General features: G+C 52.7%; 14 protein-coding genes, 4 long non-coding RNA genes and 1 other non-coding gene across 33 annotated transcripts; 9 read left to right on the top strand and 10 right to left on the bottom strand.

Annotated features, from left to right (window-relative positions):
- The first annotated feature begins 44970 nt into the window (after positions 1-44970).
- On the top strand, positions 44971-65533 carry LOC128148472 (neurturin-like). Of its 2 annotated transcripts, none has more exons than XM_052802333.1 (3): positions 44971-45290; positions 62914-63066; positions 64670-65533. In XM_052802333.1, exons 2-3 carry the CDS (start codon positions 62925-62927, stop codon positions 65116-65118), a joined length of 591 nt encoding a protein of 196 aa, XP_052658293.1. In that variant the 5' UTR covers positions 44971-45290; positions 62914-62924; the 3' UTR covers positions 65119-65533. The 2 variants fall into 2 exon arrangements, with proteins under 2 accessions (XP_052658293.1, XP_052658292.1); XM_052802332.1 differs by having other exon boundaries at positions 62823-63066.
- Positions 65534-77195: 11662 nt separating this feature from the next.
- On the bottom strand, positions 77196-81130 carry LOC128148081 (4-galactosyl-N-acetylglucosaminide 3-alpha-L-fucosyltransferase FUT6-like). Its single transcript, XM_052801507.1, has 2 exons — positions 81115-81130; positions 77196-78714 (listed from the first exon to the last, which is right to left on the bottom strand). Exon 2 carries the CDS (start codon positions 78704-78706, stop codon positions 77618-77620), a length of 1089 nt encoding a protein of 362 aa, XP_052657467.1. The 5' UTR covers positions 78707-78714; positions 81115-81130; the 3' UTR covers positions 77196-77617.
- A 27012-nt stretch (positions 81131-108142) lies between these two features.
- LOC128148530 (uncharacterized) lies at positions 108143-112337 on the bottom strand. Of its 3 annotated transcripts, none has more exons than XR_008237307.1 (3): positions 111435-112337; positions 110794-110898; positions 108143-108460 (listed from the first exon to the last, which is right to left on the bottom strand). It is a non-coding gene; the product is annotated as an uncharacterized LOC128148530 (long non-coding RNA). The 3 variants fall into 3 exon arrangements; XR_008237308.1 differs by having other exon boundaries at positions 110794-111688; positions 111976-112337; XR_008237306.1 differs by having other exon boundaries at positions 110794-112337.
- A 225-nt stretch (positions 112338-112562) lies between these two features.
- On the top strand, positions 112563-131302 carry ATCAY (ATCAY kinesin light chain interacting caytaxin). Of its 3 annotated transcripts, none has more exons than XM_052800619.1 (13): positions 112563-113026; positions 114905-115034; positions 119541-119605; positions 119962-120183; positions 120994-121179; positions 121865-121967; positions 122521-122652; positions 123063-123149; positions 123657-123755; positions 124030-124065; positions 124949-124984; positions 125734-125766; positions 126366-131302. In XM_052800619.1, the coding sequence occupies exons 2-13, from the start codon at positions 114958-114960 to the stop codon at positions 126373-126375; spliced, it is 1086 nt and encodes a 361-aa protein (XP_052656579.1). In that variant the 5' UTR covers positions 112563-113026; positions 114905-114957; the 3' UTR covers positions 126376-131302. The 3 variants fall into 3 exon arrangements, with proteins under 3 accessions (XP_052656579.1, XP_052656577.1, XP_052656580.1); XM_052800617.1 differs by having other exon boundaries at positions 125731-125766; XM_052800620.1 differs by lacking the exons at positions 112563-113026; positions 114905-115034 and adding an exon at positions 116828-117392 and having other exon boundaries at positions 125731-125766.
- On the bottom strand, positions 113009-115005 carry LOC128147721 (uncharacterized). Its single transcript, XR_008237084.1, has 3 exons — positions 114829-115005; positions 114216-114417; positions 113009-113233 (listed from the first exon to the last, which is right to left on the bottom strand). It is a non-coding gene; the product is annotated as an uncharacterized LOC128147721 (long non-coding RNA).
- A 4417-nt stretch (positions 131303-135719) lies between the features above and the next one.
- On the bottom strand, positions 135720-142632 carry LOC128147720 (uncharacterized). Of its 2 annotated transcripts, XR_008237083.1 has the most exons (5): positions 141969-142632; positions 139893-140820; positions 138422-138523; positions 137104-137362; positions 135720-136560 (listed from the first exon to the last, which is right to left on the bottom strand). It is a non-coding gene; the product is annotated as an uncharacterized LOC128147720 (long non-coding RNA). The 2 variants fall into 2 exon arrangements; XR_008237082.1 differs by having other exon boundaries at positions 138422-140820.
- Positions 142633-142697: 65 nt separating this feature from the next.
- On the top strand, positions 142698-149648 carry NMRK2 (nicotinamide riboside kinase 2). 2 transcript variants are annotated; one of them, XM_052800622.1, is made up of 8 exons: positions 142698-142893; positions 144353-144443; positions 145872-145920; positions 146116-146287; positions 147964-148035; positions 148562-148668; positions 149070-149155; positions 149261-149648. In XM_052800622.1, the coding sequence occupies exons 1-7, from the start codon at positions 142868-142870 to the stop codon at positions 149153-149155; spliced, it is 603 nt and encodes a 200-aa protein (XP_052656582.1). In that variant the 5' UTR covers positions 142698-142867; the 3' UTR covers positions 149261-149648. The 2 variants fall into 2 exon arrangements, with proteins under 2 accessions (XP_052656582.1, XP_052656581.1); XM_052800621.1 differs by having other exon boundaries at positions 149070-149648.
- Positions 149649-154653: 5005 nt separating this feature from the next.
- On the bottom strand, positions 154654-160771 carry DAPK3 (death associated protein kinase 3). The gene is made up of 9 exons (XM_052800616.1): positions 160728-160771; positions 159830-159975; positions 157766-158126; positions 157428-157557; positions 157199-157247; positions 157015-157041; positions 156761-156913; positions 156073-156118; positions 154654-155849 (listed from the first exon to the last, which is right to left on the bottom strand). Exons 2-9 carry the CDS (start codon positions 159889-159891, stop codon positions 155307-155309), a joined length of 1371 nt encoding a protein of 456 aa, XP_052656576.1. The 5' UTR covers positions 159892-159975; positions 160728-160771; the 3' UTR covers positions 154654-155306.
- A 432-nt stretch (positions 160772-161203) lies between these two features.
- EEF2 (eukaryotic translation elongation factor 2) lies at positions 161204-170519 on the bottom strand. The gene is made up of 15 exons (XM_052801575.1): positions 170364-170519; positions 169354-169568; positions 168465-168646; positions 168167-168378; positions 167167-167345; positions 166673-166778; positions 166243-166356; positions 165906-166044; positions 165282-165477; positions 164834-165092; positions 164394-164501; positions 163936-164289; positions 162780-162962; positions 162561-162693; positions 161204-161622 (listed from the first exon to the last, which is right to left on the bottom strand). The coding sequence occupies exons 1-15, from the start codon at positions 170364-170366 to the stop codon at positions 161429-161431; spliced, it is 2577 nt and encodes an 858-aa protein (XP_052657535.1). The 5' UTR covers positions 170367-170519; the 3' UTR covers positions 161204-161428.
- Positions 166546-166614, bottom strand: LOC128148663 (small nucleolar RNA SNORD37). Its single transcript, XR_008237356.1, has one exon. It is a non-coding gene; the product is annotated as a small nucleolar RNA SNORD37 (small nucleolar RNA).
- Positions 170520-173470: 2951 nt separating the features above from the next.
- PIAS4 (protein inhibitor of activated STAT 4) lies at positions 173471-195374 on the top strand. Of its 2 annotated transcripts, none has more exons than XM_052801290.1 (11): positions 173471-173601; positions 177006-177441; positions 183546-183630; positions 185375-185416; positions 185831-185921; positions 186273-186401; positions 186489-186594; positions 190008-190081; positions 190243-190403; positions 193909-194039; positions 194959-195374. In XM_052801290.1, exons 1-11 carry the CDS (start codon positions 173575-173577, stop codon positions 195162-195164), a joined length of 1488 nt encoding a protein of 495 aa, XP_052657250.1. In that variant the 5' UTR covers positions 173471-173574; the 3' UTR covers positions 195165-195374. The 2 variants fall into 2 exon arrangements, with proteins under 2 accessions (XP_052657250.1, XP_052657248.1); XM_052801288.1 differs by lacking the exon at positions 173471-173601 and adding an exon at positions 175453-176856.
- A 339-nt stretch (positions 195375-195713) lies between these two features.
- On the top strand, positions 195714-197927 carry LOC128147979 (uncharacterized). Its single transcript, XR_008237148.1, has 2 exons — positions 195714-196422; positions 197708-197927. It is a non-coding gene; the product is annotated as an uncharacterized LOC128147979 (long non-coding RNA).
- Positions 197928-198242: 315 nt separating this feature from the next.
- On the top strand, positions 198243-199251 carry LOC128148186 (forkhead box protein D3-like). The gene is made up of 3 exons (XM_052801718.1): positions 198243-198610; positions 198975-199149; positions 199247-199251. Exons 1-3 carry the CDS (start codon positions 198332-198334, stop codon positions 199249-199251), a joined length of 459 nt encoding a protein of 152 aa, XP_052657678.1. The 5' UTR covers positions 198243-198331.
- A 4461-nt stretch (positions 199252-203712) lies between these two features.
- On the bottom strand, positions 203713-226379 carry ZBTB7A (zinc finger and BTB domain containing 7A). Of its 3 annotated transcripts, none has more exons than XM_052802576.1 (3): positions 226226-226379; positions 209881-211085; positions 203713-206148 (listed from the first exon to the last, which is right to left on the bottom strand). In XM_052802576.1, the coding sequence occupies exons 2-3, from the start codon at positions 211068-211070 to the stop codon at positions 205695-205697; spliced, it is 1644 nt and encodes a 547-aa protein (XP_052658536.1). In that variant the 5' UTR covers positions 211071-211085; positions 226226-226379; the 3' UTR covers positions 203713-205694. The 3 variants fall into 3 exon arrangements, with proteins under 3 accessions (XP_052658536.1, XP_052658533.1, XP_052658535.1); XM_052802573.1 differs by lacking the exon at positions 226226-226379 and adding an exon at positions 224174-225300; XM_052802575.1 differs by lacking the exon at positions 226226-226379 and adding an exon at positions 221290-224162.
- A 3962-nt stretch (positions 226380-230341) lies between these two features.
- On the bottom strand, positions 230342-241816 carry MAP2K2 (mitogen-activated protein kinase kinase 2). 2 transcript variants are annotated; one of them, XM_052802579.1, is made up of 11 exons: positions 241667-241816; positions 239820-240030; positions 238268-238414; positions 237528-237605; positions 237026-237077; positions 236806-236930; positions 235148-235361; positions 234190-234254; positions 233258-233319; positions 232517-232562; positions 230342-231138 (listed from the first exon to the last, which is right to left on the bottom strand). In XM_052802579.1, exons 1-11 carry the CDS (start codon positions 241750-241752, stop codon positions 231028-231030), a joined length of 1197 nt encoding a protein of 398 aa, XP_052658539.1. In that variant the 5' UTR covers positions 241753-241816; the 3' UTR covers positions 230342-231027. The 2 variants fall into 2 exon arrangements, with proteins under 2 accessions (XP_052658539.1, XP_052658540.1); XM_052802580.1 differs by lacking the exon at positions 241667-241816 and adding an exon at positions 240567-240631.
- A 1148-nt stretch (positions 241817-242964) lies between these two features.
- On the top strand, positions 242965-247928 carry CREB3L3 (cAMP responsive element binding protein 3 like 3). 2 transcript variants are annotated; one of them, XM_052802578.1, is made up of 10 exons: positions 242965-243187; positions 244508-244623; positions 244795-245050; positions 245330-245445; positions 245694-245825; positions 245912-246018; positions 246197-246265; positions 246400-246484; positions 246840-246936; positions 247009-247928. In XM_052802578.1, the coding sequence occupies exons 1-10, from the start codon at positions 243172-243174 to the stop codon at positions 247356-247358; spliced, it is 1344 nt and encodes a 447-aa protein (XP_052658538.1). In that variant the 5' UTR covers positions 242965-243171; the 3' UTR covers positions 247359-247928. The 2 variants fall into 2 exon arrangements, with proteins under 2 accessions (XP_052658538.1, XP_052658537.1); XM_052802577.1 differs by having other exon boundaries at positions 243080-243187; positions 245697-245825.
- A 319-nt stretch (positions 247929-248247) lies between these two features.
- On the bottom strand, positions 248248-257056 carry SIRT6 (sirtuin 6). Its single transcript, XM_052802581.1, has 8 exons — positions 256922-257056; positions 255284-255411; positions 254736-254918; positions 251618-251677; positions 250931-251026; positions 250001-250081; positions 249518-249641; positions 248248-248756 (listed from the first exon to the last, which is right to left on the bottom strand). The coding sequence occupies exons 1-8, from the start codon at positions 256985-256987 to the stop codon at positions 248421-248423; spliced, it is 1074 nt and encodes a 357-aa protein (XP_052658541.1). The 5' UTR covers positions 256988-257056; the 3' UTR covers positions 248248-248420.
- Positions 257057-257198: 142 nt separating this feature from the next.
- ANKRD24 (ankyrin repeat domain 24) lies at positions 257199-266976 on the top strand. 3 transcript variants are annotated; one of them, XM_052802041.1, is made up of 19 exons: positions 257199-257757; positions 260250-260380; positions 260481-260569; positions 260895-260959; positions 261202-261259; positions 261340-261410; positions 261654-261760; positions 261839-262026; positions 262657-262685; positions 262852-262944; positions 263469-263579; positions 263691-263735; positions 263857-263955; positions 264029-264101; positions 264223-264344; positions 264415-265671; positions 266195-266332; positions 266427-266492; positions 266671-266976. In XM_052802041.1, exons 1-19 carry the CDS (start codon positions 257722-257724, stop codon positions 266746-266748), a joined length of 2856 nt encoding a protein of 951 aa, XP_052658001.1. In that variant the 5' UTR covers positions 257199-257721; the 3' UTR covers positions 266749-266976. The 3 variants fall into 3 exon arrangements, with proteins under 3 accessions (XP_052658001.1, XP_052658000.1, XP_052657999.1); XM_052802040.1 differs by lacking the exon at positions 257199-257757 and adding an exon at positions 257767-259145 and having other exon boundaries at positions 263469-263573; XM_052802039.1 differs by lacking the exon at positions 257199-257757 and adding an exon at positions 257767-259145.
- A 648-nt stretch (positions 266977-267624) lies between these two features.
- EBI3 (Epstein-Barr virus induced 3) lies at positions 267625-270503 on the top strand. Its single transcript, XM_052801715.1, has 7 exons — positions 267625-267651; positions 267929-268142; positions 268881-269105; positions 269205-269322; positions 269441-269613; positions 269927-270090; positions 270229-270503. The coding sequence occupies exons 1-7, from the start codon at positions 267625-267627 to the stop codon at positions 270379-270381; spliced, it is 1074 nt and encodes a 357-aa protein (XP_052657675.1). The 3' UTR covers positions 270382-270503.
- Positions 270504-274222: the final 3719 nt, after the last annotated feature.

Below are 274222 nucleotides of genomic sequence, written 5' to 3'. Positions count from 1 at the left end.
TATCCATCTTCTGGTCAAAGCAAAATCCATTCCTCATGTCTATTGTCTACTCTTTATCCAGTCTTGTTTTTAAAGCCCCATGCAACAGAGCTTCCAGCCTTCTGCAAAGGAGGCTATTCCCATTGCTCATAAATCTACTATCAGGAAGCTGTTTCCAAGATTAAAGCTTAAATGTTTCCCCTCTCTAGTTTCATGCCCCAGCTCCCAATTCCCTCCCTGCTGTAATCACCAGGTCTCAGTTTCCTCCCGGCAGCTGACGGTTCATGTGGACACACGCTGGGGTTTCTGTACCACACACCAAGACCCCAAAAACCACTGTGCCATGTCTGCCCCAAGAAGACCTGTGGTGGGACACTTTGGAAATGGGGTGTGCTCCTCAAATTCTTGTAAATGGCTGAGCCAGGCTTTGGGCAGGCAATTGTGTAATGGCGTTTAGAAAAATATCTCTTGCCGTAGTTCCCTCTTGGCTAGTTTAAGAGCTGTTCAGAGCGCTGACTTAGCGTTTGGCCCATGGATGGAGCAGTTAAAGGTCATTATCTGGGCAAGGTCTGTGTGGTTTTGGGACAAGCTGTCGGTGCACTGGAAGTGGACTGGAGTTCAGGGTCTGTTGTGGATATCGTACCACCTATGGCAGGAATGATTGTTCCTTAAGCTGCGATAATAAACCATGGTGGCGAGCCCTTGGATTGCAAAATCCACATGGTGTGTGGGCAGGGGTTTCTAACGGAGGTGGGAGTGAGGGAAGGAAACGTACTGGACATCTGGGCTCACGTGGGAGCGAGGGAGCAGTGTGGGATGCTGAGTCTCTTGGCTGTGGCATTCAGCCCTTCATTAGTAAAGCTTGGAGAAGACCCCAAGTCTTTTCATCAGACCCTAAAATAAGATGAAGCCAAGGCACCAGTCATGGGAGAGGCTGATTTCTTGGCAGAGGCTGCTCTGCGTGACGGAAGAGGCAGGATGTAGCTTTCCCCAGCGTCCCTGGGCATGGGAGTAGGGGAAGGCCCCAGTTCTCCCATTCTGGGAGCTCTGGGGGGCTTTTCACACCAGCCTTTGTCCCTCCTAGCCTTCATCGGCCTTGACCCTGCCATTCCCAGGGCCATTTTGGGGCAGCTCCTTGGGTTGGTAGGGGGAGAGGCTCCTGAGAGGGACCCTTCTCTTCTGACCTCCCCTGTCACCTGAGGTCACCCCATCACTTTTCTGTGCAGGTTGGCTAATCCCCTGTGGCTCGGTTCTCTGTTGGGACTTCAGAGGAGTTGAGGATCTGGACAGGAAAGGTGGTTACCTTCAGCTCTTTAGCTGGCATCTTCTAATGCCCTGTACCACCAGATAAAATCTCTTGTACATTTTTTATTTTTACATGAAAAAGCAACACTGAGATTTCCTCCTGACATTTAACTCAGTCAGTAAGTGACAAACCGAATAAACATTCCTGTTTCACTGGGACAAAGGCTCCAAGATCCTGCTGTGACTAAAATGTTTCATCATTTCCGAAGTGAAATGTTTCAGTTAGAAAAAAATAAGAAAAGAACAACTAAAAATGACACGTTTCAATGTTTTTCTAATTATTTTCTCCATTTTGGCTGAAGCTATTAGTCAAATTTGGCCCCACTTCACAAATAGTTTTGGAACCTTCCAAAACTTCTATTTTGGTGACTTTTCCCGTCATTGATGAATAATAGTTTGATCTCTGCCCTGCTTGCCAGCACAGTGCGCATTCCCGTTCACCCCTAGGCGCTTTCCTTTCAGGTTTGCTGCTGGGACCTGCTTTGGCACCCCAGCCCCGTGACTCCTGCAGCTGCCTGGCTGTACAGCCGCCTGCCTTCCCCCAGGCAGACTGGGGCTGCCTCTATCCTTTCTCACGCTGGATGTATGTCGAAATGCGCGTGTGTGCATGTTGGGTGTTCTTGCGTGCTCGGGCCATAAGACTCTTGCTCATCTGTGTGTCTCTCTCACATGTGGATGGAGCCTCGGTGCCACATGGTGAAGGAGCAGGATCTTTTTTGCAAGACCAATCCTGTGCTATCCTAGCAGTTGCACCCCCTGACTTACCTGGGCTGATCCTCCGTGCCAAGTTCCTCCCAGTCACTGGCACAACATATTTTTTGGATTCCAGGTGAGCGATGTTTTTTCTCCCCAAAACCTGGCTGCTATGAGCACGTTACCTCTGCAGCTCAGCAGCAGTTCTGGAAATGAGCTAGGGAGCTTGCAAACGGAGGAATGGCGAGCAAGCTGGGATCTTTGCTGTTGCCTCTGTTTGTCCTCATGCTTGCTCTGCCTGCATGAGTCAGAGAGGAACAACATCTGTTGATTTTTAGGGTCACAGATGGTTTTGTTTAGCTTGTTAATCGTGATAGCATGGCCTGTGACTGATACATGGCTGCTTTAAGTGGTGGGTACTGAGGCTCAGAAACAAAAGGCTAAAGCATGTTCTTCTGTTGGTCAGTTTTGGACCTTACCTCGCCTCAACCGTGGTTCGCTCCATGCAGTGGCCCAGGGAGCTGCCCTGCTCAAGGATGGGTATTGCTCCAGGGCTAGTGGAGAGGTGGCAGAGCCTTGTCCCTATCCTTGAACTTGTGCACTGCTCAGCCTCAGGAGGAGGGCTCTGCAGCACTGTTTAAAAGCACTGTGCTTTTCAGAGCTCCCTTGTGTTGAATTTTGGAGCCGGTTGTTTCTTAGCATCCTTTTGTACCCTTTTGTTTACCTTTCTTCCTGAGGTGCCTGAATGAAGGGGCTTCTTTGAATCGCCTCTCTCCTGATGCCTTCTACATATGAGTTGATTGTTGAGCCTGTAACTGCAGGACAAGCAGATAATGCTAAAGGTAAGCTGGGTGGGTCACTCACGCCATTTCCTTCACTCAGTCCTCTTCAGCACCCTGCTGGAAATGTGGATTTACAAGAAACCCCTGCAATTTCATTTAGTTTTGGAAAAATAAAACCTCAGTGCTAGTTTTATCAAAAGCCCTTCCTAGTATCTGATTTTTTGCAGACTAAGGTAGATGTATTTTTTTTTTTCCTCCTCCTGACTAGAAGGTAGAGAAGACTGATGCAATGTCATCTAAGCTTGGAGCAGCCTATGCTGCAGCAGCTGATGAGGTTTTGCAAAATTAGAACCATCCCCAGTTTTCCCCTGTCTCTTGGTATGATGGTGTGCCAGTTTTTCATCCTGCCTTTGTTCTGGAAGACTCACCATATGCCTTAAAAAATGAGTATTGGAGGCAGTTGCCTGCGCCTGCCTTGAGTGAGAGATACTCCTGTGTGTGTCAAGGACCTTGCCCAGCTTATAGGGGGGTTCCCTTTGTCTTAAGGGATTTGTAGCCAGGCAGTTTCATTTCTGTGCCCTGCATAGCTGTGCCACCCCAGGTTGCTGAGAGGTGCCTCGGCAGGATTACACTAGCACAGTGACTGCAACGTTCCTGTGCCAGTTGCTTGCATTCAGCTCAACTGCAGAGCATGCACTTGGCCAGTATCACTGTAACTTAAAGGCTAGCTCAGCTCTTTCATGAAAGAGGCAGCTGTCCCTATGCTGTGGACATGGTCTCATGCAAATGAGTGGGAAAAGAAGTAGGGAACAGGCAGTATTGTCCCCAGAAAATGTTATTGCTTTTGAGATGAAAAGATGTCACTTCACTCTTTCTTCCTACAGCACAAGGGACAGAGTGAACCAGCTTTGGTTTAGCAGTCCTAATAAATATCATATGTGAGCTTTAGGGTGCTTATACAGGACAAACCATCCTTTTTGGCTTTTTGCTGCACTCGAACAGCTGCTGGCAGCTCTGCTCTTGCTGTTGGAGGGTAAAGGAATAGCAGCACTGAGAGCAGCCATTAGCTTTTTCCAAGTAGACCTTGGCAATGCCTGGGATGTGAAAAGTCCAGAAGAAAGCAAATGGGCTTTGGCTGGGGTCTTGGAGCCTGAACGTGAGCTGCGCTACCAGAACTCCCTGTACTGGTAGGGAAGTGAGGAGATCGCAATGTTTGCAATGAGCCTTGACACTCCCCTTCCTGAACTGGAAAACTTCCTTCCCATTTGTTTCTCCCACTCTACCCCCATATCCCTTCTCAGCAGGGACTAATACACTTGCTTTCTAGGCTGGCTTAATACTGACATGAGATTGCATCTCTGTGTATCGGTATGTGTGCTCCCTCCCCCTGCAGCCTTCCCCCTGCTAACAACGGTTGAATCCCTTGGCTAATTTCAGCAGCGTTTGGCAGAGAGGAAATGTCTCAAAAGCATTGAATTCCTGCAAGTTTCGTGGGGGTGGATGGTTTGGTTTAGTACCCAAATTTGTGGCCCCCCCCCACTCTAAGGGAGGTCTCAGGCGGTTGGCCGGCTGGCAGAGCGGGAGCTCAGTGGTCAGTCGGCACATACAGCTCCAAAGCCATCTGCAGCGTACTCCAGTTCCCACGCAGCAAGGTGGGAAGCAGATATAGGGTGATGGGGGGGCACTGCAGGGAAGAGTAGGGGGTACCTGGGGGGAGTATATATGTTAGAAGAATGTATGCATGTGTGAGATCTGGCATTACTGCAGTGCAGGGGCTACAACAGGTATGGGAAGGAACTGTGATTATTGATGTGTGAGGAGAGATTAGGAGCTATAGGACATCAGTCCGTAAGGACTTCTCCCTCTTGCAGTAGAGCCCCTGCTCAGCAAAGCAGTAGAGGACAGATTCCGTGTTAAAATGTGCAAATGGCTCTGTGGAAACCCTAAGAATATAACCTTGCTTTAAATAAATCCCTGAAAGCCACCCTAAGGCGAGTCAGGGATAGGTAGCCAGAGCCTGTTCGTGCTAGTTTCGACCTACAAGGCGGGACTGCTAACGCAAGCACTCAGGCTGATGCCGTGAAAAGCCGAGATCGGAACTCAAAGCAATGCAAGTCTGTCCCGCTGTAAAATTGCTATTCCAGAGTCATTCAGTTTTAAGAACAGGTGAAGATTTTTCCAAAGCTTTAAGGAATGCGGTGCCCTTTCCTGGTTAAAGGTAGGATCGTGGTCCCTTAAGTCCTATTGAAAAGCCTAATCCGTTTCTCCCCGCAAAAACTCTGTGTTTCCCCCTCCTTTCTCCCACCCCAGGAGGTGCTCTGCACCAGGCAGCATTTGCTGAACTTGGCTCCGGAGAGTCTGTCTCCCTGCAGCTGCTTTTTCTGCTGCATCTCTGCAAATCATCAATATTCATGTGCTTCATCGGCAGAGCCCCTAAAGGGCTCTGGAAATCCGGAGTGGGATCCAGTGCTGGAAAAGTCTTTCCTGCGCGGGGTCAGGGAGCAGCGGGCTGTGTGTTTGCCACGAGAGGGGGTTATGAGCCTGCGAGAGCCCGGGAGGAGTGGGTGCTGAGGGTGCTGTGGCTCAGGGTAGGGTGCCCTTACAGGTCCTGGCTGGAATGAGCATCACCCTCCGGCTGCACCAAGGAGCTTGTTGTGTGCTCCAGCCTGCTGGGGCCAGCCTGGTGTGCAGTCTTGCCGCAAGGATGGGTTGCAGAAGGCAACCGTATCTCACTCTGCGGGCTTTGCTGCAGCTTCAGCCCGTCTTCCCTGTGAAGGATGGGCTGGCAGTGGATTAAGATGTGATAAGGCCCTATAAGTGCTGATGGATGGTTAAATGGGATGGTGTTTAGCAGGAGTTGTGGCACCTGCCGCAAGGCAAATAGTGAGACAGAAGCACGTGTAGCAGGGAAGAGCTCAGTTCTTCTTGCTTCCTGCAGGTTCTTGCTCCCAGATGACCTAGCGTGGGAGAGCTAAAGCAGAGGGTGATTTTCCTGACTGCAGTCTGGGTAAGGAATGCTTTGCACACCCTCCCTCCTCTCTAGTCTGGTTAAAAGCATCTCTTTCCTTGAACGTATTTTCTTGTGAGCTGCCTCCGCTGCCCTGTGCCATTCTCTCCTTTGCACTGATGCAACTCTGTGTGTGATTGCAGAAAACCAGGTTGAGGAACTGATCTGGCTGATCCTATTTATCTTTTCTCCCCTTTCCCAGCACAGGAGTATTTCCTTCACAGGTGTTGCTCGAGCATGTTGTGTTCTGGGGTCTGAGCTAATCTGCTTGCAGCCAACAGAACTGAAACTAAATTAGCCTAGCATATTCTTTTGTACCTTTCTCTGCTGTAATATTAAAAAGCCCTAATTTCTCCTGCTAGGTGATCTCTGAATCATTGAGGCGGATACAGGTACAAAGAGCTTAGAGAATTTGTTTAGTTTCAGCTTGCATACTGACTGGGAATTGAGAGGCCTGGGATTTATTCTGTTGTTTTCTGTGTTTTCTCTGTTGCCGCCTTCCGCTATTTTGCAGTCTTCATGCCCACATGCAAAGACTAAATGTTAGAGTAAGGGGTTGGACGTTTGAATATCTTCCTGCTTTGGATATTGTCTCCCACCAGCAGAGAAGGTGGGACAGAGAATGTAGAAAAGGATGCTAATTAGGAAACCCTCTTCTTTTTTCAGGGGAGAAAATACTTAACCTATGGTAGACTTAAAATTTTGGACTCAGTTTTGCAATTTCCTTTGATCTACACCTGTTATGTGCCTTTGTGAGCCCAAAGATTTTTCAGCCAACAAACCACCTTAAAGCAAGGGCTAGTTCAGGGAGGATTATCAATGGGATCAAAAATCAGCCTAGCCCATGAGCTTCTCATTCTGCAACAGTTCCCATTTAAAGCCCCTATTTCTGCCCTGAGGCCACTGCCAATGGCCCCAATACAGCATTAACTGTTTGGAGACCACATGGTGAACTGGACTGGTTCAGAAGAAAAAGAAACCTGCTGCCAGACAGGGATTATTAGCCCCAACAGTGCTCAGCCTTGGTCATGAGGCAGCATTGCAGGCAGTTGTCCTGAGTGGGGAGCACAGGTGTGAGATGCTCCATCAGGTGTGAAGAACCCATAGAGGCTTTTTATGTATTCATAGTTGAACAGGAATTGGGTGTCCCTGGTTTTATTCAAAGACCTGTTTTTCCCTCCGCTGTGCTGCAGCCTCTGTGTTCTTTTGGCTCCTGTGTTTGTTTAATTTGCTCCTGCTCCAGAGCCTAGGTTGCCTCCAGCAATGTCTTACTCTGTGGCTGTGCAGTTCCTGCCACAGCAAGGTCCTGGTCTTCTTTTGGATGTCGGGACACTAATCTGTTATTTGCCCTCCCCACTCTATGGCCTTTTGCTCAGGATTTGAAGCCTTGGGAACGGTAGAGGTTCTGGGTCTGTGGAGTCAGGCTGGGTACATGCTGTGCGGTTGCAGCATTTGCAGTTGAATTCTTCTGTGAAGTATCCTTTATCGTCTGTCTGCTGCACAGAGATAAGTAATAGTCCCCAGTCCCCATCCATCAAACGTAATTAGGTCCATTTCCTAACAACGCTTTGGACTGCTCAAGTGGGAGCTGAGAGGAAGACGGAGCACCTTGTCAACGGGCTTCCAAGAAAGAGAAGAACCACAGCCTCTTCCACGGTGCTGTGACTGGCTCCAGGGCAGGTTGCAAAATCCCAGTTGCTGGACCAACAAACATCAGAGGCCCAAATATCTGCTTAAAAAGGAGAAAAGTCCCGAGTGATAAAAACCTTAGGGGTCAGGATAAAATCAGGTACTCGCACTTCGTGCTCTTCTGTGCCAGCATGCTCAGTGTTGTGGTCCTGACTAGTGACCTGGATTCTTGCCTCTGCCTCCCATAAACTGGGGGATCCTGGGCAAATCTTATAATGTTTTTCCCCTGAAGTGGCTATGGTTTATTTTTCCTGAGAAAGGATTTGTTTTTTAGAAGATACCAATTAAAATCGAATCTGAATCTGTTCCAGAGAGGGTGTTGGTTGGATGAGTGTCTCGATTTATTTATTTTATTAGTTTTTGTTGGTTTTTACATTGTTGACACATCCATTAGGCTACATACCAAGGAAAATGTGGAGGGGAGGGGTTAGACTAAAGCAACTGTGTCTTTTGAAATGTCTGTTAATCTCCATTTATACAAGGAATTTTTTTTCCAAAGGTCACAATTAAAACATGTCCCAGTTGACAACTTACCAAGTTGTCCTCCACTCTCTGATTTAGTACCTTGACAAAATGTCCCGAATTTGACTTTTCTTGTGATTTGGGGTTTGGTGAGCTGGTTTGGTTTTTTACATTAGAGATCTTGAAACATCTTGCAGGGTGACAATTGAGTCCCCTCATGAATGGACATCTGGTAGCTTGGTACTGTTACGGTCTCTGCACGTTCTCCACTTTTGCTTCAGATCCTATGTCTTTCGGTGCTTGTTCATCACCATCACCTCCTGGCTGGGGCTTGTACCCTAATGCACATACCGTGTTACCATTGAGCAGGTCCGTATGAGCTCTGCAGAATATACCCTTTTTGGAATAAAGTTTTTGCTGAACTGCATGGAAGCCAACGTGAATTGTTTTGCCTGTTTAGCTTGCTGAAATGGTTCAGCACAGGGTGTGGTGAGTGCGTGGGCCAGGGCAGATGTCCAGCCAAGAGGGCAGGGCTGGGGCAGCCAGCAGTTGCACTGGTTTAGGCTTCCGTGGAATTGATGCTGCAGCTGCTCAGGTTTGAGCATGCAGCTTTGACCCACCTCTGTGCCCAAACAACAAATCAATGCCACATGTGGCATAAGAACCAAAGAGTCCTGGTCCTCCAGGTGTTGCTTTTTTCTCAGGACAAGTTATTAGCGAGCCTGACTTTCTTCTTTGGCTTTGCTGTCCTGGGACTCTGGCTGGCAAGCATAATCAACAAGGGCCGGGGTTTGCAATTCCTGGCACAGAAACAGCATTAATGGATTTGTTCAGTTCCCTTTTATCAGCTTTTCCAGCCTGCCTCTTATCTCATTACTTTGGGGAGGGCTGAGATGGGATTAAAAGAACACGAAGGCCTGATAAATGGAGAGGGAAACTTAAGAGCTGGGGCAGATCAATACAGGTCCATCATGAAGGCTTGCGGGGCTGACTAATTGAATGGACCCAAGCCCTGGGGAAATGAGGCTGCCATGGGTTGGAGCTGGAGCTCAGAGACCCCAGAGAAATGTGTCACCGAAGTCATGAAACCTGTTGGGCTGGGTGAAAGTGGAGCACATATGAAGGCATCTGGCACCTCGCTTCCTGCAAATCAATCCTCTGCTTCTGTTTTCCTGACTCAGCAGTTTGCTGTAGCACTGATTAGCATCTTGGCTGGATGAAAGTTTCCCAGGCTTCACAGCACTGCAAAATGTTGCTAGTGCCTCCTGCATCTAAAGAAGCCACTTATGTTATTTGTGCTCTTCTCCCTGCAGAGGTGAACTGTGATATGTGGAACATATTAGTCACTGTCTGTAGAGGGCTCTGGATGGAGGTGGGATCTGGAGGAAAGAGAGGCAAATGGACTGCTGCTGTTTGGTATGGAAATAAGGATGTAAAGTTTAGAAACTTTTGCAAGCCATCTAACACACCTGAGGTTGCAAGGGAGTGGAAAACAGGTTTTGTGGGAGCAGTTTTCCCTGCACCTGGAGCAATACCAGGAGTGACCTTTATCCTGAATGCTGGGCAAGCTGCTGCCTCCTTATGCATCCTTCTTTTTTTCTTATCCTCATAGGCTGAAGGGGAGTATGTCCTTATGGTGGGGTTTGTAGCCAGCCTTTTTGCCTTCATGGAAGCAAGGAACAAGTCTCCCTGTTCAGCACAGAGCCACCCATCAGCACATGTTGTCGTTTTGGGAATTTTGCTTCAGCAGCTTGGTTCTAGCATGGCCACTGACACAAAAACTGGCTTGTCGTCTACAAGCAGGAGAGCACTGTAGGGTCCTTTCCCTGCAGGGCTGCTCTCTGTCTTGCTTTGCCTGGGTTTGTGAGGCTCCTAGTCTGTAGGAGGGTGGGGAGGGGGGAGTTCTCTCCTTCCTCCATGCCCGCTGGGATCAGCGCGTGAGGACTTTGTGGTGGATGTGGACACTGGGTAATTTCATGTGACAGTGCTGCGTTCCAGCTGAGCTTTGGCACAAACCCAGCCAGGAGTCAAGACCCAGCTTCTCAAATTGGCTCCTGGGGCATAGCCCTTGTCCCTTCCTTTAAACCATTTTTTTCATTTCTGCTTGGAAGCTCTGAAAAGCATCCCAGGACTCTCCTGGGGACACCTCTTTTTGACACCAGCTTCACTCATTTTTCCACACAGTTTCTCAGGCTTCTGCTTCCCATGCGTCTCCAGCAAGAACCTGGGAAGAGCTTTCCCTTCACCTGGCATTGGCTGCAGATCTCTGCTCAGTCTCTTTCTCCTCCCTGCTGTCTTTCCCTTCCCCTGATTCCCTCCTTTAATTTGCCTTTGCTTATTTTGAATACAAAGCTCCTCCATCACAGTGTTTATAGTTTGTAAAGCCTTGGGCCCATTGCTTATTCTCCTTCTTATATCCCTACTTAACCGCCTTGGCTCCCTGTGCCCTTTCTCTGCTTCCATAGTATCCAGGATGAATCACAGTCCCCGTCCCCAGCTGTCTGCTGCATAATTCCCATATCCCAGGAACCTCGTTCCCAGACACAACAGCAGTTCAGTCACAAAGTCCTCCTCTTTCTCATCCCTTAAAAATTGCTTTCTCTGGAGTCAGCAGCAGACATCTTTGCCTCTCTCGTGAGCCTCCCAAGCTAGGAGCAGCCTTGAGCAAGATCTCTCTCATCTGCACGATGCCCAGGACATACCCAGTGTGGGCTGGATGAATGGCGCGGGCATCCCCTTGCTCAGCTGGTGCTCGGAGCATCCCCACCTGCTTTGGAAGCTGCTGAGTCAGTGCTGGCTGGCATGTGCTGGCACTGGGCTTATCTCCCTGGCACCAAGTAAATGTCATCAGCTTGCTTTGTATCCACTTTTCCATATCGGCTTTTGTCATGGTTTCTCTTCGTCTCTTCCCAAAATAGGCCAGTCTGCTCTAAAGCACAAATGCCCGGTTCCCATCTTTGCAAGGGTGTGGTGAGGAATGAGTGCTGGCTGCATCCCAGCTCTGTTCCCCTCCAAGAGCTCCTGGACCACTTTTTTTTTGGGGGGGTGGGCATGGTTAGTGAACTGAATCTTCAAGCCACATTCTGTGTCCAAGCAAGTGAAGTGAAGCCGATGTCCGTGTGCCACTGGGGACTGAAGCAATCGGAGAGCAAGTGTACAGCAAGCAGAAGACAAGTGGGATGCTTTGGACTGAGTCAGAGCAAATCTCGGAGCCTGGCATCGGGGAGACAGACCCATGTCCTCGAGTCGGGGCTTGCGGAGAGGAGGGACAGGAGAGTCATGCAGTTAGCCTGACGGAGCCGTACCGGAGCAGGGCTGGAGCTGTAAGGAGCCAGGGATGCAGCATGTGCCAAGCCTAAGCTGTGGAGCAGGAGTAAGGCCAGCCAAAGGGCAGGGAGCACTGAGTGTGCAAACAGCGAGGCGGGGGCCGGGGTGGGAAGCCGATGGGGTGGCTCGCTGCAGCGAAGCCCTCCTTGGTCATGGCACTGCGGTGGGACCCAAGCAGGTCCAGGTGGGTGAGAATGGCTCTGCTCTTGCTCTGGGTGGCCTCTGGATGAGAGCATCTCTGTCACCAAGGTAGAGTGTGGGCAGAGCGAGCTCAGGCCGGTTTGCTCCTCTCCGGAGAAGTACACCCGGAGTTTAAATTTCCTGACTGCTGCACTTTTCCTGCTTGTGACTTGGTCCTCCTCCCCTTCCCCAGGCAAAAGCATCTGAACTGAAGTAATTCTGCAGATGGAGACCAGGACACCGCATCACTTGAAGTCCTTCCCATCAGGCCAGGGTCACTCCAGTGGGAACCTGGGACTCAAAGCAGCCTGCTGTGCAGGTGAAGGCTGCAAAGCCAGTGGTGCATGGCCCCTCACCGGCTCTGGATGCTTTTCCTGGGTGGAAATGTTCCCACGCACGTCAGAGCCCATTGCTGCTGCCTTCGCTCACCTCCCGTTGAAGGAGATGGCTCGCTCCCCTGTCCTGTCCTCCAGAGATGCAAGGTCTGGCTCATCCCATGCCTGTGCATGAGGAGTGGGGACAGCGGCCGGCAGGAAAAGCAAGCCAGGCCAGCTCAAAATAGACTGCTTGTCGGAGTTTTCCACAAGACCTTTGAGACTCCTTATCTCCCCGCTGTCGTTCTGGCGCAGGACGAGTTGCAGATGGAGCAGCCTCCATGAGCAACGTTACCTCGGTCACCCCAAGGCTTCCTGCCGCTCAGGCAGGACACGAGGCCGTTGTCCCGTGGGATAATGGCTGCTGCAGGGTACACAGCGGCCTCTCATTTAGCAGGACTAATTGCGTGGAAGTGAAACCTGCCTAGTATCATGGGGACAGGGGATACTGAGAAGCCTGGCTTTGCTGACAGCAGCTTTAGCAGAGATTGGGCATACAGGCTTGGCAAGCTGTTTAAAAGATGCCAGCAGTCAGAGGGTGGTCTTGTACATCTCCTGCTGTCATATCTGCCTTGCTTTCAGCAACGCAGAAGGCAGCAGGGGCAGCCTAAGCCACCCCAAGGTCTGTGATCCTCCTTCTCTGTAAAAATAAATATATTCCTGCTAGGAAGCAGGAAGAGCTCTTCTTTGCTTGTCCTGCTTGCCAGGCTCCTCCTGCATGAACCATGGGTTCATGGTTCTGTGCTCAGGTATCACCAAGCTGTAGGCTTGTTTGTAGCCCCAGGGAAGGTTTGGCAGTGTGACCTCCTGGTGCTTTCCACAAGTGTTTTCCTGACCCTATAACGGTTTTCTTGTGGCCTTAATGAGCCATCTGGGGGCAATTAGTTTTCTGTTTTATGACATGCCTGGCTTTTCTCATTGAATGTGGCATGGTGGGGCTATGCTGGTTCTCCAGCCACATCTGGGAAGAAGGGAAGGAAGGCAGGAGGTGCTGAGTCAAGCTTTGCATTCATCTTTCTCCTTCCTGGTGCTCGTTGCTGCTCTATGCCTTGTGTGCCTGTACAGAGTGCAGGTCCAGGCGTAATCCTGCATGAGCTCTGATGCACAGCAATGGAGGATCAGTCCTGCCATGACCTGTTGCTCTCATGCAAGTCCTGAGATTAAGGTTGAGCCTGCTTCCCACCCGCAGTATCCTGAAGTTTCCTAGAGTAAGAGATTACAGAGAGGATTAGATATAAACCTTTACTGCGGCAGTAAATCATGTTTTTCACTGCTGCCAACTATGCAGAGAGGAGAAACAGTGTAGACTGGTGTTTCTCATGGCAGTATTGCTGACCCCAATTATTTCAAAGTGATAAACCACCACCTGTCCCTAATCTATCATAAACTACTACATTGTATTGAAAACCAAGCAGGTTAAAGAAGAAATAATGTGCATCCTTTTTCATTGCTTTTTAGTTCTAGGGCTTTTGGGGTGATGTTGCTGAGGTTTTTCCTCTATTACCCCAAGAGTGTATAAACTTCACCTAGAGGTGTGTGATCACCCTAGGAACTGAGGCTTTGAGATTGGCACTAAAACTCACAAGACCTACAGCATGCTTGTAAGGGCTTCCATCACCAGCAGGGACCAGCTAAAGGGGACCCTCTATCGTGGGGCTTGAATGATTACTTTGGACAGAGTTGCCATGACTTTTATTTTACAGAGGGGAAACTGAGGCACAGAAGAGTGATGTTCCTTGCCGCTAGAAGAGAGGATTTCTGGGGCTTCATGTGATGTTTGGCCCATAAAGTGTCCCTACCCTGACTAGTACCTATACTGGAGAGGACGCTGACAGTTCCTGATGCAGGATTTGCAGCAAAGGTGAGTCCATACTTGGTGCTAGGAAGAACCAAAAAGGAGAAGCTGATGCTGCGCAGCTACTTAATTGTGATTTCTGAGAATGAAGTTCATTTTAGAGAAGTTCTGATGATCCATCCCTTTAACAGACCAACACGTGTGCAGACCTGCAGAAAACACTTCAAGAAATCTATTGGAAATCCTGCATGGAGGAAAAGGCCATTGAGCTGTTCCACTGGGAATGACAGGGCTTTTTTGTCTTTTATTTTCCCCTTGTAGTTCACTTAATCAGCTAATGGTTTTTGCTGACAGATATTTATCAGCCAGAACATGCTTTCCCTGGTCTTGGAAAAATAGAAATCTTTACTCCTGGCTCCAATAAAAAAATCAGCCCAATATCCCTGAATGAGCAAGTCTGAATATCAATCCTTCTCTTGGCATCTCAGCTCTGGGAGTCATTAAAAGGAGAATGGCAAAAGCAGAAGGCAAAGCCACCCAAGGTTAGAAACAGGCCTGACTATTATTATTAATTTTTTTTCAGCCAGAAATTTCATATGTTTAATGAGCTGAGGGGCATAGCGTGCTAGCAGCTATCCCCAGGGCTGGAAGCAAAGCTGCCCCAGCACAGCTCACTGCAACGTGTGAAACAGCCCCGTTCTGGCGTGGGAGAGGATTTGTGGAGCACGGACCCTGGAGTGCAACGTGGCACTGGCGCTGCCGTGTCCCCGCAAGCTGTTACCAGGACCTGGCTCCAGCATCCCTCGCTCTGTTGCCCAAGAGAAATTATTTCGCTGAAGAAAAGGGGGCTCAGCACCCTGTTAATGACTGATTGCTCTTGCTCTGTGCGTGTCCCTCCCTGTCTGCAGAGCTAATCCTCCTCTCCTTTATACCCTGTTTGCCACCCTGTATTGATTTACTCCTTCCTTACACCAGTTTAGGATGTTGAAATCTGCATTCAGCCCTTTCTGCAGCAAGTGAAAATCAACGGAGGCATCTCTGTTTGGATTAACCAAGTCTGGCCTTACAAAAATATCTGTTAAGCATGGCTCAGCAAAGCAAAACATCCAAGATACGTTAGACTGTGATGTTAGATTTATTATCAAGGAAACAACCCATAACTTGTGAGATGCTGCTCTCCATCATAAATGCAGTTAGACATTCCTTCCAGCGCTAATGAGAATGAAGATTGATGTCTTCGCCCATCCTCTCTGGTGGTACCAGCAAATGCTAGGGTCTTCCCTTTTTTTCTTCTTGTAGCACTTCACAGTTCTGAAAATTACTGAAGTGAAATTTTACAAAGAGTGCCTGCTGGTTTGTCACTTTTGTACATCTAGGGAGTCCAAACAGGTTTGTAAAAGCTCTCTTGCTCTCTGTATATATGAATGTATGTATTAACATATATATATATTTATATTTTTTATATATGTGCATATGCATGTGTATAGACTAAAAGGAAATTGACTCCTATTCTGTTGCTCAGGGCTGGGATCTGCACATTCTCTTTTGAGTATTTCATGCCAGATATTAGCTGTGACTTATATTTTGAATAAAAATTTTAATTAAATTGGTGTTTGTGAGCTGCTGGGGGGCTTTGGCCACTATCTTGCTCAGGAAATAAAACGACTTCATTTGTGAGAGTTGCAGGGTGAAGGAAACCAGCTTCCATCCCTGTGGGTTGTGAGGGATACGTGGAAGAAGGCAACATTCCCGATGGAGAGGGAGGTTCAGCCAGTTTAACCAGGAAGAGGTAGCTCCAAAGCTCCTGGATGCCACTTTTCAGTAGGGATCAGAGGGATGCCCTGGACCACCTACCAACCAGCACAAGGCTTTACAGACACCTCCAGCACGCCGAGGGACTTTGACCTTGGTCTGGTGGTTTAGTTTGTGGGAGAAAAACATTTCATACACAGCCCCAGCACAGCAGTAGGACCTTTTGCATGGCTAATGTAATCCAAACCATAACGAAGCCAAGAGAGATGTGTTTTCAGGCAGCTCAGAGGTGTTTGCCTGGGTGCTAGGCTGAGTACAGCCATTGCAGAATCTCGTGAGCTGTGCAGTGCTTGCCAACCCTCTGCCTGTTTGCAGAGCTGTCTGCTTCCTTTCGTGCATTCTCATTGCCCGTTGCCTAAAATGTAACACACTTCATTTGTTTCTGTCCAGGCACAAGTTTTCAGGATGCGAGAAGATTTGAGGAAAGATTTATCCCCGCTGATTGGAAGCAGGAGAAAGTTTTCCAGTCCCAGATTTCCCTACCGCCGTCAGACGCTGGCTGAGAGGTACATCACCCACCATGCTGCTGAAGATTGTCTCTTGTGCTGTGCATAAATGGGAAAAACATTGACCTCAGGTGACAGCCCCATGACCCTGGTCTGGGAACAGGTAGGAGTGACTGGAACAAAGAAGGATCTCGCTGGAGATTTTTAGTCCTCCACTAACACCCAGGTCATCATTGCACTGTGTTTGCTGTTAAGGATGGGCAGTTCTAGCTGGACAGATAGCTCTAAGGCAGACAATTCTGTCCTAGCAATGAAACTGAGTCCTCAGTGTGGGGTAAATCAGAGAATCTCTCCCAGAACTAAGCTCTGGCAATTTACACCTGCTGAGGATCTCTGCTGTTGTCCTGGGAGATGATAGGAATGATGCAGACCCTTCCAGCCCTGCTCTGCAGTGATTGCAGCCTGGCTGTAAGTAAGAAACAGTCCCAGCAGCCCTTCCACTTACCCAGCATTTCTCTCTCACGGATCCCTGTGCATTTTGCACTGGCTTGGGAGTGTTATGAACTGGGAAACCTTTAGTGATGCGTTATTCAAAACACACTGGCTTTCACTGCGAAGCTTCAATTGTGGTTTGTAGGGTTGGGCTGAGATTATTGCATTTAAATTCAAGGCAGATTTCATTCACTCTTGGGGAATGAGTGCTAGATCCTTGCCTCCCTGCTCGGAAATAAGCCCTGGAAGCACAGATCTACACAGAGGCCCTGGCCCCAGGTCACCTGGCTGCTCTTGCGCTGCTCAGATAACAGGTCTGCCCCTCGGCCGGGCAGCTGTGTGCTCCAGGAACCTGCTGAGATGTTGACATGTTGCATTCATAGTAGCTTCTGGATATGGGAGAAGGACAGAAGACTGGTGAGGGAATGCAGGGCTAAGGAGAGGTTTGTCCCTCGTGCAAGTAGCCTCTGATTTTTGCCAGGGTGACAAAGGTCCAACCCTCAACAGAGGGAACCACCACAAAGTCTGCTCCCTGTCCCCATGGTCTACATGACCAATGTGAGGCTCTTGTGGATAAAAGCTTGGACTCAGGGCTCACCATACAATCTAATCCTGACCTTGGTTTATTGTTTAAACTGTTGCAGCCTCGATGTATGGTAGAGGCTGAGCAAACCTCAGATCTTGTTTCAACTGAAAGAGGAACCTCCGCACAGCCATTGACACCAGATGGTCTCAGCTGCGTTGAAGTCCAAGTGGATGAGGAAAAGCAGTATAAAATCTGTCATGTAGACGTGGCCTTAAAGTGTCCTAAAGGGAGTAAGGGAACCTCAGTGTTTGTGCTGCTTAAAATCAGACTGGACTAACTTTTGGGGAACTCATGGAGTAAAACCCTGCTACCATGGCCCTGGGTTTTGCTCTTTGACAGTGACTGGGGATGGCTTCTCCCAGTTGCTCTGCAATCACTCCAGTATAAAGTCCAGGAGAGCTGATGTTTGCTCCTGACTTTGCCAAACACATCAGTAGGTCTGTGCCATTCTCGATCTTTATCTTTTCTGACGAGGTGAGAAGGTGGACCCTTGGAAGGGGGCATGTTCAGCACCTTGCACGCTTTGGCTTTGAGCTCCGTCGGGACCGTCGTGCCGTGAAATGAAAGCAGGGTATGAGAGAATCCCTGGGCAGGACTGGACACCGGCGAGCAGGTCTCCGGGTGCCGTGCTGGCTGCAATCCCATTGCCACAGGGCTGCAAGGCAGGAGCGGACAAGTGGCCACAGGGCTGGAGGTGACAGAGCACTGAGACCCTGCCACCCCTGCCTGATCCCTCTGAGCAGCAGCCCCAGGCAGCGGCAGGTCCGGAAACCCCGGCAGATGCCGTTCGTGACACCGATTAGCAAGGCTCGGAGCTGTCATAACAGGACAGGCCCCTTGCCTGCAAGGCTTGGTGGTGATTTCTGCTTTGGTTTCTATTAACAAATCTCTGCGGTTATGTGCTCATGCTGCGCAGTGAGGGGCAGAGGGTTCAACGCCAAGATAAATAGTCTTGGGGTCTGGCTGGGGCTCTAGGAAAACATAGAGCACAGCGAGTAATTTGGTTAATACATTTAGACACAACCATTAGTCCGTCAGTGCTTCCTGCGAGGGAGGCTCAGCCAGAGAAAGCTGGACCGCAGCGCGTTAGGCGCAACCAGCGTGGCTCTGCAAAGCCGCCGTGCTGCAGGGCAAGGGCTGGCACCGGGATGGCCACGCGTCCCTGTGCTCTTGTCCTGGTGCCAGCTGTGGTGGGGATGGGAATGCAAAATCCCTGCCTTGTCTTTGCTCACAGGGACACGGGTGATTCGCAGTGGCCTGGCATATCTTGGAGGACAGAAGCTGTGCCTGTCCCTCTTCCCAGCTTCCCACTCACCTATGCAGGAGAGCAGCCTCGGCTTCTGGAAACCCGTGAGTGGGATGGGAGAGGTTTGTCCCCTGCAGGGCTGCAACTGGGTCCCCTTCACCTGCAGTGATTCATCTTTGGCTGAGGGGTCTGGATCAGGCTCATTCAGTGCATTGGTATTTGCGAGATGGGACGGGGAAATGGTGAGCCCAGACATCCAGCAGCCTCCAGCAGACATTCAAATCCTCTGCTGGGTTCTGCTTGGTGATGGGTGGTGTTTTTCCCATTGTGGCATTAATATTCCTCTGTTGTGTTTAACCCCAGCCAGCAGCTAAGCACCACGCAGCCGCTCGCTCACTCCCCCCCACCCAGTGGGATGGGGGAGAAAATCGGGAAGAGAAGTAAAACTTGTGGGTTGAGATAAGAATGGTTTAATAGAACAGAAAAGAAGAGACTACTAATGATAATGATAACACTAATAAAATGACAACAGTAATGATAAAAGGATTGGAATGCACAAATGACGCGCAGTGCAATTGCTCACCACCCGCCGATTGACACCCAGTTAGTCCCCGAGCAGCGATCCCCCCGTCCCCACTCCCCCCAGTTTATATACTAGATGTGACGTCCCATGGTATAGAATACCCTGCTGGCCAGTTTGGGTCAGCTGCCCTGGCTGTGTCCTGTGCCAACTTCTTGTGCCCCTCCAGCTTTCTCGCTGGCTGGGCTTGAGAAGCTGAAAAATCCTTGACTTTAGACTAAAAACTACTGAGCAACAACTGAAAACATCAGTGTTATCAACATTCTTCACATACTGAACTCAAAACATAGCACTGTACCAGCTACTAGGAAGACAATTAACTCTATCCCAGCTGAAACCAGGACATCTTCCCTCCTGCTTCATTCCCAGGTGTGCCAAGATGTATTTACATTGCCCTGCCTACATATGTAGGTACCAGAGTGGGTGTGAGCAGAGTCTACAGCCAAAAGTATTCATAGCCCTTGGCCAAAGAAGACCTGGGGCAGTTCTGGAGGTCTGGTGTTGTGGGGCTCCACTCTGCGCACAAGTCCTGCGTTAAAGGTCCCGGGAAAGAGGCTGGTTTCTCTGTGCTTGTGTCCAGGCATTCTGCAAGGCTGTGTCTTTCAGTGTGGGTCTGAGAAAGCAACAGCTCTGTCAATCCTTGGAGCGAGAGCTTGTGATGAGCAAGAAAGCCGGATAATCTGCCATCACCTTGAGAAGCAGCGCTGAAGTGTTCAGCTCCTTTGATTGTCTCCTTTTGGCAGAGGAGAGGGAATAATCCCAGCAACAATCTGAGAATCTAAATTAGAGTCCATCCATTACAGCGCCTTTTCATTATTTATTTATGCTTTTTCTTCTCTTAGCAAATATCTTCAGCCGTCTTGGTCTGTCCTGTTGAAACCACAAGAATGAGAGGGAGGGAAACCTCGCAGGCAGAAGACCCTCCTGCCTGCTGGCTCCCCTGCTCGCCCTTTGCTGGCTTCAGGAAGCAAGAGCGTCTGGGTGCCAGCCAGCAGCCAGCGCGGTAAGATTAGGTTGTTGGGAGTCTTCTGCAAAGGCAACTGATACTGTGGATGCCAAGACTTGCCCCTTCGACTCTAATTCAATGAAAACAGCCAGCTTCAGCAATGAAACATCTGCAGCTAATGGGAAGAGCAACTCACCCTGCAGGCATCTGAACCTCCTGGCCCTGAGCATACTGTCATCTCTCCGTCCATCAGCAGCTCCAAAATCTGTGTGCCGTGCTGCATCGCTACCTCACGTAAGGTTTATCGCATGCCAAAGGATGCCTTTTGCTTGTAGAGCAATGTGCCAGCTACAGCCCTAGGCAATGCAGCCTCGTTGGGTCTCTTTCTATAAGGTCCAATGCACAGGTGCATTTTTGCAGCCTTGCAGGCTACCGGCGCTTGGAGGACCACACATTAGGGAGGTCGGTTGTGTTTGCTGGAGGCCTGCTGGGCTATAGAGAGCATGGAGTCCAGCTTCAAAACATGCAGAGGGAAGTGTCCAGCTGGGAAAAGTCAAACTCACTCTGTTGAATGTTTTAGGTCCAATAACCCAGCTAGTGCGAGCAAACAAGCATCTGCTTGCTTTAATCCCCGTCTGTACTACACAAGGATGTTGCCGTGCATTGTCCGACAGGGTTTTTGCAAAGGAAGGGAAGTAAAACCAAGATAAATCTATCACTAATGGCAAATCCTTTGAGAAAGCCAACCACTCCAGGAGCTGCAGTGAGATTTGGGGAGTGTCTCCCAGCTGCAGGCTCGGGACCACCCTCAGCTCCAGCGTTACCGCATCTTGCCCGTACACAGCGTCTCTGAGCTGGCCAAATACTGACCACTGCGGATGTGTGAGCAGCCAGGTCCTACCCATGCTGCGGGCTTCCCCCAGCTGCACCCGAGGCTCTGCTTCTGCCCTTCTCGTCCGCCCAGGCTGGAGGCTCTGAGAGCACTTGCAGTCCCCGAGCCTTGTCCCGGCATCCAGACTGCCACACTCCAGGGTGGCTGCCAAAAGGGATGGAGAACAGAAGTAAAAAGGTAGTCTGGCTCGTCACAAACTCTAAGTAGCCAAGCCACCACCTGCAGCAGATCACGGACCTGTATTAGATCCATCTCCATGGAGATTAAACCCCACTGCCACTCCAGAGGATCAGCAGGAGAGCTCTGCCGACGGCAGGGCACGTGAGGATAAGAGGAAGTTTCGGTCGCTCGTGCTGCCTGCCAAGTCTAATCGGGATCTTTCCACACCAGCTCCTATCTGTTGACGTCTCTCCAGGAGCGGGACAGACCTGTTCTTCCTTTTGTGCCCCAGGGAGCAAGAAACATTTCACGAGTCTCCTACACTGATTTTAGAGAGTAAAGCAAACCTGGGACAGTGAGTTCCAGTTCCCTGGAGAGGCGGAGACATTGAGAGCAGCTCGGTGCCCACCTGGAGCTCACGGAAGGGCTGTCGCACTGCTCGACTTGGTTGTCTGCACCCGAAGCGGCGGGATGCAGCCACCCTCACATCTCATGGTCCCTCCCCTGTGTTTCTACCTTGCATGGTTTTCTCTGCCTTTCCCTAGCTGCAAGGGCAGAGGGTTTCCCCTTGTATTTTGCCCACTGAGCTCGCCTGGGGCTGCAGCAGGTTTTCCAGCTGCAAAGCACAGTAAATCACAGGCCAAGCGAGGCTGCCTCCCAGCTGCAGGGAGAGGGCTCTAAGTCCAGGGTCACTTAGCCGCTGCACGGTAGCTCCAGAGAAGTGATCTGTGGATTAAATTTCCAGGAACTGGTGGGGCCCGACTCAGTTTTGAGCCACCAATTCACCCGATTAAAAATAAACACAGAGTTATAGACAGGCTGTGCTCGGCCACAGCTGATTTTTGTCGACCCTGGCTGGGCGTTGAGATGGAAAGAGCGCTCAGTTGGAGTCATTCTCTTTCCATTCCCAATCCGTGCTGCCTCGGGAGGATTTGGGAAGCAGAAAGTTCGAGTCAGGGCCTCTGTGAAATTCTGGCTGCTCTGAGATTTTCCCACACGTTCATTAGACATACAGCTCATTCAAGTTTATTTCCAGAGGTTTTAAGGGCTGAAAGACTCATTGTATCTATCTGGTGCGATACGCGGTTTCTGCGCGAGCTTGAACCTACAGCATGCAAAGCAGAGAGGCACTAAACACCGTCTCGCTGCGGTGGTTAATGACTGGGCGAGGGGGCTCTTTTCTGTCCCAATTTAGAAGGCGCAGGAGCCAGCAGAAAGGCAGAGCCGCCGTGGAGCTCAGTGGAGGGATACCTGCCCTGTGCTGCATCCCTTAAGGATGCTTTTTAGCTGAGGCGTCCATCTGTGCAGTCGGAGCCGTGAGATGCTACTGCGACAGAGCTGAGCCGTGTCGGCAGCTCCCAGGGAGCAGGGTCCCTGGTCCCCCCGAGGCCCCTCGCCATGGTGGGAACAGCAGGGTTATCGGAATGGGGTGGCTCCTCTCTAAGATGGAAATTTCTCCTCTGGCCAGAGGCAGTGATCTTGGCTTGCATCCCTGCTCCCTGTCACTGAGCCTTGCCACCTTCCAGGGTTCACTTTGTTCACAAAGAGCCTCAGATAAGCTTCTTGGCAGGGGTGCTCAGTTCTGCTGCGGCATTAGCATGGCTCAAGCAGGGGTTTTTTTTTAATATTAACCTCTTGTATCCCTTAGAAGATGCAGCTCAGACACAGACCCTGGGGCTGCGGCAGCAAGTCGAGGCTCTGCGTCGGTGGAAAGCATCGGCATCACCGCAGGGGTTGGTTTCCTCTGACTGCCATCACGGACCGAGGAGATGTCAGCCTCCTTGGGTGAGCGACGTGGAGGTAACGGCAGTGCTCACCTGTGGGCTTAGCCCTGTGCTGGGAACACCCGGTGAGACCCAGTGAGCAGGAGGAACCTTCTGCCTGGTGAAAACAGGCTTTGAACCCCCTCCCGTCAGAGCCACAGGAAATCTTGCCATGGTTATGAGCACACGTGCCTGAGGTTGGGTCTGTGAAATGCCTAAGGAATGGTTGTAACTCGGCGAACATTTTTTTTTTCACTGAGTTGGAGTATTTTATGTGTTTCACCACGAGTTAATTTTTTTGCCAGTCTGAAAAACCACTTTAAACCCACTGCTTGCACTCGTAAAACAAGCCGTCAGTGATTTGGGGGAGCCAGTCTAAGGCATCTCATAAAGCACCTCGTGGGATGCTGTAGTCCCTAACCAAAAGCGTGACCCCGGAGCCCTGCAGCATGCCCTGATTCACAGGGAAGGGCTGGCTGGCAGCCGACACGCTGCCCTCCCCTGCCACTCAGCCTCGTTTATCTTCGTTACTCGGGCTGTTTACGCAAGCAAGAATTGGCCAGAGGCGCCCGGCACCGCTGCGTGCCAAGGGAGGAAGCAGGCACCAGCACAAGCTCTTGTGGCTGGCACCCAATTGCCTGCACCCTCGCTTTCGAGAACAAAAGGCCAGGATGCAGCCTCCGTGGCCCAGGGCGAGGGGCGGTTTGGGCCCCTCATGTGGCTTGTGCCGGGGGTCCTGGCAAGGGGACCCACTGCCTCGTGCTCTGTGCCGGTTGGCCTGAGGGCATCCCGCAAGCAGAGATGCTCAGGCACCTCCACGCAAAGTCCCTGGGAGCAGAGCTCCCGGGTACCTTTGGCTCCCAAAGCTTGAGAGTGCTGTCCTTGGGTTTAGTCCTCGCTTAATCCTTTATGGCGTGGGAGCTGCTGCTGAGCTTGTGGTTGAAGAAAGATGTCTTACAAAGCAGCATCTCCCCTGGTCGCTGAGCTAGCGCAGCGTCCGATGCGTTCCCGCTTTGCTTCTCTTATTCAAGCAGCTCCCAGAAATCTCAGCTCACCCCATGACCTCTCTGCAGAGAGAGGGGCATCCTCCCTGTCCGTGGGGCTGGAGGGGGCCTGGGGCTCCCTGGGGCAGAGCTGGGGTTTAGCACCCCTGGCCGGGCTGCGCTTACCTGGAGAGCTGCCGCCTGGCCGCAGGGGCTATTCACCAGCCTGGAGTGGGTTTCTGAGCTCAGGGTTAGAGACCAGATGAGTGCCAAGGTACTGACAGCCAGTTGCCACTAAAAAGAGAATACACACAATTTTCCAGAGCCTTTGACAGGGTTTCTGTGTAAAAAAAACCAAAAAAAGCATTTTTTTTTTTCTGCTTCAGCAAACACCGTTTGATGTAAAATTGCCGGTGGGAAAACCACTTGCTGCAGTTCTGAAGAAAGAAATGAACGGGATGGTCCAGGGATGGTGTCATCTCAAAAACTTCTCTAAGCCAGCAGCCATGAAGAGAAGCCTAGACCTGGTAAAACCCCTTTGACTCCTGCCTAGAGGTAGCCCCCCCCGCCAGCAGCTTCCCGTGGTGGGCGGCTGTGCCAGCGTGCACCCGGCGCCAAGAGGATGTGCGAGACAGAGCACGCTTTGTGTCACGCCTGGCCTGGGCTTGCCTGGCGAGAAGAAACACAGCAGAAATATGCTGGGGTCTGACACGCCACCTCGATGGTGGTGCTGGCCCTTTGGCCCATCCTGGGACTTGAGGAGCCGTGATGGAGTCTCAGGACTGATGCCGGTCGGTCTTTCCGCTCTTTTGTTTTATTCCAGCTTTGTGTCTCAGCACCTCCACTCTGACAGTGGTCCTCTCTGGTCCTGTCCATACATCGCGCAGGGGAGAAGGTCGGATCCCATCACAGAAGTGGGGAAGCAGGAGGTGATAGCGGTGCCCGGGATGGTTGCAGGTTTGGTCAGCGTGCCTAGATGCTTTCAGGATACTTTACTTCTGGCTCCTTCTGAAACCACAGAGGTTGCCCACTCATAGCAAGATCACCGCAGAGTCACTTGGGGACACTGACCTTTCTCACACCTACTTTCCAGGTGATGGGAAGCAAACCCAAGATATTTAAAAGCAGGAAGCCAGATTCTGTAAACTGTCTAAAAATGTATCCTCCGGAGACGAGATTTTGCTCTGGCTCCAAGCCCAAAGGAACGGTCAGTGCTAATGAAAGAGACAGAGCAAGGAAGGGATGGCGGCGGGGGGAGTGGGCTGTTGTGCCCGAGCATCCTCGCTGCATGCCCCTGCCTGGGATGCCCCAGACTGGATGGGCACAGAGAGACCTTGGGTCTCACCATGTCTCGCGATGTGGCTGCTGCCTGTGAGTCGGGATGAAATCATTTTAACTCATTAACCTGCACATTTTTGGCTTATAGCCCCAGGGAGCCAGTAAGTGCTGCGGGAGGGAACAAAATTCACAGAAGAGAAAAAACTACCCATGGATTTACAGCTGCTGGTGGCACTTGGGACACCAAAGTCCCCAAGGTGTCTGGGCAGTCCAGGGCTTTTGTGGCAGGAGTCCTCACTTTCTAGCCTTGCCTTACTTGAACTCTTTTACAAACCAGCTCTATTGCCACTGCTGGTGCCCTCGACTGATTTTGGTAGCTGGGAATTGCAGGAGTAATGAGCTCTGCTGGTTTATTTCCTGAAAGTTGTTTCCTTGAGACTGACACATAATCGATGAAACCAAAACCTTGGAGTGGCTCGTGCATGGTTGCTTTCTGCATCTCATCTGTAGGCACCTCATCCACCCTCTGAGACTACCTCATCCGCATACCAGCTGTCCCTGGGTGATTTATAACATCTCTGCAATGCAAACAGCTCATGAAAAATGTATTATTCCACGACTGATCCCTGCCAGCTATTCGGTCACTCCTGTTGGACTCAAAGCCTTCTGACTGGGTGCCGGTCCATCTTTAGAGGTGTGATGAGCAGATCAGCAATGCATGGGCTATTGGCCAGGAAGGGCATCTCCCAGAGCAAAGATGTTGCAGGAGAGGAAGGAGAAGGCTTTTGAGCAGAGTGGGATTTGGGAATGTCTTCCCTTAAACCACAGATGATGTGACTTCTAGGCAAACCATCTCCCATGACTGGCCTTGGGGTGAATATCCCTTACTGAGGTGGCTGCCAGGATCCCTCTGTGCAAAGGAGCAAGGCAAAGCCTGTCGTCGCCACTTTGGACAGAGAACAGATCCCAGAGACCACGGGCTGAGCAGCCGGGAAGCCCAGACAAGTGCTCTCCCGAGGCAGGCACTCACAGACATCCTCTCCCTTGTGACCGGACTCTTCCTGCCTTGTTGATCCTATTTAAATCCCCAAAAAAGCCCTGGGAAAAATAATGCCCCCAGTCACTGGCTGCTGAAGTAGGAAAGCCAAAGAGCTCCTGGGATCCAGGGGAAGGGCATGAAGGCAGCAGGGTCCTGTCTCACCGTTTCGGCTCTGTGCCCTGGAGAGGGGTGGTGGGCAAGCTTGCTTCTGAAATGGCAGGGGCAAGCAAGGAGAGTTTAGCAGGACAGAATGGAGAGCAGAGCTGCTGCTGGTGGCTTTTTTCAGCCTCCCACCTACTCTGTGCCTGAGCAGGGCTGCAGGACGAGGAGGGGGTGATGCTGGAAGGGGTGTGGGTCCTCTAAGTGGCACGAGTAATTTGCAGTTAACAGTGGGGAAACACTTAAAAAATCTGGGAATCCTGGGGAAGGCGAACAAAAGAGAGGACTGAAGAGGTGGGCTTTAGCCTTCCCCAGTAATAATAATTATTAGCCCAGGCACAAACACTGGGGATAGTCCATCTCCAGGCAGAACAAGGCAGCAGGCTTTCCAGGACAGGCAGGCTCAGACTACACTTGGAGCCTGGCAAAGAGAATAAATCCTTTTTGATTTTGACCAATGTAACCCCAGCACACACAGTGTCTGGGCTCATGCAAACTTGTCCAGAAAAACAGCCACGGCCGAGGCTGCTGGAGAGCACAGCTCTGCCGGGGAAGCTGACGCTCCTCTCCCGGCACATGATGGCGTGCAGATGCGTTGATGCCACACCATCCATCCCTAGTGTTCACATGCTCCTAACCTTCATAGAGCTGCCAAAAACCTCAGATTAGTTTTTTTATCTGAAAAGGTGAGGACAAGAATTGGCTAGGATGAGAGTGTGCCTAGCAGCAGTATAAAACCTCCAAATACAGCTGCTTTTCAACAGGAGCTCCCCAAATGCTTATCGAAGAATCCGATTTTAAAAACGGAATTTTTTTAGTGACTGGCTTTATTCTCACCTATTGAGTTTTGGAAGAGATCAATTGACTTTTGGATTATTTTTTCCCCCCTAAAGATTCAGAAAAGCTGCTTTCCCAAATAAAAAGGCTTCTTTTTTTTCAACCAAGCCTTGAAAGCACAGATGGAGAAAATGCAAATATTTTCATCCACGGTTTTTGTAGATGAGAAGTTTTTTTCCCTTGCTGCTGTCTTCGGCAGCCCTGTACTGAGCTTACTCGAAAACCTGGGTCTTATTTAAAAAGCTCAGACAGGAACTGTTTTGAAAATCAACCTAATACTTACAGACCTTTTTTTGATTTCTCAGGAGTAAAGCCAAGTCAGCTCGCTGCAGGGGAGGAAGAAAACTCAGGATGAGCTTGTGTCTCTGGTCTTTTTTATTTTAACCTGTCCTTAGTTGACACCTCTAGATGCTGCACACACTCGAAAAGGTGAGTTTTGACCCTGCCCAAATGCTTGATCCTGCATAAACATGTTTGGTTTTTATAGGTAGCGACGAGCAATCACAGGAGTGATGCACCCACCGGTCTGTACAAACCCATTAATTACTGGGATGGAGCTGGCTGGCTGTTAATTCACAACTAAAAGGTGCAGCGTAGCTGTACTGTTCCCCTTGACAGCGTGTGTAAACACCTCAGTGCTCCCAGCTTTCCCATCCAGCATCTCATCCAGAGAGGAGCGTGGGCCAAGTTGGCTGAGGGGTGCCCTCGCTCTCCTTCTCTCCTATTTTCCATTTCTCTGGACCTAGTGTCATGTTAATTTTTGCGCTCCCAAGGTTTGTCTTGGCACGTGGCTCAGAGAGCAGGGGGGCCCAGAAGCCAAGCAAAGTGATTTCTTTATGTAAACGAGCGCTGATTATAATTACGCTGCTATAATTACTGCTAAGCAAATAAACAATAAAGGGCAGCAGCATCCCGGAGGCATGCGGGACTTATGCAACCTCTGCAAAACCCCGGGAGCAGATCATGTGCGTTCCCCCCGGGCCTTGCAGAGCAGGGGATGGACTTGGAGCAAATGCTTGATTTTACAGCGTCCTGCTCCGGGCAAGTTGGGGTGACACGGGAGCAGCCCAGGGACACAGGGAATTGGGAAAGCGAAGCATCTCTGTGTGTATTTTGCACAGTGAGGACACCTTTCCACTAGATGAAAGTCCTCTTTGCTCTCTTTCTGGGCTACTTGGATCCAAGTGGATCTGCCGGCGGGATCTCCGAGCCTGCCGGTGGAGCAGGCAGTGAGTTTCTCATCCCACGAAACCAGCCAAGCAGCGAGCCACCTCTGCGAGGTTGCCAGGTACGGTCCAGCAGTGCTGCCCACTGTGGTTCTCGGAAGGCAGGGCATCGCTGAGGGATGCGGGACAGGACCTGGCCTCTCGCCTACAGCCTGTATATAGCCAGGTGGAGCAGCCCAGCCTGGCGCCCACCCAAGCCTCCCCTCCGGCGGCATGCCCTCGCCGACAAAGGCCAGACCTTCATACCTTAGAGAGAGACATGGCTTATGCACTCATTTACTCTTAATAGAGTAAGTACTGGCTGTCTCATGCCTGACACTGTGTTGGTGCTTATGCTTCATCCCTGATTTGTGTGCTTTAAATGTGGGCAGCGCCCAGCAAAGCCACGTTTTGGGAGTGACTGCAGCGCACGTAAAATAATTCCCTGCTCCAGGGACATCCCCCGTCAGCTTTTTTGATGCTCCTGTGGCATGGTGGGGGTTAACACCCCCGAGAAGGGGGATGCAGTAGGGCTTGCTGGAGATGTCAATCTTCTGTCTTCCTAAACCTGTTTTTTTTTCCAGTCAGGCTGGGACAATGCTGCACCAGAGGCCAAGAGAAAGGCTGGAGTGAAGCTGGGGTATACTGGCTGCGGTGGTGCAGGTACTGCCACAGGGGAGCATGTTGGGGCCAGGTTGTCTACGGAGGGTGCACGGAGGAACCCATGGAGGGGAAAGGGCCCTTGTACGGAGTTCATATATCACATGGCCTTACCCCAAAGCAGCTAGGTTTTTGCCTAGCAAAGCTGTTTCTATCTCCCTGATGATTGGGAGCCATCCTCTAGGTTTATATGCAGCCAGCTAGTGCCCATTAACACCAGAGCAAATGTTCATCTTTAGCCTAAATGCCCCCCCCCTCTATCTCTGCGGTCTCCCCTGCCTTCAAGGGTGCTTACAGCACTCCAGCCTACCTCCTCACTCCTTGGTTTCCCAGGCTAAAAAGGCCAGGTCCCGTAGTCCTTGCCTGCAAGCCAGACACTCTATTTCTTTTGATTCCCAGTTCCTCTTCATCCATCCCATTTTCCCCTTATTTTTCTTGAGCACGAGTGACCACAACTGTTCCCCCTGAGCCTTCCCAAGGACTCGGTCCCTGCTCTCCTACTGTTCTTTTCTCCCGAGCAAGTCTGTACCTGCTGTAGCCTACAATCCTCCCTGCCTGCCCCCATCGGCACGTGGGGCCGGCGGCTGGAGATGGGAAGCAGCCGGTCCTGCGCAAGAGCAGGGCATGAGCACTAAATCCTGCCCGTGACATGTCAGCGGAGCTGGGAACACCTAACTTGGCCCTGAGTGACAGTCCTGCGCTCTGAGCTGCTGTTACACCTCCATTCCCTGCCTTCTGTGATTGCTTCCAGCCTCCAAATAACATTTCAGATGCAGCTGTTTGGTGGAAAATAGTTTTTTTCCTCCTGGATTGCTGTGAATGCGCCACATCGTAATTAAAAGCCAGTGAGTTGTGGGTACTGGAATTAGCACGGGCATTTGCAGCCTGGCGGGCTGCTTGCCGGTTAGAGGCACAGCGTTCGCACGAGGCTTCTGCTCTGCTTTGTTTCACACAGCTTTCTGTAATAAAATCAGACTTCTAGTGCTAGCAAACCATCTGCTGCTTCCCAAAGGTCTGCAGGGGCATTAACTCCCTGTTTTACCCTCTGCAAAACCCCTGCCATAGTCCCGGCTGGTTTCATGGTGGAGGGTTTGAGTCCTTCAGCTCTGTAGCTAAAGAAGTTCTGGCTTTCGCGGGAGGTCAGTGTAGGTCCTGAGCCCCTGGGAGACGCTCGGGCAGGAGGAGGTTTGAGCCCTGGGAAGGGAAAACGGGAAAAGCATCAAGAGGGAGAAAACATTTCCCTCCATCTCCTCTCCCCACGGGTTTTTCTGCGGTGCTGAGGCTCTCAGCTCCTCTCCAGGCTTCCCCCCATTTTGCTGCTGAGGAGCCGTCTCCGAGTGACAATGGTGAGCGGATTAATTAATCTGCCTGTCAGCCCTTGGCGGCAAGAAGCTCTGCCACGCCAGCTCTAATTAAACCGAACAAAACCTACCTTTATCTCCAAACCTTGCCGCAGGCTGGGATAAGGCAGGAGGCCACCGGGAGCTGAACTCAGGGATCTTCATCGTGCCCAAGAGCCTGGCACCCACCCCTGCTTCTCGCCGAGCGTGGAGGGGCTGGGGAACGTGTATCGCACGATGGCTGTGCCACCCTGAAAGGCAGGTCAGGAAAGGGAAAGGTGTGGGCTGGGTTGCTCCAGCTCCTCCGATGACACCAAACCTCACAGGGGCTGTCAGCCCTCTGGCAAATTTGATGCCGAATGTCTTGCCCATGTCTTACGCCCAAGGGGGGATTTTTCCACTTCAGTCTCCAATCCTTCTAGCAAACCTTTTGATGGGCTCCGGGAATCGCTTGTCGTGGGACCACTCGTGGTCTGTCAGGAGAGTCCTGGGTGAAACCTGGTACCTGTTGATGCTCCAAATGGCTGGAAAGCAATATTTAAATCAGAAACAGACGTAAAAAAACGCAGAGAGGAGACAACCCGCTGGGAGGGCACGTGCCATGTGGGGTGCAGCTGCTCGGAGCCTGGGGCTGGTGGGGGGGGGTAGCCCCCAGCCCTGGACCTGCTGGCCCTAGGGGTGGCCCTGCCTGTCCGTGCCCTGGACCACCAGCCGCGGTTTCCCTGCAGCATGGCCTCTGGGCTGCAGGGAGTTGCTCGCCTTGCATTTCTGTTTCTGCTGGCAGAGGACGACTGATCTTACTTAGCTGAGGAAGGCCGATAAGAGCATTATCTGGAGGTACGGCCAGGATGAAGCAGTTGTTTGCAAGGCAATAGCCTTCTCGTGGTTCCCTAATGAAGGGGAAAGGCAAGGCTAAGCCAGGGTGGGTGTTATACAAATCCGTGTACGCATGGGCCTTCAGCTGGTGTTTTACCTGGGTGAGCATCGGTCACAATACATGCTGGTGGTCCTGTCCTTCTAGGGGTTTTTTTTCTAGCTACATAGTTTGGGGAACTTTAATTGTTCTATGATTAAGTGACTTTTAATTTTCCTCTCGTCAAATGTAATCCCATTTGCTCCTTCTTCTTTTCCTTTCATTCTATTTCTTTCCCCCTCCTGGAAATTAAATTAACATTCCATCTAATTACTCAGCCACTTCTCTAATTGCTGAGGGGACTGTGGTTGTTGTGCTCATTTAATTAATTGAGACCTGCAATGTTTAATGCAGAAGAGGATTTATTGGCTGTGGAGCTGGTGTGCAGGGCTCGTCTGGCAGGAGCAGCGTGCTCCGCGGAGAGGGAGGTAGATGCCAGCCCAGAGGGCTAGGAAAGGCTGGATCCGAAATCCCTTTTTTGGAGTATAAATACGGAGCAAATCGCTTTCCCTGCTGGTTCAGTTGCCTTTCTGGGTGCATCCTTTTTAGTGGTATTTTAAAACACATCATGTCCAGAGACGTTCCGACAGTCAAAAGAGATTTGCCCTCTGAAGGTCACCCTTGGCATGCTCGTCTGTCCCTGCTACAGCACCAGCAATCCCCGAGAGCTGCTGACCATCTCCCGGCACAAGCAGCGATGGCTAAAAGCCGAGGAGCAGGACAGACTTGTCCTTGTGCCAGGAGCTGGAAGCGGAGGGCTGGCCGCACGTTGGGGTTCATGGGCCCTGGGGGAAAACTCTGCTGGGAACAGAGGCACATTCAGGAAAGGAGATAACAGGCTCCTGATGTGTTTGTCCTGCGGGCAGGTTGCTTTGGCTGTGGTCTGTGCGGGGGATTTAAGCAAATCCATTGTATTTTGCATTGCTGTTGACTAGGAGCACGCGTGCAGCCTGCTCCTCAGCTAAGGGCAGGCAGGATCTCCCAGCATCGCATTTATGCTTGAGGGTTTTTTAAATGCCTGCAACTCAGCTGCTAGGGACCTGCCTCAAGTCACTGCCTGCGTCTCCCCTCCAGTTTCAGGGCTGACCCCCACCACTGCTCCGAGCGTCACGGCTGGGGCATGGCTCAGCTCAGCTCGAAGGCTGGCTTATTCCTCCATCCCGATGCACAAGGTCCTTCTCTCTGTGTGCTTCGCACCTCTTTGGGGCAAAACCTGCCTCTCCGTGTGCAGTGCAAGGCTCTGCTCTAAGCTGATGCTTCCATAAGTCACCATCATATCAATACTTAAAAAACACCCCCGAGCCGGCCAATTGATCTGAATGTTTTATTTGCAGACCTGCCCGGCATCTGTAAATTCCAGGCATCCCCATTTCCGTGGCAGGGGATTTTATAAGAGGCGGAACAGCTTTGAAGTGAACCCCCTCTGCCCCCAGCAGCTCTCCCAGTACCAGCAGCAGGGTCGGAAGCCTGATTGTGCAGGCAATTCCAGCTGCAAACCCTCAGCCAGAGCCAGAGTCCCACAGTGGGTCCATAATGCAGGATGGCTGCATGCTGAGCCCAGCTATGAGCCTTTTAAAGGATTATACCTGGCTGGAATGTAAAGGGGAGGGAGGAGTGAGCAGCACTCCTGGGCTGAGCCCTGCCAGCACGGCCACCAGCACCCAGGGGCAGGTGAGTCCTTCACACACTGCTTTGCCAGGAGGAATTAAACCAATTCTCCGATGCCCTCTCTTAGTGCTGAAGTGTGGATGTGGCCTGACAAGCTGCCAGGGCTGAGCCATGAGGTTCCCCACAAGGCTCTGTAGTAGGGACACAGATGGATGCTGAATCCCTCCGGACCTGCAGCTCCTGATCTGAGCACCCCAAACTCGCCGTGTCACTTTGCTCTAAGCCCAAGCTGGGCTGAGAGTGGTACGAAGGAGGCAGGTGACTGCCTGCACAAGGGATGTTGCCCAGGTACTTGGCGAAAGCCATTTTGCAACAGAAGTGTTGGGTGGAGGGAGGCAACCCTTTGGTCTGCATCGTGGCAGGACCTGAACGTTGGAGCGTGTTTCTGTGATGCTCTGGCCTTCCTGACCTGGCTGAGATGGCCCTACAAGGCACCTGCTCCAGACCAAGCTCCCTCCCTCCTGCCACCAGCCACATGCCAGCACTGTGTCTCCTGGTTGCTGTTCCCAGTGAACAGGACTTCTCCCCAGCCTTTGATTCTCAAAAAACCGTGGCTTTCCCTTAAGGCACCCAGCCATCTTTTTCTATGTCTGTCTAAATGGTCAGTCAAGAGCTAGCAGCAGCTCCCAGCTTTGGCATTCAGCAAAAGCATGGTTTCTTTACAAGCAAGCACAAAGCAACAGCTTTGGTATGAGATTTCTTTGCAAGGAGATAACAATCCTGGAGCCACTCCGCATGCTTTCTGTAACGGATCCCTCCTCTCTAGCATTTGGCTGTCTGATCAGGACTTGGGTTATTTCTATGCAGACTGGAGGAAGCAGGACCCAAACCACCTCCTGGGCTGGTTCTGCTGCCTTGGGTGAGGCTCAGGCTCAGGGCTGCTCTTCAAGGTGTTTCCCTTTAGACTGGTGAGAGCGGTACTAATGCAGTCCTCCTTGGAGGGTGCATGTCGCGGAGATTAGGCTATTGTGTTCGACAGCATTGAGGGCATTAGATAAATCCTCCTGTGAGAATGGCCCCTCCTCTGCTTTCCCTGGGCAGTGCCAGGACAATGTCCTTAAGCTGCTCCCTGTGCCACCAGCACTGATCCCGTTGCAGACCGAAATCTGGTTCACGGTGATCGATTTGCAGCCCCCAAGGCCATGACTGCAAATAGGTCTACGAGGCTGAGGTCTGCTGCTCGAAGCTCCCAAAGGGATGTCCTGCTGAGAGCAGAGGCTGCTGATATCTGAAGGGATATTATCTAAAGCCGTTCCTCTCCCCTGGACATGCTTGTGGGTCACAGACCCGTCCTCTCTCCCGCTGATTTGCTGTGGTTCCAGCACCAGGGATGAAGCTGCAAGACCAGATCCCTAGGGTCCCTGTGGCTGTGGGTGGCCGGTGGCACAACAAGGACCGTTCCTGGTGGGGGACCTGCAGCAAGGAGCCCACGTGCAGCCGGGCCATTTCTTGTGGCATTGTGAGAGCTCAGCTCCCCATCGGCATGTCGGCTGCTGAAGCTCTGAGCATCCCTGCTCTGCCAGGGTGGGCGATGAAATGAGTTTGCTTGCGGTACCCAGTACCCTGAGGCGTGCCGACTGCTAAGGTCAGCATCCTGGATGATGGTGCGCTCTTTCAGAGCCAGGCACCTCCGGCTGCCAGCAGTTATTTTGAAAGAGACCTCGGGAAGGCAGGCTCTGCTCTGTATCCCAAGGATCATGCTCCTTGTGCATCAGCATTCATCCCCTTCCCTTCCCAGCCAAATACTGCTCCAAGAATGAGTATCACTTGCCTCTGAGAAAATGAAGGCAATTTGACTGCAGGGCTTAAATCCGGTGTAAAATGTACTAGGATCTGACTGCTGATGGGGAACATCTGGTCTGTGACCTCCACGCCCGAGGAGGTGTGAAACAACTCTTTGGAGATAGCTCCGCGGCAGGCAGGATGCTTTACAGTGGCTTGTTATTGCTCCAGAGCAGAGCCCTGGGCAAGGTCCCGGAGACCTTTGGGGATTGCTGGGAGCTGCCCGCTGTGGCTCAGCGGCGGTCGAGGCGGTCCAAGTTCAGGTGGATGTGGGAGAAATGCAGGAATGCAGGCATCTGGGAAGCCCTGCTGCCAGGTACCGAGGCAGAGCCCACGGGAGCACCGGTGATGTTACGGCACTTCTTGCTTCGCTTCTCAACAACCCTGCTCAGCCCCTAAGGAGCGACCTGCATGGCTTGTGTCCCCCCAATAGCTCTGTATCCCGATCCCTTCCAAGCGTCCCATCTGGACCATGTTACAGGGAGAAGCTGAGGCACACATGGCAGAGTCCATGCTGCTGGAAATGGCATTTGTTCTTCTGCCTGCCTGTCGCTGCCCAGCCCGTGACTGCAACTCGCTTTTGGGGACTCGGTTTATTACAGCTTGAATTTTTAATCTGTTAATAATCTGACGTGTTACTCAAAAAAAGGAGATGGATATGGAAAAAGGCAAAGCCACCACTCTTCTGCTGCACAGCGTGTGCCCAAAGCTCAGCCCTTGCAAGAGGAAAAAGGGCTCATAAAAATATGATTAGATTTACTCTGCCTCATTTCAAACCAGAGCATGCTCGTAATTCACGGTGACAGAGGAGGGTTCACCAGGCAGAGACCCCACTGATAGACATTTCAGTAACCACTTTCAATTAGGAGTTTCTTGGCAGGTTCCCAACTTTGTGTCAAACTCTTCTGGGCTGCGTTTTGGCCGGGTCAGCTTCATATGTGTAATTGAGTCCCTGCTGAGCAGCAAGGCAGGAGGGTTGCCTTTGCTCGCAGGGAAGGTGGAGGACTGTCCCTGACAGCCTGTGAAGGAGGAGCATTTCACACCCAGCGTAGAAAACTGTCTTCTAGCTGAATTTTTCCATTTAAAAAAAAAAAAAAAAAAAGTTTTTTTGGAAACCACTGGATTTGGGTTTAAAAGAAAGTAGTTTTTCAAGATGTATGCCAAACAAAGAAACAGATTAATCCAAGGTGACCCTCTCCCACCTCTCCAGGCCAGTATCCAAGATCCAGCCGTCCTCAGGCTGGTGCGGCCGGGGTGAGACGGCTCGAGTGCAGGGACTGGTGCAACCACTGCATCCGTGCCATCTCTCCCAGCACTGCGGGAGGGCTGGACAGCCTGTGCCCGTGGCTCCCCCATCTCTTACTCCCGGCAGGCTGGGATGTGGCTGAGCTGGAGCAGGCTCTTGCCTTAGCTCCGCTTCAGCATCCGCTGAAAAATTTTAAAGCCTGTTTTATGGCAGGCAGATCTGGCCTGAAGCCTTTTTCCCTCCCCGGAGATTTCAATGAGAAAGTCATTATTTTTCTGATTTTTGTTGACACTCTGTGTAAGAGTTACCATGGCTCTCGCCCGGCACACCTCTCCTGGTCGGGAAGTCGGGGGACTGGAACGGGGAAGGCACAAGGCACGGCTGCTGCCATCGCCTGCCAGGGCCAGGCAGGGACACGGGGACACGGCTGCGCCCAGGGACCTGCCAGGGTGCAGGAATCTCCGCAGCCCTGGCCGGTCCCCAGCACCATGGCTGAGACCGGTGCCCCGCGTTCCCGTTTCACCCCTCTCTTGCTGTGATGCATTTTGCCATTTCCCAAGCTGTTTCACACCATTTTGCCACAAGCCCCACTTTTTTCCCCTATCTTTTCCCAGACAGGACTCTGGGTATCCTGAGCATGCTGAAGTTTCACGGCCCATTAGGATAAGGGAACGACATCCCCGTCGGCGGGGTTCACTGCTCCGGGCTGCCGAGAAGCGGAGAGTGAATTACGAGCAGGCTCGGAGCCGGGCTACAGCCTCCGGCAAGGATGGGATTACTCAGGATACGGCCAGTGAGGAAGCGCAGGGGATGCTGCTCTCCCAGTGCTGGGGTGGCCGATACTGGGGACCCCGATCTCTGGTTGCTGCTGCTCTGTGGCTGCCTGTCCCGGGGGACCATTGCCGCGGAGCTGAGGTTGGTGTTTGCTGCTCTCGGAGGGACTGTTCTCCTTGTACAGGGTCTGTGGCCCACAGGGGCAGCCCCTACAACCCCCCTCTGCCCCTGGCACCGCTCAGCACCCTCCTTAATTAGTTTTGCAGACTACACAGCCGTTTTTGATGAAAAACATCCCACAAAAAGCCAATGAGCAGTCACCGAGCAACAGTGCGGCCTCTTTTAATGATATTTTCTTTGTGGTTTTGGTTTGGAATATCTTTCTCTTAAATGAAGAAAGAAGCCCCCCTCTTGGACTGAAATGATTTGACTTTATCCCTTCATTTTCTTGCATTCCTAACTGCTCAGCTCCGGCACCTAGGGCTCAGCAGGAGTTTTAAATTGGCCATAGCAAGGCTAGGATGCTGACCTCTTTACCTGTTTCCTTCCTACCATCTTCTGCACTGTCCTCGCTTGTGCCACCACTGACGCATCTGCATCCTCAATTCCTTTGCCATGTGGCGCTCAGGTTTTACAAATGGGGTGATGCCCAGCTCGTCTCGTGGGTGGCTGTTTGCAGCAAGCACGGGAGAACCACTGCTGTAAGCAAGCAGGATTTGTCCCATCTTGAGCTGGGACATGTCATTGATGTTCACCAGCACTTTCACCAGGTGTAATCTTGTAGTTGCATCCTCTGGGGAAGGTGTTTTATCCAACACGATATATAGGAGCCAGCCCCAGACATGCTCCTTCCCTGGACTGTTCCAGCTCCTTCCAGTATGGTTGTATTTTATCTGTGGAGCTCTGTAAGGATTTTGTTCCGTCATCCTGGAATTTTTATGACTCCTTTGTGTGTATATAATGCGATTGCCCTGGAACAGAGAGAAATTAATCATTGTTACTTTGTTAGTTTTCAGGAATTTTTAATGTCTATGTTTTTGTTCATCTGTCATGTCCAAATGTGGGGTCCATGGGCTATTTGACATTTAAAATTACTTAATTGCTTAGATTTTCCCACTCAGTGTTTATGGACACTTGTTCGTAGTAGATTCTGAATGTGACATTATGTACCATGTATTTTCTGGCTGGTTCCAATTTTTCACTCCATCCCAGTGGTTCACAACACCTCCTCTTGCTATAGATCAGTCTTTGGACTCCGTCATCTCCCAACGGGTTGATGGGGCGAGCGAGGCTGCGAGAGGTAGCCTAGAGTAACATCAACCTGCAGTGCATCCCTCCCTATGTCGAATGACGTGGGAATCCAGGGCCTTTAACAGCTCTTTTAAGATGTCAGCATAAGGAAGATACCTGAGATGTCATTGCACAGTGTGCAGTACCCATTCTGTGGCTGGGCTGTAGATGCCACACGGGATCAGGGCGAGTTGCCCATGGTATCTGGTGGCAGCTGGTTTCAGCCCCAAGCCTGGGAGCAGGCTTGCTCAGCAGCTTTCTGCCATATCTCTCATTTTTAGGGACTGCTGCCTCTTTCACGAGCCTCCACCCTTTGCAGCGGGCAGACCAGCTGGGTGCTGCTCCTGTCTGTGCCTCCCCAACTCCTGCATGAAGGTCCGCTCTGGGTAACCCTGCTCGGGGCATCCCAGATCTACACTGGGAAGGTGCGCGGCACCCGGGCAGGCATTGCCCTTTGGGGCTCTGAGCTGCCCTTGGTTTGCCCGGGTCACTGTAGGCAGGTTGCTTCATCACAGCGGGCCTTCATATCCATAGGGTCACCATGCCAGGTGAGACTTGAGGTCACAGGTGATCCTTTCTCACCTTCCAGAGGATGCACAGTGGGATAGGAGGCCAAGAGCATGTTGGAAGTGAAGGCTGGCTTCATGTCCCCATGGAGACAAGGTAGAGCTCAGCCTCGCCTGCTCCCCACCTGCCCAGGGCAGGACTGCTCCATGCACCGTCATGCCTTGCAGCCAGAAGGCTCTTATAAAACATCTTGTATTTCGACAGCCTGTTGCTGTGAGGCCAGAGCTGGATGGTTGCACAGCCGTTTCCCCGTGCCCATCATCTGCTCCCTGCTCACACAGCTCAAAGGCAGCACTCCGAGCTTTCCAGTCCGTACTGCTACAGGCAACGGTTTTATTAGCAACCCTCCTTGTCCTGACACATCCCTGTGAGATGCTCAGGTGGGCGTCCTTTTTAGGTACCCAGATGTGCATCCTGCTCAGGCTCCTTTTGCAGCTGCAAGCAGAAAATGCTGGAAGAGCAAAGGGAGATCTCCGGACTCTGCTCACAGTCAGCCTGCAAGACATCAGCTTGGGGCCAGTTTAAACCCTGGTGGATCAAGGGCAGCTTGACTGGTCAAGAAGAGGCAGCCAAGCCAAATACGAGCAACTCCCAAACCTCCTCCACAAGCCAGAGACTCCCCGTTACACTCTGGATTTCACTGCCTTGTAATTTGAGGCAGAAGGTGCTGGTACCAACCCTGCTAGATAGAGCAGGGTGAGGTGTGGGGACAGGCAGGCGCTGGCTGCAGGGACAACCAGACAGACTGATGTTTGGGCTCTTAGCAAATGCTGCAGGACAGATGGAAACTACATATCACTAACCATATTACACACGTCATTAGGAAAATGTTAGTTACAACAAAAGATGCGGATTGTACCAGGCTGCGCTTCCTGAGCAGCCTGCAAAGCCTTTGCAACGTCATGTGCTTTTGCTGCGGCTCTGTAATGGCTTCGACGCTTTCTTGGGCACGTTTGCTCCTGCTCCATTGAGGCTGTTTCGCATTAAATTGTTTGTTTAGCAGCTACTGGGTTTTTGGCAGGACAGCTGTTGTCTTCTGCGGGTTGCAGAGCAGGAGGGTGTCATGCAATGCTGCTTTGCAGAGCAGCTAGGCATGTCAAGGTAAACCCTCCTCATTTCAGAGAGAAGAGCAACAGCACCCATCGCTGCTGCCCGCCCCATGGGTCCCACCATCTCGCAGCACCCTGTGGGCTCAGGCCGGGTGGTCTTTGTGGCAGGGGTGTCCCTGCGGCTCCTGCCAGGGCCGTGGGGACCCAGGGCAACCATGGACCAGGCTCCGTAGACCACTCCTGGGAAGGTCTCCCGATGGGGCAAGGTCACCCAGATCCCAGACCCCCAGCGAAACCCTCCAGGCCCGATGTGCGCTAAAGAAAACAGTCCCAGCATATTAATACTTGCAAAAACAAACACTAGGAAGACAGGAGAAGGAATGAGCCAGCCATTAAGGGAGCGCTAAGCCGCCCCTCTCTAGACCTCTGATCCCTCCATTTCCTATGGCCATTGCCTCCCTGAACACCCCATGCCAAGATTTGCCTCTTTTTCAGGGTCTCTTCAGCATCTCCAGCAGTCGCGTTGCAACGCAACATCGTGACTTCCAATATGGCAAAGCTCTGCTTGGGTGGGAGAGTGTGGAGAGGAGCCACAACCAAGGGAGACATGGCATGGCCACAGGAGACACTGCAGGATCAGCAGCTCAACATGCCTCCTGGGGCCTTGCAAGGGTTTTTACCTCTCCTTCTCAGTACTTCTCAATTTTTAAATTTTTTTTTTAATTTTAGGAGAGGCCAGCAACTGATTTTAGGTGGTTCCCGAGCCCAACAAGTACAATCAGGCTAACACTGCAGAGCGTGGCAGCTGGAAGAGGTTAGCCCCGGCACGCAAGTTAGCGTTGTGTTCTTTCACGCTTAGGAAGAGGAGGCGACACAAATGAGGTTTATTCAGCCCACTCACCCAGAAGCATTCGTGGTACCGGGTCCTGCAGAGACACACGTCTGGGTGTGCAATTCGCCGTGGGACTGGTGTGGCAGGTCCAAAACGACAGCAGGGGTGGCTGGGGAGGGAGTGAAGGAAATCCCAGCACCCCACGGCAGAGAAAGCAGCTGGTGAGCAGCGCAAAAAGCCACGCACCGTAGCCCATGCTTCGTCCTAAGGTAACGCTTCGCCAGAGTTTCCTGCTGAACTGGGTGAGTATTTTGGGGATGGGGGGGTGAAGGTCAGAAGGGACATCTGGAGGTGATAGATCCAAACCCCCGTGCAGGGCAGGGCCTCGCTCAGGTTGCTCAGGGCCTTATCCTGATGAGTTTTGACCATCTCCAAGACTGCCCAGCCTCTCTGGGAACCAGCCGGGAAGGGCTGATGGAGGAGAGGCTGAGTAAGGGTGAATTATCCCTGGCTCCAGCGGCTGCCTGGTCCCTAAGAGACACCTGGGGATGGAGGGGGCCCAGGTCCGAGCGTGCCCGCCTGCAGGTCTGCCTGCTGCTGAGGATGAAGGACCTGTCCCCCGCTGAGGTCCAAGCAGGCAGGAGTCGGGGGCTTCAGCCCCTCCACGCAGGAGCCTGCTGGGTGAAAGCCAGTGCTGAGCATATCCCAAACACGAGCCAGCAGCGCAGCACTGCCAGGGCTCGGGGTGCGGATGTGATGGGGAGCACTGGGAGGCTACTTCCATCCCAGTTTGCATCTGCATGTTTAAGGGTGTTTAAAGGGTATTTAACGGTGTTTAGGTATGTCTGAGAGCTCACCCTTCTCCCTGGGACTAGAACAGGCAAAGGAGACAGCATAGGAGATGCTCTGCCAGCAGAGTGGTCCCAAAGCTGCCCCGGGGTGGGTGGCACGGCTGGAGCTGGAGGGGACCCACAGCCTCCCTGCCTGCCACCCCGGGGTGCCCCTGGGTGCCACCGCTCGGGATTTGCTGCCGAGGAGGAGGTGCTGCATGCAGCGAGTTGTGAGCGTTGTCAGCTGCCGGCGGTGCGTGAGCAGCCCTCTGCTCACCAGGCTGCACTGGGGACGAGCCACCGCATTGACGTGTGCCTGCGCCACGTCCTGCTCGGACATCCCTGGTGCTGGTGCCTTCGGGAAGCATCCTGAGCTAGGGAGACGAAGGCCTTTGTGCAGCAGTATCCCTCTAGATCTGCACTGGAGATGTATGGGGGAGGACTGAAAATGCCTTCGAGTCCCAGTCCTGCAAGAGGGGTCCTGGAGACGCACAGCTGGATGAAAGCAGGCACATCTGGCTTGTATTCCCCGCTCGGCTCCAGCCCCACTGCTGGGGCTGGGCTCCTTCCTCCCCACTCCAGGCTGCTCCATCCCCGCCGCTGCTGCCGGAGGACTTTTGGAGGCAAAGATGGGCTGTCTTCCTCCCCCAGAGCCACCCTTGCAGCCCCAGGTGTTGGGGATGGCCAGAGGATATCTGTGGTGCCATTTCACCCCATTTTGAGGTTATTTTTTTCCTTTTGGCTGATTAAATCCAAACACGGCTAATGTGCTCACAGCTTTCCCTTGATGCTTGTTGCCCAGAGTACCAGCACTGCTCAACATGCCAGTCTCCTCCTCCAGCAGCGGGCAGAGCCGATACGGGCCGGGTCCAGCCCCAAAACTGTCCCAAGGGATGGGAGTGGATGTTCCTTCTGCTCCGCTCCGGTCTGGATCAGACCTGCCACCTCCAGCATGGGACTCACTGTCCCCAGCAGATGGTGGCAGTCTAGCTTGGCTTTAACCTGTCCCCAAACCCAAGGAAGTGTCCCTCGACCAAGCTACCTCCCCACCTGTCTGTCAATTAGCTTTACTCTTTGTTTTCTTCCTGGTGCTTTTCCGCAAATATCCGTATAAACAGGATTTCTCTTTTGCAGATTTCCAATCGGAACTATTCAGTTTTGGGTTCTCTGTTTGTTTGTTTGTTCTGTGAAATTCGTAATGGTTTCCAGGAAAGCTGAAACCTTTTCAGCCCGCAGCGAGGTGCCTGGGGTGCCCCAGCTGGGACGCACGTGCCTGCCTCCCCCAGCACCCCGGCCGGCGCACGCCGCCTGCCCCGACCTGCACCCCTCCGACTTACACAACAGCAAGCGGAAAACACGGATCACGTTTCTTCCAAAACCTGCCACAAAACAAACCCGATGCCACTTTTGAAGAGCTGGAGAAAGGGAGGGTTTAAGTGAAACTTTTCTGTACGATGGAAAGAAATCATTAAGCCAAGCTTTGCAGCAATGTCCGTCTGCACCTATTGCCAGTTTCCCACATCAGAAAGCTTCAGCCAGCTCTAAATCTGGGACTACAGCATCTGCTGGTGCTTGCAAAGAGGCTACATCAAGAGCACAGAGAGGTAGGGGCTGTCTGTACCCACAAGCTGGCTGTTAACTCTGAAGACTAATGATGTCAGGGCAAACAGCAGCAAGAACTGTCTTGTTTCTAACCGAGCCCACAAGAAGGAGTGATGATACTTTCCATTTCATTTTGTAAACTAAAGTGCCTTTCTGTGGTCATCCCCGAGGTGACTGCCATTACCAAACTACAAGGAGCCAGGGGAGCGATGGGGCTACTTAAATCAGTCCCATCAGCCCCGGGGTGAGGGTATGGGGATGAATGAGGCTGGGGAAGTGTATGTCCCATTAGGAGACAGCTGACAAGTGGAAGAGATGAAGCAGGGGGATGTCCCTGGCTCTCTTTGAGCATCCCCGCCAAGGCCCCGAGGTGTACAAGCATCAGCTGTGGGTGCTGCCGTGGCCCTTCCCAGCAAGGGCTTTGGTCCCCCCCCCAGCCAGGGCCACCACGGGGCAGCCAGAACAACCCCTCTGATCTTGGCTAGGCTGAGGGACAGCAGCACTTCAAGCGTGCAGAGTCCCAGATTTGGCTTAAATTAAAAGTTGTTTCTTGTGGGATTTAAATTCCTTGACATTGCTCTCTATAGAGCTGACCTGGATTTATTTATTATTAGAAATAACTTCTCCCAACTTTGCCATATTAGAGCATCACAGCAGCCGGGGCCGGGGACAGGAGCTTGGAGCTGGGATGTTTGTCACCCCAGTCCCTCGTTGTCCCCAACCCTGTCCAAGCCCTGCGTGGCCAGGACAAATTGTAGGGATCCGTTATATGTTTGTGTGCCAAGGCTGGGAACGACCATCATCTCTGGGCTGCTCCAAACTGTTTCTTTCTCTTCTGCCAACCAAGAAGTTGCCAGAGAAAAGAAACCTTTGGGATGAGACGAAGCGATGCAACTGAAAAATAAAATACTTTGCACATGAAGAGCATTAGTTTTTAACTGATAAAGTGTAATTTAAGAGGAATCTTTAGGAGAATGTGATGCACTCCTGGGATTTTTAGCTTTGCCCAACATAAACCACAAAGTTTCAGTTTACCTGAATGCACCCTTTTTTTGATTGGGACATCAGGAATCTTCAGCAAAGCGGGTGACTTGTCCCGAGAGGCTGGGAGCTGTGGAGCTGTGCAGCCAGGCTCGTTTCTTTACCCTGCCTGAGCCGGGCTGTTACCCGGCACAGGGTGAGGGGAACCGTGTGTGCAATGTGGCTGAATCCAATCTAACAATTTGGCTCTCCCACAGAAAGTGCAAGAACACTCTTCATCACCGGACAACTCGTTCCATGTATTCATCAGCCTGTCCCGGCTGGCATCCATCTCCAGCCTGTCCCGTGCCTGAGTGGTGATCCTGCTGTGCTCTCGGTGTGTCCTCGATCTGCAAAGCCGGTGTGGGAAAAGCCCTGATGTAAAGCTAAAGATTACTGTGCCACAAAGCCGTTGACAGCCACAGCGTGCCTCTGCTGAGACTGGTTTGAGAGATGACATAAATGATACCCTCAATTAACGTGGAAGGGATGCGCCCTGCGGCCGGGGGGGCTTTGGGTACCGCTATGGGGAGGGATGTGGCAGGGGGGCTTTGGATACCGCTGTGGGGAGGGATGCGACCGGGGGGGCTTTGGGTACCGCTATGGGGAGGGATGTGCCTTGCGGCTGGGTCAGTTTTGGGTACCGCTATGGGGAGGGATGCAGCCTGGGGGGGCTTTGGGTACTGCTGTGGGGAGGGATGCAGCCTGGGGGGGCTTTGGGTGCCGCTGTGGGGAGGGATGCAGCTTGGGGGGGCTTTGGGTGCCGCTGTGGGGAGGGATGCAGCTTGGGGGGGCTTTGGGTGCCGCTGTGGGGAGGGATGCGGCCAGGGGGGCTTTGGGTACTGCTGTGGGGAGGGATGTGCCTTGTGGCTGGGGGGACTTTGGGTACCACTATGGGAAGGGATGAAGCTTGGGGGGGCTTTGGGTACCGCTGCGAGGGGAGATTCAGGCACCGAGACCGGGCTGGGCGCTGCCCACAGCCAGCCCTGCGTGGTGCGTGCCTCCCCGGGGGGGGGTCGAGGCCCCCAGCCCGCACAGCCCCCCGTGGGCCGGGGCTCGGGCACCGGGTCCAGGGGCAGCACCGGGGGGGGGGGGGGGTCCAGAGGCAGGGAACTGCGGGGGCGGGGGCAGGACCGAGGAGTCCGGGATTCGGGAACTGGGGGAGCGGGGCGATGCGGGGGGGGGGGGCAAGACCGGGGCTGCGGGCTGGTAGCACCGGGGATGCGGGGCAGGACCGGGGGGGTCTGGCTGCGCCCGGGCGGGGCGGGGCGGGGCCGGGCCGGCCCCATCGGCTCCGCTGCGAGAGGCGACCGGTGCCTCCACCGGGGGGGGGCCACGGACACGCCTGGGCTGCGGGACGCGGGCGGGACCGGCACCGACACCGGCACCGGCACCGGAGCGCAGCCCGGCTCGGGACCGGGTGGAGGCGGGCGCGGGTGGGGCGGGGGAACCGGCCGGCTCCAAACCCGCCCCCCGCCGCGGGGAGGAGGCGGTGGCCGAGCCCCCCCCCCCCCCCCCCCGCCGTTCCGTGCCGTGCCGAGCCGTGCCGTGCTCCAGCCGCGCCGTGCCGAGCCCAGCCCAGGCGGACCCACGCCGTAGCGAGCCTTTCCGCCTCTCCTCCATGGCGGTCCCCGGTCCCACGCGTGTCCCGGCCCCGGCACGGAATCGCCGCTGAGCCCTGAGCACCGGCCCGGCGTCCAGGTAAGCCCCGCGGTCGGCCCCGGTCCCCGGCTCGGGGAGAGGCGGCCACGGGCACCTGCCCGCAACCGGGACGGATCCTGCCCTTCACCCGGCGGTGCGGGACCCGGGGGGCGGCTCCGGGGGTCCCGGCGGAGCCTCTTTCCCCTAGGGGGGGCACCCGGTCCCGCGGTGCCCAGCCCTGGGTTTTATCCCTTTTTATTTCCCCCCGGTCCCATCCGAGCCCGGCGGGGTCGGATGCTGCCAACCCGCAAATGGGGCAGAATCGGGTCCTTTGAGCTTCCTCGGAGGATGCGAGGAGGAGGAGGAATAGGGGGGGGAACAGCCAGGATCTGGCCCCCCCGCCGCCCACCTCCCGCTCGGTGTCGGGGCGGCCTTTGCGGCTGCCGAAGGAGTTTGCTTCATACTTGGAGACCGTCCCGCCACGCAGAAACACAAACACGGCGAGGGACGGCTCAGGGTGCAGTTTATTCACAGGAGGTGGGGGGGAAAAAATGCGTCCTGTCTAAATATTAGTTTTAAGAAACGGAAGGATCTACGACCGGGTTCTGTCTGCATCTGCAACCCCGTCACCTTCTCCCGGCTCCAGCCGCCAGCTTTCGGCCGCCGCCGAGCTGTGGTAACCATATCCAGAGCTTTGCAGGGGCTGGGAGGCGAATTTCACCCCGGCGTCGAGGGAGGGAATTTCCCACTCTTGCTGCGGTCTGTACGAAGGCTTTAAAAAAACAACTTAGACCTCGGATGTCTTTATTGCACATATATGGTAGCTTGTAGCCAGCACTGATTTAAATCCCCTCGTTGCTTCGGGAGCCAATCCACAATTAGGCGCTGGGTCGAGGGCATGGTTTATCGCAGCGGGAGAAGGGACTGCCTGCTGTCGGAAGCGGCGTGTGAGTCGTGTGCTGAACTCCCAGGTCTGAAGCCAGGATCATCTGTGGATCCCAAATTCAGACTCTCGTGTTTGTGGGTGCTCCTAGATTTAATGGCAGAAGCGGCCGAGATGCTGCATGGTACAGGGCAGCATCGAGCAGGGAAGTGGGGGTTTCTGGGCAAGATTTTAGGAGGCTTGAGCACCTGGTTTTGGGTTTTTAGCTGCTGGTTTTAACAGGGCCTTTGGTTCAGACCCAAACCTACCTGCCGTGGCACTGACTCCAGGTTGCAAAGCAGAGCAGCGCTGACTCTGGTTGCAAAGCAGAGCTAGAGACGCTGCTCCTGAGATTTGCTCTGGGCTGTGGCAGTGCCCCGGTGTGAGCATCCTCAGTGTCACCACAGAGCCGCCCGTCAGCCGGCGGCAGGCTGCGGGCTCGTCCTCCGCCTCCGTCCCCAGCAGCTCCAGGGCTGAGCTGGGTGGAAGAAAACGAGACTTTCCTACGTTTCTATATTTCAAGTTTTTAAGTAGCGCTGGATTTCGAAGTGCTTGCTCAATCCTGGTCCAGCTCGTGTCTTGCCTGGAGGAAGGAGCAGAGAAGGTGCAGTGCATCCCGATGCCGGCTGCAGGCATCCCGGGGGATGCCAGGCTGTCCCTCCCGCTTTGCAATCAGTCTGTGTGCGGTTGCAGCTACTTCGCAGCAGGATGCGGCACCAGGGCCAGGCTCCTCCCGGGCTGCACCGTCACAGGATTTTCAAGGGCAAGGGGAGCACCCAGCACCTTCCAGGCCTCCTGGCATCCAGCCCCCGGGCTGTAAATAAGACGAGCTGGTCCAGTCCGCTGTGACACAGCCGGCGGGGGGTGGACATGCAGGTCCTGGCACTGCTCCGGTGTCCCTTCTTGCTGGGAGGTGGGCACCCCTGGGTGCCTGTGCTGAGGGAGGACTGGGTGGTGCTGGGTGCTGGAGCAGGCCTGGCTGCGGCTGCACTGGGTGCCCTCCCACGGTGCAGATGCGAATCACAGCTCTCCGCTCAGCCATCTCCCTGCTCTCCCAGTGAAAGGCCCCTCCTAGGGCTGCCCTTGGGCTGCTCTCCTGTGACCGTACCAGGCTCGGGGGCTCCAGGGCATGCTTTTAAGGTTGATTTCCACCTTTGGGGGACTGCAAGGGAGGATCTAAGATTTGCAATACCCACTTTTTGAGGTCAAGGTACCTCTCGTGTGGCCCTAAACACAGCCCAGCGTGGCCAGAGCAGGCGTCACCTTGGCTGTCCCCAGCGCGTGCCATGCACACTCCCGGTCCGGTGGCATTCAGCACACAGGGCAGGCAGCTTTACCCAGGAGAGCCCCATCCTGTGAGATGCTGAGCCACGCCATGCCCACGCAGGGGTGGGCTTGGGGGGGGTCACAAAGAGCCAACAACTGCCTATTGATGTCAGCCCCTGCCTACAGAGCATCTCACGGTACCCAGCAGGGCTGAGTCTTGGCGGAGAGGGAGATGCTGAGAGGAGGGGAAGGTCCAGGGGCCCCGCGTGGGTGTCCATCGCAGGAGGTGCAGTAGTGCAGCTCAGGACTGGGGTGTGTGTTTTACTGGTGTGTTTTGTTTTTTTTTTTCCCCTGGTGCCACAGGCAATTTCATTGCTGTTCTAAGCTAAAGCACATGTGCACTATCCCACTTCCAGGACCCTTGCTAAGCCCGGCAGAGCAGCAGCATGTGATCCCATTCCAGTGGCTCCCAGGGCTCGGTGTGTGCAGGGAGGGGGTGAGGACCCGCGTACCACCCAGGCCTTCCATTCCCACTGTGCCAGGGATCACTTGGCATCCCAGGAGTGCTGCCGCAGCGATGCAGCCATGGGGTGGACCGGTCCCTTGGTCAGGGTGAGCCGTCTGCTCCAGCTCTACCGTTAGCTGGTTGGACTGGAGAAATCCCACCCAACCCAGCTTTTTCTGGGATTTGGCCAGTTTGGAGTAGTCTTTCTCCAGGAAACTTGGAGGAGAGGAAAAGAAGCCCAAACTTGCTCCCTCCTGCTTGTGCCGGGCATGGTGCAGAGATGCTCTCGTGTGAAGGAGCATCCCGAGAGCATAGGCACGAAGCAACCCCCTCTGCGATTGCCCTGGGAAGGGAAATGCCACAAGCAGTTTCGTTCCCATCGCTTCTTTGTCACGAAACCCAAAACGGGCTCACTTTGTAACTTAGCATCCAAAGAGCTAAATTGAAACAATCTATTTGCCACCGCGTTGTTCTCGAACGACGACAAAAAAGCATTTCCTTCTGCAGCTGTTCAAAGGCCGCGTCGCCAGCATGTCAGTCCCCTAATAAGCAATGTCAGCCGCATCAACGCTGGTTTTCATGAAGTGTTTTGATTTTGATGGAACCACAATTTTTTTTTTTCCAGCAGAAAAGGTTTCCTTTGAACTTTGTCCAAACCGAGTGTGTAAGGGGGTGGATGGTAGCTGCCGGGAGGGAAGCAGGGTAGCCCTGCCTGGCGCTTGCTGGGGGAAGGCAGCGCTCCGAGGAGCCGGCATCCCCGCACAGCCCTGGCGCAGCAGGAGGTGTCCCAGGAGGGGAAGTTCCTTCTTTAGCATCACTCCCTGGCCGCAATAATTCATGTCAGGAGTTGCATTTTTCTCTTTTTCAGCAGCTTTTTTGCAGTGCAGGGACCTGGCTACGTGGTGCTTGGGGCAGGGCAATAAATCCCATCCATAAGCCCTCCTGGGCAATGCCCAGTGCTGAGCAAGTAGATCATTCGTGAGCAGGGTCCGGGCTTGCGGAGTTTGCTGTAATGGGGCTCTGGGCTTTAGGGAACCCCTCGATTTCACCTTGGCTTGCTTTTTTCCAGGCTGTGGCAGAGGGGTGAGGTGGTTGTAAGCCCACCCCTAGTCCTTCCCAGGGAGAAAAATGTGTCCCCGAAGGAACCAAATGAATGCCGATTTTTGAAGCCTATGTAAAGCAAGCAAATAGGCCAAGATTTTGGGGATGGATAGAGTAAACAGCCATCATTGGGGCTGGGGAGGGCTGGCAGCCCACTACCCTTGCTGTCTCCAGGCCATGGCAGCTCCAGGGGCATCCAGGCATCGACAAACATGTTTTGGTTGAGTCCTGGGTTGAGAACCACTTTTGCCCCGTCTTTGCCATCTCTGGGTCTCACTTGCGATGGCAGAGCTGTTTGCAAAAGCGCTGAGCGCTCGCATCGCTGACCAGGCCACGGGCTTCTGCATGGCTTGTGGTGGCTTTTTTGCTTTTAATAATGTTGGTTTTGGCTGTGCTCTGATGGAGCTGGCTGGGAGCACGGGGTGTATTTATTGCCGGCTGTTGTTGTTCCCTGACCCTCCCCTATAAAACACTGGGGCTGTTGGACTTGGTGAAGGCGGCTGGTGGCCAAAGACCTCTTGGCCCCGTAAAATGGGGCAGAGCCCCCAGTCCTGCTGCCCCGGGCAGCCTCGTGCTGCGCTCCCGGAGCAGAGCAGGGTCAGCTCGTCCCTGTGCCACTGACCACAGGGCTGCAAGCCAAAATCCCAAATCCTTGTGGGGTTCATCCCAGTGGTTGTCGTCCGCAAGCAGCTCTGGGCTGCAGCCAGCAGAGCCGTGCCGGGAGGAAAGGGCAGGGGATGCTCCCAGAAAGTTGCTGGAGTGGCCTTTTGGCTTTTCCCTGGGGTTCTCCCTCTCTGCTGCCTTCCCCACGACAGGCAGGGATGCTGTGCCCTTGTGCAACATGGGGGGACCAAAGCCAGCCAAAACCTTGGGTACCAATTAAAACATCTTCATCCCCTCGAGCAGGTGCTGCATCCCACCCGGGGACACCAGTCCCGTCCCTCCGGGGTGTCCCCGAGGAAAGGCTCGCCTCTGATTTAATAGGGCAGCTGCCGTCTTCGTTAAGTGGTGCTGGCTTATTAAGAGCACATTTTTGAGGCTTAGCAGCTCCACGGAGCTGTCTGGGAGGGATGGTGCCAGCGGCGGAGCCGCCACACGTGGCGGGAGGACGTGGGAGGCGACCACTGGCAGCGATGCTCTGCCGAGTCGAGCCGAGCCGGGCTGGGTGCCGGCGGTCTCACCTCGCTTCCCCAAACCGGGGACACACACACGCCTGTTTAGTGCCCAAGGGTGCTTGGGAGAGGCTGAAAGGACCCAGCCAGGATTTGGGTGGCACGAGCCCTCTGAGCACGGGCGGAGGAGGGATGCATAGGCAAGAAGGGATGGTGATGGCTGGCTGTGCCCTGGCAAAGCATCACTTGCGGTAGGATCTCCCTGGCAGAGGACCGACGGGGAGGAGTGGGGGATCTGGCTCTCCTCCTGTCTCCAGGAGCAGATCTGAGGACAATTACCTTTTCCATCCCCAAACGCCGGCACAGGAGCTGTGGAGGGATGGGCTGTGGAGGAGAGGTGGCATCGGCACGCCGGCCCAGGGCTCCCCGCCAGGACGGGGATGACGGCGGGGTGTAGGGCTTGGCTGTGCCTGCCGGCTCCGCTCCCGCAGGCAGCAGGAGAAGAGATGCGCAGCAATCCCATCTTCTTGCTGGAGCTCTTCCTCCAGCCGCACCGTTATCTTCCAGCAGCGCTTTCTTTAATTTCCTGTTGCTCTGAGCAGCGCCAGCGGGTCCCGCTGCAACCTCTGGGCTGGGAAGGGTGGAAAATTGGCAGAAAAGGGGCAGATTGTTCCTGCCCACGTCGCCTCGCAGTCCTGCCCTCACCTTGCTGACGGTGCCGGCTTCTCCACAGGAGCACGGGCAGGGTTTGAACGGCCGCGCTTTGATTGCAAAGAACGTTTTATGGCAGCGCAGAGCACACCACGCTGTCGGCTGGGGGCAGGAAAACCAATCCCGATCTCTTATCCACAAGCTCGATTAGATCTGATCTGGAGTTGCAGGAGACGGGTGGGAAGGGCAATGCCTCCATAGTTCTCCCCCAGCGATGTCCTGGGATCGCTTGGGTGTGATCAGAGGGCTCAGAGGGCAAAACTTTGCTTTGTCGGGAGCTGTGTGGCTCTTCCATGCTGAAAGCCTCTGGTCCCTGAGGGCATCCCAAGCAGGTTTTCCCCACAGTGACAGGAAAGCTCCGGGGACTTGTCTGTCTGCATCAGCATGATGCTGCACCACTGTATCACCATCTCTGCATGCAAAGGCCCAGGTGACTCTGACCTGCTGCCTTTTGGGGACCCTCCAGCTATTCCCATCATCTCCAGCCCTCTTTATCCCAAGCATCTCCCAGTTTCAAACTTCCACCACCCAAAAATCTCCATTCCCAGTCCACTGCTGTTGCTGTCTCAGGAGGAATTTCTCATTTGTTCACTCTGGAGCAGCACTAAGTGGTTCAATATGTCGGCAGTTGCTGCTGGAGTCGGACAGTAAATGCTAATGGGATATTAGTCTGTGCACCGTCCAAAACCCACTGGAAGGGTTTAGTGCAAATTGGATTTGCAAACCTCTCTCGGGTCTCTCTGCCCTCAGCAAAGCGCTGTAATCCCCGGCGGGCGCCTTGACAAGCCAGCTCCTTCTGTGCAAAAAGAAATTAAATATATAGAGAGAAAAAAGGAGTGAAGATACAGGGGATTTCCCATTGCCAGGCTGGAGGTGGCATCGGCATCACCAGTGCTTCTTGGTCTGGTTGCTGTTGAGGGATGCGGATGGGTGCTGTTGAGAGATGCGGATGGGTGCTGTTCAGGGATGCAGATGGGTGCTCATCCCTCATGGGGGCACCTCGGGGCTGTAACTCCCCCGTCCTGCCCCTGGCATGCCTTGTTTCTGGCTCAACCTGTCCTGCTTGCAGGGATGCTGGGATAGGGCAGGATCTGTTTCTCTGGGGATGAGAATGGGAATTATTAAGGTGGGAGCTGAAGGGACAATGCCAGCTCACCGGAGACACGTGGAAAAGCCAGAGGTGGCCGCTCTGCTCCCACGGGCGCCTTGGAAAAAGGGGGAGTTAATACACGGAGTCTTTCAAGGGCCATCATGCTCCCAGGGCATTTTTGCAAAGGGGAAACTGAGGCACGCTGCAGCACAGTGACCCCCCCGGGGATTTGGGGGAGCTGGAGTGTGCCGCGACGCCAGCCAAATCCGCAAAGAAGGAAAACCCTACAAAACAGGGAAGGCGAAAGCAGCCAAAGCTGCTGCATGGGAGGAGGCGATGCTTTTATGGCAGCCCTCTTGCCCTCCTGCCTCTGTCGTGTTTTTCCCTCCTGGATCCCACCAAGGGCTTTTCCTTTCTTGGGAAAAAAGGAGATTTTGCCCCCAGAGCACCCGTGGCAGCTCACAGATACCAGCGGTGTTGAAACCGGCCCAGAGGAAAGCACATCTGGGGCCTGGGCTCCGTCTCACTGCCAAAATTTAAGCTTTTAACCCTATTTCCTGAGGCACTGGGATTGTTCAAACAAGCCACAGTAATTAGTTTCCTCCGACGAACCGCCCCTTTTTGGCATCGCGTGGTTATTTAGTGCATGGGGGGGTGGTTTGTCACTCCAAAAAAAAAAAAATTGACGTTCAGACTTCAGGTTTCAGCATGAGGGGGAAATTTTGGGCTGGAGAAACAGTGTCAGGCAGTGCATAAGACTGCTGTTTTCTGGCACACCAGCACCCATGGGTGCCCAGCACTGTGGGGGGTCTTGCTTGTGCTTTTTTTTTTTTTTGGCTGGAGTTATCCCTGATTTCCTGCAGGGGTACAGAAACTGTCCTAGGTTTAGTGGGATTTCAAACGATATGTTTTTATTTTCTCTGCCCATCAGCAAATGGGATTTGGCTGCATCAATGGGGGTTTTTGCAGTTTTTATTCCCACCTCGTTTCCCGTTATGGCGTTATTTCGCGTCATGCCACAAGCGACACTCTCTGCTCCAGCTGACGTGCCAAGCAATACCATCCTGAAGCATTTATCATAATTTTGTCTCTAATTACTCATCTCTTATCATAAAGGGTGGCTCTTGCTGCTGCTTAGACCTGACTGAATCAGCTTATAAAGGTTTTTGGGTTGCTATAGCCTTGCTGACCTTGACGAAGCAGTTACACCTTGTCAGGGTCAGTAGGGACATGCAGCCGCCAGGCTGGGGACCAGCACGTGCTGGAACCCACGAGCTGGGGACCACACCGCCCGTGTCCAACCAGCTAGGATTTTTAAACGCTGTAGCTAGGAAGAAGAACAGAGATCCCCAAAATGTGATGTTTTCAAGGATTTTTTTGCAGAACCGGCGTATGAGGGATGTTGGGGGTGGAGGTCTTGGCCGGGTGCCCCCAGACCTCTGTGCAGGCACCACCCGGGTGTCCCTGTGCTGGCCGGGCAGGGTGAACACTGCAGTGAGTCGTGCTGCATTTAAACTGCTTTTTTTTTTTTTAATGCTGATTTATATTGCAGCTGCGTTTCTGCCTCCGTCGTGCCCCGGCAAGTGACAGAGAGAGCGGCAAGGACGGGAGCGGCAGGGTGGGAGATGAGGGCAGCCAAGGCTGGAGAGAAAGCAGCATCTTTATTTGCCCACGCAGGGATCAGCTAAGCCCAGCCAGGGCTAAGCCGGTCCCAACGAGGGGACCCAGCGGGACACCGCGGCAGAAATCACCATGCTGCTGTGCTCGGGTCCGCGTCTGCAGCGGGATTCCTCCCCGCCACGCACCCGCTGTATCCCCTGTTAATTAATGACATGAAAGCTCGCGTGGGACCTCCAGGGAAGGAATCAAAGGTGCTTTCGCTGCCTCCCACGGCGTGGATGTGTCCCGCGGGGCCACCTGCCTCCCCGCAGCCCCGCGTCGTGTCGGGGCGCACGCCGGACGGTGAGAGCAGAAATCCCACGGGAGGGACGGGAGATGGTGAGACTGGTCGGCATCATCCCGGCATCTGGCTCGCGAGGACTCCTTGGAGGAGTCGAGCCCCAAAATGGGTCTGAGTGGGGCTGGCTGTGCTCCGGGAGGTGGGCAGGGGAGGCGAGTGGGTCATGGCCCTGAGGTTTCTGGGCTGGGGGCACCGGAGCGGTGCCAGGCACTGCACAGGGCACTGGCACTGGGTTTTCCGTCCCAGTGAGTTTGGCTTCTCCTGCCCGTCCAAGCCAGCGTGGCTTGGGGCAGCAGGATGCTGTCCCCTGCCATGCAGGGACAGCTCTTCAAGGTGCCCCTTGGCCGTGGCACAAATTGGGATTTTTCTCCCCTGTACTCCATCCCCTCCTGGAAGAGCTCCCAAACCCCCTCGCTGGCAGCATTTGCTCAGTTCCCATCGGTGCCGTCGGCTCCCCCAGCTCAGGGACACGGGACAGGGCATCTCCTCCTTGGCACGGGGCTCTGGCCATGCCGTGGGGTCTGCAGGGGGTCCTGTGCCTGCTCGTTCCCAGCTCTACGGCCCGTGGGGAGAAGATGATGCCCTTCGGTGAGGCACATCGCCGGAGGTGCCGAGGGATGCGGGATGCATGTATGGCTCGGATGAGTTAATGTACCTGAAATTCCTGCCACCTCCTGGTGCCATCTCCAGTGCTCAGCCTGGCTGCCTTTGAGCTGGTTTGGCTCCCTGAAATCCGAAATGAGGGAAATGGTGGGAACACGGATGGGGCCAAAAGCGGGGCTGCTCCGTCTGATGGCAACTACCCTGGCTGAGCTCAGCAGGGCTGGAAAGCTGTGCCCCAACCTTGCTGCTCACGTTGAGACGCAGCATCCCAGCTGCGGCAAAGCTGTGAAATCTTCCTTCTCCAGCCACGACCTGGAGCACAGCATGGCCATCATCCACTGGCATCGCCTGCGGCACCACAGGGTGCACGTGCCCCTAGGAAATCCTTCAGCTGTGTCGCATGGGCTTGGTGAGGACTTATTTTTCTTATTATTTTTATTGTGATGATGGGGTTGTGGGGTTTGGTTTTTTGTTTTTTTTTTTTTTTTTTTACCCAGCTGTGTGGAGGGATGTAAACCAAACCCGCCGTAATTCAACCTGAATGTAAATGTCATGTCAGCGTGGGAACGGTGCAGCTTGCCGACGGTTGGCGTGTTCAGCCAAGGGGCTCCCCGCGCTGCCGGGAACGCTGATGCTCGCCCAGCCGTGGCCCCTTCTCCCCCTCCGCCATCCCATGGGTGCGGGACCAGCTCCGCCGCTGCCATTTCCTCACCAGAGCCGAGCGGCTGCAGCCAGGAGGGGCTTTGGCGGTCGCCCCAAAAGGTTTTCCCAGAGGAGCTGGGCTGCGGCAGGGAGCCCAGGGATGAGGGTCTGGCTTGTTTGTGGTCGGCCCTTTTTGGGGGGGGGGACTGGGGGAAGCTGGGTCTGCGGGAAGAGCTTTGGAGTTTCTTGCGTTGGGCTGGTTTTCACTTAGGCAAAGCAGAACCATCTGTCCCGCGCTCGGCTCTGGTTTTGCTTACGGGGGAGCGGGGAGAGCTGGGGAGGGGAGGAAGGCGGCGCAGGGATGAGCCAACGCTGCGGGCCTGTGGGATGCGCCGCGGCCATCGTCGCTTTTGGCATTCAAAGCATCAGGCTGTGCCACGGTGCCGGGGTGAGAGAGCAGCCGGCAAGGACGTGGGTGCCGCTGCCCCGTGTCCCCAGCCAAGGGGATGGCTGCGCTGAGATGGTGGCACTCCGTGTCCCCGGAGCAGAGCTGGAGATGGGGACATTGTCCTCCTTCCCCTCCTTTATGCACCCACTTACTGTCAAATGAGCAGGAAAATTCAACAGTTCAACTCAGATCAGAGTTTGGGGCTTTTTTCCTTTCAACGCTCCTCATTTTGGGGCCAATTTTGCCATTTGGGGGCTGGTTTGACCCTGGGGCATTGGCCATCCCGCTGCAGGCTAGTACTCTCAGTGCAGCATCCGCCCTGGTCAGGGGTGTCAGACACCCCGATGCTCTTTTGGGGGGTTCGATTCCCCAAAAAGCATGTCAGGAGCTTGCGATAAGTTTGGCGGAAAGTCTGCCCGGGTGGTCTCTCTGCCACCCCCATGCCCTCCGGGACCGGCCGACCGTCCTTCGAGCAGGACCAGGCGTTGAGCTGGAGGCCGCTGCTGGAGGAGCCGCTTTTCAGCAGCCCCTGGAGCTGCTTCACGGTGAGCCTGGATGGAAATTGTTTAATTCCTGCGGGGTGAGTCATGAGGAGCCAGGATTTCAAAGCAGCTTGGCTCCCATGTAAGGCACTAAAATAAACAGTGTGTGGCAGGTGGAAGCTCTCTCTGATGTCCCATCAAGGCCTTTGTCTTTCCAAGTGGTTTGTGTTGCCAAAAAAACCTCTCGGCCACTCCGTGGCCTCATCCATTCTTGCAGCGTGGCTGAGGCCGAGCGCTTGAAAATAATGAGTCAATGCCCGGAAGCATGAATCGACTGAAAATTTATGACACACTTATGATATAATGTCTTTTGGGTTCTCTGCATTCTGGGCTTTGAAGCGTCAGGACTGAAAGTTTTTGCGTCTCCTCTTTCCCCCTGCAGCAAGGAGGATTTAGGGTAAAAAAAATAAAACTCTGCTTTTCCTCCTTCATCTCGTGACTCCAGGAGCTGAGGCTTTAATGAGTCAGCGGATATTGGAAACAAATCCTGTCTGCTTGAAAAATTGGAAATGGGTTAGAAAAAAAAGAGCTATGAGAAAAACTGAGACCATGAAAAGCGAGGGAAGTCCGAGAAGCCCATAATGTTCTGTTTTTGTGAGCGAAGGTAACACATCTGCAGGGAAGGGGTTGCTGCTTTTTGATTTAGTAGGAAAAGGCAGCGGAAACACCGACACTCGGGAGCTGAAGCAAAGAAAACTCCAACTAGAAATGAGACTCAATTGATTTGACTTTTTTTTTTTGCTGAACAGTGAGGGTAATCAAGCCTTGGAAAAGTTTACTTAGGGCCGTGGGATGGATTTGTTGGATCCCCTTTGAAAAGAAAGATGAGAGGCACGAGGAGCTCATGGAGGGTTTTTGGGAGGATCTGCAGCGGTGGGGGGAGCCAAGATAATCAACTTGCTCCCTCCAGACTAAGCAATGGGAGTTGGCTGTGCTGCTATTTGTTGTTTTTCCTTAAGATTTCCAATTCTTCAGGACACGGAGCGGTTTCTCCTCTGCCTGGAAAGCAGTGAGCCCGGACAGGAGCTGGCTGCAGCGGGGATGAGAGCGGGGCAGGTGACAGCAGAGAAGGCTGCGGGAGCAAAGGCTTCATGCCAGAGTGGTTTTAGTGCTGGGCTCCTGTGAAACGGGGCTGGTTTGGGGGCTGTCCGGCAGGGAAGGGTCTTCTGTGGGATTGAGTTTCCCATCTTGGCAGCAGGCACAGTGCGGCTAGGCAGTTGTGATCGCATTAATGGATTATCAGGAGAATGCAGGAAAATAGGGAGCTTTTGGGCTGTTCTCCAGAAGAAAAAGCTGAGCGCAAACTTTGGCCTTTCATCGAGCTGGGGAGGATCCCTGGGTCCCTCCCCGGGATGTAATGCTGCTGCGAGCACCCAAACCCTGCCAGGACTTGACCGAAAAACCCCCTCACAGCACACCATGGACCATGGGTGGTGTGGCTTCAGTGGGTGTATTTTGGGGTTGGAGTAAATGCGCAGGTACAGCCTGTGGCAGAGGATGACTCGTAAAGCTGCGATGCCTCGATGGGTTTTGGCTCCCAGAGATGCGCGGTAAAAGCCGAGCAGGGTGCCCAGCACAGCCGTACTTGCCTGTTTGCCCTGTGAAAAGAAGGATTTTTTTTTTGCTGGCAGAGGAGGCTGTGCGAGGAGCGGGCATCCTCGGATGAGGCTGCAGCTCTCTGCGAGCCCTCCTGCGCCCTGCGCTCGCCATCAGTCCCTTGGCACACCCTCGCAGCCACATTTTTGCACCTACAGTTCCTGTGGCACCCCAAAGCTCCAGGTTTGCTGGCTTCCTCCATCCCCTCCAGAAAGAGGGGGCAAAGCTAGAGCAACCTTGTCCCCCCCAGCCCGGCATGTGAGCCACTGTATCAGGGTTGGGTGGGAAGGTTTTGGTAGCGGGGGGGGGGCTACAGGGGTGGCTTCTGTGAGAAGCTGCTAGAAGATTCCCCTATGTCCGATAGAGCCAGTGCCAGCCGGCTCCAAGATGGACCCGCTGCTGGCCAAGGCTGTCAGCGATAGTGGTAGTGCCTCTGGGATAACAGATGTAAGAAGGGAAAAAAGTTGTGGCGGGCACAGAAACGGCAGCCAGAGAGGAGCGAGAACATGTAAGAGAAACAATCCCGCAGACCCCCGGGTCAGTGAAGAAGGAGGGGAGGAGATGCTCCAGGCGCCGGAGCAGAGATTCCCCTGCAGCCCGTGGGGAAGACCATGGTGAGGCAGGTTGTCCCCCTGCAGCCCAGGGAGGTCCACGGTGGAGCAGGGGGATGCCCGAAGGAGGCTGCGACCACGTGGGAAGCCCGTGCTGGAGCAGGGTCCCGGCAGGACATGTGGAGAGAGGAGCCCACGCTGGAGCAGGTTTGCTGGCAGGACTTGTGACACCGCGGGGGACCCACGCTGGAGCAGTCTGTGCCTGAAGGACTGCAGCCCGGGGAAGGGACACATGCTGGAGCAGTTTGTGAAGAACTGCAGCCCACGGGAAGGACCCACGTTGGAGAAGTTCGTGGAGGACTGTGTTCCCATGGGAGGGACCCCACAGTGGAGCAGGGGAAGAGTGAGGAGTCTTCCCCCTGAAGAGGAAGGAGCAGCAGAGACAAGGTGTGATGAACTGACCCCAGCCCCATCCCCTGTTCCCCACGCCACTGGGGGGAAGGAGGTGGAGAATTCGGGAGTGGAGTTGAGCCCGGGAAGAAGGGAGGGATGGGGGAAAGTGTTTTAAGATTTGGTTTTATTTCTCATTACCCTGCTCTGGTTTGATTGGCAATAAATTAAGTTAATTTTCCCCAAGTCGAGTCTGTTTTGCCCATGACGGTAATTGCTGAGGGATCTCTCCCTGTCCTTATCTTGACCCACAAGCCCTTTGTTATATTTTTCTCTCCCCTGTCCAGTTGAGGAGAGGAGTGATAGAGCGGCTGCGTGGTGCTTAGTTGCTGGCTGGGGTTAAACCCTGACAGCCGCCCACCTCTACCTTGCAGCCAAACCCCGTCCCTACCCCACCGCCCCATCCCTACCCATGCAATACACTTTTTCCAAAATTGCTTTGAGCAAGAGGGACGAGCCACCAGTGTGGATTTACTGGGCAATTTTCCAGGTCTGGGTGCCAGCTGGGGTACCCTGAGTGGCAGGGCTGCCTCCTGGCCCTGGGAACATGGGATATCCATCCTGCCATGCCGAGCCTGGAGCTGATGACACAGGGAGGTGGCTGCACCTTTGCGTTGTGGAGTAGCTGCAATGCGACCGGAGCAACAAGCAGCAACAGCAAGACTCAGCAGCGGCCGTGCCCAGCACTGCACGGTCCAGGCTGGGAAGACCCTGGTGTTTCCTTGCTGGAGCCTTGCTGTGCCAGCGGGAGCAAGACTTGGCCTCATCAACACTCAGACTAGATATGAGGAAGAAATATTTTATGATGAGGGTGGAGAAACACTGGCACAGGTTGCCCAGAGAGAGGTGGTCGATGCCCCATCCCTGGAAACATTCAAGGTCAGGTTGGACGGGGCTCTGAGCAACCTGCTCTAGTTGAAGGTGTCCCTGCTCATGGCAGGGGGTTGGACTAGGTGACCTTGAAAGGTCCCTTCCCACCCAACCCATTCTGTGAGTCTACGATTCTATGAACACTTGCCCCACCAGATGCTGAGCAATAGCCATAGGCAACTTTTTCACAGCAGCCTGGCATTGCCAGCAAACACTCGAGATGTGAAGGTTTGGCCCTGGGTCCCCTTCCCTGTGGGAGCCTGGCATCGCTCAGCATGGCCAGAGCTGTCGCCGGGTCTCGCCGGCTGCCGGCTTCACCCATTTCAGCTCCTCGCAAATGTTTTGCATGCTCGTGTGCAAACCGCCGCCTCCGGGCAGCTCAGGGCGCATGGCGCATCCCGGGGCACGGGCACCTTTGGGTACAGGTCTGCACCTGGGGAGGTTTTGGGGATGGGGGCTGCAGGATGGGGCTGAGCCAGTGGGGCTGTACCCAATGTGTCCAAACAGAGTGGCAAGAGAGCCCTGCAGCGATGCCTGCAGCGGCAGGTCCAAGGGAGCACATGTCAAACCCCTTGTGATTATTTATTGTTGCTGGGAGTGGGTTTAAAATACGTAGAAACCAGAAATATGGGAGGGTGCAGCTCGAACATCGTCCTGGGTGAGTCACGGCTGTGATTCCTGTGTGCGTGTGTGTGTGGTTTTTTCCTTTTCCCTCACCCTGAACTTCAGCTTTCCCCACAGGTTGGCACATGTGGTCTGTGGCTTTTTAGAGCAAGAGAAACTGAAGGCAAAGCCCAGAACTTTTTTTTTTTTTTTTTATTGTTTTGCACATTGGAACTAGGGTTTTAGTCTTTTGAAAGGTCACTGGCGAGCGGGTGGGGGCCAAAATTACTGGCTGCCGAAATAGGAGGCTTTTTTACGGGACGTGCAGTGAGGCTGAAACCGCTCTCCTAAAATTTTATGGGCTTGCAGTAAGCCAGAGGCCCTTCCTCAGGTGGACGGATCAAGTGTCGCAGCCTTGCTCCATCGCAGCCCTTTCCTCCCTGGCACAGGGTGAAGGGGGCTGAGCCCCCCAGGAACAGCTCTGGAGGTGACGATGAAGGTTGAGCTCTAGGTCGTGTGTGATCCCATTGCTGGTCGTCCACGATGGAATTCACCTCCCAAAATGCCCGAACATCAGCTGCCGAAAGCTGCTTTTCCTCCCGGACAACCAACCGCTGCCGTCCAACAAGTCACCGCAAGCAGGGACCCTTCCCCACCTCCAAAACCTGTGCCCTCTGCTTCACCTGAAGCTGCTATTTCTTCACGAGTCCTTCATTCCCCAAATTTTGCAAGCTGTCTGAGAACAAACTGCAATTTCCTCGGTCCTTCACCACTTAGCACCTATCCCCGCTGCCTTGCCGGGAACTGTTTGATGCCAATGAGCATTTTCGGTGGCTGTTCCCTGCTCCTGCTTTTATCTCAGAGGAGAAATCTGAACTTAAGGCACCTAAATATGATGATGAAAGTAGATGCAAACACACCCAGCGGCCTCCATCACCCTCCCCGTGCCTGCAGGACGAGGAGACCGGCTCGACCTTGGCTCCGCAGGAGGAGAAGTGGCAGCAGATGGGGACGGCACCGTCCCCCTCCCAGTGCTCCCAACGCTCCCCACCAGCCGGCTGCAAACTCTCGACCCGACACACGTTTTGCTGCCGGTGCTTATCGGCGCGGTGTCTCAGCCAGCTCCGCCGCTTTGTACCCCGGCGGGATTTCATGATCTTACCTCCTTATATGGCAAAACTATTCTTTTTCTAGCTTGGCATTGTTTATAGCCCAGTTGAAAATATTTAGACTCTGGCTGGTTTCTACAATTATCTTGTAACCTACAGGGCATATAATTACTGTTAGTTAATGTGCAATTATCTGCATCCCGTAAAATAAAGGGTTGCTGGCGATGAGGCAGCGTTCACAGCCCTTCTTGTTGTTTTCTACAATAACAGTAAAAGCAAACCTGTCAAATTCCATTTTAAAATAAACATTTTTTTCCCCTGGTAAATTCTATTTGGCAAATATTGCTAAACTGGGGTTATGGGGTTTTTTTTTTTTTCCTTCTCTCTTTTTTTTCCCCGGTGGAAAATTTATTTAAAAAGGAGAAATGTTTGGAGTTTGCAAGGAGCTGAAATAAAAAAAGGGGCCAGGAGGCAGCTGCAAGTCCGTGCCGCTTTCCAGAGCCTGTCTTTGATGGGGATTTAATGGCTGCCAGCCCATTGACGGGAGCACGGACCCGATTCCCTGCTGCCCTGCCTGGCTGCAGGGTCAGTTGTAAAATCCCACCAGATCCAATCTGCTTTGGATGGAGAAAATTGAATGGCGTAAGGTAAGGGCCTGGCTCACCTGTGAAGGAAATGCCAGTGGGGGGGTTTGTGCTTTAAAGAAGTGCTGGGCTGCAACCCCGGGTGATCCGCATGGCCGAGGTGCCCCATCCCACCGCAAGCCTTGCAGCTGCGCCAGGACAGTCCAGCCGCCCTGTTCATTTTTCCTGAGGTTTTCATGATTTTGGCTGGGTTTGATGGAGCTGCCGTGTCGGTGCGCCGGCGGGGAGGGATTTGGGCTCCAGTCGAGCATCTGGGTGAGAGGATGGCAGGAGCGGACTCGCGGTGCTCCACGCACCTCGCCGAAGGACGGGGACATCAAACCACACCGGGGCTCGGTGAGGGAGCGGGGAGGATGATGGAGACGGGAGCTCATTCCGCTGCTTGCCACATCCCAAACGGGATGTGCCGGGCGAAGAGGTGTCACAGGCCGGCGTGGCATGAGTTTGCCCATCCCTTACTCACAGCTGCCCACTGTGATATTGGCCCCCGGTGCAAGGAAACCTGGCCGGAGCGAGGGGAGGTGGATATCCACCTGCCCGGCCAGGCTGCGTGCTGTCGGGGATGGATGGGGCGAGGACACTGACTTGTCCCCACTGCCACCACCGGCCCCGAGCCGCCCTCACCCGCCGTGGCCAATTCCCCTTTGCAGCGCAGCCCTGGGCTGCACCGTATCTCTGTGCCTCAGTTTCCCTATTGCAACACTGGACCAGTCTCGGGAGGGTGGAGGGGACGAGATGGAGCCAAGGGGATGCTGGTGGTCCCATGGGAGATGGTCCACCAGCCCGAGGCATGGGGATGGGGGGAGGGAAGAGGGGGCCACGGGCGAAGGCCGCGTAATAAGGATATTTGTTTTGCCTGTTTTGCAGAGTTTCAATGTTCTGACTTGCTCTAAGATGAAGGTATGGAAGTTTGCAGCCATTGCATCGATGCTCCTCAGTTCCATGTTATCCATTTTAGTTTGTAGAGACATGTTCAACGGAAGCCGGAAATACAGCCCCTTGCCTTCCTCGCCGTCTTCCTCACGGGCATCCTCCTCTTCCTCCTCGCTGCCGGCGGCTCCGCGGAGATCCCCACGGGCCCTGCAACGCCACAGCTCGCTGCTCACCCAGTGTAAGCTGCTGCACTTCTGCCCCAGGGCCACCACCGCTCCCGCGCCTGCAGGATCCGGCCCCAAAACCCCAGCGGGGCACGCTTTCGCCTCGCAAGCAAAGCCCGGCGGGTTTATTCCCTGTTTGCTTTCCTCGCCGCCATCTCTTGCTTCTGTGCATCCCCTTTATGAGTGGTCAAAGAGGAGCTTGGGGTGCAGCGGGGAGGGCTCGGGGCGGCGAGTGAGGGGTCCTACAAAAATGCAGCCGCTGGGCACCAAACCTTGGTGCAAGCACGTCAGCTCTCCACCTAGGAAAACGGAATGCAAACAGCTCATCTTAAAGCAAAGGAGCTGCTTTTTTAGCTCCAAATGTGCTTTTTAAATTTTTTTTTTTAATTTCTGCACTATTTTTACAAATGCAAAATGTCAAACAGGAGCCGAAAACGAGGGGGAACGGCTCCGCTCTGCGGGGAGGCAGCGGCTTCCCCCGCAGCACCGCTCGCCCCTTCACGCTGGCAGCGTGCTGAAAATCTCCAGCATGTTTGTTTTGATTCCAAACCAGAAGAACTTCTTTTTGGGTTGAAATTTTGAAATCGATGACAAGTTGTCAAATTACACTTTCCTCCGCTTTTCCTGTGCCTCCCCCAGCACTGAGCTGGACTAACGCTGGCTTTAGGATTAGGACAAAGTTGCCAGTGGCGGTTGGGGACAGTTTGCATGTTGGCTGCTGGCCTAGGGGTCTTGGGGGGCAGCCCTTCCACCCAGGCCATAGGGAAACAGTGCAAATATTACATTTTTTGGTGTTTCTCCTCAATCCCATCATGGCTTTTCTGCAGCATCATCTCTTGGTCGGGATCAGATGGGGTTTCTAATTTTTTTTTTTTTTTGCACATTGGGGTGATGCCACCAAGGAGCAGCACTGGCATCTTTAATTCCTGCCGGGACGCTCTTTGCAGGCGCTTCATCCTTTCGATATCCCAACCGCGGTGCCAGCATCCAGCCATGCCGGAGAAGCATGGCTGCCCCATTCCCCGGCTGCAGCATCTGGAACCCATGAGCTTGGCAGGAGTTAATTGTGGGTTGGGTTTTTTCTCCCCTAAATAGTTGACTTTTAAGCATGCACTTGATGTTGTGCAGTGGAAGGGGCTGTTTGGGACAGCTCCAAGCAGGGGAGAGCTGGTAGGGAGAAAAAAAGAAAATAGGGCAGAAGAGGGAAAGGGCAGAAGAGGGGTTTGGGGTTTTTTTTGCCCTGCCGCCTTTCTGTCCTCATGGGCTGGGGGTGGCTTGGCCATGGCCCCCCCCCCCCGCGCCCACCCTGGGGCTCCCAAGGCCATGGGGATCTCTGGCCTTGGGCTTTGGGTTTTAAAGCCTTTGGGCACCTCACGCACACCTCAAAGGCGGCTTCTGGGAGACGCTGCGGTTCGGCCACGCGTTGTCGGGCTGCAGGGATGAATTTTGCAATTGGTGCCGGGCACGGAGGGAGCCGGGAGCCAGCAGCGGGGGACAGCCGCCCGCCCCGGGGGACCTCCATCCTGGAGGACGTCCACCTTCCCCAGGGGATTTCCATCCCGGGGAACATCCACCACCCCCGGGGACAGCCGCTAACGTCCTCCCCTTCTCTTGCAGACAGCAGCTTGCTGGAGAGCTACACGGAGGGGGAGATCCGGCAGCTGATCTCGGCGCTGGTGGAGCGCTACAGCCAGGCCATGAACTCGGGGGGCCACGAGCTGCCGCTCTTCCCCCGGACGGGCAGCCGCAGAAAGCGTGCCCGCGCTCGCCACAAACCCTGCGCCCTGAAGGAGCTGGAGGTGAGCGTCAGCGAGCTGGGCCTGGGCTACGAGTCGGATGAGACGGTGCTTTTCCGCTACTGCAGCGGCACCTGCGAGGCGGCCGTCCGGAGCTACGACCTCTCGCTGAAAAGCATGAGGAGCAGGAGGAGGATCAAGAAGGAAAAGGTCCGGGCTCGACCCTGCTGCCGGCCGCTGGCCTACGACGACGACGTCTCCTTCCTGGACGCCTACAACCGCTACTACACCGTCAACGAGCTCTCGGCCAAGGAGTGCGGCTGCGTGTGAAGGGCCGGGGCCATCGGGCGGGAGAGGCGATGCCCCGGCCCCGAAACCCCGCTGGCCGCCAGGCAGAGGGACCGGGGGCTGCGGTGGGGGGAGAGGGACGAGCCCCCAGACCCGCGGCCGGAGGAGGAGAGACTGAGCTGCCGGCGCGTCCCTCGGCGTTACCGTCCCGCTCGCTGCACAGGACTAGAGACGTGGTTGTCGGTGCCGGCGGAGGCTGCGGTTGTTGGAGCGGTGACGGCTGCTCGCGGCTGTCGTCCCCGCCAGGGGTGGCCCAGGGGTCCCTGTCGGCCCCTCCGGAGGGTGACGGTGGGCGTGCGACATGCACAGGGCACGTTCTACGCTGGGGGTGCGCGAGGTGCATCCTATGTCACAGGTACAGGTCGCGTTATTACCAGCAGCCAGGGTGTTGCAAAGCAGGTGCCACACGCGGCGGAGGGGACGGGCGCGCTGCGCACGCCGGAGACGTCGCACAGGCGGTGTGTTTTGTGCGCAGAGGGTGTCGTGCGGGTGTTGCTCTATATGGCATGGTGCCGGTGGGTTTGCCAGGGTTTTCGTGACCGTCATGCCGGGGTCCCTGCACTGCCAGGGGCAATTCGGCACCCCAAATCCCCGTGTTTGGGAGCAGGGATGCATCAACAGTGGTTTGCGCTCGGGGGAAAGGCTCTGGCTCCGCTCCCCGCACCCGCTCGTGCCCCCTTTGCCGTCGCCTCGCTCCCTGCAGCCCTGGGCTTTTCTTCTTAAAACTCGCGATAATCTGAAGTAACTGGATTAACCTCCCATCCTCCCCCTGCGGGCAGCCAGGCTGGAGACCTGCCACCGCCAGGGAGGTGACAGAGCCTCACGAGGCCACCAGAGAAGCCAAGGCAATCGCAGCCCTCCGCCGGGTTTGCAGCGCGGGTAGGAGCATCCGCGGTTCGGCATCCCCCGAAAGCCGGACCAGCTCTCCCGGCCATAGCACGTGAGTATTGCCCATCGCCTCGGCGGGGCTTGAATCGTGCAGGAGAGGGGACTCAGGCCTGGGGTTTGGCTCCGGTTTGCATTTACAGCAGTGTCACTCTTGTTTACTCTGCGGAGAAATAAATGAGACCGCAGACTTTTGCATTTTCTGGGCAGGCTATATTTGTTGCCTGGGATTGATGGGTTTTCTCCCGTTGGCCCTCTTCCCAGAAAAAGCAAATCATAAACAGAAGGAGAATATTGGTGTCATGTCCTGGGCATTAACCAACGCGAGGGAAAATGCTCCGCTTGCCGCCCCCCAATCGCAACGGTGTCCCAGCTCCTCGGTCCAGCTAAATGGGGGAAAAAAAATCGCATGCACCTCCATCCCAGCGTGGTAGCGGTAAGGAGTGCTTGTATAGGTGACCACCACAGCCGAGGGATGCTGCTGCAGGATTTTGGGGAGCAGGTCGGCATCCCCCGGGATGGGACAGCTCAGTTTGGGATGGGAGACACCTCTCCCCCTTGCATCTCCCGTGAGTGACCAGCAGCACTCCCGACCTCTGCAAAGGGCCAGGCTGGTGGGGTTTTTTTCTTGCTTTTCATCCAAATGCCGCTCTTGGCTGAGTGGAGCCAGGATGTAGTGAAGTAATATAAACACCATCCTTCAGCAGGGCTGGCCGCGCACCCAGCGTCCCCAGGAAAGCAGCCTGCACTCTGTAACACAGAGTTTCCCCCTCGTTGTTGGGAAAGGGAGAAGGCAGCCGTGGGCACGGGGTGTGAAACCCGTCCGTGGGGCATTTCACGCGCTGGTGAACCGGCAAGGGCTGACGAACCTGCACCCTGGGGATGCAAAAGCTGCTGAGCCCAAACTCGAGCCATGCTGCAGGTGCACAGAGCTCCCAAAACAGCTTTGCAAGGTGCAGCAGCACCACGAGGGAGAGTTTGGACGGAAATTAAAAAGATGGCCCAAAATAAGCAGCTGGGGGATGTGCAGTGGGAGCAGGATGGGGACAGCAGATGGGCAGCCGTCAGCGTGATCCACGCCGTGCTCACGGCAGATAAGCGGCTCACTCTTGACTTTAAAAAAAAAAAATGCACCCAAATCTAATAATAATAACTGCGCTCTCAAGGGCTTGGGTGCTTTCCAGTTCTCACTACGATAAAACTAAAATTAGTTTTGTTGCAGAAGCCTCCAGTAAAAAAAAAAAAGGAACTAGAGCAATAAAGCAAGGTAAGGTGTTGCAGAAGCAGTGCAGGACCAGGCACCGGCGGAGGAGGATTTACAGCTGGGTTTCCTGGAGTTGCCTCCACTTGTGTTCCCCTGAGCCCAAGGAGGTGGCTGGGAGATGTCGGAGCTGCTGCATTTCCCCAAGGGGCTGTTTGCACCCTGGTTTGGGCATTTTTTTACAATATCTAGGGATTTAGGGTGCCGCGATTTGCAGACACCCAGAAGAGCACGTGAGAGGGCTGATGGCTCTCCCAGCCCAAGGGAACCTCCTCTCACCAGGGTCTTGCTGGGAGCAGTGGGGAGGTGAGGGGGCTCGGGAGCAGGCGGAGGGTGCTCGGGCACCCCAGACCCACTCTCGTACTTTCCAGCTGCAAAACACCCCCAGGTGCACCCACGTACAGCGCAAATCCAGCTTGCAACCCCCAAAAACAGGCGCACTGGGGAAAAAAAAAAACCCCGATGCAATGCGTGTGTTACAAACCAATGTGAATAGCTCCAATTAATCTTTTTTGGGGCTTTTTTTCTTTCACCCTGCGGGCAGCTGAGCACCGGCCTGTGCAGAGGTGTAGGGGAAGTGCCTGATGTCTGCCGCTGCCGGCGTGGCGGCCGAGCATGCTGCGTCTGCTTATTTTTTTTTTTTTGGGTGCAGCTGGGTTGCAGCTGGGATTTGCAACCACAAAACTCCCTGACCAGGTTTCGGCATCGCAGCCGTGGCCAAAGGATGGCTTTTGCTTGCATGTCTTCTTTCGTGCATCTCACTCGGGGCTCGTCTTCTGCATGAAGCTCCTTCAGCTCTGCTGCAGGAACGTTGCTCAAGCCGTGCTGTCCTGCACCGCTTCGCTGCCGCCTGGGCATGGAAATGTGGTTCCAATAGAAAGGCTGATATTTCCCTAATGCTTTCCATTTCTACAGCCCTTTCTGCTGTAATAGGAGCTGGAGCTGTCCGGAAGAATGTCTACAATGCAGAAAGGGCAAAAAAGGATGGAAAATTCCCTACTCAAAGCTACAGCAAAGTCTCATCTGGCTCCTTCCTCATCATCCCATGCGTTATTTAATGTTAATAATAATAAACAGCGTGCAACATCTGTCGGGGGGATGTTTTTAGGCTGGGTTTTTTTTTTTTGCAGCTTGCCTATCTGTTGCTGCAGCTTTGCTGTTTGCAGCAGCATCGGTCCCCAGGAGATGAGGGTGTTTCACAGTGTTTGAAAAATCAGGGGGTTTGGAAACACGAGGAGATGTTTAAAACCATTCTCCTGGTTGTGACAACGCAAAATATGAGTGTTATGTTATCCCGGCTCTCTGACAATGAGTTATGGGATGTTTCATTGTGTTTTACTATACACATCTATATACGTACGCGCCTGTGTTTGTGTAACGCTGGCCGGTGCAGGAGGCGGCCGAAGCTCCGGCTCTGGCTGGGATCCATCAGTCACTCCCATCGGTTGGGATCCCATTTGCTGACATGGTCTCACTCCCGATTTGGTATCTGTGAGGGGGAAATGGGTCTAACATCATTGTTTCCACTCGATGAAAGCACTCGCAAAGGGAGAGTTCCTTATTTAAACAGGTCCAGAAACTTGCTGGGAAGAAATCACTTTCCCAATTTATCAAGACAAATTATTTTTCGGTGGTATTCAAAACCTCAGCCTTCTTTTCCCTTCGTAAATAGGGCTACCACATGTTTTTGTTCTTGGTTAAACAAGGCATAGCCTCAAACTTGAGGCCCAAGAGGAGGGCGAAAAAAGAAAAAAGGAAAAAAAGGGAAAAAAAAAGAAAAAAACGCGACTTGCTTCACTGCCATCGGCGGGAGCAGGGTGGGAGCGCACGGTCCAGCCCACGGCTCCGCTCGGCACCATCCGGATAAATCCATTTCCCTTCCGGTATTGTCGGGTCTGACCGACCATCTGCAGAAGTTGATGCAATGCATCTATATTTTAGATACTCTCTATTTATTCGAAGTAACTTATGTTATTTATTTAGATACCATAGTGTGCCATCTACGTAATGCATTCTTTCTCTCTCTCTTTTTTTTTTTAATTTTATTTATTGATCCAAATGGTGCCAAGTGCAGTTTACATTTATTACATTTTTACCATTTATTCTGAACGTTGGGATAAAAAAAATGCATATGATATTATTTTTTTTAAACAAACATAAACTCGGGTGTGATGCTGTTACATACTCACGACAAAGTGAAAATAAAACGAGGATTATATTAATTTCTCGTTGGTTATCGTCTTTCACTGCTGCCTGTGGGTAAGCGATGGTAGAGTGATATTATGTCCCCAACATGGGGATGGGGATGGCCAGGGAAATGGGAAATTTGGCTTTTCTTTTGGGAGAGCAGAGAGGGTCCATGTGGCTGGCTGCAGGCTGAAGGATGGCAGGAGCTTGGCTTTATTTTCCAGTTTCCTGCAGAACCCTCCATGCACACCTGCAAACAGCCCCATTGCTTTCGTTTTCATCTCCTGCAAAACTATATTTATGCAAACCAACAATGTGAGACATTACCAAGGCTGGGTCATTGCCTGCAAGGATCTGGGCTGGTTTAGCCACAGAAATAATTATCTTTGCCGCCTTCTTGTAAAGGCGCTTCCAGTTGGGTTGGCTCAAAGACATGCCAATTCTGGCAAAATCACATTAAAAAAAAAAGAAAAGAAAAAGAAAACGCAAGGTTTTGATAAGGTCAGCCAGAAAAAAAGTGTCAGTTGCTCATCTGGAAGCAGTGCTAAGTTTAGAAATTTATTTTATTTTATAGGGAAAACATCTCAAAGTCAGCAGCAGGCATTGGCTGGGGTTTTGTTGCTCTTCTTATTAGGATGATTATGGTAGTTAATATTTTGGTTTGGGTGAAATGTTGCAATTTGAAAGCCCGGCCAAGTTCAGGACACAAAACACGTTTCAAAGCTGTGGAAAATGGAAGCGTTGGCACCAACGCTGCCGCTGCACATGCACCAGTCCCACCCCAGCTCCTTCTCCCTGCTACTGGTTTCCAGTAGCTCCGCAGGGGACAAAAGCCAGAGGTGACCTGCTGTTTAAGCCCCATTTTAGCACACATTAACCCCATTTAACAGACGTTGACCCCTTTAAACATGCATTGCCCCCATTCAACATGTGCTACCCCCCAGTTAGCACACTATCTCCAGTTAACACATATTACCCCCCCATTTAACACCATTAACCCCACTGAACACACATTACCCCCAATTAACAGATATTACCCCGTCTTAAGACACATTACCCCCATTTAACACACATTATGGCATTTAACGTGCAGAGCATCAGTGTCCCTGATGCAGGGAAATGCCTGCATCCTTGTCCTTTAAAAGCATTACTCCCCACCCCAGTCTGTCCAGAAAAATATGATTTATTTTTTTTCCACTGAAAAATATGCTGGAACTATCTAGTGCCCATGGTGAGAGTGGGTACAAGCTCTTGCATTTGTTTGCAAAACAACTCATTTGGAGCGAAGGCAGCAAGCCGTCCCGCTGCTCTGCCGGGCTTGGCACTGGACAGCAGGGAACAACTGGGAAAAAAAAAAAAAAAAAGAAGCTAAAATGCTTTTGAACCACAAAGGTTTATAGTGTTTTTTTGGGAATGGAAAAAAAGGTCTGTTTATATTCCCCCTTCATGCCACCCAGAGGCCTGACAGCCGTGGACGGCTCGTGGCCGAGTCAAACATTCGCGCTCGAAGCTCCACTTTGTAAATATTTTATGAAGCATCTTTTGAGACTCATAAATCTTCGCATGTGCGCACGCATGCGTGCATGTGTGTACGTGTGCACGCGCACTCCAGAAACTAAGAAAAGCTGCAATCCTGCTGCCAGCCTGTCCAAAAAAAAAAAAAAAAAAGAAAAAAAAGGACAAACTGAAGTTTTAATGACCAAATTGGAGAGGGCTGCTTGGAAAATCTGACTCCTCCAAGAGCACAAAAAAAATAGAAAGAAAACAACAGTTGCAGGCAACAGCGTGAAGCCAGAACATGCTGCCGGGCTGGGGCCGGGATGATTTTGGGTGCAATTTTTTGGAGATGAGGTGCACATTGCCAACTTTCATAGTGTAAATGGGAGATTTTCACGGGCTGGTGCTTGCTTTAAAGCCTCAGCTTAAAAATCCCAGCTCTCAAATGACGTTCTGTATTCATTTTTTCATTTTTAAATGGAAAAAGTAACAGGCGGGAACTGGGATGCTGAGAGTGCTCAACCCCACCGCTCAGTTTGAGCTTCTCAGAATTACCTCCCCGTAAGAAAAACCATGGGAAAATAAACCCAGCCCAACTTCAAACTGGGAAACACGAAATAAAAGTGAAGACAAGACTGTGGAGTTTGCAAGTCTTAAAAAAACCCAAACCCCAAATCCATATATATGGTGATTTCTCTCCCAATATCTCTGGTAGTACTGCCAAAAATGTGAAGCCCAGGTACAACAATATTCGTTGCTGCAGCTGCTGCTGGGGTTTTGCCACAAGGGAAGGAGGGAGCTCGGTGGTGCTGGACAGCCGTGGAGAAAACAGAGGTTTAAGAGTTTCATGTTCCCCCTCCCAGCCTCACTGGACAAAATGAGGAGCAGGTTTCCAAAGCACGGGGGGTATCTGCATGTAGGCTCAGGAAAGCTGGAAATAATTGAGTTTACAGAGTTGGTTCAGGCACCTTCACATACCCAGAAGGACAAAGTCAGTGATGATGGAACTCTGGAGCTTGTAAGGCTCCAGCTGCTGTTTTCAAGATTTTGGTGTATCATCTGAGCCTTTTCTCCTCCCTTCCCCAACTGCAAAGCTCTGCTGAGCCGGGCTTGGTGAGGATTTGTGTTTCTCCTCTTGTGCGTCTCATCTCGGCTCCCCTCCAGCCCTGGTGTCTCTGCAGAGGAGAAGTCAGACACTGCTCCAAAAACTCCATTTTCAACATTATTATCTCCCTGGTTTCCCATGGGGAGCAGCCTCTTTCTCACCTCTTGGGGAAATACTCCTGTAAAACTTGCCCCTGCTCTGCTTTTTGGACCATCTCTGCCCAAAAGCGTCAGCTGGGAACACTTCAGCCTTCATCCTACCCCCTTTGGGTAAAAAGACGAGAGGTTTGGTGGCAAATGGGGTGTTTTCACATCTTCTCTGCGAGGGACTGAAGCAGTCCCTCATGCTGGTATCACCAACTGGGTTTGGAGGGGGAACCCCACTTCGGCAAGGAGGCTGCAAACCCCAGCACCGGTGTTTCAGGAAAAGACGGACTGTGACTTCTCAGTGCAGTCTCCCGGTCCCGGGCCCCCGCGGAGCAGCCATCCAGATGTTTCTCTCGATGAAGTCCCCCCTTACAGAGTTTCCCAAGTGCGGTGTCAGCTTTCCCATCCTCTAACGAAATCAGCCTGTGTGTGGCTCCGTGTCGCCCACAGGCATCCCTTCCCCAGGCCACGGCAGCACTGAGCCGCCGCTTAGAGGAGAGGAAGGAAGGTTTAATGTGATATTTTTGTCCTGCCAACCCCACGTCCCCTCCTCAAGGACCAAGGTTTAAGCCTGGCTGGGTGCAAGCTCCTAACACCCCATGGTCTGCCCAGCCCTGAATGCTTCAGTGGAACTAAAATTCATATTTTAGTCGCCCTCTCGAAGGCTGCAGCACAATTTGGGGGATGAAGGTGAGGTCAATTCATAGATATGCCCCCTGCATATTTATTTTGCTTTTGCTCCTGCAGCCTCGAAGGCTGGCCGGCCTCGGGGTCAGCAAGAGCCCTGCTGCTCTCCCCAAGGCTCCCAGGTCCCCAAATAGCCCTTGGACCCAGGAGAGGGATGAGGCTGACGAGCCTGGCTGGCCTTGACCTGCCAAAATAACCCCAGGCTCAAGTGCAAAAGCAGAGAGAGCCAATAACCCTGGTGCTGCCTTTACCCAGTTAAAAGAGTCCAAAAACCTGTAGGACTTGTCTCTTTTGAATAGGTGTTAAATGGCTCCAGGTCTTGGAAGCAAAGGGAATCAGGCTTGGGAGGCTGGCAAGAGAAAACTGGGGATTTCTTGCAGCTGTTTTGCTGAGCAGGTGCTCCCAAAATGCTCCCCCGCCACAGCTGGAGAGGCTGCAGCAGCAGGCAGCGTTAGCAGGGATGGATAAATTATGTTTGACTTTCCCCATAGTTGGAAAAGGGGTTGTCCACAAGGGCAAATAGCCCAAATTTGGGAGAACTTGCTCTCTCTGCATGCGAGATGTCTACTAAATGGATGTGTCAAGCCCTGTCCCTGTGGTCCCCTATGCCAAGGAGCCCAAAGCTCTTTGGGGTGCCCTCCTGCCATTCAACATCCCACTTCATCCATGTCCCAGCCCCTTGCGTCACAGCACACGGCCACCTCGAGGCTAGCCACTGCTCTAAGGTGTGTGTTGCCTGCCATCGGCTATGGAAATTGATCTGCTTTGCAGAAATACTCCTCATTCTACTTGAGAGAAAACCCTCCCTAGCCTGGGGCTTCACTTCAGCATTTCCATCGGGGAGCTTTTCAAATTTGGAAAGGCATTTCTTTCCACTTAAAAAAATACCCTGAGTTTCAGTCTGGCTCTTCCCACCCCTTAGCACGTGATTTATGTGTTTCAGGTTGACCTCAACTGAAAATTTCCAAATTTAATTTTTTTTTGTGCTCCCCTGACAAACCCCTAGCATTTGCTTTGAATTCAGTCTCTTCCCTTCTCCTCTTCCCTGCAGCCGGCTCCCTTCCCAGTCCTATGCCAGAGGGGTTTTCCCCATCCAGCCTCTTCCCAGCACAATGGCGCAAAAACATTGGCGTTTCCTTGTTCCCAGAGTGCATTGACACCGAAGTGTGGCATTCCCAGAAAATGCCACCAGTGCCAGCTCTGATGGGGCCCATCTGCATGGCGAGGCATCTTAGCCTGGGGTGGTTGGGCAGGCTTCAACCGTGCACCCTGCCTTCCTTGTGTAGGCTTTGGGGAGGTTTCTTTTTCCCCCAGTTTTTTTGTAACTTGGGGATGTCGTAGACCAATGGGTGGGGGAATGTTTTTCCACTGAAAGGCTCTTAATGAAGTTTTCTTCTGGGAATTTGTCCTGTCACTCTTTGAACTGGTGCGAACCTGTAATTTCAGCTGCTCACGGGGCAGCTTTGTCTCTTCACCTGGAGCTCCTCTGCAAACCGACCTGAGGGTCTAAAGCAACCTGCTTCGTACTGCTGGTCTGGGTGGGTTTCCCAAACCTCTGCTACTGCCTAACATTTCGTGCTGGATAGAAACATTGATCGCTTGACAGACTGAGGCAGCTAGAAGGAAGTTTAACCCACAGCCATTCACAGTCTGTGCGGAAGGGAGGGACGGAGAGCAGCAAAGGCTCTGGCTGTGCCCGGCCACATCGCCTTCTTTGCTTGGCTGTGGCAGCAGTGTTGCTCCTGGATAAGAAAAGGTTCAGTCATTTCTGCAGTCAATTCTCTCTCCCCTTTGGTATCTAATCTAGTGCCTTCCTCAGAAATGAGAGATTTTCTTCTTACCTTTGAAGTTGAAATCAGGTTGAAGGTAAGAGCATGAGGTACATGAATTGCACTATACATGTACACAGATTATACATGCTCTAGGACTCAAAAAGGCATGCAAAAGAGCCAAACTAATTAAACCTTTCTAATGACATTGCTGCATTGTAATTTGCCACTCAATCTGCTTTGATAACATGCTGTTGATAATATTTACTTGCTGCTAGTGTGTTTATTAAGGAGAATTTCAGAGGCCAGGGTGCGTTTCCTTCTGGAGGACCATGGGCAGTCTTGAGCCCAATCCAAATGACAGGGTCAGGGGCTATAAAAAAACAGGTCTTGAGGGGGGTGGACTGAAGCTCCTGTTCACGAGCATTTGCTTCCCTGGTGTGAACCTGCAGGTTGCTCAAAGGAGTGAGATCCAAGCTGGAACTGAATTGCCTGTTTATTAAGATGTCTATTTAATGCACTGGGTGATCTCAGTAAACACCAAGTCTCCAGCGGGACCGAAACTGGGCTCCCTGCCATTGCACGGCCACTTGCTCTGCACCCGGCAAATGCCACCTTGTATGCTTGGAAACCCTGTTGGCCAAGGGAGCTGCATATCTGCAGTTGCCCACTGCTGCAAGAGGCATCTAAATGCCCTGGAGACAGCGGCCCTGCCCTGACACACCCTGCATTGCCACCCCCCAGGAACTCCTCTTCCCTGCAGTATGTCCTTTCAAAACAGGCTAAAGAAGAATATTTCAGGTGAACTGAATGTGTTCATGGGGTTTTACACTGTGGTTTCTTCCTGGGAAGACTTTTTATGACATTGGCTAAAGCCAAGAGCAATCTCCTCTTGGCTGCATTCATGCATGCGGCATGGGTTGTCTCTAGCAGCTCCTAGAAATTTGCTCCATCACTGCTCAGTTTAATCAACCACTCTGGTAATCGTTTTTGCTGGCAATGCCAGCAAAAGGCAGCTCTGGAGGCCAATGCTCAAAGCTGGTCTTCCCAATGGAAGTCTCAAGGTGGAAGGATTTAGCTCAGGGACAGGCATCATCTTCCAAATCTAGCAGGAGCCATGAAATGAGTGACCGTCCATCCCAACTACCCAGTGCCACCCATTGACGGGAAAAGACTGTTCATAGAGCTCACCTGCAGAATATTATTTATTCCTTATCCACATCCATATCAGTTCAATCAGTAGTGTTAAAGTCTTAAATTTCTCCAGCTGCTCTGAACTGAACTGGCTCTAAAGATGGGAAGAGCACCAGGGTCAGTTGATGAGATCCCAGGAGCTACATGCTAAAGGAGGAGAGATGTCCACAGGCAGACAAGGCAGAGGCAAAAGCATGGATAATTATTTGGCAATAAATTCCAATGCCTCCCAAATTTATTGCTCTTCTTTGAAGCAGCCAGCAAGCACATGGCTAAGGAAGACGTGGCACCTCTTTCTACCTGAATTTCCAAAGGGGTTTGCTAAGGTCCAGCAAGGGCTCTTCAAGAAACTAAGCAGCCTCAGGAAGGTGTCATCTAGGCAGGTACTGTTAGGAGGACAGGAAAAAGATGGGAGGGATAAAGGTTCAGATTTCAGAGTGAAGGATTTGTTCTTAGGTTTGTGCTGATCAATGTATCCAACCAATCTGCAAAGCAGAAAAAAACCAAGGTGGCAAAGGTTGCTAATGAAAATAAGGGACTCGCAATGCTAAAGACAAGGTCTTGCTGATGGTCCTTCTACAGAATGACTGCAGGAGGAAATGCAGAGGGAATTCTTTGGAAATGTTTGCTAAATGCTGCTGATGGAGAAAACAATTGCATCTCTGTATGCATTGCTGGACTCTAAGCTGATTTTCCTCATGGAAACATCCTGGGGTCAGGACAAACCTTTGAGAAGCACAGCTCAGGGATCAGTAGCAGTCAGGAAAACAAACTGAATGTCCACAGGTATCGGCAGGGAGCCTGGAAGGGGACAGCTGTGTCCGCTGACTCCATGCAATGGGGCTCCCCAACCTGAAAAGGAAACAAATTCCGGTGATATGACCTGAACAGCAGCAGGAAGCTCAAGAAAAGCCAATTATTCACTGTTTTTCAAACACGTGGCCTAGAGGCATCAGCCAATGCCAAAAGTTGCAATGTTCGAGGCACAGAGGAGGAGGTAGCTCATCACGTGCTGGTCCTGAGTGTCTCCTTGCCACAGGGTCCTGCAGGCACTAAAACTTACGGTTCTTTCAGGGGCATCCTTGGCACCCCACACCTTACCTGCACCAGTCTGCTGCTGTCAGACCCCTCCTCAAACCCACACTGTCTTGCTAACCCATCTAAAAAACAGCCTTGTAAAATAAATTGAGTTGTTTTCTGCCCGTTTAGCATCCTGATGCAGCACTCCAAAGGCAGTCCGGGTGAGCCCGAGGCAGAGCAAGGGCAGGACTGGGTCTGCAGGGCTGGGAGAGAGGAGGGCAGCCAGTTCCTCCTGCAGCAGCAGGCAGCCTCGTGATGTGGCCACCCCTTGAAGCTGCAGCTTTGCAAAGTACAAAGTCCTTGAAACAGGTTTATGCTAGGTATTGCTATTTCTCCTTCCCCTCTTGGCCACTTGCTTTGGCTCTCCAGCCTGTGGAGCTGATCCAGAATTGTTTGCAGAGACTGAAGGTGAACTCCAAAGACCAAGCTGCAGCCAGCATAACAAGTTGTTCGGGTAATTAATAGATAACAAAAAACCCAATGTGCTACTCTGACAGTCTATTCTCCAGTAAGACAAAGATGTACAAACACCTAATTGCTTCCTTGTCTTTGTTCGCTTCAAAGCTCCTCTTGTACCTCCATTTCCATCAATTCAATCATCCCACGAAATTGCAACTCACCAGCAAGAACAAAAAGATTGCAGCACAGCAGAGAGCTGAGTAAACAGCAGTTACACGAACCACTCAGACAGATCGGGCACAACCTGGTACCTGGCCTCTGTTGTCTGCAAGAAGTGACAAGCTTTGCAGACATGCAGGTCCCAGCTGGCCCCCGCTATGGGTTTCAACCACCTGCGCCACTGGAAGTAGCGCTGGTATCTCTCAGTGTCCCCACTCAGCTCCCAGAGATACCGCGCCAGGTCCTCAGCGCTGGCAAAGTCATTGACATGGATGAAGGAGTCAGGGGGCAAGAAGCGCTCGTAGTTTTCTCGAGGAGGCCCCAGCACAACAGGGACGGTGCCAGAGGACAAGGCGTTCCTCCAGAGCTTCTCGGTGATGTAGTCTTCATGCTGTGAGTTCTCAAAAGCCAGGTAGAAGTTGTACTGGGACACGGTGGGAAGGAGCTTGTCCCAGGGCAGGGGCAAGTGATGCTGCCCGTAGACATCCACAGTGATGTGTTTCTTCAGCTCCTGGTAGTACTTTACCCGGTGGGAGCCTGCTCTCCAGTTGCTGACTACCCAGGCCACCAGCTTGGTCTTGGGTGGGATGCTGAGGGGCTGAGGCTGGCCAAGGAGCTGCAGCTCCCCATAAGGGGTGAAGATGTCCGAGTCCCTCCGGTAAGACATGGTGAGGTTGAAGAGGTTGCCCATAGCACCTAAGTTTGGAGAGTGACTTGGGGACTCCAGGTTGAACCAGATCCAGCGCTGGGATGGGAGTCTGGGGAGCTGGGCCAGCCCCTCCACGTCCCTGCACACATCCCTGTGATGCATAATCACAGCATCAGCCTTTTGGGACCAGCTGCGGTTGACAGTGAAATGGCAGTCCGGGGTGCCGTAGAGCTCTGAGCAGTTTATGAAGTTAAAGTGGTGTCCAAAGGGCCACTTCCACAGCAGGATGGTCAGCCTGCGTTCACCCTTTGGTGGGGTGCTGGTATTTCCAGCATGGGCTGTTTGTGCAGAGGGACTGGAATTGTAATGCTCTGGCTCAGGAGTCCTGAACTGGTGAAGAGAAACAAAGAGACAGGAGCTGAAGATGAAGCTGCAGAGCAGGAAGATGAGGAGTTTCTTGCAGGAGATCTTCCTCCCTTCCACGAGCTCCATGAATGGATCTGCAAACACCACAGACGGGACAACAAGTGACGGGTGCCCAGTGACCCCAGCAGGGAGGCGGCTCTGGGTACCCAGTTTGGCACGGAGGTACGCACAGGGGCTCAGGGGACAGCGTGAAGACCTGAAGTACGTTTACCTCCAGCCGCCTCTTTGCAGAAAGAAAGGTCGCCTCTAGCGCGCCACGCACAAGGCACTCGCGCACACGCTGGCCCATGGGGCGCGGTCGCCTTTCCACAGACCCCTCCATCACCACCCACTCCCGTGCCCCGTCAGCCCCTTCCTCCCTCCCTTCGCTTCCCGGAAGCGCCGCGAGCTGCCCATGGCGGCTTCCTCCGGACGCGCGGTGGCCTGCTCCGTCACGGGGAGGCCTGTCACCTCGGGGACCCGGGAAGGGGCGGAAGTGCCACCGGTACCACTGACAGTCAGGGGGAGGAGCGACAGCCGCCCCGCCCACCAGCTTCTGCCGGAAGTCCCGCCCCCTCCCAGCAGCCTTAGGGCTGTGCTCTGTTGTGATTGGCTAGCAGGAGCAGCCGCCCCTCCCGGTTTACCCAGAAGTACATCAGACCCAGATGACCTTTCGTCTCCCTACGTGGGGCTGCCATTTTGGTTTGGCGGCCATTTTAGGACAAGGTGCCGCCGTCGTATGGCAGGGAGCTGCCTGCTTTTTTGGACATCATGCTGCTCCGCGATTGGCTGACAGCCATTTCTTGACACCGTCCTACCCACGTGGTCTCAGGTAGCCTTTTGATTGGCTGGCAGGACTATCTACCAGTGTAGCCTGAAGTACATCAGAAAAAGACCGCCATGTCCTCCCCCGCGGGAGACCACCACTTTTGACAGTGTCATTGCCCCACGTGTTCTCAGGCAGCCCTGTGATTGGCTGCCCACTTCCTTTGGACTGGGGAATGCTCATGTATAAAAATATATACATTTATATACTGTATATAGCATATAAATGTATATTTTGTGCTTCTATACAATATATAGAAGTATACATAAAGGAGTGTACAAATATGTATAATTTTTTTTTTAATTTAGATATGGATACACTATTTTATATATTCTTCTATATATGCATAGCTGTGTGTATGTACATATATATATTTATAAAGCTATAGAGATTAAAAACGTACAGCCATAAGCCATAGATATAAGATGGCCAGGCTGGGGCTCCCCACTTTACCATGTCTGGGGTGGGCTCAGACTTCCTGAGGGCAGAGGGGTACCAAAAGGGGGGTGCATAGAGAAGTCAGAACATGCCCAAGAGCAACAGACCCCTCCAAGGAAGCCACCAAGGGGCCCCCAGCACAAATCCTATCATGTCCAAGCCCAGCAGGATGACAGGAGCACTGGGGCAGACTCTGGGCTTTGCATGGGGCTGCAAGACACAGGCAACGCTGTCTGCAAACATGGAGAACCAGAACAAAATGTCAGCTTCAGAAGAACATGTGTGTGGGCACAATAAGGAAAAGACCCCAAGGGGATCCCCAAAAAGATGACACAAACCAGAAGAACGGGCCAATGGGCCCGTGAACCACAAACTGGATTTTGATGTCAGTGTCACACAGAGATGTCGAGGGGGGGGAGCTCCCTTTCCTCGTGGTTGTGGGGGATCTGACAGCTACCTGTAAACCACTCTGGTGTGCAGGCTGGTGCTATATGTGTTTCCTTGTCTTTCAGTTGATGACCTCATTGAATGTTTCAAAACAGCTTATCTGCACTAATTAATGGCTCTGTCACTGTGTGTTTTGCTTCAGTGTCCTGTGAACAGTACGCACAGCCTTCCCAGCACAGCTAGCACCTGTACGACCACCACCCTTCCAACTTCCGATGGTCTCTGTCATAGCACCAGCACCAGTGCTTTTATCACCAGCAGCCAGCTGGCTACTCCTCTCTACCAGGTAATAGTCATGGTCTTTCACATCTGCAACACCCCATTGCTTTTACTGATTCTCTTGCTTTGGTCTCTAAAAGCATGGCACTGCTGTCTGTGTCCCAAAGCCCAGGTCTTGCTGCTTTTGCAGTAAACAGGACTTTCTAGCAGGACAGTCTTCATTGCATACCAATATTGACCTAAGGACAAGGAAACCCATATAGCACCAGCCTGCACTCCACCGTGGTCTTACAGGTAGCTGTAAGATCCCCCAAAACAACAGGATTTCCAGCAAAAGCTGGTGGGTGCAGCGCCTGTCACCTCTTATCTTGTGTATCAGTAGTAACAGTACTACTGACAGACTTGATAGGAAAATAGAGAGAGAAGCAATGCCTCCTTGCAATCAGAGATGAAAACAGATGTCCACAGACCCCTTCCCTCCTGTACCGGGTGCCTCTCTCTCGCAGCCTGAGTTGGGTTCCTCCTCCATTAACTATTGAAAAAACAAAGGACTATTGCAACTCACCTCCGGGCTTGGTCCTGGTGAGAAAGTGTGCTGTGAAGGTGAGCACTGAAGTGGATGACACAACCAGGAAAAGAGGAGAAGAAAGGAGAGCGCAGACGCAGGGAGGGATCGGCAGTGTGTTCCAGGTGTTCCCCTGCATCTTGAGCTGTGCCGGCCAGTTGCTACCACCAGAAACATGTCACCCCATAATAAAAGCTGTAATAAAGCCAGGACAAATTCCTCTTTGACAAATTAAAGAACGGTCAAATAAAGCAGCCCAGACGTTGCTTGTGGTTAAAGCATACCTTACCATTGAAAACACCTCTGCACATGCACTAGTCTGCTTCCTTTGCCAGGATTTCTTTCTTCTCCGCCTTGTATCGCAGCAGGAGAGCTTTGTTTGGGAAGGATGGGCAAAGCTGGCATGGAGTGGAAGTGTAGGAATCAGGTCTGCAAGTCCCCCTGCCAGCTAATGGGCTTCATGGCACTGCTGCCTCCATCCCCACGCCAGGCCACATCTCCTTGTCACCTTCTTGAGCTAAAGCGCATCCTGGGACTGGTGACTTCAGCAATCAGCAGGAGCTTCAGAGTAGACGAGCGCTTGAGCAAGACTATCTGGGGGATCCCTCTTGTGTCCAGCACCGCAGACCATGCTTTGGAGCGTCTCCAGCCCAGGTGAATAGCCATTGTACATCATGGTCTGTGGACATGGAGAGGTTGTTTGTTTGCCATGGCCAGAGTGAATTGATCTTGCAGTGAACTTGGCTGGGATATAAAAAAGCCATTATGTGTTATTATCAGGCTCAAATATATTCAGCTGTAAATACGGATTGTTGGTCTGGAATTAAATTCACAGAAAGAGTTTTAATATAGGCTTGGGGTGGTTTTGGTGGGCAAGAATGCAAATGGGAAATACGGGGTGGAAGATTTTACATTCCCAGGACCTCTACGAGCAGGTGTGTGTTTCCTGGGACAGAGCTGGAGGTCACCTGAAGTGTATCCAGGTGCCTCCTGCAGACTTGGGAGCACTCCAGCACAGGTGAGAGCAAAAAATATACTATGGCATGAGGGGTGGGGGCCATAACTCATGGTTTGCTCACCCTGGGATGACCCAGGCAGCCTGAGGTCTCATGGCTCCTCGCCTGGGCCTGAGAAGGTACCAACCATTCAACTGCTTTGCCTAGAAATTCCATACTTGAGAAACTGTGACTTCTTGCCCTTACCCCATGGCACAGGCTACACCTATACTAGTAACTTAAAGAATACGAGGGCACAGACTCTGGATTTAATTCAGCTAGAGGCTGAAATCTGGAACAGTCCAGGGCCCAGCTTTGGTATGACCCAGCTAACACTATGCCAAATGTAACCCAGGTGCTGTTTAGGAGTTACCAGGGCAAGCAACCGTTCCTTACAGGTAGTCTGCATGTGGCCACTCCTTGGTGGCAAAAGGATTTCTCTAGCATGAACATGGCCCAGCCACGCTGGTTAGCCTCGGGAGAACAGATTTGTCCTATAAGGGTAGATGCAGTCATGAAGTTCAAGCATTAGCCGGCTTTCTTGCTGAGGGTCCATGACCTCTGCAGCCAGCAGCACAAATGAAGACCCTGCATGCCCAGATGTCCCCAATTTTACTCAAGGCTGTAGAGGAGAAAGAAGATTTGAGTTTCCCAGCACCACGGGAAGCCCTGAGTTGAAGGATCCTGGAGCACCAGATAAGAGGCTTCAGGCAGATATAGAAAATTTGAGACTTTTGTACCCCTGAAAACCAGGACCGTAAGGAACTTGAGCTCAGCAGGGATGATTAATGTAAATGAAACAAATGAGCAAGTGTGGGGAAGCCGTGAAAAACAGTCACAAAGCTGTGGATTGAGAACTATTCCGAATGGCACACGTGACGTGCGGTGACAGATCGCTTAGTTCAGAAGGTGATGTGAGATTGTAGCACGGACAGAACAAAGAGGCCGTTCAGGTAATGGGCTTGGCAGGACCAAACGCGGTTGACAGGAAGACTTATTGTTATATGATTAATAGTCTCAGTAATCCCTACATGTGAAGACAAATAATGCTGTGTTTTGGAGAAGCTTCCTGGTTACTGCCCTTGCTGATCCAGCAAGTGACGGCAGAGCTTTGGATGCTGAGCTCTCACCCAGCTGAGCACAGGAAAATGCAAGGGCTGGACTCCCTGTGCTAACAGGGCAAATGTTGCTCACCCAGGGATGCTAGCAGGTGAACAGCTGAGACCATTTACCTTCAAAGAGGTCACCAAACACAGTGAATCCATAATGATGGCTTTGCAAACACACTGGATTCATCCACATTACTAAATAAATGGGCCAGAGGCTAGTTTTTGTCCCTGATGCCAAGAGACCCAGCTTGACTCCCATCTCCACTGCTTCTCAGTCATCTGTAGCCACATCCAGGCTTTTTGCAGGGAATGGTCTCTGGCCTGGGCTATCCTTGGACCATGTCTAGATGCTGTTTGAAGGATGCTGTTTGGCATGGACCAAAATTGTGCCGAGGTGTGTGCAGTACAGATGATAATGGGACGGTGTTTAGACCTGTGCCCTGGGCCATTTAGTTTCCTACTGCGTATGTAGCATGTGTAGCCCAGGGCTACAGCTGCAGGGTGAGTTCTTGGAAGCATTTATCTAATCAGACACCTTGTCCCAAGAAAAGACAGAGACTCCAAGAGGACAGGGCACATCTCTCAGCCCCATCAGCAATAGATCTCTGCTAGTATCAAGGCATTTAATATTTGCATTAAAATTAACTGGGAAAAGGTCTCTACGTACCTCCAATTTCTTTGAAAAGCTTCTGCAGAGTCTACAAGAGAACAACGCTACATTTCTCTGCTCCAGTCACTTTGGGCAGACTGTAAAAAGTAAGAGCAGGGCAAAACAGTGGGAGGAATGCAGAATTCCTTTGCGAAGACTCACCAGGGAGCTCTGCCCAGGGCACTCACTGCTTCAGTCTCCAGCTGCTCCCTGCTCATCTCTTGCAGAACATTTTGTTGAGGCTTTCCAGGAACCAAGATGTTTTGGGAGATGATCATCAATAGGCAAATACCAGCATAGTTCCAGTGGTAGTCCTAAACATGCAGCTGAGCTTCAGTGGGTAGGATGGGTAGGTCTTGTCCAAACGCCACGAGTGTTGATGTTCCCTTTCATCACCCTGAGCCTTTTTGGCTGCACAGACCTAAAGTAAGTGTCAATAAGAACTCTCATCCTGCCAAATTTCTTATGTGTGTTTCCAATATAAGGGAGGAGGATCAGGGAGATGAGAGGGGCCCAACTACAAAAGGTACAACAGGTCCTAAGATGCTGAGCATGTTGTTTGTGCCTTGTTGTATAACCACATGCCCTGGTAGGCATCCAGCAATGGGTTTCTGATCTTCTAGGCTAGACCCACCTCATGGTACAGCCCTGTAACAGCAGAGCAGAAAGATGCAGCTACCAAGAACAAATTTAGCAATGCCTGATCCAAAGCTCTTTAACGTCAGCAGGGAGACTGGGATGGGAGCGTGGGGCTGGCAACCAGCCCTGAACACCAGCAATCCCCCAAACCCTGCATCCCCTTCGCTATCTGCCTCCCTGGGTGGGCCAAACCTCATTACCACTGTCTCTCCCCAGACTGCCCCAAGGTTTTGCTCTATCTATACTACATCAACAGTCCTGTGCATTTACCGGGACCACAGCTCCTCTCGGAGGGCAACACCACCCTTTGGCATGGGTCTGACTCCTTGCCGGACCCCAGGCCAGGCAGCCCCACTGCTGCTCCCAACAGGCTCCAGTCTTCACAAGAGTGGCAGGGAGTGGTGCAGAAAGGTTGTGAACTGTTTGTATTCCCAAGAACATGCTATTTCCTTCTACAGAGAAAAAAAACCAAACCCAACAATTACTTGTGCTGCACCCAGAGCTGAACCACACCAGAGGGATGTCAGCGCTAATGGCCCCACTTGCCCAGGCCATGTTCACACACAGTGCTGAAAGGCTCCAGCGTTCTTTTGGGAAGGAATAAAGTTATTTTTTTCCCATCAGCTTTGGGAATCACAGGTGCTATGCATCTCCAGCATGCCCAAATGCATCTGTAAATTCAGCAAAAATTTACAATTTATTACAAAAATTGACAATATGGCAATTTATGCTCCCTTCCTTGATTCAGTAGCAGCCCAACACACGGTGTGCTGCTCCCCCCCCAGCTGTCCCTGTCCTGCCCATTCCTGAAATCATCAAGTGTCTTTCCCAGGTCAAGAGCCAAGATTCTACATTTCTCAGCATTTAGTAATCAGCATGTGATGACATCAGGGTAGGATTTCAGCAACTGCAAATAGTAACACCTCGGAAATCCATCTTGGTGCAAACAATCCAAATAGACAGAGCTGGATACTTAAATAGAACAAAAGTTACATGGGAACATAGAAACATCCCTGGTGGGTGAGGGAGGGCCTGATTTTTAAAAGTGATCTTTCCTAGTGCACATGCAATCTGAATCATAGAATCTTAGAATACCAGGTTGGAAGGGACCTCAAGGATCATCTGGCCCAACCTTTCATGGCAAAAGCATGGTCTAGACAAGACGGCCCTGCCAGCCTTGTTGAGCCGAATGTTAAGTGTCCAGTGTTGGGGAATCCACCACTTCCCTGGGGAGATTTTTCCAATAGCTGATTGTTCTCATTGTGAAAAATTTTCTTCTTGTGTCCAACCAGAATCTCCCCAGGAGTAATTTGTACCCATTACGCCTTGTCTTTTCTGTGTGACTTGTGTAAAAAAGGAGTATCCATCTTCTTTGTGGCCACCCTTTAAATAGTGGAACATGGTGATATGGTCTCCACTAAGCCTTCTGTTCTCAAGGCTGAACAAACCCAGTTCTCTCCACCTTTCCTCATATGGCAGGCTTCCCAGTCCTTTGATCATCTTTGTGGCCCTTCTCTGGACCATCTCCAGCCTGTCCATGCCTTTTTTGCATTGCGGGGACCAAAACTGAACACAGTATTCCAGGTGTGGCCTGAGAAGCACTGAGTAGAGTGGGATGATGACTTCTTTATCTCTGCTGGTGATGCCCTTGTTGATACAAGCCAGCATCCTCTTGGCTTTCTTCGCCGCAGCAGCACATTGTTCACTCATATTGAGCTTGTTGTCCACCAGGACCCCCAGGTCCCTTTCCACGGAGCTGCTCCCCAGCCAGGTAGATCCCAGCCTGCACTGCACTCCTGGATTATTTTTTCCCAAGTGCAAGACCTTACACTTGTCCTCATTGAACTTCATAAGGTTCTTGTTAGCCCCCTCTTCCAGCCTACCCAGGTCTTCCTGCAGGGTGGCTCTCCCTTCCAAAGTATCTGCTTCCCCACTGAGTTTGGTATCATCAGCAAACTTCATCAGGCTACACTTGATCCCATCATTGAGATCACTTAGGAAGATATTAAACGTTGGACCCAATAGCGATCCCTGGGGGACCCCACTTGTGACAGGTTGCCAGTTTGAAAAGGAGCTATTTACCACCACCCTCGGGGTGCAGCCTGTCAGCCAGTTCCCCACCCACCGCACAGACCACTTGTCTAGACCATAACGCATCAGTTTCTCTAGGAGGAGACTGTGGGAAACCATATCTGCCAACAGGCAGCTTTCTGGTTTAGAAACATTTCTTCCATCTCACACGAACCCATCCCATGCCGGGCTTGGAGAGAGGAGAGGAAAGAGGGAGCAACCGTACTCTTGGCTCTGGGAATTTGCTTTTCTCAGCCTCGCAGAACTAGATGGTGAGGCCAATTTCCCCCCACCCTTGAAGACTTTTCCAGCCTGTGCCTGGATACCCCTGATGGCTTTTGAACTGAGGGACAATCGCTGTGAGATTTGTTAGGGCTCATGGAGTCCCAACAGCTGCTTCAGCCCTGCCCTTCTCCGCATACTATGCCCAGCATCTACAAAGCGCCCAGAATCTATATGCTGAATGCTACCACGAATCTGCCGACTGGAGATCAGCCAACTGCCCACTGCCAACAGCTTCACTGCTTCCAACAAGTTTCATTATGTCTATGCTTCTGTTCCCATTCCCAGACCAACCTGGACTCCCAGCGTCCTATGAGGATATGGACTTGAAAAAAGTGTACAACAAAGTTATAGCCACAGCTGCGCAGCAGCCCAGGAGCAGAGGGCTCTTTTTGCTGAAGATGTTATTAATAAAACATCAGCAAATTTGAAATCCCACTGCCTCGTTTAGTTTGGTTCTGGTTTGCTTTTTGCCACATTTCCTAAAGAAACGCAGTCTGTGACAGTGCCGCAATTCGATATTTTGCCTGCCCAGCATCCACATACCCGCTGGTCCCCTGTATCTTATGTGCCTGCCTTCCCAGGGAGTCACCACCTCCCCTCACGTGAAAAGTCCTGCAGAAATCTCACCAATGCTGTATCTTCAGTTTCATCTTCACTTCTTCCCTGCCTTTTTTTACATCCAACACAGAGGCTCTCCAAGCCGGTTTCCAGTGGAGAAAACAAGATTTGACCCACCTCTGTGTTCAAAGCTATGCTCAACATCTGGGGAAGGCTCAGGGGAGTTCACAAGACAATAGCTATTTCATAGGTTTATACTTAAGACCAGGAACGACCACTCCATCCTCCAGCTGGGCCTGGAAGGACTTCATCCACACAGGGACCAGCTGGCTAAAACACACCACCCCCGAACATATCAAGGTAGATTTGGGAGCTTTCGTCTGGCTTTAAAATTCAGCAGGTGAGGATCTAAGCTCTTTTTCTCCTCTCTGAAGCCCTTCCGCACCCACTGCTCTCGTCCCACAACATTAAGAATGTTCTGTAACCCAGCCATGAGTGCGGATGGCAAAACAGAGCATGTCAGGGCATTTCAGAGGCAGCTCCAATGCTACCCGTAGCCCTGCCATCGCCCCAAGCCTCCACTTCAAAACAGAAGGTAGATAAGACATTGCCTGCTAATGGCTTTCCATATAAATATTAGGACCTTCCCTCTCAACCAGTTTACTCTGTGCACTGACCCCTTCACTGGGGTCACAGGGAATGGGAAAATGTGGGAGGTCCCCAAGTTTTATAAATGAGAGGGTTTCCCTGCATAGACACGTACCATGAGGCACCCGGGAGCCAAAGACACTGATTAATGGTACCAAGAAGATCTGTTGTAGGGGAGCAGCGTCTGAGCAGTGCTGGGGAGGGATTAGCGAGAGATTTAGCAGTTCAGGTGGATTAAGGGTGATTTGTCAGTTGTCTGCCGTGGGTCTCCACCAAAAAAAAAAAAAAAAAAAATTTAAAAATGGCCAAGGGCTGAAAATCATTTAGCGTGAGAGCAGGAGACGAAAACATGGTCATTCCCTTTGGGTTTGATGAAGTTGAGGTTCAAATGTTTGTCCAGGTACCTAATACGGGCTGATGGGTGGATGTGCAGTTGGTCTGAGGAGTGGGTGAGACAGAGGTTACCTCCAGCAGCAACTTGCCATCTCCTCCACTGCAGCATGTGCAGCTCCCATCAGCTCCTGGAGCCCCTTCGCGTCCTGCAGCTCAGCTATAGCCATGCGAGCAGGACCCCCATGTCTCAGAGGCTGCAAAGACAGGTTGGAGCTCCCCATGCATGAGATAACAACCCAAAACAGAGAAGAGGAAGATTGGGTCTTACCAGACACTGGCCACACCCTTGCAAAGCATCCTTTGGAAAGGCTGAGCTGCACCCCAGAGACAGCCCGCTTGCAGCTGATTCCAGGTCTCCAGCTGCACACTTTGGTTGCCAGAAGAAAACAGGTTTGGGCAGTGACCCCCCATATGCACAGCATCTATTTTTTTCAAGGAAAGGCTAGGGGAGGGTCTAGAAGGGGAAAATGTAATAGACAAGTAGCTGGAAATGTAACTAATAAAATTCTAATGAAGACCATGCTAGCAACACATCTCTGGTTTCAGAGGAAATCTAGATAAACAAATAAAGGTGCAGTTGAAGGACCACAGGTCTCAGATTGCAAAGAGTAACACAGGACACACTGCTCTATAATTTGATTCTTGCAGAGGGGACCATTTTGGAGTTCCCTGAGCATGCTTGACTCAAGTTATTTCCCCGAGCCTTCCCTAAGGATGGGGCGGATGTGGAAGAACCAACGAGGCAGCAAACCACCCTCCCCCAGCTAATGAAAACCAGCACCCCAGCAAGGGTTTGTCAGGAAAACACAAAGCAAACCCCAATGGAACGGGGGCGATTTGGGGAGCTGGAGCTGGGCAGGCGCACTCCCACACCGGGACAGCTCCCAGCTGCTATATGCAGCCTTGATTAAAACACCATTTCTCTACAGGGTTGACAAGTCCAAGTAACTCCGGGTGAGCACCATGGGCTCAGCCTCCAAAATCCTGTCCAAAGCCAGCGGCAGGATCCACCAGGAGATGCCCTGGGAAGGCTTTAGTAGAGCCAAGGATCAGCCAAGGTGTCCATCCCATTTCCTGAGATCTCATTTGGGGCCAGCTGGGGGCCTCTGTTTCATTTATTTCAAAATGCTTCATTTTGCGCTGCAGAGAATTGGGCTGTTTTGTTGTTTATTTTTGCATTGTACTATGCTAGCCTCAAGTTTCTAAACAGAAGTCACTTCCAACTCCAAAATGGAAAATGTTGCTCTTGCAAAAGGAAAATGCAAACATTTCCATTGTGACCGCACAGGTTTTTTTTCTCCCCACCCCACTAAAATCTTTCTACGTTGAGAAATCCATCTGCAATGACACTTGGCTGCAAAAAAGGGTTTAAATCAGCCTTTCTAATAACCACTTCCCAAAGCCAAAGCTTTGGGAAGCTGCTCCCAAAGTGCTCCAAGGTGCGTGCTCCCAAGATGACCACCTCTTTGCAGAGCCTGAGGGAAACACCCTGCTCATGGTGCCCATCTCAGGTTTGTGTCAGGGATAGGACAAAATTCAGGGTACGTGCAAGATCTAACAAGCAGCACATTTTCCATTTGGACCATTAAAAATACGTGGTGACCACGTCACTTTTCTGCTTACAGGTTGACCAAACCACCCCGCTTTTCAATGCTTTGACTACCACCATCGATGTGAACCAAGCTTCCCAGCCCAAGCGGGGCCCTGTTTCCACACTCCCTCCCCAGGACCACGCTTGGACCTGGAAGCAGCGTGGAAGAAGGCTCAGCTGGTTCCCATCCACGTCCTCCCAGCAGCTGCCCCCAATGAGCTCCAGATGCGGGACTGGGTGTGCAAGGGCACGAGGCGCTGCGCTGGAGGGAGAAGGCAGAGGCAGCCGAGGCTGCTGCTTTTGTCTCCTTCACTTTGTTTATGAAAAGAGAATTAGCGCGTGGTTGCCAACAATTTACTCTGGTGAGGGCGCTCCTCCAGAAATACTTTTACTGCCGTCACAGCGAGCGGACACGGCTTGCCTTCTTCCATCAGCTTTCTCACCACCAGCCGGGGCTGCTGAGACCTGAGACCCAAGAGTGGCCACTAATTGCCGGGGAAGCTGATGCTTGAGCCCATCCCAACCTCTCACAGCAGGTCCGCACGGGTGGGTGGTCAAGCAGCCAGGAGCAGTTGCAAGAAGAGCAAAGCCCGTTCTGCTCCAGCATCTTCCCAAAGGTTTCTTTTACTCGGCACAGAAGGTCCAGCTGGCATTGCCTTTGGGGTACCCCAAAGGCTGTATCATCTCATGAGTCACATCCCGGCTGGGATGCAAAGCCCTGCAGTCCTCTGGGCAGGGAAGGTGGCTGTAAAATGAGCGTGCTGGGCTGCAGGAGGCTCCTCTCCAAGAAACCACATCATAGAACTCAAGAAGGCACCACTGTGGCAGCCTTGGGTAGGAGGGATTCAAGATCTAGTATTTTAGAGCAAAACTTAACCCCCCAAGTGCTCTGAGTGATAGAGAAGGCAGGTGACAACTAGTGCCCGCAGGCTGCAGAGCGTGCCCTTGGACAGGGAGCTCACCCATGCTGCTGTGCCACCCATGGACATCATGTTTTTGGAGAGCTCTGCTGGATTTGGGGCAGGATGGGAGTCCAAAAACTGGAGGAAGCTGAAGCCCCATTTCCCAGCAAGATGGGGTCAGTGTGTTTTTCCTCCCAGCACTGCGTAGGCCTGCTGATAGATAATTGGATTAAGAGCAAGCCAGCATCTGTTCAAGGTTATTTATTGCTTTTAAGAGGCGAGATTTATTTGGAATTATTTTTGTCTTATCTTATTTTTGGTGCCTGTGTTGGGTCTGAGTTATGGAAATGTTTGGATGCACCAGCATCTCCTCTGCGTGGCGTCAAACATTTGCCAGGCAGAGGCAGCCCCGTGTTAGCCCTGGGGAGACTTTGGCAGGAGCCTCCCTGCTCTATAGCTGACACGAGCATTCTACTGCATTTCCCGAGCCGGACCACCAAGCTGTTTGCCAGCGTCACAGTTTATCACCCTCCCCAGGGTAGGTGGCATGGGGTGAGGTGCACCATGGAGGATGCTCCGCAGTCCTGCTAGCCACCCACCGTGCCTCCCTTCCTATGCCACCATCAGTTTGCAGGAGGAATTCCTCTTGCTCCGCACACCCATCCTACTGATGTTTTGGATGCTTTTGATGTTCTCCAAAGCTGCTACCACTGCTTTATGAGCTCATTTGGGAGCTGCTTTTGTACAGAATGAAAAGAAATCACAGCTGGATTGAGGGCAAATGGCAGGAGCTTCCAGCCAGGGCAGAGGGCTGTGCACACCACAGCTCCTGCTGTCATTTCCTTTCCACCAGCTTGAAAACCCAGCACTGGTTGGAGGAAGACTGGGAGGATTCCCACAGATGCCCCAGCACTTCCCACATGCCCATGGGACCATGGCACAGGGCTAGAGAGGCACGGTCAGGACTGTGGTTTAGGAGAGGGATTGGTGAAGGGCAACACTGATACCTGGGAGCTGGATGATCTTCGTCCCAGAACCTCTGGGCAAATAACAGCCCTCTGCCCTCCCATGGCAGCACAGCACCAGTGATGCCCACTGGCTGCTGGAGCTGGAAGTAAGAAAAGAGCTACCTGTGGTCCCCCTCCTCCATCCAACGCTCAGCTTTCACCACCAGAAAGGCCTTCCAGTCCCTTTTTTTCCAAATTTTCCCCTCCAGGACTCTCCAGTGGCAAAGGCTGGACCAGAGGCAGGGGTTCAGGTGCTCCCAGCCCAGCTGAAAGACACAGCAACATCCGCAAGGTGCGGCCATGCAAAGGGAAAGGAAAGAAAACACAACTGGGACCGGGCAGGGATGAGCAGGGCAGTTTGTGCCCGCAGGGACTGCTTTGCAGGCGAGCGTGCGTTGGCAGCTGTGTTCGAGGCACGTGTGTGCTGCCCACACTGGTGCGCACACATGTGCTGGTTACATGTGTACGTGCGCGCTTCCCCAGACCTGACATCTGAAATTCTACCTGGGATGCCTGCGGCTCACCAGCCCTCCTTCTCCCAGCCCTGCCCTGGCAGCCACCCAAACCGGCACTGACATGTTTAGGATGTTTTCCTCTCCATCAGCTCGAATAGGCCATGCTGCCTTGTGGCAGCCCATCTCTGCAGCGAAGCCTCCCCGTTCCACCTCGGCTGTTCTCCCACAGCTCATGTTCAGCTTCTGACGGCCCAGCTTCAATGGGGTGACCCACAGCTTTGATTTTGCTGTGGATTTGTTTTCCAGGGGGAAATTCATGAGGTTCTTGACCTGTTAACAAAACAAAAAGAGAGAGGTAGATATTGAATTAAAGTGTCACCTTGCTGCCAGGGTCCTTAGAGTTTCAACTGTACCTGCACCATGGTTCCGAATTGCCACAAATGGGTGCTGTCTCCAGGGATGAGGCGATACCTAGGTGGGTGTTTCAAACCATCACCCATCCACAAGCTGGGTCGGGCCAGGTTTGCCCCTGCATTCACATGGCCAAGGCAGCAGCAAAGGTTTAACTCCAAGCCAGGGAGGTCTCCTGTGTCCCCCAGGATGCTCCGCCACGGTCCCTGCAGCTGAGGACTCACCCCAGGTCAGCTTCTGGCAGTCCCAGCGCAACAGGTCCCCACTTCTTACACAGGCAGCATTGGATACACGGATGTTTATCTCTCCCAGCCGCCCTGTGATTTCTGGAGAAATGAGCTATCCTGACAGCTGGGGGATGCTGGCCCTGCGAGAGGAGGGCCCAGGCTGGATCCAGACACTGGACATCTCGACCAGCAGTGGAAACACATGCATGTAATTTCCCAGTGCACAGAAACACCCTTTGGGGCCGTCCTCTTCACAGAGGCATTTTTCCCTTACTTCATCGATCTAAATAGTGAGGAATTTTTTTTTCCCCCCAATTGAGCTGCAAGCCCTTTTCCACAAGGCTGCCACAGCATTGCTGGGAATGAGCTGGGCCAGGAGCCCCCCCCTTCCCCAGGAGGCCAGGCCAATTTTTTTACTCGCTCTTATTCACTGCAACTCTGCCAAGAAGGTGCTCAGTATTTTACAAGCCCCACAAGAGTCCGTCTGCCCAGAGATATTATTCAGGACAGCTTCTTGCATGGGCTGGCATAAAACCAAACTTTTCTGATTTAAGCCTATCTGTTTGGAAAGGGATTAAGCAGAAATAAGCAGCTGTTTTGCAGAATAACAATGAGAGTGCAGGATCTGGGCTCTTGCCTGGCTCAGCAAGAGCTTCCCGGGAAGACGGGTCCTAAATCACAGCGAGGGGAGCCCATCCCGCCGGGAAGTCCTTCCCCAGCACCAGGGAAGCTGAGGCAGCCGTGGGAGGGATGCATTGCAAAAGGTTTGTTTGGGTTGTTTTGGTTCCCCCTGCTCTGAGTGGATTTTAGTGGATGTATTTTACAACCCTTTAAAAAAAATGAAAGCCAACAGCCACCACTAAAGCATGTTTTTTGTCCTGGGGAGGAGGATCCCCTCTCCCTGGCAGGGAGGGCAGAAGGGGTGGGAGAGCGGAGCCAGTTTAGGACATGGCTCTCTGGGATGCTGTGGGAAGGACCTCCCGCTCCAAGATGGGTTCTCCCTTCAGAAAGGGCTGTGCAGTGGTACCCGAGCTCAAAGAAATCCCTGGGGTGGGTGACATTGTCACCCAGATTTAAGGCAGTTTTGATGCAGTTGTGGCACCTGGCTTTGCAGGGATTAAGGCAAAGAGCAATTCAGTGCTGGGTGAGAGCTCAGATACCCACGAACATCATCAGAGCAAGATGGGCTCCTTCGTGTCAGCTGAGCAAGGGTAATGGCTGCGGCTTTCCTGAGCTCAGAGTGGGGTTATGCTAACCCCATCACCCAAACAGGCCAAGGACGTGCATGGTGTTAAATTTAGCTAAGTGGTGTTAAACCACAAGGGCTTGCCCATGCATCTGCATTTAAGAAGCATCTCCAAAAAGGGTTCCCACAGCTCCAGGAGCTGAATTTGTGTTGCCTGCTGAGAGCTGGGGTGCTTTTTGCTTGGGCTATTCCTGATTAAACCAACAGCAGAGCAGCATGAAACTACAAAGAAAAGAAACTGTTGCTGCAAAAGCTGGAAAATGCCACTTACTTCCCACTGAGCATGAACAGGCGCCAAGACCTGAGCGATGGAAAAGCGGCATCTTTCTTTAAATAGCTTACTGTCATTGATAGTGCCTCAGTCTGCTCTGTATCGCTATTGGGAAAAGCTTATGCCAATGCCAGACCATCACCTGTACGTGCATCTGTGGTATCTGAAGGCTGTAGCAAGGCAAAGCTTAAAGAATAAAAACCCTTTAGAGGGGAAAATGTATTTTCAGATTGTCAGCTGCACTCGCTCAAAATCAGTTATAACCTCACTCCACATGTGGTGGCATTTTAATGAATTCCCCCTTTCTCCCAGGACCACGCTCTAACCTAATTCACACCAGCAAAGGGTGTTTCTAACTCTGCTCCAGCCAGCTCCCCGGGCTCTCCCGCCTGACGTCAGCGGCAGCAGAGTGATGTCCCAACACCATCCCAGGCCTGATTCTGCACAGCTTCTGCTGCCTTTTGCGCTCCCAAAATGGGGCCAAGGTGCTTCTCCTGCTGGCATCCACCACTGCTGGGTATGGGCTATGCAGACGCAGACCCTCGAGGAGTCAAGATTTACTGGGGTACAAAAATTTGGGTAACTTGGAGCGGAAGACAGCACACGATGTCTCTCCTTTTCCACTTTTTTCCCCCACTTGAAAATGTCAAAGAGTGAATAGTTACAAATAGCCATGTCTTCACAATGTGCTGCTCACAGGGCTGTTGTTTGGGGCTGGTTTGGGTTTTTTTTCTCTTCCAGTTTGGGTGATATGGATATTTTGCAAAATGTGTCACCAGCCTATGGACAAGGATGCTGTTGTACCTCTTAAAAATGCTTTCTGGTTCAATGGCCACATCTCCAGCAAGCATAAAACAGCATCATGAGCTCTGCAGGCTGCAGAAACCTCTATGAGTCACATCAGCAACCAAAGGCACTCAAGTCCTCCCCAAAAAACCAAAGGACCCTCTGCCATATCCCTCTTGCCCTGAATTCATCAGCTGGCTTCTCCGGTAACACACTCAGCATGTCATCAGGAAGGAATTTGTGCTCTGTTTGATAATCGGAGATGAATCAGTACAGCAGCGAAATCCTCAGACCACAAAGCATTTCAGCAGGTCTTTTAAGCCTCCTGCTCTTGTGTGTAAGCTATTCAAGGACCCACTCATTCCCGGGCATCTCTGGCCCCACTCATAAATCAAAGCATTCCAGTCCTGGTTTCCTCTACACGACCATGAACACTCACAGAGGTTTCTTCTTTAGCAAACTTAATCTGGGCACTTGTTCAAAAATGTTAAAATTACCTGCTCCTTTTATGATATAATGACAGCCTGTGGAGGCATAATTTAGCCCAGACGTGAAGACGTCTGTTTTAAGGTTAAAAAGTCCTCCAAGCTAAACTTTATCCAACAGCAGCAATGAAAAATCAACTTGCCTTCCGTTAATTTTGGTTCCTCTCATTAATGAAGCCATGCAGGATCACAGCCAGGAGAGTCCGGCTTTACTTTATCCCAACTTCACATATTCAGTGCAAGGTTTAATCTGTTTCACGGCACCGGATCCCAACAAGGATATAAAATGATCTGGTTGCTAACCTAACTTGATTCCCATTGCCATCACCTGCCCTTGCCCTCATGAAGACCCTCCAACTCGAGGCTTGCATGCCAGGAGGCCCTCGTAGGTTGTTCTCAAGGTCCTGGTTCAGCCAAGGACTTGGACAACAGGTTAATTCCACCAAACCCCATCTGTCTCTACCATTGGCCATGCATCAACCACAAGGTGTTTTAAAACCTTAAGTGAAAAGGTCTCTGGGAGGCCAGATCAATGGATAAACACATTAGTTCAGAGAATACATAGCTATGCTACTGAGAGACAGTTTCTCTCGCTACCTGCCCACCCCAGAGTTGTGCCCAGGAGCCCCATCCCCATGCAGGTCCTGCTCCCCTGACATGCAAACCCTGCTTCACCCCTCAAAGCACTCAAAATCCGCAGTCAGGGGAGAGCAGCAATGAGTCCGAAGGGGAGCAGGAGCCAGCCCCACATGCTGGGGCAGTCCGCGTACTCCGGGGGCTGACGTAGGTTTTTGGCTTGTTTAACCTGCACTTCTCTGCTCAAGTGGCTCTTTGCAGCCCGCAGGAGGCAATGTCCTCGTGTGCCATCAATGCACGGCGACGTCTGCCATTTCACAGCTCCTTCCCATCACAGTATTTCCAGGGAACTCCAGTGCTCCCACACAGGGCAGTTGCAGGGAGAGGGTCTGAACCGGGATGCTGCTCTGAAACAAATGCAGGGGGAATAACTCTCTCCTACAGGGATAAAAAGGAAAGACCCATTAATCCAGCCTGTAGGGGATAGGCACAGGTATTCATGTGCCATCAGTGCAGCTGATGGGTTTTGCATTAACGTCTCCCCTTTCTCAGGCTGGCCCGAGCACAGCGTGGGATCCGTGCCGACCCCGGTGCCTTGCTTCCTCAGAGACCCGGAGGCGAGTGTACCAAAGGGACACAATGACAACCACGGGGAGCAAACGACATATTCCCCGATCATCTCGTAACATCCCCTCCCAAAATCTCATCCAGGCAGCACATCCTTCCCCAGGCTGGTGGTGCCGGTGGGCAGCAAAGGAGGCTCCCAGGGATGCGGAGAGCCATAAAGCCCCTCTGGTGCCCGGTGTCTTGCATGGTAGTGGCAGAAGGGAACCATTTGCCATCCGAGCGGGGCCCTACAGACAACCCCCGATTCCCCAAGACATGGGATCCTGGCGTCCCGTCCACTGCCGGCAGCCTGCCCTGCGCAAAATGCCTCAGATCTGCATCCAGCACAGCAGGAAAGCCCTCCGGGAGGATATTTCACACCATCCTACTGTTTTGGATTAGACCCCAGCTGCCTCCTGAGCTGTTTAAATTTACAGGTCTGAGAAGTGAACTTTCCACCCAGGCAGGGGCTTGCCTAGACGAGGGACTGAGCAGAGAGCATTGGGTTCAACACCTCTCCAAAAACAGCCAAGGGCCCATTACAGATCTGATTCCAGCCAGCATCAATCAGAAAATTACCCTCTAGTTATCAACTGCCCTTCGGTTTACTCTTCTTTGCATCCTGGATGCACCAGAAACACTTTGGAAATGCACACTGCCCGTGGAAAAGTGCCTTGCCATGGAAAACAATCCCAAACCAACATCCATGTACCAGCCTCCCAGGAACCGAGGTGAGGCACCCTTTGCAATCAGCTCTGCCAGTGTTTCATTTAAGATTTTTCTGCCTCCCAGCAGGGAAATCCATCAGGAGTCAGTGTTACAGCGAGAAAAACTCACAGGCTTGCATGGAAACCTGCAGGTCCTGCACACAAAAGAGCCATAGCGTGGGGGGTTTTCAGCACTTAAATATATTGCATTAGTGAAATGGGAATGAACAAGGATCTTTTCTCCCAGTCTATTAATTTTGTTAAGGTTAGGGTTGCTTTCTTTTCCCTTACAGACACTGACTGCTGGAGATGTCAGGCTTGCAGAGAAGAGCTGCTGTTGGTACTTCTTTGCAGCACCCTCTGGCTCTCGACAGGGAGCCAGGGAGACCCAGGGATGGGGACATCCTCGGGTCTTGATGCCAGTTTTCCAACATCATAGCAAACCAGCCCACGAAGGGAGAAACAGCCTTTCCACCCAAACCACATCCACCTCTTTAACCAGTTTCTCTGTTTCTCCTGATTCCTCCAATGACCTAAGTCAGAGATGTAACCTCTACCTGCAAATCCAGCATCATTTTACCCCTACCTGGAGGGCCAATATCTACAGAAAGACAGGCACCCACCATCGCTGGGCTCAGCCGGTGGCTGAGGAACAGGGGCAGCACCCCAGGGAAGGCAGATTCGCATCCAGCACCGAGATTCAAAAAGCCCCAGCACCCACTCTGCACCAGCACCACCACCACGGGCTCCCACTGCAACATTTCCTACCCAGCAGAACCTCTCTGTAGGCTTTTGGGAGTAACGTGCATTTCTAGCACAGCCCAGTTGTCTGAAGGGAAAATTCCCAGGGAAAGGAGGATTTAGAAAGGCCAAGAATGTAGGTAGCTCCCAAATGGGATGAGACGTTTCTGTGGATGTCAGGAACGGCTAGAGTGAGTACAATTAATGATAACCATCTTGGCCGAGATAGAAACCAAGTGCTGCAGGACTCCCAGTAATATCCATCTGCTGGAGACCAAGACAAGAGCATCTCCCCCCATCTCTGCACATGATGTGTCTCTTCCACCGTCCCTCGAGGGAAGGTCCCGGTGGGACTCTGGCTCTGCCCTAGCCAAGAAGCTTCTGTGAAGAGCAGAGGGCAGAGCAGGGAAGGGGCTGGCTGGGCAGGGAGAGCCGGGATAAGATAACGGAATATCCACACTGTGTACTTTTCCCTTTGAATTTGTAGCCTGGGCAACTCAAAAGTTCAAAGCGAAGAGACAAATGTGCCTCCACACCCTCGCAATTTATTCTAGCGGCCTCCTTGGAAATCCTGTGATTTCTAGCGCAATCTCACAACTATTCAGTCAGTACTCCCTCCCCACTTGTGATGCTTTAGCAGGGAAAGGGGGACAGCATCCCCACCACCCCCCGGCTGCCATGCAGTCACCAACCTCGCTGGCTCGGGCCCTGAGGGACCGCAGCCAGAACCGCAGTGCTTCACAGGCAACTCCCCAAATTGCTCCCATGTGGGTGCCATGGCTCCAGCAGCCACCCGGAGCCCTAAGTGCTTCCAGGCTGGAGAAGCCCCGGCTGCTGCTTGGCGTCACTCGCACCAGGGAATGGGAGCCAGCGTCTCCCTGCTGCCTGTGCAAGCACACCACAGAAGTCCCAGAGGGAACATTACAGCCTTCAGTTACCCAATTAAAAACGTGTTTGAGGGAATTTGATTACTCAGTTTGACAGAGGGAAGAAAACCCTCAGGGTCCTGGCAGCAGCGAGGATTTACGAGCTGGGGCTTTGCTTCAGGTCGCTCTGCCTGATCATGATATGTAGTAAAGGAGAACAAAAAAACCCCAAAACCAGGGAGCAATGGTGTCTGCATTCCTGCCGCTTGAATCAGATGTCTTTCCTGGCAGCTCCAGTCCCCCCTGGCTCCAGGGACGCAGGGAAGGTGCAGCAGTGGGCAGGGTGCAGTGGAGCAGGTCGTCTCTGACATCCTGCACCAAGGACTGCCTGTGGCATCCCGGAGAGCCGCACCCTAAACCAGCTCCACTCTCCCACTTCTATTCCTCAGGCGGGAGGTGATCAGAGCTGTAAATGCTTCCCCATCACTTGCAAACACCTCCTAGGGATGTGGTGAATGCTTTCTTCCCAGTTTGCTAAAAGGCGGAATCTGCCTTCTTTCCGATCCAGGGTAAACACAGGCCTGGCATTACCCCTGCTGTGCCACTGGGATGCCTGTTCCTTGGGTACCTCCTGGCTCCCTCTCCTTCATCTCCCTGTAAAAACATCACCCTCAGGTTGGGAAATGCGGGAAGACAAATCTCACAGCCATCTGCCTTATCGCAGCATGTGAACAGCATCCAGAAACGCCTCCAGACAAGATGATTACTAACAAGGGATTTGGGATCACGTATATTTATTGCCACAGCAGTGAATGGGGACATGTGGCTACCAAACCCCAGTGCAGGCTCAGAAGAAGCCAGCCCGGGGCTGAGCATCTCCCTTAGGGCCCCGGAGCATCCTCCTCCTCACCCTCCTCACCTGCTTCAGGCCACGGTCAAGGACAAGATGCCAAGTTAACTGCGCTCCCACCTTGTTCCTCGCTTGCCTTCGTGCATAGCACCAAAGTGTCTGGTGTTTCTCTTTACGGTAATATTAAAATGAAAGGAGAAAAGTTATAAGTTATTTCAAAGGCCTTTGCTTCAAAAACATTCAAACCAAATTTACGCACCAAAGCCATAAATGTTCCTTTTATTGCACACACAAAATAACGCTCTGCAATATGATTCCTCTAAATTTATGGTTCTTCCAGAGCTATTAATTCAGCCCAGGTCTTTTCTTCTTCCCCCCCCCCCGCCTTTTTCCACCTTAAGTCAAATAATTCATAAATACTTCACGCTAGAGTGTACTTTATGAGCATTATTATGATCACTTGAATGTGGAAATGCCTGTGAAGTTATTACAATAGTTTTAATACACCACAGACACCCCAGTGGTACGGATAGCAAGGTATAAAGCAACTTCATCACACACTGGAGGGAAGAGCTCTCTTGAGAGACCGTATATTTGGTCAAATAATAAGGAACCTGTAGCCCATATATGTCTCTGAATCGAGTCAATGAAAACATCTGGGGTGACTTTTAGTTTGCCACACTCCAGCTCAGGAGTGCTATGTGCATCGCTGGCCAGAGTGAGATGTGACTTAGGTCCACAAGTTTCCATATCATTTCAGACCCAAACCCAGAAAAAAGACCAAAAAAAAAAAAATATATATGTTCAGAGGTGCATCAGCAGGGCCATCATAAACACATTTAGAAGAGTGGGTAACTAACTTACTTGGAGTCCCAAGGCACACAGGGAGGCACAGATAAGCCGAACTGCCCTTGTCAGAAAGCAGACAGTTTTTTCTGTCATCCTTGCACACATCACAGGATGGCACGCTGTTGAAAGCCAGAAATTAAGAGTCACAAGGCTGCATCACCCCAAAAGATATAGCTGAAAAACATTGGGTTCTTTAATGGAAAAAGGCAGAACACTACAGCTATTAAACTACACCTAGACGGAAATAGGAACTCACCAAAACTAAATGTGTTTTCCAGGATCGCTGAGCCATACAGGGCCTTTCCTCAGGGTATCTCAAGAAAGGGGCTTTGCACATGCTTCCGGATTCTGCATTTCTCCTCCTCATTCTCCCATGTAAAATGGATCACTGGGGGCAACCATGGCCCAGAAACTGTAAAGCCAAAAATCAGTGGGAGCGTGTTTGAATTCCCCGAGAGATGCTGTAGGACGGCAACCCCTCCAGCACCCAAAACCAGCTGCCCCATGACCTTCCTCAAGACCACCCAGAAAGAGCTGCAAAAAGAGCCCACGAGTCCTGCCTGCCTCTGAACCACCACTGCTCCCCAGGAAATCAGTCTTTTTCTCTTGTAAAGAACTCCTACAGTAATTGCCTTCATATCTCAAAGGTGTCTTACAGCCACAGAGGTGCAAATATTTATCCATACTTGGAATTGCCGAGTGAAGCCTAACTAAGTGTTCCCAGACACTTCAGCAATTGTTGTTTTAAGACCCGAACCATAGACACCTGGCTGGAATTAATCAGCAGATGTGAACAGCGAGGCAGAGCAAAGCCCTTATTAACCCTTCACACATCAATGTCAAGGTCACAGGGTGTTTCACTGGGGCAGCCTGTACCTAGATGTCAGCTGTCAACAGCCTGGGAATCCCAAAGCAAGAAATGTCTTCCACTGATCAGGGCATGAACTGGTAGCAAAATTTATCATGCTCCTGTCACCACTTGAAGACTTGCTGTGCTGAAGCACTCACTTGTGAATAGCAGCAATAATAAATGTTTATTACTAGATAATAAAACACAAGAGCAAACCACCTTCTGTACGGGCTCTGTCTAAAATCAATAGGCGTTTTAAGCATCTCTTTTGGGGAAAGCATTCACTTTGCGCCAGGTGGTTTCAAGCAGTTCACATCATCAGCGGTTCCCCAACAAGATCAAAAATCCAAGCCCTTCAGAAGTGACCAAGCACAGACCTGGGAAACGCCCACAGCTTCTCCCATTCCAGCTCCTCTCCAACACACAGGCTGATCCCTCTCCCATGGTAGGCAATCAAGCCACATTGTCCCAATCTCAAGCCTCCAAAAAATACACAGCATCCGCGACTTCTCCAAAACCACTGTCCCAGGAAGGCCAGCACAAGGCCATGCCCCCATGATGGAATTCCAGCCAGGGTGAATTCCCTGGTAACCCCTATCCAAATGCCTTCACTCTCATCAGTTTTTTTCCAGGAATGGACAAAAGTCAACGAAGCTAGGGACAAAAGTCAATGAAGCTGGAGACAAAAGTCAACAAAGCTAGAGACAAAAGTCAACAAAGCTAAGGATAAACATTGGCACAATGTTCCTTCTCCTCTACACGTGGGAAGGAATTGGCCCACAATAAAATGCAACCTGAAATTAGAAGGCAGCTCCTCAACAGCTGTGGCATTGGGTACCAGGACAAGCCCAGCTAAACCTGGCTTAATACAGAGCTAGAGCAGAGCCAGGTCCCAAGGTAGGACCCACAAACTGTAACTGAACAGAAAACACCTCCTTCACGGTGGAACAGGCTGTGCTTTTATGTCCAGCTAAACCTCCCAGCAAGACACCCAAGACGAGGCACTGTGGAGTTTATCTTAATGCTAACCCATAAAAACCTCAGGTGGGGACGTGGTTGGTGTTGATGAACTACATCAAGATGAAAAGACAGACAACCTCTGCCCTGTTCTGCCATCCCTTTTCATTGTGAGAAGTCTGGTGATGGAGAGCTCGCCTGCTTTGAAGTGGAGACGGATCCAAGAGCCGGGCAGGTGCAAAGCCTTTCTCAGCAGACAGTGTGCCATGGAGCTCACCCTGCAAATCCATCATTTGCAGCTTCTTCAGGGTGGGGGATATTTCTAAGCAGATTATAAACCTCTGCAGGAACCCCACCAGTCAGTCCATTTGAATCATCTTCCGTCCTCCCCAAAAGGCATGAGAGAAAAGATCTGTTTTCTCTGCCGCTGACCCATGACATCCCTCTGCTGCTAAGCAATTCTGATTGTGGAACTTAATGCAGAACAAAAAAAAAAAACAAACCAACCTTAGATTTTGAAGCAGAGGAGAAAAAGCTTCCTGGATCTGTCACATAGATATTAGCCCATCGCCAGCTACAGAAAGCTGCATTCTTGACTGATGTTGGTTTTCATGGCCCATTTACTTGTTTGCTTCAATTTCCCCTCCTCGACAACTCCAGGACTGGCAAACTGTAGAAACTGCTTTTTGTAGGCTTGCTGGGAGCTGTTTCGTACAGAGGATGAGAATGGGGCAGGAGGAGGTGCAGAGGACCGAAGGAAAGGGAGAAGCAGAAGAGGAAGGGCACTGTAGGGAGAGGGAAGGTCAGAGTTTGAGTGCAAGGGAAGATTTGGAGAGAAATTAATGAGAACAAGGGGCTGAGTTGAAAAGAGGAGGTGGGTGGGATGGAGGAAGGGTCAGTCTCAGCCATCCATCTCCCTTTTTCCCCCCTGCACCTGAGCAGGATCGGGCCTTTCTTCTCTTCTCATTCAGTGCTGAGATGGAAACAGCTTGGACTTCCAGTTCATTTATAGAGCAGGTCTAAAAAACAGCCTCACGGGTTCACAGCTCAGCCAGCAGCAGAGTCCAACATCAGCTCCCTGGAGAGGCAGCTGATGCCAAAGCAGCAGAAAATGACCCCATAAACAGGAGTCAAGGGACAAGGTCCTCACACAGACTGCCCCACCAGGTCAGGCCGAGGGCTCAGTTTCCCTCATAGCTTCTCTTTAACAGTGACTGCGAGAGGATGCCCAGAGACACATAAGAACAAGACAAACATATATGAAACTACTCTAAGTCCTCTCCCGGTCTCCAGCTGTTTCCAACTCAGAGGAACTCATGAGCCAGACATACTTAGTAACCCCTCAGCAATTTCTCCTACATGCAATTGCCCAGTCTCCTCTTAAACCCGTATAAACTTTTAGCATCCACAGGCTCCTTTGACAACAGGGTCACGGGGCAAGATCCAGCGCTGTGTGTTGACATTGCTCCCTCCAGCTCTGGAGGACTCCCCTGCCCGTCAGTGAGGTCGGACGGCATCACATCCTCTGTTCTTCTGACTATGCAACCTTTGAGCAGCTGCCCAGGCCATCAGAAGCTGCCTCCCTCTCCAGCCAGGCGCTGGGAAAGGAACAAAGACCACAAGAACCGGACTCATCCTAGAGAAGCTAAAAAAACAAGGAACTTCCAAAATCTGCATCCTGCTGCACTTGAACAAAGAAAGTCCCACCCGGCCAAGCAGGTGTGAACGCAGCCAAGGACCAGGATGCTTTTCACCACGGCTACCTCGACACTAAACAATCCGCTCCCCGAGCCAGGGCCAGCCCCAGTTCAACCAAAAAAAAAAAAAACAGGTCACTGGACAGCACTGTTTACGCCTTTCTGCGTGTTTTTGTACCCAGGGAAGTCAAACAGGCAATCAGGGGAGGGAGGATTTGCTGCTGATCACCAGGGAGGAGGGTGTGGGTGAAATTTTCCTGTTTGTGAGATGTAAACAAGCCCTGCAGAGCAGGTCGGGTCACGGGATGCCCTCTTATCACGAGCCATTTCATTTCGCATAAACACCAGCCCCCAGGTCAGGACCATAATGTCTCCCAGATGCTTTTGTCCACGGGCCTGATCTAAGGCTTCAAACCTAAAGTGGGGGATGAAATAATCCCCACCCACCTCTTTCTTTCTCTAGCATCTCTTTTCTACCCCAAAACAGATTTCCCTGGTGCAGGAGGTTGGAGAATGGTTCCTACAGGAGGCGGCCACGGCTCTCCTCCGCACACCATCGGGACCATCGGAGCAAGTGCAGAGCTGCCGTACGGCGCTGCGGGAAACGAGGCTTTACCCTGATGCAGAGCCTGGGAAGAGAAGGCTGGGCCAGGGGCTGCTGCCCTGAAAAGCTTATTGGGACGTAGCCACAAGCCCTCAGCCTGTCAGGGAGTTTAACCTGACCTGTCAGTCAAGGTCTGCATTTCCCAGGCTCCAGCCCCACCACAAACGAACTTGTCTCGCAAAACCTGGTCCAGCGTGACAAGTGTTTATACAGGACTAATGAGCGTCTCCATCCCCAAGGATGTCGGGGATCGCTCAGGCACGGAGGTCCAGGCATGCATGGCGTTTCTCTTAAGCATGCAGGCTTTCAAAGAGCTGCAGCCCTAATTCTGCCCCACTGCAGGGAGCAGCCTGGCGTGCTTTGGGCTATGCTTCTTCACCCAGGGAACCTGCATGTGGCAGGAACTGCAGGTGCCTCTCCGGAGGAGATGGCTGGTCCAGCAGCAAGGCTCTTGGCTCCTGCACAAGGACCACACGCCGTCCTCCTAGGCTGGCTTTCTGCAGGACTGCCCACCAGATCAGTGAGCAACCACAGGATGCTTGCCTTCCCGGTTTAGCCATGCAAACCATCTCCTGAGAAAGAAAAGCACCATTTTCTCATTTAAGTGCCTTAAATATAACAGGATTTGAGTAGGAAAACGCCGGCCTCTTTTTATGCTACACCACAAATATCTGGTGCGACTCTCTCCATCTCTCCGAGGAGCCCTGGCTCTGCTGGATTTGCCTCCCTGAGCCTTTCTGGAGAGGCTCAATAGTCACACAAAGTGACAGGCGAGTCCTGGAGGCCCCATAACCTGGCAGCCTCCTCGGAGCAGACGTGCATTACCCCCATCCCACACAGCCCGGGCCGTGCTCTGCCACGGGAGATGCTCTGCCACGGGAGATGCTCTGCCACGGGGCGCTGCCTTCAGATAGGGAACCTGTGGCCAGGGAGGAACTGACCTCCCCAACTCTCCCCCTGCACATCCCTCCTGCCATGGGCAGAGGCTGGTGGGACCCAGTGGTGACAATTCCCCACCTATCCCCAGCTTGGCCCCAGCGATGTCGGTCAAGACATCAGCTTCATAGAAGAGGAAGAAAGGTGCTGCCAGCGTGGTCTCAGCTGGGAATTGCGATGCCTTTGGTTTCCAGAAAGATCTGGGCACTTACCTCGCTTTTCCCTTGGGAGATGCATAACTTTATCCATGCAGCTGGTGCCCACCTAAATGGATTCTTCCTTGTCCACACCGCTCTCCTTATGTCCTCGGCAGATCCTGGGATTCACGCTCACTCATGCCTCTGGATTTCATGCAGATCTGGGCTTTGCAAGAGCACACAGCAGCACCAATATCCTCCAAAAACCAGAGCGCAGGAGGCAGCATTGAAGAGGAGAGGCAGAGGCTCCTGCTGCTGCAGAGCCTGCACCCAACACTCTGGTCCACCACAGATCCCATTCCTTTGAACCAAAGCTTTAGCAGTACCTGGTCCCCCCACCCCTGAAAAGCCCTGAGACAAAGGGCCTGATGCTACAGGGATGGGCAGAGATCCTCGGGGCAGCGGGAGGTGCATCACAGCATACCGACTTATTTCACACCAGTGCCCAAACAGGCTTTCGCTGGTAATGACTTTCAGCGCTGCTGCCCCCGGACCAGGAACTGCAGCTCTTATCCTATAAAAACCTCAACTGGAGAAGATAAACCTCCCAAGAAGAACTGGAAGACACTGCAAGGAGAGGGTGTAGGGGTTTCCACATGTTTATTCCGCAGTCTCCAGCTCTGCCAAGACTGAGCTGAGCTCGATAGCGTCAAGCACAGAGCACAGCCATGCCCATGTCGAGATTGAGCTGCCCTACACACGTCCAAGCCCTCCCCACACCCAAGCAAAAGAGAATTCAGATCTACAACTACTGTCATTCAGCGGGAATGAGTCCAATCCAATCCCACACTTCAAAGACCTACCAGATTCCAATGTCGTCCCTCCTTCCCCAGCTCCTCTTCTTGGATTCCTAGAGGTGAAGCCTAGACCTGTGCAAATAGCTGGTCTATCCTTTAAAGATCAAATTAAAAAATGAGGAAGAGGAAAATTTTGTCTCTTTAGGTCAACCCAGGATGAAACCTTCCTATTTGTCACAGCAAAACATTTTCTTTTTCCTTGAGTAGAGACAGTGAAAACATTTTGTTCTCCCCAAAATAAAGTTTCTCTGTTTTCAAATGCATGTTTGAAGGCACTTGCGGTCCCCTGCTTTTTTAATTAAAGGCAGGCAAATTTCAAATGGAAAATGTCACAGTGTAATAAAAAGTTAAAGCGTTTAATTTCAAGCATATCTTAAACAAAGCCTGCAGTTTTTCATCCCCAAAATAGTCTTTTTTTTTTTTTTTCACTTCAAACTTTGGTTCAAGTTGTAAATAATTTCAAAGGAACCAAAATAACTTTTATTTTCCCTACAAACGTTTCATCTTAATTTCAGCCAGGCTAGCTTAAAGTGATTAGAGCCAGACTCTTCTCAGTGGTGCCCAGTAAATGGGCAAGAGACAAGGGCCATGAGTTGAAATACAGGAATTCCCTTTAAACAGAAAAGAATCTTTTTAATTTTTTTTTTACTGTAAGGGTGGTCAAATGCTCGAGCAGGTTGTGCAGAGCAGTTCTGGAGTCTCCAGCCTTGGAGATAATCAAAACCCGACTGGACAGAGTCCTCAGCAACCCCCTCTGGCTGCTCCTGCTTTGAGCAGGGGGTTGGCTTAGATGATCTCCAGAGGTGCCTTCCAGCCTCAGCCATCCTCGTTATGTGCAATTTTATCACCAACTCAAAAAGGAAGCATCCAGGCCCTGCAGTCTCCTCCCTGGGGATTCCCAGGGATACGCCAACCCCATTAAACCACCACAAGCTGCGGCATCACCAGCCCTGCCTAGTCCAAGAGTCGCACAGAGCTTCGTGGCATTTTCAGGCTCCGGTTCCTGGGATTTTTGCAATTGAGTTGATGCTGTGAAAAGCTGAAATCAGGACTCAGTAGTTGGAAGACTATTAAGCAGGTATCCTTTATTGTAGTGCTGGGCACACAGGGGATCTCTCTTCCTATTGTGTGCGTCTGATCAGGTTGATTGTATAGTTTATATACAGGTTCTATATACATATTCATTAGATTTCTGAGAAACATTTTGCATATTCATTAACTCATTATCATATGTAAATGTCCCTCGCACAGGCGTATTCGAGGTCTTTGGTGGTCTTCAGGAGTCTTCTGGTGGTCTTCTGTAGTCTTCCTCATTTGTCTGTTGTTTGACCCTTCTCGGATGATTCTGCACAGTGTGATCTTCTACATGTTTTGATACACCTTATCCTAAAGAATGCTCGTTAGTGTCTCTATTATCTCTGTCTACATTAATGACGTAGTTCTCTAGACACTGCAAGGCCATCTGAAAGCAGTTTTTTCTTTGGTATCTTATACATTGTGTAGCATACAGAACTCTTATCTATTACCGGTCAGCAAATAATTGCGTAAAGAAATAGCAAGACCACTGTGTTCAGAAAAACATCTTGTATCAGAGTGTTTAACATAAAATGCACATTTCTTACCCTCATAAATAAAGAGAAAACCTGTAACCTCTGCCTGACCTGTAAGGGTGGGGGGAAACAGAAGACAGTTTTGTAAAAGAGAAAACCACAGGCATTTAAAAGGAGCCATCCTGTGAACAGCTAATCTGAACAAGCCGGATTTCTGCAGACCTTACACCTCCTGCTTGGATTCTCCAGTGTCCAGGAAGGTATAAACTCTGAAAAACTTCTCCCAGAGTTGGGTATTCAAAATGTCCTGTGCCTGTGTGGATTCTCTGGAGTTTAGTAAGAGGTTTAGCTCATGCTGGAGCATTGCACTCATTAGGGCACTCATTCCTTTCCTGGCCATCTCATTAGACCTCAACAGCCCCACAAGCTTGAGCCCACTGTCAGCTTGCACTGAAACTGGTCACCATCAGCACCCAGCATTTGCTGGGCACCATCAGTGGTGTCACCACCATGCAAGAGGCTTAATAAAAATGCCAGTGACTTTGGGAAATGCCCAAGCTTGTCAAAAAGGGGTGGAAAGAAGAGTAAACAGTCTATGGATATTTTTCATTTGGGCTTTTGGAGAGCGTCAGGGTCTGTCGTCATCTCCACCTAAAGACCTCCGATGGGGTCAAGAAACAGGAGTGTGAATGGAGAAAGAGGAGACTATGGAAATCTCAGACTCCATTCATCCCTCAGACCTGCCTCTCTGGGATGCTTTACTGGATGCAAACATTTTAACGTCCTGGCCATTAAGACATTTAAAATGCCCTAATTTTCGACCAGACTCCTAGAAACCACACAGACACGCATGCAAACGTTGCAAATGTGCATGCACACCAACAAGTCACAGCCCTGCGGTGAGCTCTCGGCTCCAGCAGCCTGTCCCTTGCAGAGTTTGGGGGGGAGGGGGTTGACTTTAGCTGCCAGTAAAGTCCCACATCCCCAGTTTGCCCATCTGAGCATCTCTTATCCCTTTCCTTTGCAAAGGTCCTTGGTCCAGCGGCAGGACCTTTTGAAAAAGCATCTCAGCCCGTCTTTAAAAAGCCATCAGACTCAGGCTGGGGCCAAACTTACCGTTTCGGCTTTCCCCTCGGAGAAAGCCACCGGGACACTTTCACGTCTCAGCCCCAGCCATCTCCTGGTGCAAAGTGACCTCTACAGCCCGTTTCGTGGATCTCTCCCCGCAGCCCGGAGCGATATTTCCCGCAGGCTGCCGGGGATTCACCGCCCTCCCGTGGCAGATTCCAAAACAGGTTTCTGTCTTTTACTTCCACCAGTGTACAAGAAACAGCTGGATTTGCTGTCATCATTGTAGCATCAGCACTTTTGAACAAGCCAATAATTTCTATCACAGGTTCACACAGGTAGGAAAGTAATCTAGAGCCTCTGGGTTGCTGCTGACCTGCAGGATTGCAGAAAGTCCCCATCAGCATGAGTTCTCACTGCTTAAAAATTAACATCAGATTCAGGGAAATAAAAGGAAGCTGTTCACATGACAGTCAGTGTCTTTCCAAAAGTAACATACCGTCCTTTTCTCCCCCTCGTGTGAGTATTTGGCTCACAGATTGAAAAAACATGCTATCAAGTAGCATAAAAACACACTATTCCCAGTAAGAGGAGCATGTGGAGATACAAGACAGACCGGAACAGGGTAAAAAAAGCTGCTTGGGAAAACACCCAGCACCAGGAAGGACCTGATCCTGCACAACCCATTCCCTTGCTTTGCTATTGCCTCCTCCAAATTGGCAAGGCTCTGCAGGAGTTGGGCTCAGCACAGGAGAATTCCTGGAGGAATTGCAGTGCTGGCAAATCAGCTTGGTGCAGTATTCACTTTATACATCCCAGCATACCTAAGAAAATGGAGTCCCAACAAAACCATTTGGCCTGGCAAGCAGAGATGGGCTAACTCAGCCCATCAGTATGTGCTCAATGAAATACCTCCGTGACCAGACTGATGGGGTTTGGAAAAAGTACACTTGTTCCAAGTCCCGGGACTGCAGCCAGTAGATGGCATTCATACGCTATCGTATGCATACATATGCTATCATGTGCTGTCAGGCTTAAACTGCCTTGGAAAACACGAGAAGATTTTTCATATAAAAATGAAGGTAAAAGGCAAATACTCACCTTAGCCGGAGATGACCCTGCAGACTTTGACAATTAACTTTGGAGCCATCAAGCGTTACAGATTCCTGGCATCTCTTTCTGTCCCCATGGATCCTCTGTCTGCTTCTCATATAGAAATATATAAAATATATAAAGAAATATAATGCATCCCTAAAGCATCCATAAGTATCTTGTGTATCCTGGACCACAGGGATGCCCAAAACATGAAATGTGAGCGAGGGGTACCTCACCATCCCTCTGAGTTCTGACCTAGGATCTACCAGGCTGACCATGCACGTGGCTAGGAGCTGCCAGCATTTGGCTAGCACTGATGTGTGTCGCTTTCTTTACAATGACATCCACTGGATTGAGGAAATACTGTCCTCAGCACCTCATCCCGCAGGAGCCACTCACCCTACGAGAACAACAATGTCCACATGGAGCTACGCTGCTTGTGTTTTTAAGGGCTGGAAACCAGACATCTCCCTGCTGAGGTACCAAAAGTCCCCGTTCCCAATACATGGGATGTGTGAGCACCCAGCAGGGATGCGCGGTTACAGGAGAAGGATGGAATGGGTGAAGTGATGGGAGAGGCATGGTGTGTCCTAGGTGGGCAGGCAGGGAGTGTGCCAGAGCAGGGCTTTGTGACACTGTGACTTTACCTGCAGCACAGCCCATCAGCTCTTCTCCTGAGCCTGCAGACCTCGACTGACACTGCTGGAGAGCCCCAGCACCATGCTGAGACAGCATGAGAGGGCTGGATGAGAGCCACGACGAAGACAGGACTCCTCTTCTTGCCGTAACAGAAAAAGAGGTGCAATAGGTAGATTCCTGCTTCCACCACACAGCACTCCTGTGACTCCCCACCATGCCCTGATCTCCAGATCACCACAGCCCCTCTGCCCACTGAACAGCCCTGAAACAAAATCAAATGCGTCGTTAGCAGATGGTAACAGGAAAATCCCAGAGCAGCAGGCACAGGCAGACTTCACAGTCCTGCTCTCTCCGTTGATTTAATAAAAGAGATGTCCTCCCTCAGACCGTTTCTGCTAAGACTCAGAAGACAAACCCTTACACTTCCTTCACCGGGGGGGGGTCACTACTAAAGCTAGAGCTACCTTCATCTTTGTACAGCACCAAGCACATTGGCCACACGATGCAAACATGGGGAGGATTTTTGACAGCAGACATCATAAAACTAACCCTGCCTCTACCAGCAGGTGGGTTGAGGCTTTGGCCCGAGCTGGAGGGAAGGCTGTTTGCTGAAGTCCAGGAACCAGAAGGCAGAGATGTGAGCCCAAGTCTGGAGCAGGTGAAAATCACTGCTTCTGCATCCAAATTTATATTTGCAAAGGAACCAGCAAAGGTCTCAGGCTGTAACAGTTACACATATCCTGGAAGCAAGGAACAGGAGTTGATCCCCCAGCACAAGGATGACCATCTGTAGGGTCTGTCTGTACAGCCCCTGGCACCAAAAGCAAGACCAGTGCCTGAGGTTTAGGTACAAATCACCTTTGCATGCGCAAGGCAAGATGGACCATTAAATCCTGCATCCTACGGCACGCTGAGGCCACCTTTTACTTTCTTAGTGAACGATGCACTGTATTAAAAAGCCCTCCCCTTCCCACCCACCCCTCCCCAGCTCCCACGCCTCCTCTAGGACCAGATCCTGCTGGATGATGGGCATCCCTCGCTCCCACTGAAAGCAGCAAGGAGATGGTGTGCTCGGCCCCTGCCAGCATCATTCATCCGGAGGAAGAGTGTAGGGAGATATTTGGTACCTCTCAGCCAATTGGAGGAGACACGACACTGAAAGGGGGGTGCTTTCAGCTCCTCTCTCCACCCATCCTCCATAACACCCCCCTCCCTGTCACCACCACCACCGCCATCCTCCTCACACACAAAAGCAATACAATTAGCTGACTTAAGAGAGCTGAGGCTTAGCCAGCTGCAAGCGGAAAATAATAATAAAATACCTTGGAGGGGAGGGAGGCAGCAGAGGAAGCAGCAGCTATGGAAGAATACAAATAACTGCCCTCAATTCCCCCCCCGCCCCAATCCAAATCACAAAGCAACGACTGCTGTGAGAAAGGCCGACCTAGATGTATCCCCACAGTCCTCCGCTGAGAAAGCTGCACATCTCTGCATCCGGATCCAGGCGCTGGACCTCCTGAGCAGCCCGACTCCGTCGGGAGGAATGCCTAGCTGGGATACAGGCAGGATCTCCTTTGTTCCTCATTAGCCACAAGCATCGGTGAGTACAGCATCATCTGGGCTTCCATAATGCTGGGCAATGTTTGGTATTAAGAAACATCAGATTCCAGCCTGGGATTTGCTTCAATATCTTTCCTTTCTCTTCCTCCCTCCATGATGCCTTCAGGGTTAGCAGAAAGCACATGACAGCGGTGGGGAAGAGGGAGGGAAGGTGGGGTCTCTCTGAGCCCCAAGGTATCTCCTTTGCCTGCATGTAGGGAAATCAAAAATGGAGACATGTGTGACCGTGTCATGGGCATCGCATGCAGCCAGGCGTGGGGGTGAGGGCAGAATACATAATGTGCGTGCTGGGAGGAAAGGCTGAGAGACACCGGGCAGGGAGAGAGCCCTGCAACGCTCACAGCCAGCTCTTTGCCCTGATTCCTATCTCTGCCAGTGCCTGTAATAAAGACGGATGCTGGATTTACTCAGGCCTCTATGGAGTTTCATTCCTTTAAAGCAGATACACACAGACAAATTTATGTCCCTCCAGATCATCACCAGCGACACCCTCTGTAAATACAAGCCTCCAAAGGAAGCAGAAAAAGCACTGGCTCTCTAGAAAAGCCTTATAGCAATGCGTCAAACTCTGCTAGATACTGATTTCACTGACACCAGGAGACAGACAGAGTAGCCCCATCCACTTGGGAAATCACCCCTAGGTCCCTTATCCTAAAAAAAAATGTTACTATCCAGCCAGTGACTGGGTGCATTTACAATGTAAAGGCTGAGCTCAGGAAGAACATTCAAAACTGTCCTGCAGTGGATGGGTTAATGCATGTGCCCGACATATGAGCCGATTTCACTTGAACATGTTCTATGTAAGATAAGGCCTGACCTTGTCCCCTCCAGGCTCAGGTGCTACTAAGCTCAGCTGCAGCAGCATCCAGCTGAAAGCAGCATATCTGCTCTCTCTGACCAGAGCTGGTCCTGCAAGGACTGGTCCTGAGCCCTCAGCCAGACTTTGTTAGGAGTTGTAGGTGTGGTCCCTGGGAAATAGGTACAAAGGTCTGATTTTCGCTAGCTGGCAGCGTAGGAACCTTCTAGTGAAGGCAAACAATATATATGGTCCTAAGGGCCCCTCGCACTGCTGGGGTGTTAGTATGAATTAAAACAAGGCTCACTGGATTTGAACTTCTCCTGTTCATACCAGTGCAGAAGAAAGCCCCGACTGGGAACAGCACACCCACCTTGCCTCCATTTGAGGTGCTCCAGTTTTTTGGCATCTGCTTTGGTTTACCTGGGAGCAAGCAGAGACGTGAATTCTTCAGGGGTGTGGAAGGACATTCAACATCCCTGTGAAGGCCGCCTCACCCTCCTCCGTTTCTCTCTGGGTGCGGGGACAAGCATGGGGTTGGAGCACAGACCAGACAGCAGCAGTCGGGAATTTCTCTGCAAAACCAAAGCCACTAACTTCTGCCCAGGCCAGCAAAATGGAAACTGGTGCTACTGCCAAACCAGCCTGAAACCAGCCTGGGAGGAGCTCTTTCTTCTCTTCCCTTTCAGCCACATTTCATTTCCCTCAGCAGAGGTGCTTGTTTATGTTGAGATTAGTATTGGAAGAGAAGTAGCAAGGGAAAAACGGGTGGAGAGCAGCCCAGACAGTATTGATCCTCAGGGAGAAGAGCTAAGGTCACAATAAAGCAGAGGTACACCTACTGCTTTGATCCAGGGCCAACCTCACCTCCTCTTTCTTGCCCAAAGTGTGTCAAGTAGCCACAAAACCCCACATCCTTGCCTTGTTGCTTTTGCAAAACAAGCAGCTATCACGCTGCTTCTATGTGGAGCATGGTATCAGCATACCTGCTCTGAATGGTTTGGATTAAATGTTCCCCGGTCGTGATGCTCAATGCCAGCCTCTCTGCCTTCCACCTTCCAGCCTGAGCCCTTCCTTGAGGCAACTGCTGTGCAGCCAGCCCTTCTCTGAGCACGATGGGAACCACAGAAGCCACTTTGCGGATGGAAAACGTGGATGTGAAGGAAGAGTGGCAAGATGAGGACTTCCCCAGGTTTGTTCCCTGCAAAAAAGCCAGGGAGAATTTTATTTCTTCTTGTAAGAAACCAGCAGGACATGGAGCATGCAGGTCCCTCCCACCAGCCCAAGAGGCAATGGGAGTCTTAACTCCAACAGGGCAATTCTGGCCAGAGAACAGAGCTTTTGTAGCAAGGCTGCTCTGAATGCTTAAAAATTTTTGAGAGGCTGCTGGCAACCCTCTGTGAGCATGCCAAGGAGAGGGTAAGGAGTCAGGTGCGGAGGACAGGGAGATTAGCATGGATGGATGGATGCATATAGGGGTGGGTGGAGGGATGTATGGATGGACGGACTCCTTCCCAGTCTCTGAATCAAGCAGTGTCTCCCCAAACAGAGCCACGCTGCTTTGCCAGGAATTTCCCACAGGAAGCAGAGTCATTGGGATGCAATGACCACTGGCATTGACATGCAGAAACTGAATGCTGGCAAACCTTGTAAGAAAAGACGTGTGGGTGACAGAAGGTGCCAAAGCGGCAGCTTTCACCTTCACAGACACTTTATTAACTGCACAGAGTGCCAAAAAAAAAATAATCCCCATAAGCTCAGCGCGCGCAGAACTCCCTGCAGCCACCCAAAGGGTGCACCCACCCTCATCCCCACCCCAGCGCTGCCCCACACAGCCAGCGCTAAACCCCACCGCCCAGCAGCAGCTCGCTGGGGCACACACAGCACGGCCAACACCAAGCCTTGCTGCAGCTGGGGTCTGGGCTGCTGAGGGGCTTTTCAGGCCTGTCTCGCCCTGTCCCAGCTGCAGCTGAATTCTCCCGGGCAGCCCACAGAGCCCCTGTATTCCCAGACAGTGGTGCAGTGTGCTGTGCGGGTGGGCATGCACAGCCCCTGTCGTGCTAGAAAGGGTCTCCTGTTTCCCTCGGCACCGGCGGATGAGCTTAGCTCTGTTTACCCCGGGTCCAGCTGCATCGCTAATCTAAGCACCTCTGTCTGCCAGCCCAGCACCCAGCTCACAGGACACGGCTTGTCCTTCCGCTGGCCCCAGAGGTGGGCTCAGCCAAGCCCTTGGGTTTCTAGGATAGAATTTTTTCTTTCCTGAGAGCAGAGCTGGGCAGAGCTTTGGGCTGACGGACCTCTGCCAACCTAAGGCTCCCCCAGAGTGTTGCGCTGACAAGCTTTTAAATGAGTAGAAAGGAAAGCGAGGTGTAGAAAGGAAAGCGAGGTATAGAAAGGAAAGCAGGGTATAGAAAGGAAAGCATTGACCCAAGGCTCCCTAGAAAATCCGGAGACAAAGCTGGACTAGCACCTGGACACCTGTGCGCTAACCCACACCATCATGTTGGAGCAGGAGCTGCCAGGCTGTGTTTCACACTTGCCAAGCAAGCAGCAAACTTACCCCAGCTACAGCCAAGCCTTCAAGGGGCATTTCTTCTGCAGAGCCCACAGCACCACCTAACACAGGCGTCATCACTCCTGCCTAGCAAATGAAGCACAGGGAGAAGCAAAGGGATATGACCACGGCTGGGTGGCAAGTCAGTGGCAGGGATGAGGCCAGAGCCCTAGAAACAAGCTCCCCAGCCTGCTGATAGACTACTGCAGAGGGATTAAATCAGGAATGATGCAAGTGAAATAGAGCCCGAAAAGCCACTATGCAAATGAGTGAATGCTAGCTGTGTTTAACTGGCATTAAAAATAAATAAATAATAATTTTCAAGACACTTCCCCCTAGAAGCATTAAAATAATAGGGCAGAAGCTGCTGCATGTGGGACAGTAGCTCTCTAGCAGATGATTTGCTGCATAGCTATTTTTGCTTAGCTGTGATTAACCAATCTTGCCACAAAAAACCCATATCCTAGACAAAGATCTGGGCTGGGGAAACTGAATTCAGCTGCTCATTAAGGCCACAAGCCGACATTCCCATCCCTCCCTGAGAAGCTGAGCTGCAGAACAAGCTCCTGCCTTGCAAGCTGCAAAGGTGCAATGCCAAGGCACCGAGCAAGCAGCGAGGAAGTGGAGAGGAAAGGGTTCCCCCTCCTGCTGCTCCCTGAAGGTTTAGCCTCTCGACAGTCTGTCTCAGCTGTTTGTGCAAGTGCTGTCCTGCAATGATGCTGTAGCGGTGCCGCGGAGCGGATGCAGGAGCATGCTCACTCCATCACGCATCCATCCCATCATGGTCGGTGAAAGCTCAGGCTGGTTGGGGCCCGAGAGAAGGTGCTTATAGAGGGAAACTGGGCAGCACGCTATCAGCAGAAAGCAAAATGGTGGCACTCGACCTTTAGAAAACCTGCTTCATTCAGAAAATTTGGCATCTGGGGCTAGCTGCGTTTGGGAAGGAAGATTTACACGAGAGACTGGGAGGTAGTGATACGAGCAACCTTTGGGAAGGTAAGAAAGCCCTTTTCTTCACCTCTGACTTTTGAATTGTTTTTCTTAAATGAATCCTAGCATCAGAGAGCAGAGTGCCTGACTGCAGCACGTACCCGGGTACAGCTGCGCCTTCCCCCCTCCTCCTTTTGATGCTGTATCACCAAGTTGTGCCAGGCGCCAGCTCACAGTCAGATAAACAACCAGCCAGGCTCCGTTCAAGACAAAAGCAAAAGGGAGGAGGAGAGCCTGGAGGGGGGCAAAGGGATCTTTCTGACTGCTCAGGAATATTGTGGTAGCCCCGCGGGGTCCTGCACAAGCGAGCAAGGAGCAAGCGCCTTTGATCAGGTCTCCAACTCTCATAAATATACAGCAACCAGCTAGGAGAGGATTATCCCTTAATCTAAATATTTATAGGGTTTAATTTGGCTGGTGGCTCTGGTGTCATGGCAGCACGAAGAGGAGCCTTTGTAGGGCAGAGCTAGGCTGTATCCTCCTGCGGGCTCAGAGGTATCGGTCCCCATCATCTGTCTCCCTGCCATTGCTGGACCATAAGGCCAGCAGCTGCTGGACACCAGCCCTGTGCACAGTCCCATCCCCATTCTTACGGCACTGCCTTAAAACTGGTGGGTTTTCCCCCATATTCAAGGCCAGGGCTGTCCCAGCACCCAAGATTTTACACCTGGGGGCATGAGCTCTTCCCCCTGTTGAGGGGGAGCTTCCAGCAAGGGGCAGGTGAAAGGAGGATGGCTCAAAATGTCCCTTTTAAATAGGCTTTCGACAACATGAACTTGTCACGGGGTTGCTGGGGTTTGATCATGCTGCACGAGAAGTTTCAAACCAGCTAATGCCAGGGGACAGGCACAAGTCCCAACTCAAATTAAGAGGAAAAGTGTCCAGAAAGCGTTCAGCTCAGGGTGGGCAGTGTGCTGCTCAGCCACCAGCTAGGGCTCCTCACTGCAGTACTGGGGGCCAGATTCTGATTTCACTGACTCCAATATGGGTCAGGAGCAACTCCAGCAACTTCGACAGCCACGTAATGAGATTTGGCATTAGCATCTGTACAGGAAAGCCAACTTTTAAATCAATTGATGCTTCTAGCCTCTGGCTGGAGGCATGGCGATTTATACCAAGAGGGTGCAGGAGCCAAGCTCGAGAAGCTGCAAATCCTGACCTCTGCCATGGAGCCCCAAGAAGGGAGCGGTGGGTCAGCCTTTGGATCCGAAATATGGGTTTGAGTGCTGGTGCCTGCATCTTAGCTCAGAATGAACCTGATTCCAAACCTCAGCAGGGTTTGGGTATCACTGTCAGTTTTTGTCAAATGGGGGCTGAGGTGAGGACGGGGTGACAATTCTGGGATCACACCTAAGGTTTGATCCTTGCCTTGAACACTGACTGCCTTAGAGAAAAATCACTATAGACCAAGGAGGCAGCTGCCTCCTCGGAGAGATGGTCGCGGCAGGCGCTTTGGGCAAAGTTTTGCTCCGCTGCAGCCGGGGCCTGTGGCAGAAAGCAGGATGCACTTTACAAAACCATTGGCAGAGAGTGCAAATTGCTCTTGTGCTACTGCTAGCTCAGCTGCTGCTGGGATAAAAGCATCCCCCACTGGGTCTAGGAACAGCCAAATTCAGACTGTCTGGACAGCCCACTGCATTGCCTACACTGCGCAGGGAACAGGAATACAGACAACAAAGTACCAACTGCAGAAGATTTTCCCTGGTACCCTTGACGAGGGTTGGCACTGCCTCTCAAACTTCCGACAGAGATAAAAAATGGGGATAATATTGAGAGAGTGAAGATGTTACCAGGCTCTTCTGGGGACAGGATTTGTTCTCGTGTCCCTGGCTGGATTTTCCAGCCTCTTGGCTGAATGGCAGCATGAGGGATGTATTGAGGGGGGGTAAATGCAGAGATAGTTTGGAGGTTACTAGGGATTGCACAGTACTCCAGTAAGAAAGCCCAGCTGCTGGGTTGCTTTTGGGCAAATCACCTGAGGGTGTCCCTCAGGCTGAGCTCACAGGCAAAAGGGAAAGGGCAGAGCACATATGGGGTTGTATGTTTTTCCCTGATGTCCCCAGTTCTCTCCACTGTCTGCCATAGAGTAACTTTCTCCTAAACATCACCGCTTATCTCCTGTCTTTTTACCTCCGCATCTTGGCTTGCCTGCAGACCTCTCCCAGAAGAGACAGGAATGGAGTCTCTGGGCAGCCCTACAGAAGACGAGAATACATCCTGTAAGTACCAGCCTGCCTTATCAGGAGTGCAAAGGAAAACAAGCCTGTGGGAACGGCAGCTTGCAGTTAGGGCGAAAGTCAGTTCCCTTGGAGTATCCACAAAAATTCCCATGTGGGAGAGGAAACCAGCAAAGATTTTAATTTGCTAATCTTTCACAAGAAGCTGGGGGAGGAAATAAGTATCTCAGAAGTGTGGGCACTTTTATCCAGCCATACCTGCAAACATCCAGTACCTCCCAGCTATGATGCATCATCCTTAGCTTCCAAGACCGTAGCCTGAAATATACATAATGAAAGCACCATGTCTTGCACTAATGACAAGGACAACCTGTCAGTTATTTTCCTTTTAACTCCAGCTCCCCCAAATACTTTAAACTTTAATGGGGCGCATCGTAAGCGGAAGACACTTGTTGCACCTGAAATCAACATTTCCCTGGACCAGAGTGAAGGCTCCATTCTCTCCGATGACTTCTTGGACACACCAGATGACCTGGACATTAATGTGGATGATATTGAAACTCCTGATGAGACAGATTCCCTCGAATTCCTGGGGAACGGGAACGAACTGGAATGGGAAGGTAAAAGGCTGGTTCTGGGTGAATGTCTACAGGGGCCGGGGCTTTTTTTAGCCTCATTTTAATCACTTTTGACACCACTCACCATCAGCAGCTGAGGACCGACTTCCCCAGCAGTGAAGCACAGCACACACAACCAAGCCCCATCTTCCACAGAGCATCTTCCCCACCAGGACCCCAGCTATAGCCCAGGAGTCTCAGTGCTGCTATCTCAGCACTTCCATCTGGGGATAGCGTGGGCAGAAGCAGTTCAGGGATTTGCAAACACTGGTCTAGCCATAATTCAGTATAAGGCATAAGGCTGTGGACACTCATTCCCTTCCAGCTGCAGCTGGGCCACCACCCCAGGCTGGAAGGTGCCACCTGCTCGGCTCTGCCAGCAAAGCTGTCACGTGAATGTTCAAACGTCTTGAATAATGTGGTCTTGGCTAACCTGGCTGATTTTGACTGAACTGGGCTAAGAAGGACTCATGCAAGCAGCTCTGCTAGCAGATCAGAAGGCAACCCCTCTTGGCACAGGCAGTGCCCTCTTCAGCCAGGATAGATGGATCTGAAGGAGGATCCAGCAAAAAGTCTGGTGCCTGACCTGTGACTGCAGGTACTATACGCAGCATGAGATGTTAAGCTTATTTCTATTACAATTTGGCAATGGAGGAAGATTATTAAGAACCACAAGCTTACACAGGTCAAAGCTGCAGATGAAATAGGTCATTCTCATTCTGTGGTGGTTATTGTCTCTTACTGCACACCAAAGCTCTTGCAGACCCTCTTCATACATTATATTAAAGGCAGAAATGTTTGTCCCTTTTCCAGATGACACTCCCGTAGCCACAGCCAAGAACATGCCTGGGGACAGTGCGGACCTGTTTGGGGATGGTGGGACTGAAGATGGGAGTGCTACTAATGGACGGCTCTGGAGGACTGTCATCATTGGAGAGCAGGAGCACCGCATCGACCTCCAGATGATCAAACCCTACATGAGAGTGGTGACACACGGAGGTGAGGGAGAGGGAGGCCTAATCCTGGCTTGATGGATTTCTTTCAGTCCATCTTTGTCAAGCTGGAGGGGATGCCATGACTGATTATTTTGACTGTCTTTAGGGAAAAATTGCTATTCGTTTTGTACCACTATGTGGCAGACAAGCACAAAAGCATCCAGCTCATGCTTAAAAAAACATACAGCCACTGTAGCAGTCTTTCAATAAACCAAAGCAGTGAAAAAGCTGCCTCTGAGCAAGACTGAATATACTGCAACCCTCAGCCCTGGGTGCAGGCAGCACTGCCAGCGATGAAGGGACTGCAGGTGCTTAATCCCTCTGTAGTTCAGTGCCTGAGCTGTCTCTGGAGGCACAGCTAAAGGCCATTACGTCCACGGTTAGTGACCATTTCTGAAAGCTGAGCAAAGCCAAGCAGTGACCCAGGGCAAAGCTCTCAGCTCTGTGCTTTGACATGCACAAATTCCTTCCCTGAACCCCACACGCATGTTATAGCTAAAACCAGGATCAGAGGCAAATCTAGTTGTGAAAGAGGTCCGTAAGAGGGACAAACACCTAGAGCCGAACAGAGGCACAAAAACCAGCCCGGGCCCAAATTTGGCAATACATCTTCGCTGCTCTTTTTCCTTCAACTCTTGTGTCTCCCCCTGGAAAAGGTCACTGATGCTGCCTGTGTCTTTCTTTCCCAGGCTACTATGGAGAAGGTCTCAATGCCATCATTGTCTTTGCTGCCTGCTATCTCCCAGACAGTAACCTGGCTGATTACCACTACATCATGGAGAATCTATTCCTGTAAGTGGCTGGTCAAGGTCTATGAGGGAGACGGGGGCAAGGAAGGTAACTCAGGCTCTGGGGAAACAGTTTCCATGTATTCATTGCATCAAGAACCTCAGCTGGAAATAGTTTGAATCCAGGCCAAATGTACCCAGCGTGCAGCTGCAGACTGGAGCGAGCATCACTGGATGACACACAGCCCACAGCATTTGCATCCAAGTCCAGTAAGTCAAAGCATTCAAACATTCAGTGTTAATTATGCCAGTGATAGACTCACAACCAGGCTAGAGCATATGTATACAATGCTGAACAGCTGGTAGATTCTACTGCTAGGCAGAGGAATGGCACAGGGATGTCCATCAGTGTACGCTCTATGCTAACAAGCATAGGCAATCCCTGAGAAATACCCCTAGGCATCCTGCAGAGGTGCCAGGAGAATCTGAAACCTGTTCCAAAGTCTACAAAGAAAGGGTCTACAGGCCTTCTGGGATGACACACAGGCACTTGAAGAAACCTCAGAGGACCTTTTTTGAGTCTCATGTCTGCATTGCTCTTGATCACCACCCAACAGATACGTGATCAGTAGTCTGGAGCTGCTGGTGGCTGAGGACTATATGATTGTGTACCTAAATGGAGCAACACCCCGGAGGAGGATGCCAGGCCTTGGCTGGCTGAAGAAATGTTATCAGATGATAGACAGAAGGTAAGAATCCTTTTGGTGTGTGTCTTTATTCTTCCCACATCTCTTCCAGTGCTTCCTTGCAGCCTTCCCAGCCACCCCTCCTTCCTCACTCCCCAAATTCTGTAATTCCTTCCTCTGTCACAGCTTTCTGACTTATTGCAGGTTCTCTTCATCACCTCTTCTCCCTCCTTCCCTCACAAACACCTTCACAAAGATCAGGCTAATACAGCACCTAAGCAAAACAGGGCTCCTACAGCCTGCTAGGTCTGAGCTTAAATAGGGTTCCTAAGGCCATGGGCAGGGCTTTTGTCTGGAGACACCCAGCTGAGGCTGGTGAGCATCATAATGCTTATTAGTGCCCTGACACGTTACAGGTGAGTTTAAGAAAAGGTATTTTGAATCTGACTTTCTGTCCCATGGCTTTTCCACAGGCTGCGTAAAAACCTCAAAGCATTGATAATCGTGCATCCTTCATGGTTCATCCGGACAGTGCTGGCTATATCCAGGCCCTTCATCAGGTAAATATAACATGTTCCCAAACTTGGCTGGTTTTGGAGTGGAAGTTTCATCTCGTGAAACAAATCTTAAGCTCACCTTTAACTAGGAGCAACCAAGGTGAGACTGTTCATCATTTGTCCTACATCTCTCTGATACTTCCAAGAACAACTCTAGAGGTGGTTTTAGGAGACGCTGTGATGGTTTGGATCCAGATAAAGTTTGTCCCAGTGGGCAGCACATAAAGATTTACTGGGAAGTGCAGGAATGGTAGTCCTTTTTCCCTCCTACAGATATTGAGAGGCAGGGGTCAAAGCAAAGTGAGGCACAGCAAAGTGAGGCACAGCAATGTGGCATCTCGCCACAATTTTTAGTCATCAGCCTATTAGCACTGGGAGGAGATGGGTACACTCAGACTACAGAGGATACAGAGATGCAGAAATTCCCACTTCCATCAGGAAAATTCTGACTTCCTATGGAGAGAACATCAAAACAAGACCTCAAGCACACACTCTTTCTCTCCCTACCAGTGTGAAGTTTATCAATAAGATCCAGTATGTTCACAGCCTGGAGGAACTGGAGCAACTTATCCCAATGGAGCATGTACAGATTCCAGACTGCATCTTACAGTGAGTATCGGAGCGACCCTGGGGCGCACGTAGCTCTGAGGAGGTGCAGGACAAAAATCCTATGTAGCAGGATATCATGTTGAGTCAAAACTCATGTACTGGAAATGCAAAGCCTGGGGCAAACCTTATCTTACTCATATACTGGTGCGAAGCAAGAGCCTGCATGCTGTGCTAGTTTGCAGTTTCTGTCACCTTCAGGGCAAACATTGCATTTTACTAAAAGTGAACAGTCCTGACTGGGTAACATTTAAAGAATGTTTCCTGTTTGTTGCAGATATGAAGAAGAGAGGATCAAGGCCAGAAAAGAAAGGTAAAATTAATTTCGGGGGGGGTGGAGGGTGGGTTAATTTTCTCGGGATGTTGTTGCTTTCTCTCTTCATTGTTATAACCAGTCAATTCTGTGTTCCTCCTACCCTGACATCCCACACAGCCTACACTTATTTTCTACTGATTTTCTCAAAATAAGCAAAAGCTGCAGGAGGGAGGAAAAGCTTGATTTAAAAGTTATTTATCCATAGAACTGTTCCTTTTAACCCCACAAGTGCACACATCCTGAACACATACTGTATGTGCTAGCAAAGGTCATCAGAAATCACTCTATGTATAAAAATGGCACATTTTCCCCATATGACCATGCAAACTGACCTTAAAGTCAGAGCTAGTGCTTATTTTAAAAGCCACTTCATTCTGCTAGAGTGGCATAAAGAGGGCCATTAGTTTACAGTTTGTGTTGTTTCATTTTCTAGACCCATTCTATCACCAGCGATTTAGGTTAGAAGTGCTGGCCATAAATAGTGGTAAGTTGGCTCCACTAAAAGCAAAAAGCAATCACGGACAGAGGAAAGACCAGCTGGGTCAGCACAAGAGCGGTGTGCTATAACAACACCTCCTCATGCTGGTGAACTGGATGGGAGATGCCAGTTTGGGAGGATTCAGTTCAGTAGCTGCTGAAAAGTGAGTCGTCCAGCTCAAATTAGTCAGCTACCACCTCCTAGGGCCAACAGAGGCATCCTGAGAGCATTAGGATTATCAAGGCTGTATATCACAGGGACAAGAAGCTAATAATCATTTCTGATCAGACCTGTGACCTCTGTCTGAGGTCCAGCTCTCTCCCTAGAAAGGCCTTAGATACTCTACTCTTTCACACTGCTCGCCTCTAGATGATAGATTTCAAATGTGATTTGTGTTTACAGGGCAGAAGAGAAACAAGACATGGCTGAGAAGGAAAGGTAACTACTCTTTTTTTATTTATCCTTCACTTACAAAATAGCTTAAACAGTCTTTGATGAGGAGAATGACCCTATTACTTGGTACCATCCCCTGGGGAGCCAGGCTCTGCACTCTCAGGAGACGTTTGGACCCAACAGGACATTTCTAAAGTGTCTGGGAACTGATAAAGCCTCTCCTCTCCCTAACAGCACCCTGTGCCATCACTTTTGTGATGTTATTGACCTTCACCTATGCGAATGGGTTCCTGACGCTTTTTACCTCTGTAAAGCTAGCGAACCTGTTTGGTCATGGACCAGAGCCAGAGATGCCGGGGAATGTTCTCCTGACATTCAGTTGTAGCATTTGCACGATGGTGCAATGCAGAGGGCCAAATACTGCTGTCAGGCACATCTTGGGTGTGCGTAAAAGCAAGATATGAGGCTGTAACATTAGATGGGAAGGAAAATTCTAGGGAGGTTTGGAAGACAGTGTCAAAATCCTATCCCAGGATAATTTGGCCTGGTTTTGGCCCTGTTTCAGAGTGATCTAGCCTCTCTTTTATTCTATCTAACTAGCTCCTGAGGGGGAACAGTGCATATTTCTGCTGTTCTTTTCCCAGAGAAAAAAGGAGCTTTGATCAAAATTGCCAAGGTCAATTGGATGAGTCTGAATTGTTCTGAGAAACAAATGGGACCTCAGGGCCAAAAAAGAGGGTGATTAGTTTGTGGTGGAGATTCACTTAATGTTTTGTTGGTTCTCTTCCAAGCAGGCCTGTGCCCCCAGCAGAGGATCAAGAAACCAGGTTTGATTTGTACCTCACTCTTTTGTTTGTCTCTCTCTATGTGATAGATTTTATTGCGCTTGTAATCCGCTAACAGAAAAGGCAAGATGGGGTTAGACCCAGAACCTCTTTAGCCCAGTGCCACTCAGCTGGCACAAAAGAGGCGTCAGCCACTTTGCAGCAGGGGGGTACAAAGCCTGGAAGCTGTTAAAACCTTCACCCCGCTGCAGTGCGGCTGCAGTCGCAACCACAACCACTGCAGCTTGTCCCAAAGCACGGACCGGTCACAACTGCAGTTGCTATGGAGGCACTTAAGAAAAGCTGCCCCTCAATAAAGTACCTGGCACTTGCCACGTGGTAAAGGTGTGCACATGGGCATTTACTGCAGAACTGCCTTCCTTTACCCTACAGTAACTTTTTTGCAGTCCTATGACTCAGGAAAAGTCCTTAGAGAAGAAGAAAGCCCATTAAAGCTATGAATGACATTATCTTTGGCCCTGATACACTTTTGTAAAGGATTACACCCAAACACACTCATATTTTTTGACATAGTGGGAATAATAAAAATTTTACTATAATTTGCTTTCTAAAAATAACTCTGTCTTTCTGTTCCTTCCCAGTATGTCATGAATCGAAGTAGAGTGGAATGAATGGAGTAGAAGAATGACGCAGCCTGGCAGTCACCCACGTAAATGACCTTTTGGTATAAGACCTTGTCACCATCTTATTCCGAGTTCTGTAAGATCACGGAGCCTGCCTCCCCTGTCTCCAAGATGCAAAGTCCTTTAAACTTTTTGGAAACATTTTACTTCAAAACAAAACAAAAACAAACAAACCACCCCACAAAACAAAGCAAGCCAAGAATAGCACTTTTCAGGACAGGTTCCAGTGTGTTTCAGTAATGGTCTGTGGAGAGCTATTAAGTAGTGCAAATAGGTACCATGTTTCCTCTTAGTAAGTTAAGAGCATCCTTAGTCCATTAGTCACCAGCCCAGAAAGAGATATATATTTTTTGTTTAAATTATAAACCCTTCCCCTAACTTGCTGCTGGCCAGCACTGAGACATTTTGCGTTAAACTGCACACCCCATTTCCTCCATACAGACAATACAACAGCCATTGCCCCAGGGAATAACTAAAACAGGCAATGAAAAGAGTGCATTCTCCTCCTTTCCATAGCCAGTGTATGTTTCTTCCTGAAAATACCAAGTGCCCACCAGTCTAGGCACCTCTTCCAGCCTTGACTGCCTCAGTTAATTCATCGCCAGTTCCTCTTAAATCATGCTGAACCGTTTCTATCAGTCAATGCCACGTTTTTTTCCTGATTTGTTCTGTCTTAGTTTGTAAGGCACTCTGATAACTTTCATAGAGTCCCATATGGCATGGCAGCCTCCACAGAACCTTCTTAGAAGCATCTTCTCATATCAACGCACACACACCAAGGTCTGGTTTTAAGAAGGAGCCTTACGGACAGGAAAGTTTTTCACGCCTTGTCTTTGTATTGATTTCATGACACTGGACAATCATTCACTATTAATACCTCCTACTGCGGAGACAAGCTGCTAAATGTTTGAAATTTCCTACTTGCTGTCCCTGGGTAATGAGGGCCTCATCTATAAACATACCTGCCTGGGAAAAACCCAGGTGGAGAATGCTGCAGATGTGGAGGCAGGACACTGTGTCTGGGTTCAGCTTCTCAGTTAGCCAAGAGATGCAGACATGATATTGAGACTCTGCAATTTGTATTTTGGACTCATGAGGATTCTGTGAGCAAAGAAGGGAAGAAAATTTAAGAAACAACTATCTGGCCAAAATCATTTGGAAACTCCTGATTTCACCAGAGCCAGCTTACATAAACTGTCTCAAATCCATCAGGTAAAACCCCTTGCAGACTACTGCAGATGAAGAATTACCTGCATATTTCACCACCTAAGGAATATTTCAAACCTGGCAACCCTAGCCCATGGCTATTTAAAATTACCACCACTTCACCAGGTTCTGAAATCCCCTGGAAGACAATTCTGGCAAAGCAAGATTTTCCTCAAGATAGGGATGTCTCCTCTGTATAGATAAAGCTTCTCTTTTTTTCTTTCAGTGAGCAAAACTGCTACAGATGAGATCTTTATTTTCTGGAATGCTACAAAGGAGCACCAAATATGCTTTCTAACTTTACTTCCCATTTGATGTATGTTTTTCTCATGCACTTCCATCGCAGATGTATTTACCGAGCAGACCTTTGCATGAAAAACAGAGCACTGCATCAACAGCATTAACCCTAGAAGCTGAAGATGGTAAAAACTCCATATTCTGTCTCACCGGCATGTTAATAATAAGCACCAAGGAAGCATTGACCTCCACGGCTTTCTAGAAATTTCATTATGACCCAGTTATTGACAAAGTGAATTCCTGACACTATGCTACAAGGAAAAGATAGCACTTCAGGTTTTTGGAGTTTAGGTTTTATGCCAAGTAACACCTCCCTGCAAAAGGCATTCTGTCCCAAGCTTTCCAAACAGTCAGCAGACATCTGTTTCAAGACAGAAGCAGCAGTTAGAAATTTTCAAACATTAATGTGTTAACCCAATCTGCAAAGCTGGGTATCCTTTTTCACACATGGTCTGTCAGATGGACTAAACAAACCCACTGAAATTAAGAAAGATCTGATCTCTCTTCTGATCAAATTAATTTTAGCTCAGACTATAAACAATTACAAACCTCCTTGTAGTATAAGTATGTGAATTCACTATCTCCCATTGATAAAACCTAGATTTTCCTTTTTTTCTTTTGAGGCCGTTTTTATGCATTTAGATTAAAAAAAAATCATCTGCTGTGCTTTCCACAAAAGAATGCAATACAGTTGGACACTGAAAGGGAAGTTTACAATTATATAATGAACAAAATTGATAGAACATTTAATAACGTTTTAAAAGTACAACTCTAGAAACCTTTAATGCATCTGTAGTTACTAAACACTTCAGTGAAAAATGTTCACAACACCTTGGAGAATACTGCTGTTATAGAACACATGGAAGATGAGAAACCTTGATTACATTTAGTCTTGGGACCTGAAGAAATAGACTGCTTCTTGATACTCAGTAGTAACCGTACCAGAAGAATGTGGTTTTTGGTTGTTTTGTTGTTTTGTTTTTTTCCAAAGAAAAGACTCTGTCTACATTTTCAGAAAAACTACAGAATGAGCAGACCTGAAGATGAAATTTAGTATTTTTTCAAGTAATTCCTTCAGGGCAAGGTTAAGAGTTCAGCTGTGAAAAGGACAGATTAACAATTTCATTTCAAGATACAAAGGAAGTAATTTGTTTGAATACAAAAGTCAATTTGTAACTTCTTTAAAACAATTTTTCAAAAAGTGCACTTTCTGATAGAGCACTCTAAGTAGTATGCACTATATTTTAATTTTTAACAGAATTTTATCAGTGTATAAATTTTATGTTCCTGGATGGATGGATGTCTGTATGTGTTTTCAACATAGAAAAGAGCCTGCAACCCGTAATGGATAAACTATAGCTAAATGTAAAAAATTCATTTTTGTAGCAACAAAAAAAAAAAAAAAAGTATCATTAACTTCTTTAAGACAGTGATCTTAGATGCTACTTGAAACCAAAGTAGCTACAAATTCTTTGACAGAAACACAGAAACAATCAAGTTGGCAGTGTCCCTTTACCAAATACAGAGCAACATACCTAAGTTTGATGTTGATAGACCTGCACAGGCTTCAAACAAAATCAGATCTACATGCTGTAATAAACACAACATCAAATATGCTGCATTCATCTTGAGAAGATCATTACATTTAGATCCATCTTGCAGTGGAGGCGCGAGATTGACAGTAACTCTCAAGGACAGCTGATGAAAGTTTTGGAGGCTGCAGACAGACGATAAAATTGCATTGGTGGGGAGCTGTCAACCAGCGGCTTAAACCCAAGGACTTACCTTGCACAAAAGTCAAGCAGTGACAACAGACCAAACAGAAATCCGAGGTTGCTGAAGCCATTTTACAAATTTCTTTGCCAGTTCCTTAAAGAGAGATGCTCTCAAAGCCTATTTGCAAAAGGGTTTACCAGCTGAGCTCTATATTTCCACTGGAGATGCAGTTTATAACAGAAATGTGCTATACCAGCAAAAAAAAAAAAAAAAAAGTGTTGCTAGTAAAAGTGCATTTACATTAGAACTTTTGCCAGTATATATACATATGTTTAAATATACAGTGAAATAAACTACATCCTTTTAGCAATACTGCTATACTGGTCAATGTTCCAAATGTACACCAGGCCTTGTTTCTGCCTCATAAAAACATCTCCGAAGGATAAATATTTTGACTTATGAATGCACTGCATTATATCAAACAGCAGGTATTATCAACAACATTTTTCTGGTGTTGGATTCCACCTTTCATGAGATTTTCTAATGGTGAATCCATGGATAGCTGCATTTTAGCCGCAGAAAAAATTATTTTACACCCATGATAGCGTATTCAGAGAAACCATGGTACTCTTACTCACAGTCTAATTAATGGCTGGATTTCAACAGTCACCCAGCATCAGCCTACAAACTGAAAAATCAGATCCCTTCCTGCACAACTGATGACAGACTAGGAAATACCTTCCCATCTCTTTAAGGTAGTCACAGGACTTGACCTAGCCTTTGGAAATGCAGGCACTTGTCACTGCATTATGCAGCAACTGTCAGATTTATATAGTTAAAACTTTGTTTTGGCACATGTAGGAATCATCCAGGTTTGGGACTGTCCAGTAATTTTCATTTTGATTCACAAGGAAGACACAGGAAATGAAACTGAGATGCTGCTGTATATTCCAGTTGGATAACTAATAGTTTCTTCTGTACAGTACTGTGTAAATGTGAGTGGATATTTAGAGCATACCTCATTGCAATTTTTCCATCAATTTTTTTCCAAAGATTATTTGCTTACAGATGTGCATACACATGTATGAGAAAACCTAAGTGGTAAAGGTTTTAAAAGCAACACATCCTCTATTTTACATATCTAAGGATGAAAAAACAAAAGAGTTAATGAAATGCTAGTGGCAATAAGCTCAGATTGGCCTGACAGCAGGTGAAGTGTACAGGCAAAATTGCTATAAATACAAAAGCACATGTTTTCTCTTTTGTATTTCCATATTTACTGGCAGTCAGAAATACAGCATGCTACTGGTAAAGTGAATTTTAAAAAGTCACCATGACAATATAACAATCTATCTCAGTTTTTTTTTTCCTTTGTAGTGGGCCCTTTTAACCCAAACCTACATGTAAAAATGTGTGAACTGTCATTTTTCTAAAGTGTTTGTAATTAAGTGGTTTATGCTAGAAGACATAGATTGCTGTTAAGTATGTATTATTTTTGCTTTGTATTATTCCATAAGAATCTGTGGATATTCAATTAAAATGAGACTAATCCTTAAGCAAAAATGCATACCCCTCTTTTTGTCAGTATCTTTTATTTAGGCTTTTGCTCCATACGGAAAATATGATGAAAATTTTTGTTTGGGTGCTATTCCCTTGAATAAAGCAAGTCAAAGTCCTCCCTGGCAATTATGATACTGCAAAATGGACCTCTCAATGTTTTTACTAAAATAACTTCTATTCTACCAATATGGCATATGATCTTTCCAAGTTTCCCCTCAGTGTTATGCTTTAGAACAGTGTCATGGCAAAACTGCTTCCCTTGGGTTTCTATCGACCTATACAGAACCATACTTGTCGCCGGTTTTTTAATCTCACATTATTTTTACATATCTTTTTACACTCAAATTAATAACATGACTGGGAATTAAATTGTAAAAACAAACACACACAAAACCAACCTAAAGCCATTTAAACAGAAAAAATACCCAAACCCTTATAAACAAGTATTTACAGGAAAATGTCCGAGATGTCTAATTTGAGTGGGGTTTACATAGGTTATTAATATATTTCAGTTAATGAATTGGAAGTAGGAATACAAACAAGTCTAATCCTATAACAAGCATTACTGTATTCACGCTGTGAAATAACGCATTCAGGAAGTGCGTATTAGTTTAAATGAGTATATATTCATAGGGTTACACTTTTGCTGTATGTATGTATGAAAGCAGATTTTTTGCTATGATTTTATTTTCACCAAAAAACTTCTACCGCGATCATATTAGTATCAACATTTTTTTCTGCTCATCCTCTCTGATTTTTTGTTAAATTTATATACAAAAGTTTGTAGAAGGAATTGCAATGCTGTATCTTAAATATTAAATTTGTGTGGACAATAACAATGTAGGAACCTGTTGTTCCAGGGGTGTAAGAGTAGTATGCTGCTAACCCCAGGCAGCATACGATAAAATAATGTAGTTACTTGCTTTTGCAGTGCCTCTAATGTTGGCACATGTTTTTAGGTTATGAATGAAACACTTTTAATATATTTCAAGTGGCCTTGCACCAAAAGGCCACTAGCATCAGCGGTGTGTCATGAAGGAATCTGGTCAATGCTGACCAGACAAAAGGAGACAGGGAGTCTTGGCTGAGATATGCTAAAACCCAGCTCTAAGCACAAAGAATGCAACCAATACAGCAGACAAAGTTCAAAAGCTCACGGTGTTATGACTACACCATGCCACAAGAAATGGGATTAGCTGCTACCCTACCAAAGCAACAAAGTTTCCCAATCAGAAGACAAGATGTCCTTCCTCAAAAGAAAACATACCCTTTAATCACCCTTCACTGTAGTTTTCCATTAGCCACATTATATTCCTCTATTCGACTGATTGCAATTTCATATTATTATTTTCATTTAGCAGGCTTTAAAAGCTAAGAATATTCCCTAGAAGAGACATTTTAACAGACCTCTGCCAGCAAACTGGCTGTCATTTAAAAGACAGAGAGGAGAGGCGCTCAAAAAAACCTAGAATCTTGTAAATATATTAAGATTACATTGTTGGTTTGAGGGTTTTTGGCAGTACAAGAAAGAAAAGTTAAAGATTAATTGTTTACTGCTCTTGTCGCTGCTTAATTTACCTGTGCTATATTTGTCTTAAGTGTGTATCTGCAAACCTCTGCTGCAGCACTCTGTGTTGGATGCATGGCTAATCCTGTGAATCAAGTCTGCTCTGAAGGTACCAGATCAGGCCTTTCAGCAGATGTAAGAGTTAGGAGAATTACTTCACTTTTATTGATTAGACATGTGATCCAGGTATATTTATATTCCTTTTAACCAAGATGGTGGCAACTGTGATTAAGATCAATAGCAGAACATCAAGTAAATTTTCCAGATATTTTTCTAATGAAAGTTTAGACACTATAAACTCTCCATCAACCGCACGGTTAGTTTTCATGACTCATTTTCTTTGAATTAGGTGCCTGAAACCCCCTAAATGCATGCTGCCCTTATGAATCTCACATTTATTCCATCATCAGCTCTAATTTTAATACAGAAAAACACATTGTAACATCACCATATTGTGTGATCTTAAAATATTTTAAAAAGCTTGCCTTTCCTCCAAAACATAAAATCACTTTCCACCTAGACCTCACTTTTGCAGTTTGAATGAAAAGTCAGTATTTTCCCACTCCTGCTCGGTACTGAAACCTCTTCCGTTACAAGAGTTGTGAACTAAACTGTCACCCAAGTGGAAATCTCTTCTCCCACATGTGCATTATGCGACTGTTCTTCCCTTCAAAATGTCTGAGGTTCCTGAATGAAGCAATATTCAAGAACATGCTAATTACAGCACAGACTATTCTGAGGTGTTTGCCATCATTGCCAATCATGATGCGCCACAGATAGAAACCAAGATTCCCAGCTTAAAACAATTAACATCAACACTAGGGATGAGATTCATCTCACCTAATTTTATCAGTCTAAAAATTAGATACAGAGTCTAAATTAGTTTTAGCTTCCCTCCACAGTTGATGAAAAGAGACTATTTCACCTGTCTTAGGATGGAATGAATCACTCTGTGGTGAGGCCTCTTTCTGTCCACTGATAAGAGATGTAGCTAAATACCCAGCTTTACACGACGCATGTATCTTTTAGAGTGCTAGTTGAATGAATCACAACCTAGGGGAGGAAACTGAAGTGATAATGCAACTGAAAGAGAGAAAGTGACAGAACATTCCTACTTTTTTTAGCACACAGGAGTTCAGTACTTTGATCATTCAACTTGTCACCTTGGGTTAACTTCTCAGGGTGTTTGAGACTTTTTGTTTACTTGACCTTTTGTTTAACAATCTAATATGATCAAAAGCAGTCAGTTTCCCTCAGTAACATAAGACAGGAGATTAACAAGGGAATGCTAGCTGAAGAGCTGAGTTTTGAGAAGAGATTTGAAGCAGGAGAGAAAGCCAATACATTCCAGTTAAAATTCATTTTAGATTGGTTGTACTTTTTTTAGTCCATCAGAGAACAGTCACAACGGAAAGCTCAGCCTCTAGATAAAAGTTAGTAATGCCCAAATGTGAGCTGTTAGAATTAGATTTTGTACCTGGAATAGAAAGAAAGGAGAAATTATGGGTAGGGATTGGACAATATTGCTAATACGTGCTCAGAACATAGCTTTGAGAAAAACTAATTGTGAGAGCACTTGAGCTAAAGACTGACTGGGCTTGAATGTAAAGGCAGTGACTCCTGCTGTTATTGTTAAGCAAGCAGCACAGCATCAAAATAAACTTGATTCTGTTCTCAGTGTCCCCCATCCTGCCCCAAACAACCTACAATCTCCCAAATCTGGATAACTCCTCACATCAGATAAAGGACAGTCAGTATTCTCACATCATATTACTCCATTTTAACTTTTTTTAATTCTTTAAATGCCCAAAATTTCTATTCCCTTATTTCTTGTGTTTTGATTGTTATTCGTACATCATACTGCAGTCAAAAAAATCAAGGTTAATGATTAATAATTCTACCACCATGAACTATGTTCTAAATTCCAAATATAGCCTCTTTGAAAAGATTACATCCACAAAAATCCATTTGAAGGAACATTTCTTAAAATCCATATTAAGAATTTAAAGGCTATCAACCTTTTCTGTTTGTGTCTTACAACACAGTCATTAATTACATGATAAATGAAACATTCTTTTACACAGGGCACCCAGCTCATAGGTGTGTTAATTTCGCAGTGTTAAAATTCTTTTAATGTAGCTTGTTGTCTATGTCTATTTTTGTGGAATTTTTTTTCCAAAGCAAACTAAAAGTAAATGAATTGTATAGACCTATAATCAAAACAGTGAGTTTTTGCTAAACTCATTATATCAAGCCCTCAACTTATTTTGGCAAAAACTTATCAAAACCATTAGCCTGAGGCAGTCACTCAGCATGGGAAACTGCAATATGAACACAGTGTGTGTGACCAAGTTTTAACCTATCACAAAAAACCCCCAAAACCCAAAACCAAAAACCACACCAAAAAAACCCCCAACCAACTGGTAAGGAAAATAACTGGTCTGTGTATGGTGTTGCTGTCACAAGTTTTGACTAAAATTGAAGATTGATATCCTTTTTCTGTCTGTTTAACAACAAAAATAGTCTTACAAAATGTTAGTCACATCAGTAAATCTACCAAGAGAACTGAATTTTTTTTATAAAATGCCTCCACAGCAACTTAGTTTATTCAGTGAAGATCATCTTCCTGCGCAGGATCTTTCCCCAAATCTTAGCCATCATCGAGTTACACATGTAAGCTAAGTTTGTGCGGTCACTGTAGTGGCCCACGGCCAACAGGTAGAAATAGGCACCTCTGGAGGATGACTCAGCCTATCCATCCCACAGCCAGCTCTGGATGGCATCACTCCCTGAACTTTGGGATGGCACAGCAGGATGAACCCCATCTTCCGGTTGACTCAGGTGGATGTAAGAAACAATCTTCCTACATTACTGGAACTATGCTCCCTTTGGGACAGAACTGGTCTGTAAGCTCCTCCTGCTGTGGCAGATGCAGCCCAGCCCCAAGCACCTTCGTGCCCCTGAAATGAGATCAAATGTACAAGGACTAGCACTGAGAAGTACACCGATTCAAGAAAACAGGAGGTAATTGTTCTGCCGTCCGATTTGGATCCCGTATCCACATGTCACAATGACCATGAAGGCAGGCAGTTCACTCCTAGCGAAGGGAGCATTTTGTTCTTTTTTTCAGCTGCCTCTAGCAGAGGCAGACAAGGGGAGCACAAAAAGGCAGCATGGGCTCTGTTCTTAGCACAGAACTGGACATATTTAGCATGGCCATAAGTGAAGAGTAGCAAGACAGGTATTAACGGCATCAAACAGAAGAGAACCACACAGAACAGAAGAAGAGAAATGTGCATTCATTAACATGCCTTCTATTTGCAGCATTTCCTTTCTAAAATATTTTCATAGTGTTAGCCCTGCACACCCTGCTGTGTATACTTGTCTTTTGCCCCAGGGTTATGTCTGGATAAGCAACTACAACACACTGAAGCACCCTGATTTTTCTTACATGTTATCAGAAGAACGAGTGTATACTAGAGTATACACTATATGTGTATATCCTATATGAGGATCAGGACTGATATTCTCTGTTTCTTTAAAACAGAACTCAAAATAACCCAAACTGAAGCCAAAATAACTCAGAGGACAAGTTACCCATTGTAAACTCTATGGCAAGTGGCTTTCAAGGCTGAGGCTGAAAGGCTGCAGTCCAGAATACGCTTAGTTCCATATGTCTGAGTGACATGGGATTAAAGGGCATCATGACGTTCTGACAGGGACCGCACTGAAGCATCTTACAGGAACCAGTCATGCAGGAACTGGGACGGTGCAGGAGGAAGGGTCAGGAAGAAGCAGCAAAGAATGCTAAGAATGCAGAAAAGAGCAGAAAAATCTTTGGTAACATTTAGAATTGGTAAGAAAGTTTAGAAGAGACAATGTACCCAGAAATGCACCCACATAGGTGGCATGGTAGGGACAAACAACACACAAAAGCTAAAGAGAAAAATGGGAACCCCGTGCTTGCCTTTCTTTCTCCTCTCCCCAACCCCAGCTGAATTCCTTGCTCTCTCAAGGCTCCTTTTTATCAGCTATACCAATGCAAAGAGCTCCTCTGTTTCCTCTTGTGAAATCCCATTGAAACAGAGACTTTCTCCAACAGGCAGGTGGAGTGTGGTGGAGTGGGAAGATTGTAGCCTGGGAATTTCATAGACAACAGGGTAGCAAGGAACAGAGCACAGGGAAATCTCAAAACCTGCCTCAAAACCTGAGAGCTGGCTTATCCCTACCAACCTCAGAATGAAGCAGCATGGGCAAGGATGAGCTTTTAACAGCAAGAAAAGGAAAACCTTCCTCTATTGTCTGTGTATTACCTATTCAGACTGATTTTGAAAAGCCTGTCAAACATACCTGAAAAACTGTCGGAATATTTTGGAGCGCTGGATGAATCATCACACATTAACAACATGCCTTATAGCTCAGCTTCTTCACTGTGTGTGTGCTGTGAAAAGCTTGAACGCTTACTTCATGCCTTATTCATTCTCCATCCTTCTTCATTTTCCAAACTACCTTCAAGTTTTGCTTACTTCCTCTCCTCTCATCCATCAGTACAATCTACATTGGCCAAAAGATTCAACTGCATGGGGAGCAAGATTCAACATTATCTCTCCTAGAATATAAACCAGAGAGTTAAAAACTGGGATTCTATTACTTTTTAAAAATGCTTCTAATTCATTGCTACTGACTATACAATTTATAGCAACACACAGATCAGGACTAACTAATTTAACAATGTCACATATCTACAAACATACGCCAGCTGTCAAATGACACTAGAAATGTCTGGCATCTTTTTAAAAATTTATCCCTGGAATTACTGGCACAGGAATTTTACCTGGCACCACACAGATACAAAATAGAAGCATTTCTTGCACATCTTAATTCTTTTTGCCTCTATATCCACTAATCCCATGAAACAAATTCCTCATGTAGGCCACTGAAATCTAAGGAGGATCCTTTCTTGGAACATTGTGGTCAACAGCTCGCAAGGGCTCCAATCAGGAAGTGCAGTGTGGGGAGTAAAACAACTGCAGAGCCTGATACTTTGGGAACTGAGAATTTAGAAGAATTTCTCCATCTCTCATTGGACTTCTTCAGTAACGAGCTGGCTGCCTTTAGGCTCCAGTTTTCTCCTCCGTCACTGAGTCTTCACTTCAGATTACCTCTTAATCTGTTCCCTTTACACATACCCTCTTGTCCTTTCATTCAGGCCCCATCGCTTTTCCTTCCGTCTAGAATATTTTTTCTGGATTAATCCCACATCCCCAAAGTAATGATACACTGAAACGTTTCCACCTGTATTTTCCTTGTGTACACAGCTGCTTCTCCTCGATCCCATCTTGTCTAAATTCTCAGAGTGTGACCTGTCTGCCACTCTGTCCCTGCCTCCTCCATGGGACTACAGATCCTCTGCCACCAACAGCAGCCATGGGATCAGCTGCAGCAGTGGCAGAAAATATCACCACCGACAGTGGCAGCTCCTGGCTGCCAGCCACTCTGCATATCACTGTGACAAGATGCCAGCTAGTTAAGCATTGTACTATTTAAGCTTGTTATTCTACTAGCCTAATTTTCCTTACTGTTAGCTGTTCTAGTCACTGGCAGTTCACAGTGAAGTACTGTTCTGTTGATGTTCTCTCCCTCGTTTCTGTTTAAAATAAAAGTTTACCTTCCTCCAGAGGGGGTATGACAGTTTTTGCATTGTTGAGATACGAGCAGCCTCCAAAGCCTTGTAGAAGGACTCTCTTAGCAACCCAGCTAACACAGTGTTCTGGAAAGAATAAATAAACCCATGATTTAAAAATTCACAAGTGAAAATTACTCTCATTCCTTTGCCTGTTCATTCACTAGTTGGTATGCCGTCTCATCCAGCCCCCTCCCCCAGGTCTCTAGCAGAAGGAACCTTGGCATAACCTTGCTCATACCATAAACAATGTCTTATGATTAGTGAAGGATTTAAATTCTGAAATAAAGCTTTAGAATAAATGAGTCATATTCTGCAACAGAAAGGTCAGTGGACACACAGAAACTAAACTATTCCAAGGAAATGATGTCATGATGCCTCCATGAATATTAAATTTGGCTTCTGCCAAATTTATCTTAGTTTTAACAAAGAATAACATTAAACTTTTTGTAAACATTAGTATTCTAAAAATAATGTAAAGAGAGGGAACATTTTCTATCTTTGATTGAAGCACATTGTTGAATGGTATTTGTATTCGTAAAGTGTCAAGTAGATAACGTATCTGCGGGATAAACAAGCCCCAAAAAAAGGAAGTTTCAGATGACCAATACATAACTCACTGAGAAATGTGGCTAACAACTTGCTAAAAAAAGCATATATGAACACTTGGCGTTTGCATAGACATATTTTTACGGGTTGGGTAAAGTTTGTTGTTGCTGGCAAGTGTAACTGTCACCATTCATTTCCGACAGTTTTTTGTACAAGGTCTTTTTTGTTCTTTGGGAAGCAGACAGCTGAAATGCCAGAGATCTCCAAATACAGGCAGGCACATGCCACCACCTAAAGGAACAGTAAGTCTGAGGCCATTCAGGAATCTGAGAATTTGAGCTATGTGGGTGAATACAATTTCACTGCATGTTTGGTGCATGAGTATGAATACGGGTGATAGAAAAACCATGTCGAGTAGTTTAAAAACAAACTCAGGAAAAGCCAGACACATCCACAGGAGCACGGAAGGACCATGAAGAAAAGGCTTAAAAAAAACGAGCTTTGACACTGAGGGCTACATGAAGAAGATTTGCAACCATAAGCTTAAAAAAAATAAAATAAAAAAAAAAAACAAAACCCAACAACAAAAAAATGTGCCTTCTGTCCTTCATTCCTCCAGTTTTCAGAAGAAACAGAGTTTTAACATTCTTTATAGAGATAGTGGGACTTCACTGTTCTGGAATTCACTGATCCCACACAACTCAGCCAATACTTTAGTATCTGGAATTGCTGCTGCTACTGCCAGAATTATTTTTTGTTTGCTATCTATACTAGAAATGTATTGTTTCTTTTGATATTGTTTCTTAGGCCAAATACTCTTTTTCTTTTAATGCAAAAACACAACCTGTATTTCTGAAGCCCATTCATATTAGTAAATCCAACAGGGCAGAATACAATGTTCACTCACCTCAAGGATGGCACGGTCCAAAAATATTTGGATTAGTATGACTCCAATGTAAAAAGGACTGGATCAGAGGTAGCTGAGACCAGTGTCCCCTCCTAACTTTTATACAACTTCCAAGCCTCCCAGTTTTTGCCTAGCATGTCAGGTCAAATGTGGTAAAATAAACACTGAAGTAACACACTGTTTGCTTTCTTAACCAAAACACCTTCCTATCTCACGGACAAAAGAGAAACACAGTGAAGGACATGAAAAATTTGAACAGAGAGCTAATCTTAGGTCAAATTTTCAGTTGGTGTAAATTAGCATTGCTCCACTTCAGTGCACAATGACAATTTACACCAGCTGAGAGGCTGACTTGGTGACTCTCCACTACAAATGCTGTGCTGTGCTTAAAGTGATGAGCAGCTGCTGGAGATCTAACTTCCCTGAGAGTCATGTCTCATTCATATTCAAGAATTCAAGCTCTGAATTTCTCTGGAGCAATCATTTTACTTAGCTACCTTGGAAATGATGATGAAGTATAATTTGCAAGTGATGTCTCCAGGATCAATCAAATAGTGTACAGTTGAAAGACTGGCTGCGGTCTATTCATTAAACACACAGAATTAAGACAGCATAATAAACTAGAAAAGACCATTCACTATAATCCCATTCATAAATTTACCAGGCTCTATCTTAAAACCAATTTCTTTTCTTGCCTTCAATATCTCCACTGCATGACTTCCAGAATCTTACACCTCTGACAGTTAATAATCTTCTAAGTTGCAGTCCATGTTTATCCATGATCAGCTCATTTTATCAAATGGGCTTGACCTCGTGGCTGATGAGCATAAAATAGCTTTGTAGGGAAAAGTAACATCTTTTATTAGATCAACAGACATAGCTGGGGTGAGACAAACAAGATTATAGGCCACAAAACCCTTCTTCAGGCCTGAAATAGAAGCAGAAAAATTCAAGTTAAATACAGCTTGGGAGCAGTTGTTCTGAATAAAACTTAATGATGTCAAACAATTACCCAATCTGACGAAAAGGTATGCACAAAATATTGGGGATATTAATAAGGTGTGAGATGACTAAGCCACAGGATACCATGTGGGCCAAAAGAGATGCCATTAACTGCCAGAACTAAAATGTTCTATAGGCTCCTAAGGATATTGTATTACTTGGGGAACCACCTGCCTATATAGCTCCAAAACCACTGTATATGGGAAAGCTCCACAAAATGTACCTCTGCACATCTAGGCAGCTGTGAGCCCTGAGGTGCATCTCAATAGCCTGGATTAGCGACTGCCTGTGATGCTGGAGCTGCACCCCACCCAGCCCTACAGAGTGATTTTTGGGAATACTCCTTCAAAAACACTTTCCTCAGATTCTTGATGGTTAAATTCTGGATATGTGGATTTTACCCTGTAACAGCTGAAAAGCTCAAGGGACAATACTTTGTAGCCAGCGAGCAAATGATGGAGGCACTACAAAAAAACTAGAATAGGAACAGCGTCGGTCTACTCCTTCGAGCACAGTGAAAACCACCCCACTGTAACAACAGCTTCTGTATTCACCTTCAGCCAGGGGCAAGCCCTGTGCCAACACTCATATGCTGCACACACATCTATCAGTACAAGATCACGATGCAAGAACCAGCTCTGCAGACTCCAAAGCTGTAAAGAAAACGAACAGGACACCACACACCTAGACATTTGTGTCACTAAGTTTTTTACAATTACTTCACAAACCGCTGTAGGACAAGGAATCTTTAAGTATGCCTTTTAATGCTTCCATAGACTGTTTTTATAAAAAGGAAGAACAAAGGGATACAATGGTTTGGATGATTTAAGCTCCATTAGAAAAGATATTAATTAAAAATGTATACTATATACTTCACATGTTCATCTGAAAAAAAAAACAAAAAACCCCAAACATTCAGAACTATTGCTAACTCTACCTTCACCTAACATCCCTCAAGACAGCCCTGATTTTAGAAGCATCTGAAACAATTAAAATTAAAGCACAGGTTCCACAACATGTACACATGGTGAGAGGTATTTACTCAAGGAAGCAGTCCAGCTAGAGTTAACTTACCTTAAAAAGCTCTACAATACATGAGTAAACTGTGGAGGAGGCAGCCCTCTGGAAAGCTAGTATCATTTTATGACTTTGTGTCTATGTATAAAGAATAAGCTGTTCAAAAAGCTCCTCCTAAAGGTTCAGAAGATAACGGTCCAAATGGATTCACTCATCAGCTTCTGCACGTTCCTTTCTCTGAACAGCTTCACTAATAGGAGTAAACCAAAAAAAAATTGGCTCCCTTGCCTTCCCTATCAAGGTTACAGAAACAAAAAAATTCCTTCTCGTGACATTCATGGATGCATTGCAAAAAATCAAATAGGAATTGGGAAAAATGAAGAGGAAGGCAAACAGATAGCTTGCCTGGCTTGAAGGAAAAAAAAACCCTAACACTGAATTATATCCTCACACACCTCTGTGCCTTTCCCAGAACTCCTAAAGGAATTGTGAAAAGGGGTGACATTTCTACCTACCCCATTACTAATTTAGGCAAAGGAAGAGCTTGCCAAAAAGCTATTTATAGCAAAGCCAGCAAGGGCAGGGGAGTGGGGGTCCGCAAGGGTTGCAAAAACAGGTGCAGCTGCAGCGCGCATGACCCCATCCGCCGAGGTGAGGATTGGCTAATCCCAGGTCGAAAATATGACATCTTGGGCTCATGATAGTCACAGGGCTTTTCCATCAGCAGGCAGGGCGGGGAAACGGCGGGGAGGGAGGGCAGGGCGCTGCGGCCCTATAAATTAGAAGCAAACCGGCCTTCTCCTTCAATGAAAGAGTAAGGCAAGGCAGGGTTGAGTGGGGGGGGGGAATAGAAGGAAGAGGATCAGCTGTAGGGTTTTTTCTGCTGAAAGTAATTTTAGCGCTTCTAAATTTGTTTTTTCTCACTGCGTTCCTGCTAAGGAGGCAACTCTACAAAGATGAAATACATCATAGGCATCGGAGGGTGAGTTCCTGTTAATATTGTGTATATATATACACACTGCTTTTTCTTCCCATTTAATTGTTGTATGTAAGATGATCTAAGGCTTAGCGATTATGTATTTGACTATAAAATAGTATTACAGGAGTCTAGAAATGATGCAACTTGCCGACTCCTCGCTTGTGCTGCTTAAAAACAGAAAGCTCTGCAGGGTGGCATTTATCAAACTTTTATAGTATTAACAGGAGATATGCTGAAATAGAAAAAAAATACTTCAGGTAAATTTGTAGGTCAGATGGAGTGGTGTACCTCAAGTGTGAAAAAGGATGTTTTCAACACTAAATTAGGCTTTTAAAGCTTCTCTGAAAGACAAAGAGGAAAAAAACCTGCTTCAAATGAGGGGGGGGGTGTACAAAAAGCTTTTCTGTTCTCCAGCAAAGTAGAAGAAAGCCTGCGTGTGTGCTAGGACAGGGCGACAGAGCTTGGCACATCCCTGCCGACTGCAGAAGGGCTTGCAAAACTGCCACCGGGCAAAACCTTGAATTAGAACATGGGTTAAAGACAGCGTGAGACTTCTATAGCCTTTGAATAATAAATTAGGAATAAGCACATTCAGACTTGACGGCTCCCTGCTTTAGAGAGGAAAATTATTCAAGCCTTTTATATTAAAACGGGTTTTGCAGGTATAACGAAGTCTGAGTCATACTCTGAGAAAAGAGAGAGCTTCCCTCATTCATTATTCATTTAAGGCATTTTTAAAAAGCAATTTTCGCAGGCCTTACTTTCATGGGCTGGCTTCTTAAGCTGGTGACCGTAAGCCTCCTAACGAGCCAGGGTGTTTTCGGGCAATGAACGTCGGCAAGGGCTTGTACCTCGGAAGCTGCCAGCTCCTTCCGCGGGGGCAGGCGGGCCGGGCCCCAGCAGGGAGAGGAGCCAGCGCTCACCAAAGCCCCCGCGGGGCCTGACAGGGCGCCCGCAGGGAGGGCAGCTGAGCGGTTGGAGCCGCCCAGCCTCCTCCATCTTGAGGAGATGCCCGCCGAAGCTTGGCCCAGCTCGGGCAGATTGGCGGAGAGGCAGAGGTGGGGGAGCCCCGGGCAGCCGCTCTGAGGTGGACAGAGATGGCGGCGCGGCCCCGCGCTCCCTCAGCGCGGCCGTTGCAGCGGGCGGGAAGCGGCGCGGCCGTTAGGAGCGGCGCGAGCCGCCCGCCGGGCCTGCGAGCGCGCGCGCCGGACACAGCCAGTTACCGGCGAGGAAAGGGCGGGGCGGAGGGTGGTCACAGCCAATCGGCGGCCAACGCGCGCCCTGGAGCCGGCGAGGCGGGAAATTCAAATGGGCTGGGCGCGGGGTTCGTCTCCCCTCAGAGAGTCCCGCTGGGGGGGGGGGCGAGGGGGGTCCTAGCGATTCTCCCGCGGTTCTCCCGGGCTGGGGGGGTCCCAGCGGCTCTAACGCGGTTCTCCCGCCTCTTTCTCACCTCTCCGTGCAGTGTCACCAACGGTGGTAAAACCACCTTGACCAACAGAATCGTCAAGGCGCTCCCCAACTGCTGTGTGGTCCATCAGGATGATTTCTTCAAGGTAAGCTGAGCTCCTCCCCTTGTTTAAAACATTAACTGCTGCTTGTATGCATAGCGATAGTTGTAGTAGGTTCTCCATGTAAGTTTTATATACTTGTGCATGCTTTCCAAGTAAGTTTTGACAGCTTAGGAGCAACAAATTTTCTGATCTTAATTTTTTTTTTTCTTAAATATATGTATTCAATTTTTTAAATTACTTTGGACAAGTGAAGCGATGCTGAACTTTACAAATGTATCTGTCAGCTTCCACAGAAACGGAGTTTGGCACAGCTAAGCACAGAACAGTTGCAGCACAAGCTTCCTGTAATTTTCACAACAGATCTAACTTTAGGTCAAACTACTGATTTAAGTTAGAGGTTATTTACTGTACTCTGCACAAACCATTTTCTCTATGTTGGGTTTTCCTCCTTATTTAATTTAAATAAGAATGTTGCTTCTAAATACTGCTTCAGGATTTAAGCACCCCTACACTGCTTTAAATATAGAAGGACAGTTGTATTGGGGAGCTTTGACAGCTCCATGTCAGAAACCCAATTAAAAGATAGCTAAAGATGAATACAGAAGACCTGTGCTGACCTGGTGCCTTCTGCACTGAACCTGGGAGAGCAGCAGGGGAAGTGGTCAGATCAGAACTGCGTTACTAAACGCTGTAGGCTTCAGCCATGCCGTGGGAACTACAATACAGCTGGACCCCACCATATGTGGAAGTCCAAGAGATGTGGCAACATACTTGAAGTTGCGTGGAGCTCCACGCCACCACACAAGGTGCTCTGGCATCAGCAGCCACCTGGTCGGTTTGTCCTGCCTTTGCAGGAGCACGTGCCATATGAAACAGGAATGAGACACTCGTTTGGAAGAGCTTCTTTGCAAGAAGCTTCGTGCACAAATTTGGTCAGATACAAGCCCTTAAAGTAGAGGAGGAATTCTGTCTGACTTTCCATAAAGATCTATAGCTTCTCACTAGTCAGTTTAGCTGGCAAATGCTAGTGCAAGTAAAGCTGTAACTAAGTGACCAAAAGTCATGCTATGCTGACCTGCATTTTTATTAGAGCCGTTAGGAGTTAAAATAGCTATTCTTGAACATGTAAATTTTAGCAGTTACTTAACACTGTATTTGCATTTTAAGTTCTTATGTTGACTTACGAACAGGGGCCTGTAGTATTTTGGCTAATACCACCATATCAAATCGTTAACCTAGAACTCTTTGTCCAAAGTGGCTTGACCGAGCCAAGAAAACTTTTCAAAGTTCTTGGGGTTGGTGAAAGATGGGAACTTAAATTTTAATGTAGTCCAAATGGGGTCTGTAATTGGTTTGTTAAGTGAACACTTGCTTTGTTGTGTATTGCAGTAGTGTCCAGGTTGTGATCGGATCTTAGGTAACTGATCACGCTGAGTTTGCAGCAATGTTTTATTGCTCACTATATTTCAGCCACAAGATCAAATAGAAGTCGGGGAAGACGGCTTTAAACAATGGGATGGTAAGAGCAGTGTTCGCTATAGGATGCAGTAATGTATATTTTTCCTAAGTATTTCTTTTTAATTATTAAGATTTAACAGTAAATTTATGTAATTTCAATTTTACAAGTTCATTCTATATTATACTTTCAAGCCTCTGTGGTTCGTGGTATTTGATTGTATACCTTTTTCCCACCCACCCCCTTTCTTCTAACTAGTGTTGGACTCCTTGGATATGGAGGCAATGGTGAGCACTGTGCGTGCATGGATTGAGAACCCAGTGAAGTTTGCCCGTTCCCACGGGGTGAATGTTACGCCTGGCTCTAAAGAGCCAGCCTCCAAAGATATCCATATATTGGTCATTGAAGGCTTCCTGCTTTATAATTACAAGTAAGGTTTGGGGAACTATTAACGGTTTGCCAGGGAAGAACACTAGATCCCTAGTGCCAGGACTAAAACTTCCTTTTTACTAATATACCCTTCCTGTCTTGTTCTGAGGTATTATGTGTAAGAATTTGTCTCATGTAAAATGTAAAATTTACCAGTAAATGCTGGTAAAAGTGAAGTGCACAAGGTAACTTTCTCAAGGTAACGTAGGAAGTTCTCATTTAGGGCACACCTTTGAACTCTAGGGCATGGGGAGCTTTAGACCAAACCTGTAAATACTGAGCCAGCAGTGAAGATGCAGGCTTCCCTCCTGGTCTCCCACCACCGTGCCTAAACCTTGACCTGAAAAGGTCATTGATGAGGACAAGGAGATAATCCATTCTGCATTTGCTCCTTGGAATCTCTCCTGGAATTTAGGAATAGTTCTCATGTGATACACGTGCTTGTTTAACGCTGACTAAATTGAGCTTAGTAATTAATTGTACATTGGAGCAAAGATCAACCTGGTTTTGGTTTGTGGGGTTTTTTGTTGTTTGTGTTTTATATGGGGAAAAAATGCTTGGCAGGAAGATGGGGAGACTAGACTAGCAATGAAGAGAGAAAAGTTCCAATAGCTAAATATATAAATGTCAGAAAATTGCATGCTATAAACATGACAAGCAAAGGATTCTTGGCTCCAAACTAGACTTTTGTTTACAAAACTCTTTCAAGAGAACAAGCTGTGCATGACACTTAGCAAAACTGGAGTTGTTTATAAGCTGTACCATAAGACAAGCAGCACCATTCTGGCTTTCCAAACTGAATGGAAAATATAAAATGGCAGTCTCGGACTATCATGCCAAGAATGGCCAACTGGAGATCGCGCTGGCAAACTGCCGGGTGTTCTTGGCCTGTCCCTGAGGAGGTAACTCTCGGTGTCTCTCCTGAAGGTTACAAATACCTCTGAAGCGCCCTGACTCGTTAATGGGAGCCTTTCCTTAGTCCAAAGGGAGTATTTAATCCACGGACCTGGAGCTTGCTCAGTTCATACTATATGAAGCGTCTATGCAATGCTCAGCAGGCTTTTAGAAGTCTGTTGGTTCCACCAGGTTCGAACTAGATTTGCTTTAAGGATTTTTCAGGGTTTATTTTCTTCAGCCTAATAGGAGTGCAATGCAGTAAGCTGTGGCAAAGCTAACCCCCTGTATTTCTGGAAAAGAACATGAGCTGATGAGTTGCCTTGTACCAAATCTGTGTGCGCATGCACATTTTGACAGCTTGGTTCAGCACAACAGGCCAGGTGGTTTGATAAGTCACTTCATATCAAATTGATGAATCACAACTTTGGTCTACTGCAAGCAGAATCTGAAATGATCTTGAAAGAGTCACGGTTCATACCCCAGGTCTTCCCAGCCTAGTGTCTAATCCTCCACAGTAACTAGTAGCAGGTATTTGGGTGGTAAAAGTACCTGGCATACCATTCTGACCTTCAGAAAACAGCATTCTCCATGTTTTGTAGCTACAAATAAACCTACTGTACATTAGCTTGTGTCTTAGTGAAAACACTTATGCTTCCGTTGTCTACAATAGACACAAATATGAGAGATGTAGAAAGATTTTTATGGCTTTCAGGGGTGTTTGAACACTTTTTGCTGTCAGGAAAAAAAAAAGACACATTCTTTCTTTCTACCCTACCCTAGACCACTGATAGACCTATTTGACATACGCTACTACCTGGCAGTTCCATACGATGAATGCAAAAGGAGGAGAAGGTAAGAAGATTCTTTGATGTAAGTCTAATCCTTCCTTCCAATAAAGACTCTCTACTAGAGGAAAGCCTTCAGACTAACTTTATGTTACTATTAAGGGGATATATTGGAATTATGAATTGGCATTACAGTTGAAAATTTTAATGTAAGTGGAGAAAGAGACTTTTGTGTGGCATTTTCTGAAACTTTAGATCTGGCAGTTCCCTTTGTATGGGTTGTATGGAGATCAGTGCATCGGTGCAAAATGAACAAGAGTCGCTGCATGCTTCCTCGTGAGCATCAGTGAACCCTCAGACACTGCTTGCTTTGCTTTCATCAGCTACCTGTAGCTTCTGTATTCACTTTGGGTGCTAAAATAAACTTGTTGCAAAACACAGACCAGTATCGATGAGAAATTGGACTGTGACAGTCAGCTTTTAAATAAATGCAACTGAGCAGCTGTCAGATGAACTTCAGGCTTCAGTAGTATGCAAGAGGCAGTGTGATCCCAGTAGTCCTAATGTTCTTTTTTCCTTTCTGATATTTGCAGTACACGTAACTACACTGTTCCTGACCCACCGGGTCTCTTTGATGGACACGTCTGGCCCATGTACTTAAAACACAGGAAAGAAATGGAGGACTGTGGTGTTGATGTTGGTAAGCCTTCCTAAATACAAATCCTTTGGCACTGTACTTTGGCTTTTAAGGAATTCAGTAATTTAATTCAAGGAAACTTTAACTGTAATGATGCAAGGCACTATTTTTACTACTAAGTTGTAATTCTGGCCTACCTTCTGTCCAGATAAATATATGCAGTTTTATAGCTAAGAACTTCCTTCCTTTGTTTCACATTATAAGCACTTGGGGGGGGGGGGCAAAACCCACGTTCTTTATAATGGGATAAGAGATTTTGTGGGCCATAGCTTTTCAGGATGGTTCTGTTTTTCTAATTGGAAAATGAGTTGTCATTTGGGTCAATAGAGCATGAAAGATTTTTAAACTACAGAAATTTTGTTCTGATCGGAAACCTACAGCCTGACTCCACCTTCTTCTTTCAGTTTATTTAGATGGACTGAAGTCTAGAGATGAACTTTACAATCAAGTCTTTGAAGATATTCACAACAAGCTTTTAAATTGCTTATAGGTAAATACATCCCTGCTTCTGAGGGGGTAAAACATGAGGGACTGACTGCTGGAAACAACCTGCCCTTATGCTTGGATAGTCACACTTTCCCCTCTTGCTTTTCAGGGTCTCGGAAGACCTGAAAGACCCGTGTACAGAATGATGTAAATAGTACTTATTAGTTGGAATGAGGGGTTTATTTATGTAAACTCTTCTTATACTGTCCTTTGGAAAGTATCTTTTGTATATAATTGAAAAATGAAGATAACTTATTCACAACTGTGATGGACAGGATTGTTTTGTTTTGTGGTTTGGTTTTTTTTTATTTTCTTATTTTGTATTCCACTGGCTTAAACATAAGTTGAAAACACATTTTTATAATAGAACAAGTGGAGCTGCGTTAGGAGAACAACTGACTCTTCTGCTTATGTGCTTCTGCAGATATTAAGTCTTTATGTAATGGCTTGTTTGTAATGTCATCTCTAAAATTCAGTAAAAATCAACTTAAAATCTCTCTTTTTTTTTTTTTTTTTGAGGTCCTGTTTCAATATGTTAGTCACCTTTACTGTAGTAGAAATAGGCAAAAAACTCCCCCCAAACACACCAACAGCCCCTGCTTTTTCATATGGCATTTGAAATGTCATACCTGTGTGGCCTCAAACCTCCTTTTGTGTGTTGCTGCTTTGGTTTAAGTGATAACACTGGTCTGGAAGCCCAGTTCTGACATCCCAACAAGAGTGAGATTCTTGGAGGTGATTATGGGAGGTGAACAGCACTTCAGATATTTTTAAAGTGCTGGTATGAAACCAGGTTTATGTCAGCCTCAGCTTTGTGGCGTTTCTCACTTCACACTCAAAACACATTAGCATGTAAAGATACTACGGCCTGTTTTGCACAATAGTTGACTGCTCCCAAGGTGGGAAGTTTGGACAGAAGCCTCTAGTTCTGCCTTTTGTGATCTGAACAAGAATGTTATTTGGTCCTAAATTCTCCAGCTAGCTGAGCCTCAAGAGGTGGAAATGGCTCTATGTGTGGATTTAAAATCCAGAGGGCAAATTGGTGGGATTTCTCAGGGAATGAAAGTAGCAGCCTTGTATTAAAATTGTGCTACCTTGGGAAACTCCCTTCAGGAATTTGTACTGACAATGCCATCCTAATTTCAGTTTGAAACAAACAGCATTTAAACATGTCCTTGGAGCACACATGCAGTCTATTTACCAAAAGACTTTTCATTAACTTGCTGTGAAAAAGTTGTAAGGAATCTGTGCTGTAGGGAGCTGTCCTTTATAACCCTGTGTAATCTGCCTTCAAAATGTGTCCCACAAAGGAGCTCACACCCAAGCAGGTTATACGCTTTTGGCAAAATCCTGTGTTAAAGTGCCAGGTACCACATTGCAACTCTATAAAATGTAGGTACAGGAGCTTCTGCTTTTGCAAATGCTTCTGGTAAGTTTGTAGAAAGTCCACAGGTTTCTTGTTCATCCACGTCCTCCCTTTATAGCAAAACTGTAAGTAAAATATCAGTGGCGGTAGTTTTACTGCTGATGATAGGCTTTTTCTCAGTATTTCAGTGAGATAAAAAAAGCCTCCCACTCCAAGCAAGATAGCACAAGAGTAATTTGGCAAACACACACAATTGGAATACTGAAATAAATCATAACATGCTTGAGAAGGAATGGGGATATTGTTCCTGAAGCAAAACTGAGTGGTAGCCCTTTATCTTCCTGCTTATCATGTACTTTCTTTGAGAACAACGCTCTGCCTGAGTTTCCCCCTTTATGAACAGCACAACTCCTATTCTTCACCAGGCTTTTAGGCAGAACCTCCGCCCGTGAGCCAAGTGGTGACCTTCACCCGGGCAGCCTGGTGGGAAGCACGAGTGGCACAATGGTAAGCGCCACAAAAAATGTCATCTCCTCTTTGCCCTGTCTGCTCAGATGGGTCTGTGCTGCCACCAGGCACACCTGGGGCAACGTCTGCACTTGCGTGAGGCGGGGACAAATGCAGCTCGCCGTGGCTGTAGAATAGATTAGAATAGTTCAGTCGGAAGGCATCTACAACAATCATCTAGTCCAACTGCCTGACCGCTTCAGGGCTGACCAAAAGTTAAAGCATGTTCTTAAGGGCATTGTCCAAATGCCTCTTAAACACTGACAGGCTTGGGGCATCGACCACCTCTCAAGGAAGCCTGCTCCAGGGTTTGACGACCCTCTTGGTAAAGAAATGCTTCCTGATGTCTGGTCTGAACCTCCTTGATGCAGCTTTGAACCATTCCCACGTGTCCTGTCCCTGGATCCCAGGGAGAAAAGCGCTGCACCTCCTTCTCCATGTCCCCTCCTCAGGAAGCTGCAGAGAGAAACGAGGTCACCCCTCAGCCTCCTTTTCTCCAAATGAGACCAACCCAGAATGAAGACCTGGTTGCAGCGTCCTCGGCTAGCGGCTAGCTCCAAGCTAATAATAAACTCTCCACACCGCTCTGTGCCTGGTAACTAATTGAGCTTAAATACTGTGGTGAGATAGGTGAGCGTGTTGAGATCTGTCAACCCGCTATCGAAATACACCAGCTAAAGATAGGAAGTGCCATTAAACTGATGTACTAAAGCACATGCGGCGCACCACGCATAAAAGGTTCACCACGTTTAAGTACAAAACCTCTCACGTGGGATGAGTGTGGTGATCTTTTGGGCACTAAAATAACTTGGCTGTGGTGTTAGCACAGCTCACTTCTTAGAAGATTTTTGAGCATGCCTTAATTAGAAACATTGGTCCAGAAAAGCAGCTGCCACAGATTAGCAAGAAGTCACCCAAAAACCCACCAAGCCTATTTCAAGGGATGTCTTAAACAGCCTCGTGAAGCAGCCAGAAGTGAGACCAGCAGCAAGACAGATCCACTACCCTGTCCTCGTGTTACACCGATATTTTCCGATTGTCTGGCCGGAACAGGGATGCCACAGCCAGAAACGAGACACGGATACTGATGGCATCACCCACACTTCCACAAGCTATAAAAAGGCATATTTCCTTGTGTGCAACCCCGTGCGTGCCTGGAGAGACCCACAAAACTATAATTACACCGTTACACAGCCGGGCGCTCGTCAATGGCAAAGCTGAGGAATGCCCGGGCCAGGGACAGTGTGCTGCGACTTGTCACTGATACCTTGTAAGTCCATTTGACATCGTTACATGGAGTGTCTCCCACAGATTAGCTGCAGCTTTGCTCGCCGGCAGAAGAAAAAGCAGCCCCAGCTCTCCAGCAAGATCTGGCATATTATTTCCATCAGGGTTTCCCCCGTCTTGACAGATAGGTTTAACTCTCACCTGATAAGCCGTACAAAGCCATTTTGCTTTCATGAAGACATACAAGGGAAAAGAAATAATGCTCACTTCAAGCCAGCCTCTAGGAAGCAAAAATCAAAGCCTACAAAAGGCGCTTCGGTATTCTCTGCCCACAGAGAATATAAAACAACCTAGGGCAGTGTTAGCTCCAGTTGCAAAGAGGGGAACCGAGGCAGAACATCCCAGTACCTCACATCACTGAAATCTCCTCGGGACCAGCACACCCCCTCGTTTCTGAGCACCACCCTAGTTCCTATAGTATTAGCTGAGTTCTCACAGTATTTATCTCCTGAACACTTTCTCCCCAGTAAATCCCCCTCCATGGTGAGTGGTAGGTATTTTCCCCCTTCTTTGCAGCTGTACGTGGTACATCGTGCAGCCTGCTGAACTCATGCCAGTACTCTGCAACTTAAAACCCTCTAAAGCAGGTCACCCTTGAGCGCAGTGGCAACAAAATCCACCCCAAATTCTACTTTTTAAAAAACATTCTGGTGTTATCTTGTGAATCCACCACGATGAGATCTCTTGCTACCACCCCCTCCAGAGCAGCATACCTGCCGGGCGGCTGAGGAGGAGATGGCCATGCTGGCCAGGGTGAATGGCCAGCAACTTCCAAGAGCCTTTCGGGAGTGTGAAACAGAAATCCACGGCACGCCGAGCATCTGAGAAGCCTTAGCACTATGTGAACTTTGCACAGCTCGAGAACAACTGTTGCTATAGGATTTCCATACATCCTTTCACACATCGGCTCTGGTGATGAATCAGCTCTGCGACAGCGGATCAAATGCCCAGGACTCCAGCCAAATCTGGACCCCAAAGCTTCCTCCCAAACCCCAGCCCCCAGGATGCAGTGCCCAGGGGGAGGATGATGGTCCCAGGCCCCCCCCAGCCAGGCTCTGGTGTCCCCCGCCATGGCCGGAGCCTCCGTCCAGCACCCTGGAGCCACAGCACAGATCCTGCTCTGCCCTGGGATGATGCCACCAGCCACGCAGTCACGTTGTCACCCCTGGATGCCAAGCACCTTGGCCTGGAAAAACGGGGCAGACTAAAATTATCCGTGTGCCCGCATGCCCCGTGGGTTGGGATGAAACCTACACCTCGCAGGACGTCAGCAGTCAGCGGCTGGTATGCGGGGCTGCCCGACGGCTGGCACAGATGGGGGCACCGGGCACAGCCCCTCTGCCCAGGCTGTGCCCATCTCACTGCCACCCCAGTCCCCCGGGGAGCTGGGGGGGGGCCACTGGAGTGACAAACAAAGCCTAAATTGAGCAAATCCCCTCAGCCTAGAGCTCGGCCGGAGGAAAACCCGCTGCTGCCCTCCCCATCGTGGGTGCCGGCGAGCCAGAAGGACGCCTGCCATCCGCTGGGATTTGGCCGGTGATTCCCCCAGATCAAATTCAGCTGGATCTTGGCTCCATCGCCACGGAACCGTGAGCAGCCGGAAACCCCTCGGTGCTCCCGGCGGAAAGCCGGCCCTGGTGCTCTCATGCATGTTCTGTGGAAAGCAGCGGTTCGGGACCTTGTGTGTGTCCCCCCATCCCCAGGAGGCCAGGGGCGAGGGGACAGGGTCCAGCCCCTGCTGGCCCCCTGGCCCCGGCCACCAGCTGCTCTCCTGCATTCGCCAGCGCATCTCCTGGTGATGCCAGAACCCAGCAGCCCCTCCTGGCCCCGACAATATTGGGGCTAATTCCTTATCCACTCTGTTCCCATGCAAAATGGGATCTGGCTGGTCCCCTGCAAAAGGAGGATCCCTGGGGAAAAGGTTAGGGACTCCACAGAAACCCTGGGATCCTCCCCGCACCAAGGACCTTCCCTGAGCCCCAGGGACCTCAAACCCCACAGACCTTCTTCAATTCCCAGGACCAGCCCCCAACCCTCCCTGAGCCCCCCAGACCTCCCCTGGGGTCCCAGGCAAGAGGGGCTGGGGGCTCCCCCAGCCCAGGAACATCCTGCAACCCATCCCCATCCCCAAAGCCCCCTCCAAGGCCACAGGGAACTCGCCCATCAGCACTGAGGCTGATAAGGCAAAAAAAAAAGCCTTTCTCCTCCCATATTAACAAAATCCCTTTTGGATGGGAGTACAAACACCATTTGGGGGCACAGCAGAGGAGCTGTCACCCCCCAGCGTGTCCTTGCCCCCTTCCCACCACCCATTCTCCCATAGCAGGAGCCAAGGCGGCCGCCCCGGTGCACGGAAACCTTTATTTTGTTAAAAGGGGGAGCGCCCGGTGGGACCGAGGGCTGGGGTGAGGGACAAGGGGATGCAATACCCCCGGGGAGAATGGGGGACGGCCGGGGTCACCCATGGGGCTGCGGCGTGTTGGACCACGCAGGAATCAGTCCTTGGTCATGGCTCACGCGTGGCAGACGCTGAGCTGCTGCGAGGGTTTAGAGGAGGGGTCTCCTCACCAAGCTCCCCCCTGCCAGGCAGGGCGCTGCAGCAGCTCGGAGACCCAGGCCCTGGGTGGGACAGGGAGAACTGGTCCCCAAGCCCTGCGGCAGCGAGTGGGGGAGCAGCCAGGGGGAGCACGGGGAACACGTGGACAGCAAGCCAAGCAAGAGCCACAAGCAGAAAGCCAAAACCCAGGTGAGCACAACTCAAGCCCCCTGAAGCGAGGGTCTCCAGAGAGGCACAAGTCCCCGGCACACCACCGCGAGCCCAGCAGAGCCTGGGAACATTTACCGAAGGCTGTCCGTGGACCGGCTCCTCGGGCAAGCAAGGGGCAGAGCCACTGAGGTCCCTTCGGCGCTGCCTGCCGCTGCGGGTCAGCAGGGGGGAATCGAGAAGGACGACCCAACCTCAGCCCAAGGGCAGCCGACCCCAGCACCGGCCGAGCTAGCGGATGCTGCCGTCTCCCTCACCGCTCTGCAGCTTCTCCCGCTCAATGGACCACACCAGCTCCTGGACAAACTTCATCTCCGAAGCCACCTGCTTGGCCAACGCCTCGTAGTGGTTCTCCAGCTTTCGGTAACGCCTCTTGAGGCCGTTGGCCACCTGTACCACGCTCTTGGTCTCCTCCTGCGCCTGCTTCTTCAGGGCCTCCGTCTTCTGCAGCTCCTGCCGGATCTGGCGGAGGTCCTGGCTGATGCTCTCATTCTCCTCTTTGTACCACGACTCCTTCTCCTCATAGATGGACAGCAGAGCCTCGATGTCCTCCTGGAAGGACTTCTTGTTCCTCTCCAGCTCTCGGAGGCTCTCCTCGGCTGCAGCCACCTCCTCCATGACCTTGGAGAAGCGCTCGAAGTTGATGTACGTGTTGTTTGGCGGCATGCTGGAGTGGGACTTGATGGTATACTCCTTCAGGCGTGTGGTCTTCAGCCGACGGCGCTCAGGCTTCTTGCAGCTGTCTTCATTGCGGACGTTCCTCCTCTTGATCACCTGAGGAGAGGAAGAGCCGCAGGCATGGGGCGCAGCCGGGACAGTGGGAGCCGGACAGCTTCGGCAACCACCCACAGTCCCCCGGCAGCGCGGCCACCAGCGGCACCAAAACAGCCCCAGCTGGGGGTTGGAAAAGCAGTGGAGAGCTGCCAGTGCATCAACACCCACCCCCGACTTCTTGGATGTTTGACACCCAAAAAGTGCCAATTCTTTAACTTCTCACCTTAATCCAAGGGTGTTCCAGGCTTTGAGCAATGGTCATCCGCTTCCTGCAACGACAGCAAGGTTGCAATCAAGGGGCAGAGGCTTTGCTGCCTCTTTCCCTGTTAAAGTCCTGGAAAGGCTGCTCGGATCCTATCATTCTTTGGGGCACAGATGAGCCCAGACAAACTCGCTGTACTCAGGGGCCACCCCAGACAGGGGCTGCATCCAGCTCCCGTGCCCTCAGCCAGCCTCCCAAGAGCAAATACATGCAGAAGAGCCTGCAGCAACCTCCCAACTGATGTCCGATCATGCAGCACCACTGCTCCTGCCCCAGGCCAAGGTCCTGGGTGCTCAGGTCAGCCCTTGATCCCTTCCAAACCCCTTTCCCTCCTTTTCAGCTGAGCTGCTGCACTCTCAGGCTGATCCCAGAATTCACCCCATGCCTGACACAGGGGAGAGACTTTGGTTTCCAGATGTCTCACAACACCAAATCCTACAACCAGCAGCAGGGAAACAGCGGGATAAATGGGATTTATAAACAAGCAGCACAACAGGGATGGGGAAAGGCCTCTGGGCTGGCAGCAGGCAGGCTCAGAGCTAAACCCTAGCATGGGCAGGAGATATGGGAGCTGCCTGTACACGGAGCGTCGGGCAGGATGGACTGTCCTTTCTCCCAGGGTCATCCCCAGCTCTGCTCTCTCTCTCACTTGGGGTCCTTGACGAGCAGGCGGCGGATGAAGTCCTTGGCCAGCTCACTGGTGTTGCTGAAATACTCCTCATCGAAGTCGTAGTTGACCGCGGATATGTTGGTCAGGGTCTCTTGCTTTGTTTCCCCCAGGAAGGGGGAGGCTCCGCTCAGCCTGCAGCGAGAGTGGGTTGTGACACCCCAAAAAGGCGACGGCCCGAGGCGGGGGGACTCGCCCTGCAGCGCCCATCTCCCCCAGACTCCCCTTATACTCACAGGATGTAAGTGATGACCCCGATGCTCCTAGAAGAGAGAGGAAGATGAGGCTGAAGCCCCACGGAGCGCCATTGGTCCCCTCTCCCTGCGCTTTCAGCAAGAGGGGAGATACACCAGCACGACCCCAGTCCAGAGGACCGGCCGCTGGTGCCACTGGAAGGTGCTTGGGAAGGGACTCACTCACCACATGTCGGCCTCCAGCCCCAGGGGTTCGTAGTTCACAATTTCTGGGGCTTTAGAAGGAAAGAGGGGAGAAAACAGGCTTATTCTGGGGGAAAGAAGCCTGTCCCCATGGACACATCCTGGCAGCTACCCAGCCTGCCACACCAGGGCTTTGGGCATCTCTCTGGGGTTAAGCCAAAGCTTTCAGAGCCCAGAGGAGCCCCACAGGAACACCACCAGCCGGGTCTCACCTACAAACTCCGGGGTCCCAAATATATTCTTGAATTCATTCCCAGCTTCAATCTTGTGGGCGATCCCGAAGTCAATGAGTTTGATGCGAGGGTTTGGCACATTCTTGTCCAGCAGCATGATGTTCTCCGGCTGCGGGGGAAAAGGAGCCGGCATTTACCCCCACACGCTCACCCATGAGAGCCTTGTGCTGCCCTGGACTCCTCTCCTCGGAGGAGAGGACACATGCCTCAAGCAGGGAGAGATCCCAGAGCCAGCCCCCCTGCTCCGCAGGCACCTGGATGCTTGTCCCGGCTCCCCAGCTGCCAAGCACAGGGTGTTTGCAACTCCCAGACCTCACCTTCAAGTCGAAGTGGGCGATGCGCTTGGAGTGCAGGTAGTGCACCCCATCCAGGATCTGCTTGAGGAACTGGGTGGCCTCCTCCTCCGTCAGGGACTCCTTCTCAGCCAGGAAATCAAAGAGCTCACCACCCGAGACCAGCTCCAGGATCAGCACCACGTCCGTCTTGTTCTCGAAGATGTCGTGCAGCGTGATGATGTTGGGGTGCTGAATCTCCCGCAGTATGTCCACCTCCCTCTCGATCTCCTCCCGGCTCACGCCCCGACGGCTGGATGACAGCCGACGCTTCTTGATGAATTTGGCTGCGTACTCCAGACCCGTTTTCCTCTCCCGGCATTTTCGTACAATGGCAAACTGGCCGCTGAGGAATGCAGGGAGGAGGTGAGGAGATGATCTCCTACATCATACGTGCCGGCATGTGCTTAGCAGCGGGGTCAGCACTGGCACAAGGATGAGGGACGCTGCATGCAGGGACGCTGCGCTGCGCAGGAGGACACATGGTTTTGCCCAGGACTGTCAGGAATCGGAGTCCTCCCATACACGGCTGATCATGCCCGCCTGCTCCCAACACACTTCCAGGGTTTACACACCCTGTTACCGCCGGAGCAGGCATTTAAACCCCAGCGCTGCCCGGGATGGAAGAAAGAAATTCTTCCCAGGGATGCAGCAGCTGCTGACACTCTCTGGGCTGTTCTGGTGCTGCTGTGACTGCCGGGGGTGGGAGATGCCCATCGGCCCTTGTTTCCAGCCAGGACCCCCCAGGCTGCTCCCAGGAGAGAACCCCGGAGCCTGGTGGTCCCAGGGGACCATAAAGCTTTGATAGGGAAGGTGGGTGGAAGGGTGGAAATGGCTGAAATAAGAGTAACCGACAGTTCAAAGCATGCTTGGGTCAGGGGCCAGGGGGAGGCAGGGCTCCGGGCATCGACGAGCATTTCAGGGAGCCGGGTTCTGCCGACACCGTCAACGCTGCTACGGCAGGATCCCAACCCTTGTCCCTCCCCGCCGCGGCCGAGCCCCCTGCCGCCCCTCTGCCAGGATGCACAAGGGCCCCTCAACACCTTCCCCTCCCAGAGGACCGGATCTGTCCCACGTCCCCAGGCTGCTCCCTCCCCGCTGCCCCGGCCATTGGCCATCCCTGCCAGCACATGGTGACGTGCGGTCCCCGTCACCAGCCTCCGTCACTGGCCTCTGCGCACAGCTGGACCCAAGACTTCTTTATACGTCCGGGGCCACCCACAGCTCCCCCCGGGGCACAGACCAGCCTTGCCCAGGTGGGATCCAGCCCCCGGGCACCACATCCGTCCCCACGGCTCACACCGGACCAGAGCTACAGCGCAGCCCTGAAGGCGAAAGGGACCCAGAGCAAGCCCCTGGAAGCTCCCCCTCTTTTAAAAAAAATGCTAAAACCACCCAAAATGTTTCCGCTACACAATTATTTCCCACTGCCCAAGAGGGAGCACCCCCAGGGAGCCCTGTGCCCAGGCAGCCATGACTGCAGCAGACCCTGAGTCCCGGAGTGCCGGCATGGGGCTGGCGTGGCTGAGGCAGCGCTGGAGGATCCAAACCCAGCCCACACCCCCCCACCGCCGCCGCCTTTGCATCCCAGATGATTAAATCCCATTTGCATGCAGTGATTCACCCCCAGATCTGTCCCGCAGGCGCAGTACCGGGTGGCAGCAACCGAGAAGGGCCGGAAGCCGCCAGCACCAGCCCGGCAGCCCTGGCCAAACACGGACAGGATGGGAGCTCTGCAGGGAGCTGCTAGGCCTGCCCTGATACAGGGTAGAGTTTAACGCTAATTAACACTGGGGTTTTTAATAGAGAGCTGCTAGAGGTGCCTGGCTCTCAGCACAGCACCTGGCCCGCAGACCCACCGCCTGCAGGTAGCCACAGAGGTGGCACAGGGGATGTTACCGTCACGGGGACACCACGAGGGCTGCAGCAGCCGGGTGAAGCTCCCGGGCCGGTGCTTGGGCAAGGGGTGCAGCCATGGAAGGCCCTGGTGCTTGGGCAGGGGGTACAGCCATGGAAGCCCCCCCGGGAGCGCGGCGGGATGTCACTCACCTGCCCAGCTCTTCCCCCATCTCATAGAAGTCCTCCACGCTCTCCTGCCGGAAGGTGGACATGGCTGCAGGGCCCTCAGGGAGCTGAAACCGCCCCGACCCTGCGAGCGGTGGGGGATGCTGGGGGGGGCAGCCAGGGATCAGCACCTGCAGCACCAAAAATGGGGGTTTATGCCCTGGGAGCTGCAGGCCAACACCAACAACAGACCTGCTGTAGCAGCTCGGGGCCAGGACCCAGCACGGGGACCCTGTCCCCCCACGGCGACAGAGGGCAGGGACCCCCAAAGCAGCGCAGCCCCACACCGTGCTGTGCCGTGGGGCGGCCGGGGCTGAGCCGCAGATTTAGTCCCAGGGACACCCCCCTGGTCTTATCATGCCCCAAGGCCCGTGGGAACCCCCCACCCGCCCTGGCCCTGGTGGGGACACCCTGGGGGGAGAGAGAAGGGAATAGGGGCGGTGGCTGGGTGGGCCCCAGGCTTGTGGGCCATGCTTGATCCCAAACCTCTTGTCACTGCAGCCAGTGACACCCGGCTGTGGTGGAGGGACCCCCCCAAACGCGGCCAGCGACACCCCGCTGCCCCCCCCCACCCCATAGCCTCCACACACCCCCCATCCCGATCCCCCACTGCCCCATTCCACAGCCCCCCCCATCCCAATCCCCCCACAATCCCTCCCTACCCCACAGGCCCCACACAACCCCGCCTCATCCCTCACACATCCCCCCCCCATCCCTCACAGCCCCATCCCACCCCTCACAACCCCCCACCCCGCCAAATTCAGGCCGTCTCCCGCTCCCACAGGCCCCTAAACTCCCTCCTCGCCCCACAACCCCAACCCCACAGCCCCTTCCCCGCCCCACAGCCCCCACATCCCACACACAAACATTCCCCCCCCCCAACCTGGGCCGCCGCCGCCCGCGTCGCCGCCGCCGCATTCCACCACTGCTGCCGGCTCCGCCCACTTTTTTTGTGCTCCGCCCACCCCCCGCGCGACGCCCCGCCCCGCCTATGGGCGGGGCGTCGCGCTGAGGGTGGGCGGAGCGCGCTGGTGTTACCCACCCCCCCGTAGCACCGTTTCCCCGCTAGGTCCTCCCGCCCGCAAGGGGGCGCCCTATTTCCACCTGGGAAAGCAGCCCCCAAAGCACATCGATCACCATTATCCAATTTTTATTAATTCCAGTGGCACTAATACAGGCGGGCGATGGGCACGACGGACAGTCACACTGCAGGCTGGCTTCCTCCTTCCCCCCCTCCTCATTTTGCATCGTTTTACCCCAGTTTGGAGAGAAATGGAAGGAGCGCAGCCCCTCCTCCCTCCTCCCCGACCTTCTGCAAAACTGCTTTTCGAGTCAAATAAATACAGAATTGGGCAAATCTAGTGGAAATGTTTTAGTTACAATGGCAAAGATGAGTCATGTGCAACACAGAAACCTATAAGGCTTTTTTTTCCCCCCCCTCCCCCTCATTTAAAGTCTCAAATCTCTATGAAACCGATTAATTAACAATGCAAAGAGATGGTGGTCACGGGCATCTCCCCCTTTGCACGGGCCTTAACGCTAATTTAATTAATTCTCCCCTCCCCAAGAGTCCAACGAGTTTAATTAGAGTTTGTCGAGGAAGTTGTCGAGGGCGGGGATGCCTTCCTTCAGCCCTTTGCGTTTGCGGGTCTCAGCCACCACCTGGCAAGGACGGCTGGCGCTGTCGAAAGGATCCCCGGGCAGGATCTGCCAGTGGTCGAAGACACACTGGGGGAAAGCCTGGCCTCCTGTGTTGGACCTTAAATCTGCTGTAAAACCTGCGAGGAAGAAGAGAAGGGGTGAGGTGGAAAGGGGAGCGGGCATAATTCGGCATCACTTCTAGCAGAAGCCACATGCCAGGCCACCGACACATCTAGAGCAAAGGGACCCAGAGCAGCACCCAAAAGCCCACAGAGATGGCAACCCCAGGGCACCTCTCCCAGGGGAACGGCTGGGAGTTGGGGTTGGAAAAGAGAAGGGGCCAGGGAGACTTCACTGCAGCCTCTCCAGACTTCAAGGGGGCTCAGAAGATGGGACAGACTCTTCAGTAGGGGCTGTAACGGCAGGACAAGGGGTAATGGTTTTAAACTAAAAGAGGGGAGATTCAGACTAGGTGCAAGGAAGACATTTTTTACAATGAGGGTGGAGAAACACTGGCACAGGTTGCCCAGAGAGGCAGTAGCTGCCCCATCCCTGGAAACATTCAAGGTCAGGTTGGACGGGGCTCTGAGCAACCTGCTCTAGTTGAAGGTGTCCCTGCTCATGGCAGGGGGTTGGACTAGGTGACCTTGAGAGGTCCCTTCCCACCCAAACCATTCTGTGATGTCACTCTCTTTGCCCAAGTAAGAAGTGGTGGGACAAGAGGAAACGGCCTCAAGTTGCGCCAGGGGAGGTTTAGATTGGGTATCGGGAAGAATTTCTTCACCGAAAGGGCTGTCAAGCACTGGAACAGGCTCCCAAGGAAAGGGTTGAGCCACCATCCCTGGAGGTAGTTAAAGGACACGTAGATGTGGCACTGAGGGACAGGTTTAGTGGACTTGACAGCATTGAGTTAACGGTTGGGCTCAATCTTAAAGGTCTTTTCCAACCTAAGTGATTCTACAATCGTTGTGGTCAAAGAGCCGGACACAAAGGATCCCCCTCCTTCCCAGGGTTGGTACCAAGCTCCCAGGAGCTGCCGCACACCCAGGGGACCGCCCCGGACCAGCGCACTCACCAAAGGACTCGTTGACAGGCAGGTAGGCCTTGACCACGAACATGGGGGTGCCGGCCACCTGGGTCTCCTCAAACACGTGGCCACGTTTCCTGTTCAGCACGCCGTAGATGCCACCCACCACCTGCTCCGGGCACTGCAAGAGAGAGGTGTCAGGACCGCAAACCACACGCTCACGTTTTCTTCACACAGGGTTTTCCGGGTTAAGGAGAGGTTCCTCACCTGGATTTCCACAAGGTAGATGGGCTCCATGAGCCTGGGCTGAGCGGTGAGCACACAGGCGTACAGGCATCTCCTGGCAGTGGGAATGATCTGTCCGCCTCCGCGGTGGATGGCATCGGCATGCAGGGTGACATCATGCACATCAAAACGCACGGCACGCATGTTCTCCTCGCACAGGACCCCCTGGAAAAGCAGAGCAGGGGGTCAGCCAACACCCTGTCAGGGGACAGCTGGCGTTCCCTACCAGAAGGCTCCAGCCCCTCGGCTTACGGGCATTCCTTGGAAGCGGGTTCCAGAGCAGGAAGCACAAGAGCCACTTGGCAGAGCAAGGAGCCACGCAGCAAGTCATGTCCCTTGCCTAGGGCCCAAGAGCCAGCTGCTCCTGCCACCAAGTCACCACTGCAGCTCCTCTGAGAAGGCTTCAGGCACTGAAACCATTCTTAGCAGTAGCTTCACACAACAGCTCCAAGGTTCACATCAGCAGCAGGAGTGCTGACACATATTTATGGTGCTGCATAAGAACCCAAGAATTCGGCCAGCAAAAGAAGTTTTTCACACTACTGGGACAAAAAAAGTTGTTGGCATGGCATCTTCTTCTTCAGACTGACACTAACTTAAAAAAAAAAGTAAACAGGAAAAAACCCTCTCCTGTTGCTGTTCCAGTCTACCTGTCAACTTGTTATTTTGGAGTCATCTCCTGTCTAGTCCTGAAAAAATAATTGGTAAACAAGGCCAGATCTTTGCTGAGGCTCTCAGAGCAACTTTCATTTTCTTCTGATGCCAGCTGTGGTATTCATCTTAATAGTTTCTGTCCCTGCTGTTGCATTCTGCTCTCAGAAAAGCTTTTAATAAGCTTTTAAATTTTTTTTTTAATTTTAAGTACGTGCTGCCATGATGAATTTCTCTGCAGTCCTGGGAGAAAGCTTTTTGTCCTGAGGTTGTGTTTTGTGTCTAAACTGATATGACATCTTCACTCCAAGCTGTCACCGAGTTTCATTTATCCTAAAAGATCCTTCCGAATTACAAATGTGTTGCACTGTACGTGACAGTTTTTCCCCAAAATGTCTTTGAAAAGAAAGCTGTTTATGATGCTACACACCGCCTGCCCCGGAGTGATCCCAGCCCCACCATAACCAGAGCCAGGCACTGCCCCTACCTCCTTTGTCGCCCACTGGAAGCCAGCCACCACGCTGTCCTTGATCTCGTTCAGGTACTGCACTCCCTTGGTGATGTCGGTCAGGATGTTGGGACCGGTGCCGTCAGGACCAAAGCACCAGATTTTCCTGGCTTCGGTGACATCCCACTCGTACTTCTCAGCCAGGTAACGAGCTCGTTGCTTCAGCTCCTGACGAGAAGAGACCTCACCCTTGTCAATATCTTCGGCCAAGCCATCCGGGAAGGGCCGGGCCTTCATGTACAGCCTGTTGTGTTTGTTGGGGGACTTGGAAAGGCACATCACGTTGGATTCCTCGCTGACTGTTTCACGGTACGACACAACAGGATCTGATTTCTGTGGTGACGAAGAGCAGAGAACAGTGAGGCACCAACCAAACCACAGCTCACCAGATACCCGCTCAGAGCTCACCAACAGCTCTGCCACTGCAGCCCCTCTACCTTAATAGGAATGCACGCATGGTCCTCTTCCAGATCCTTCAGGCAGATCTCCAAGTGCAGCTCCCCTGCACCAGCAATGATGTGCTCCCCAGACTCCTCAATGATGCACTGAAAAGAGCGTTTATACAGCAGGTGAGGCTTTCGACTGCAATGCAACAAAAGCTCTCGCACATAAAATAAAATACTAGTGACTGTCTCCGATTTTTGTCTTTGACTCACAGAGCTACTTTTACATGCTCTTTCCACTGATCTGGGGATGACTCAGCAGCAACCCCAAGGTGAAACACAGTATTCCTTCCCACTCTGGTAGGGCTGGGACCGATACTCAATTCAAGATTCTTCTGCCAGCACCCCCAGTGCAATCATGATTAGAGGCAGAAGCCACCTGTGCCAGCAGGACCAGGGTTTCTCCTGTCCCTGAAACCATTTTGGACATTCACCTGCACCATAGGGTCAGACTTGGCAAGACGCTTCAGTCCCTCCACCAGCTTAGGCAGGTCAGCTGGGTTCTTGGCTTCAACAGCCACACGCACGACAGGGCTGACACTGAACTTCATGACTCTCATGTTGTGAGCGTGCTCAAAGGTGGTGATGGTTCCAGTCTTCACAAGGAACTGGTCAACACCAACCAGACCAACAATGTTTCCACAAGGCACGTCCTCAATGGGTTCAACATAGCGGCCCATCATGAGAATGGTCCTGGCGAGAGAGTAAGTTGTTTTAACGAGGTTTGAAAAAGGCAGTCCCACCAGGCAGTATCCTGAAGTTCAGTAGCAGACTTGAAGTCCACAGCCAAGCACCTTGCCTGGCCTCAGAGACGAGAAGAGACCCAAGACAGTACTAGAACCACAAACCTGAACCACAGAACACACCCCAGCCAGGACTGACCTTTGAATTGGCTTCAGGTACAGATCCTCCTTCTTGCCAGGTGTGTAGTTTGGTCCCATGATTCTGACTTTCAAGCCAGTCGAGACGAGACCAGAGAAGACACGTCCAAAAGCGTAGAAACGTCCCTTGTCAGAGGTTGGCACCATTTTAGAGATGTACATCATCAGGGGGCCTTTGGGGTCACAATTCTTAATACCTGGGAGGAGGGAGAGAGATCAACTTAGTTCAGTACCATTTCCTGCATTTGGTATATGTGCCCTGTCCCCTCAACTCACCCCAAATCCCAACATGAGACCTGTACCCACTATTGTCCCAGTCCCTTCACTTCTGTCCGGATAGCTGGCCAGCCCACCAGAGAGAAAGATCGCATCACCGAGAGATCTTTTCAACAAATACAAGCTCAGCCTGAGCCCTTGACAGATACCCCAGCTACTCTCCAGTCACTTAGGTAGCTCAGTACTCCTGAGCAAAGCTCGTAAGCTTGTTTCATCCATACTACAAAAGCTACAGAATCAAGAATTACAGTAGCTACCGAGCTGTGTACTTGGAGAACAAGATGGCTACGGGTGTGTTGGAGCACTTATGTGAAGGGATGCCTGGCAGCAAAGCAGCACCTCATCATACCTATGGCAGCCTCATCATCAGGGGGTCCCTCGTAGAGCAGCTCACAGCGGTACTTCTGGGCTGTGACAGGAGAAGGCAGGTGAATAGTGATCATCTGCAGCAGGGCATCTCCGGCAGGCAGCCACCGCCTCATCACAGCCTGAGCAGAGATCAGAGGAGCAAGACCCAGTCAGATTGTTCACAACCTGGCAGTTAACCTTCCCTTGCCTCCCCAACCTCCAAGCTGCCAACAGCACCTTCCCACCCAAGCAGCATTAGTAGCCACTTAGTAAGTTGATCCAGTTGGAGCTACACAGTTACTCATCTCCTCCCCACAGACACTTCAGATCAATCTCACCTTCAGCAGGGGTTTGCCCTCTTTGTCCTTATCTTCGCTGTCAAGTTTGATGTCCAGTTTCTCAATCAGTTTAGCCGCCTCCTCTTTCTTGAAGTTCATGATTGCATCGAAAACCTGGAACAGCAGCAGCAGTCATGAATGTTGCCGGTGACCCAGTTCGAAGCAGCAGCACAAGTGTCTCTAAATGAATCTCTGTTCTTGCTCATCACCCAGTTGAATCCATTTGGAGGCTCAGACACATACTTGCCTGCACAATATCTACTACCAGCCTCCCTGCCCACACAGAGTAACGAGTTAGGCTTGTGTCAGATATTTAAATTTCTTCAATCAGACAAGTCAGGTCAAAGTGAAGAAATTTTCCATCATCACTCACTGTAACTGAAACAGAGAGCGTAAGGCATCAGCAAGGGCTAAACACTAGAGAACTCACCTTGAAGATGGGGTCAAGGATGAGCTGGCAGAAGGTCCTGGGCAGTTTCTTTCCGTCAGGGCTGGTAGCAGATTTGCTGAACTTGCCAGTAGCAGGATCAAAATATCTGGAGAAAGAATGGAGTCAGACAAGTATCAACACTCAGTTCAGCTACAGAAGCATGACTTGTTTTGCTTGCTCCAGCCAGAAGAAGGAGCCGCTCAGTAAGAACCGTCTTCATATGCTCCCCCATCACTCTGAGGTTTTCAGAGCTCACCAAAATGCATTAAACTCTTGTTGCCAACTCACTGTCCCCTCCCCATTTATCTGGGTGTTTCCTATTCTGCAAAGATTTCATGGGAAACAGTTCTTTTGCTAGCACCTGCACCAAGTCATTGAGCCAGGGCCATAAGCAGGCACAACCACCTCCTCCCTCCTTACCAATCTTATACAGCATCAGGTTGCAGCCACACAGAGCTGATTTGGAATTAAAATCAACAGCTGTGATTCCTCACCTGTCTCCCCACAGCTTCTTCATCATGTCTTCTACTTTCTTGGCACGCTCAGATGGATTCAGCTGGGCATCACCCTTGGCAGCAAACTTTGCAACGTACATTTCAGCAAACTGTTTCAGAGTGAAAGCCCAGCCATGCAGGCCAGAACCAAAGCCAACTGTACCAAGCACCGGATCAATCTGAAAGGGAACAGGAGAGCTGGGTTGCAGAGGAACAGCCGCAGCTCTTACAGGCACAGAGCGTTACAGCAGTCAGCCTACTCCGTCCCAAACAACACTCAAGTACGAAAAGAGTTTGAAGATGGAGCTTCAGGACTATGGGACTCTCGAGCAGTTCTGTGACAGCCTGGCCACACCCCCACCATTTTAGCTTTGTAGCGCAGAACTAGATCGGTTTTTCATCACTTTGACCAACTACATACTCAAGACAGCTCAGCAGCTGTGCAGATTTGCGTGCAGGTAAGATTCCTGTCCTTCACGGGGAGGATCAGCAATACAGGAAAACCTGCAGCATGCAGGAGAGTGCTCAACAGGAACAAAGCGCAAGCTTTTTCTGAGAACCGAAAGCCCTGCTCGCTACCCAGGAACCCAGCGGGGAGCGGTGCTCAGAGCGCAGGGACTGGCAAACACCTACTGGCCTTCCATTTCAGAAGACAGCCGGGGGAGGGATGCTGCGTAGGAGCCTAGGATCTCACATCACCTGACATCACAGATGTGATGTGGGCAAGAAGGTGTCCTACAAAACAAGGGCACCCTTGGTAAAGAGAGAAAATACTTTCTTGTATTTATAGTCTTTATTTGCTCAAGCCTTGAACTACCAGAAGATTTCAGAGAAAAGCTAGCGAGAGCTCCAAACCAGCGCAAGCCTGGGTAGTACGGGCATCTTTGTTATTCTACTCTCACTTCTCCACTTGAGATAGGAAAGAACGACTAGGGAGGCAACTGCTCCCTCTCGCTAAACGGGATTATTTCCAACACAGCGTTCGCAGCCTCCCACTTACCATGATATTTCCCATGGGGCCACTTTCTCCTTCTCCATACGTGGAGATAATGACGTTCACGTTTTCCACAATGCGCTGGAAGGTCTGGTACAGCTCTTCTGGCTCCAGCTGCAGCTCCAGCAGTGCTCGGTCCATCTTGTTCATCATCAGGACAGGCTTGATCCTCTCAGCAATGGCCTGACGCAGCACAGTCTCTGTCTGCACGCACACGCCTGCCAAACACAGGGGAATTAGTTATCCTTGCTTTCCAACTCGCCCAGCACACATTCCAGTTGTATATGGCTGCAGAAAACCTTACCAGAGACACAGTCTACAACAACCAGGGCACCATCAGTGACACGAAGAGCAGCAGTGACCTCTGAAGAGAAGTCCACGTGCCCAGGAGAGTCAATCAGATTGATCAAGAAACCAGAACCATCCTTGCTCTGCTTGATGAAGGCCAAATCATTTTCAGAGAGCTCATAAAATAGGGAAATAGCTCTGAAATAGAAGAAAAACTATTAAAATTATTATCTACACATTACTTCTCCCCAATGCTTAGAAACAGCCTTTTATCCCACACAGACAGCTGTGCCTGGGCTTAAGGATTTCCTGAAGCGTATTCCTGGGAGGCCAGTATGGGAGATAACCAGGAGCGCAGGCTAAAATCTGCCCTTCCTACACTCTTCTGAAATCATAACCTCTTCTGACTCCGTGCAACTTGAAGCACCCAAAGAGGGTTCCATTTCTTTCAAACAAGGATTTATGCTTTTTCTACTTGGCCCAACCACCTCTTTGATCCCTTTTCATGCCCCTCAGGGTCCTCAAACCACCCATGGTGACACAGCCGCCAGGTACGTCGCCAGAGATGCTCCCAAAACAGTCTCTGCACCGCATCCACGGGACTCCAGCGGACATCAGCCACATCCAACAGTCCCAGTGTTAAAATGGAAGGCTGAAGCTCCTGCTGCACATCTATTTCCCAGTAGCCCCCAAGGTAGTGCTCCGTGATTCACCAGAAGCCAATCAATACTTGCTCTTTCATTTAAGCAATCCTCACGAGCAAGAGATGAGCTTCTGAACTAGACTAGAGAAAGCCTGACGCCGTCTTCTTTCATCTCACGAACAAGCCAGTGGAGGACTCAAAGCCCCCTGAGCTCAGACCACGCAGTAGGAGCACAGAAGTGGCATGAAGGCAGGGAACTCACGTTGATTTGATGGTAATGCACCGCTCCTGCTCATCCTTTCTTGTGTCAGTGAAACGGGTCTCCCCCGCACGGGCAGAGGCGATGATACCAGCTTTGCATACCAGAGAATCAGTCAAGGTTGATTTGCCGTGATCAACGTGGGCAATCACAGACATGTTTCTGATGTTGGCCTTTTTGTCCATGATGGCCCGTATCTGGTCTACTGTGAAGTTCACCTTGAAGAATGAGAGAAGGGGGCGGGGGAAAAACACAGGGTATATAGAAACGGCTTTGACAATCCCAAGAAGCCTGACCAACACCACAAATACCTACCATAGTCACAGCAACATCAATTCTGCCTGTGCAGCCCGTGTTACAAGACAACCCACGGCAAGGGCACCGCAGACACCAGCGTTACAAGCAGAGGAGCCTGGGCCCCACAGCCCAAGCACCCACAACGCTCCCTCTCTGGCTCACTGTCCTACAAACTGCGGCAGCGTCAACGGTTCCTGGAGCCAAACCCCCGCTAAAACCGAACCCTCGTTTGGTCGCTGTTCCCCAGCAGGTGGGTGACAGCCCGGTACGCCGCTATGACTGCCCCCGCCCGGGCCGCAGCGTTACATAAGGCAACCGCTGGCCACCGCAAAGGCCCGTTCCCGACGTCAACACCACCCCGGTGCCACATCACCGCCGCCGCTCCCCCTCCCCGTGCGGCAGGCTCCACCGGCACGGCCGCGGCAGCCCCGGCACCGGGAAAGCAGGGCCCTACGGGGGCTAGCACAGACTCCCAGGGCCGCCGAGCCCCACAAGCCAGGCAAGGGCCCCGAGTCCCACCGGGGACAGTCCCCTCCCCCCCCCGGCACGCTTTCCAGCCCCACCCCTCTCCCCTCAGCAGCGGCCCAACCCGGCCCGGCAGGCCCCTACCGCCGCCGCAAACCCCCCGGCCCTCCCGGGGCAGTCATCCCCACGGACGCGACGAGCGCGGTGCCCGCTCACCCCCCTCGGGGTAGCGGCAGGACGCGGGGTCTCACCATGGTGGCGGATGGCGGTGGATTCTCCGGGGCGGGGGGGGTTACAGCAATGGCGGCGGCGACAGCCCTGTCTCGCTGGCGAGCGCAGAGCGGGCGGAAGAGAACGCTGACGTCAACCGCCCCCTTCTTATACGACGGCGCCGGCCGGGGGGCGGAACCTGCGCAGCCGGCACCCAAGGCGCATGTGCGGCCGCGCCTCTCTGGCCCTCAGCGGCTGGTATGCTCTATGGTTGGGAGGGTTATTCCGCCGGGGCGGGACCACGTGGCCTCGCACCGGGGCTGTACCGGGGGCTGCGGGGGAGCTGGGACCGGCAGCTCCTGCCCCGCCCTGCCTTGGGTCTGCCCCGGCCGCAGCGGGGGAGAAAGTCTTCCCCACCTGCTGCCGGTAACTCGGGGGAGGACCGGCCCTGGGGGACCGGAGTCGGTACGGCTACTGCCGGGCCGTGAGCCCCGGGGCCACTAGGGCAGCCGGGGGTCTCGGCTCCCAGGAAGAGGCGGTAGGGCAGAGTCCGGTATCAGCCCCGGCCCGGTCACCAGCACCGGCCACCGCTGGGCCCCACCCGGTCCCTCCCTGCCAACACCGGGCGGGCGCTGCCGTGGCCCGGCGCCCCCCGCCCTCCCCGGTCCCGCAGGGTCCCAGCGCTGCGCATGCGCCGGCCGGCCCGGGCGTAAGGGGGGGGGCGCCGGCGCTACAGCGCCCCCTGCGGGCGGGGAGGAACCCGGCGCCCTCCGCGGCGGGACCGGGGGCAGCGGGCCGGGGGGAACCGGCGGAGCCCCGCGGCCGGTCCGGGCCTCCCCCTCCTCCCCTCCGCCCCGGGACGGGGGCCTGTCATGCAGCGAGAGAGCTCGGGCACCGAGGCGTGCCCTGGCCGTGCCCTCATCGTCACTGCACCAAGTCCCGGGGGTCCCGGGGGGTGGGCTCACGGAGCTACACCGGGGACGGGGCCTCATCCTGCAGCACCGGGCCGTGCCCAGGGCTGACGGGCTCCGGCTGGGACCCCGGGGGCCATCGAGGTCCCTCTGGGGAGCCTCAGCGGCCTCCCTGGGCCGTGGCGTTGATGCCTCGTCCGGGATGATCCGGCCGAAGGATTCGGAACGGCTGCGCGGCACCGGGGAAGACCCCGCGCACGGTTTGGTTTGGGGAGGATTCCTTCCAACCTGGTGCAGGAAGGAAGGGCCAAACTCCCCTCGTTTTGTCCCAGCGAGTTGGGAAGCTGAAGCTCTGCGGGGTGAAGAGCATTACCTGAGTTAGGAACGCGTTAAAGGGAGGTTACACGTGGGGGCGAGGAAAGAGGGACTCCAGACAAAAAGGGATGTAACTCTCCATCTCCACGGCATAAATATTTTGCTGCTTTTTCCTTCTCTTCAGCATCGCGGGAGGCCATCGCTCCACCTCCATCAGCTGCAGTGTAAGAAAGCTCACACAAACGCAAGCCACTCTGTCCCCACGCCACTTCGCCCGGCAGCTACGGTTGCTGCCAAATACCCGGCACATCCCCAGCCCGTCTGTCCTCTCCACCTTCACCGGCCACAGGCAGGGAGGGACCGGCGGGATGGTGGTGGAGCTACACCCAGGATGGATTTGGCCTCCCACACTCTCGGTGTGACAGGATGAGTTATCAGCTGTTGGGGTTTCCATAGCAATCATTTGAATTTTTAGCACCAATACTGGCTGTTGCCAGACTGGAAGGGAACACTGGGGAGCCTGATTAACATATTGGCCTGCCTAGCAAACTGGCTAATTGCCTTTTTGTTTAATTAGCTTATGGGGTTGGTGACAAGGAGGGGAAAGTGCTAGAAAACCTCTCCCAGCGCAGCGTTTCACCCCGACTACTGGGGTTACCTCCTGGCAACTCAGCCTGGAGCTGGAGAGGACGCTGCTGTGCACTTGCTGCTTAGAAATGGAGCAACCAGACCCCAGGGGGAACAGTATCAGGCTTAGGAGAAATAATTTCTACCTACATAGAAGGTATTTTTAATAAGTGATGAGTTATCGGAGGGAACGTCTCCTCCCCAAGCGCCCACGGGGGGCACAAACGCTGCCCTGTGCTGGAGGGCTGGGGGATCTCTGGGATGCCATCGCCACGGAGCAGGTTGGTTTTGGCTGTGAGGTGCCACGTGTGCCTTGGCAGGGAGAGTGTCTGAAGGGGAAGGCATGGTGGGAGGCTCTCGAGGCCCCTGAAGCAGACGCGTGGCGGGGGAGCGGCATCCCTCGCTAGCGGAGGACATTGGAGGGTCTGGCAGCTCCGAGGTCTGAGATCCAACAGGAAAATCTGAGATTCGCAAGTTCAAGTTCAAGCAGAGGCTGCTGCGGGGTGAGGAGGAGGATGGTTAGGCCGGTGTCCTTTGGGTTTCTGATGAAGGCACAGATCCAAAAGCACTGTTTTCTTGGGTTTTTCTCCAGAACGTTTTCTCTTCAGAAAAGCCTACAACAGCCGCCCGCTCTTCAAAAGCGTTTCCCAGCAAAACCACGTGTGATTGGGTCCAGCGCTCCCCGGTTTCAGGACAAAACTGCCCCCGGGCATCAATGCCAAAGACACCCCAGGCCAAAACGAAGTACCCCAGCGTACGGTCAGGAGCCGGGGTGCAGGGGGGCCCCTTCCCCAGCCCTCCCCTCTCCTCCCCAGGGCCCGCAGCCTCCGCCAGGTTCCTCCAGCATGGCCCCAGCGCTGCTCTCCTCAGTGGGGAGGGTGAGCAGGACGTGGCCACACTCTGGGACCGGTACAAGAAAGCAGGGCCTCGGGACAAGCCCACCGGGCCCCGGGGCAGAACCAGGCCGACACCGGGCGTAGAGAGGCCTGGCCTGGTCTGGGGCATCCACCTGCCGCCATTTTGGGGGCACCACTTATCACTCCTGGGGGGGGCTGCGCTGGCACCTGCCCGCTCGTTCCCAAACTCTTGCTCGCTGAGCTGGGGGGGTGTGTATCTCCAGCCCCCGCCCCTGTGGGGTACAGCCCTGGGGTGGCCGTTCCCATCCTTTCCCCCCCGCCCCCCCCCCCGGTTGGCGGGGCGCTGTCCCTTTAAGCCATCCGGGAAGGCGGTGCCGGGCGGGGCGGGGTTACTGCGCCTGCGCGGCGAGGCCGCGGCCCGCGGGGAGAAGAGGGCGCGCGGGGATTGGGCAACTCGCGCCCCTCGCGGCCCCTCCCCCGCTGTAGCTGGGCGTCACGTGACTCGGCGGCGGCTCCCGGCGCGGTGGACGCTGGAGGCCAAGATGGCGGCGGAGCTGGTGGAGGCGAAAGTGAGTGAGCTGTGCCCCACACCCCACCGGCGGGGCCCGGGTCGGGCCGGGCGAGCTCCCAGTGGGGTGGACCGCGAACGGCACGGCCTCGGCCCTGGCCCCGGCCGTGAGAGCCGGGGGGGCGGCGCCCCGGGACCCCCCCCTCCTCCCCCCCTTTTTTTTTTTTTACCTCAGGGGCTGCCCCGCCCCGGCCTCCGGGCCCGTCCGTAGCCCCCGCCGGACCCCGGGCCTGGCTCGGCCCGGCTCCCAGCCCCTGGGAGCCGCCCGCCCCTGGGCCTGCCCCTTGGGCCGCCGGGCCGGGCCCCGGCCTCCCCCGCAGTTAATTCCCGGTGATTAATTAGCGCAGGTAGTTTTTTTCCCCCCCGCCGCCCGGCGGGGTCCCTTCCCCTGCTTCCCGGGCTCCTCGCCCCGTTTCCCGCGGAACCCTGGGCCGGTCGTGCCCGGTGCCCGGCTTGCTCTCCGCGGTCTGCCCTGGGCTTCCTGACCGGTTTGGGGCCGCGGCCGGTGGGGCGCGGAGCGGAGCTGTCCAGCCGGGCCCGGCGGGCGGAGGGCTCGGGAGACACGGCAGCGGCCCCGGCCTAGCTTTGCCCATCTTGTCGTGGCTGGGGCCGGGGGCGGGAATGGCGGTGGGACGAGCAGTGCCCGGCACTGGGGGGTGTTGGGGCAGAGCCCCCAGCTCTCCGTGGCGGGGAGGCTTGGGGCGGCCTCTGAGGCTCCTCCGCGGTGGGGTGAGGTGAAATGTCTTCCCAAAAACGTGCCCGAAGTTGCGTTGTGCTTCCAAGGTGTCTTGTGCACCCCATCGGGCCTTCTGGGGGAAAAGGTCCCTGCTCTGCTGTGGGTTCCTCCTTTTCCCTCTGGGTTCCCGTTCACTGGCACTTCTCTGGGAGCCGGGACTTCTGCGTGTCCCGCTGCTGGTGCGTGGCAGCGCAGAGGACCGGCCGGTGGCACTTGAGTGGGCTTTACCCAACAGCGTCATGGGGAAGCTGGTGCTGAGGGTGCTTACTGAGCAATGCCATCGGATGGAAAATGTTTAGTGCCTGCAGGATCAGCTCATCAGTGAGGATACGGCTAGATGGCTGCAAAAATAAGATTTGGAAGAGGCTTGTTTTAGGAGGCATTGCCCTCTCCCTGCTGTTGGGGCTCTCTCGGTGTTGTGAGCTGAGCCCAGGACTCTGGGGAGGAGGTGTGCTTCCAAGGCATTGTGGTTGCCCCTGTAGTGGGTGTTTGACGGGCTCCTTGCCGCTCACATGTGAGGCTTCCTTGCGGGGAGGAATAAACCTTAGCGTTAACGATCTCAGTAGTTAATGTGATCTCTCTACTGCTCATACTATTGTGCAGGTCCAAGCCTCAGTGACAGGTTTTCTTTGTCTGAAGCTTGTTCTTCTGTTACTGCTCAAATCTGGTCATCTTTCTGGATCTTAAATCCTTCTAAATGCAAACTGCAGAAGACTGTCAGTTCAAACTCCGCTTTACGCACCGACAGTCCCAAGTGACCGGTGGTGTAGGAGCAGTGAGTGCAGGAGAATACTTGTCTGCTGTGCTCCTGTGACTTCCCTGGTACTGCTCTGTTGATGTGCGTGACTGCCTTGATGTGTTTATCTTTGCAAGTATGCTGTTTATCCTCAAAGTGCCTTGGAGAGGACAATACGCTCTCCATTTTGTAGTTGAAGAAAACTGAAACGCAGAAACTAGATTTCTCCAAGATCACACAGGTAGTATCTAGCGAAGCAGCAATATGAATCCAGATCTCTTGAATCCTGACTTTTTGGCAATTAAACATCCTTTCTCTCCTCTTTAAAGTTATCTGCCTTTTTTTCCTCTCATCAAAGGTATTTTGGGACACATCATGACTGCCAAAAATTTTAACTACAGTCAGTGATGTTTGTGTAGCATCTTTTGGGCTTCCAGATTAAATGACAGATTTCATGAAAAAAGAGAAAATAAATGGTACTTTCTCTATAGTCTAATTCCCACACATGCAAAAGTGGCTGTTTAAATGTTTCTGGAGTCAATAGTAGCTTTCTTAATTTAAAATAAATAAATAAATCCATAGCTGTTTTATTCCAGGAAATTACAAGGCTACTGTTAACTTCCACAGAAATCTGACTTTTATGCCTTGCCTTTTTTTTTTTTTTTTTCTTCCTAATTTAATCCTCAAACAAGAGTGGAGTATAGATTGGGGAAACGAGCCCTGCTGGATCTCTTCCTCTGTTTTTTTTAAACTGTGGGACAGCTGGGGTTTCTTGAGCTCCCGTGTTTTCCACAAACCAGGAAGGATATTGAGTGAATATGTGTGGGTACCTGTCAAGTATATTTTCAGAGCAGCCTGAATTTTCAAAAGCATGTACTTGATAAGCTTGTCTTGTGCACTCGTAAGGCTACTTTGTCATGAGAGAGAACTGAAACATCAATCTGACCAGACTCTAGCTGTAGTTTTAACAGAAATAATTTCTAGTTCTTAGTCTCATGGAAAGTTGCCGTATAGTACAGTACAGTATGGTCTTTGGATCTGCCGACAATTACAGGCCTTTTGAGTTTCCGCAGCAGCAAGAGAGTAGATTTTTGAAGACGGAGATAGTTTTTTACTGCTTATCAAAACAGTGAAATTGATAATACTAGTGCAACAGCAAAGGCAGCTACTGGCTGTGAGCCTGGGGGAGTGCTTGGCAAAGCACCCAAATAGAGTTTGGAGGCATTGTTCTCATGGGAACATATTGCTCTCTCTAGTAGTCTTTTAATACCTTGCCGTAGTCTAAAACACATGGGTTTTTTTTAAAGATCCTATATACGTAGGAAGGATTCTGGAGGGTTTTTTTTCGCATACAGATAATATACAGGTGCACTGAAATACAGTATGAAAGAATTGGTGGCCCCAGTTCACTTAAGTGTTGTCTGCCTTCAAGTTGACTTTCATTTCCTTCCTTTGCCTCATGCTAATACCATTTTAGATGAAGTTTTTAATGTAGCTCCCTTACCCAAAGGTGCCTGGCAAGTTTGGATGATTTGAGCCTCTGTGCTAAAAGGAGTTAATGTGCTCTTTCACGTGTGGGGCCTGCTGTTTGAGACGTTTTCCTTTGTGGTCACTCCTGCTTCCAGTCGACCTGTCTTGAGGATGCTGAGCATTTATCACAAATGATTTTTGAGTGATTTGATGACTATCCTGTTGTTTCTCTGATTTTGGTGATATTTCAATTGATGATCTCCTCTGTATTTGTGTTGCTCAAACAAATACTTAAGAAATGGGATGCTAATCAGGTGAGTAACAGCTGATTTGAACAGAAGGTTTGGTGTCTGTCTTCTAAGGGATGCTTTTATTATTTTGGATTCCAGTTATAGAGTATAGTGAGAACTGACACTTTGCCTTTTTATAACTGTAAGAACGTTTTTAATTTTTTATCCCCTAGAACATGGTGATGAGTTTCCGAGTCTCAGATCTTCAGATGTTGCTGGGTTTTGTTGGCAGGAGTAAGAGCGGACTTAAACATGAACTAGTCACCAGAGCATTGCAATTGGTCCAATTTGACTGCAGCCCTGAAGTTTTCAAGAAAATTAAGGAGCTCTATGAGACTCGCTATGCCAAGAAGAGCTCTGAAGTCGCGCAGCCTCAGCCACAGCAGCACCGGTCTCCCGAGGCACTCTCCATACATTCATCGTATGACCGCGGGAGCACCGTTGCTCGGACTTCTATCTCCACTACTAATATTGACTATCCTGCTCTCTATGGGAAATACCTTAACGGACTGGGAAGGTTGCCACCCAAAGTTGCGAAGCCTGAAGTTCGGCTGGTGAAACTTCCCTTCTATACAACCCTGGATGAACTGCTGAAGCCAACAGAATTAGGTGAGTTTTCAATATGCTGGTGCCTGTATGATGGGCTTGGTCTGGGAGAGAAAAGTGGAACAGGTTTAAGTGTCAAAAAGGTGACAGTGTTTTCAAGGATCTGTAATGTCATGTGACAGAGGAGAGATTGATTAATGTGGTGGTGGATGCCCTTCTCCCCCCCCCCTCTCCCCTTATATTTAGAGTTTAGAGAAGAATATTTATATCTGGTTTTTTTCCATTGCCTTAGAACAGGAATGTGGTCACTTTGAGATGTAATTTGAAAGCCTGTCTTGTTTGGCTGTAGCTTTTATATCCTTCGTTGGAAATGCTGCTGTGTTGCACATTGCAGTCTTTTGCTGTGAATCATAGTCTGTCTTCTATCTTCATAATTTGGCAGTATATTGATGAAAATCTTTCTGTGTTGGTGTTGCACCTGTGCTAAGCAAGTATGCTGGCATATTCTACATTAATTTCAGTGCTTAAAATACCTGACCTAAAGCCTCCTATGGATGAAAGAGGGTGGTACACACATCAAACAGTATTTCTGACTCTTCTTTTGTGCTTGTCACACTTATTTGTCCCTGATGCTGTGTATTTTGAGGGGCAACTAGGAAAACTGGATGAAGTGCTTTTTCCCACCCTGGGCCTAGGAGTCTGATATTTTTTTTTTTTTTCATCATTTTAATTCTGAGAAACAAATAATATTGTCACTGATGTTAAATATAATGTTCTTGTAGCAAAGACAGTGTATACAGAGGAGAAATACCATTGTAGTCTGCTGAACTGCAGTGTCTCAAAGTCAATGTGGTCATACCAGGCTTCACTACTAAATGAACCTAGAACTTGGGAAGCTGGTCTGTCTTTGCTGAAAAAACGTTTGATGTACATGTGGATTGGAGGAAAAAAAAACAGATGAAGATATGATTGTGCAGGTGCAAAAAAAACCAAGGACTAATTCATCAGATTTTATATCTATGTAATTTTCATCTTCATTTGGAGGCATTAAATATGTTAATGCTGTGACCATTTAAACAGTCAAGGGGTGGGTACCAGTGTAAAGCTAAAATATTTTTAAATGCTGTTTGGGGAATGGGTTAGTTCAGTCTTAAATGTGGGGTGGCATTTGTTGGTCAGGAACGCAAATGTAGTCTTTTGAAGGAAAAAAATTTTCAAGAGGTGGAAATGACCAGAGATAGGAGAAGAGCCTGGATATACTTACTGTGATTAACAGATTTTGTTAAAAGTTGACATTAAATCTTCTACATCAGATCAGAACCGAGGTCTCATTAAATTTAGTATCTCACCTCTGTTAGCTGACACCTCCCTCGGGTCAGATTGTTCCTTAAAGCACATTTAACTAATTTTCCCTTTTGGTGAGAGTGTTTTCCCCTTAACAGTGGGGGATTGGTGGTGAGTAGCTGGGTGTGAACAGATGTTCAGTCTTCATTGTCCCAGTCAGCTGTTCAGAAGCTAACAATGTCTTCTAGACACTTGTTTAATTTTCCCAACCTGGTGACCTGCGACTATAATTCCTTCTGCCTCCGCCAATGTGAATAAAGAAGCATTTGTTTCTCTGTAAACTGGGGTTATTTCAACACTGCATGGATATCGGCTGCTCCCCATTGCCACCTGGAACAGCCGGGTGCTGGAATAACTTTGACGTTATAAGTTACACTTGCATGGAGCTCTGCTTAGTGCGGAAGGATGATAAAACAAAGAGCTCTGAGGAAAATGGAGTGGTTTTCCATATGGAAGCTGTACCAGTTCATGCTTTGTTGCCCAGATTTCCCATTCTGTGTCTGGACCAAGCATAAGCTCCTTGTCAACCTCAGAAACTTGTAACGTGGAAGTACCTGAAATAGATTTAAGATCTCAGATCCATTTAGAAACACCCAGCTGCTGTTGTAGTACCCCATTTCCCTAGGCTACAAAAGAGGTATTTTAAGCATATAGCCATGGTGGGAATAGGGGAAGCTTAATTTATATGTTCCGAACTTCAATTGGAAGCATCTTTATTAATGAAAAGGCTCTCTTGCCTCTTTGAGATGATTGCCTTGAGATCAAAGGTGAGGTGGGCGATGCCTAATTTGGTCTGTAGGCAAGCAGATTCCCTGAAGAGCTATCAAATTACTATTATACTTGTAGACAAAGGTGGCTTCAGCCAAAAGCAGATAAATTAGGTGTATTGCGAACCAGCTAATATCTCATATTTGGTAACTGCACACACAGTTTCAGTCAATTTAAGTATTGAATTTAGCATCTGAGTTATCTACATTAAAACAGCTTCTGCCACAGCTTTCTGGTTTGGTCTAAGGATGTCAACATGAAAGAATTCTTCTAATTTACTGAAATCACCGCAATTCTCTTGGGTAGATAAGGCTTAAAATTAAGATTGATCAGATACCTTTTAGAGGGTATGAATACTAATATCTTTCCTGCATTGTATTTTAAGTAGCTAACAAGCAGAGTATTTATGTAAGCTCTGTGGTGTCTGAGCACCTTGCTGATAAGTGTACTTATCCTCTGGCACCTTTTTGGGTAAAACAGTGTGAATATAGTTTTTGACAGTAATAGTGTGCTGTAAGGAATTCTGAATTTTTTTTTTTTTGTTCTGAATGTTAGCTGTGACAGCCTGTACTCGCTGTAGATACTGAGGCTTCTGGTCTTCTCCTGGAGGCATGCCAAAGGAGATCTTGCGGTGCAACTGTAGGAGCAGAAGGCCATGTAGGCTGGGAGGTCCTGCCACTGTCAATGTAAACAGGATTTGTTTGGGTTTTTTCCCTTTGATAATACCTGCCTTGCAGTGGTGGTGCTGCTTTTCTCATGTGTAAGTAGTAAAACTGCTGCTCCAGCCCCCTCCTCTGAAGCTGGACTCAGTTGCTGTAAACAGGGCCACCGATTTTGTGGCAAAGGCAACTGCCTTCCCCTGACTGAAGAGCATACACCACTGCATTGAGTGATCTCCAAGGAATCCTAGCAAAAGCACATGCTCACACTGTTGCTGTATTCACCTAAACAAACTGTGGTATGTGTTAAAATGAGTGCTTCCTCCGCTTACAAAAATAAGATGCCTTACAGTCAACTTGCCCCATCTCCCCAGACGCACACGAACACAGCTGCCCTTCAGTCTAGTCAGAGTAGTTCCAATAGCCAAGGAGGAAAAAAAAAAAGACCCCGACCTATATATTGTATTGTGCCCTGAGGTGGGCTGTTCTGGAGCAGCTGGGATCTGAATGAGGTCTCACAACAAGCTCCTCAGCCCTACAGAAGCCTCCTGCCAGCAGCTCATCTCGGGCTGATCTGCCTTTGGGATCTCCAGCCACGGTGATGACAATATGATCTCTCTTTCCTAGGGGTATTTGATGTCTTTAGCAGGTTTGACCAATAAGTATAGTAGTGAGGAATGTTGCGGTTTCAAAAAAAAAAAAAACCACAACAAAAAACCCAAATAGCAAAACAAAAAAACCCCAAACAAACCCTTGGTGCAGGGAAACCCTAAAACTCTGAAATCAGTGTAGTCCTTATTTTGCATGGCATGGTCTAGCCTGCCAGATAGACAGCTGCAGATGAGGTTGGCTTCCCAGAATGGGAATCCATTGCAATTACGTTGGGCTAAAGTCTTGAATATGGTTTGCCAAGTTCTTTTGGGTTTTGGAAGTTTTATGTCTTGACTCATTCTGAGGATTGCTGATTGAGCTCAGTCTTAAAAATTGATTTCCTGCTATTGTCAACTGTTAAAATAAATTGATCCCAGCAGCCGTTTTACAAGTCAAGGAGCTGAGTTGTGTGCTAGGGCATCTGTCCTGGAAAAAGGATGAAACTTGGTTATCTTAAAATATTTAGCTTTAAAAAACAGAATTTTTTTTCTGGCTGCTCAGCAGAGAAATTAATAACTGATTAGGTACCCTAAAAGTGTACATCCTGGAGTTTGGGCTTATTTTCCAGCATTAAGATTTTGAAGAAGAATTGGGTCTTTACACAGTCTGTCTAGGAGAGGTTTTTCTTTCAGTCTTTTGGGGAATGTTCTCTTGCACTTTTCTCCGAAGCACCCAGTTCTGATTGCTGTTGGCGACAGGGTGTGCATGGACACATCCCGAGTCCATATCTTTTTGATTTTTGTTTTCCTTCAGCTGTTTTTTGTTCAGGTAACTGGAATGCTTTGTGTGACTCTCCAGCAGCTTTCTGTGAGCACAGTTGAGAAGTAACCCTCAATTCTTGCCTGGAGAAGGGTCTTTCACAGTGAGGAGTAAAGAAAGTGGGGAGCATGTGCTGCTGCTTCTCATTTCTCTTACTTCACACAAAAAGAGGAGAGTTGTTAACCAAGTAGCTGTAGAGAAACGTAGGTACCTGACTAATCTTTTGTTTTCCTGCACCCATGGTTGCACAGTCAAACTGCGTAGCCCATTGGTACCTGGTCCTTCGCAGCTAGGACTGCTGTGCAAACTCACCATCGTATCCCGTTCATGGTAGCGGTGGTCTTTCAGCCTCAGCCCCGGAGTGGCACTCGCTTCTGGTGTTGTCAGCAATGATGTGGTGTGTTACAGAAGTGAGAAAATGACCTGTGTTGAAATTCAATAGTGTGCTGGTTTTAATGCTAGAATATTTTGCTGAAGAGGTGATAGCAAATTTGTTGGATACTTCACAGGGTTTGACTTCTGTCTCTGATGGCATCCTCCAATGGCGCCAGTCAGTGCTGCTGGCAGCCTGCTTTCAGCAGCTAGGCGCTCTTTTTGTAAAAGAAGGCCAAGCTGATAAATGCAAAATAAAACATGAACAACTCAGTTTTCCTAATCAGGTTTGCTTTGTCTTTGTGTAGCTCAACAATCAGGAGGACAGCATGTCTATAGACAGTTATTCAAGCAACAATATTAAAATGATTTTTTTTGTTCTTCTTATCATTCATCGCTTTCTAAAAATAACAGTCCTTATGAAATGCTTTACTTCTCAATGGTTGTTTTGATCAAGAGACATTTGGATGGAAACTGGAATTAAATTAAAAGTCCATAAAGATACCTTGATTTTTATTTTTTTTATTTCTGAAAGCCCTTTTTGCATTTTTAAAGCTGAATTACCAAAGGGAAGTATCCATAGTCAGTGAATCAGACTGTCACCTTGTCTTCCAAGATCTTAGAGCTGCTGAGGTTTTACTCTTCCTTCATCTCATCTTACTCATAGACAGTAAAGCACACTTTCCTACTTCTCAAATTCTGGTATGTTGGCTTTGAATAAACAAGCAGTTGAAGTGATGCAAAGAAAAAATCCTATTCCTGCTAAAAAAGAAAAAATAAAAGCTATTTTATCACTTCCTGTTCTTTGTATTTGTCCTGTGACTTTCAGCAGCTCAGGCCCTCGACTTCAGTTGGCAACGTGTACTGACAATAAAATTTAGCGTGTTTGAATTTAATAAAAGGTACTAAGCGGAAGTCATAACATAAGTTTTCCACACCTCAAGCTTCATTTTAACCACGTTAAATGCATTTGATCTTAAAATTGTGAATGGATAAAAGGCCAATTAATCTGGGTTCTCAGTTAAGTGTTTCTGAAAGTGGAGTGCTGTAACACCCTACCTATAAATGCACCCTCAAGGTCATGTGTTTGTAAGTCATGTTTTGTCTCATGTTTTTTGTGATGCTTTTTTATTATCTAAGCTGATCTTTTTGTTGTTGTCGTTTCCTTTCTTTTCCAGAATCAGTCTGATCAGTCTGGTGGTTTCATGCTTTCATGTCATGCATAGGTCTCTTCTTACGCTTCTTTGAGTTCTAGTCTCCACACTGTGATGCCACTTATGGTTTGTTTTTATATGAACACACAATTGTTGGCTCATTGATTATTTGAGGGGAGGAAAAATTAAAAAAAAAGCAGGTCCAAATCCACTGCGTACTATTAGTGTGCTAACTAGCAAAACAAGCAAGCAATAAATGAGCAAAGCTGTAATCAACAGTAGATTTACCAAAATGCATGATGATTGGAGTTCTTGTGTAGCTGTATGGCAGGAAACAAGACTTAAAAATAAACATAGCTCAGAACATAAAAAAATCACCTTGTGCTTAGCAATGTAAGAAGAGCTAGATATTATCAGTTTGATGTCAGTCTTTTTTTTTTTTTTTTTTTTTCCTCTTCAGTTCCACAGAATAATGAGAAGCTTCAGGAAAGTCCATGCATTTTTGCATTAACACCAAGACAAGTGGAGTTGATCAGAAATTCCAGGTATTTCTTGTTGTGTATTAACAGTTCAAGAAAATGTAGCTGTATAATTCCTGTGTGTTCCCTCTCTGTGGAAGCCTTTGTAATCTGCAAGGAAAAAGTTTGAGAACATTAGCAGACAGGCTACTTCTCATGTAAAGCAAATAGCTGGGGGAGGTGGGAGGTGCAATTTTACCCATTTAAGTCCCTAAGTTTCACTTCTGCTCCTCTAATCTTGCTTTTGAATAGTACATTTGGGCAGGAAAAGTGGTATGTAATTGTTGATGACCTAAATTCTCTGTTGAGCTTGTGTAGTGAATTCATTTGTGGATTTTTCTTTGCATCAAAAGTTCAAAAGCTATATGTGTAATGCTGTTTGCATCTGAAAGAAAGCTTCCTTGTTGTAAAGGATGCTATAGTAACTGCAAAAGAAAACATCTTGCACCAATTAGGATTTACCCTGACCTCTGTCATGATGTAGTTTTTGATTCAAACAATGAAATGCCTAAGAAATGTCAGTGCAGGCAGTAAGGCTTTCTCTTTTGCTGACCTGCTCCCTTGGTCCTTGCTGCCGTGAAAGGACAATAATGCAGAAGAGGTCCTCCAAAACTAAGCGCAAAACCTTTAAATATTTCTCTTTATGGTAAAATCATACTGTTATCATAGAGTCGAAGAAAGATGATGTTTCTTGAATATCCAGTGCTTGATTACTGTTGTGATCCCAGTAGGTCAATAGAAGCAGTACAGGGGAAGCTGTTTGAAGACTTAAGGGAAAGGAAATGATATACCACAGAAGTCTTTAAGGGTGATAAAAGACTACACATGTTGTAGCTGATTCTTGGTGGTCTTTTCTCCATGTATTCAGATTTGTGAGAAGAGATTCAGTATCAGTAACACAGCTTAAATATTTCATAGCGGGGGTTTGGTGAGAGTCTAGAATGATCACTCAGTGCAGGTCCATCATCTTCCACTGCTTGTGGGTGGTATCCAGATGTGTCTCCCCCAGATCTAAAACTGCCATATCAGCTCTTGTCTGTCAGCTGAACTGAGGGTCCATCCCTTCCACCCCCAAAATCAAGACATTTATACTAAAACACTGAATTGGAATGCAAAACACTTTCAGAGGCAAACTGAGACTAATTTGGGGATCTTACCTAATGCATAAATTAGAGTGTTTTGTACCTGTGTATAAAGACTACTAATAAAATGCCCTTGTTCTGGGATATGTTGCTTTCCTGATAGCAGCTGAAATCCTGTTATGAATAGCACTCCTGAAGTTAGCAATATTAACAGTTGTTCTGCTGGTGCCATAATACTCGGTTCCTTGGTTTGCATGAACAGCTTTAGCTGAATAATTGAACAAAGAGAGTCTTGAAAGAACGCTGTCAGGTAGACCTGACCTTAAAACCTAGTTTTTGTGAATGCTTACAAATCAGCAAAAGGATGCCAGGCAAATTGATATCTTTCACCCAACACCTTTACAGTTTTGAAAACCCAGAGAAAGGCTATAGGATGGTGCATTAGGAAAACAAATAATTACAGGACCACTGATATTTGCAGGGGGAATTGTACAATTTAAATTCTGTAAAGTAATTCTTTAAAGGTCTATAAAAAAAAAAAAAAGAACTAAAAGTCCCGAGTCTGGCAAAAGCGACAGCTGATTTTTGGTTGTTCTGGGGTTTTGGGGTTTTTTTTGTGGTGGTGGTTTTGGTTTTTAGTGTTTTTACATAATTAATCTGAAGTTTCTGTTTCTTCTTTAATTTACTAGGGAGTTGCAACCCGGTGTGAAATCGGTTCAGGTTGTGCTAAGGTATGTCTGAGCATGGGGTTGATTTAACATCAGGTGCACAACAGGGGAGGAGGGAATGCACTACCAAAATATATTAACTTTCAGTGTGGTTTTCATGGCTACAAAGATAACTTTGAGAAGTTGGTTGTTCACATGCTTAACGCAAGCATCTTAAACTCTACTTTCTAACCTCTTCCTACATGTACTGCTTGAGTTAGTGCTGCAGTAGAAAACAGCAGCATGTCAGATTTTGCTGCCCAGGTATCAAGCCTGCATCCGATCTGGGAGAGCCGAGTGGAATTGGCTTTGCTTTGGCCAGATGAGGGAGCATGGGTTGGTGTGGTGATGGTTAGCTGCTGGTAGCTGTTGATGTGCAGAGAGCTTTGAACACGCAAACAGCATGGGGATATTGAGAGACGTGTTGTTTCTTTACAGAATCTGTTACACAGACACTAGTTCTCCTCAGGAGGATCAGTACCCTCCGAACATTGCAGTGAAAGTGAATCATAGTTACTGCTCAGTGCCGGTAAGTCAGCTCGGCCAGGAGGTGTGACATTGCAACTTTGGAAGGATTTGTGTGATTTAGAATGAAATTGGTTTCATGATGAATGCAGACAAGAAGCCAGAGTATAAAAGTGCACTGCTTAGTTTAAAGCTAATTTTCTAATGGATTATCTATGTTGTTAATAAACTGTTCTTGCAAAAAGGCTCGATCCTTTTTACTTTGTGCTTGGTCTGACTGTTCAGCTACCTTCTACCCCCCTCCTTGAAAACTGTGGGTGAGTAGAATTTAGCAAAGCTGATGAATAGATGTACCCATGTAGAAGCATCTTGAGTAAAAAAAAAAAAAAAAAAGTATATAATCTTTCTGCCTTAGGGCTACTATCCATCAAACAAACCTGGAGTGGAACCTAAAAGGCCCTGTCGTCCCATCAACCTCACCCATCTCATGTACTTGTCTGCAGCGACCAATCGCATCACCGTTACCTGGGGGAATTACGGGAAGGTACGTGCCAAAGGAAATTGGACAGAACTGCACAAACGAGTGCAAAAGAGCAGCCTTGCTCATTCTGTCCCTTCCTTCTCTCATTAGAGCTATTCTGTGGGGCTGTACTTAGTGCGGCAGATGACCTCAGCAGAGCTGCTGCAGAGGTTGAAAACCATTGGGATCAAACATCCAGAACTCTGCAAAGCACTTGGTGAGTATGTCTGCTTATGTGGTGGCTCGGGGAGGTCTGCTGTATGCCTGTCAGACTGCAGCATTCCTAATAGCCAGGCTACTAGAAACGTGCTTGGAAACAGCTGCCAAGTTTTATACAATTTCTTTCCTCCAGTTGTATAAAAACACTTTTTAATTGAACAGACTTGCTAAGCTGTATGTCAGTCGTGTGAAATTGCCCCAAATCTGTGTGCAAGTGCAGCACTTCTGCAGCGTGCGTTTCTCATGGCTCTGCAGAAGCTCTGCATCACTTTAGTTGGATTTAGAATTTGTCCCCAGGTCGTATCGTGGTGAGTGCCGCTGAGGGCCAGTGTCGTTCTGACGCGAATGGCTTCATGCCTTCACCTGAGTAATTATGAGCTGACGAACATTACCACAGCACCTCGGCCTTGACCCGCACTATTTCCAAAGGAGATTTCTGGAGCAAGGGATCCTGGTGAAAATGTCCTGCTGCCCTAACCCCCCGTGAATCCTAGGGGCTGGCAGTGGGATTTCACCACCAGCACTTTCATATGCGTTGAGAGCTTCAGAGAAGAGATGATCCCGAGAGATGCTTATCCTAGACCACTCAGGTAAATCATCGTGGTATGAGGCAAATGCAAAACATTACTGAAAATGAGGGGAAGTTACCTTTCCAAGGCAGAATCTGACTTGCAGCTCACGAGAGTCTGGAGGATTTCCAGTTATTTAATGTTATTGGGGAGAGCAGTCTCACTATTTGTTCTGCATGGGAGAACTAACACCATGGATCGTGATGGTTTTTAAAACATACTATTCAGATTGTGGACAACTCTTACCAAGTATAAGAAACATAATCTTGAAGATAGATGGTAGTTCACAGAGGAGATGATGATTTCGGTCATGTCCAGTCTTCAGATGCCTAAAGCACATTGTGGGACACACTGCTGCTTCAGCCAAACTTCTGATCTTCATGTTAAGTGCAGCATTTCTGCAGCAGATGCTGAACACTTCTGTATCTGTGTGCCACACCAAATAGTGTCCATGGCAGTCTTGATCATATTAGACTGCTCTGACAGCCAGCACTTATCTATTGACATAAGAAATGGAAATTCCCATTTGTTAGACATCCACCACTCTCAGAACCCCAAGGCACTGGCTGTGCTCCCTTTTTTGCGGTTCACCAGAACCTTAAATGAATTGAGCAGAAGCTGGCTTTTGAGTTGCCCTAAACTGCGGAGGATCCTCACATTCTTCTCTGGCACTTCTTGAAACCCAGCTCAGCAGTATGTGCTGTTCCCTTTCAAGCAAGCACTTGCAGGATGGACTCTCAATCTGAGAGTGACAGGCAGAGGTTCTGAAAGCAGGTTTCTTGCCATTTCTACTCAGTAACAAGTGTGTGCCTCCAGTTCTACTGAGTTGGATAACTAACAGCTTTGGCTGGACTTTGGGGCAGGGATGAGTTGCATTTGGTGACCTTAAATTTAAGCAAATAGGAACATTGTCTTCTTTCAGTTCCTTTGGCTTGTTACTGCTTGGAAGTTGTTTGGACATCTGAAACTGGCAAGCACAAGTAGCTTGTAAACTTTGCTTTTGTAGCTCTGGTCTGTTCTGCAAATAATTCCGTGTCATGTTCATTGCAATATCCCTCAGTACTCACTAAAGCTACCCTTTGACTTCAGTTGCATCTCGGGGCTGACTCATCTTCCTTTGCTTATGCTTCTGTTGACTTTAGTATAGGAACATTGTCTGGAAACAGAGATGCTTACATACATGGCTGTGGATCCAAAAGCAGTCTTAAGACAGCTTGATTCTAATCAGGAGGTCCTAGAAAATGCCCATTTCTCCTTCCCATGTATCATAGTAATTGATGCACAGAGAATGGTCTTACAAAGAACTTTACAAAAAATTAAGCTTGGATGAAAAGTCTCCTAATGTGAAGAAAACAACACCAAATCTTGTAATCTCGTGGGAATTTCACATCTGAGAAGTCACTCTCTAATTAGAGCTGTGTGTTGCAAAACTGCATGTAGCCTCATTGTCTGGAGACATCTTGTTATGATCTGAAAAGGTCAAAATAAATGGTTGACTTGCTCCAAAGAAAAATGGTGATGGAAGCGTCAAAGGCCTTTTCAGACAGCAGCATTAGCAGCAGCTACTCTTTAGGAGTTGTGTCGTAGTTTAAAGCTAATTTTGTGTGTTGATTCCGCACCTTGATGCGGGACCTGCACGTGCGGGACCTGCATGTCTGCTGCTCTTCTTGATTTGCCTGCAGCTCCTCTGGGTTTTCCTTTCAGGATGCAGCAGTGGTGGCAGGATTCTCTACCTCCTTTCCTAATGCCTGATTCTTTCCAAATATGTGCTGGATCGCTGTTTGTGACTGTTTTTGCATGGCTGCCTTGCTCTTTGAGCTGTCTGCCCTGGTACCTCTGCGTCTGTTTGTGGTTCCTGTGAAATGGGCTGCTGGAATAAATGAGCTGGCCGGCATATAAGATGAAGAGTTACAGCCCAGTAGCACTAAGAGGAGGCTTGTTTATTTGATGGGGAAATGATGAGATGTGGTTTCCTGTCAATTTGACTGTATCCCGTGTTTGCTCACTTCTGGGGGGACTTTCTCTGAATTTCAAGGGGCAGGGGGAGGCAGTTAACCCTGTCCTATTGCCACTGATCTCAGAAGGGAATAAAATCCATCGTGCTTATGCTAATGACCAGATAAGCCTAAACTGACTTCGTTCCAGAAGTCTTGCCATGTGCTAGAGCTCTGTCCGTCCACTCTTTCCCTCCCTGCGGGAAGTCCAGGTATGTGGGTGTCTTAGTCCTCTCCGAAGTGGGACAAAGTTAACTCCCACTTGGCTGCCTTGGTATAATATTAACATGAAAAAGCTGGTCAGCAGTGTCATTTCCTCCATGTACCCCAGCCACCCAGCCTGTAGTTTGTAAATAAGAGGTGGAAGGGTCGCTAAGAGAGCATTAACAGTGTAGCTAGCAGATAACGTGCAGACGGTTGCCCTCATCCCAACACCTAAGTCCATCCCAGCTCCTTCATTTGGTCTTCCTGGAGGAGAGGCAGCATGTGCTGTTTGGCTGGGAGACCTGGGTCATTGGGAAGGGGGATTTGTAAGAAAAAGTGAGCTTCCTCAGCCAATAAATACTTCAGCTGGCCTGTAGACCATGAACTGCCTCATCATGCGCAAGGTTTTCGGCTAGCCAAGCAGCGTCTCTACTGAGTTCTGCAGGTTGCGCAAGCCTGGTCCAATACCACAGCTTTCTGTCTCCTATGTCCTCTGTCCCTGACTGGCAGAGGTTGTCATCTGTGGGGAAAATGACTCGTATACAGCCAAGGGCTGTTGGTGAGCTGCTTGACCTGTGCTACACGTTGTTTCCAAGGTTTAAGTTTGCAACTGTTAAATTTTGTGCTCTCTACTCTTACTGCAGTAAAAGAGAAGCTACGCTTGGATCCAGACAGTGAAATTGCCACTACAGGTGTTCGCGTCTCTCTTATCTGTCCGGTAAGCCTTTGCAATATATTTTAGTCTGTTTTCGTCAAGAAACCCTATTCTACTGTCAGACCACCTTTGCAAACTAACGAACCTTTTTGCTTAGGAGGAGAACTGTCTGGTGATGGCTTGGGTGGGTTTCATTGCTGATCATCTGCTTTTTGGTTCAACAGCTAGTGAAGATGCGGCTGTCTGTCCCGTGCCGGGCGGAGACCTGTGCACATCTGCAGTGCTTTGATGCAGTCTTCTACCTACAGATGAATGAGAAAAAGCCCACATGGATGTGCCCTGTGTGTGACAAACCAGCACCCTATGACCAGCTCATAATTGATGGGTGGGTACCTACGCTTCTCTGTCCTCAACCCCTTTCTTTTCTCTGCTGAATGTGGCATCTTGTCTTTCGGTCTGTGCATCTGATTGAAGTTCACCTCAAAACAAAGTTGGAAGCTTATTCTGCTGGTGCATAATATTCTGACTTAATTGTCTTGGTGTGTTAGAGCAAGACTTGACTGTTTGTCTGCCATTCTTAATTTTTGGATTACACTAAAGTGTTTTGAGAATCAAGTGTTTACTGCCTCACTCTTTTCATCAGGCTGATGAACCCGCACAACTAGCCGCCTTGGTTGACTGATACCATGCTGCATGGAATAAACCACTTTATAAGCACCCGATAAGGTGGTTTTTGATAGGAAGCATCTTCTTGTTTTCTTGTTGGTGTGAGGTGCTCATCAGCTCACAAGCAGTTCTTGGCATGCTGTAAATGTGATTGGGGGATCTTCTCTGCCAGCTCTTAAACCAAACGTCGTGCAACATATAGCCCCCGAGACAGAGATGCAAATGTAGTATTTGGAAAGGGAAGGGATTCCTCAGGAGAGACTATTTCTGTGTTTTGCATGCCTGTAGGGGGAAAAAAGCAGCAGGTTCAGATGCACTGGAGGGACAGAATTAAAATGCTTTGGATATATTGTCCAGGCTGGATGTTTTGTGGATCCACCTGGGGCTCCCTGGGCCTCCCACCCTGGTTCCCCTGGGGACACCCAGTGGTGATTGATCCCTGCTAGCAGGCTGAGCCTGTGCAGCAGGACCTTGGGATGCTCAGGGGGCCCCAGGGGCTCCCTGCTGGGGGTCACCAGCCCCCTTGGTGTGCAAGGGGACACCAGTGCACTTGTCAGGCAAATGGAGTATATGTTGGGAGGGAACCGGCTTTTAGTACAGCACTTTTAGAGTGGATTTGTGAAGGGCAGACTGCAGAGTTTTGCTCCAGCCATGCATTTGGGTCTGGCTGCTGTCCTGGGGCTGCCGCCTGCCCCGTAGTGGGCTAGAAGGACAGAACCATGCCAGCATCCCCATTCTCAGTGTTCCCAGTGAAGCAGCCCCTGTCTCTTCTGCATGAGGGATGTTTTCTTTCTACTGTCTCAGTTTGAGTGTGGCATAGCTGAAGTAGTACTGTAAAAGCACAGGAGGGAATTAAAGCAAAGTAAGTTCCAAACAGCATTTGGAAAATGGTGAGGCAAGAAATGCATGCCCCGAGCCCTGCCAAGAGTTCTTCAGCTGTGAATTGGGGAAAGGTTGCTTTAGACTTGGCACTCAACTTGTCATCTGGTTTTTAGTCCATATGGGAATGGTGTTTCCCGTATCTCTGGACTAGAGTTAGCTTGCTCTGTCTTTTTACCAAAGAGAAGAGCAGAGGGCTCACCATAAGCTGGGAGAGCTGGAGTGCTACAGTTCAGCAGTACAAGAACACTTTGGAGGTGATGCTCATATGTCTGAGTGAGGTTTGATACTGGAAAGCTTGAAAATGCAGCTGTGTGCCAAGAGGATTACTCTAAAATACAGATCTCCCTCTCCTCGTTGCAGACCTGGCAGACGGAGTCCTATATGCAAACTGCAGAACGAGCTAGGCTGACAGCAGGGGCCACCTGAGGCAAGCCAGAAAGCTGGCGACGATGCTTGTCAGCTCCCAAAATATGGGTTCCAGAGGCTATCTCTAGAGAAGAGCACAATAAATTGCCTGGCTTTTGTCCAAGAGTAAAGGAAGAAACAAGGAGTGAATTAATGCCAACAGTAATCTCCACCCACCCCCCAGAAGAAGCTTTGTTGCCTCAAAATGCAGGGAGCCTGTTTTATGGGCTGGGACCACTGACATCTTTAGTGGTGCTAGCCAAGCTGAGAGCAACCCTGAGGACTGGTGGAGCAAGATGCATGGTTGTTGGCTTCTGGAAAATGATCTCCACCCTCATGGCTTGTATAATTGGCCTCTAATGCAGGTTCCCTCAAAAGGAGGAAGAGTTTAGAGAAATTGTTCTGGTGCATCCAGCTCCCTTGGCACACAAGGCAGTGAAGTGAGCAGACGAGTCTCTGCCTGGGTGGTATATTCCCAGGGCCAGGCTGATAATATTCTGAGCGTTGCTGCCTTTATAGGTACTGATTTGATCCAGGAGTTGTGGCTTTTTAGACTGTCTGAAGCAGCCTAGGCATAGATAACCTGTTTGCTTTGTCCTCTGGCCAACACTGACAGGAAAATCCAGTTCCTTCGAGATCTCTAACAAGGCTGCTGAGACTGAAGGGGAAGGTACAAGGGGTTGGATTGTGGAACCTCCACAGGTCAGCACTGCACGTGTTCCTCCTGGATGAGGAGGAGGAAGAGCAGGTCATCACTGGTGAAGGCTCAGCAGATTTCTTTGTCCCTGCTCTGCAGTGCTCAAGACTGGGTTTCAGTGCCAGTTCTGTTGGATGAAGGTAGTCTTCAGACCTCCCTGAAAGTAAGCTGGAGGGAACCTGGCAGTCACAGCTGGATGTTGCTAGTCAAAAAAGAGGCGTAGGCTCCTGAGGAGGTAGTTGGTTGGTCAAGTCTAAGATCCTCTGGGCCCTGTCAGCTTTTTTGGAATTGCAGCCTTGGTGGTTGCTCTGCTGGATGACAGGACTGTCTGTGGAAACGCCTTTCCTACTTGAGCCGGGAGAAAGCAGAAACTTTCTCTCACTAGAGTGCCACGAATAGTTATCTTGAGCTTGTAAGATCTTTGCTATTAGTTCTCCTTTATACTGAAAGGAAATGCTCAAATCCAGAAGTCAATAAGGCCTTGCAGAACAGTGGTTCCAATAGCGTGTCCAAATAAACATTCCAGGCAAATGGCGGGACATAGCAGAATAAAGCAAGTCCCCAGTTCCTGAGGCACAGTGAGCCAGAGTCAGGGTCTTGTTCTGGTTACTGTCTCTGCAATGGGAGATGGCTGACATTGAGGTATCTACACTGGGGTCTGTTTTCAGTGGTTGAACATGGGGTTTTTTTCTGTTGCAGGAGGCTGCATATACTGTTTTGGTGGCTGCTATGGAGGCTTTGAGAAACAGAACTAGGAAGGAAGTGAAGTGCTGCTTGTTGGATTGCTTATTTCTTAATGTCATAGGATATTTTGTCTTTTGCTAACGCCTTGGTGTGAATGTGTACCTGCACCAGCCCTGACATAGCTCTAGATGGGGCATCAGATGTCTGTCTGGAAGCAGTACCACAGACCTGGGAAACTGGGTGAAGAGGCAAGACTGTCTTCTAATTGCACATAATTAAAATGTTAGTTCATGGTTTAGGTACGTTGTCAGAAAGGACGGGGATGGCTTGCAATGTCAGAACCTGTACTTGTTTTATGGAAAATAAAACAAGCCCTTGACTGAAAGGGCTATCTGTTTGGCAGCCTTCTACTAACACCAAATTTCTTCTAAATTTAGGGCTGTTTAAGGTGAAGATCCAGGTTGATGGCTGGGGTTAAACCACGACAATGGCCCATCACTAAATGCATTCTCTGATTACCTCGAGCTTAACAGATGGCATCTTTTCTCCTGTCCAGGCTCCTGTCAAAGATCCTGACAGAATGTGAAGATGCAGATGAAATAGAGTACCTGGTGGATGGCTCCTGGTGTCCCATCAGAGCTGAGAAAGAGCGGAGCTGCAGCCCTCAGTGTCCAATATTAGTTCTAGGTGAGTATCTCTGGGGCTAAAGACTTCAAATTACTGTAGGAAACGTGCACAAATTGCAAAACTAGAGTTCCCCAGCTGCCTTGGGAGAAGCTGTGATACCTTAATGTGAGTTTGGCTCTCCGAGAGCTTCCTCTGGATAGGCCCTTCATTTTTAGCCTCTCCAGAAATGAACAGCATCGCCAGGGTGCATCACATCCCTGCGGAGGAGGGCCCAGCCCAAATGGGGTTACTTGGCAAAGCTGGGTTGTTGCCAGAATGGCATCGAACAAGTTTGTCAGTACATTCACTTCTGCAACAACCCCTGAAATGTCATCGACAAGACCAGCCTGGAACGGCACTGTACTACTTTTGTGGGAAAAGAGGATTTTGACTGGAAGGGCTGCCTGTTGGGCAGCCTGCACAAGGCCAGGTCCTCTCGCAGTGGTGACGTCTATGGACGGGGTTGGCAGTGTTGTTGTGTAGCTTCTTGCTTTGGCCGAGCCAGTTCCCGGTTCTCAGGCAGGTGCTGTTGGGCACTGTAGCAAGCTCTAACCCCAGAGAGAGCATCAGGTTTGTGGCATCGGCTCAGTTTTTAGGCAGCTGCTTGAACGGAGTTTGTTTCATGCACCCCTTTGCCTTGTAGACTTGACATGGGGAAGCATTTCTTTACCAAGAGGGTGTCAAAACCCTGGAGCAGGCTTCCTTGAGAGGTGGTCGATGCCCCAAGCCTGTCAGTGTTTAAGAGGCATTTGGACAATGCCCTTAAGAACACGCTTTAACTTTTGGTCAGCCCTGAAGCGGTCGGGCAATTGGCCTAGATGATCGTTGTAGGTATTCTGTTCCAAGTACCACACAGCCATGAGAGACCAAGAGTATCGGAGCGTCGCTAAACTGGGCATGAAATGTCTTAATTAGTCCTTTCTTTCCCCACTCCTTTCAGGTTCTTCAGATGTGAACGGGCTGTTGCCCACTCCTAACGGTAACGGTGAGAATGGCAAGGCCACTGCTGACGTTGTGGATTTAACACTGGACAGCTCATCATCGGAGGAAGAGGAGGAAGAAGATGAGGAGGATGACGACGATGATGAGGGACCCCAACCAAAACGACGCTGCTCTTATGAGAAAGGTTTAGTTTCTGCCTGCTGACTGCGGAAGCAGCTCTGAATCTCAGAACGGACAGACTTGAATACTCTGGTGCTTATTAAACTGGAGGAGGGGGAGACTGTCTTCTCCCACCTCATCTCCCTTCCTCCCTGATCTCCTTTGACTTTCCTATTCCAAATTAATCATTAAAACAAGAGAAAAAGAAAAAAAGAGGAAAAAAAAAAAAAACCACCACAAAAGAAAAATAAACCATTGAGCTGCTTCTTGGTTGGAAGACGACCCCACTCAAAGCCTGACCCTGAACTGGAGCCTGAAGTAAGGAAAGTGTCTTAAGCCAGGCAGTCAGAATCCACAGCTCGTTGGTCTCTTCTGCCCTTCACCAGGACGGTTTGAATCGGTGGAGTTCACCTGCAGATCTACAGGACATCTAACTCCCGTGCATCTCCAAAGCTGTGTGCATTTTTATTGTCTTGTTAAATAACCATTCCTTAATTAATCTAAAAGTTTTTGCTGGACATGTGAGTCCGGGGCGGGGAGGGGGGGGAGCGGGGAGAGGGACAGGAGATGGGTGGGGGGGTGAGGGAGGTTTGTATAACCCAGCAAGCATAGAGGGGATTTTTAGGGGTGGGGATGGGGGGCACGGGGTGAAAGGGAAGAGATGTACGATTGGAATCGCACTGTTCTAGATAGGAGCTCCAGCAGCTCTGCACCTCATGTAAAGAGACACGTTTTGAATCTTTTAACCTAATCCGAAGGTAATGTAGAAATTGTGCGTAGTGAATCGTTTTAGTTGAGCAGAAGCCATGGGGAGGGTGGGGAGGGCTCGAACCACAAATCTGTTGTATTTTTGAAGTGCAATAACTTGGTGTTTTTGAAGACTTAAAAGGGCTGCGCATTCCCTTTTCTTTGAGAAGGCTTTGTTTCTGGAGGCGGTGGCAGTGACCTGCAGGACAGCTGGACACCTGGCACGTGAGGAGGAGCGGGGTGGGGGGCGAGGGATGCTTGGGCCTTCGAGAAAATGCCAGGTGGGGGAATCTCAGTTTCTAGCCAACTACCTCGGTAAACTCCAATTCAGGTTTCTTTCAGTCACGAACCAGTGTGCGGCCCGGCACCGGCGCTGCTGGCGGCACTGTTGGCAGGGTGTTGAGGACAGAGCCGAGGGACGATGCGTGGAGCCCTGCGACCACGTGTTAACAGCCTCTGGACTTTTCCACTTCTCTGTTCAAGACTTTGGTCCCAGACCCAAAGCTACTGCTATGCTCTTGATGGCAAAATGTTGTTGCTTTTGAGTTTCCAAATGGTAACCTTTTTGACTTTGTCTTAGAGAATTTTTGTAATTAACTTTGCGTAAGCAGCTCTGCTGTTCCCACTAACGCCTCTGAACTCTGTTTTGCTTTGGACCTCGCTGACTTTTCTCGTCTGTAGATGAGAATAAACGTTGGAAGGAAGCTGGCCTGTGCCTCTGCCCCTTGCCGTGCCCATGGGATGGGCAGCAAGCAGGAGCAATGTCCCCATGCCCAACGGGAGGGGCATTGCCGCAGCCAGGGCCCCCTGAGCAGCGTCCAGCTGCGCTGTACCGAGACCCCCGAGCTCTGGGCAAGGGCTGCTCGGTGCCGCTGGGTGCTGCCAGAGCCCAGCGCAGGGATGGCCCTGCTGGCACCCCAAACGCTTCTGCCTCCTTTCTGCCCTCGCCTCCCGGCAGTTGGGGCGTTTTGGGTGGGAGCAGGGGGGCAATGGCAGCGAAATGGCAGAACCAAAGCCACGGCGCTTTCCAAAGCGCTCGTCGTGCGTTTGAGGAAAAAGCGAAGCACGGCCGATCTCGTGTCAACAGAAAAGCCACCAAGGTCCACCCAGAACTGTTTTAAATCCTTGTTAGTGACTTGCCCAAAAGCAAAGAATTACCCTCTAAATGCTGTTGAGCAGGAAGCTTCGACCTGGCATATTTGGAGTTTTCCTCTCCAAATTCTCCCCAGTCTCTCCCGCGCGTGGTGTAGGATCCCCGAATCCCCTGCCCAGCACGGGAGGGCACCCGGCTCCGCATCCGACTGCAGACGCTGGCAGAGGGAGCATCCGTCGCTCCCAGCCCTTCCTGCCCATCTCTGTTTTGTCTTAGCTAATGAAAACTTGAAGGCGAAGGGGGGGGGTGTTTAAAAAAAAAAAAAAAAACACACAAAAAAAAACAAACAAAAAAACCCCACGCTTTCTCCCCAGGCATCTTGCGAGGGTGTCCCAGCCGGCAGCCGTGGGCAGGGGGGAGTGGGCAGCAGGCAGGGAGGCAGCTGCATCTCGCTTGCTCTTCTGCTGTTTCCAGTCTTGCTCCCACAGAGAAACTCTTATTTGTATGACATAAGCTTTTCTTTTTCTTCTCTTTTTTTTTCTGTTTGCGTGTAAGCAATATGTTTTCAGGTTTAAAAGGGGGCGGGGGTGGGAAGGGGGATTAAAACAAAAGAAAACCTGGGTAGAGCTCAAAAATTAAGTTTTACTGTATAAAGTTCTGTGGCTCGCATCCCTGGCTGCACAGTAGCTTTAGAGTCCAGTTTTTTCTAATATTTGTATTCTAATTTAATTGCTTTTAAATTTTCCAGGCCAAGCCACTGTTTGGAAACATCATGCTTCTGTTACTGCTTTCTGTTTGAGTTGGCCAGCTCTTCCTGTACATATGTTTTTTCTTATATCCTGTTTTTTTCTTTTTTTGTAAAGAGAAGAGAAAAAACAAAAAGAAAATTATTTTTCTTTCCCTCAGTACACATTCTTCAAAGTTCAAATTATAGTGTTTGTTAAATAAAAAGAAAGATTTACATTTAATTCAGTGTTGGCGTGTTGGGATTTCTCCCCGGGGTCCCCAGGAGCTCTGGGGAGCTCACCCCAAAAGGAGCCCGGGGAGGTTGAGGGCGTGTCTGTGCTTGGGGCAGGAGGGTCCCCCTGGGAATTGGGGGGCAGCCGGACCCAAGAGCGAGGTGGGTGTGAGGGCCCCGTCCCCGCAGGCACCTCGGTGCCACTTTGAATTCCTCCACCTCCAGCGGATTAATCATTTTATTTATGAGGCTTAAAGGTCCAAATCCCGCTAAACCCGGGGCTTTGCCAGATAAACAGCCTGCTTTGCGAAGGCAGCCCGTTTGTGAAAACACAATTAGCAAACCCTGTAATCTGCACTAATTACCGGGCCGGGCCAGGAGGTCTCCCCTCCGGCTGGCGACAGCTCGGGGACCATGGGGGACACGGGGCCCGGGGGCCAGCGCCCACCCGGGGCCTCCTTCACCATCGAGTACCTGCTGTCGGAGCGGGGTGACGGGGGACCCCGCAGCCCCTCTCCCCCCGGCCGGAGCCCCCCGCCAGCCCCCCGGCCCCCGCCGGAGCCCGGGGACAAGCCATCGCAGTCCTACATCGCCCTCATCTCCACCGCCATCCTCTCCTCCCCGGAGAAGAAGCTGCTGCTTTCCGACATCTACCAGTGGATCATGGACAACTACCCCTACTTCAAGAACAAGGTGAGGGGCTGCGATGCTGGAGCAGACCCATTTGGGGAGGGATTTTTTTTTTCCCCCCTGGTTTAGGTATGATTTTAGTGGTTTGGGGTGGGCAAACTGGGAGCTGAGCCCGGGGCGCTGGTGGCGGGTGGGGGACGGAGCTGGGCTTGACTCACCGCATCTCTGCTGACCCCAATCCACCGGGAAAACACGTCGTGGCGGCATCCGGATCTCGGGACAGTTTCAAGCGGTGTCAGGGGGCTGGTTTCTCCAGGCGGATCGGGCACCGTTCACTCTGGTGCCTACTGACGTCCCGGAGGTGTGTGGGGCGGGCACGGCAGGGCCATGGTGGCCGCGGGCTGGCTGACGGTCCCTCTCGGCCCAGGAGAAGAGCTGGCGCAACAGCGTCCGCCACAACCTCTCCCTTAACGAGTGCTTCGTCAAAGCCGGCCGCAGCGACAACGGCAAAGGCCACTTCTGGGCCATCCACCCCGCCAACCTGGAGGATTTCGCCAAAGGCGACTACCATCGCCGGCGGGCCCCGGCGACGCGGTCCGCAGGTGAGCGGGGATTGAGGGGGGGGGGGGCCCGGGGGGAGGGTCTGCAGGGGGGTTTTGGGGCTCAGGGCTGACCCGGGTGCTCTGTTTCCCCTCGCAGGGTGAACGTCGGCTACTACCACCCCTACACCCTGTACGGCCTCGGCTGCTGCTGCCCCTGCTTGCCCCGCGGTGCCCCCCGGCCCCCCCCTCGCCCTGCCTGTGCTGCCCCCCCCTCGCCCTGCCCGCGGCCCCCCCACCGCTTGCCTGCCCGAACGGGCACGTTGGGGCTGGGGACGGGTCCCCGCTCCCCGCGGCCCCGGCCCCCCTCCTGCCCCGGCCCCCATTCCTATAGCTCCCCCTGCTCGGAGCTGGGGGTGTGCCTAGATGCCCCCCCCCCCAAAAAAAGCAGGGGGGCAACTCCAGGCATGACATCCTCAAGGACGTTCTGGATGTCATCTGCCCCACGTCCCCCCACCCTGCCAAGCCAAGGCGTCATGTCCGTGCCCCCCCCTCCATCACCGACGAACCCCCACGTGCCGGGATGGGGCCAGAACCTGGGGTACGCGTCCCCCTGAGGGACACCCCCCCCCCCAAAACCCCCCCCATGCCCCAATGGGGACCCCCCCCCACCTCCAACCTTCGCAGGAGGGGACCTGTGTCCCCCCATCAGGGCCAGCCCCATGCCAGCGATGTCACCCACGGAGAGGGGGCATTCGTCTTCCCCCCCCCCCCCCAGGCCCAGGCACATATGGGCCTTAAACCCTCCAGCGGCAGGCCCCTGCCCTAATTATTTTCTTACTAATTGTCCTGACGCCCCTAATGAAAATCACGGCTCCCAGGTGTTAAGTGGCATTAGGGGCGTCTCGCTAAGAAAGACGACTCGGCCACTAAATCCCGGGAGATAAAACCCCCCAAAGCTCTTCGCGCTCCCGAGAACTAGGAAGCTTATGACACAAATTAATCCGTTAACACTGGCCGTGCCCTTTTTGGGGGGGGGGGGGTCGCTCCTGGGGATGGTAGTGATGATGGGGAGGGGGGGGTCTCGCTCGGGGACGGGGGTGACAGCGGGATTTTTGGGGCTCTGGATTGTGGGGGCCCCCTCGGTGCCACCTGCCTCCCTCTCCCTGCCTCAGTTTCCCTGTTTGAGGCAGGGGCCTCATGGGGGGGGGGTGTACACCCCAAACCCCCATCCCCGCAGGCCCCCTTAAACCGCGGCCATCTGGGGGCTGGCGTTTGCCCCGGCCTAATCTGTGCCCAAACGGGATTAGGGTCCCGCGCCCCCCCCCCCCCCCCCCCCCGGTCCTCGCGCCTCGGCCCCCCACAAGCGGCTTAACGGGGCCGAGCTGCCCCAGCGGGGCATGATCGGTCGTGGGGGGACTGGGCAGACTGGGCAGACTGGGCAGGGGCACCAGGTTCCCCGTTGGGGTGGCGGGAACCCCCCCCTTTGGCATTATTTTGCGAGGGGGGGGGTGTCCTCCGTTTGGGGAAACTGAGGCACGGCGACAGGCTGGGGACTGACACCCCCCCCCCAACAACAACAACAACCCCCCTGGACCCCCAAATCAGGGTTAACCCCCAACTGCCCTGCTCCATGCTGCTGTGGGCCCCCCTTCCAGCACAGCCCCCCCCCAGCCTGGGGAGCTCCCGCCTCACCACCCAAACCACCAAAAAAAGAAAAAAAAAAAAACAAACCCCAAACCCAAGAAGAAACCCATCCTAACCCAGCTCCAAAATAGAGGACCCCCCCAGGGCTGTCACCCTCGATAAGCTTTTCCGCCTCCCAAGAAGACCAACGGCTGCATGTGTATTTTTAATATATAGTTTATTTTCTTTTTTTTTTTAAAGCCCCCCCCCCAAAGTGCAATTTTTATTATTTTCTTTTTTTTTTTCTTTTTTTTTTTTTTTTCTTTCCTCGTCTCCCACACTTTATAAAGAACTATCAAAGTTACAATCTATGGAATGTCTTTTCTGTGCTTTTTTTTTTTTTTTTTTTTTTTTCCCTCCTCGCCTCGCTCCTTTACCCAGATATACCACAAAAGTAGTTTACACATAAAAACCGCTGAAACCTTGCGAGTGCTTTAGATAGAGAATCTCTTTAATAGATTATATATAAAGACGCAGAAAAAAAAAAAAGGAAAAAAAAAAAACAAAAAGAGAGAAATTAAAAAAAAAAAAAGTGGCCCCATCTCGAGCATCCTCGCTGGGTTCCCGGGCAGAGCTCGGCCTCACGCGTGACCCCCCCTGCCCCAGGAGAAGTTTAAGCTCTCGGTGTGTGTGTATATATATATATATATATATATATAATTTATAGAAAACACAACTTTAAACGCAGCATTTTGCTACTCGGCATGGCCCCCCCCCCCCCCCCCCCCCCCCCGGCTCCCTCCCCTAAGAAAGCTCTGTCCTGTGACGCCGTGGTGATTTGCTCTTTTTAAAAAGTGTTCCTCTTTATTTAAATAAAACTTTTCATAATAAATCGAAAATATAAATAGATACGATATATAGCTATATATATAATTTTTTTTCTTATTTTCTTTTTAAATAGTCCGAATCAAGCCTTGGGGGGTGGGGGGGGGCCTGGTGGGACCCTCACCCCAAAGTGGGGGGGGGGGCAGAAGGGCTGGGGGGGGGCACTAACCAGTGGGTGCTGAAGGAGAAATTTGGGGGGGGGGGGAAATAAGCCCTTTTCCTGCGGAACAACGAGCCCCCCCTCACTACCCAGGCTGGGGGGAGACAGGACCCCCCCCTCCAGCCCCTCCAGCCCCATTGCTGGGGGGGGGCTGTGGGGCACAAGCCCCTGGGGGGGGGCTGGATGCAGCATCTTTACAAGCAGCGTGGGGGGAAGGAAGGAGATACCCCCCCCTCCAAGCCCCCCCGGCCACAGGAGGGGGTGAAGCCCCTGCAGCCCCCCCCCCTTTGCCACCCTCAGACCCCAAACTAGGAGGGAATGTCCCCCCCCACGGTCACCAGTGGCTTTTGGGGGGGGAACACCCCAGCCCAGCCTGGTGTCCTGGGCTGGGACCCCCAGGGCTGAGCCCCCCCCCAGCCCAGACTGAGCCCCACACCAGCTCCCCCCACTGCAGGGGGGGGCAGGGGCAATTGTTTTTTTTCCTCTTTTGTACCAAAAAAAAACTTAATTTGTCCTTTTTTTTTTTTGTTTGACCTTCCCCTTTGGGTTCTGTCCGGTGATTATTATTATGGAATTTTATTTTATTTTATTTTTTTTTCTTTTCCCGACCCGGCGTAACTCAGCAGTATCTTTGGCAACACTTTATCACAACCTGAATTAAAGAAAAAAAAAAAAAATGACAAGAACGACCAAGGAAATAAAAAAAAACCAAACCCTCTCGGTGTGGGGGGGGGACACACCTCGTCGCTGCTGCAGGGCTGGGGGTTAAGGCAGGCGATGGCTGCGGGATGGGGACAAACCTGCTGGGTTTGGGGGTTGGTTTTTTTTTTGCTTTTGGGGTTTTTTTTTGTTGTTGTTGTTTTTAGTGCAAACTTAAATTTGTGCTAAAGTGTTGCCAGCAAGGGCCGGGGTCGGTCGCGGGGGGGCCTGGAGAGGCCGGTGGGGATGGGGACGCGGGGACGTCGCAGGCGTGGGGACGCTCTCGCCGCGGGGAATCCTGAGACTAGTTCTCTCTCTCCTCTTATTTTTGTGCCGTTTTCTCTTTTTCCTTTTTTTTCCTCTTTTTTCCCTCTTTTTTCTATTTTCCCTCTTTTTTCTCCCCCCCATTTTTTTCCCTCTTTTTTCTTTCCCCCATTTCCTTTTTTTCCCTCTTTTTTCTTCCCCCTTTTCTTTTCCCCCTCCCCTTCTTTCCCCTCCCACCCCCCCCCCAATCTTTTTTTTTTTTTCCCCCCTGCTGTCCAAGGGCTGGCCAGGGCAGAGAAAGCCGCAGGGTTTATTCCCCAAGCGCCGGGGGGCCCTTCACCCAAAGCCCCCCCAAACTTTCCAAGGCTCTTTCGGGCTGGGAGTGGGGAGGGAGGAAGAACAGCAGCAGCGAGGAGCTGGGGCGGGGGGGGTGGGTGGAAAAACCGGGAATAAAAATTAACACAAACTAGAAAAGAGATACCACAACTCCGATTACAATAAAGAACCTCAAGTAAGTGTCTATTTACAAATCCACGCTTGATTTTTTTGTTTGTTTGTTTTTTTTGCATATGCCAGAATTAGCCAGTGCTAAGCAGAGGTTCAGCCCGGCTGGGGCATCGGCCGGGGGAGGGGGGGTTATCTGCTGCAGCCCCCCCCACCCCAGAGCCCCTGCTGCCGGCCCGGATCGGGTCCCTCCGGTACCTTTCCGGGAGGATGACGCCCGGATCCGAATTTACCTGCCCAGGGCTGGGGTGGGGGACCGGGAGGGATGCAAAGCCCATGGGGAGCATCACGGCCCCCCCATTCCGCGGTGTGTTTGAGGGGGAGATGGGTGAGACGTCTGGACTAGCACTGGCTAGAAAACATTGAAGAAATAAAATTTAAAAAAAGAAAAAAACAAAAAAAAGGGTGAGGGGAGAAATGAACAATACACAAAAACAAAACAAACCCCCCATGATTCCTGCCTAAAATTCAAGCTTCCGTGGTTTTAATTTTTTTTTTGTTTTTTTGTTTTTTTTTTTATTCACGAAGTGCAAACGACTTCGGAGGGTCTGGTGTCAGGGCATGTCACAGAACCTAATTAGCATCGTTCCTCCCATCGGACACCTTGCGGCTTTTATTACTCCATGAAATAGAACTTGGATTCTGCCTATGATTTTTTTTTTTAAATATATATATATATATACACATTTTTCTTACAAAAATAAATTTAGGATTTTTTTTTTTAATAATATTTTTTCTCCGTAGAAGTTGGTTTTGACTTGTAAACATGTTTTGCTTTTGCTTTTTAAATTAAGATAAAGTGATCTCAAAGTACCCGTTCCATCGCAAAGTGCTAAGACTTCTTTGTTTGTTTTTTTTTTTTATTTTTTTATCATGGTTTTTTTTTTATTTTTTATTGCTTTTTCTGCATTAAATAAACATCCATCTCTCCCCCACCCCCACCACTCAGCCCTCCCCCCCCAGCACACACTCCCCTCTCACTCCCTCTCCAAAATACATTCGGCCAAACCTGCTCTTGCTTTGAAAGTAAAAACAAAACACCAAAAGGAAAAAAAAAAAAACCAAAAAAAAGACCAAAAAAAAAAAAAAAAGGAAGAGAATCTAAAAAGTGCTTTCAAAATAAAGGGCTTAAAATCTCTTTTTCATTTAAAAATGTGCATTTAGAAAACAGGTGACCAGCTGAAAGGTGCCTTTTCTTATCGTCCTCTGCTAACCCCGAGGGTTATATACCCGCCTCTAGAGCCATATAGCGCATATATATATATATATATATATACACATACATATATATATATATAGGGAACGGGGGCTGCGGGGAGCTGGGGCCGCTGCAGTTCGTGCCGCCCCCCCCCGCCCAAAGGCCTCCTGCCCCTTTAAGGGAGACCTCAAATAACCTTTTTTAAAAGGAATTTGCCATTTTTAGGCGCTTTCGGGGCATATGGGAACACTGCTGCGCTGACCCAGTGCCTAAAATAGCCTAGGGGGGAGGGTTTTCTCCCCCCAGCCCCAAATTCTGCCTGGGCAGCGGGTGCTGGGAAGGGGTCGGTGGGATCTGTGCTGTGCCGGATCCGTCTCAGCCCCTTCCCGGGATGAGCCGGACACCCCGGGATAGGGACGCACGCGGGGACGGACGCACCCTCGCCCGGCGTTACCCGTTGGCGGTGGCACCGGCGTGGCTCCGGCTGAGCCGGTGTCCCCCGGTCCCGGGTGTCCCCAACCCGGGGTGTCCCCAATCCGGGGTGTCCGACACCCGCTGCCGACAGCGACCCTGCAAAATCTTGGTTGTCCACTCACACGATTAGGCAATTTTCGGCAATTTTCTACACCGAGCCGCTGCCGTCGGCTCCCCTCTCTGGCAAATTCGGCTTCGCGCCGGGGCTGGTGGGAAGGACCCACGCCCCCTTACCCCAAAAAACCGACCCCGATCTCCCTGGAAGGAGCCATCTCCACCTCGGGACGCAGCAACGACCAAACATCTTGCGCCACTGGAGCTTTAACTTCCCAAAAAGCGGAGGGGGGAAGGCTGGCCCCGCTCCCCCCGGCCCTCCGAGGCACCGTGTACCGCCCGCCCTGAAAGAGCCCTTCCACTCCTACCACTTTTTTTTTTCTATTTTTGCTTTTTTTTTTCTTAAATAGATCTCTCTCTGAAATAGGTTTGTTTTTTTTTTTTTTTTAACGTGTGTTTGGACACAAAATAAAGCTTTGGATTTACATGGAAGCTCTTTTCCATGTGACAGAGCCACTTTCCATCCCCACCCTGTGCTTCCTAGCATCTGCCTTTCCAAGAAAAGGTCCTTGGCTACTGAGGGATCCTCGGGGGAGCCCTGCTTACGATGGGAAGATTGGAAACATAATATATATATATATTTTTTTCTGTTTTTTTTTTAAAAAAAAGGGAGAGAAACATCTTTAAAGAGAAAAATCGGAGGAAAAGTACTAACTAGATTTTGTGACACTTTGTTTTTTTGGTTTAGGAGAGTCCTTGCGTGTTACCCTCAGACGACCCTCCTGCTACATTCAATCCTGATGCTTCATTATTTGAATTATCCTCAAAGTGCTGCTGCTCCTGGCCGTTCCTCTGCAGGGTGTCCTCTGATTCTTGACTCTCCCCACCGGCTTGAAAACTTCCATCTTCGGGGTTCCCCGTAGGGGTGGTAGGCAGACCCCCGGCATCTCTCACCCGGGGTTTACGGCCCCTCCTGGATGGAATACCGTTGCATCCATCTTTTTTAAGGTGCCTGTGCAAGTGGTCGGAGCGGACGAAAGTCTTGAAGCAGCTGTCGCACTGGTAGGGCCGCAGGCCGGTGTGGACGCGCATGTGGTTCTTCAAGTCGTAGTTGTGAGCGAAAGCGGCGCCGCATTGCTGGCACAAGTACGGCTTCTCCCCGGTGTGTTTCCTCATGTGAACCTTCAGCTTGTCCTGCCTGCGTGGGAGAGAAAGGACAGGGAGGGGGGGCGCAGGTCAGCCTGGGGGTCTGCCTTCGTCCTTGCGCCCCGCACGGGGCCGAGCATCGCTACGGGGCCGAGCATCGCTACAGGGGCTGAGCATCGCCTGGTATGAGGTTGAGCATCACCCAGTACTGGGCCGAGCTTTGGTACAGGGCTGAGCATCGCCCAGTACAAGGGCGAGCATCACCCAGTACTGGGCCGAGCTTTGGTACAGGGCTGAGCATCGCCCAGTACAAGGTTGAGCATCACTCCGTACTGGGCCGAGCTTTGGTACAGGGCTGAGCATCGCCCAGTACAAGGTTGAGCATCACCCAGTACTGGGCTGAGCTTTGGTACAGGGCTGAGCACCGCCCAGTACAAGGTTGAGCATCACCCCATACTGGGCCGAGCTTTGGTACAGGGCTGAGCACTGCCCAGTACAAGGTTGAGCATCACCCTGTACTGGGCTGAGCTTTGGTACAGGGCTGAGCATCGCCCGGTACAAGGTCAAGCACCACCCAGTACAGGGTTGACCATCGCCCGGTCCGGGGTCAAGCATTGCTCGAGTACCCGGGCCAAGCTTCAGTTCAGGGTTGAGCATTGCCTGGTACGAGGCCAAGCATCCCCCGGTACTGGGCTGAGCATCGCTCGGTACGGGGCTGAGCATTGGTACTGAGCCAAGCATCACCCAGTCTGGGGCCAAGCATCACCCAGTATGGGGTCAAGCATTGCCCGGTACAGGGCCGGCCGGCTTCTGGCAGGGCCCGCGCAGCCGCAGGCGCTGCTTGCCGGAGCCCGGGGAGGGCAGTTGCAGCAGCCAGGCCGGGGGGCCAACAAGTCCACGTGAGCCACAGCGTCTCACGTCTTCCTGGAGGAAAAAAAAATGAGGCACGAAGCACGTGGCGGGGCAGAGCAGGCAGCGAGGAGGCACCATCCCTGCCCGGGCGGAGGGCAAGGGAACCGCTCGCCTCTTGCCAAGCGGATCCGGACCCATCCCTCTCTGCTCTCCCGTATGGAAAAGGCAGGCTCCCGCCCCGCACGCCCCGTCGCAGCACAGCCACCCCTGCCTTCACCCGTGGCGGGGGGGAATTTTGGCAGCATCAGGCCTCAAGAAGTCCTAAACCTTAAGGGAAGGATCAAAACACCAAGGACGCGTTTCAACGCAGCTCCCAAAGGGGCTGGGAAGGTGGGCCTTGTTTAGAAGAACGTGGTAGGCAGCAGCACATCAAACCAGCTTTTTTTTTAAATAAATTTTTATAATTTAGTAAATTTTATAAATATTTCTGATTTTTACAAAATCACTCTGCCTTTCTTTCAGAAGATTATTAGAGGGCCACCGCCGCTCCTCCCCCTGCGAACACGGAGGAACCAGGAAGCACAAGTGAGCAAAAATCAGCGTAAACCAACAGGCTCCGGTCCCCACCCGGTAAGGGGGTGGCAGGGAAACACCCTGTGCTAAACAGTCCCGGCTCGTCCTCCTGCCTTTACCCCAAAAATTCCTTCAAGAGCAGGGACTGCTGCTCTCCAAGCAGGCTCCCCGTGCCCAGGGTTCCCCAGCCTACCGCGATACGCGGCTTTTTTAATGGCAGAGGGCTTTGTTTTCAAGCAATGCACTGTCACCCGACGTGACGAGGATGAGGAAGGAGAGCGCGGTGAAGGAATGCAATAGAATAATAACATCAGGGGGAAAATAAGGTCACGTTTGCACCCATTTTTACATTGGGAGCCTCTGAGATAAGGCTTCGAGCACAGCCCAGGTGCTGGGGGAGAAAGCAGCAAAAAACAACTCACGGACACCACTGCCGAAAACAACCCAGAGCGGACGAGACCTGGGCCGGCAGCTTGAGTTTATTACTCCCTGCCATACCCCACGGCAGGCTGTGCTGGGGGGGGGGAAAGGCTGGCGCACCCCCTGGAGAGCCGGCCACGAGCAGAGGGAGCTGGAAACCAGCTGCGATTTTGAGCAGCAGCCTCACGGAAGATTTTCCACCACTGGTGTGAACGCCTGAGGCCAGCTCAGCAGCTGCCGTGGGGCGAGACACGCCACGGGGCATGGCAAGGCCGAGCGTGGCTCCCTGTCCTCATCCGGGCTTCTCCGTGCCCAAACGCTGGCTGCGGGAAGAAGCAGGGGGATGTATTTTGGCTGGAAAATAGCGTAGCCCTGGTATATTGTGAAAGGGCCTTGTTTACAGGGGCTGGGAGACAGAGTTTCCACCCCATTCTCTGCAGTGCCAGGCCCTCCCGGGAGCCCGCAGGGAGCAGGTCCCCATCCGAAACCCAGAGGAGGAGGGCGAGATTGAAAAGCGATGAGGCGGCACTGCCCCACAGACCTCCTTTTCCCCCCAAAAAGCCCCACTCCTCCCCTCATCTCTCCCCCTCGCCGCCACCCCCCAGCGCCGACGTCTGCCAGCGACCCCACGGCGTTTCCGCATCCTCCGGCTCCCGGCCACGGGAGGACTTTGGACCGCTCCGGTGCGGCAGCCGGATTCTGCGCGGCACCCACAGGCCCCCCCCGGCACACGCGGGGCAGATCCGGCACAAGGAAGGAGGTGCCGCGTGGCAGGGCCCAGCCGCGCAGGGCCGGGTGCTGGGGGAGCGGCAGAGGGCTGGCATGCTGCCCCCGCCATTATCTGCATTCCTCAGCTATCCAACGTGGGGCTGGGTGCGGCCACGGCCATGGGGAGGGGGCCGGCAGCGCCGTGGGGCAGGACACGGCCTCCAGCCCACGTCCCAGCTCCATCGGCTTCGTGCCGGAGCCACCTGCCGTGTCCAGGGGCTGCCCGTGGCGGGGAGCAGCCCCGTGGACCCCGTCCTCCAAGGGGAGACGCTCTCAGGAAGGGCCAGCCCTGGCAGCGAAGCAGTCGGCACTCGCAAAGCTGGGAATATTTCGGCAGGCAACGAGCAGGCAGGGCAGGCAATCTGGCTCCTCTGCCGGGCAGCCCACGCGGTCCCTCGGCAGGGTCGGGGGGAGACCGGGGTGAGACCCCCGCCCCGCCTCAGCCATCAGAGCCGCAGAGACCAGAGAGAGGAGGCGGTGCTGCGACGCGTGGACTCGAGTGAACCGGAGGAATCCAAACAATATCCCCTTTCTTCAGCGTTCCCGTGGCGGAGGGAAGGAGCAGAGGAACCCTGATTAGAAACAGCGCCGAGGCGAACGCCCCCGGGGAGCTGAATCAAGGCAAGGGGGTTTGTGTGTTGTTCGGGGTGGCCATCGCTCAGCCCACCGTGGTTCGCCGTGAGAGGACATGAGCAATGGGGGGGGGGGGGGGTTCAGCCTCTTCCCACCCCGATGACCAGCTGCCGGTGCTTCAGTCACCCCACGGAGCCATTTCTAAACGACTCTCCGACTCTCGCCTCAACCCCGGGCTCCTCGGCCACGACGGAAACACCAAGGGCTGCAGCTCTATTTCATCAACCACGTTATTTGGCCTCTGCAGAAGCCTGGGTCTGGCCAGGTTTCCAGCAGAGCTCAGCAATTCAGGACACTGGGACGGTGTGGCACTGGCTATCAAGACAGGCCCCTTGAGATATCTCAAGAGTCAGACACCCAAATCGCTCGTCTCTCTGGAAAACTCTGGCCTTCATATCCAACTCACCTGTTAAGATGGAAATTAGCCGAGCAGGCAAGATAAAATTGCACAAGACCAGCCCCACGACGGCCCCCGGGGAAGCCAAGAGCCGGTTTTGTGTGACAGTTCCCTCTCCTCCAGCGTCCGCCCGCTCCTTACCTGGTGAATCGGACTTTGCAGATGTTGCACTCGTAGGGCTTCTCCCCGGTGTGGGTGCGGATGTGGCGCGGCAGCTTGCCAGCCCCCTGGATCACCTTCTCGCAGATGGGGCACTTTTGGAATGCTTTTGCCCTGATCTTCTTCTCCACCTTCTGGGACCAGGACGGATAGACGTCGCCCTCGTTCGAACTGCCGAAATATTTCAAGTAATAATCCATGACCCCATCGTCATCCTTTCGGTCATCCTCCCCGAGCTGCTGTCTCCCCACGGAACTCATCATTTGCTGCAGCAGGGCGCTAGCAGCCAAGCCATCCACCTCCCTCACATCATCCTCCGTCTCCGCTCCAGCAGGAACGAAGCTGGGGGAGTCACCGGCTTCCTGCTGGTCCAGAGGCCCCCCCGGGGTCCCCTCCTCTTCTCCCGGTGTGGGCAGGCCACGGCCGCTGTAATGTCCATTCTGAGAAGGTGAAAACAAGGAGCCAGGAGCCGCCTCCTCCTCCTCTCTGTCCAGCCACATGGCTGAATTGCTGTCAGGATCACAGTCATTCGGCTTTGGTCTTTCGTTTAGGGGGGCTTGCGAGTAGAATTCTATGCCATTGCAGTCCGGCTCCTCCTCCTCCTCTTGGCCTCGGAAGTTCAGTCTCTGAAGGTCTCTCAACTCTGGGTTGGTCCACGGAAAGCTGCCTTGGTGGCCATTGACGGGGTTGCTCTGGAAGAACTCCAGGTACTCTTTTGCTCTGAGATGGTTCCTTTGATCAATTTGATCTACTGTATCCATCTGGTCATTTTTGGCCAGAATCTTCCTGTCCAGGAGATCCGTGCAAACATCCCTTACCGCCGGGATCTCCAGCAGTGTGGCGGCATTGAGGATGTCATTGACATTTGAAGTGCTGACAGTAAGGGTCGCGGTGTAAGCGAACTCCAGCAGAGCCGACAAGGCGTCCGCACTCACAAAGTCTATCTCATACACGTTTTGCTGGTCCACCACTAACCCTGAGGTGAAGAGCTTCTTGAAGTACTGGCTGCACGCCGCCAGGACGGAGCGGTGGGTGGGGAACTCCTGGCCTTCCACCAAGATGATCACGTCGCACAACAGCCCGTTGTTTCTCTGCTCATTCAGACTGCTGAGGATGTCGCTGCTGTGATCAGGGAACGGGATCCCTATGGGGCCGTCCACGCCACCCGCCATCTTCGATGCAAAAGGCTACGAGAGAAGAAGGAAAGCGCAATGAGTCACAGGGGCCTTGGCTGCTTGGAGGCATCACAACGCACGGGCAAACTCCCAACGCAGAGCAGGTAGCTGTCCGCCGACGCCAGCGTGCTCTGCAACAAGCACTGGCTATCGGCTGGCACGTCCTCTGCACCTCTCCACATCACCGTCGAGTCCGCCGTCCTGCCCAGCGTCTAAGATGTGCCTCCATCAGCAGGCAAGGACGGACCCGTGCTTACCTTCACTCTGCGAAGGAGGAGGAGAAACACAGCCCAGGTGCTCTCAAGATATAGAGTCTGGGAGAACAGCTGAATTAGCACGGATCTGGGCCAGAGCTAGCAAGCCTTGGCAAGGGCCAGGGTTAATACAGCCAGACAGCATCTGGACCGAGCTGGCAGGCGTGCCCGGCGTTGGGCTACAGTGGCTTGAGCCTCACCGGTGGACCCCGGTCCACCTCTGGGAGTATTTCCCAATCCCACCACTTCTACTGGAAATGTCCCCTGCTCATTCAGCCTTGCTCTGCCCAGCCAAAGTCCTGATACGATCACGTAATCGTTGGGAAAATCGTTCCCATCGCTCGTCCCTGGGCTCCCGGGGTCTGCAGTCGCTCTCAAGAGAGATGCGGGCAGGGTGCTGGCAGCGAGCATCCTTTGGAAAGGGCACAGCAGCGAGCTCAGTGCTCGAGGGCACCGGTGTGCAGGAACAGGGGAGCACCAACCACCCCAGCCTGCTGCTAAGGGCGTTTTACAAACAGCTGAGCTTAAACACTTAAACCCAAGGCACCCGCTGCACCTTCCCCAGGAACAGAAGCCTCTGCAGTGGCCGGAGAGGAAAGGAGACTGGTCTCACGAAGCGCCGGCAGCAGACCTGGCACCAGCCCCTCGCATCTCAGAAAGGCTTTTCAGCAGAAGCAGCAGTTCTTTCCAATGCCGAGGGTTTGTTTGGGAAAAGATAAATAAGTCACTCCTGATGCGCTAGCACGGCAGAAACAGATCCACTTGACTTTAAATACATCCTCTCTTCAAAGGCTGAAAAAGCCAGAGTGAACCGAGCAGCCCGGTGCTGGCTCACCTCTGTTGGGAAGGGATTCCCCATCGCCGGGAGAGGGGCACCGGGGTCAAACGCAGGCAAGAGCAAAACCTGCCCAGCTTCACTGCACTGCCTGCTCTGAATAAGCCCCTGAATTCTCCCAGGCCCTGCCTTCTGATCCCCCAAATTGGGAATAATATTTCCCTCCTCTCTGTCTCAAGCAGCAAACCCCTCTACTCCTTGCCACAGAGATGCTGTCTGCCTATAAATCAATGTATTTCCACACCCACCCCCGGCAAGCGCTGGATCCTTAAGGGCTAACACAACCCGCAGCATATCCACACACAAATAATTTCGTTCGCAAAACCGCTTGGCACGAGCGTAAGTATCAAAGTCCCCAGTTTACAGATGGGGAAACTGAGGCACAGAGGGAAGTGGCCTGCCCCACGCAACGGGGGGCGGGGGGGATGGATGACTCAGGAGCACATCCAGAACAGAAGTAATTACACAGGAAGCAACTCCCAGCACCGCGTTATAGCACGGGGAGCTAGCAACCAGGTTGCAAAACAACGCTCGCTTCCCGACATACGCACCCACCCCCATTCTGGGCTTGCTAGCAGATTTCTCAGTAGTTCTCCCTATTTTCTGATTTTTAAAAAGCTTCATTAATCCAAGGGAAAAAAAAACCCAAGGAATTTCTGCACCTTCTTGTTTTGTACAAAGAAAACATAGGAGAACGCGGTTCTGAGGAAGTTCTGAGTCTGTGAAACACCAATCTGAAGCAAATGCCTCGATATTAAACAACAGTAATGCATAAACCAGCCTTAAGCTCACCACGCCAACGTGATGGAGAGGGGTCAGGATGGGAGGGAAGAACCAGAGGAGCCAGGCTGGATGTGCTAGGTTGCTGGTGCAAGTCCTGCCACCAAGACCAAGCGCCGAAGCAAGGCAGCTTCCCAAGACGCCCGGAGCAAGGGCACCGACCCCAGAGTCACCTCCCAGGCTCCTGCAGTGGTAGGATTTGAACTCAGAGCCATTATTTCACAGTTTTTTTTTTTTTTTAAATAAAAGGTCCTTGCTAGGGAGGAAAAGGCTGTTTGATGGCTAAGCGCAGCATGGGGACCAGGAAAGCCAGCACTCCTCCAAACTCAGGCACTGGCTTCAGGTGTGACCTTGGGCAAGGTCACCGCATCTCTGCATCCGCAGGGGGTCCGAGGGACACCCCCCCCCCCCCAGGCTTCCCGAGAGGCTGGGCTACAACAGGGGAAGCCTCCGCTGCCTCAGCATCGCTTGCCCCATTCCCACCAGGGCAGCCCCAGAGTTGCCCAAAAGCCCCCGATCTGAGCCACCACGGCACTCCGCTCCCCAGAAAAGCGCATCTGATACCCCTGTGCCCACCCCCAACGCCTCCTGGCCCTGCAAATGACATCAGAGCCTTCTCCCCCCCTTCCCCTCTAAATTAGATGCTTTACAAAGCTTTCCCCCCCCCTCCCTCTAAAGAGAATTTGAGCTGCGTGAAGCATTTTGAGGCTTCAGGCAATAGTCTTCTGGGCAGCCAAGCTTCGTCACCCACACAACCGGGCTTTGTCGGCTGCCGTGCCCGGCTCCGGGGACCGAGGGGGCCTGGGGGAGCAAGTCAGGCCGTGCAGGCAAGGTCACCCCCCCTCCGGCCAGGGGGCCAGGACAATCGGCCGGACAGTGTGGGAACGGCTGCAGGGTCATGAGACTGCCGAGGGCTGGCATGGAAAGTTGTACAACTTCGCAACTCATTCTCCTCGCACAACACGCCCTTTGTGTCCCTCATCTGCGGTGGCCGAGAACGTCGAGGGGCAAACGGGCTGCCCTGAGACCCCCAGGAACGGCTTCGGCACCCGGACGCTCCAGCCACAGCCAGAGACTCACACAGCCTTAAAAATCACACCCTTTTCCCTTTTCAGGGGGCTGAACAGCCAGAGTATTAAAGCCTGGGGATTAGTAACAAGAGACAGAGCTTTCCACCTTTAAAGGTTCGAAAAAAAAAAAAGAAAAACCACCAACAAACCCCACCACCTGCATGCAGTAGGAGCAGGCACAGCGTGCAACACCACGGCGGCAGGATGGGTGAAATCCACTCAGAAAGGTCCCGACGGCCAGGTGACAAGTGACAAAAGCCGCTGGCATGACCGCCAGCTAGTCCCCTCCTTGGCAAGAATAAGGTCTGAATGGGCCACCAAGGGGGAGCTTCAACTACTGACCTAAATTTCCCAGGCAGCTCTTTTCTCTCTCTACACCCTCCAACCGCCGAAAAGGCGTTACACACTTGTTGTCCCAGACTGCGCGTCTCTGCAGGGTTGCAAAGATGCCACATTTCACCCCAAAGTGGCTGCGTTTGAGAAGTTAGGAAATCGTCCTCGCATACAACTCGTAGCAGCTGAGGGAGCACCATCAACTTAAAATACAGTCCATTTGAAAGAGAGAGTGTACGACAATACCAGAGCTCTCAAATTTATTTACAAACCTTATTTACAAACCTGGCATAACACGACATGCGTCCCTAACTACTCAGCTAACTCTGCTTTCATTCGTGCTGAGCCTGCTCTACATTTCCAAAATACCAACGCAACCAACCTTCGGCTATCCCCGGCTCCCCAGGTCAGCCCAACACAAATGCAGCCTGATTCCAGGCCGGAAAAATGTAATTTTTTTGTGTGAGAGAAGTGCTGCTGAATGCTGCGAGCGAGGGAAGCCCTCCGCCTCCCCGAGACGCTGCTCGCGGCAATCTCAGCTGTTCCACATCCAACTGGTTTTGCACTGAGGCCGACTGTAGTTTGATGCTGCTCCTCAACACTAAAAGGGTATTCTCTTAAGCTCAAGTTATCAACTCGCTCCTTTCAGACCTACCAGACGAACTGCAAAAGAGCAGAACAGAGCGTTAACCGAAACCCCTGAGCTTGCACTTTACTCACCTCGAGTCCAGCGGGATGTCACCCAATCGCTTTCCTACAGGAGTTCTGGAATTTAACATTTACATTCAAATGAGACGACCACATTAAGATGGGATCACAACCAAAAGTGCTGACAAAACACTGCTTAATTACTAGTTTTCCACATAACCTCAGTGGGTTGTTTGGGGTTTTTTTTTGGTTGGGTTTTTTTTTTTTCCCCTTTTGCTTCTTTGCATTTCTTTAAAATTTAGCTGGGTGAACAGAGGAACCTGAGCAGCTTACACCACCTCTGAAATACACAGGTATCAGGTGTAAGAGCTAAGTCACATCTGGTTAGCTGGGTAACAGAGAATGTTTTCAATGTGCTCTTCATCCGGAAAAGATCCCAAATCGCTTTACAAAGGCAGGGCTCTCCTCTCCCGCAGAGGTGCCACCCACTCCAGCAGCACAGATGAGAAGCTTGAGCAACACTACGCACCTGCCCAGGGCAGAAAGGGAAAATTATCATCGCCTTTTCCACCGAGCACGAGGCAAAATGGCTTTAGGGCACCGGTACGATCCACAATGCAAGGTTTCCTGGGAACAACTGTGTTTTGGGCTACGGCACGTGGTTATTTGGCCTCTTGAAGCTCAAGGTACCAAAGGAATGGAGATCACAGGTTGCTGCGCCCAGTTTCTTAGAGGAAATGCACATGACAGTGTCAGGGCAGACTTTGCAGCAGCGCTGCTGTGTGGTAGAAAAGAATTATTAAAATAATGTTGCTATAAAAAACAAAAAACAAAAAAAAAAAGTCAGTGGTTTGCTGCCCAAGGCCCAAACATTATCCTAGCCCTCACTCACCACCAACTGGAGAAATGGGCATTTTTTCCCTATGAATAGCTCACCCCAATTATAGGTCACACAATGCAAGTCCTTGTCTCTTCGCTTTATATTTAGGGAGCAATCATCCCAGTTCCCCCCTTCCTTCTTCCAGCTGCATGGACACATCTGCAAGCCTGGGTCCCTTGAGATAAAACGCAGCTCTCCGGCCATTTGGAGCATGAGCCATCATCTCTGCTGACACCAAGCTCTGCAACATCCCAAGGACAAGCCCAAGCAGGTCTCCCTCTGCCCAGGATCCACCCTAAACTATGCAGAGGCCTCGGGAAACACACCTAGCACGCAGCAGCATAAAGCCAAAAAGGTGGGAAGATGGTAGGCAGGAGGAAATGAAGGAGGGCGTTTTGCCTGCTTGGGAGAAGTCACTATTTCAACCACTCTATGGTGCTATTAAAATTCAACTGCTCTCTAGAAGGAATGCGCTGTCGGCAGTTTAGTGCCAAACTATCCGAATTATGTGGACCTGCAAAACAGATGCATGTTCTTGAGAGGAAGACCCTGCACATCAACAGGAGCAAACTGCACTGTATGAAAAAATTAAGATAAAATAAAAGCACGCCGACTTTTTTTTTTTTTTCTAATAACTCTAAATTTTGATAATGCAATGGGAAGAATTTTTTTGTGTTTAGCAGGTAATCGAGCCATCAACGGCAAAAAGAGTGAATTCAAGCTTCCTTGTATCTTGACTGGACATCGCATCTGGGGTAAAACACCAGAGGACACATATGGCATGACCAAGATCATGCAGCCATTGAAGTGAAGAGATCAGAGCAGAACAAGCACCCTGCAAATATCTGTGGCCTCTTTGTGGACAATATGGCTCTGTTTTCTGCAAACGGGCATCCCCTCCAGCCCCCTACAAATCCCCGTCTGAAGGCACTGACTCTGCGAAGCATCTTATCCCCCAGCGCCTCTGCCACAGCTCTCAATACAGGTCTCTGTTACCGCAGCTCTAATCGCTGAATTCACATGAAGGCTCATCTAAGGAACAAGACTGACCGCATCATGAGGATTCAGTCGGCTCCCAAACAGGCACTGGGCTCCTGATCACACAACCAGACCAAACTACCACTCCACTGGTTCCTCAAAGTGGGGTGGTTGTTTTGTTCTGATCCTTCCAAAGATCAGAGCTTTCCAAGCATCCCGCTTCAATGTCTCAAATTTAACGTGAAGTGGAAAAACAACCGAGGTGCTATGACAATATCCGAGAAGGCAGCCCAAGCTCCTCAGTTACAGCAACCACCCCTCATTTCAGTCCAACTCGATGAACTCGCACCACTATCAGGTAAGCAAAACAGCTGGGGCTTTCCTTGCCGCTGCCAGGTCTGACCTGCCAGGGAGGTTTGCCTCTCCCTACTGTCTAGAAATATATGCCTGGGCAGCATAGGAAGCTCCAGCACAGAGTCAGCCCTGGTTCTAGGACTGTTTCATACCAAGCAGCTGCCCAAGGTGAAAGGAAAGCCACCCAGAAACCTGCAGATACATCAACGCCGATCCTTCAGCACGGATCAACGCCACGTCCCCCATCTTAGAAGAGCCAAAGCACTTTACGAGCCATATATCGACAGGGAAGAAACACCTAATACGCCACAGAAACAACAGTATCTGGGGCAGGACGCACAACGCTTTAGCAGCACAGAAGTTCAGACAGGAAAGGAGAATCCCACATCCTGCTACTGCTGCCAAGGGAACTCTGGTAGGAAGAATATCTGGTAATTGCTCCCATTGAAGTTTGGACAGAGCGCTGGAATTGAACGCCCCTCGGACCCTCAATGAGCATCATGGGAACTTTAACGACCACAAGTAATAAAGAACCTTGATTTTCCTTCATATTAAAAAAAAAGTAATAATAATCCCCTTCCACAGCAGAGCACCTCAGAGGTAGGGGCGGTGCCAAGAGTTGCCTTTGCTGTGGTGCTTTCCTCTGCTTGGGCTGGCCAAAAGGGGCAGATCTGCAGAGCTGGTGGAGCAAGGACAGCCCTCCCCCCAGACACCAGCCAGCCATTTCCTCGCTCAGGAACGGCTGCATCCTGTGCTCATTCAGAGGAGCCTGCGTAGGTCTGATATATTTGGCAGAGAATCTAAATTAGGCTGGAAGAGCTGCATTGAAGAGTTTGGATGAAGAAGTCCCAAGCCCACGTTACACCAGTGTTTCAGCTCAGGTATCGAACCAGGCTATGAAGGGATGACCACCAAGCCTCTCATCAAGGTGACACATTGCCTAGCAGCTCCTGGACAGACAGGTTTTGGGGGTAATTCAGCAATCTCTCTGCTACTTCGGGCGAACCGTGGCAGCTGATTGAAGGTATCCCCAAGAAACCAATTTAAATTTTACACCTCAACCCATTCATAATCTTCTCAGTATTCAAAACTGCCCCCCTCCCAGCCCTTACCACCGTGTCAGCAGCGGGAAGAAGCGAAGGAGAACTTCACCGACACTTTGGTGGGGTAACAGTGACCGCACGTGCCAAGCCAGAACCAGAGAAAGAGCAACTGGAACCGGGCTCGTGAAGTCCTCTGGCAGCACTGGGTTGCAAAGCAAGCAGCAGAAGAGATGGTGCGACCACAACAGAGCAGGGAGATAATGACTACCCGGGTGGAGCTGCTCCCTGGTGCTGTTAACGAGATGCTAGAGGTCTGGGATTCCTCATCACACTAAAGGAAATCATTAGGGACACTGCTATGGAGCATACCAGGAAAAGGGCTTGCTGCTCTTCATTTTCCAAAACTGCTTGAATTTAAGTGCTTTTTACATGTTGGTCCAGAAGGGAAAGGACATGCCAGATGCAGCTTTTTTCTAGTTGCATGGACAGCGGAAAGACAAGCGTCACTGAGGAAAGGGCTCACAACTACCAGCTTTAACACCAAATCCAGGGTCTGACCAACCAACCGACCCTTCAGCAAGTTTCCCTCCTTGCCTCCCCCATTCAGGCTCCGTATTTTGATTCAAACTCTGACCTCTAAGCACAAAGACAACACAGAGAGCATTACTACTGCTGACTAGGAGAACGAAACCAAAACCAGCAAAGGGAAAGTCACCTGCAGCAGTGCACAGGGCCCACTCCCGACATGTCCCTAGTGCTTGGGGAGGGGGGGGGAAAGCACTCTGCATCTCCCAGGACAAGGTCTATGGCTTTCACATAAACCTAATGGCATTCACCGCCCAGAGGAGACACAGCGTGGCTCCATCTCTAAAGATGCTGGTAGCTAACTTCCGCAATTAAGAAAACAGACGAGGGATGACCAAATGTCACACTCTGCAACGCTGCGGATCCCTACCGATGTCTGTAACTGGGAAGGGATTTCCTTCCAGGGCACAGCACAGCCTCGCACAGCGCACAGGGAAGTTCGGTTTCCGCTGCAGCATCGACTACTGGCAAAAACCAGAAGTCAACTTAGACCCCAACAGACGGCAGTGGTCTGCTCCCGCCTGCCACGTCACATGAAGCACCGTGGCCCAACCTCCACCAGACCTGTTACGGCACATCCGAAAGAGGCAGCCGTGACGCAGAGCCTCCCCATCCTGCCACCCCTCCAAAACCGTCCCGTGCCGGATCAACGCACGGCCCTCTTCCCCGCTGACAGCAACAACCAGGACATACTAAAACTCCTCTTATGTTGCAAGGTTAGCTTGAACTGGTTACTCCACCCAGACCTCCTTGACAATTTTCTCCTTTGTCATCAGAGACCATATTTAATCCAGGAGGAATGTGCCTTGATTCAAGCTCGTGTAGTCACAGACCCAAGGCCAGTGTGTGTCCCTTGAACTTCGATGCATGCATGGGTTTACTTTTGTGCCAGAAGCCGCCCATCACCAGCACCATTGCTCTGCCTCAGGGTTTCTCAACATGCCGGTCCTGAGTCGCATCACAAGAGGTCTTCATGCTGGGCCTGCCTCTAGGCAGCACAAATTTCTCCGCACTGAGAAGAAATGAGCCACCGCCATCCACCGAGGAGGCTGAGAGCTGCCCAGCAACCCTCAGACCCTACTGCAAACCCACCTTCACTCCAGCAAGGCTGTGCGCGAGTTGCTCCCAGGCCTCCCTCCTCTCCTCAGCTGAGCCGCTGCAGCCTACGCACACAGCCCTCAGCCTGCTGAAAATGTCCAAGCATGGTTTACGGGGACAGGAAGGCCGGCCACCCTTGCGTTAATGGAAGCTGCTTGTTTTGCTGCTGAAACAAACTCTTCAAAAGCCAAGCCCAAGTGTGCCCACATGCCTGTTGCCGCAGCCCTCCGACGGGTTTTCTCCCACATAGCTCCGCTGTTGCCGTATAGCAACAGAGCAGCTCCCTGCAAAACCACAGCGGGGTTTTCAGGAGATCCTGCAGAACACCAAGCCCTTGCTATTCAGCCCCTCGTTCTGAGGCTTTCTAAAGTATTTAGGAGAAGTTACACGCAAAGGAAAAAAAAAAAAAAAAAAACAAAAAACCCACACAACATCAAACTCTGTGTGTTTCAATCCTGGCTAAAGGAGCAGCCCTTGCCTAGGAGCACAGTGTGTATGGAAGGGGAAGGTTTCTTTTTCAACTCGAAAGCCTGGTAAGCCTGGAGGTACCGAGATCCACGCAGAAATAAGCCGCCAGTATTTCAGAAAGGCAACATTTGGCCCCTTCGCCAACGGGAGCGACTGAAGACTCGTCACGAAGAAACGAAGCCACTGCCAGCGTTAACCCACTGCTCGGCAAAGCACGAGGGCTGAGCGGGGGCTGCGGGACCACCGGCATGTCCCAGCCGCTCAAGGCTGGATGAAAACGAGAGCTTCTGCGGGTCGTATTTTTACACCCTCCTCCCCTTCAGAGACCAGGCACGACCACAGACCAGCAAGAGGCCAGAGCCGGCACTCCCCACTCTGGCCAAAATCCCCCCAAGTCACCACCGGCGTTTTCCCCCAAGAAAGGCTGACAGCATCTGCTCCCCTCACACCACATTCCCCTTCCCCTGTCGCAGCTTCTCTCTTTCTCCTAAACTGAGAGAACCACAAGAACGGCTCAAATCCCAAATCCCCTCATTCCTGCAGGTCCCCCCCCAGAGCCTGCCTGTTTCCTGACCTGCTCCCCGCACACCCGGTTCTCCAGCCCAGCTCCCTCTCGAGCCCCCAAATCAACCTGTCCCTCTCCCACCCCGCAGCCATGTCACAGGTTCCCCCTCCCAGCCTCCGCGTCCTCCCCCCGAGAAGCCTGACATTTCCTGCCCCGCTCCTACTGCCTTCCTCGTTCGATGTCGGAGGTATAGCATTAACCTAATTGCTTCCAATGGCATCTCGAAGACCGGTTGCCTTTTCCACACCAGGAAGGGGGGAAAAAAAGGGAAGAAAAAAAAAAAAAAAAGAATAAGATTGGAGTTTACTGACAAAGCAGAGCATACCGGGCAGGGCAGTCCCTTATGTAGTTCCTAGTTTGTGGATAAACAGACAGCTCGTCTCGCCGTTCTTGACTCCACGCGACGTGCAAAAGCGAATCCTGAGAGCAAGCATGCCACGCGCTTCATCCCCGGCAATGCTGTCCTGCCATGAAGCTCTTTTCCTTCCCTCCTCGGCGCACGACTGGGCAGCACGGGGATGAAGGGAGGGAACGCTGAACCGGTACCCGCATGTACTCTGCCTGTTGGGGCAAGAGGCTCCGAGTAACTAGAGAGCAGCAACCTGTAGCTACAAGCCTACCTTCGATGCTTGCCCAGCTCCGTGTCGGGTAGGCACTCAAGCAAACAAAAAAAAAAAAAAAAAGAAAAGAAAAAAAAAAGAAAAAATCTACTTACTGGTTTCCAGTTTGCCGGTGGGAAATAAGTAGGTGCACGAACCAGGAAGGAAACAGGGCACACAACTGCAGTTTAAGAGCAGGCAAGAGGGAGTTAAAACAGCGCTGGGACGCTTGGGAGCATCCCCTGCTCTTAAAAAAAAGCAGAGCAGCAGTCCTTCCCGCAACAGGGAGAGGATTTCACGCAGTTTCAGATGGGCATTACGGAACCACAGGGGTGGAAAGCGGGAGGAAAAGGGTCCCGAAAGTGCTGACCCTTCACAGGCAAAGAAATCACCCAGCAAGCGCCTGCGCCGTGTGTTTCTGCCCGGACCCTGGCACCCCAGAAGGGCACACGGATCCATGCACAGCTTGGAGGAGATCGGCAAAAAGTGTTCGAGACAGCAAGGCTGTCGTCAGGGAGACTGCGCTCCTGACAGTCCGGCTGTACGCATTTTTTAAGGGGTCGGCGAAGCAACGGCGTCGGAAAGCCGCTGATTGCCAGGGGATCTGCGGCTCATCTCACCGACGTGGCCTTGGCTCCCACCTGCAGCCACGGGGCAGCTCGCACCAGTTTCCAGTTTCTCGCACCTTGTCACATTAAGAGAGGACGCTGATCCCTATAGTTTCCTTCCACCTGCAGCCAGGAGCTGCTGCCCGAGATCTCGCAGGAAGATTTACAAGTCCCTCAGACGGCTGGGTCTCCGGGGTTGGGGAAGGAGCCCCACCGCGATTCGAGGCACAGAACGACTTTTGCACCGTTTGCACTGTGGAAGTCATGTCTGGACTCTGCTACAGGAGCCAGCAATGACACCGGGGAGGCAGGGAAACTGAAACTATGCACGGAGGGAAGACGATACGGCCAGGGAGCTGGGCGAGAAACAATTGTCCCTGGATACTCGCGGAGGATCCCGACGCCTGTCTGACCTCGTTTACTCCCGCTCTGACGTCCTACCAGAGCTCCTCCAGGACCAGCGGGATGCTCCAGGCACAGGTATCGGGACAGACACACGGCTAACGCCAATCGGGAACACAAACATGCGCCGGTTTGGATCAAAGAGTCATGGGATTGGGTGCAAATGCTTCTCTTCATCCTAGGGACTCACTGTCTTTCTCCCTTTCCCCGAGTTTTGCTCGTCAAAAGGCTTTTAATTACAGATTGAAACCAGTCTCTTCAAATTTGAGGTTAAGGCTGGTTGAGAGCATAGTTAAGAGCAACTATTTATTGCTTTGACTATGCAAGATAACCAGTAGGATTTTAATTGTTTGCCACAGAAGTCTTCTCTTTCAATAAACGCAGCATCCTGAGACTGGGAAAAAAATCCTGAAGTGTCAGTTTTAATCAAGATTAAGCCACAGTTCTCAAGCATTTAGGCTCTGTCTCAAGTGCAGACCAGGAATTTCACAGCCCCCCCCCCCCCAGTTTTTAGGTTGGACACCTGCAGGGGATTCGATTCTACAGAGTTAAAACCCAGCACTCAGGTAGCACTTTATCTGCCAAACGAGGTCTCGAGTAAGACAGGCAGTGCAACCAAACCATCACAGCACCTCGATATAAGCATAAATTTCTTCCCTGATTTGCGTCCCATGCCGACATCCAGATTCTCACGCCGGGAAAACAACTGTAATTTTCAATTCTGCTTTAAAAGTCACAAAACACAAAGCAAACCCACCGCATTCACCATGCCAAATTAATTCCACCCAGCCGCGGCTGGCCCAGCACCTCTGCAAAGCAGAGCTTCTTATTAAGCCCACAATACAGCTAAAGATCATCATCGGACCCGCTACCACAAAGCGACAAGATGCATATATGAGCAAAAAATAAAGAGCAAAAAATAAAGACTTGCAGATCAGCAGAAAATGAAGAACTACTTTCATTCACCACCAAATTTATTAAGAGCTCATGCCTTGCAAAACCCTCCCCTGAGTTACTAACGCAATTAAGGCTTGGTGGAAAAATCCCACCATCTCACCCATGTTTGGGTTGCGCCTCTTCACTCCCTCTTTCACCAGAACAAGCCTAAACAGGGGCCAGAATGAATATTAAACAAGAATGGCTCCTCTCTAATAAACTGCTCAGTTTCCCTCTGTCTCTCTCTCTTTTTTTTTTTCCTTCCCCTTTTAAAAGTTGTTTAAATACAACATCTCCAGCACACCATCAGAATTAAGCCAGCCCGTCTCTTCCTGATCAGCCTCCAGAAGTGCCCACATACTGCAATTTCCAACCAGGACCAGCAGAAACATTCAGAAATAAAACATTTCCTTAAAAAAAAAAACAAAAAACCCACCCCAAACAAAAAAAAACAACCAACACTTTTTAAAATGACGGGATGACCTTTTAGCTCCACTGCACACAACTTCAACCCTCATTAGGCTGTAAATTCTTCCAGGCAGAGACCTTCTCTACCCGTGTCTATAAAGTACTTATATAATAAGTTATGGTTTCGATAGCCAAGACAATTAACAGCACGGGGAACACGGCTAATCTTGAACTCGGACCAGCACCAAACTCTTACCAAGAGTCCTTGAGCCGAGAGAACCTTTGCTGCCCAGCCTCCCGCTGCCCTGCAAGTAAGAGGGTCTCCAGGAACTGAGCACATGGGAGAGCCAGACGAGGCACAAGCAGTCACATCGGTTGTGGGTGCACGACAGGAACTGTTGCTTTCAACATGGGAACGCCGGGATTTAAAAGTTCTGGCAAGAGGAAGCCCCAGGTGCCAGGAGTCCCGGTCGACGCGCAGGTCCGAGGGCTTTTCCCGCACTATTGACCCAATGCAAGCAACAAAGCCCTTTCCTCAGGGAGCAACCAGCTTGCCTCCGCTTTCAGACCACGGTCACCGAAGCAATCTGCCCGTGACTTTGTCTCCTGCCATCAGGCTCACAAACGCAGCGCTCCTGGGGAAGCTGGCAGTAACCTTCGGCTCTATCTCGGGGAGCTCAGCACGGGAGCTTTGGGTACCCGAAGGGCGAGCTCGATTCCCGACCCACCGCCCCAAACTCAAGAACCTCGAGACGGGGGACGGCGAAGACAAGGAAGTGTCACAACCCTGGCCAAGCAGAGAGGCCTCCCCTTCGCTACGAGCGAGGGATGCTGCCCCTCATGTCAACCTCCGCAGCCAACTCGTCGGCCTTCGCTGCTGCGCAGGTCCAGCGGCGGGGAGAGAGGCTTATCCTCTTCCAGGGCAGCCCTCTCTACGCAGGGCCCAGCCGACGGCTTTCAGGGCCCCAACCACCGAGGAGGAGGAGGAGGAGGGGTGGGGGGGGGGATTATCACTGCGAACCGCCGCCGGCTGCCCGACCGCCCTCTCCCCGCTCAGCACACGGGGGTGCGTGCGGAGCCGGCCGGGGGGAGATAAGGAAGGGGTGGGCAAAAAAAACACAAAACAAACAAACACCCCCGTCCCAGAACGAAGCCAGGGAGAGCCGGCAGGCCGGGCCAGCCTCTCCCCAGGCCGGTTCCCCGCGGTGACGACCTTGGGGTGCTCGGGGACGGGGGAACCCCGGCGGGGAAGGGGAAGGGGGGGGGGAAGGGAAGAAGGGGGGAAGGGAGCGGCCCGGCCCGGCGCCCCCGCACGGGTCGGCCCAGCCGCGGCCGGGCTGGCAGGACGCTCGCCCCGGGGGACCCCACCCAGCAGCCCGGCCCCCCCCTCCTCCTCCTCCTCCTCCTCCTCCTCCCCCCCTCGTCCTCCTCTTCTCCTCTCCCCTCGCCGGGCCGGGCCGCCCCCCCCCCGCGGCCCGCTGGCGGCGGGGCCCACAGGGAGCCTTGGCCGGGCGCCACGACCCCACCTCTTCCCCCGGGCGGGCCGCCGCCAATGGAGGCCGGGCGGGGGAGGGGGGCGGGGGGCGCCCAGGCGAGGTCCCGGCCCCGCGGCGGCCGCCGCCCGGGTTCCCTCGGGCAGGGCCGGGAGGGGACGGGGACGGGGCCGGGGGGTGTGGGCCGGGGCCGGAGCCGGGGCCGGGGCCGGGGGGGGGGGGGGCCGCAGGCCCGCCCGGGGAGGCAGCGCAAGGCCCCGCCGCGCCTGTCCTCGGCCACCCCGCACCCCGCGCGCCGCCCGCCATTGGGCCGGGCGGCGGGCGGGCGGGCGCGCGGGGCGGAGGGCGCGCCCCGATTGGCCCCGCCCGCTGCCCATCAACACGCCTCCCACTCGCCGAGCACGCAAGGCAAACCGGGAAACGGAGTCCGAACCCACCCTCGCACCTGCGGAGCGACGCGGACGCCGGACTACAACTCCCAAGAGCCCCCGCGCGGTGCGCACCCCCCCCACACACACTCCCCCCCCCCCTCCCCGCAGGGCCCTTCCCCCCCTCCGCGACCCCCCCAGCACGGCCCGGCCAAGTACAACGTATGCATGCGGGGGGGGCGGGGGGGGGCGGAGGACGCTGTGGGGGGGGGGCAACCGCCCCGGCCCGGCCCCCCCCCGCCCCACAGACCCCCCCCTCGACCCCCCTTCTCCACACCCCCCCCCCCAACCCCAGTGCTGCCCCCGGCGAGGGGGGGGGGGGGGGTCAGGCCTCCATTCCCCCCCCCCCCCATGCGCCCCCCCACCTCTCCCCCCCCCTCCCCGTACCGGGCGGGGGCCGAGCGGTCCGAGCGAGCGGAGCGGGCCGCGCCGTGCCGAGCCGAGCCGGGCCGGGCCGGGCCGAGCCGTGCGGGCGGGCGGAGCAGGCTCTGGCCGCCCCGCGGGAGCTGCTCGCCGAGGCCCGTATGCGGCTCCTTCCTGCTCCGGCCGGGGCCGCCCCGCTCTTAAAGGGGCCGCGCGCCGCCCCCCCCCCCCCCGCCCGCTCGCCGCCCCCCCCCGCACCCGTCGCCTCGGGGCGCAGCCTCGCAGCCGGGGGGGGGGAGGGGGGGGGGGGCGCACACCCACCCACCCCCCGCAGCGCAAGGCTCCGCGCGGGGAGTGGGAGGGGGCGCGGGGCCCCTTTAAGAGCCCCCACAGCCCCCGCGCTGCGTGGGTCGCTCTTCGCGTCCCCCCCTCCCGGGTCATCGCCTCGCCCCCCCCCCCCCCCCCCGCGTGTCGCCGGCCCGGGTCCCTCTGTGTCACCCCCCCCCCCCCCGTGTCACCCCACGGGGCACCTCCCCGCGCCCCCACCCGTGTCACCCCACAGGGCACCTCCCCGGCCCCACCCGTGTCACCCCATAAGGTACCTCCCCGCGCCCCTGCCCCCCCCTCCCTTCACGTGACACCCCACAGCGCACCTCCCCACGACCCCAAAACCCCCCCGTGTCACACCCCACCCACCCCCACGGCACCTCTCTGCGCCCCCACAGCACCCTGGGTCACCCCAGCCCCCCTGAATGTCACCCCTCCTCCTGCCCCCCCCCTCCAGTGTCCCTCAGGATCCCCCCACTGGCCCGTGACACCCCCCCCTCTCCCAATCTCCCCCTGCCCCCATACTGGGAAGGGGACACGAAGCTCTGCCCAAGGTCACCGGTGGGCTGGGAGCCAGCCCAGCAGGGACAGGGGACTGGACTAACCCGCCGGAGCCACCACCTCCAGGCCTGCCCTGGAGCGGGGGGGGTGGGGGGGGTGAGGGGTGGGAGGGGAGTGGGGGAGGGGATATCCAACAGCAGCAGCCCCCACCCATGACCAGAACTCCAGGTCTCTTCTAGATACCCACCATTCCGCTCCAGAGTGAACAGCTAGCTGCTTAAGGCCGGTTTCCTGCAGGTTGCCACGTTCATCCGCACAGAACACCGGCTGCCGTAGGGCACCCAGCCCCAGCAAGATTTTAGGGAAGATTTTGAATTAATAATAATTTTTTAAAAATTAATTAAAGGAAGAGAAAGAAAGAATAGAAAAGGCTTTGATCATCAGACCCCTGGGGCTCCCAGGGGCCTCTGCTCCAGCCCCACCGGCCAGCACCCCTGGGATTTCCCCATTTCTCCCCTTTTTTTCCTTAAATAACCCCGCTCAGCTCCTCACAGGGGCACCGAGGGCTTCACCCACCACATTCGCCCTGCAACCCCCCCCACGTCCCCACTGCCCCCCCGGCGGTAGAGCGCCCTGGAGGGGCCCCGGAAGGTTTTTAGGGGTGGTTCAGTATCATTAACCCCATTCTGCAGGTGGGGAAACTGAGGCAGGACAGGGAAACCCAGCTGTAGGCAGGGATTGAGGGGACCCTGGGCCCCAACACCGGGGGGGGGGGGGGAGATGCAGGGGTCTGGGGTGGGGGCCCCCCAGGCTGCACCCCAGGGCCAGGCCCTGCCATGCGCTGGCAGCCACACGTTCCCCGGCTGCTTTCGCTTTCCCCCGCCGCAGCCAGGGGCACGCCCAGAGCCCCCCCGCCCAAAGATAAAGCCGCAGCATGGCCCCGTGACCCCCCCAAAAGCCCTCCCCACGCAAGGGCCACCCCAAAACTGCCTGCAACACACATGTAGAGAGCACCCACATATGTCTGGGGTGGGGGCAGGACCCCAAACACCCCCATCCTGTCCCACAGAAGCAGCGAGGTTGGGGGTGCCCCTTCTTTCAGCCCTGGCCAGACCCCCCCCCATTCCTCCCTGCACCCCCAAAACCCCACCGTGCCACAAGGGACCATGCTCACGCCCAGCCCGGGGACCCCACGGGACCCCCACCAAGATTTCCAGTCAACATCACTGAAACCGGCTGCAGCTCTCATGGGTGGAGTGAGTTTATCCCGGTCTCTGCAGGACAGCCCAGACCCCCGGGGGACCTCAAAGTACCAGGAGAAGCAAAACCAGGACAAGCCCCCCCCCCCCCCCCCCCCAAAGTGCCACCACAGGAGCTTCACATCAGGGACCCCCCCATGCGGGGACAGCACCAAGACTGGTGCCCAGCATCACCTCCCCAGAGCCCTGGCATTGCGAACGGCACAAGAACTCTGCAAAATAAAGTTATTTTTCAATTCTGGGCCTGATTTTGATTTCGCCAAGTCTGCCCCAGGCTGGCAGAGCCCACATTCACCTCTCCCTGCTTCTTTTCACCCCAAATATTTCAGAGCTGATCCCGACTCCCCTGGGGCAGGATTTAGGGCATCGCACCATCCTCAGACCTTGCACCTGTTCCGGCCGGGGCTGCCTCCTGCCAAGATAATTCCGTTATCGCCTTCTTCCGCCGGAGGCAGCCGATGGGCAACGCGGCGAGAGCCACCGGCGCATCCCGGCATGGCCGTGTCCCCAAGCACGGTCAGCAACATCGCTCCCATCCAGGGAAGGCCCGCTGGGGTTCCGGCTCTGCAGGGGTTAAAGCCACTTGGGGCACAACCAAGAAAAGAAAAGGCCTGTAAATGTAAAGTGCCATTTATTTTTTTTTTTTTTTGTCTCATGATGAAAATACCAAGTTTAAAAAAAATAAATTGCACCAACAAAACGCTCGATACGCTTTCTCCTCCTCCTCCGCCAAAGCCCAGCACCAAACCCAACTGAAAATATCCTAAAGCTTTATGAACTGTCCCCTTCCCCACCTCCCACTTAAATTAAGAGGCAAAAAACATAACGATGAGCATCCCTGCAGCTCTGGGGCGACATGCCCAGGCATGAGCAGAGCCAGCAAGCACAGACATACCCGGCCCCCCAAAATCTGGGGTCTCCCCCCCGGGCTTGCCTTGGGGGGAATGCGGCTGCCCCCAGCACTCACCCCAAGCAAGGCAACGCCATCATCCTTTGCTAGGGATGGGGAAAGAAAAGGGTACAAGGGGTTTGGGGTTACTGTGTCATGGCACTTGTTTTTGGGGGGCTGTTGTGGTGGGACCTGAGCGCAGGCAGAGGAGATGTCAGCTGCCAGCCCAAGGGAATAAAAAAAACCAGCCCAAAGAGAAGGAAAACACGCAAAAAAAAAAAAAAAAAAATCCCACCAAGCTTCCAAAAATCATCTCCTCACAGGGGGCTTGGGGATTGAAAAATCCCACCAAGCTTCCAAAAATCATCTCCTCACAGGGGGCTTGGGGATTGCAGAGGTCCCACGCAAGGGGGGGAACAGGGGAGCAAGTCACCCGAAAACACATACATGTGGTGGAAAATGAGGCGACAGCGGGGAGCTGCGGTGCTGGCAGGGATGGATCCGGCCGCTCTGCCGGGGCTCAGCCTTCGCAGCCACGGTGGGACCCGGGGGGGGGTTTACCAGGTCCTTCCCGGGCAGCGGGGGGACGCAACAGGGAGAGACCGTCAGCCACGGTCAGGCCGAGGTGGCCTTCGGAAAACCCCGTGGCCTCAAGACAACATGGGTCTCGCTGGGTGGGTTCATCCCCTCCCTGCAAGGCCCAGCCTAGGCACCCCACACCTCCTGGATGAACGGAGTGGGGGGCTCGGGGGGGGCTCCAGTGGGGAGCCCTGGGGCTCTGCTACAGCCACGATGGCCAAGGCCTCTCGTGGGGTGGGCGAGAGGCAGCTGGAGAGGGAAAACCTGCAGCCTGGAGGGGTTTCCCCTTCCCCGTCCCCAGGAGATGGAGGGGTCAGGAGAGGGACCCAACTCTCGGGCTAGCCCGGCTCTGCCCCGGCCACAGTGGACAACCGGGCTCTGCCTCCCACCTCTCTGCGCTGGAAGGAAAGCCCGTGCTATCCCCTCGCCTCGGCACCTAAAGGTGAGAGCCACGGTCCTGGGGTGACCTGCTCACGCACCCACCCCGCAGCTCCCACCCGATTCCCTCCTGCTGCGAGCCGAGAGCTCAGCCTGCGCTCGACAGATCAAGACCCTTCGCTAAATACCCAGTGCGCGACAAGAACAGGCTTTAAAACAACTGTTTAGAAAGAAAACAAAGAAAATACAAATCTCTCCTCCACCTGCAGACGGGCTGGGAGGGAGCTCACCGCTACGCTCTTCTCCAGCTCAGCCATAAATCATCCCGTACACCTCCTGCCCACATCAGCAGGGTGCCCACCTCGTCTCCAGCCACCCCAGGCAGGATGGTGACACTGTTTCTGGCCATCCTAGACAGGGTTTCTCCAATTCCTGGCCCCACCGATATCTCTGCCCCAGAGCCCACATAAAAACCAGGGAGGAGGTGAAACGTCTGCTGTGCGGGCCCTTGTCCCCGTCCCCTGCCACCGTCTCACACACATGCAAGCGTGCACACGTACGATTCTTTTTTTTTTTTTTTTAACCCAAGTGAACATGTTTCCAAAAAAAAAAAAAAAAAGAAAAATTAACATAAGCAGCACCACATTTCCCAAGTGTCAGGAGCTCCAGAGCTGGAGCAGAGGCCTGGAACACCCCCACATCAAAAGAAACCAACCCCGCTTTGGCTGGGGGACGGCCGATAAAGATGCTTCCGAGGGGACGGTGCTTTGCCGCTGGGACGCGAGGCGAGCGGGGGGCCGGGGAGAAGGAAGGAGGGCAGTTCTGTCATTTACTGAAGGAGAGGAAATGGTGACAGAGGCAGATGTACTGACACCAGGCGGTCGGCTCGGCCTTCACATGGCAGCACGGGTGGGTGTGCTGGGCTGGTTCAACCGTAGCGTTTTGCACAGCCAGCCGGCGAAATCCACCTCCTCCACTTCGGAGCGTTTGATGAAGGTGTGACTCTGAAAGCGAAGGGAAAGAGGGTTAGGAGCATCGCCGGCTGCTCCCCGGCTCCCAAAACCCAGCCGTGCCATGGGCTAGACCCCGGAGAGGTGAAAAGATCCTGGTGCCACAGCTCAGGCTGCTCTCAGGCAGCGAAAGCAGATTTTGGGACAGTATTTGTTCCTTGCAGCCCCGTGGCTGGGATTTTAATCTGTGCTGGCCACGTAAGTCAACACACAGGCATGGGAGCAATGAAGATTTAGGGGAGAGCAGAGCCTGCATGGCCCCTGCCTGCGAGCAGACGAAAACCCTGCTCCCCTGGGGCAGAAGGTGACGGAGAAGCACAGGCAGGACAAGACAACCTTCGCACAAGGGCATGGGGCCACAAGGACACAGGCCACCTCCTTTGCAAGGGTGATGTGGGAGCACCCAGATGTAGCTCAGGGGCTCAGCATGCCACTGAGGAGGAAAGCTGAGGTCAATGTGGTTAAACTCGGCTCGTAGAATGGTTTGGGTTGGAAGAGACCTTAAAGACCATCTAGTTCCAACCCCCCCCCCGCCACGAGCAGGGACACCTTCCACTAGAGCAGGTTGCTCAAAGCACCATCGAGCCTGGCCTTGAACACTTCCAGGCATGGGGCATCCACAACCTCTGTTCCAGTGCCTCACGACCCTCAAAGTCAAGAACGTCTTCCTAATATCTAATCTAAATCTAACCTCTTTCAGTTTAAAACCGTTACCCCTCGTCCTATCACTACACTCCCTGATAGAGTCCCTCCCCATCTTTCCTGTAGGGCCCATTAGGTACTGGAAGGCTGCCGTAAGGTCTCCCCAGAGCTTTCTCTTCTGCAGGCTAAACAACCCCAACTCTCTCACCCTGCCCTCACAGGGGAGGTGCACCAGCCCCCCGATCATCTTCACGGCTCGAGCAGGTCCATGTCTCTTATGCTGGGGACCCCAGAGCTGGACGCAGTACTGCAGGTGAGGTCTCACCAGAGCAGAGTAGAGGAGAAGAATCCCCTCCTTCAACCTGCTGGCCACACTGCTTTTGAGGCAGCCCAGGATACGGTTGGCTTTCTGGGCTGTGAGCGCACATTGCCAGCTCCATACATTCATATTCATCTGCCCCGATGAATCGGGAAGCAAAGGTTTGTCCCAGGCACCTCCGCAGACACGGGATAGCTGGGTGGTTCCCATCCCGGACTCTGCATGGGCTAGATACCATCACTGCCTTTGAATCACAGGTGAGTCATTCCCTCTCCCAGGCTCTATTTGGCTCATCTTAAGCTCAGCCTGGGAGTTTCCAGCCTTTTGAGCAAGAGGCACAGAGGGACAAGGCAGCAGTTTACAGATCTGGTGCGACCCCACTGTAGAAAGAAAACTGCTCTCCCCACTTACCATCAGCATCTTCAGATCTGCCCGTTCTGCTGGATTTTTAATTAAGCTGAAATGAGAAGAACAAGAGACCAAAACCAGCGCTGAGACGTTTCTTGTGGGAAACCAGCTATCTGGCTGGAGAGGTCTCCAGCTTCACCAAAAGCCACTTGGCCTCCTGGCTGCTTTCCCCAGGAGCCTGGCAGCATGGAAACAGCTCACAAAGCATTATCTCCAACAGCCTGGCTCCTAGGGAAAGCTGCAGGATCTGTCTCTTCTAGATTGTGTGGAAGAACTGCACCCTGCAAATGGAGACAAGGACCTAACGCTTGGCAGGGGATGAGTGATTTTTATAATGTCCAGTCTCTGCGATTCAATAGGAGCTGCAGCAGCATCTTCAGGTGTCCCCCCACCACATCAGAAGGTCTGGAAGTTGATGGTGTATGCCTGGTGCCTGCAAGGCTGTGGGGTGACTCACAGCCCCAGCAATCTGCTCCACCATCCCCCTGCCAGGTTCATATTTAGAAGGTGCTGGGATACTGCTAAGCATCACCACAAATAAACTGCTTTTATTCCAACCCTTCCCAAGGCAGGAGTTCCCAGTTCCCAGCACAATGCAGGATCACACTGCGGCCAGGGAGAGATCACCTACAGAGCGTGGAGAACATTGCGTTACACTGAACGTTTTGGGTGGAGCAGCAGCCTGCAGAGCTGTCAGGGAGTACGTACAGGCCTCCACCTTCAGCTGTAAGATGAAATCCTTACCATTTATTTACAAACTCCTGGAAATCTTGCGTGAAAACTCCATTCGGCAGCTTGGGAGGTGGCTGCAGAGAAAAGAAGGGTTTTCTGCATCACTGTGTGTTAACGGGTCAAAACACAGAGTGTCACCTACAGTCTTTAATGAGCTGCAGAAAAGCTGTGCTCTACAGCTATCCTCCTCCTCCAAGCTGCCCTTTACAACTAGGGAACTGCTCTCTGCCATTTCTTACCCTGGCAGAACGTGGCTGGGCTGGCAGCAAACTGCTGCCCCAGCATGACATGCAGCTGGGGGGTACCCCCACACTGAATCACTGCCAAAGCTGGGAAACCGAAATTGCAGCATCGCAATTCTGGATCCAAGCTCACAAATCCCAGCTCTGGCAACGCCTACAGCGGACGAAGCCGATCCAGAAACAACAACTGGGGGTCAATTCCTATCACCCTGAAGGGGGAAGCTGCTCTTTCCACTTGCTGGTGGGATGGACCCTACCTTCCAAGTCTGGCAGGACATTTCAGCCTGGGATTTTAGCACTGGTCACCCTCATTCAAAGGGCTTCATCTGAGAGAACGTACACAAGCTCAGCATCTGCACGGGGGGAGCGTTCATCCTTTGCTGATCTAGGGACAAGCACGTTTGAAACGGCCAGTTGCAGAAGGAGCAGGTCATTACAGCCAAGAGCTCCCCTCACTGCTCTCCTCTTTCAGGGGTATTACGAACTTCCCCCTGCAGAGCCTTATGCCAAAACCAGAGATTCTTTTGCAATACAAAGAGGTAACGGGGAGAAGGAAAGGACGTCAGTGCAGCTCAGAGGGGCTCTCTATCAAAAAGCCCCTGTTCAAGCAAAGGTTTCAGAGCCCATCCTGACTCAGCGGTGGACATGACACTGTGGTACCTCAGGGAAGCCCGGCAGAGCCGACAGTAAAGAAATACCCACCTCATTAACTATATAATCCAGCAGTTCAAAGATGGCCATCGCAGGCCGGCTGTCCATCCCATGGCCTGCATGGTTAAGATGACAAAAACAGTGGTGAGAGGCTGTTCAGGGACAGCAAGGGGCCTCATTTTGTGTGAAAAGCATGTGTGCCGTGGGACTTTAGCTGGGAGCGGCAGAGGCAACCCACTTGGGAATTGACTCGTGGTTAAAAAAAATAACGGAGCGAAAACGAAAACACATTCCGAAATCTTGGATTTCTTTCTCTGTGCCTATAGTCCAGATTTACTTCCTAGCTTGGAGCATTTGGAGAGTACCAGACCATCTGCTGCGGCAGGCTGGCAGTGCTTCTAGAGCCTTCTGCTTCCAAGCAAATGGCTTGAGCAGAGCCTCCTTCAAACACCTGTGCCAGTGTGGTACCTCTATGAGAGCTCCCAGCAAAGCTGTTCCCAAAAAGCTGCCCCAAGCTTGAAAGGAACCTGTTGGCAGCATGGGTAGAGCCTGAGGAGCAACATGGGCTGTGACAGTGTCCCTCAAAGCACCTCCTCCAAGGGATCCACATCCCAACAGCCTGCACCATCCTCAGCACAGGCTGATTTGCTGCATGGCTTGAGCCTTCTCGTGGGACGCAGCACAGTCTAAAGGCAGATTAACTGAGCTCTTCAAAAATCTTAATAGACCCTGGTTGACATCCTGAGAGCAAAGTCCTCGCCTCCCCATGCAAGACCAGACTCCTGCCTGTGCTCGTGAGGAATTACAAACCTCCGCAGTAGAGTGGATACTGCTAGCGCATTGACATGGCTCCATCTGCTCTGCAGAGAGGGGCCTCTCTAGAAACACTCACCTCCCCGCCACAACCTCATCCAAAATGGCCTTTGGCTAACCCAGCCACACCGAACACAACCCGACCCCTTCACCCCCACATCTGCATGTTGTTTCCAATGCACACGACAGCCCCTACCACTGACGGGGCGTCCTGGGGGCCTGGCCCGCGGCGAGATGCTGTGAGACTCTCCCTCTGCCCCGTCCACCACAGGACGGCCAAATATTGCTTCCAGTTCCTTGGAGTCTGGCGGGGGGATTGGGTACCTTCCGATAGACAGCTCCACTAACGACAGACCCATGCTCCAGATGTCGGACTGGACTGAGTAGTGGGTGCCCTGCAACCGCTCGGGCTGGAAGGAAAGACCACAGAAACACACACTGACACAGAATATCAATATGCAAAGTCATAAACATCACGCACTGAAATTAAATAGATGAGACTCGATATCCTGACAGCCTCTCCAGCTCAGCTCTCCACCCCTTCAGGGAAAGGACTGTCCCAAAGGGGTCATGTGCAAAGGGGATGCAAATGAAACATCATGTGCAAACATAAAGCACTTGTATGCAGCTAATCAACAGCTAGAGTTGAGCAGCATTTACAGCTGTTTATACTTAGGAGTCCAGAGTACACAGTAGGAATCTATTTCTCTGTATGCTGAGATCTAATGAACTCAATTTATTAACAAAATTTTTTGTTTTCCTGCTCATTCCTGTTAATACCCAAGAGGAATTTGAGGAGCAGAAAATCCACTCTAGGCTCTTACCATTGAAAGAGAAATAAAAATTAAAAATAAATCGATCAATGCAAGTCATCCGTACTGGCAGCTTTGAGTCAGCTGTGCAGACCCAGTGGCTGAGTGCAAAGGAGATATTATTTTTAAATAGCCACTGTCTAACTATAACTGTACTTGAATAACCATTCCCAAAATACGAGAGCAGCTCAGACCTAAGCACAGAAGTGTAGTCTGATGGCTTCCCTAATAACCCACCGCTCGTTCCCAGCCACAACTACACATGGTGAGGTGAGAAGACCCCCACCTACCCTCTGCCTTTCAGCCAGCAGGGCCTGGGGAATCAGAGCCAGCCAGGAGGTGATTTTATTGTCATGGACACCATATTATCTGCAGTTGAGCTAACACTGATGATTATTCTCATTTAAAGGAGGAGAGGCACAATCAGCTCTTCCTGCAGTTCACTCTCACTGGCTGACTCCAATTTGGCTTTAATTTCCCATTAGCCTGTACAAAAACCCAGCTGTACTAAACTGGTTTTACCCCAATTTTGCCAGCAAGTGCACGTGGTCAAAGTAGCAGAGGAGGTGCGTGTACCAGCATCTGAATCCCCTCCACAATGGTTTTTCTGCACAGAGCTTTGCATACAGAAAAGAGAACGATGTTTTTGAACCCACAAACACTCGCCAAAATAAAACATGGAAGCATTTGTAGGATGTGAAACATCTTTCCCTGCAAGTCTCTGCACTTCCACATGCCACCACCGCTAGCCGGGCACAGGCTGGAGTTGACAGGACACCGACTCCTCAGGAGGATGAGGAGGCATCTGCTTCTCCAGCACAGGAGAGTGCCTTGAAGCACTGGGCTCACCCCCGATGTGAACCAGGAACAGGGCAGTCCAGATAAGGAGGGAAACACAGAGCAAAACCGTGAGCGAATCAGACACTACGTGCTGATTCTGTAAGAGCTGAGTTGAACCCAAATTGCAAAAAACAAAACAAAACAAAAAACCAAAAAAAACCCCCCAAAAAACCAAAAGAGCCAACAGTTGAAAGGAACTTACAGACATGTAGGACCGAGTTCCCACAAAAGAGTTTGCCATGGAGTCAATGAGTTGACCGCTGACCCCAAAATCACACAGCTTAATCTCTCCTCGAGAATTAACCAGGATGTTAGAAGGCTTCACATCTGACAACAGCAAGAGAGAAGAGCATAAACACAACTCTAGGTAAAATACAGGGCTCTTGTACTGCAGGCAGTTATTTTTAGGTTCCTCCTCTCACCTCTGTGCATGATTTGGTGCTTCTCTCTCAGATACGCCAAGCCTCTCAGAACCTAGAAGGAAACCAAAGACAGGATGAGATCAGAGCTGGGAAGGGAAGTGCTTTCCCTTCGGCAGGACACATTGCATAAACTCTGGGTGCTGCCACACTGCAGCTTGGCGAGGAAAGCCATCCCATAGTGTCCACGTGTTTCAGGGTTTGCAATTTATCATCAAGTCAATCACAGATCTTGGGTTTACCGCGCGAGAAGCCTTCTCCCAAATCTTCTCCAGCAGAGGCCAACACCAGCTGGTGCAATGCAAGGGGTTGGAGCTATGGAGAGTGGTTAGGAATATGCTTTCCCCCCCTCCCCTCTTGCACACACCACTGCCTCTTGCCCTAGGTCAGGATAGGAAAGCGCGTACGGGGAAACGAAGAAAGCTTCCTAAGCCAATACAAGCATTATTCCCAAACCGTACCCAGCAAATCCTTTCTGGAAGCCTGAAGAGCCAGCGTAACTCACCGCTATACTGACTTTCCCCAAGATCTCCTCGGGAATTCTTTTGGCTTCTTTCAACACTTGATCCAAAGACCCGCCATCCTAAAATAAAGAACACTGAAATGACCAACACACCAAACGCCGGCAGGAAAACAGAGCAGCTGGACTGTACAGGCAAGCATGCCCAGGGAGGGCAAGTGGTATATAAGCAGTACGTAGCATCCCAGCTCAGCTGTCTGCAACGACTCAGCATCAAGCACACACTGTTTACAGCAGAAAAAAAGATAGCTGGTAATCAGAGCTCAAGCATCTTGCTGAAAACTATTTTAATGCTATCTTCTATCAGCTCTACTTCTTGCTATTAGTTCTTAGCTTCCTTTCTCTCAGTGGTAAATGTGAAGATGATGCTGTCAGCACTGATCCGGAGGAGCGACAACACTATTCACCCGCCAGAGACAACAGAAACTGCACACTGTGCTTCACTGCAAGCTCTGTAGAGTGGCAGGTTTACAACATTTCCTTTTGGCCAACCCCCCAAACCTCTGCTTCCGCTTTCCAAAAAGTCGATCTCTCTGTCATTTCAATGCCTAAGCAGGAGCGTGCAGCTCCTACCAGGCACACAGTGGCCTTGCTGCAGCCAGAGCAAGGAGCCATCGCGGCTGCCAGCACCCTAACCCATTTCACCTGCAATTTCAAGTCTTGGGTAGATGCAATTCAGAACACTCCAGGGAACGGCAGTTTGCAGAGGAGGACTGGGGACTCACCATGTGCTCCATGCAGATGGAGATCTCTCCATCGCTGTAGAAGGCTCCATAGAAACCCACGATATATGGGGAATTACACTCATGCAGCACCTGCAGCTCTCGGATAATCCGATTCCTGATGGCCGGTTTGATTTCTAAATGAATCAGCTGCCAAGAAAGAAAAAAATATTCAAGGTGTAATGCCTGGAAAAACTTACAGGAACCACATGAGCAAGTCCTGAGAGTTGGAAAGAATCAAAAAAACATCTTCAAGGGAAGCTCTGCTTTGGCATAGACTTTCTACCATTTGCAGGCTCACATTAAGGATAAAGGGAGAGGTAGAGCCCTGTGCAGCCTGTTAGCGACTGAAGCAACTGCCGGCCATGTAACACCCGGAGATCACACAAGATACAGAGCGGAAAGACAAGTCAGAAGTTTGATGCAGTTTTGACTCAGCAGACAGGAACATTTTCACAAGTTCTGTAGGTGTTGTAAGAAAAGGTGCTCTGATATCAAGGAAACCACAGAAAGTAAAAAAATCCCATGAAGATTATGCACGTGAAAGAGCAGTTGCTTTATTCCTTGGGCTCCACATAGAGTCAGTTAACACAGCTGTGGGTAGAGGCTAGAAAATACAATGGCAGGTCAGATAAAAGAGCCACTGTTACTGTAAGCTCTAGGACACCCTACCCCAGGGACGTCTGTCCTTCCCACAGACCTACAAAGGCCAGCATCTACAGGAAGGACAGCAGCTTGCCTTCGCTTCAGTTTCTGAACATGGAGCTCCCAACAGTCTTAAAACCACCCAGCGACAACCAACGCTCCCAAATCAAACACCCTGGAAGACTCTGAGAACTCGGCTGAGAGTGAAGCCACCTAGAGAAGCGGATTTGCTCATGAGACCCGCTAAACCATCCCAACAGCAGGTGAGACCAGACTTTCAAGGAAGCTGTCCTACAAATGAGCAGTTGCACTGTTCTCACTGAGCACTGCCTTTTCTAATAGGCAGACAAAGCATCTCCTAGTTTTCTGCTGTAGGGCACCACAGTAGAAGACGTTGCCCATAAACCTGCATCTGAGAGGAACCACTGTCACAGCTGCTTGGAGCTTCCTTGGGGATCTGTTAAGTGGGGGGTGAGGAACGTGTGTGCGCCAAACCAATCCTCCACCGGCCATTTCCAGTCCTCGTTAGCAACGACCTAGGATCCTCAAGAGATCTGCTTCCTACTGCTTCTATCCAGTTTAGCCGAGTTCATTAAAACCAGCTTCACTGGAAAAAAGAGTAAATGTATGTTTTTACACAAGACGCTCCAAACCCCAGGGACCTGTTGCCAAGAGCACAGCCTCTCCCAGGGGAGGACTTGGAGACAGGCAGGGCAGCTCGGAGATGAAGCACGAGAGGCTCCACGTAAAACCTAGCGGGGGCCAGCCAGGACCATGGTCCTGACCCAGGCGAAGTGGTTAGGGTGCAGACAGGTCACTGCAGAGAGATCCCAAAGGAAGCTGGCTCTCCCAGAGCCAGGGCGAGTGCCGGACGCTCTCTAGCATGACACCACCACCCACTCCCCATTACCTTCCGTGCCATAACGAGCCCTGAGGGTTTGTGCTGCACTTTGGTGACCACACCGCCATTGCCAGCCCCCAATTCGGAGATCCTCTCAAAGTCATCGTCCTTCAGCTCGCCCACTTTGGCTTTCTGCGTGAGGAAAGCTTCCAGGCGCTTCTTCTGCTGCTCGTCCAGCTCCAGTTCCTCGAGCTTCTTCTGAAGGTCCACCAGGTTTGCCCTGGAGAGGGGAGGAAGAGACAGGAGGGATGGTCAGAGACTACAAGGGCAGCATCAGAGAAAGAAGGTTGGTTTTTTTTTAGGGAAGTGGAAGGAAATAACTGAAAACCATCATCTGACATGTACTCAGCCCCTGATACAGCAGCAAGACTAAAGCAAAGCTCTGGAGAGAGGCAGGGCTCAGCTCTGGTGCTGACAGGGTCACACGGACAGCGAGACCCATGGTGCAATATCTGCCCAACACACACATCTCCTCTGGAGAGGAGCTTTAGTGCAGTCAGCCGTTTTGGGAAAGCCAAGGAGTAGGGAAAATACTTCAATCCTTAAAGAGGCATTACAGCTCAGCCCAGAGAGAATGGCAGCACCAGCAACCTCTCCCTCTCCCAACAAGGGAAGCCAAGCTTGGGTTTTGCTGCGAAACATGAGAAGGGCTTTCCACGGCGTCCAACAAGCCCCTGCTCCATTACACCCCCCTGCTCCACCACCCCCAAACCCACCGCTCCCGAGCACAAAGGGGCGTCTGTGCTCCCCCAGCACCTGCTGCTGAGCTCCCATTGCCTGCACAGGCTCCAGCTGCTCTCTCCCATTTGCTACCCACCATCTTATCCCCCACCACCCACAACTAGGACAACGGTTCGGGACAGCCTCACCCCACCCCTTCCATCCCGGACCCCCATGCGATGCTCTGCCTCCCCCTAGCACTGCCCATGCCCCCCTCTCCACCATCACCCTTTGCCCCACAGGTCCTGCCCCCCCCCCCAGTCCTGATTACCCCCCCCAATCTTGCCCACCCAAGCCTAAGTCCCCATCCTAGCCCCAACCTCTGTGCCCAGGCCTAGTCCCCACATGCCCCAGGCCTCGGCTGCCCCCAGACCTTCCCCCAGCCTCCCCTGCCTTCCCTGCCAGCCCCCCCCAGGCAAACCTGGGGATCAGCTCAGCCTCCACCCCTGCCTCATCCCATCCCCACCTGCCCCAGCCCAGCCCCTCTAACCCCCAACCTGCCACCCCCCCCAGCTCCAGCTCCCAGACCCCCTACCCACCCCAGACACCCCCAGCCCCGGCCTGACCCTGCTCCCCCCAGGCCTGTCCGTGCTTCCCCCCAGGCCTGCCCTGACCCTCCTCCCCCCAGGCCTGTCCCTGCTCCCTTCAGGCCTGCCCTGACCCACCACCCCCCCCAAGCCTGTCCATGCTTCCCCCAGGCCTGCCCTGACCCCACTCCAGGCCTGTCCCTGCTCTCCCCAGGCCTCCCCTGACACCCCCCCCCACCCAGGCCTGTCCCTGCTCCCCTCAGGCCTGCCCTGACCCCCTCCAGGCCTGTCCCTGCTCTCCCCAGGCCTCCCCTGACACCCCCCCCCACCCAGGCCTGTCCCTGCTCCCCCCAGGCCTGCCCTGACCCACCACCGCCCCCCGAACCTGTCCCTGCTCCCCCCAGGCCTGTCCCTGCTCCCCAACCCGCCAGGCCTGTCCCTGCTCCCCTCAGGCCTGCCCTGACACCCCCCCCCCACCCCGGGGTCTGTCCCTGCTCCCCTCAGGCCCGGTGCCCGCCCTGTCCCGGCCCTCCCAAGCCCGGTAACCACCCCCCCCTCCGCCCCACGACCGCGGCGCAGGCTGGGCGGGCCCCGCCACCACTCACTCACTCGGCGGAGCCGTCGGGGCTCGGCCCCTCGGCGGCGCTGGGGGCGATGTTGAGGGCCGGCAGCACCGGCTTCCTCTTGGCCAGCATGGCCGGGCCGGGCCGCGCCTGCGGGGCCTAGCGGGGGCGCGGCCGCGCGGCGCGGGGGCGCGCGGGGGCGGGGTCAGAAGGGGGGGCGGGGCCGCGCGGGGCCTATGGGGACGCGCGGCGCGGGGACGCGCGGGAGGGGCGGGGCCAGGAAGGGGCGGGTCGGTAGAAAGGGGCGGGGGCGTGAGAGTGGAGGCGGGGGTGTGGAGTCTCGCGAGAGTTCGCTGAGGGGGGAGAGGGAGGAGGCGGCGGGGCGGGCGGCCATGGCCGAGGGGGGCGAGGCCCGAGGTTGGCAGCGGAGGGAGCGAGCGCTAATTGTCTTCTCAGTAATTAGGGACCCAGTAATTAGCAGGGACACCCCCCAGCCCCTCTCTGCCCTGCCCAGCCCCTGCCCGCTCTGCCCTCCTGCCTGGACCCCAGGCAGCAGGCCCAGGGGATGCTCGAGGGCCCTAACGAAGCCGGGCAATTAGCAGACCCTGGGGAAGACCGTGGCGCCGGACGGACGGACGCCCTTTGCTCGGTTCCAGGGGCTCCCGTCTCTGCCGCTGGGCCATAAACCAGGGAGCGGCGCGGGCAGCTGCCGCCCGGTCAGAGGGCGTCGAGCGGGCGATAACGGGACGCGGCCTTGTCCCCGCGCCACGCCTCGGTCACACGCCGCCTTACTCACCCGTCCCCTCCCTGCGTGAAGGGGATCCGGCGGGATCCCAGGGGATCTGGTGGGAAGGGGCTCATCTGGAGGGTGACACGCGTTGGGCTGGCGCCCTCGCCGCAGGGCGATGGGGAGGGACGAACGCGGCGGTCGACAAACCGTAGCGTGTTTGGTCCCCAGACAGCCACGGGGGAAATGGAGGCGTGGAGGGTGCAGGCAGCCCCGCCGGCAGGCAGCGGCCAGGCAGGCAGCAGAACTCAGGCATCCGGGCCGGCCCTGGCTGCAGGGAGCAGAGGGGACCATGGTTTGTTGTGGAGGAAGCCATAAGCGGTAGAGTCCAAGTCGACGTCTTCCCCGGATGTTGTTCTCGACACCTATAAAATGTGATTAACGCTGATACGCTCGTCTGAAAAAAAGGGAAATTGTCCCCCAAAATGGGTGAAAGTTCACGGGCAATCACAGCAGTCGGACTTCGCTCACCAGCTCCGGGCCCCTCCTGCTCCGTTCGGTGGCGGAGGACAAAAACATTTGGCTAATGAATTACGGAGCGCAGCGGGTCTGGCCCCAGGGCAGCCCTGCCATTGCTCACCGCCATCCCTAATCAGGGTCAGGAGATTTTGCAATCTGGGACATTATTTCTGTGCAGTTGGAGTTTAAACTTTGCCACTTGGGTCAGGACAACACAGAGGAGGAGGAGGAGGTGGCCGGGCTCGGTGTCCGCCCCGCTCTTCTGCGCACTGAGGGGGTTGAGAAGACAGCACAGATCCGTGGGAATGGGATCTCACACAGGTATGTCCTGGCTGCCGGCGCTCAACAGGGTCCCTCTACCTGCTGGTCCCATGGGGCTATCAGGGCTCACTGGAAGGACTGAGGATGAAGGACAGGGTGCAATAAAGCCCCTTGCCTGGATTGGCCAGCCAAACTTCCTGGTAATGACAACCGTCCCCAAACCTGGCTTGAAGGACACTTGAGTCAGAGCTTAGTAGGTTGGGAACGGCAGTTAGGTGATGGGTTGGGTGGAGTGGGTTGGGTGGTTGAGTGGTGGGTTGAGTGGTTGGGTGGTGGGTTGGTTGATCAATCAATCAGACAGGTGACTGGTCAGTCAGTTGGTCAGTGGGTTGGTTAGTTGGTCAGTCAATCAGTTGGTCACTTGGCCAACAGGTTGACCGTTTGGTCTGTTTCTTGATTGGTTCATTGATTTGGCTGGTCATCCAGTTAGTCAGTTGGTCAACTGGTTGGCCAGCTGGTCGGTTAGTTGGGTTGTCAGTTGGCTGATCGGCCAGTTGGGCAACTGGTCAATTGGCCTGTTGGTTTTCTCCGAGTCCGGGGTCTCAAGCAGTGCCTGAGGTGGCAGTGGCAGAGCGGGGCTGAGTCCCCTCCTTGGGGCTGGCCGGTGGCAGCAGTCTCCTCCCCCTCCACTTGCCACCCAAAATGATTAACCTGATCTTCCGGAGTGGTCACACACATGCGACAAGGCTGGATGGGGGAGCTGACCCAGCCCTTGGGTCTGAGCACTCATCCTGCTCCTGCACTTGGGGGGCATGGTGGGGCTGGGGCAGCTGGGTGCCTGTGGGGAGCCCTTGGCTGTGCAGTTCTCTTGGGGGAAAAAATAGAGGATTTGGGAGTTTCAGCTGCTGGAAGGGGGCAGGGGGGGCTGCCCCATAGCCCCTGCATGCCCATGCTCTCCCTCCCACACACATGCACGTAGGACTTTGCCAGATGTGCTCACATACAGGTGCCGGCACACGCGTGTGCATGTGTTCACACAGCCATGTCTGTGTGGGCACACACATGCACATTGCGTGGTTGTGTGATTGCACAGACACACAGCTGTGCACACGTGTGTGCCAGCATGGCCACGTGCACATCCAGCCGTGCACACATCCACGTGGTCACACGCACTGTCACATACGTGCACATGCATGTAGATACACCTCCCCATGGTCCCACACACATGCGCCCATGCCCAAACATGCTCCCTGCTCCCTCTCACCAGCCCCATGCCCGCCCCACGATTTGGGGTGTCCCTGGGGCCGTGCAGCTTGGGGGGGAGGCAGAGGGGGGCAATCACGGGGACTGGGTTAGGGACCTGACTCTGCCACCTCGCAGCCATGGCCTCTGGCGTGGACAGCCTCGACCTGCTGGACCTCCTCTTTGACCGCCAGGATGGGATCCTCCGCAGTGTGGAGTTGGGGACGCCGCCAGGCACTTGGCACGAGGACGGGGTGAGTCCCCCGGGCTGGGGGGGCCAATCCCCACCTCATCCCTGGGTCTGGCAGGAGAGCCCCATCCCCACGCCTTGCCCTGAAGCTGGGACCACCCTGCAGCATGGGCAGCTCCTGTGGGCACCCCAGGGTGACGGGCACCCCAGGGTGACAGGTGCCGTGTCCCCGCAGCGTGCCCAGGACAGCGAGGACTTCCTCAGCTCCATCCTGGGCTCTGGGGACTCAGCGTCGGACTCGCCCAGCTGGTCCCCAGCCGCCAGCGACAGTGGGGTCTCCGAGGACCCCCCCTCTGACCAGCTCGACAGCCCCCCCAGATGCTGTGATGGGGGTCCCAGCGAGGTCCTGTACCCCTACACCAACCCCTGTCGGGCTCTGTCCCTCCCAGGGGGGACTGGGGCCCTGCACCCTGAGGTCTCCATCGACCTGGGTGAGCCACGGGGAAGAGACTGGGCAAAGGACCAGGCTGGGGGCACTGGAGGGACTGGGGGGGACTGGGGACGTTGGGGACCTGAGGGGGACAGGGGAGCTGGGGTCTCTTGGGGATAGTGAGGAAATTAGGGGAGCTGGGGGGGACTGGATGCAACTGGGCAGACTGGGGAGAACTGGGAGGTCTGGAGGACTGGGGGGGAGCCAGGGGTGAGGGTCCTGTACTGGGGACACTGGGGGACACAGGACTGCTGACAGCTTCCACTCTCCCCTCACCCAGACATGTGGCACCCCGGCTTCTTCCTGGAGGAGAGCCAGGACCTGCCCGTGGTCTCCCCACCCGCATCCTGCACCCTCACCGTCAAGGACCTGCTGCTCTCAGGCAGCTCTGATGCCGTGAGTCCCTGCCCTTGTGTCCCCATCCCTCCTCGTCCCCAGCTTTGTCCCTTCCTGGACCATGATCCCCTCCCCATTCCTGTCCCCATCCCTCCCCATCCCCACACTCGTCCCCTTTCCCACACCATGACCCCCTCCCTGTCCCTTCGTGGACCACGATCCCATCCTCATCCCCACACCGTGGTCCCTGGGGTCAGGCGTGGGGTGACCCAGCCACCCGGGGCCATCACCCATCCGTGGCCCCGCAGCAGCCGCAGGTGCCCGGCTCCCTGCTGAGGCAGAGCCAGGGGCAGTTCCAGGAGCTGGTGCTGACCGAGGACGAGAAGAAGCTGCTGGCGAAGGAGGGGGTGTCCCTGCCCACGCAGCTGCCCCTCACCAAGGTGGGTGCCACCACGCCTGGAAGGGTGCGGAGTTGGGGGGGGTCCCAGCCCCGGCGGCCCTGACCCCCCACCCCTGTCTCCCCCAGTATGAGGAGCGGGTGCTGAAGAAGATCCGGCGGAAGATCAGGAACAAGCAGTCAGCTCAGGAGAGCCGCAAGAAGAAGAAGGAATATATTGACGGGCTGGAGAGCCGGTACGGACCCCAAACCCCTGCTCTGGGCATGGCCGCACACCAGCACCTGGGGGCTGGCACACCGCCCCCACCCCAGGCACCCTGGGGGCACCCAGCTGGCCAGTGATGGGCATGCTGCTCCTTGCCAGCCCCCCCAGCTGTCCCCCCCCAACCTCATCCTCCTCTCCCTGTCCCCCAGGATGTCAGCGTGCACAGCCCAGAACCAGGAGCTGCAGAGGAAAGTCTTGCACCTGGAGAAGCAGAACTCGTAGGTGTTCCCTGGGGCAGGATGGGGACAATGGGGGGGGTAAGATGGGGCTGGGACTCCCCCCGCCTGCCCCAGCCAGACCTATTAGGGGCAGGAGGGGCTTGGAGGTGCTAATGGGCTCTCCCTGTCCCCAGGTCCCTCCTAGAGCAGCTGAAGAAGCTTCAAGCCCTCGTGGTACAGTCAAGCAACAAGGCAGCGCAGACAGGAACCTGCATTGCGGTGTGTGGAGCCCCCAACCCCCCCGCGGCCTCCTTGTTTGGAGGGAGGGAGGGAGGGATGCTCAGACCCATGCAGATATGGATGGAAGGATGGACAGAGGGATGGACAAGTGCTGAGGCAGAGGGATAGATGCTCCAAGGTTGGATGGATGGAAGAAGGGATGGAGGCATGTGAGGACGGATGGATGGATAGAGGAAGGGATGGATGGAGGCACGCTGGCAGGGGCACGTGCACTGGGAGGGATGGAGGGACGCAGTCCTGGTTCTGCCACCAGCCCCCTCCCTGGGAGCCATGTCGTAGAACCTGGTCCCCCTCCCACCACTGTGCACAGTGACGTCCCCCCCTCTGCCCCCAGGTCCTGCTCCTCTCTTTCACGCTCATCGTTTTCCCCTCCATCAGCCCCTTTGCCCCCAGCAAGGCCGAGGCAGACGGCGATTTCAGACCTGTGCGAGGTGAGCGCTGCGCCGGGGCTGCGCCGGGAGCTCGGGGCACCGGAGCGGGCCCTGACCCTCCTTCGCACTCAGTTTTCTCCAGGTCCCTGCACAACGCAGCTGCCTCCCGCGTGGCTTACACACAGCCCCAAGCCAGGGATGAGAAGCCCCCAGAGCCGCTGTGGCCAGAGCACCTGGGCGAAGCCCCCGAGACCCTGCACGAAGCCTTCGGTGGCCGCACATTCACCCCACGCCTGGACAAAGTCTCCCCCCATAACGGCACACAGCTGCTTGCCTCGGAAGGGCTGAGCAGCAGGGATGGGGATCGAGCTGACAGCATTTCAGGGGATGGCACCACACCGCACGGTGGCCTGGCATCGCTGGCCTGGACCGAGGCTGGCCACAGCAGGCCCACGGTGCTGGAGCCGGCTGAGGAGCTTTAAGCAGCACCCAGGGACCACGGGGGATGCGATGGGGTGGCTCAGCACCTCATCCCCTATGGGATAAGCCCTCGGGGTGACCCCTCTAGGATCTGCTTCCAGGCACGGGCAGATGCTGGACCCGCTTGGCTTTGCTTGTATCTGTGAACTGGGAAGATGAGACCGGTTCCCATTGGCCTCACTGGGAGGGAAGGGGCTGCTCCTGTCCCCCGGGTGCAGCAGGAGTTGTGGAAGGGACACAGGGTCGCTGAGGATGGGGACGAGCAAACTGGAGGGGCCCTGGGCTGGTTGGCTATTGATGTTGCAACTGGTTGGTTTTGGTTTGGTTTTGGTTTTTTTTTTAAGCTTTATTTTCATCTCTAAATACAAGGTATTTTGGAAAAAATTCACTTGCTTTAGTTTAATATGGGGTGATCCAGAAGGTTTCAAGGACCCTTGGGCCAGGGATGCCTCAAACCCAGCTGCCATGAGGCAGTACAGTCCAACAGAGCTGGGACACGTGGCCAGACCCAGCCTAGGGCTGCCCTGGGAGCAGTGGGCACAGCAGGAGGCAGAGGGGAAGGCAGTGGCACCGAGGCACCATCCCAGAGCACCCAGCCCTGCGCCAGGCCAGGATTCGGCCGGCACCAGTCCCCTTCCCTTCCACAACCCAGCGACATCCCCCAGATCACCAGCACGCACAGGACCGGCTCTGTGGGCAGATCTCAGCCAGGAGATCGCAGCAGCTCATCCCAACCACTGCCCAGGCCCAGCTTCATCTGAGATGGCATCGGCTGCCCCAGTGATCCCCTTGTGTCACTGCCCCAGGGCCGAGCATCCTCATCCCTCTACCCCTCCGAGGTCTGCTGGACCCCACAACCATCTCCTCGCAGAGAGGGAATTAGATGCTCGGTCCGTTTCAAGCAGGCAACACCCTCCCGGGCCGGTGGGTGCAGCTGCGCCGACACGCGATTCGAGTGTATTTAATACTTACATAAAAAAAGGGACAATGTTTAAGGGTATAAAAAAAAGTCGGTAGGAAAAGCGGCACAGACGAGTGTCTAGACAGACAGGGAACAGTCTGGGTCAGGTGAGGAGAGGCTCCACCTTCATCTTCTTCACCGCCGTTGGCCCCATGTCCGGGCTGGGACAGTCCTGCTTCAGACTGTCACGGCGCTCCACCAGCGTGGTCCCAAGGTCAGGGCACAGCCCACCCGTGCCGTTGTGCTGCGAGAGGGGGTCCTCCTTCAGCACCCCGCGAGCCCCGGGGTCAAATTTGAAGAGCTGTTCGGGCTTGGTGAGCTCAGCGCTTTCCACCACCACCGGCCCTGTCCACTCCGGGACCTCCAGCCCCAAGTGCTTCATCAGCTTCGTCATGACATCATCGACGTAGGCGTGGATGCGCAGGTCGGCCTGTCTGTCCTAGGGCAAGCGAGGGCAAGCACAACATTAGGGGACAAACAGTGTGTGCAGGGACAAATGTCCCCTCCCAGGGAGCGCGTAGGGACAAGGCCTGGGTGATGGCTCAGCTGCACACGAGCTCCAGGGCTCCCGTCTCTGAGACATCATCCCCGGCGGAACACGAGCTGACCCCATCTGGCACCGCTCCCTGGCTACGCCGCGGGCTGACAGGGCTCTATCAGGGTGCAGGCAGGCAGTTGCACCTCGAAACACAGCCCAGAGACGGGGACATGGATGCAGAGCCAGACTAGGGAGCCCAGGACAGAGTGGGACAGGGACAAGGGAGCTCTAATGACATCCCAGAACCCCCCCAGCTCTGGTTATTACAAAGACTTTGGACAATTAGAGCACCAAACCCAGGGCTGAACATGAACCGAACTCCTCTGCCCCGTGGCATGGGTTACGTATGTGCAGTTATTTCATCGGACTGTAATTCACCCGAGAATACATCAGGCTTTGGGCTGAGTTTTTATTCCATTCTTAAGATTTACCTTCCATTTCTAGGTGCTTATCAGGAGTTGCAGGTTTAAACCCTCCAACAAGGGAAGCCCAGCCTGTTTGCTTGCTACACGAGGCCACTCTTCTATCTGGCCGCCTGGGAGGGGACGATGTGCAGGGACTGACCTGACCTGTGACGGGGCTGAAACAAGTGACGCGAGGGGAAAGGAGCAATGCAGAGCAAATTGCTCTGAGCGCAGAGCAGCGAGGATGCTCTCACTCACGTGTTTGGTTGCTTGTAGGTTGACTATGACCAGCTTCCCTCCTCTCTTCTTTGTGATCAGCGGGAGGTTGCCACTGGGTTTGATCTGCAGAGAGGTCCCCAGAGTGATGGAGAGATCAGCTTTCCTGCAGGGAAGAGACAAAACATCCAGGACAGAGAAAAAGCTGTGGCTGTTTTCAGGCTGCTTCTCCTCCCCTGCTCCAATGTGGACTCTACAAGCTTCCCAGCCGGGAAGCAAAGCTGTGGCCAGAATTTGCAGTGGTTTCCTCTCGGCCACTTTCTGGTGAGAGGGCTGGGCGTTGCTGTGCTGTGGGTACAGCCTCAGGGTTGCGAGGCACAAAAACACGATGAACAAAGCCAGGCAGGGTCAGCCCAAGGGCCGCTGTGGTGTGGGCAGAGGACGGGGAGCCCGGGCAGCCTCCCGGAGCACCGCGAGCTGCAGGCGTCAGCGGCTGCCACGGTGTGAAGAGCCCAAGCGCAGTACCTGCAGGCTTCGTCCGCCAGCGTGAGGTCACGGTCGGGCAGAGAATCTTCCCAGTCCAGAATGGTGTCTCTTAACTTCCCTCTAGAAAACACACACAGGGACCATGGTTTCCCCTGCCAGGCAGGAACAGGCAGCAGAGCTGCCCTGGGAGAGGGGACAGCGACCCAGATCCTGTCCCACCCTCCCTGGCCCAGCACTGCGAAGGGACAGAGAGCCCAGACAAGCCGGGGGCACTCACTGGCAGGCGAGGGAAGGCACAGAATTCACCTGCGTGAGGAACTTTGTGGCTGGTGCTGCAATGCCACCAAAGCCCCAGCTGTTTTGCTGTCCCAGTTCAGAGCTGGGATGTGCCTTTCACTCCCCAACATCAGAGCTGAGCCAGCAGAGCTCTGCCCCACAGCCCAGAGCCCCCGGCTCTGCTGTGCCGGCTCTGCAGCCAGCCTGGATGAGAAAAGCAGCTGGGCTGGGCCCGGTGAGCTGGGGTGAGGAAGCACAAAGGGCATGTGGAGCGTGTCTTGATGCCAGATCACCTCAGGGTACCTCCAGCTGCAGAGCTGGAAACACTGTCTGTGCTTCCCTACTGAAGGCAAGAAGCACCAGGGCAGTGCAGTGGCCGTATCCTGCTGGAGAGGAGGGGGCTCTCTAGAGCTGCCATCCCACAGCAGGGCATTCTCCAGCACTGGGATACGCTCAGAGTTATCGGCGTGGGGAGAACCCCCCGAGGAGGCTGGGACTCCTTGGAGATGTGGGTCCTATCTGGGCCCTTGGAGACCTCCCCTACACCCGCCGCTTCTTCACCTGAGCTGGAGGGACTGTCGGCCCAGGCCTGCAAAGCCAAGTCTGTGCATGAGAGCCGCTCGCTTGGGTGAACAAGTCCCTGCCACCCGACGTTCCCTCGGGAGCCCCCATCCAGCATCCCAGCAGACATACCTGCAGGCCCGCAGCCCGCGGGCTTTGGTGACGCTGCACAACCTGCCCGTTGGCTTCAGCCCCATGCTGCCCACGACTGTGTCCCGCACGTACTGCCTGCAAGAGAGACGGTGCCATTCAGGGCCAAACACGCAGGGAGGTGGCACCTGCTGTGAAATGCCCCCTCCCCGCCCCGATACGGCACACCTCACGCCACAGACCCTGCACTGGAGGAAGGAGGTGATGGCTCAGAGCCACAAGCAATTGACTGGAGCACCTCAGTCCTTCATCGATCTCTGCCTGCGTCTCTAACCAGGCGCTGCTGACAGCAGCTCTGACCAACAGCCCCAGAGGTCTGCCACAAACCAGGATGGAAAACCCAGCTTGTAGCAACCTCCTCTCCTCTCTCCAGCTGGCAGGCACAGACCCTGCTGCAGGCAGCCCTGCTGGCACATCCGCCTTGCCACGAGGAGCAGGATTTGCTGAGGGCCTCCCAGGCAACGAACAATTCCCAAAATGTTCCTTTCCCACCATTTGACAGGGTTTAGGATTCAGACAGACAGATCCGTCCGTGACCCCACACACACTGCGCTACAGACCTGCCAGGTAGACAGACCCACAGCATGTGCAGGGCCTCCATCGTTCCCTGGGGACAGCAACAAAGCCCCCACCCCGCTGACACTCTCCCCAGGCTCAGGGCTCACGTACTTGCCGCATTTCACGCACTCTTCCACAAACATGTTCCCATGGAGCTCAGCCAACTTGTCCCTGCGGGAGAAACAGCAGAGGGGAGATGGGGAAGGGTGGAGAGCCCTGGGGCAACAGGGAAAGCTGCCCAAAAGCCCCCTCCTCACCAGGGGCCCTGCACCTCAAGGGCTTCCCCGCTTTCCAGCTCTGCCGGATCACATCTGCCAGGTGATGTGGGGTGGCAGGGACCCTCTGCCATGGCCTGGGGACAGCGCACCAGCACAGGGTCAGCACTGAGGGGAATTACATTAGTTATAGACAAATATGGCTGCATTGCTCTGATGGCACCAGAGTCTGGCAGGCTCTGGGGGCACTGGGTGCCACAAAATGACCTGGCCTTGCTGCCAGGAGGCAGTTGGTCCAGCGGAAAAGAGTGTTGGTCCGGCCACAGAGTGCTGGGACTTCCCTGTGCCAAACGTGGCCATCACATGCAGGGCAAGCAGGCGCTGGCAAAACTATGGCACACTGAGCACTGCTTTGTGGATTTAACACAAGAAATACTGTTCAAAGGGAGTTGGGACAGAGCTGTGCCTCTCGTGGGGCAGGGGAGACCCAGGGGACATGTTCAGATCCTGGTGAGAGGCCTTCCGTGCCACCGTTTCATCACCATCACGAAAGCACTACGCTATGGGCACCACAATTGGGACTAAGGGGAGGGATGGCATGTCCTGGCTTTTAAATTTTAAATGCTTCCATCTGCAGCACCAGTTCTAGTCCCTGTTCTGATTCAGCCTCAAATCTCTGCGCCTGGTAGTAACCAGGCTCTTTGCTTTTCTCAGCACTTACTGGTTCTCTCTGCCCTTGCACAGTTCCAGCCCTTTGCCACTTGTTTTGAGTAAAACTCCCCTCAAGCCCAGCAGCAGCCTCGAAGCGCAGAAGCTAGAGGAAAACAAGGCCGCACTCTCCCTATGTTCCTACAAGCCCCACGGTGACTGGGAACCTCCTCCAGGGTGGATGGAGACAGGACTGACTTGATTTCCCCCATTTTGGCCCCAGTTCAGTGGCACTTACTTAAGCACATGCTTCGCTTGGGCGGAAATGCCGTGCTAAACCAGAGCAGGAGCCAGTGGCACTAGGCTGCAGGGAGCACAGCTGAGTTCTGGTCATTATTTCCTATTCTTTTTCCCATGGTTGTTTAGTTTAAAAAGGCAAACGTGGTGCCAGGAGCAGGAACCAGGACTCAGGGCTTTTAATAATAGAAAATACCCCCTGGAGGCAGCTCTCTGCTCAGCCAGTGACGGCTGAAGACATTTGTGAGACACATCTTCTCCAAGGTCCCATTCATGCTCCTCATTCTCATTCCAACTCCTTCATTTCACTTTCTTACTGGAATTCAGCTGCTTTCCCCTTTCCTTTCCAGGCAGCTCCAAGCAGTTTGCCTCACAAGACAATCGCTTGCTGGTCTTAAGGGCTGGAAATGGGTTTTATAACAGGCTGAAGTTCCCTGAAGGCAAAAGAGCCTGCTGCCGCAAGTGCTAATGGAAAGGCAGGTTCCTTTGAGGACATCTTTGAAACAGCCACTGCACTGCTAAATGCACTTCAGTCCCCACCCACGCAGGGAGTGGGGATCTTTCACTCCCGGCTCCCACACGTCGCAGTTCCCCACCGAGGGAACACGGCTACGCAGGATCCCTGGCCTCATCGCAGCGGGCAAGGAAATCAGAGACCACAGCCAGTAAGTCAGACCAGTTCCAACTGTGGGACTCTGTCTTGCTGCCCTTGTAGTTTTGCAAATCTATTGAGAGGCAAAATACTTTTTAAGGCTATCTAGGGCCCAGGCATGGTTTCATCACTGGGGCAGCACCGCCTCTATTTTCTCTCAAGAAATTCAATTTAAGCAAACCGTAAAATAGCACAAGATCCAGTGCTCTGAGAAAGCTCTAGCAATGCTGGTAAAACAGGGCAACATGCATCTCTGCGAGCAGCAGGAGCAGTTTCAGGTGCTCTTGTTCTCCCTCTTGTCCCTTCACCCCTCTGGATGGGTACAGAGGCAGTGGAAAGGACCATATGCCCCGAGCACAGCTCTCAGCCCAGTTCCCAGGAGCATGTGCCCTACTTGAAGCCGATGTCTCACTCCCTGGGCCACGAGCCCTGTCCTGGTTTCAGCTGGGGTAGAGTTAATTTTCTTTCTAGTAGCTGGTATAGTGCTATGTTTTGGATTCCGTATGAGAAGAATGTTGATAACACACCGATGTTTTCAGTTGTTGCTAAGTAATATTTATACCAAGCCAAGGATTTTTCAGCTTCTCATGCCCAGCCAGCAAGAAGGCTGGAGGGGTACAAGAAGTTGGGAGGCGACACAGCCAGGACAGCTGACCCAAACTGGCCAAAGGGGTATTCCATACCATCCGATGTCATGCCCAGTATATAAACTGGAGGGAGTCAGCCTGGGAAGGACTGCTGCTCGGAAACTAACTGGGCACCTGTCAGCGAGTGGTGAGCAATTGCATTGTGCATCACTTGTTTTGTATGTTCCAATCCTTTTATTATTATTATTATTATTTTAATTTTATTATTTTTATTATTATAATTATTATTTTCTTCCTTTTTGTCCTATTAAACTGTTCTTATCTCAACCCATGAATTTTACTTTTTTTCCCCCGATTCTCTCCTCCATCCCACTGGGTGGGGGGGAATTGAGTGAGCGGCTGCGTGGTGTTTAGTTGCCAGCTGGGGTTAAACCACGACAAGCCCCCAGGCAGCCACGCAGTGCAGCTACAGCCACTCAGCTGATGGGTGGTAACATGCAACAGCCCAACACCGCGACCCGTTCATTTCTCTTGTGAACAAATGGCTTCTGGGTGTACTTCTAGAGAGCATCAACTGAGGCTGACTTCATTTCATCACCCTCTGAATTATTACCATAACCTCTCTTCTCTAAATTCAAGCTGGTTTACGTACCCCTGCCCACACCAGCACATCCCAGTTTCCGCTCCCCCTATCAGTGGGCAGACAGAAATCAAGCCCCAGCATCAAACGCTTGTACGTGAAGCCACGCTAATCAGGCAGCAAGAACAGCCACGTGGCAGCGGCTGGGAAAGGCATGAGGAACCCGGAGACAGGGCAGGAGAGGCAGTACCGTGGGAATCCTGAACGCACGTGAAGGCCGTCCACGTTCTGGCTGACCAGGAATTTCAGGATGCCAACTCTCTGCAGCCCCAGCAGTGCCATGTGAGTCTTGGAGGGCCTGGCATTCTCAAAGGTGGTGTCAAATTTGGGGGAGAGCCCCTTCTCTTCCATAGTCCAGACACCATTGGGCCCCCTGCAGCAATGGGGACAGAAAGAGTGAGAATTGAGAGCTCAGGCTCTAAGAGGACAGTTGTAAATGCACCACAAGCCCTATCAATGGAGGATGAGCAAGGCACTGCTACATGAAGGTCATGGGTCACCAGCGATTTTTGTCGATGCAAGCGGAGCGCCCGTAGGGCTTCTGTGCATACGGTTTAACGTCAAACAGGTGTGCAAGAGGGAAAGGGTATTTTCAGCTGGATCCAGGACCAGACAGGAGAGATGGAGTAGGACTGGCTGGGGTAGCAGGAAGCACAGTCCAGACCTTTACAAGATGTGAGATGGACTCGGAGGAGGTGCCATCCTCCCAAACCCTCGCCTGCTGCCCAACACCCTTACCTGAAGTCAGGAATCCCTGAGGCAGTGCTGATTCCAGCCCCCGTGTGAAACACTACATTGGAGGAACTCCTGATCAAGTCTGCCAGCTCCCGCACCTTCCTCTCCAGTTCCTCCGGAGGGTCAAAAATCTGAGCAGAAGAGACAAACCACCACAGGAATGGAGAGATGCAGGGATAGATCCTACACACCTCCTGGCAAAAGGCCCAGTAAACCACAATTCTTTCTTATCCACGAAAGGAAAGAAGATTTCGCATTCCTTAATGACAAAAGCATTTAATCAGAGAGAAACAGCATTGCATAAACCATCTCCATGCAGGGTAAGGGCTTAAAACACCTAATGCAGACGAGGGTATTTATTGCTCTCCCTGACAGGCAGCTGATACCCCAAGAAGTGGCTGGGCTCCAGGGCGCTGCCAGGCAGCGGGAGGACAGGAACAAACCCTGTGCCACCCCACGTGCGCTCAACTCCAGCTGTCACCAGCACAGCCACCGGCTCTGCGGACAGGACAGGGCCGAGGGACGGTGAACCGCACGGAAAGCCATGGAGGTGGGGGACGCTGTGGCTGGATGGGACCGTGTCCCCACCTGGCTTTCTGGCACGGGCGCAGGATTTCATTTCGGTGAGATGCTTCTCCAGCCCGGTCACTTTGGGGACAGGGACTGAGGACAGTCCCCTGCGTGTCCCTGTCCCCTCACCCCAAAACCTGTTTTAAGCTTCCCGAGTAGCGCTGGGGGCATGGGGCTGGGATCACCACCCACCCCTGGGGATCCCCCCTGGGGAATACAAAGGGTCCCCATATAGCTGGGAGCCCCTGTTGGGGGGGGGCACAAAACAGGGGGAAGAGTGCTGGGCCTGGAGGACAACCACAACAAGGAGGGAGCCAGGGGGCTGGGGGGGATGACACAGAGGGAGCTGCGGGGTGGCCCCGGGGGGGATGCGGGGGGAGCCGTGGGGTGGCCCTGGGCGGGGGACACGGAGGGAGCTGTGGAGTGAGCCAGAGGGACGCACGGAGGGAGCCGTGGGATGAGCCGGAGGGGGACACGGAGGGAGCCGTGGGATGAGCCGGAGGGGGACACGGGGGGAGCCGTGGGGTGGCCCTGGGGGGGACACGGAGGGAGCCGTGGGGTGGCCCTGGGGGGGACACGGAGGGAGCCGTGGGGTGCGCCTGGGGGGGGGGACACGGAGGGAGCCGTGGGGTGGGCCGGAGGGGGACACGGGGGGAGCCGTGGGATGAGCCGGAGGGGGACACGGAGGGAGCCGTGGGGTGCGCCTGGGGGGGGGACACGGAGGGAGCCGTGGGGTGGGCCGGAGGGGGACACGGAGGGAGCCGTGGGGTGCGCCTGGGGGGGGGACACGGAGGGAGCCGTGGGGTGCGCCTGGGGGGGGGGGACACGGAGGGAGCCGTGGGGTGGGCCGGAGGGGGACACGGAGGGAGCCGTGGGGTGGGCCTGGGGGACACACGGAGGGAGCCGTGGGGTGAGCCGGAGGGGGACACGGGGCGAGCCGTGGGGTGGGCCTGGCGGGACACAAAGGGGTCCCCGGTACTGGGTTCCCCACGGGAGACACCCACGGGGCCGAGGCCCCGGTTGGCACGGCAACCCGTCAGGCCGGAGCAGGCCCCGCCGCGCCGCGCTCACCTCGGGGAGGCCGCACTTGCCCTTGTCCGAGTAGGGCGAGAGCCCGGCCGCGTAATTCACCGCCATGGCCCGCCCCGGCCGCCCGAGCGCGCATTGTTGCCAGCGCCGCGGACGGGCGGAAGCGCGCAGGGAGGCCGCGGGGGGCGGCGCGCATGCGCGGGCACGCCCGGGAGTGGGCGCCGCCGCCGCCATCTTTGTGCCGGGCGAGAAGGAGGGCAGGGCGAGGAGAGGGGGCTGGTTGTCTTCATCTTGTCAGGCCTGGACTGTTCCCCCCGGCTTATAGGGCTGTGATAAGGGGCAGGGGGGAGGAGAAGCAGGGCAGGGGGTACCAGCAAGGGCATGGGTGCCGGGGAAGGGCAGGGGTCAGGGCCCAGCCATGCCCCTCACCACCTGCAGCCCCAGACTCCTGAGAGGGCCAAGGGGCCTGACCTTGCTGCCCTCATACCCCCCAGCTCGCTCTCTGGGCCTGGCCCTGCTGTGCCACATCCCCTCAGCTCTCTGTGCCTGGGCATTTCAGGGGTGCAAGCAGACACCCCCCCACCCCAAGCGGGGCTTGTCCCCCCCCCCGGCTGCCCCAGTGCTGCCAGCTGTAACCGCAGCCGCAGCCAGGCCGTAACCCAACTCCCTCGCGTCTGGTCCCCCGCCTCTCCGGGCGCTGCGCCTGGTGGGGAGACGGCAGGCGAGGACGGGGCTCTGGGAGCAGCGGGTCTGGGGGTGGCTGAGCCGATATCAGTGGGGGAGAGACCCTCGAGCGCAGCCGTCCCCCATCCGGGTGCCACGGGGCTGAGGCTGGAGCCGTCATGAAGAGCCTGAAGGCCAAGTTCAAGAAAGCAGACGTGAGTGCCATCCCCAGGGACCTGGGAACGCGGGGACTTGCCTGGGGATGTCCACGGGGACATGGGGACCTGCCCTGGGATGACCCAAGTTTCACAGGGAGACAGGGACCTGCCCTGGAATGTCCACGGGGACACGGGGACCTGCCCCGGGATGTCCCAAGTTTCACAGGGACATGAGGATATGGGGATCTTCCCCAGGATGTCCCCAGTGTCACAGGAACATGGCAACCTGCCCTGGGACGTGGGCTGGCTGCTCACCATGGGGACAGCAGCCCCATGGAGGTTGGCACTGGCACCCTGGTTGGTGGGATCGAGCTCCTGGTGTACCCAAGGGTGCTCCCAGGGCCATTGTTGGGAGCGGGGCAGAGCAAAGGAAAAAAGGCAGCAGCAGGGAGAGGGAAGCAGGTCCCAGGTCCCTGCGCTGTCCCCTTCTTGGGGATGGCTGCCAGCTTTCCAGCTGTCACAGCCAGTGGAACCAGCATGTCGATGCTCCTCAATTATTCAGCACCAGCCTGGCATGGGGCCACAGGCTCTCGCCATCGTCCACACGGGGCAGAGGGTGACAGTGCTGTCCCCAGTGCCTATGGCAGCACCGGGTGGACATGTGTGCTGGGGACACGTGGTCACAGGTTGAAGTCCCTCACCTGGAGTCTGTGGACCTGCCCTGCTCAGGGTGCTCTGTACCTCAGTTTCCCCACACTGCCCTGGACAGTTCTCTGAGTGTGGAGGGATGAGAGGCTGCTGCTGTCCTGCTGCCCCCAGGGCTCTTCCAGGACAGCTTCCTGGGGATCCTTTCCATTTTGGGGTTCCCTCCTTGAGGGGAGTTTGCCAAGCCACCGAGATGCAGGCAGGAGGTCCTGCCCCTCCATTGGCCCCAGGGCTGCGGTGGGAGGTAATTCTGTGCCCCCTAGGGCAGGGGGTCCCACGTCCTCCTCTTTGGGGAGTAGGATCTTGGTGGCAGGAGGATGCTCATCCCCTTCATTTGGGGGTGCACTGCTGCCTCACCTTGGGGTGGGAAAGCTGCCCCCCACCCCAACCCCTCACACTTTAACTGGGACCAACCTGGGTGCTGCTCCCTGACTGGGACCTTGGTACCTGCTCCGTGGCAGGGATGCAGGGATGCCTGGAGCTCTGGATGCTGAGGAGGGAGGGAAGGAGGGAAAGAAGGAGGGACGGAGGGATGGAGGGAGGCGGATCCTGGCTCCCACTGCGGCAGGACCCGGCCCCCGCCCGGGCAGCGATGCTGGACCGAGCTGGGGTCTGGGGTCCACGGCCTGGAGCCCCAGCCTGTCCTCGCCCAGGCGGGGGGCAAGGGATGCATGGCTGCCCGCCGCCTCCTCCTCAACACCATGAAGCAGATCTGCCTCTGTGCTGCTGCCTCCTTCGCGGTACGTCCCTGTCCTCCATCTCTGGTCCCCTTTGGTCACGTCCTCCGGGGTAAGCCGTGTCACCCCCACCCCACCTGGCCGCCCTCCATCCCCATCCCCATCCCGGGGCTCTGCTGCGTCCTCTCCAACCTGCTTTGTCCTTGCATGACAAGGGTGTGGGGGGGGGCGGGCACCACCCTCCCAGTTTGCCCAATAACCCTGAGAAACTGGTTTATTCCCTGCCCCTGGATGGGGTCCGCTGGCCCCGCAGGGCTGAAGGGTCTTGCAGGGGCACCAGGCGGGCACAGTGGCACAGGTCCTGTGCCTGGCACTGGGCACCAGGCTGGCGAGGGGCAGGATGCAAGCAGCTCCCGAAAGGTGACATCCATTTCCTGCCGCTGCGGCCGCAGAGAGCTCCGGTTTGTCGTCACAGGCTGCGGGGTGAACCCAGGGCTTTCCGTGCTGGTCCTGTCCTGCTGTGCGTCGCTCCCTCAGGATGGGGATGTGTGGGACCACTGGGTCAGCAAGTCCCCACCCAGCCCCAATCCTGCGCAGGGCTGGGGACAGCGTTGTGCCCCATATATCCCAGGGAGGCTGGAGCCATCCCAGGGAACCTGCTCTCACTGCCAACAGTGCTCGCCCTGGCTTGGTCCCTTCCTTGGTGGGGAGCAAAGCAGGGCTGTGAACAGGGTCAGTGGGGACACCTGGGCAGGGATGGGGCTCAGGCACCTCATGGGTGCTGGCTGTGTTTAGCATTGGGGTCAAACCCTGGGGTAGGGGCAACCAGGCAGTGTCAGCTCCCTCCCAAATCCTAGCCAGTCACAGCCTGGCTCATCCACCGCTAAACTGGGGCAGCTCTGTAGACCTCCTGGTCTGTAAGCTGCAAACTGGGTGGGCGCTGAAGAGGATCCTCACCCCAGGCAGCTGTCCCAGCTAAACCCTCCATATCTGGGGGCCAGGCACCACAGCACCCAGGAAAGGGGTTTGCCCAGAGATGGCCACCCAAGGGATAGGGATGGGTGGAAGACAGCAGGCGTAGGGATGAGGACAGGCACCTGAGCCCAGCCCAGCACCTCTCCCTGGGGACAGCCCACCCATCACAGCCTCCTCTTGGCTTCACTGCAGAGCCAGGACTGGACCAAGAACGATGAGAAGCTCCTGCAAGCTGTGGATTACAATGATGCCGGGAGGGTGACGTCTCTCCTCGTCCGCAAGGGCCTGGTCCCCACCAAGCTGGACTCGGAGGGCAAATCCGCGTAAGTGCTGACCCACGTCCCTGGGACACCGGGGACACAGGGCTGGGGACAAGGCTGGGGGCCAGGGACGTGAGTCCAACAGCCCATGGTCTTGCTGCAGGTTCCACCTGGCCGCCATGCGGGGGAACGTGGACTGCCTTGAAGCCATGCTGGCTCACGGTGTGGATGCCATGACCAAGGATAGCTCGGGTGAGGGCATGGCCGCCACGCGCCCCTGGCTAACGCCATGGACCACCCAGGGCCACCGGTGCTCCCTAGTTGTTCCCACCCTGCCAGCAGTTGAGGCTGAGGGGACAGAGGTGATGGCCACACCTGTGGCGGCTGTAAATTGTCCCAGCTTCCTACAGGGACTCAAGCACTGACTGATGGTGCTCCTGGGGATGTCCCCATCCTATTCAGCCCCAGTCCAGCAGATCCTCCCGTGTGCCAATCCGTCTGTCTGTCACCCAGCTGGTCCCCTCTGCCACAGACCCATTGTCTGTTCTCTGACCCATCTATCTGTCCCTCTCCCCAGGTTACACTGCCCTGCACCTGGCATCCAAGCATGGCCACCCGCAGTGCGTCAGCAAGCTGTTGCAGGTACCAGGGCTGGGAGCACAGTGCTGCAAGGGAGGGAGGGTGCTGTGCAAGTGAGGTGTCCTCTCTGTCCTTGAACTCCCTTCCCTCGCCAGTGGTGTTGGTTGGCATGGTGGTTCCTGGCACTGTGTGGTGCTGCCCGGCACCCACTCATCCCTCCACCATGCCAAGGAGCCACGTCCGCTCGAGCAGTCTGTCTGTCTGTCTGTCCCCTGTCCTCCTGTAACCCAGGCTCTCTCCCTCAGGCCTCCTGCCCTGTGGACGTGGCCGACGGCAGCGGCCGAACAGCACTGCACCACGCAGGTGAGTGGGGACAGTGCCAGCCCCGTCCTGCTTGTGTCCCCGTGGGAGGCAGAGTGCTGAGCCTCTGTCCTTCTCCCCAGCGGTCAGTGGCTGCATCTCATGCTCGGAGATCCTCTGTGATTTCAAGGCTCCCTTGAACATCAAGGACAAGGTGAGATCCCTCTGCTCCTCACCGTGCCATGCTGCGCAGTGCAGCAAGGGACCGGGCTGGGGCTGCCTCTGAAATGCAGCAGCTTCTGGGGTGGAACGCAGCAGCTGGCAGTACCTGGGGTTCCTGGGGTGAAAACACACCATGAAGTGGGATGTGGAAATCTGGGAGATAATGGGAGCAGGGTGCCCCATGGGGAAATCTGAGCCTCGTCTGCACATCCTCACCCAACCTGACCTTGCCCAGGATGGCTCCACACCGCTGATCCTTGCTGCCAAGATGAGCCACTCAGAGCTGTGCCGGTACCTGCTGCACCGCGGCGCGGCTGTCAACAGCCGGGACCTGCAGGGGAGGTGAGTCTGCACTGGTGGGGACTGGGGGTGGATGGAGGGAGTGGGCCCCCTCACCTCTGCTCTCACCACTCTGCTCAGGACAGCCTTGATGCTGGCCTGTGAGAATGGCAGCGTGGAGACAGTGGAGGTGCTCGTCAACGCTGGTGCCCGGGTGGCCGTGGTGGACTCCACAGGTCACGATGCCACGCACTACAGCCTGGCCACGGGCAACGCTCTTATCCAGCACTTCCTGCAAGAAGCTGCTCCACGCCAGTCCTGGGCCAGCGGTAAGGCAGCCGTGCCACCCTGGTGCTCCTTGTCCACAGGGGATGGACCCACGGGGGTGTTTTCACCCTGCAGGGTGCTTTGGGGCGGAGCTGTCTCTAACCCATGGCTGGAAGAGGCTGAGCAAGGATTGGGGGCATATGTCCCCTTTTCCCATGCGCTGGGGGTGCCTTCACCCATGCTGTTGCCGGCCGAGGGCTGGGAGGTGGTGCTGGGCCTTGGTTGCCTGTCTCAGTGTCTGCACATGCTTGCATGTACATGTTCACACGTGTTTGCAAGCATGGGGGAATAAGTGCATGTGTGTATCAGCCAGTGTGTTTGTACATGTCTGTGTGTGCCTGTCTGTGTGCGCCTGTCTGTGTGCATGTGCCTCCCCGTGTCTGCACATGGGTGTGCACCCCTGTGATTACACATCCATGTATATCCCCATATTTGTCTGTCTGCATGTGTCCCTTATATGCACATGTGGCCCCTGGGCACACGTGTGTGTGTGTGTGTGCCTCTTGAGTGCCCACCCCGGTATGAGCACGTGCAGGGGTGCCCCTGCACCCACGTGGGCTCTGCCTGCTGTGCCCACCCCTACGATCCCCTAAACCTCCCGAATTTCTCTTTCTTCCTGCTCTGCCCCACAGAAGAGGAGTCAACCGAGCAGACGTCCCAGGTAAGGGCCTGCCTGGCTGCTCACCTCTCATCAGGGCTGGCCTGGCCTCAGCCCCTGAGATGGGGGGGGTCCCCAGGAGCCCTGGGGCTCTCCAAGGTGGCGATGGGTCAGGAAGGAGGAAAGCCACTTTATATGTAATGTCCTCTCTACCCTGGTGTCTCTGCAGACGTCTTCGCCCAGCCAGTTATCCGTCAGGGAGAAGAGCAGCACCCCAAGGAAGAGGAAAGCCCCTCTGCCTCCCCTGGGCACCCCCAGCCAGGTGAGAGAGGGGTCCCCCTTAGCTCCATGTCCGCACCCAGCTTGGCAGGCGCAGGGTAGCCAAACCATGGCCAGCTCAGGCAAACTTCTCCAGCTTTGCCCTCCCCTTCAGTGGAGGTGATGCTCACAGGCTGGCCTGAGCTGCAGTGGAGGCTTCGTCCCCACTCCCGGGGTGCATGCAGCATCCCAGGCCCCAAGCACGTGCTGTTGGCAGGGCAGAGGCTATCAGCCCCTGTCTATCCACCCTGTGGGCCTAAAACACCCCTTACCTGGGGGGCTGTGCTGGCATTGGGGGGTCCATGCCCTGCCAGAGCCTTTCCTTCTCTCTCTGGTGTCAAAAAGCACCCTGCACACCCTGGAGTGTGGCTCGCCCGTGGGGGCACGTGGTGCCTGGAGAGCTGCAGCTAAGCCTGGCTGGGCTCAGCCTGCTACAGCCCCCCTGGTGAGGATGAGCAGGAGGGGGCCGACAGCGCGGAGGGGGCTGGCAGTGCCTGGCACTGAGGCTTGGCAGCTGCTCATCTGCAGGAGGACCGGGATGCCTACGAGGAGATTGTGCGGCTGCGGCAGGAGCGGGCCCAGTTCTTGCAAAAGATCCGGGGCCTGGAGCAGCAGGAGAAGCAGAGACGGGAGGTACCAGTGAGCCGCAGGGTCGCTGGGGAGATGCCACCATGTCCCTTGGGAGCAGAGGGGACAGGAGGGATGGGGACAGCATTTATCCCTCCCTGTTTTCTCTTTGTGTCCTGCTAGCGGGCAGAGCTGGATGAGGGCTCCTTGCGCTCCATGGAGAAGCAGGTGAGGCCAGCGAAGAGGTCATGGGTGCCCTCAGCTCTCTTGAGGGGTCCTGGTGCTTGGGGATGCTATTGGGACTCTGGTGGGAGCGAAGGGGACCCTGTGCCTGTGTCCTGCCCCACAGATCCAGGAGCTGGAGGAGCGGCTGGCGGCGCGGGATGGTGAGAAGGAGCGGCTGGGCAAGGAGGTGGAGGCTCTGCGGAGCCGCTTGTCCTCACTGGAGGTAGGTGCAGGTAGCAGCTGGCAGTGCCAGGGGCTGGGGTGCGTGGGGGCTGACCACCACTCTGCACCCCCAGAATGAGAAGGAGAACACAAGCTATGACATCGAGACACTGCAGGATGAGGAGGGAGACCCGCTTGAGTTCCCAGGTAGGTCCCTGCTGGCCTCCCAAGGTCCCCATGGGGCTGGGCAGCCCTCGGGGAGGTGGTACCCTGCAGCGGGGAGTGGGGGCACGGGTGGGCATGGCACCGGAGTCCCTGTGCCCCGCAGGGGCAGAGCTGCTGCTCTCCAAGAAGACACTGAGCCCCTCGGCCGAGGAGCTGCTGGCCACGCTGCAGGGGCAGGTGCAGTCCCTCACCGTGCAGAACAAGGAGCTGAGGGAGAAAATACAGGCAAGTCTCTGTCTGTCAGTCTGTCCCTCCCTGCCTCTGGCCCCTGGTGGCTTCACTATCTCCTCGGCAGGTGCTGGAGAACTATGAGCGGGACGAGAGCAACCCGTCCACCCCAGGGGACTTCGTGCCCGCCAGCCTCTACAATGCCCTCCAACGTGAGCTGGAGCAGTTGCGGGCGCAGCGCTTGGAGTCGCCGCGGGGCACGGATACAAGGGATGAGGCCGGTGGGCAGCCGGAGAGGCAGACCAGTGCCTCGGAGCAAACCCCCGAGCAAATCGGGGAGGGAAGTACAGCGCAGCGGCTTGCTGAGGAGCCAGCCTGGACCTGGGGCGAGTGCAAGGCGGCGCTGGGTGAGCTGCGGGTGCCACGCACACAGACCTCCTCCTCGGCGGCCGAGCGGGAGGCCGGCGCTGAGCTGGCGGAGGCCCGGGCAGCCCTGCGGCAGACGCAGGCAGCACTGGAGGAGCGGGAGCAGCGGGTGAAGGAGCTGCAGGCGCGTTTGGAGGCCGGCGCGGAGGCTGCGGAGGTGACGGCCTCCCTGGGAGCCTCCCTGGAGGAGGCATCGAGGGAGAAGGAGGCCTTGCTGGAGCGCTGCGGCCGGGCGGAGGCAGAGGCAGAGGCCCTGCGGCGGGAGCTGGAGGCCAAGACGCGGGACTGGCGGGCGGCCGGCGGCCCCGAGCCGGAGCCGGGGGTGCTGGAGCGACGGGTGGCAGAGCTAGTGCAGCAACACGAGGAGGTGACGGCTCAGCTGGGGCAGCTGCGGGAGACGCTGGGTCGCAGGGAAGCCGAGCTGGGCACCCTGCGGGAGCAGCTGGCCGCCCGGCCGGTGGGGCGTCGGGAGCACGAGGAGGCCCTGGCGCGGCTGCGGCAGGCGCAAGCGGAGGCGGAAGGCCGGGTGCCGCGGGAGGAGCACGCCCGGGCCACGGCGGCGCTGGAGGAGCAGGCGCAGGCGCTGCGGGAGCGGGCGGCCCGGCTGGAGGCGGCGGCGGAGGCCAAGGGGCGCGAGGCCGCCCGGCTGGAGGCCGAGCTGGCGACGGCGGTGCCGCGGGGAGAGCACGAGGCGGCGCAGGCGGGACTGCGGGCCGAGGCGGCGGCGCTGGCCCAGCGGCTGGACGAGCTCTCGCGGCGGCACGAGAAGACGTGCGAGGAGGTGTTTCGGGTGCAGCGGCAGGCCCTCTTCATGAAGAGTGAGCGGCAGGCGGCAGAGGAGCGCCTGGCCGCCGCGAAGAAGCAGCTGGCGGAGGCGCAGGACGAGGCGCGGCGGCTGCGGGAGCTCCACGGCCACGCCGAGGACTCGGCACGGCTGGTCAGGGACAGGGACAGGAAGGTAGGGGACAGGGAGGAGGTGTCGGGGGTTAGCGAGGGGCTCCTGGGAGGGGAAATGGGTGGCCCGGGTGCTGCTCGGGTGAGCTGAGCCGGCCAGCTCGCAGGGGAGATGCGCTTGCAAGCGTGCACACGCGTGTGTACACAGATGTGTGCACACGTGTACATGCACACATGCATATACGTGCATACGTGGACATGCATGTGCACGCACAAGTGCGCGGGCTGGCACACACTTGCACGTGCCTGCACATACGTGCACCCTTGCACACATAAGAGCAAACACGGACACGCGCGCAGCCCTGCGTGCGGACTTGCCGCTCTCCCGGCTGTTCCCCTTTTTTCCTCCCCAAGCTGAGACTGAAACCGGGGGCAGAAGGGGTGGGGTGGGAAAGCCCCAGCTCTGCCCCTGCCTGGGCGCAGGGGCCACCCGGGGGTGGGTGGCAGCAGGCACGGCCATGCGTGGACCCCAGGGGAGTTGGGGCTGAGGGGTCCCTGCGTCTCTATAACCTCTGTGCGCTGTGCAGATCACTGAGCTCTCTAAGGAGGTCTTCAGGCTGAAGGAAGCCCTGAACGCCCTCCCCGAGTCCCGGGGACCGCCGCAGTCACCCCCCAACACTGCTGCGCTCCAGGCCAGGATCCGTGTGCTGGAGGAGAAGCTGGCGGTGGGTAGCGGGGGGTCTTGTGGCCGTCGCCTGGTGGGTTCTGGGCTTCCATAAGCCCCCAGCCCCGTGCTCAAACCCACTCGCTCTCTTGCAGGAGACAGAAATGCGGCACAGCAAGGTGGTGACGCTGTACCGGAGCCACCTGCTCTATGCGGTGCAGGTGAGATGGGGATGTGGCTGTGGGGGAACTGGGGACACCAGGGCACCAGCCAGCCACACGTCGGTGCCCGTATGCACGTGGGAGGCAGCAAGGGTGCCAACCCGTGGGCGCATGGGCCACACACAGAGACTCCCTGATGTCCCCTCTGACGTCCCCGCCAATGTCCCCTTCACCCCAGGGCCACATGGATGAGGACGTGCAGAGACTCCTGTGCCAGATCCTGAAGATGCAGCGGCTGCAGGAGCAGGGCAGATAAGCCCCTGCCACCACGGCAGTGCCGCAGGGTTCGGTGGCACAGCCAGTGACACGGCTGGGGGGCCAGGCCCGTGATAGCACCTTCTGTGCCCCTTTGCTTCTCTGGGCAGCACCCTGTCACTGCCACACGCACCCCCACACCCACCCGGCCCTGGGGGGCCTGTGCCAGCCCCCCTGCTGCCCCACGCGCCCCAGCACAGCAGCAATAAAGTGTTTATACTCATGTCAACGGGACAGCTCATTTCTGGGGTGACAAGGGTGGGCACAGGGACACAGGTGCTGGGGGCTGCGGGGTAGGTTGGCGGAGCTGGGGATGGTAGGGGATCGGTGCCATCATCTCCTCCAGCGCCGATGTCCCCAGATGGGAGCGGGTGACCGTGAAGGAAGCGGGGCGGTGGCATGGGAAGGGTTGAAACTCTCTTGGCCAGAGCCAAAACCGCGTTCCTGCGGGTCCGGGGCAGGCAGAGGCCCTGTGCGTGGGAATCCCTGTGGAGCCACGCTGGGCGGCGGGTCCCCACTGGGGACGGTGTTTCCTGCGCGAGGAAGTGGGCTGAGGCCGACCGGGGCTGCGGCTTTCCGCACCGGTGGTGGCAGAGCCTCTGGTCCCAGATGCCTGGATCCGCTGCGGTGAATGTGACAGGGGACAGGGCTCCCCATGGGGCTGGGGGCTTAGGGGGGTGTTGGGGGCTAGGGGTGGCCCCGCAGCACCTTGTCCATGGTATGGGGAAAGCCAAGCTGAGCCAGCCCGCAGCCAGGGTGGGCGACGACAAAGGCAGGATCGGTCCCTGTGGTGCTGGGCTTGGTCACAGCGGGGAACTCAGCTCAGCCCCCAGGCTGGGTTTTGGGGGGGTCTCTGGGAGGGACAGTCCCTCCCCAGATGCCCTGGGAGGTGGGGGCCATCCAAGTGCGCTGGCCCCTTCCCTGGCCAAGGCCCAGAGTGACTCGAAACCCCGATTCCGGGCACGGGACCGCAGGGGCGGCTGCAGGTCCCCGTGGGAAACCCCGGTCACACAGGGTGCTTTCGCTCCCGCCTCCGCCCCCTCCTCCTTCCTGGCAGCAGGATCTGGCCACTGCGGCGAGAAACCATCCCCTGTCCCCAGGGCGTGCGGCAAGGCCAGAGGGGAAACTGAGGCACGGCACTGTGGGGTGGACCGGAGATGGGTTTGAACCCCTGGCTTTAGGGCCATGTCCCTGGACCACCTGGGGACCTGTGGCCTTGGTGTCCCTGCTGTCCCCTGCCCTGGGGTTTGACCATCCTGCCTGTCCCCACAGGTCCCTGGAACCGGGCAGCTCCGCTGAGTCTCCCTGACATGAAGTGGCTTTGGGTGGTGGCTTTTGTGGCACCCACCTGCACCATTCCCTACAACGGCACGGCGGGCAGCACTGGGGACGGAGGTATGGGGGGACGGGGACAATGGGGACAGAGGTCTGGGGGCATGCGGGACTGGGGATGGAGGGACTGGGGCAGCTGGGATGGAGGTATGGGGGGACCTTGGGGGACGGGTAGGCTGGGGACAGAGGTATGGGGGACTGGGGAGGGATTGGGGGGCTGGGATGGAGGTTGGGAGGAGTGGGGCGGGGGGCTGGGGACAGTTGGGCTGGGGGCAGAGGTATGGGGGCATGCAGGACCGGCAATAGAGGGACCAGGGGTCTGGAATGGAGGTATGAGGGGATCTGGCGCTACTAGAGACAGCAGGACTGGGCAGACTGGGAGCACTGGGGATGGAGGTGGAGGGAGCAGGGATGGAGGTTATAGGGGCATCGGGGGTACTGGGGACACTGAGGGGACCGAAGACAGACTTACAGGGCATCTAAGGATAGAGGTATAGGGACATCGGAGGGATTGGGAACATGGGGGGACTGGTGATGGAGGAATAGGGACACTGGGGACATGAGGGGACCAAGGACAGAGGCACGAGGGCTGGGGGCATTGGGGAGGGAGGGGCACCGGGCTGCTGGAACAGAGTTGGGGGGCCCAGGGAGGCACAGACCCTTCCTGCCCCAGCGTCACCCCCTACCCCTCCCTGCCCCTGCCCCGGTGCGTCCCCTCGACTCCCCTGCTGGGGACCACAGGGGGGACATGGGGGGGTTGCCCCAGGGGGTGCACCCCATGCCCACTGCCATGTCCCCCAGGCCACTGCACCCTGCAGCACGGCACCCTGGGCACCGAGGTGCTGCTGCGGTGCCCGGCCGCAGCGGAGGGGCCGGCTGAGTGGCGCTGGGGGGGGACTGTCCTGGGAACGTATCCTGCACCGGGGCTGGCCCTCCCCAACGCCAGCCTGGTGCACGAGGGCCGCTACAGCTGCCACCACCCTGGCACCGGCGAGACCTGGGCCACCATCTGCCTGCGGCTGGGCTGTGAGTGACCCTGGCCCCCCCCCCCCCCATGACCCCCGCTGCTGGCTGGGGGTCTCCTGGGGAGGCTGGCAGCGGGGTGATGACTGTCCCCCACCCCAGATCCCCCTGCACTCCCTGCTGTCGAGTGCTGGGCCATCAGCTATCCGCAGGCAGTGAACTGCTCCTGGGTCCTGACCCCCGAGCCACTGCTGGACACTGACTTCGTGGCCACGTACAGGTCAGTGGGGGGGCCCCCGAGCTCCAGCTGAGCCCCCCCGTCCCGTGCTTGCGTCGCACGTGGGGCTGCAGGCAGAGCAGCCTGCCCCTCGCCCAGCTCCCCTCTCCGTCCCCCCCAGGCATGGCGTGTGGGGGGCCACAGAGACGGGCGAGTGCGTCCGCACGGGGCCACGGAGCTGCTCCTTCGGGGACGTGCAGATGTTCTCCCTCACCCCCTACATGGTGAACGTAACGGCCGTGAACCCCCTGGGCACTGCCTCCAGACTCCTGCCTTTCCTCCTGGAGAACGTCAGTGAGTGCTGCTGGGACGGGCCTGGGTCCCCGCAGACCCCTCGCACTCAACCCCCCACCTCCCAAGCAGCGTTCCGCGCCTGGGTCTAATCCAGCCCTGGGGCTTCCTTTGGGCCTTTCCCCTCCGGTTTCCTCCCGTACTTGGGATGTGGAAACATCAGTGCAATGATTTGCTGGGTCTCAGGCCACCTCCGCAGCCGGGATTGTGCAGCTCAGTTGACGGGGCTGGGGGACACGTCATCGCTGTCCCCAGCGGCCCGTGCCAGATCCCCCAGCCGGCACCTCACGCCTTCGTTGTCTCCCTGCTTCGTTAGTAAAGCCGGACCCCCCCGAGGACCTGCGGGTCTCACCCATCCCTGGGGAGACCAAGAAGCTGCTGCTGGAGTGGAGCCCACCAGGGTCTTGGCCCTTCCCGGAGTACTTCCCGCTGAAGTATCGCATTCGCTACGCCCGGGGGGAGAGCTCTGTCACCAAAACGGTACTGCCCACCCCCCCGCTGCATCCCCCACTCTCCCACAGGGGGTAAACTGAGGCAGAGCTGAACGACGCATCCCTGAGCAAGGCTGTGTCCTGGCCCCCCGGCCCATGGGTGTCCCTAACTTCGCTCTACCCTTAGATCGGGCCATACGAGCAGACATCTTACACCCTGACGGGAGTGCGACCCGGGACCCTCCACCGCATCCAGGTGGCCGCCAAGGACTTCACGGACTCCGGGGAGTTCAGTGCCTGGAGCCTGCCGGCCTCAGGGACGCCCTGGATGGAGCCATGACAGGCAGAACAGGGCCAGCGTCCCCTTCCCCATCCCACTCCTCTCCCTTGTCCCACCGAGGGACCCCACGTGCCCTCCATCCCCGTGCCCCCAGCAGCGTGGAGCCACCAGTACTGGAGGGACCCGCCAGAAACAGGCAATAAAACAGCTTGAGGCTCTGATCTCCATCCTGCTTTTGTAATGTTCTCCACCAAGCGGCCGAGCTGCCCCTGGGGAGGGTCCCTTTGCTGTCTGCGAGGCCGGACGGGGCCGGGCCGGCCCTGGCCATGGGCGGAGGCGAGGACACCGGCCCCGATCACCTCAACTGGTCCATATGGCCCGCACTGGGCCCTGTGGAGGGTCCGGACCGGTCACTTTGCCTGCCTCCCCCCCGCCCCCAAGGCCGTGGCTGGTCTCTGTGGCCTCAGCTGGTCCCTGGGACCCCGCCACGGCCCAGACTGGGCCCCCCCAGGCCTGCACGACCCCCGTGGCCCCTCTCCATGGTCTGGGCTGGTCTCCGGGCCGCCCGCAGGGCCCGGCCCGGTCCCCCGGCGACCTCCCGGGGTCCGGCTCTCACCCCCGGAACCTCTTTTCGGGTCACCGCGGGCGAGCGGACTTCTTGGCGGAGAGCACAGCTCGCTGACGGACGGCAGAGACAGCCAGTAGCAGGCGAGAATCCGCCGGCTTGTGGCCTGACTCACCAATGAGCGGTGGAGGAGGGCGGGGCCATTTCCAGGAAGTGGAGGGTCGCAGCGGGGCTGAGGGGGGGCGTGTGTGCGGCCATGTCGGAGCGGGAGGTGTTGGACGTGAGCTGGGGGGGTACCCTGGTCGCTGTGGGGGGGTACAGAGGCCGGGGGTGCTGGGGGGGGCCCTGCTTGTTGTGGAGGGGTCCCCAGGCTGAGGGAATCTTCAGCGCTTCCCAGGTTGGAGGCGTTCCTGATGGCTGTAGGTGGGGTTCCCAGGCTGAAGGTGGGCCTTGGGGGGGGGCTCTGATGGATTGAGAGGGGGCCCGCAGGCCGGGAGGGGTAGCTGGTGGGTGTGGGGAGTCTCAGGCTGACCGTGGGTCCCAGACTGGGGGCGGAGGGGGGGGGGGGCGGCTGGGCTGGGGCTCCTGTGCTGCCTGGGCAAACGGGTTAGGCCCTAAAATCATGGGGGGGCTGGCTGGGGGGGTTGAGCCAAGGGCTCGGGGAGAGGCAGACACCGCTGCCAGGACCTGGCAGGGGGTGGTGGATGGGGCGTTTGGCCCCTGAGAGCATACCCGGTTAGTGGGGACGCTGGCGCCTGCTGCGTGGAGCTGATCCCTTAGGCTGATGTGGCAGCTGGGAGCCTGCCTGCCAGGGTTCACACTGCTCTGGGTGACTCTGCGCCCAGCACACACGCGTCTCTGCTTTGTCTCTGTAGAAATACTACCCGCCGGACTTCGATCCTGCTAAGATCCCAAAGCTCAAACTCCCAAAGGACCGACAGTATGTGGTGCGGCTGATGGCCCCCTTCAACATGCGGTAAGAGGGGCTGTGCCGGTCAGAAGGAAGAGGCTGTAGAAGAGAAGAGTTTGTTTAGGAATTGTTTCGTCTCCATCCGCTGCGGTGGAGCTGCTGCCAGCAGCCGTTAGAGGTGACACAGACCAGAAGGAAAGGGGTGAGGGAGAGGGAAGAGATGCTGTGGGTGATTTGGGGGCTCTTTGAAGAGTAGGTACTGAATTTCCAAAGGCGAAAATAACCATTGCTCAGAATCTGGGCTGACACAGCCCGAAAAATCACTTGGACTTTTATTGGTCTGTTTGTTCTCTTCTTTTGATGTGTTATGGACTTCTCTTTCTTCTTTTTTAGTTGCAAGACGTGTGGTGAATACATCTCTAAGGGGAAGAAATGCCCGTAAGGAGACTGTTCAGAATGAGGTGTACTTGGGACTTCCCATCTTCCGCTTCTACGGTGCCCGGCAGAGATCACTTTCAAGGTGAAGTATTTTCTGTGTTTTCTGGGGAGGCTGCACGGTCTGCAGACTCAAGTGAGCCTGGAAGCATGCAATCTACCCATACCTCATGGGAAAGAGGCGTCCTAGCAAAGGCTGAGTCTAAGCGTGTGCTTTTTGGTGTTTCTTCCCTTTTTGTAGCGGTTCATAGTGCTAAAGTGTCTCGCCCAGCCACGGGCAGGGAGCGGCAGCGCATCAGCTGGAGGAGAATGAAGGGAACGTGGGTGCCGAGGTCTGCCCTGCGATGTGAGTGAAATTGGGAAATGTTCGCCTGGAGCTACGGAAGTGGTGACAGGATGGCTGGAGTGGAGTTGTCCCAATACAATGACGTTGCTGTCCTGCATTTTCCTTAGATCTTGAGAACGCCGTGGAGCACAGAGCCACTCGGAACTTGCAAGCTGAGAAAGTCTTGGAGGAAGAGGAGAAGATGATGCAGGAGGAGAGGGGGAAAGGAGGAGAGAAACAATCCCTGGCAAAAAAAAAAAATCCCCAGGGCGCTATGAAGGGCAGCAGGGCCCTGCCCAGTCCCCCTCCAAGCCCGGCTGAGCCCCTGGGGAACTCTGCAGTGCAGAAGGGTCTTGCCTGGCCCCGTTAAGCCCGGCCCCAGCCCCGGGGTCTCTCTCTGGCGGGCGGCAGAGCAGCCTGCGGAGCCCGGCCTCAGCCCCAGGGTCTCTGGAGGGAGGCAGGGCAGCCCGTGGAGCCCGGCCCCAGCCCGGGGTGTCTCTCCGGAGGGCGGCAGGGCAGCCTGCGGGGCCCGGCCCGGCCCGGCCCGGTCCCGGGGCTCTGCGGGTCCCGGTGCTGCCCCCCCTCAGGGTGTGAGGCGGCGCGGCCGCTAGGCGGCGCTGTTCGCACATGCGCAAAGCCAGCGGGGAAGCCGGTGGCCGCTTTCCCGCCGTTGCGCGGCGGTAGGGCAGCGGGGCGCCGTGCGCATGCGCAGAGTGGGCTGGCCGCGCTCTGCCGCCCTCGGGTGGTGGAAGGGCGGCAGCGTAGGCGCCCCCCCCCCCCGACGACGCATGCGCACTGCGGTCCGGCGGGGCGCGGAGGCGGCGGCTCTCAGGCTCCCGCATGCGCAGTGCAGCGCCATGTTGGGCTCCTGGGAATGGCGGGAGCTGTAGTCTTCTGGCACTGGGCTTGCAGGATGCCGTAGAGCATTGCACACCATCTCGGGAGCTGTAGTCTTTGGCGTAGCCTTCTTCGAACTCCTCTTGTTCCTTCAGATTCCCTCCCCAGGCCCTCATTTTTGTCTCTGAGCCGCCTTTTGTCCCTCTGGCCCCTTCAGGACCTCCCTACTTCTGTCACAAGTCCCGCTGAGTTCTTCTTTGTGCCCCACGGCCGTCTTTTATCCCTTTGGATCCCTCTTGTTCCCTCAGAACGCCTCCTGAGGTCTTTTTTTTGTGCCCCGCAGCAGTTTTCATCCCCTGTGCTATCTAGGATGACTCCGTTCCCTCCCTCGCCCGGTGATGACATCTGTACTCCGCTCGGATCCCATCCCGAGTTCTTCATTGTGTCCCCAGGCAAGGGAAGGTGAGGGGCTACCAGCAGCTTTCAGTCCTGGCCACTTCTGTGTGGGAGCCCTGGATGGTGGGTCTCCGTTTTGGACCCAGGCTCTGGCGAGAGCGAGGGGCTTGGTGAGGGTGAGGATTAGGTGGTCGAGCAACCACAGAGCCCCACAAGCACCTTCCCCCCAGCACAGCCCTTTTCCTGGGTGCTGACCTCCAGCGTTCCCCAGGGATTTTACCGGCCTTTGCCAGGGCACGGGCATGGCCCTGCTGCCCTCCAGAGAGCCCCAGGGCCTTTGCTGGGCTTTGCTGGTACCTGCAAGAAGCCCTCCTTCTCTTCAGAATTCCCTGAGTCCTTGTCCATGTTCAGCCAAAGCCCTGGCAGGGCTCTC

The sequence above is a fragment of the Harpia harpyja genome, chromosome 11 (assembly GCF_026419915.1).
Source record: "Harpia harpyja isolate bHarHar1 chromosome 11, bHarHar1 primary haplotype, whole genome shotgun sequence".
NCBI lineage: Eukaryota > Metazoa > Chordata > Aves > Accipitriformes > Accipitridae > Harpia > Harpia harpyja.
The sequence above is the reverse complement of the archived record's forward strand: the minus strand, read 5'-3'. Positions and strand labels throughout refer to the sequence as shown.

Bases quoted from the DNA above. Each gene is read 5' to 3' on its own strand.
- PIAS4 (XM_052801288.1), top strand. From the start codon at position 176,797: ATGATCTCCTCTGTATTTGTGTTGCTCAAACAAATACTTAAGAAATGG. The intron at 183,631-185,374 runs GTATTTCTTGTT...TTAATTTACTAG, and splicing joins GAGTTGATCAGAAATTCCAG to GGAGTTGCAACCCGGTGTGA. The intron at 190,082-190,242 runs GTAAGCCTTTGC...TTGGTTCAACAG, and splicing joins GCGTCTCTCTTATCTGTCCG to CTAGTGAAGATGCGGCTGTC.
- MAP2K2 (XM_052802579.1), bottom strand. From the start codon at position 241,752: ATGCTGGCCAAGAGGAAGCCGGTGCTGCCGGCCCTCAACATCGCCCCC. The intron at 237,078-237,527 runs GTGAGTTACGCT...GTTTCCTTCTAG, and splicing joins TGGGGAAAGTCAGTATAGCG to GTTCTGAGAGGCTTGGCGTA. The intron at 236,931-237,025 runs GTGAGAGGAGGA...TGCTGTTGTCAG, and splicing joins GCACCAAATCATGCACAGAG to ATGTGAAGCCTTCTAACATC.
- SIRT6 (XM_052802581.1), bottom strand. From the start codon at position 256,987: ATGGCGGTGAATTACGCGGCCGGGCTCTCGCCCTACTCGGACAAGGGC. The intron at 254,919-255,283 runs GTAAGGGTGTTG...CCATTGCTGCAG, and splicing joins TCAGGGATTCCTGACTTCAG to GGGGCCCAATGGTGTCTGGA. The intron at 248,757-249,517 runs GTGAGTGAGAGC...CGCTTGCCCTAG, and splicing joins ACCTACAAGCAACCAAACAC to GACAGACAGGCCGACCTGCG.
- EEF2 (XM_052801575.1), bottom strand. The intron at 166,779-167,166 runs GTGAGGAATCAC...TTCTTTCTCCAG, and splicing joins AAGAAGCTGTGGGGAGACAG to ATATTTTGATCCTGCTACTG. The intron at 162,963-163,935 runs GTAGGGGCAGTG...CTGCTTTTCCAG, and splicing joins TCCAGTGGGCGACAAAGGAG to GGGGTCCTGTGCGAGGAGAA.
- EBI3 (XM_052801715.1), top strand. From the start codon at position 267,625: ATGCCCTGGGAGGTGGGGGCCATCCAA. The intron at 268,143-268,880 runs GTATGGGGGGAC...CATGTCCCCCAG, and splicing joins GGGCAGCACTGGGGACGGAG to GCCACTGCACCCTGCAGCAC. The intron at 270,091-270,228 runs GTACTGCCCACC...CTCTACCCTTAG, and splicing joins AGAGCTCTGTCACCAAAACG to ATCGGGCCATACGAGCAGAC.
- ANKRD24 (XM_052802039.1), top strand. From the start codon at position 259,077: ATGGCTGCCCGCCGCCTCCTCCTCAACACCATGAAGCAGATCTGCCTC. The intron at 259,146-260,249 runs GTACGTCCCTGT...GCTTCACTGCAG, and splicing joins GTGCTGCTGCCTCCTTCGCG to AGCCAGGACTGGACCAAGAA. The intron at 264,102-264,222 runs GTAGGTCCCTGC...TGTGCCCCGCAG, and splicing joins AGACCCGCTTGAGTTCCCAG to GGGCAGAGCTGCTGCTCTCC.
- NMRK2 (XM_052800622.1), top strand. From the start codon at position 142,868: ATGAAATACATCATAGGCATCGGAGG. The intron at 146,288-147,963 runs GTAAGGTTTGGG...ACCCTACCCTAG, and splicing joins TTCCTGCTTTATAATTACAA to ACCACTGATAGACCTATTTG. The intron at 148,036-148,561 runs GTAAGAAGATTC...TGATATTTGCAG, and splicing joins GAATGCAAAAGGAGGAGAAG to TACACGTAACTACACTGTTC.
- LOC128148472 (XM_052802332.1), top strand. From the start codon at position 62,850: ATGAAGGTATGGAAGTTTGCAGCCATTGCATCGATGCTCCTCAGTTCC. The intron at 63,067-64,669 runs GTAAGCTGCTGC...CTTCTCTTGCAG, and splicing joins CAGCTCGCTGCTCACCCAGT to ACAGCAGCTTGCTGGAGAGC.
- CREB3L3 (XM_052802578.1), top strand. The intron at 246,266-246,399 runs GTAGGTGTTCCC...CCCTGTCCCCAG, and splicing joins CACCTGGAGAAGCAGAACTC to GTCCCTCCTAGAGCAGCTGA. The intron at 246,937-247,008 runs GTGAGCGCTGCG...CTTCGCACTCAG, and splicing joins CGATTTCAGACCTGTGCGAG to TTTTCTCCAGGTCCCTGCAC.
- ATCAY (XM_052800617.1), top strand. From the start codon at position 114,958: ATGGGAACCACAGAAGCCACTTTGCGGATGGAAAACGTGGATGTGAAG. The intron at 122,653-123,062 runs GTAAGAATCCTT...GCTTTTCCACAG, and splicing joins TATCAGATGATAGACAGAAG to GCTGCGTAAAAACCTCAAAG. The intron at 123,756-124,029 runs GTGAGTATCGGA...TGTTTGTTGCAG, and splicing joins ATTCCAGACTGCATCTTACA to ATATGAAGAAGAGAGGATCA.
- ZBTB7A (XM_052802573.1), bottom strand. From the start codon at position 224,257: ATGTGCTCAGTTCCTGGAGACCCTCTTACTTGCAGGGCAGCGGGAGGC. The intron at 211,086-224,173 runs GTAAGAGTTTGG...CTTCTCTCGTAG, and splicing joins TCTCGGCTCAAGGACTCTTG to CCTTTTGCATCGAAGATGGC. The intron at 206,149-209,880 runs GTAAGGAGCGGG...TCTCCCACGCAG, and splicing joins TGCAAAGTCCGATTCACCAG to GCAGGACAAGCTGAAGGTTC.
- LOC128148186 (XM_052801718.1), top strand. From the start codon at position 198,332: ATGGGGGACACGGGGCCCGGGGGCCAGCGCCCACCCGGGGCCTCCTTC. The intron at 198,611-198,974 runs GTGAGGGGCTGC...CTCTCGGCCCAG, and splicing joins ACCCCTACTTCAAGAACAAG to GAGAAGAGCTGGCGCAACAG.
- LOC128148081 (XM_052801507.1), bottom strand. From the start codon at position 78,706: ATGGAGCTCGTGGAAGGGAGGAAGATCTCCTGCAAGAAACTCCTCATC.
- DAPK3 (XM_052800616.1), bottom strand. From the start codon at position 159,891: ATGTCCACCTTCCGGCAGGAGAGCGTGGAGGACTTCTATGAGATGGGG. The intron at 157,042-157,198 runs GTGAGTGAGTCC...TCTCTCTTCTAG, and splicing joins GGGCTGGAGGCCGACATGTG to GAGCATCGGGGTCATCACTT. The intron at 155,850-156,072 runs GTGAGAAGTTAA...TCCTCTCCTCAG, and splicing joins TGGAACACCCTTGGATTAAG to GTGATCAAGAGGAGGAACGT.